At 43.8% G+C, this 237,948-nt stretch overlaps 1 protein-coding gene across 3 annotated transcripts; it reads right to left on the reverse strand.

Moving 5' to 3' along the window:
* Nucleotides 1-6,823: 6,823 nt before the first annotated feature.
* Nucleotides 6,824-235,307, reverse strand: GLB1L2 (galactosidase beta 1 like 2). 3 transcript variants are annotated; one of them, XM_033919318.1, is made up of 19 exons: nt 235,077-235,307; nt 194,057-194,254; nt 182,089-182,157; nt 168,985-169,080; nt 139,827-139,935; nt 119,233-119,325; nt 89,962-90,043; nt 83,605-83,669; nt 79,927-80,011; nt 77,327-77,464; nt 77,147-77,227; nt 76,712-76,818; nt 68,682-68,828; nt 68,156-68,227; nt 65,643-65,721; nt 44,940-45,027; nt 31,491-31,602; nt 31,166-31,282; nt 6,824-8,190 (listed from the first exon to the last, which is right to left on the reverse strand). In XM_033919318.1, the coding sequence occupies exons 1-19, from the start codon at nt 235,145-235,147 to the stop codon at nt 8,104-8,106; spliced, it is 1,896 nt and encodes a 631-aa protein (XP_033775209.1). In that variant the 5' UTR covers nt 235,148-235,307; the 3' UTR covers nt 6,824-8,103. The 3 variants fall into 3 exon arrangements, with proteins under 3 accessions (XP_033775209.1, XP_033775210.1, XP_033775211.1); XM_033919319.1 differs by lacking the exon at nt 235,077-235,307 and adding an exon at nt 212,591-212,714; XM_033919320.1 differs by lacking the exon at nt 31,166-31,282.
* Nucleotides 235,308-237,948: the final 2,641 nt, after the last annotated feature.

Raw genomic sequence — 237,948 nt, forward strand, 5'->3', positions numbered from 1 at the left:
AAGTCGCCCCCAGAGATAAAACACCAGGTTTCCTTAACAGAAATTCTTTTCTCCTTCTCTGTGTCTCCTTGGCCAAATCTGGGAACATCTGAATTTTACAACCTAAAAACTCTTTTTGCTTATTTTTAAAGAAAAGTCTCAGCAACCAGTTTTTATCTGGTGCGAGAGCTACTGTCAATAATAAGGTTGCAGGGGTCACTAATTCTCTATCAGACATTTCCAATATATTGGATATATTCATTAAATCAGGTCCCGACTTCTGTTGTAATTGCTGTTGTTGTTGGTCTTGAGGATCTCTGCTATTCTTTAACTTTATTTTGTTCCTCTGGAGGTGCAATTCTCCAGTTTATTTTTAAGTATATTTTAAATGTGATCAATCACCTAATCATAATTCAGGGCAATACACAATCCTAAAAATACTTTATAAACCATGCAGGGGAACAAAAATTCATATTCAGAACTAATTTGAAACAATGGGACAGAAATACAAAGGCAGGGATTTTTTTTTTTTCTTTCATGCACACCCAGAAAAACACCACAAGCATGCACAATCTCTAATTTTGTACTTTCATATAAAATTTTTTTTCTTATAAGCTTATAAGCGTGGTATCTTTTTTTTTTTTTTTGCTACCCTAGCCCTTTTTTAAAAAAAATTCTTTATTCATTCATTCATTAATCTTACAGCAAGTGTACAAATAATAAAACATTTGAAATTAAATACATCACTTGAATAGCCCTTTTAATCAGGTCACAATTCATATAAACATCCCTTCTTTAACACATCTGACAAACTTTCTCATGTTTTTTATTTCCAAACACTTACCTCTGCTCCTGCTTTCACATACTTTGTACCTTCTAAAAGCATGCTGTATAAACCAGCAGGCACTCTTTTACGACAGCCAGAACACATACTTTTCTCCTTCTGCACAATCACCAATTCAGTGTTAAACCATCTAACTGTTTAAACTTTTCCCTTTCATTCACTTGCAACAAAAAGATCCACCACACTTACTATCCAACTCTGGTGCCTTGCTCATTTGTCAAATTTAAACCACCTTATTTGTCTGAAATACTTCTTTCTCTCTAGACTCATTCTGTTACTTTCCTATAAAACTTTTACAAAACTCAACCAGATGTTTGCTGTCCCATCTTAAAACTTTTAAAAATAAAGGAACAAGAGAAATATATTCCCTGAAATCTGTACCCAGTTCTAATCAAATTTGTATTATACTATGCATAAACAATTTTCTAACTCCTATTTCTCTCCATGCTTATCAAGCTACGTAACTTTTTTCTAGGATACATCCAAACAAGCCCTTTGGAAACTAACAGCTTAATTTACCTCTATTGTTCTAAACACAGCATGGATGTCTTAGCTATGCAAACTGCTATCAAGTATATTTAATTATCAAACCTCAAACACCCAAGGTACTACTTTTGTACAAAAATCATCTCAGAGTTCGGATATTGGACAAAGCGATGCGGGGAGTGCTGCTGGGGACAAATGCTGGTAGGCAGAGAGGGGCAGAAGGCCGAGATGATTTTTTTTTTAATATGGTGGTGATGGAACAGAGGGGGTGGGGTGGGGATACTGGACATAGTGATTCTAGGAGTGCTGCTGGGGACAAATACTGGAAGGCAGAGAGGGGCAGAAGGCCAAGATGATTTTTTTTTTTTTGATATGGTGGTGGAGATGGAACAGAGGGGGTGGGTGTGGGGATATTGGACATAGTGATGCGGGGAGTGGTTGCTAGGGACAAATGCTGGAAGGCAGAGATTTTTTTTTTTTTAATATCTGCAGCACCATATGAAAAAAAAAAAATCATCTCGGCCTTCTGCCCCTCCTTGCTCAGCTTTCCAGCATTTGTCCCCGGCCTTACTTATTGTTTTAACTGCTGCTGCTCCTCTTTCAAGTGTTCCTTCTTCAATTGCTCCTCAGTACTCAGCACTGCAGCACTCCCCGCAATGGCCAATGGTAGGTTGGATGGCACAGATCGGCTCGGCACGACACGGCAGAAGACGACAAATCAGCTACCCTACACGTGGCTGACCTACAAGCCTCTCTCCGATGTGAACTCTTGACATCGGAGGGAAAGCTTCTGGGCCAGCCACTTACAAAAGAGAGTGCTGCTCCAAGGGGCGGGACGAGGCAGCACAACAAATCAGCAGTGCAGGATTAGGGCAGCAGGATCGTGATGGCAGCAGCTTAAAACAAACCGGGATGCGAATCGGTAGTGCAGGATCGCGATTGTGGCAGCGGCAGAAAACAGGACATTTTGGTGTCCCGAAGCAGTGGGTCTGGACAAGGGTACGGTCAGTCCAATAACGGGATGGTCCCATTGAAAACGGGACATATGGTCACCTTAGGTATACCAGTACCAGGATACACTAATATTCTATAAAGGACCCAATGTCTACATTCCAATATAGAATAGGCTTCTGCTGCATAACCTAAAAGATGCCTACTACAGAATTATCTCTTTAAGGTGTTGTGATTCAAAAAAGATTTTCATTTCTTTGGCTCTCCAACTGGCTACTTCAGAAAATTCAGAGGCATGTAGAGGGGAATTCAAATGTCCAATCAGGATATGTAGAATTTCTATACTGTTTTACAAGAGGCTCTCAAGCCCTTCTCTGTATATCGTCCCCAACATCACAGCCAAGTGTCCAACACCACAACCAGGCATGCCAAGCTTCCTGAAACCACAGCTAAGTCCCTACCCCCAAGGCCAACACATTTGGCATGAACCTGAAATATGGCAGCCTCCTCCAGACTCATCAACCAGGGCCCAAAGCTCTCAAAAATGGCCCTTGGACCAGAGGCCCCCCCCCCACATCCCCTGCCTTCCCAACCCAGTTCCATGGTTTATTGGGGAGGGTGGTCCTGTTGTCTAGTGGGGCTGAAGGGATGCCCACTTGCTCCTGCTTCATGGCCATGGGCACTGCCTAAAGATTTAAAGCAACAGTATACTTGGCAGTGTCCGTACTAGGTTCCATGGATGACATAGCCTACATGTGAGGATATTATGTTTGCTTGTCCTTGGAGAATACAATGTAAAAACATATAATTATGATCAGTTTCAGACAAAAACACAAAACAAAATTACATGCCGCAAGCTTGTAAGCAGTCCAAGTTTCTCACAATATGCTTATGCTGATTCCAGAAGAGATGGCCAACTTTGTGGCTGCCTAATTTGACATGGCATACAAAACCTTTGATTTTGCACTACATTTTCACTGGATCATAGCAAAATTTTCCTTATACTCCATTAGATAATAGCTGTGGCTAAGGAGCAGCACAATTAGACCCACGTTAATATGTTTTGTAATTTTAATTTTTTTAAAAATGTGATTTTTTCCCCCCCCCTCCCACTCTTATTACAGCCAGTGGCAGTTAGCTTAGATTCTAGAGGATGTTCGATATGAGGAAGTAAGATGTGCAGACCACCAGGTAGGTTCTGAAGGGAAGTATCAGAACCAGCAATACCCCATTTCTTTTACCTTTCTATTTCTCTGCAGAAGCTGCCTCTTTCCAAGCGATTCTGCGTTCATATTGCAGGCATCTCTTTATACCAAACACTCTACCAGGCCTGCTTCTAAGGACAAAGCTAGACCCCAAGGACATAGTGAATTCCTTGTGTACCTTGAGCACTCTAAAAAGCACACAAATTTGAGGCATGGCACCATCTTCTTTGCAGTACGAGCCATACAACATTCCTGGCTTGAAGGTGTGTGTGAATGGCATGCTTAGGTGGGGACCACCTTAGAACTGGAAGAAGATCTCTGCAAAGTCAGTGAAACCAGGCTGAGGATGCCAGTTTCTGACAGTACATTTCACTGGGAACCAGAACAAAGATGGTTTTCTAATTGATTTCCCATTTAACCTCTACCCTCATAAAACATGGCCCAAATATGATCTCATGCTTGAGCATCTATTCAGTAGTAGAGAAATGACTGCCTTCTGGGATGGCATCTTGCCCCGTAATTGGAGGACTTTTTAAATTTATATTTATTATGCTACACAACAGATAACTGCTGAAAACCTAGCAGAAGGGTTTGATTTTGTTCTCTTGGTGGGTCTTAAGCCAGCTATGTAAACAAAATAATGGAAGAAACTTAGGCTGTAAGTAGATTTCCTTGCCTGAGTTGATTTTTGTGTGATTAATGTTTACAGCTTGTATTATTGTGTTCAAACTTCTTTTTAATCTTACTGACAAATGCTTGGTCAGAGCTCTTGACCGGTGGATATGTAGGCATACCCAGGCCATGTTATTTTTGCTTGGGGAAAACCTATTACTTTCCATTTTGCATTTTTTAAATCCATCTAAGACTTCACATGTTCTCTTTTCCTTTTATGTTGTGTGTAGAGTGATTGATAGATGAGAGGACAGAGTGGCAGAATGTCAAGAAAGAAAAAAAAAAAATGCAAAGACAGGAGGTAACCTAATTTTACTTGTGGAAGAGGATGAACTGAGCCTTGCATAATTTCTTCCTCACCAGATTCTTTTTGCAGATTTCTTTCACCCACAGGCTCTTCTCATGTAATATCTTCTGGCGGGGTAAGAAAGAAAAAGCAGCTCCTCCATACTTAAAAGAGGAAAACACTACTGATAACATTGAAAGCTGCTATTTTAAAAAAAAACAAAAAAAAATTCTTAATGATTTTAATTCCTTTTGGGGGTTTTTTGCCACTTCAATTGTATAAATTTGAAGAGGCAGAAAAAGAAAAAAAAATGTGGTCATGTTATTAGCACTTTTGTCATTTTCAAAGGCATGTTTTTTTTCATATAAAACCCAAGTTTTCCTCGAATTGAATTCTAGGGTTTTGTATGCTTTCCTTCGTGCCCTGAACACTTAACCGAAAAGGTCACTGATGTTGCACTGGAGATAAATCACAAAGAATATGCTGAGAAGGTATTTTGTCAGATTCCATATACTGCATCTTTAAAATTTGATATCCTTAAAATGGTATCAACAGTTAGCCTGCTGATTTTACAGAAAATCCTCCAACTTACCTTAATTTTAAGCCTTGCAAGTTTGGTTTCCATCATATAAGCTACTTTTTAAATGAAGTCTTATAAAGTCTACAGCATGCAGGTATTTGGCTAGAAAGCTTTGGTAGCTGACAATATTGCACATGGAAAAGAAATATACAGGGAAACGTTCTTCAGTGGGTGAAGGATGAGCCTGGCCTAACCAGGAAAAAAGAAGCACAATTTGCTTTGCTAGTTGAAGAAAGACACTTTTGGTATAAAACACAACCTTATAAAATATAGATCTGTTATGATACTTGGTCCCAAGGACAAGCTGTGCCCTAATATATCTCACTGTACCTTAAGAATGAAATGGCAATACTCGAGAGGGTTCAGAAAAGAGTGACACAATTGATAAAAGATATGGAAAACCTTTCATATGCTGAAAGATTAGAGAAACTGGGGCTCTTTTCCCTTGAGAAGCGGAAACTTAGAGGGGACATGATAGAGACTTACAAGATCATGAAGGGCATGGAGAAAGTGGAGAGGGACAGATTCTTCAAACATTCGAAAACTACAAGAACGAGAGAGCATTCGGAAAAATTAAGAAGGGACAGATTTAGAACCAATGTTAGGAAATTCTTCTTCACCCAAAGGGTGGTGGACACCTGGAATGCGCTTCCAGAGGGTGTGATAGGACAGAGAACGGTTTTGAGGTTCAAGAAGGGTTTAGATAATTTCCTGAAGGAAAAGGGGATAGAAGGGTATAGATAGAGGATTACTATACAGGTCCTGGACCTGATGGGGTGCCGTGTGAGTGGACTGCTGGGCATGATGGACCTCTGGTCTGACCCAATAGAGGCACTGCTTCGGTGTGATTGGGGTGGGGGAAGAGTTTGAAATCTGCAAGAAGGAGAGAGAAGAAGCCCAGCATCTCTACCTCGACCAGCAGGGTGTAATGTATGGGAGAAGTGGTAGCCTTCATGGGAGAGGGCAGCAGCTGCAGTGGAATCCTTAGGGTAAATCCATGTCTTAGTCCAATCAGGTGGAGGGCATGAAAGATGAAGAGGTCGTGAATATAAGGTAGTTTGTTGGAGGCAGAATGAACATTCCATATGGTGCTTGAGAAAGGGAGAGAGGACAGTTACACATGTGGTAAAGCATATGGCGTGGAAGTCCAGGGTTGGGATTGACATCCCCTGAGGTGAGCAGAAGAAGAAGCAGGAGAGTGTGTTGAAGCAAAGGGGAATAGTGATGGCAATGATGAAGACGGGAGGTGCTCAAAGAGAAAGGAGATGGATGAGTAGAAGGGAGAGAATGTTTAAGTTTGAGAGCTGAGAATAAGGTAGATGACAAGGTGGTTGGTGAGGGGATAGGAAAAGAAGAAGGATAGTGAGGACTACTGGAGTGGAGTAGAAGGGGACAGGGAGTAAGATTGGGGGAAAAGGAGTATGAGAAGCAGAAAGCGAATTGGAGCCATAAGGAAACAGTAACATACAAAAAGTATGGTAGTGAGAAAAGGGGGGTGCCCTCAGGAAGCACACGAAGGAGCACAAAACTCCCATAAGGAGAGAAGCAGATTCCTCAGAAGGAGCAAAAAAAATGAAAAGAAAAAAATCATGGGCTGTAGCCTTGGAATTTCTAGTGTTAGAAACCAAAAACCGTTAATCTGGTGCTGCAAACACTCAAAATTCTATATTTATTCAAGCCATCATGCAAGGTAGCTGAAGAAAGTAAGATTTGGCAGCTTTAATAAAAATGTGTTGCCTCCAGTGAGAAAATCTTCCCATTAAAGGTGACACTTTAGTTATGTGAATGAAATAAAGACTTTCAGTTTTAGGTTTGGACTGCTACTTTTTATTTTTGCATTCACTGAAACCAAACTGCTCATTAAACTAGAACAGCAATATCCTTTTCTTTTTTTTTTTTTTGTAATTCAATTAAAACAAAATCATCCAACAATTTCATTCAAGTCTGTTTAAAACTATTGAAAGATCCTCATTCTCAGCCATTTCTGTCTTTACAGTAAACAGAGGCACTTTGTCATGTCCTTTCTTTATGGCTTACAACTGATACTGCTTTAGCAACTTCGGCTAGATTACTCTATAGAGAGATCTGGACTTTATCTCTAGGCTTTTTTCATCCTATTCGACCTATGGCATAAACAACTGAATGGCAGGTCCTATACACAGTTCTCAAGTGTTACAGTGATAGTAAACCTTGGACAGATATTAGGATAGAGCAAAGGCTTAAAATCTGTTACATTAAGACTGTTTGTCCTAGGATGGCCTATTGGAACATTAAACTGTCATCAAGAATCTTAACTGGATTTAACCACTTAAAAGTAGTGAGGTTTCAGGAGCATTTTTGAAGCATCCAGCTCTTTCTTCCCTTTTTTGTATTGGAAATGGTTTCTACAATTTTCTTCATCTCTCTTTGATACAGGGCTATTTTATTCAATGATTAATTGAAGAAATTCTCTTCATGTAAAAAAATAAAATAAAAACTAATTGCAGTAAAAGTGCAACAGGAAAATAGTGAAATTCAAGTAATTTGAAACTTTGCCTTGGAAGTATTAACGCATAGAAAAGGCATAATTATGCATTAGAACAAGCACTGACTGATAAACCGGAACATAAAATTGAATAACGATTTGAAAATCGGCATTTAAACAGAGGCAAAACAAGTTGTTTTGCCCAGTAGCTTAATAAAATGTTTCTGTTCTTATGAGAGGCATCATTCTTCCTACAAGAAAAATGAATTAATCCTTCTTATAAAAGTCTTAGGTTTCTGGAAGTATATCAAGACTTACCAGTCTGTCTAGCATTCCCTATTTCCCCCCTTCTCTTAGTAGGTCACACTGTCTCTTGATGAATGTGCCTTTCTTACATTTGCTTACACCTTCAGTCTCTGACCCATTTCCACCATAGCACCTTCCTGGCTAATACCAGGTGGTATGTTTTTCCTCTGTGCAGCAGAACTTAAAATTCTCTAGATGACCATTGTAAGAATTCAACAGAAATGCATGAAAACATCTCTAATGGAAACAGTATCTGCAAATCATTTTTCCTGTTTCAATGCAGGAAGTTCTGCTGCTCTTCAGCTCAGTTAGGGGGAAGTATTGGTCTTATTAATCCACATATAAAGTCTTCCCCAAGAGAGGTACATCCATTGACTGAAGGATACGGCCAGCTCTATGCTGCTCAAAAATTATGATCTGTTAAAACAGAAAAAAAAAGAAATGTTTACTGTCAGAAGAAGATCCTTTTAATTGTGAACAGAATGAAGGCTCCTCTTAGATGCTATAAAAGTAGCTATATTCATACAGTGTGAGAGAATTAGTTATATCACCCATTTTTGACAATGAAGGGAGGAGGATGGTCAAGGCCACACTTTCTAGAGCATAATTTCTAGAGAAATAGCCTGGAAGAGGAATTGACATTCATTCGTGCTTAAAAGGAAGACCTGCTTGGAGTGGGAGACAAAACAGAAATGCCACTCTGCTTCCTAAATTAGCCCCTTCCTTCTCATCATTCTCCCTTACCCTCTTGTCCTAGAGGGGAGGAGATGCTCCTGAAGAAAACACTACAAACATTAGACCATAACAAGTGTAAAAGCAAACAGAGAATGGCTCGTGTAATTCTTTCCAACCACATATGTATGTAGGTGAATGTATATCCTCATTGCCTATAGGCTGTTAGATATGGGGGTATGTATGTATATGTGCAAAAATGAGGGCAGTGTACAGGGTGATGGGGCAATTAGGTTTTGGGTGCAAGGGCTAGTTGCATGGGATTATATTTTTGGAATTGGAAGATTTGGTTCTTATCTCAATCATTATCTTTCTGTTAGATGTGTCTAGGGGTCCTGATGATAGGTAATATCCCCCTCTCACAAGTTGTGTTGCAGAAGGATGAAATTTACGTTCTTCAACTTCCAGTGGCTTTTGGGATGATGGGCTAGTTGCATGGGATTATATTTTTGGAATTAGAAAATTGGGTTCTTACCTCAATCATCATCTTTCTGTTAGATGTGTCTAGAAGTCCTGTTGATAGATAATATCCCCCTCTACCGAGTTGTGTTGCAGAAGGATGAAATTTACATTCTTCAACTTCCACTGGCTATAGTGCCCCCTTCATTTTGTACCAAAGCAATCGATTATCACTACAACAAAAGAAATAGGAAGGAGGGGTAAAGGGAGCATCTCTGATAATCCATTTCTGTTCTGCTTTGTAAGATAAAATTGAACTAGGTTAATCAACCTATAACGTAAACCCAGGTAGAACGAACAACCCACATGTCAAGGTGCAACCAGCACTGAAAGACTCACTATTTTTTTTTTTACGTTTGGTATTTTACTCTTCATATCACACTGGAAGGAGATAATCTCCAGCTGTAGACATACGCTCTGTCTGAGACAGTAAACTGGCAAATTCTGACAGGGCGGAGCGTCAGAACTCCTAGACACATCTACCAGAAAGAAGATTAAATAAGAACCTAACCTTCCATTCTGATGCAATATGTCTATTTAAGATGTTTTAAATATAGTATACGTAGAATGATTAAACAGTAAACTTGAACCTCATACATTATTTGCATCAATAAACATTAGAATTCATATGGCATCCTAGCCAAGCAGCTAGTATGTCAACTATAATCTGTATTTTAAAATCCATTACAGACCAAATCTGACATCAAACCTATCAAATACGGTGTTCCCCAAGGCCCCTCCTTTTTAACCTCTACATCAGACCTGTCCTAGATATAGCCCAGAAGTACATCTGCCTCTCTGACATGAAAACCTGGATGTCAAACAAAGTACAGCTGAACGCCTCCAAAACCGAACTCTTATGGATTAGGAAAAAAAGTACAGTGGTGCCTCGCATAACGGCCGCCTCGCACAGCGAACGTTGCGCACAACGAACTTCTTGTCTTGATCCGTACAACGGACTTCGTTTCACACAACGAAGTCGCCCGAGCTGCATCGCTTAACTGGCGCTACATATTTTAAACCTCCCCCCGCCGCCACCGCATATTTTTAAACCTCCCCCCGCCGCCACCGCATATGTTTAAACCTCCCCCCGCCGCCACCGCATATGTTTAAACCTCCCCCCGCCGCCACCGCATATTTTTAAACCTCCCCCCCCGCCGCCTGGGCCTGCGCTGATCTCTGAATGGCTGCAGTCAGCTCTCGCGGGACTCACAAGAACTAACTGCAGCCAGCTCTCGCGGGACTCACAAGAACTAACTGCAGCCATTCGGAGATCGGCATGGGCCCACACAGGCGTGCAGAGGAATTGCTCCTGATCTCTGCGCTTCTGGCCTGTACGCCACTGGCTGGGAAAGATGGGAGGAATTAAAAAAGGTACTGGGGAGTATGTGGGGGGTGATTATAATACACAGCAAGGATCAACAAAACCCCTGTCTCCCCTCCCCTTCACATATATCCCCTCTATATCATGCTAACAGCTCTAACAAGGTAAATTATCTTTTTTTATGTCATCTTAGCATATTTTATGCTACAGAACGAATTATTTTTTTTTACATGTATTGTTATGGGAAAATGCGTTTCACATAACGAACTTTTCGCATAACAAACTTGCTCCTGGAACGAATTAAGTTCGTTGTGTGAGGCACCACTGTACTAAATACACATGCCCAACTCTTTCATGGGACTCCACCTCACTAACAGCAGCAGATCAGGTACACAACCTAGGAGTAGCATTAGACGGCCACCTATCGCTATCCACCCACATATCTCAAATAGCCTTCACCTCCTTCTACTACCTCCGCCAACTGAGAAGAATCAAATCTTGCATCTTTAAACCTGACCTAGCCCCACTCCTCTACGTCTATGTTATCTCCAGGATGGATTACTGTAACTCCCTATTTAATGGAATGGCCAAAAAAGATCTCAAACACCTCCAGTGTGTACAAAATGCAGCAATCCGCCTCCTACACAACCTCAACTATCATGACCATATCTCCCCAGCCCTCCGAGCAGAGCACTGGCTCCCTATCAACCAACGATGTGCTTTCAAGGCTCTGGTGATAGCAAATAAAAGAATCTACGTCACCAACCCAGCATACATAGGATCCAAGCTAACCCTGTATACCCCCACCCGCCTCCTCCGCTCTGAAACAGAGAAACGCCTATGTATCCCCCCCAGGAATGTCTCTCCTGTCAAAAACCACCTGCAAACACTCCTACAGACACTTCATCCCCCATCTCAGGAACCAACTCCCCCCACAAATCAGACTACAGAGCTCTCTGATGACTTTCCGGAAAGCAGTAAAGACCCTCCTCTTCAACTGAAATTCTAACTGCAAACTACCCCTTGACCCCTTTATATTTCCCCTCTTTTCTGCAATCTCCTGTACTTAAGTTGCTGTATAGTCTTTGAACTGTCCAAAATGTACTTAAGTTGCTGTATAGTCTTGTACTGTCCAAAATGCTTTACGATCATTATCCCATTTGCCAACTCCATCTCGGAAACAATTCCAAAAGCATCAGAAGCCATAAACTTGATGGAGCATTGGATGACAGACTTCAAACTCAAGCTCAATACAGAGAAGACAAAATTCTTTGTCACTTCACCGCGCCCTCTTGACACCAAAACTCCACTAGACATCAACAAACATAACTACCGCATACAGCCCACCATTAAAATACTGGGTGTAACTCTGGACCAATGCCTCATCATGAAAGATCAGGTGGACTCCCTAATCAAAAAGTTTCACCCTCTGGAAACTTAAATCCATTAAAGCATACTTTGATAACTCTGCCTTCAGAATCCTGGTACAATCCCTTGTATTAAGTCAACTCGACTACTGTAACATCGCCTATTTAGCAATCCCCCAAAAGAATATGCAACACTTACAACCAGTGTTCCCGCTAAGCTGCGTTGGCCTGCGCTCGCGCACAAAATATTACATCGCAGCGCAAAGTTTCTCTTCACAGCCCACACACGCGTCGGTAAGGTAAGGGGACGCATTGGGGGGATTGCACTTCCCCACAATTGCCATGCTTCGGTTCCTCTTCTTCCTTCCTTCCTCCCCCCCCCCCCCCCCGCGGGACCCTGCGGCACCATCAACTCTTACTCCCTCTAATGTCGGCCCTGCAGCTCCAGACTTCCTCGCACCTTCTCCCCTCCCCCTTTGGATCGCTATTATTTTAAATGTTATAGCCGCGGAGCTGTATCCATCAGTGGAGATGTCTAACCTCGGCCTGCCCCGGAACTCTTACTGCAGCAGCCGCCCGTCTAGGCAGGAACAGGAAGTCACTGTTGCAGTAAGAGTTCCGGGGCAGGCCGAGGTTAGACATCTCCACTGATGGATACAGCTCCGCGGCTATAACATTTAAAATAATAGCGATCCAAAGGGGGAGGGGAGAAGGTGCGAGGAAGTCTGGAGCTGCAGGGCCGACATTAGAGGGAGTAAGAGTTGATGGTGCCGCAGGGTCCCGCGGGGGGGGGGGGGGAGGAAGGAAGGAAGAAGAGGAACCGAAGCATGGCAATTGTGGGGAAGTGCAGAGCTGCAGGGAAGAGTGTTGCGGTACCCAGCTGGAGGGAGAAGGAAGATGAGGGAGGGAATTAAAGGAGATGCCAGGGCTTGGAGCGTAGGAGGAAGGTATGCCAGTCTAAGGGAAAAGGAAGGGGGAGATGTGAGAGCATGGAGGGGGAGCGAAAGATGGAAGAAAAGGAAAGGAGAGAGATGCCAGAGAATCAGGGAAGGGGAGATACCAGACTATGAGGAGAGGTGTGGGAGAGGGAAGGCGAGGAGAGAGATGCCAGACCAATGGGGTGAAAGGAGAGATGGAAGGGGGAGGCATACAGTTTCTGGAAGGGGCATAGAAGGAGAGAAGATGCCATATAGGGGAAGAGAGACGGCAGACAGTGGATGGAAGGAAGAGAGTTACAAGAAGATGAGGAAAGGAGAAACCACAGAAGACAAAGGTAGAAAAAAATTTCTATTTATTTATTGCTTTAGGAGACATGTGTCACTGTTTCTGTGAAGCATTGTATGCAGAGTCCAGCTTCTTGCTGGTTCAATTTAACCTTTGTCTATGTATTTTTATTTTATCCCCCCTTTTACAAAACTGTGAAGCGTTTTTAGCACCAGCCTTGGTGGTAGCAGCTCTGATGCTCAGAATTTTATGAGCATCAGAGCTGTTACCTCCGTAGCTAAAATCCACACTACAGTTTTGTAAAAGAGGGAGGGGTTAGTTTGTGATTACATATTCCTTACTAGGCGAAGGTGTTTTCTGTGTTCTGTGTGTTCGAAAGACATGGTTTTCTGTTAGGATTGACGGTGTAGGATTGATCTGTGCTGGTCTGGCTTGTTTAGTTTTACAATGGGTGTATTGATGTACTGCTCACTGCAATATGTAAGATGCTGCCTTTTCCTAGGTACTCATGTGTGACGTGTGGTTTGTTACTAAAAATCATGTTTTTCTTACAGATGGGGGGGGGTGCCAAAAAATGATGGGCCCCGGATGTTACATATGCTAGGTACGCCACTGTATGTAAAGATACCAGAAAGCTGGCGTAGCAAAAACTTCTAAGTTTTGAGTATTTAACCCTCCCACAATCTCACGGGCACTCGTTTCAAGTTTATTGAGATTTTGATTTAAACGCAATATCAAATATTTTCAATGCGTATAACAAAAATAAATTTGGGGAAATAAATAAAACCATTTGAACCAGTGTTCCCGCTAAGCTGCGCTGGCGTGCGCTGGCGCACAAAATATTACATCGCAGCGCACACGTTTCTCGTCACAGCGCACGATCGGAAGAGGCGTACGGCAGATGGCAGGGCGGCGAGAGGAGAATCGGGCGAGTTGGCTCATAACTTGCTGGCGCCCGATATTTTTGGCTCACGGTGAAAAAAGTTTGCTCACAACACCCGCCCGCTTAGAGGGAACACTGCTTACAACTAATGCAAAACACTGCGGTCAGACTAATCTTCGGTCTAAAGAAGTTCGATCACGTGACGCCATACTTCAAACAGCTACACTGGCTGCCGATGGAAGCTCGTGTAAAGTTTAAGTTCGCCTGCCTCTGTTTTAAAGTTTTTTACGGTCTAACCTCTAAATACATCACTGACCTCTTCTCCTTCTCAGCCAACAAACACAAGAGAAGCTCCCACTTGCACTTCGTTTCTCCCCCGGTTAGAGATTGCAAACTAAAAAAACACCATGAGCATCTTCTCTCACATCAAGCAGCTCTATGGGGTAAAGACCTAGAACAACTCCTATTGCCCACCACTTATGAGGTATTCAGGAAACGCCTCAAAACTCACCTATTCCTAAAATACCTAGACAGCTGACCCACTTCTCTCTTTCCCCTCTCTAACGGTGTTCCTGCCCTTTCTCCCTATTGTTCCCACATCCCTTAAGTTAACTCAACTTGTACTTCACTAATCTTTTGTAAACCGCATAGAACTTAACGGTAATGCGGTATATAAACTGTTATTATTATTATTATTATTAAAATGCTTTCCATTGTGAATGTTGGCTTGTAACCCGTTCTGAGCTACTGGGAGGACGGGATAGAAATCGAAATAAATAAATAAAATATTCTTGAAAACCACTCTGAATTGACTCCCCAGTCATTAGTGTGGTATAGAATCTTCCAATAAAGATAAAGAATATGTCTAGGAGTTCTGACTGATAGGTGATGTAGCTAAGCAGACTCTTGAGTTTAGGGCAGAACTGATGAGCTGCCCTTAAAATTGAGGACCCAAATGCTGTATCCACTTGTACTGCCACATCCACTCTGTAAAACATTGTAAATGTATGGAAAGTGGACCACATAGCTGCCCAACAAATCTCCTTGGGAGGACTGCCTGAGACTCAACCCACAAAGAAGCAATACTTGAGTGTGTTCTCAAGGAAATCGGTGGCTGTTTCCTATAGCCAATGAATGCCAATAAGATTGCCTTATGAGTCCATCTGGAGTTGGTCGCCTTAGATAAGGGGTGTCAAATGTCAGTCCTTGAGGGCCGCAATCCAATTGGGTTTTCATGATTTCAACAATGAATATGCATGAGATCTATTAGTATACAATGAAAGCAGTGCAATCTTGAAAACCTGACTAGATTGCAGCCCTCAAGGACCGACATTTGACACCCCTGCCTAAGATGCTGGCTTATCCAGCCTAGTAGCATTGGTGAGGTCAAAAAGATGATCTGAGAGATGAAATTCATTTGTCATTTCGAGATAACAGAGAACTCTGCAAATCTAGCAATTTCAACACTTAGCCTTCCATATCAATCAGGAGGTCAGGTTACCTGCATTCCATTCTACGGATTCCAGAAAGAAAGGCAAACACCACATTTGACAAAAACAAAGGGACTGTGTGAATTCTGTAAGTATGAGGACCAACTCTCTGCATGATAGTGCCTGAATCTCTGAGACTTTTTTCTCACCAAGACAATGGCTACCAGGAACACAGTCTTCAATGTCAGATCCAGCAGTGACACTTCCTGCAAAGACTTGAATGGAACCTTACTGAGCTCCCTCAAAATGATGTTAAGATTCTATGATGGGAACAGCTGTCTTACAGGAGGCCTCAACCCAAGGGCTCCCTTCAAAAACCTGGCTATGTCAGGTTGCGAGGCCAAAGAGCCTTTTCCCATTCAGGCTCTGAAACATGAGAGACCCGCTACCTGCACTTTGAGGGATCCAACTGCCAGCCCTTTGTTCAGACTGGCCTGCAGAAATGCCAAAACCACTGACACCAGGGCTTTTAACAGCTCCATCTTGTTTTTTGCACACCAATGTTGAAATAACTTCTAGGTCTTTGCATAGCCCACAGTCTTTGTTGGCCTCTTGGCTCTAAGGAGGGTAGCTTTAACCACTTCTGAATAACCTGAGTGCTCAAGAGCCATGCCATAAGACCAAAGCATTCTGGACTCTCCATGGGAACTGGACCCTGCAACAGGAGATCCAAATGTACTGGCAATTTCAGACCTCTCTTCTTTCAAAGGAACACCAGGTCTGCATACCAAAAGAATATGCGACGCTTACAACTAATGCAAAACACTGCGGTCAGACTAATCTTCGGTCTAAAGAAGTTCGATCAGGTGGCCAATCTGGCGCCACAAGGATTACCAACCCCAGATGGTTTGCTATCCACTGTATGACCCAGCCTATCATAGGCCACGGGAGAAACATACAGCAGCTCTTGTTCTGGCTATGGTTGAACTAGGGCAGTGGTTCTTAAACCTGTCCTAGGATCCTCCAGCCAGTCAGGTTTTCAAGATATCCCTAATGAATATGCATGAGGCAGATGTGCATATAAGAGAGGTGACAAGCATGCAAATCTGCCTCATGCATATTCATTAGGGATATCTTGAAAACCTGAGTGGCTGGGGGATCCCAGGACAGGTTTAAGAACCACTAAACTAGGGCAGCGAAATTGGCGTTTCCCACCTTGAATCTGCAGCTGAAGAACCTATCCACTTTCTTGTTTTCTGCTGATGCCAAGAAGTCAAGCACCAGCCATCCCCATCGATGCACCATGCAATTGAATGCTTTGCGGGACAGACACCACTCTCCAGGGTCCAAGGTCTGTCGACTGAAATATTCACCTTGCATATTGTCCACTCCCACTACATGCACTGTTGAGAGCAACTGTAGTGGGATGCTGCCCAATGGAACAACAACTTGGCCTCCAAATGAAGCTCTGTACTTTTCTGGTAACTCCCTGTCAATTGACATAAGCTACCACTGTGGCACTGTCTGAAAAAACACTGACCATTTTGCCTTCCAGGGATTTTTCCAGCGTTTGTAGGGTAAGTTGAATGGCTTGCAGCTCCAGTCAGTTTATAGACCATTTCCTTTGCAATGGTGTCCATTGGCCCTAAACTTGATGACTGAGGCAATGCTCCCCCCCAGCTGTAGAGATTGGCATCTGTCATCAGAAACACCCAAGACACAATGTGCAGTGGTATGCTTTTCTCCATTGACTCCAACTGGAGCCACCAATGCAAGCTTCGCTGCACTTCCACCATCCAGGCTAGCGGCTTCAGGAACCAATCTGTCTGCAGGGTGAGCAGGGAACTTACCAATTACCTGCCCTTAATTGCCCGGGAATAATAACAATTGCACTAATATTTTCAAACCGATTAATTTTTTATTCGTTTTGACATAAACGACTTTCGTTAGGCATTCGTGCAATGGGGGATCCCTGTCAGGCTTGTAAATTGAACCTCTCCTGAAGCATACATGGCCCCCAAAAATCTATACTGCTGCGTTCCTTTAATACCTTCACACTGACCAGTATGACATCACACCTGTCAACCAATCAGCCAACAGAGGCTGTCCTTAGGTTTTTTTGAACAAAGAAAATTCCTTTTAACATAGAAAAAGGTTTTACCAAATCATATTTTTGTTTACATCAATTTCTGAATACGCATAAAACATTATAACATACCCAATGAACACTTTGTCATTCCCAAAAAGTTTAAATCAAACAGCCTTTCTGTGTTTGCAGAACCTATGTTTGGAAAATTAACAGCTTCAAGTTTCACTAACACACACGAACAGAAAAACCCCAGATCACCCCTTCCTATGCTGGAGGTCAACCTAGCTGACCTTTGCCGGGCCTCTGGAGGGTTTCCATGGTAACCATTCCTTCATTCTTGTCCTAACTCCAGATGTTGCTCTTAGGCTACCTTAAAGTTTCTTGAATCTTATATATATAAAACATTTGAAATTAAATACAAATCATTCTATCACACATTATTTTCACACATAGGGATCCCTTCACCCATACACAAGCAACACTCATATTTCATTCCTGATCAATACTGCATTCAAAACCTATTCAAGAAAGATTTTCTTCTATACCCAGCATTGGAATGTCAGGACCATCTGTTAATACTTAAGCCATGAGGATCAAGGCGGGAAACTGCACAAAGACGCAGAGAGAACAGAGAGAGACAGAAAGAGGCAGTTTAATACAAATTGGAGGCAGTTTAATACAAAATGTAGTTATTGATACTAGAAGTATGTTACGCATTACCTGATTTCCCTTATGGTCTTGCTTCACCTAGCAATTCACATAAATATAAAATTCCCATTTTCATACGCTACACATCGATTTCCTGGTCCTTTGTTAATTATCCTAACTTCTCAAAGCTTTAAATGTGTTTGCATGCATATAAGACCCTCTGATCAGGACTAGAAAGGCCTCTGACATGCTCTGCTAATGCTTCTGCGTAGTTTGCGCCAAACCAGGCCTATATCTTTTGGTATACAAGGGGCCATCAGGACAACAGAGCATCCTGGAGAGGACGCACATAAGCCTTTGACCAAGGGACTACTTCTATGGATGCTGTTATAGATTCTGGTACCTGGAGTTAGTGCCAAGCCATGGGAATTGGCATGTTCAGGAAATCTAAAATCTGCTTTGTAAGCTTCCGTTTGTGCGGCTTGGGAAAAAAGACAGAATTCTCTGCCATGTTGAAATGGATTTCCAAATACTCCAGGATCTGGGTTGGCTCCAGGTAACTCTTTTGGAAGTTGACAATCCAGCCCAGGGTCCTGCAACAGATGGTCCAACAAGGACATTGTTCTCTCTCATCTTGGACGAGGCTCTGATCAGCCAATCGTACAAGTTAGGATGCACCTGAATTCCCTCCCTTCTGAGGTTAGCCGCCACCTCTACCATCACCTTAGTGAAGGTGCACAGAGCCGTCGCCGGACCAAAGGGAAGTGCAGAGAACTGAAAATGTCTTCCTAGCATGAAATCTGAAAAACCTGTGCTCTGGAAATATGGGAATAGGCCTCCATCAAATCCAGGGAGGCCTGGAATTAACCCTAGTGCGACCACTGCAATGAACGAATGGTCTCCATGTGGAACCGCAGCACCCTTAATGCTGTACTGACTGATTTCAGGATCAGTCTCCAGTCGTCTGTGTCTTTCTTGGGCACTATGAAATATATTGAGTATCTGCCCAAGCCCGATTCTGTGAGAGGAAAGAGTTTTATGGCTCAAATGTCTGAGCCTTTGTACTGTTGCTGGGACTCTGACCGCCTTCTCCGGCCATCCACAAAGTAGTCCACTAGGAGGTAGATGAATTCATAAGAACATAAGAATAGCCTTACTGGGTCAGACCAATGGTCCATCGAGCCCAGTAGCCCATTCTCACGGTGGCCAATCCTGGCAAAAACCCAAAGAATAGAGACATTCCATGCTACCGATCCAGGGCAAGCAGTGTTTTCCCCATGTCTGTCTCAATAACAAACTATGGACTTTTTCTCCAGGAAATTGTCCAACCTTTCTTATAACCAGCTACGCTATCTATCCGCTCTTTCCACAACTTTTGGCAATGCATTCCAGAGCTTAACTATTCTCTGAGTGAAAAAATATTTCCTCCTATTGGTTTTAAAAGTATTTCTCTGTAACTTCATTGTTTGTCCCCTAGTCATTGTAATTTTTGACAGAGTGAAAAATCGCTCCACTTATACACGATCTACTCCACTCAGGATTTTGTAGACTTCAATCATATCTCCCCTTAATCATCTCTTTTCCAAGCTGAACAGCCTTAACCTTGGAAAAGAGTTTGTATTCGGCTTGTATTATTACCAGAACCCAGCAGTCCGAGCAGATCCACGCCCACACCTGCCAATAGGAAGTTAACCTCCCTCCTATCTGCAGAGGCACGGCTACTGACCTGACTTCGAGACTTCTTAGAGCCACAAGGGCATGTGGACCAGTATGTCTTGAGTTTCAGTACCTCTGCTAAGAACTTTATGTTCTCTGGGTACCCATTCCTCTGGAGTACTGGTGAAAGTGTCTTCAGCCATGAAAAGTACCTCATCTAAAACCTGTAGGGATGCAAGGTCTTCTGTCTGGAAGAATCTTAGGATGATGGTCTGCCACACTGGCCAAAAAGTCATCCAGTTCTTTACTGAAGAGCATCTGCTCCTTAAATGGAAGACTGCTTAGAGCAGCTTTCAAAGCTGAATCTCCTGCCCACTGCCTGATCCAAAGCATGTAGGCGGAGACAGAATAAGCAGATACCTTGCTCAAGAATCTGATATGTCATATAGGGCATCTGCTATATAATCAATCCCTGCCATTACCAGCTGGGAGTAGAGGTCATCATCCATGACTGGAATCTGACGGACTCTCGTCTGACAGGCATGTGCCACAAAAGGAGCTGCCAATGCTGCTTTAACTGCCAAGGCTAAAGCTTTGAATTGCTGCTTAAGTTTATTTTAAATTGTGAATGTTAAGTAAACTTCAATCATACTTGTCTAGACAGGATTTTAAACAAGTTGTTCAATCTATTGTTTTGGGGGGCTTGATTATCATAACATTATGCTATTGGGCATTCCATCATCGAGCATGTAAGCTCTGCAGGTAGCACAGAATTCTGTATTACATTTATTGTTAGGATTCATCTCCATGTATTGGTTGACTATGGAATTTCAGGTGAGGTATAAACTCTTATTGCTAGTATATTTGAGCTTGAATCGGTCATCACCCAAGTATCTACAAGACTGTGACACCATGTGTTCCATCTAGAGCACTGTGCTCAGCAGGCCATTCTCTCTCATAAAAATTTATATTTTGAAAGATTAAGAACGTGTGGAATAAGCTACCAGGATAGCTTCAACAGCATAAAGATGTGTGTGTCAGTTCAAGAAATTGTTGAAGCTCAGTTTTTTTGTCAGATAAAATACAGTATACCTCTAATATCTGAACTGAGTTTCTCAGGTTTTCTCTGACATGTTACAGTGATCTATTCTTGATGTTATATCTGGATGTAAATTTTTTTGTAATATTTATGTATTGGTGTTTTTCTCTTTGTATTGTCTGGATATTATGTATGTTGATGCTGTGATCCACCTTGGATAAAGGCAGACTATAAATAATAAACTATAACTAAAACTGAAAACAACATTCGGCCTGCAGTCCCGTAAATCCTTTCACATTACTCTCCCCTTTACAAAGAAGGGAAGTACGCCTGGTAATTTGTGCTACCAGCGAATCCACCTTTGGCTGGGCAAATAACTATGGAAAACCAGGAGCAATCAGGTAAAGATTAGTCATAGTCTTAGCACTCTTAGGGAGCCCTCTGTGATCTCCCAATGTTCCGTAATTAAAGTGAGATCTGCTTCATAATTATAGAAGTGAGATTAGGATACAAGGAAAAAAGATATCTGAATCTGGGAAGCACTCATAATACAGCACTGTATAGAAGACGCCTGCGGAAAATCCAGTTTTAATTCTCTTAGTATCACAGAAATAAGCTAGAACAAGGCTGTTGACTTGAACAGATGGCATACATTTAGATCCTCCCCCAGGTCCAGTACTACTACTGCCTCTAAACTCACGGTCTCTGCCTGGGTTTATGCATTTCCCACAATAGAAGACTCACTCTGGGACAGCAAAGGCATAGATTCAGATTCCCAGTCTCCCCAATCCTTATCTGACTGGGCTTCTGGACCCTGCCCAGTGACTTCTACTGGAGGGTGTGCATTTGCACTGGACAAACCCACTTGATCAGCCACCGACACTCCTTGTGCCAGAGCCTGGGAACCCCAACAATTTAAACAGGTTGCCCACATTAGACTTACTAGAGGGCCCCGAGGACCCTTTCAGGACATCCCACGGTCTCATTTTGAGTTCCATGGCAACCACGCACCTGCGTTTTGCCCAGTTGCTAACTAGGGGCTCTGGAGAAAATTTTTTTCCAATACAAAAGAGTCATCTGCGATTCCCCAGCCATGGAGGTACCAAGAGAGGCTAAGCCCAAGGCTCCTGCCCCTCCCTTGTATGCCCCACAGCACGTGGCACATGGACTCTCCTCAGCCGACCATCCAGCGCAAATCTGGCATGATTTAGGGATATCACAGCCTGATGGGTACATCCCAAGTGATTTCTTGCAAAACTGAAGAGTTTTGAGGCAGATGGAAGTTTTTAAACAAAAACTGGGAAATCCAAGATGGCTGCCATGGCAGCGTAGTTGCACCCCAAAAATGACCTGGGAAATAGTCAAAAATCGTGAATGGGTTTTTTGAGATGGGGGGACCCTATAATCTAGCCCCAGAAATGCTTCAAACATGAACTTTCAGACTATCCCCCTATTTTCCCATAGGCTGTAATAGCCTGTATTCACAGTCTGTCTGTGCTGGTGCTAGCCTACTTCTGCTCTCATAAAAGCTGAGATCTGGAGAAGACACTGCCTCAGTCAGCCATATCAAGTCACATGCTGCGATCTTCAGGCTGCCAGTCACAATAAAATCAGACTGAGACCTCAACCCCCATGGATCCACACAAGGCGACAAGAGGAGGAAAACACAGTTGGCACTCGCTAAAGGCCAACTGGACTACCATGGGGGACAAACAGCCTGCACTCAAGCACCTGATAAACCAGGTTGTGAGCTAGCTTCTAGGGGACCGGATCCTGAGCTCCACATATTTTAATGCAGGCCAGCCAGCCAGGTACCCCAAAGGTGCCCTATTAGTTGCATATATCTTTCACAGGATCTGCGTCCATTCCCAGGCAGAGCTTCCCTAGGTTAACTGGGAACATCTACAAACCAAAAGAGCCTCAAAATTGGACAACCCAAAAAGTAATAAAACATAGTCAGAGCACATCAGAAAAACACTTTCTCAACTCACTTGCAGAAGGGAAAACTGGGGCACTATAGCCACTGAAGAAGGAGACGGAGTTGAAGAATATAAATTTCATCCTTCCGCAACACAACTTGTGAGAAGAGGGATATTACCTATTTTCCTTGACACATTGCACCAGAAGGGGCATTTGGGGTGATAGATCAGTTGTGGGAGTAATTTTAGGGCAATTAAGTTCTGGGTGTGAAGGCAGTTTGTGGGGGTCATGGGGCAATTGCGGGGGGTATTTTTCAGAGACGGTAGCAGTATATGGATTGGTAGGGCAGTTGTGAGGGACAGTCTTTGGAGGTGGGACAGTTTGTGACTGGAGAAGTAGTTAGATTTTGGGTGTGTTGCAGGGGATAGTTTTGAGGTCAAGGCATATTTTGGGGTGCTGTAAAAGTTATAGGGATAATAGGGTAGGGTCAGTTTGGGGGATAGAAAAAGTTGAGAAAGGGAGAGGCAGTTTAAAAGGAGTCAGCTATTGAGACAGAAATGAGGGAAGCCACTGCTTGCCCTTGGATTAGTAACATGAAATGTTGCTACTATTTAAGTTTCTGCCAGGTACTTGTGACCTGGTTTGGCCACTGTGGAAACAGGATACTAGGTTAGATGAACCACTGTTCTTATGTTCTAATTATTTAAATGCTATGATTCGCTATATGTAAGTTTAAATGCTACAGCAGCTGGAATTGTTATTTGCCATAGAAAGCTCTGGGCCATTTTTGGAGGCTTATTTCTCTGGAACCCCTAGTCCAATATGGCCCATTTTGGAACTCAAATATTTGTTTTTACTGAGTTTTCCACATGCAAAGTTCCATCCCATTCTGTTAATTTTTCTATGCCTCAGAAGCTGCTCATATAGAAACACACTGGACTATTTTTTATGGGAGGGAGCCTTATTACTCTAGAACCTTTAGTCCAATTTTGCCTATTTTGAATTAAATATGTCTTTTTACTGTTTTTTTGTACCTCTTTCTCTTTAACATTTGGAGAGTTATTCTGATTCCAGCCAGACCAAGGGACATTCTTAATGTCTTTTGTTTAATTCTTTTAACTTTCATTGGGCTGGAAAGAATATAAAGCTGAAGTTTTGAGAAGTTCATAAGTTACAATACAAGCTTTAGTCAACTTTGAAATTTATGACCAATCCTCAAGCCTTCAGCTTGTGCTATTTTACCCCCCTCTTTGGTCTGTAATCTAGGGCTTAATTTATGGCAAAATCACTTTGCACAGCATTCTGCCACCTTTTTTTCAGCTTTTGAAGCAGAACTAGCAGTATACATCAGTTCCAGCTCTCACACTGAAATGCAGAAGGGCTAGCAGTGGAATATCCCTGAAGGAAGCAGAGCAGAACTGAAAATGTTGCAACCTCTTAAACTGAGCTGGGAGGATCAACATTGCCTTGATTTTTGCATGGTTCTCCAACACAACTGAGGAGGACATGAATGATAACAGCCAAGGTTGAAGAGAAATGGGGTAAATGTTTATCAGCACCATTACTTCTGCTTCTCAGCTTCCCACTTTCAGTTTCCCAGCCCGTCTGCTCCTTAGTATGCTGACTTCCTAACCCTACCACCTCTGCCATTGCTATCCCCCACATAGGTCTTAGATATAACTTGCCAGCTTTACAAAGTCTATGTCCAGTAATCCTCTGGGAGCTCCCAAGAGGCTCCTGAGGGGCACTTTTCTCAAGACACACACTACATGCTGTGACTTTCAAAGGGTGCCTGTAATGCTAGTGCATGTTAAGGGGTGGGATCTGTTACATAGTAACATAGTAAATGATAGCAGATAAAAATACCTGAAAAGCCCATTCAGTCTGTCCATTAGTTACACATATTATAAATTCATAATAAAATTAAGGAGAAATTAGGTTCTTACCTGCTAATTTACTTTCTTTTAGCTTCTCCAGACCAGTAGAGGTTAACTTTACGAATGGGTATATATCTAATCATGACCAGCAGGTGGAGACTGAAAACAAAACTTTGGGACAGTATATCCTAGCCCCTCCTCTCTATTTCCCTCAGTCTGCCGAATAGCCAAGCAGAACCAAGAACTGGAAAACAACAGAGAGAAAAAACAATACTCCGAAAGGAGTAACAAATAACATACCCAAAATGCTGTTGGAAAATGCAGAGGAGAAATTCCCGAAGGAAGAATGTCCCCACAGCTCGCCAGCTAAGCCAGCCGAGCCACAGCCGCTGTTCTTCACTTCTCCCCGGCCCTAGAAAAATACTGGAACCCGCAGCAAAAACCAAAAACTGCCCGCGCAACAGCCCCAACAACAACAACAACAGACAGGGTGGGGACCTCTACTGGTCTGGAGAAGCTAAAAGAAAGTAAATTAGCAGGTAAGAACCTAATTTCTCCTTCTTTAGCACTCTCCAGACCAGTAGAGGTTAACTTTACGAATGGGACGTACCAAAGCAGTCCCTCTCACGGGCGGGACCCCCGAAGGGCCGATACCAGTACACGCTCACCGAACACCGCGTCCCGACGCGCCTGCACATCAACCCGATAATGACGAACAAAGGAATGCAAGGAGGACCAAACCGCAGCCTTACAAATATCCACTGGAGGCACGAGCGACGACTCAGCCCAAGAAGCCGCCTGACCCCGAGTGGAATGAGCCTTGAGAAACTCCGGAACAGGCTGCTGTTTCAGAAGATAAGCGGAAGCAATCGTCTCCTTGATCCAGCGCGCAATAGTAGCCTTAGAAGCGCCAGCTCCCCGACGAAGACCCGCCAGGAGGACAAAGAGATGATCGGACTTCCGGAATTCCTGGGTCCGCTGCACATAAGAGCGAAGGACCCGACCGACATCCAACTTGCGCAGCTGCCGTTGCTCAGAAGAGCCCTCCCGACCACCCAAGACCGGGAGAACCACCGATTTATTGACATGAAAAGGAGAAACAACCTTCGGCAGAAAGGAAGGAACAGGCCGCAAGACGACCCGCTCCCTAGAAAACTCCAAGAAGGGAGCCCTACAAGAGAAAGCCTGCAGCTCAGAAACACGCCTAGCAGAAGTAATGGCCACCAAAAAGACCGCCTTCAAAGTAAGGTCCTTCAAAGAACAGTCGTCCAAGGGCTCGAAAGGCGGACGCACCAAAACAGAGAGAACCAGATTAAGATCCCAAGAGGGAACCGAGGGCCGTAGGGGAGGCCTAAGCAACTTGGCCGCCCGCAAAAACCGAATCACATCAGGAAGAGCCGATAAACGCTGACCTGACACCAACCCTCGAAAAGCCGACAGGGCCGCAAGATGAACCCGGAGAGAAGACCAAGCCAGGCCTCTATCCAGGCCATCCTGCAAGAACTCCAGAATGTTAGGCAGAGAAGCGCGAAAAGAGGTCACTCCCCGCGCCCGACACCATTCCTCAAAGAGACGCCAAACCCGCACATAAGCCCGAGAGGTAGAAAGCCTCCGGGACCCCAACAGTGTAGAGATCACCTTGTCTGAATATCCCTTCTTGCTAAGGCGACCCCTTTCAAGAGCCACGCCGTAAGACAGAAGGGAGACGGGTCGAACATGGGAATGGAACCCTGCATCAGAAGGTCGTCCGAGAGAGGCAGAGGAAGAGGATCCGCTACCAGGTGCCTCACCAGATCCGCATACCACGGACGGCGAGGCCAATCCGGCGCCACCAGCACCACCAAACCCGGATGGTGAACAATGCGAAGAAGCACCCTGCCCACCAGCGGCCAAGGAGGGAACACATACAACAGCCCCTCCATTGGCCACTGCTGGACCAGAGCATCCAGACCCTCGGCCAGACCGTCCCTGCGACGACTGAAGAAGCGGGGCACTTTGGCGTTGCCACCCGTGGCCATCAGGTCCATCAGGGGCTGCCCCCAAGCCTGCACTATCAACTGAAACGCCTCGGCGCCGAGACACCACTCTCCTGGATCTAGGAAGTGACGACTGAGGAAGTCTGCCTGAACATTTTCTACCCCGGCTATATGAGAGGCCGAGAGGTCCAGCAGATGGGATTCCGCCCAAACCATGAGCAGAGCCGCCTCCTGCGCCACCTGAGTGCTCTTGGTGCCCCCCTGACGATTGACATAAGCCACCGCCGTGGCATTGTCCGACAGCACTCTGACCGACTTGCCCAGCAACAGGGAGTGGAAAGCCAACAGCGCCAGACAGACCGCTCTGGTCTCCAACACGTTGATCGACCAGGCGGCCTCCTCCGCGGACCAGGTGCCCTGAGCTGAGTGACCCAAACACTGAGCCCCCCAACCCAGGAGACTCGCATCCGTCAGGAGCACCGTCCACTGCGGGAGATCCAGACCCACCCCCTGAACTAGGTGAGGGGTCTGGAGCCACCAACGCAGACTGCAACACGCCAAGCCTCGCAGGGGAACCGGAACATCCATCCCGTGCCTCTGGGGAGACCACCTCCGGAGCAGAGCATACTGGAGAGGACGCATGTGGGCCCGCGCCCACCTCACCACGTCCAGGGACGCCGCCATCGACCCCAAGACCTGGAGGAAATCTCGCGCCCGAGGACACCGGGACGCCAAAAGCAGGCGAATCTGAGATTGCAATTTGCTCACCCGGCCCTCTGGGAGGAAGACCCTCCCCAAGGAGGTGTCGAACAGCACCCCTAGGTACTCCAGACGCTGAGCCGGGACCAACCGACTCTTGGAAAGGTTGACCACCCAGCCCAGCGACCGGAGAAACTCCACCACCCGAGCAGTAACCCGGGAGCTTTCCTGCAACGACTTTGCCCGAATTAACCAGTCGTCCAGGTAGGGGTGTACCAGGATACCCTCCGACCGCAAGGCTGCCGCGACGACCACCATCACCTTGGTGAACGTCCGAGGAGCCGTGGCCAGCCCAAAGGGAAGCGCACAGAACTGAAAGTGCCGACCCAAGATCGCAAAGCGCAGGAAACGCTGATGAGAGGCCCGAATGGGAACATGCAAGTAGGCCTCCGTCAGATCGAGAGAAGTGAGAAACTCCCCCGGCTGAACCGCCAGAATGACCGACCGCAGAGTTTCCATACGGAAAGAGGGAATCTTGAGAGCCCTGTTGACCCCTTTTAAATCGAGGATGGGCCGAAAAGTCCCCTCCTTTTTGGGCACCACAAAGTAAATGGAGTACCTGCCCGTGCCCCACTCCGGAGGGGGCACCGGAACAACTGCCCTGAGATCTAGCAAGCGCTGAAGGGTCTGGCGAAAAGCCTGCGTCTTCCCCGGAGTCTGACACGGAGAAGCGAGGAAAAAATCCGGCAGAGAGCGGGCGAACTCCAGGGCATAACCGTCCCGCACCACCTCCAGGACCCACTGATCGGACGTGATCTCGGCCCATTTGGGGAAAAATTCGCGCAGCCGAGCCCCCACCGGAACCAAAGGGGGCGCCGGCAAGGCGTCATTGTGCAGGACGGGAAGCGGGGGAACCGGCGGAGGGATTCCCTGCCCCCCGACGGGCCCCCCGAAAGGGCTGCATGCGCTGGAAGAACCGACCCCGGGAAAATCCCGGAGACTGGAAAGAAGCAGCCCCACGCCCAGGGCGATACTTGCGAAAATCCCGCAAACGCCCCCGGGCCGCACCCCCCCGAGACGCCGGGCGGGCACGGTCCTCCGGCAGACGGGGAACTTTCGAGTCCGACAGAGTCTGAATCAACTTATCCAAGTCCTCTCCAAACAAAAACGACCCCCGAAAGGGAAATTTAGTAAGCTTAGCTTTGGACGCAGCATCCGCCGCCCAAGCGCGCAGCCACAACACACGCCTTGCGGCCACGCCAAAAGCCATAGACTTAGCCGATATCCGCACCAAGTCATATAGAGCATCTGAGAGGAATGAGGCCGCCATCTCAAGCTTCGCAACCTCCTGATCCACCAGAGACCAGTCGTCAGACTCTCGATCCAAGACCCGCTCCGCCCACCGAAACACGGCGCGAGCGACCAGTCCCCCACAAATAGCCGCCTGGACCCCAAAGGCAGAGACCTGAAAATTTTGCTTAAGGATGCTCTCCAATTTGCGCTCCTCAGGGTCCCGCAAGGCAGAACCGCCCTCAACAGGCACGGTATGCCGCTTGGAAATTGCCGAGACCACCGCATCCACGACTGGCGAAGCTAACGTAGCCCGATCCCCTTCAGGAATGGGATACAGGCGAGCCATGCTGCGCGCCAGCCGAAACGGCGCCTCCGGCGTTTTCCACTGCTCCAGAATAATATCCCGAATATCCTGATGCATAGGAAAAGAGCGGGAAACGGAACGGATCCCCCGTAACAGGGGGTCCCCCACACGCGGAGTCTCCGGCGGCGCGTCCTCAAAACGCAAAACCGTAGAAACCTGTTGAATAAGGTCAGGCAGCTCATCTTTCTGAAAAAAGGCGCACCACGGACGCCTCGTCACTGGAGAACGGGAAATCCGACAACCCGCCGCCAGCTTCCGTCCCCTCCAGAGAGTCCTGGAACTCCTCAGAAGGGTCCAGGTCCTCCTCCAGACCGACCCGTTCCTCCGACCACAAATTCTCGTCCCACGACACCCGCGGACGCTTGGACAAGGGAGGCGGCGGAGGGGACGTCACGCCCGACGAAAGAGGCAAAGCCGCAGGGAGCGCGGAGGAAAACCCACCCCCCGAAACCCCCTGGGCGCAACCGGGACCCCCAGCCGCCTGAAAATAGGCTCTGCATAAAGAAAAGAAAAATTCAGGAGAAAAACCCCCCGAGGGTCCCAAGGGACTCCCTGCCACAGCAGGGGACCCAGCAGAACCTTGCCCCTGCATAGTCAAAACAGGGGGAAGGTCACCTGAGGTGGAAGACAAAATGGAGGGGCCAGACAGAGAAGATGGCGGTTTTCCCGCCAAAAAAGCTCCCTCCATAGCCTGAAGCGGCTGAGAAACCTGAATAGTCTCAGCCGCTAAAGCAGGCAAGCCGGCATCAGCTGTCAAAAAATCAGCTGAGAGGGAATCCTTCGGGGAATCCCTCCGTGGGCGGTTGTGGAAGACCGGGCTTCCCCACTGCTCCAAGCCGACTCGCGAGGCACCATCGGCGGGGAGCTCTGGGCGCCTGCAGCCGCTGCCGACGGAGCTCCACCACCTCACCGACCCAAACCGCCGAGTTCAGGCCGGCCGCGAGTGCCTCGCGGCTGGACTAAAATTGTGGCCTACTCCCCCGGAGAAGGGCACAATTGCTCCATACGCGACCTAGCTATAAAAAAGTGCTGGTTACATGAAAAAATACAGTAAAATACAGTTTTCTTAAAGGGAAACAACCCTTCAGACCAGCACTACCTCAGGATTTTTTTTTTTTTTTTTTTTTTTACAGAACAGACTCCACAGGCTCTCGAAGCAATATGCCTTGCTTGATTTAGGGGGCAAGGGATACTGCTGAGGCTCCTCTAAAAAAATGTGGGGAGGTGGAGGAAGTGGGGGGAGGGACCCCGCTCGTGACCCGCCGGGTTTGACACCCCCGAGGTCGGACGAACCCCCAAACAGAGTCCGCCCAAGCTCCGTCCGGCTAAAAACAGGGACAATAAACCCCCTAAACAAATTCCAACAGCCCTACCAAGGGAGATGGGTACAGATCACTCAACACCTGCTGGAGACTGAAAGAAGACTGAGGGAAATAGAGAGGAGGGGCTAGGATATACTGTCCCAAAGTTTTGTTTTCAGTCTCCACCTGCTGGTCATGATTAGATATATACCCATTCGTAAAGTTAACCTCTACTGGTCTGGAGAGTGCTAAAGAAATTGTCTTTTTCTTTTTATTTCTGTGCTACAGATTGTAAAGTCCACACAAAACTGTTTTTAGGTTCCAACTACTGGAGTTGCTGTTGAAGCTCACTCCAGCCTATCCAACCATCTCGTTGTCTGCGGGATATATACTATAAAGTTTGCCTAGCAATGTTCTCATGTTCCAAGTTATTGGAGTTCCCATCAATGCCCTCCACAACCCATTATGACCCTTCTCTGCATACCTCTCAGCTATCAATGGGCTTGAAAATAACCTGAGTGTGTAGAGTTCCTTCAGTCTTTATGGCATGCTTTCCCCCCTCAGGCAGTTAATACTGCTCTCTCCTACTACCTAGGGTCTTAAGAATGGAGGTGCAAAAAAATGTGACTAAGAGCTAGATGCACTAAAGTCAACAATCGTCTGATGATCATTGCTAAACAAGTTTTGACTGACCCAATGCAGAAAGTGGCTCACCGCATGGCTTTCTGCACAATCGCTCATTCTCTAATCCAACCATGGATCAACATGGATTGAAACAGACTTAATGGTTTTCTATTTCCTCATTTGTTTTTGTTGAGTGGAGCAAGAACTAAATGATAGCTATTGCAGTAAAGACTGAGGAGGAAAAGCTAGGGTACCATATAGGAACATCTGAACATGCTTGGAAAATTTTCTAAATATCTCTGAATTTTGAAAGAGCAGGCTCGGTTTAATGTCATCTGATGACATCATCTTTGGTGTGGCTGAACAATTCTGTTTGTCCACTGAGAACATCTGTACAGTTTATCAACATGTTTACAATGATCTGTTATTTTTGCCTTCATAGGTCTTCAAATAAAGGAGAAGGAAAGGTACAAAGAAGCTGGTTTACTTCATTTTCGCCAGGATGAAGCCATGTTCCTGGGAGATATAGAGTACCCTGAGGACCAATGTTCCAGTATCGTCCAAGGTTTTTTCCATTAACAAATACAGCACCCTTCTCCCAGCCCTGGGAAGAGAATGAATATAAAGGCAGGTTATAAACAAACAGCAGAGGCTTTAATAAACAACAAAGATGGAGTGAAATTTGGACAGCAGTGCATGTTAGGAAAGAGATGAAAACTACTTAGTCAATCGACTTTTCCACAGCACAGCAACCAGAAGTAATACCAGTCTTGCACTCAGAGCTACCATAAACATGAAAATAGTGGTCTTACCTCTAGCTTCAAAAAAGTGTCCAGAGGTATGAAACCCACCCGCAAGGTCCCTCGAAAAAAGGCTGGTCCCATAGGTTCATCAGGGACATCATTCCATTGGGCTACCTGTAGACTTCAAAAGGAAAGGGAAATGTATACACAGCGGACATTGAGAAAACAATGTCTTACAGTTACATATTCAAGGAAAAGACAAGAGTTCTAACCATAGGTGTAGTTAGGGTAGACATTGTGGGCAGTGCACCCTTCAAATGTTGTGCGTATTAACGGTGAATTGCCTCCCCTCCTCCTAATACTAATATGATTTATTTACCCTTTTCCCTCCAAAGCAAGGTTAAAAACTACACCAGAATATGCTACCTGCTTGTTCAGTTTCAGTTTAATTGTACTAAATGCTGCAGGCTGAATGGAGAAATTAGGATCTTACCTGCTAATTTTCTTTCTTTTAGTCCCTCCAGACCAGTACAGAACAAATGGGTTTACGTTCCTCTGCAAGCAGATGGAGACTGAGAAACATTGACTTTTGGCATTAGTGGGCTGTGAAGTCCCATCTACAATCAGTCTGACGAATAGCCAAGCAGAACTAAGAACTGAGAACAAAAAACATACCAACTCCACTCTTACTTGGAGAAGCCAAATTAAATGTCCGGATCAGACAAGAAAACACTATTGGATACTGACTAGAAATGAACCTTCAAAACGTCCCCACAGTTCGCCAGCTAAAACAGCCAAACCAAATGCTGCTGCTCTTATTATACTCCCCACAACCAAGATCAAATGATACAGCAGAAAAAAACGTACTCTTCGCAAAAAACACCGAATAAAATGGCCAATCTGGAGGGACTAAAAGAAAGAAAATTAGCAGGTAAGAACCTAATTTATTCTTCTTTATTGTCCTTCCAGACCGGTACAGAACTGATGGGATGTACCAAAGCAGTAGCCAATATGGGTGGAACCCCCAAAGAGCCGACACAGGAACAAGAACTAGTTTCTCTCCTACCTTCTTATTCCTTGTACTTTTTATTATTCTTTTGTGAACCGCATCAAACTATTTGGTTATGCGGTCTAGAAATCGGTTTATTGTATTGTATTGTCTCGACATGCCTGAACAGCCACACGATAGTGACAAATAAAGGAATGGAGAGAAGACCAAACTACCGTTTAACAGATATCCACCAGAGAGCAAACTTTCAGACCAAGAGGTTGCCTGAATCCATGTGGAATGAGCTTTGAAAAAATCCGTAACAGGTTTCTTTTGAAGAAGGTATGCCGAAGCAATAGTCTCCTTGATCTAGCGCGCAATCATAGCCTTGGAAGCACCGCCCCCTTTACGAGGACCTACCAGGACAAAAAGACAATCCATCTGATGAAACTCCTGGGTCCGCTAAACATAAGAGTGAAAGACCCTGCAGACACCCAATTTGTGCAACTGTCTCTGCTCCAAAGAGGTCTCCCAACTACCTAATAATGGAAGGACAACGGACTGGTTGACATGAAAAGGCGAAATCACCTTTGGAAGAAAGGAGGGAACTGCCGCAGCATGACCTGCTCCCTGGAGAACTTCAAGAAGGGAGGCCTACACGAAAAGGCTTGCAGTTTAGAAACGCATCTTGTGGAAGTAATAGCCACCAGGAACACCACCTTAAGAGTAAGGTTCTTCAATCTGCAGGAGCCAAGAGGTCAAAATACCGACAATGCAACAGACCACATAAGGAAGACAAAGCCGCTATCTGTACCCTGAGAGAGGACCATGCAAGGTCCCGCTCTAAGCCATTCTGCAAAAACTCCAAGATGTGAGGCAAAGACAAACGAAGGGGAACCATATCACACGTGGAACACCACTCCTCAAAAATACAGCAAATGCGCACATTAGCTTGAGAGGTGGAAAGTCCTCCAATAACCCAAAAGGGCGGAGATCACCTTGTCTGAATATTCTTTCTTACTTAGGCGTTCCCTTTCAAGAGCCATAAGAACATAAGAAGTTGCCTCCACTGGGTCAGACCAGAGGTCCATCGCGCCCAGCAGTCCGCACCCGCGGTGGCCCATCAGGTCCATGACCTGTCAGGTTTTCTTGATTTAGCCCTATGTCCCCTTATTTTTCTATCTATATTCCTTCTATACACTATCTACCCTTATCTGTACCCCTCAATCCCCCTATCCTTCAGGAATCTATCCAATCCCTCTTTGAATCCCCGTGGTGTACTCTGCCCGATCACATCCTCTGGGAGAGTGTTCCATGTGTCCACAACCCGCTGAGTGAAGAAGAACCTCCTAGCATTAGTTCTAAACCTGTCCCCTTTCAGTTTCTCCGTGTGCCCCCTTGTACTTGTGGTTCCCCATAGTCTGAAGAATCTTTCCTTGTCTACCTTCTCTATGCCTTTCATGATCTTGAAAGTTTCTATCATGTCTCCTCTAAGTCTCCGCTTCTCCAGGGAGAAGAGCCCCAGCTTGTTCAGCCTGTCAGCATATGAACAGCCTTCCATACCGTTTATCATTTTCGTCGCTCTTCTCTGGACCAGTTCAAGTATCGCCATGTCCTTCTTCAGGTACAGTGACCAATACTGGACACAGTATTCCAGATGCGGGCGCACTATCGCTCGATACAGCGGCATGATGACTTCCTTCGTCCTGGTTGTGATACCCTTCTTAATGATGCCCAGAATTCTGTTTGCTTTCTTTGAGGCCGCTGCACATTGCGCCGATGATTTCATTGTTGTATCTACCAGTACACCCAAGTCTCTTTCAAGCTTACTCTCTCCCAGTAACGCTCCCCCCATTTTGTAGCTGAATATCGGGTTTCTTTTCCCTATATGCATGACCTTGCATTTCTCTATGTTAAAGCGCATTTGCCATTTATTTGCCCACTTTTCCAGTTTGCTTAGATCCCTTTGCAGATCTTCGCACTCCTCCGCGGTTCTAACCCTGCTGCAGAGTTTGGTGTCATCCGCAAATTTTATAACTTCACACTTTGTTCCCGTTTCCAGGTCGTTTATAAATATATTGAACAGCAGCGGTCCCAGGACCGACCCCTGCGGGACACCGCTCGTGACCCTCTGCCAGTCCGAGTATTGGCCCTTTACTCCAACCCTTTGTTTTCTGCCTGCCAACCAGTGTCTGATCCATCTGTGTATATCCCCTCCCACCCCTTCAAGGTACCCCATGAGAGGCATCTTAAGTAGCCTCTCATGGGGTATCTTGAAGGCTTTTTGGAAGTCGAGGTAAATGTTATCTATGGATTCCCCTTTGTCCATCTGGCTGTTTATCCCTTCAAAGAAGTGCAGTAAGTTTGTTTGGCACAATCTTCCCTTACAGAAGCCATGTTGGCTCGTTTTCAGTTGTCCATTTCTTTCTATGTGTTCGCAGATGCTGTCCTTTATCAGTGCTTCCATCATCTTACCCGGAACTGAAGTCAAGCTCACCGGTCTGTAGTTCCCCGGGTCACCCCTCGATCCCTTTTTGAAGATAGGCGTTTGTTTAATGTATATGCTCCAAATACGAATCAGAATGAATTTTTTTAAAGAGTTACAATAATTGATACTCCCACTGGCTGCTTCTAATGTAGCGGTGGCTGGAGATTTCAATGCTGTCATGGATTCATTAATGGATAAAAAACCAAGTAAAATAATGAAATCATTTCAATTAGATAATTTGGTGAAATCTTGTGATTTGAAAGATATATGGTGGATACTTCATTTTGATAATCGGGAATTCTCTTTTTGCTCACAAGTTCATAAATCTTTTTCAAGAATAGATTATATTTTTGTCTCAAATAAATTAGTACAACAAGTGACAAAAGCCTCCATAGATCCTATCATTTTATCTGATCATGGTGGTGTATGGATTGAAATTAAGTTAGATGAACAGGAACAGAGTAGATCTGTATGGAGGTTTGATAATACATTGATTGCGGATTCAAATTTTCTTGAAGAATTTAAATTAAAAATGATTGAATTTTTTCAGATTAACAGTTCAGATGAAATTACTATAGAAGCATTATGGGATGCATTTAAGGCTACCATGAGAGGAAATATTATTTCATATTCGGCATATATTAGAAAACAACTTAAAAAACAATTTTCTAATTTGGAAAAATAAATTAAATAATTGGAAGCTAATTTAATTGATAAATGGGAGCAGAGTACATTACAGGCTATTTTAAAAGCAAAGGGAAAATATAATGAGATATCTTCAAAATTGGTAAGGAAGAATTTGTTTTCCCATCAAACTCTGTATTATGGAAGCTCAAATAAGGCAGGAAGATTATTGGCAAATTATCTTAAAGCAAAAAAAAAGAACAAAAATTATTGCAATTAAAGTTGACAAAGGTGATATACATACTCAAATTGAAAGTATTTTAAGTCAATTTTTAAAGTTCTATAAAGACCGATATTCTTCTGAGCCTTATGAGGATAGAGAAAAAGATGGTTAAGTCGTAAGACAAAAGGGACCCGGAATGAACATGGGAACGGGACCCTTAATCAGAAGGTCAGGCGTGAGGGGCAGTGGAAGATGATCTGCCACGAGAAGCCAAACCAAATCTGCATACCACAGGCACCTGGGTCAGTCTGGAGCCATCAGGAACACACAGCCTGTGTGCAATGCAAAAAAGCACTCTTCCCACCAGAGGCCACGGAGGAAAAATATACAGCAAGCCAACCGTTGGCCAAATCTATACCAGAGCATCCTGCCTCTCGGCCTGGTAATCCCTGCGCCGACTGAAGAACCTCGGTGCTTTGGCATTGATACTTGTGGCCATGAGGTCCATGACTGGCCAGCCCCAGGACTGAACAATCAACTCGAAGGCCTCCAGCTCGAGATACCACTCGCCAAGATCTAGCACACGACAACTGAGGAAGTCCGCCTGGATGTTCTCCACTCCCGCTATGTGGGAGGCCGAGATGTCCAGAAGATGAGTCTCTACCAATTCCATGAGAAGAGTTGCCTCCTGCATTATCAGATGACTCTTGGCTCCCCCTTGATGATTGACATAAGCTACCGCTGTGGCATTGTCCAAGAGACAATGCCACAGACATTACTGAACTGACTTGCCCTCCAGCAATGGCTGGAAAGCCAGCAATGCCAACTGAATGGCTCTGGTCTCCAGAATACTGATCGACAGTATTGTCTCCACTAGTGACCAGCAGCCCTGAGCCGAGCAACCGAGACACTGAGCTTCCCAACCAAGGAGACTGGCGTCCATTAGAAGAACCGCTGCAAGTCGGAAGAGCGGAAGAGGAGCCACCGGCAGAGACCCAACCCCAACCAGCAGGCTTTTAAAAAGCACTGCATGTGCTGAAAGAAGCGACCTCTGGAAGGAAAAGGGGCTGATCCCTGGCCAGGGCGATGCCTATGAAATTCACATAAATCCCCACGAGGTGCTTGGTGAGATCAGTCCTCCAGAAGCTGAGGCACCTTAGAGTCACTCAAGGTCTGAACCAGCTTATCCAACTCCTCCCCAAAGAGGAAGGAACCTTGAAATGGTAATTTACTGAGCTTAGACTTAGAGGCCACATCCACGAACCAACCCCAAAGCCACAGGCGAGTCGCTACTCCAAGGGTCATGGACTTGGCTGATGCCCTCAACAGATCATACATAGTATCAGAAATATAAGAAGCGCTGAGCTCAATCTTAGCCACCTCCTGATCCATTAAAGACCAGTCAACCGACTTCCGGGCATCTAGACCACCACATATCGCTGCCTGGACATCCATGGCAACCACATCAAAATTCTGCTTACGGAGAGCCTCCGTCTTACGGTCCTGAGAGTCTCTCAGGGCCAAATTGTCCTCAACTATTACAGTGTGTCGATGTGCGATAGTCGAGACCACTGCATCAACCACAAGAGACTTAAAGGTATCCCTATCCCCATCAGGAATGGGAGACAGTTAAGCCATGGACCACGGCAAGTGACACAGTGTGTCCGGCGTCTTCCACTGTGCGTGCACCACATCACGAATATCCTGATGCATGTGAAAAGAACAAGATGCTGACCGGATCCCCTGAAGCAGATGGTCCAGCACTCGAGGAGGGTCCTTAGCTTCCTCCTCAAAGTGCAAAACTGAAGATCCCTGGAGAATAAGCTCCTGCAGCTCTTCCCGGTAAACATGTGCACAACCAACACATCCTCACCAACTGGCATCTCCAAAAGCCCGTCCACTTCATCTGACCCCACTAGAAAATCTTGGGGGTCCACCCCAAGATCCAAGTCCTCATCCGGCATAACCGGATCAGCCATAAAAAAGTCCTTGTCCCAAGACACACGCTGCCACTTGGACGATGGCTGGGGAGATTGGACAGAGGCAGATGCCACAGGAGACTGAACGGAGGCGGCTAAGGAAGGCAAAGACCCCCCCAGAAGACCCTGAGACCCCCAGAGAAGAAGCAGGACCCCCAGCTGCCTGTAAATAAGCTTTAAACATGGCTAAAACAAAATCAGGGCAGAAAACACCCGGCGGCATCACAGAACTCACTGCAGGTGCAGAAGAAACAGATAGGACCTATTCCTCTCTGTCTAAAACAGGAGAAAGGTTGCTTGAGATCACAGGCAAAATGGTGACACTTCCCACCAAAACTGAAGGAAGGCCCACCAAAAAAACTATCTCCCAAGCGCTGAAGCAGCAACGAGGCCTGACTAGACCCCGCCGTTAAATCAGAACTGCAAGCAACAGCCATTGTAGTGGAAAGGGAATCCCCAGCCCTCTCAGTAGTCAAAGCCTTATCTCCCTGACCATCAGCGGTTGAGGAAACCCCGGCATGGGCGGCAGGGAAACTTGGGCTTCTCCAACACTCCCTGCTGATGAGCAGTGCATATGCGATGGGAAACCCTGCATGCTGGCACCCAAAACCGATGCCAGTTTCCCCTCAAAGTGACCGGAACACTTCATGCACATGCCAGATGCATCAACCACTCAGTGCGTACATAAAACGTACTTCTTCTGCTTTTTAAAAGTGCCCATAACTTACATGTAGGAAAACCACACACAAAATCGCTGATTAAAAATGGCTGCCACATGCCCTTTTATTTTCTTTTTTCTGTTTTATTCTTTTTTTTCAATCTCACAGCCCACAGCTGCAAAGGCTAATAGAGCAGATCCCACAGGCTCTCTAAACTGTAGTCTGTGCCTGAAGGGTGGCCAGGTGTACAGCTGAGGCTCCTCTAAAGAAATGCACACCTCCTTGCACAACACATTGAGGGATACGGGAAAAGAAGGTCTTCATCAGGGAACACCTAGGTCTTAAACAGGGAACACCTGGATTGGGCCTCCGCGTGTGCGGGTCACCAGACTAGATGGACCAAAGGTCTGATTCGGTGAAGGCATTTCTTATGTTTTTATGTTCTAAATAAATTTTGGGGAGGTAGGGGATATGGTGGGAGGGACTTGACCCTTTCGAGTGTGGCACCCCCGAAGTCAGTAGGGCCTCCGAGACAGTCCCTCAAGCTCTGTCCAGACAGCAAAAAGGGACAAGAGAAAGATCACTAACCAGATCCAACAGGCCCTAACTAACCAGACTAAAAGAAAGACTGCACAGGCTTACCACCTCCACCTTCTGGAGACTGAGAACAGGCCGATTGTAAATGGGACTGCATAGCCGACTTGTACTAATTCCAAAAGTCAATGTGTCTCAGTTTCCACCTGATGGCAGAGGATCGTAAACCTATCCATTCTGTGTCGGTCTGGAGGGACAATAAAGAAATGGTAAAATTATGTTTACCTGATAATTTTCTTTTCTTTAGGCCCTCCAGACCGGTCTAGACATTAATGCTTGGGTTATGCTTGCCTACCAGCAGATGGAGACTAGAGAGCTGCACGGGAACAGGGATGACTGGAATCCCGCGGGTTCCCTCTTCAGAACACGGGGATCCTGTGGGGACGCCCCCTAGGGTCGCGGGGTTCCTGCGGGGTTGGATGCACTCGAGTCGAAGTCAGCGCTGACATTGGGAAGACTTTCGGTCAGCTATGTGCTGCGGCAGGGCAGCTAGGAAATATTCAAGGCAGTGGTGTACCAAGGGGGAGGCGGGAGGGGGCGATCTGATCCGGGGCAGCCTTAGGGGTGGGTGCAGAGCCGGCCAGATCCCCTTACCTTCATGGCACTTTCCCCCGACCGACCGACAACAGGCCCAGTCCGACAAACCTCCCTGCCCTGTAGCCGCGAATCTAAATTACCTTCTTACAGCAACTGGATTCAGGGCAGGGAGGTTTGTCGGACCAGGCCTGTTATGTTGTCGGTCTGGCGGGGAAGCGCCACGAAGGTAAGGGGCAGGGAGGGAGAAAGGGAGGAAAGGTGGAGTGGAGAGGAAAAGACGCTTAAGGGAAATGGGTAAAACTGAGGGGGGAGAAGGACGCTGAAAGCACATGGGGAAGACAGAGGGGGGGAGAAGGACGCTGAAAGGACATGGGAAGACAGAGGGGGAGAAGGACACTGAAATGACATGGGGAAGACAGAGGGGGGAGAAGGATACTGAAAGCACATGGGGAAGACAGAGGGAGGAAAAGGACGCTGACAGGACATGGGGAAGATGGGGGAGAAGGACGCTGAAAGGAAATGGGGAAGAGAGAGTGGGGAGAAGATGCTGAAGGGAAATGGGGAAGAGAGAGTGGGGAGAAGACGCTGAAGGGAAATGGGGAAGAGAAAGTGGGATGAAGACGCTGGCAGGGAAGAAGACAGAGATGCCAGACTATGGGGGGAGCGGAGGGAAGAAGATGGGTGCCAGACCAATTTGGAAGAGGGGAGAAAGGGAGAGGCACAGTAACAGAGCAAATGGAAGACGCAGAGAGAAGAGAGATAGTGGATGGAAGGAATTGAATGAGAACATGAGGAAAGCAGAAACCAGGCAACAAAGGTAGGAAAAAAATTCTATTTTTTTTTTTTTTTTTTTTGCTTCATGATATAGTATATTAGTTGTGTTGATAAAAATTTATAAACATTAGAGACTCTGGTAGAAACCCGTTTACAAAGTATGTATTCTTCCCAATTAATATTTCCAAATTAATAAAGTCTCTTTGCTTATTTGTAAATGGGCCAAATTAATAAAGTCTCTTTGCTTATTTGTAAATGGGTTTCTACCAGAGCCTTTAATTCAGTAGCATAATTAAATGAAATAATTATTTCTGAAGTTTATAGGGATGGGCGGGGACAGAGGGGATTCCTCGCGGGGACGGGTGGGGATGGAGGGATTCCTTACAGGGACGGGTGGGATTCCTCACGGGGACAGGTGGGGACGGGTGGGACTTTGACAGGGACGGGTAGGATTTCTGTCTCCGCGCAACTCTCTAAGAGACTGAGAACACTAAATTTTTGTGACCTACACATAACTACTGTGTCAATCCTCAGCCAGTCAGTATTTGTCTAACAAATAAGAAAACCTTGCAAAAGCACCATCCCCCATCAGTGGCATAGTAAAGGGGAGGCAGTCTGCCCTGGGTGCCATCTTGGTAGGGGTGCTAGCAGCTCTCCTCCTCTCCGCCCCCCTGCCACATGCGCACCTACCCTTGAACGTACCTATTTAGGGCCAGATACACAAAGCTCCAACACTAAGGTATAAATACTGTGATGGCAGCAATTTTTCTTTTACCGGCGATGCTCAGCACAATAGCATGCAAATTATATGCATGCTATTTGTGCGGAGAATTGCCAGTAAAAGAGGGCACTTGTTCAAAAGAGCAATCGCTAGCACAGCTCTTCCTCCTGCCTGCCCTGTTAAAAAAAGAAGTCCCTACTCTCCCTGCCTGCTGGTACAGCTGATCGGGCAGGGGAATACTCGATCATCTGAGCCAGCAAGACTCCCCAAAGCCACAGCGGCTTCGGGGAAGTCCTGACGGCTCTGCTGATTGGGGATTCCCCTGCCCCGATCATCTCAACCTGCAGGCAGGAGCTACTTTAAAAATTTTTTTAAAAAGGATGTTGCATGAGCTCAAAACCGGGACTCCCTGACCCCTCCAACTCCAAGCCCCCTGACACTCCTGACACCAAGCCCCCACTTCTGATCCCCCTACCTCTCCCACCATACCATAACAAAATCCTGTTGGTCTATTAGGCTGTGGGTCGAGTCAGACCTCCCTAGCTTAAGGACCCAACACCCTCAACACTGTTCCTCTATACCTTTTGTCAAAAATCAGGCACGATAGATGTCAACTTCCTCCTGCCTGAAGTACCGCCTCTTCAAAATGGCAGCCTTTCACCCTCCTGGTGCAACTTGGGATGCACTGGAAGGGGCCTTAGGCTCTGATTGGCTCAGGTGCCTAAGGTTCCTCCCCTGGTGCCTGAGTCAATCGGGGCCTTAGGCCCCTCACAGTGCATCACTGGCATGCACTGGGAAAGGCCTAAGGCTCTGAGTCCTTTAGAAAAAACAATCACTCTGAATACCACCTGAGCTGCCTGGCCTATAACACTGAGCATCCCAAAGCCTATTGCATCATGAAGACCCATGACCCATTCCTCTGGGTTTATCCTCTGGTGCAGATCCTTGGCTTTCCCTAATCCTTTAACTAGCTTATCCAACTCCTCACCAAACAGCATGGAGCCCCCAAAAGCAGCAGAGCTTAGACTTAGAAGTTACATCCGTTGCCCAACCACGAAGCCATAGAGCTCTCTGGGCAGTCACCACCAAAGCCATATTCTTAGCTGAGGTCCAAAGCAAATCATACAGAGTATCCACTAAGAAAGAATAGCCAAGAGTACCCACTAAGAAAGAATCTCCAGCTCAGTCAACTCCTGAGTCACCTACCATCTGTTGAGAGTGGGAACATACTGGGTGGCTGAGGGTTGGCCTAGTGCTTATGGGTAGGTCATACAAATTAAGTGTTCTCAATCTCCATAACCCAAGTGTCAGTGTCTGGACCAGTCTGCACTGCAGACAAGGAACAACCCATTAGCTTTTTTAAAATATGAATTTAACAGTCACATGTTTTATTTCTATAGTGATTCTTGTTATTTCTGCAGCTGGATCTTTCCTTTGGTGTGCAATTCTCACTGTATACCCTAGATATATGCCTCATCAATTGCTGCTACAAGCCCCCATACACCTAAAAAAGAGCAGAATAGGTCAATATTTAAAATGATTTATCCCAGTTAGAAGAGGCTCCTCCACAGTTAAATAGCACCGACCAGGTAATACACCCTAGCACTAATTAGATATTGCGGTGGTAGTCTCTCCTGATTTTCAGTAATATTATTCAGTTATGTGCTGCTCTTACATGAGATTTTGAAAATTGCTTGCACAAAATCCATAGCATGCAATTGCAAGGGGGTATGGACCTGGGAGGGCATGGGCATGCCTAGCACTTACAGGCATGGGTTATAGAATATAAGCATTGACCAGTCATTGAGCTGGCATTAGAGCTTGGGCATAAAATTTGGAGTACAACTGTGGACTTAAGTTAGTATTCTGTAATGGCATTTGCTAATGCCATTACAGAATACTAAAAGGCACCTAAATAAATATGCGCCTAAAGTTAGGCGCCTAACTTAATTAGTAAATTGGCATAAATTATGAGCTTTAATAAGCTCCTAAATGAAAAAAATAAAATTAGTTGAGTAATAGGTGACTATGTTCTTAGGTGTGATTCTACAAAAGAGAGGTGCTTAATAGTGCCTAACTCCAAAAAAAGCGTGTTTAGGGGCAGAAAAGGCCTTAGGCACCATTAGGCATTTTTTCTCTAAAGCACTGGTTCCCAACCCTGTCCTGGAGGACCATCAGGCCAATCAGGTTTTCAGGCTAGCCCTAATGAATATGCATGAGAGAGATTTGCATATAATGGAAGTGACAGGCACGCAAATCTGCTCCATGCATATTCATTAGGGCTATCCCGAAAACCCGATTGGCCTGGTGGTCCTCCAGGGGGAGGCATCCTGGGAGTGGGGTTTGTTCCTGGTGATATTCCAAATATTTCTATTTGGTTGAGTTGGTGGTCTCAAAAAAGCTCTTCCCTAGAACAAGGAGGTCAGAGCATAACTAGCTATAATTGGCAAATTGAGAAATAAACTCTTTATTTAAAAAGTTCTTTTCTTCTAAGCATGGAGCTATATTTAATATATACCGTATTTTTTGATCCATAAGACACACCTGACCATAAGACGCACCCTAGGTTTAGAGTAGGAAAACAAGAAATAAAACATTCTGAACCAAATTGTATACTTATACCAGGCTCTGCACCCAGCCCCCTTCCCTCCCTGCCCTATCAGGCTATATAGCCAGTCCCTCTCCCTGCCAGGCTCTGCACCCTGCCCTACCCTGTACCGCCTCTGGTGGTCTAGTGTTAGGCCAGGACAGGGTACAGGGCAGGTCTAAGTGGTAGGCAGTTCCCACTCCCACCCCGCGAATCCCACATTGGTTGCCACAACTTCAGTGATAAAGGAGGGAGCAAAAAAGAGCCAAGAGAAATGTTGACTGGGTTAAAAACTTGTCCTCATCCCAAAAGACCATCACCAGTGTCCCACTCTGAACATTAGTTTGACTCAATACCCTAGTTGACTCCCCGAGGTTGGGTATACTGACAGGCGACGCTAAACCAGCAGCCTCACACTCGCATCCTCTATTGGCTGAGCTGCGTGGGAGTTGCAACGTTCGTACGGGAGGGAGGCAGCTGAGAGAGCATGTATACTCGCCCATTGTAACTAGAAAGCAAGCGGTGGTGGCGTTGGCAGGTTTGGGTTATGCACGTATGTATGCTTGTGTCCGAAGTCACCACCTCCTTCCCCCATAGGCTGCGGGAACAGAAAGACAAACACTTCCTTCCTGCTTATTGGTGCTTAGGAATGTAGAGACAGAAACACCTTTGCTGCTTATCACTGGCGAGTGTGCGCATGAGCGCGCAGGGGCTGAAAAGTGTTTGGATGCGTCAGGAGGGGAAGGCAGTTTGAAAGCAACTCTTTATTCCAATCAAGCAGCTGTTGGGAGGAGAGTGTCAGGCTAGCACCCTCCTTTAAAGTGACCCTTGTCAGCCCCTAGGTTCTTCTCTAACTCTCCATCCCCTGATCGGCAGCTCTCGTGTACCTTCCAAGACGATTCTCCCACTCAAGAGCGCTGACAGCAGCAGCGTTTCACATTCAATGGCTTGTGTCAACCCCAAAACCTGCTAGTATAAAAGCTGAGGGGTGCGTGCTGACATTACTATCACAACAAAGCCCGAGAACAGCAAGTGCAAGATGCTGGGGGGAGGGGGAATATTCGCTTAATTCGATGCACCTTCATTTCCACCCACTTGCTTTGGGGAAAAAAGTGTGCCTTATGTACCAAAAAATATGGTACCTGGAAAACCAATTTAGCCTTGTCAGTGTGTGTTAGTTGCTTTAAAAAAATAAGATATAGACAAGTCAGACTTGAGCCAGTGTAACTACATGGCATTCTTATTTTTCATGTTAATAATGTCGTTTAATACTGTGGTTCATTCTACTGTTTTCAAGGACCATTCAATGGGATCTGGAGCTATTAGTCGCAGCATGACACTAACCTTTCAATAAAAGACTTTTTCATGTCAAGACTGTAAATCTTGAAGTTTCTCAAAGGACTATTTCTCAGGAGCACATCTCCAACTATTCCTTAAAAGAGGCAAATAACAGAAGATAAAACAAAGCTACCATCATAACTCATAGAAACTATATACTTTGTTAACAATTATAAACAAAATAGTTTGAAAACTTATTTTTTAAAAACCTCATTAAAAAGAAAGCAATGCCTTATTAAAAAACACCAACACACAGAATATTGGAGAAATTAGATCTTACCAACTAATTTTCTTTCCTTGATTCCTTCCAGACCACTCCAGAAATGGACTAGAGCCTCAATTTGGTTAAGCGGAATAAAAATGTTCATAGTATAATATCACCTCAATTAGGGGCTCATTTTCAAAAAAGAAAAATGTCCAAAAGACGTTATAAAGTGGCACTTGTACATTTGGATCACCAAAATGTCCAAATCACCATTTTCGAAACCTACTTTCTAGATGGTTATCTATGCCATTTTATAGCAGTGCATCTAAATTTCTTGGGGGCGTGTTAGAGGCATGTTTTGGGCGGGCTTAGGACTTGAACGTTTTGCAGCAATAAATGTTTTGCAAAATGTCCAAGGCACTATGGACGTTTGGAGCTAGACCTGTTTTAAAAATGAATAAGGGCCAAAAAGGTGCTCAATCTGACCAGATGACTACTGGAGGAATACAGGCATGGCCCTCCTCCACATTCCCCCAGTGGTCACAGACCCCCCCTCCCGCCCCCCAAAGATGTGAAAGAAATAGTACATATTGCTCTCTCTATGACAGATGCAGATATTATGGTCAGTCCCAGTAGAACAGCAAGCAGGTGGCTGGAGTAGCCTAGTGGTCAGTGCAGTGGGACCCAGAGAAGGGGACCCAGGCCCATATCCTATCCTAACTTGTATACTTGTGTGCCCACCAAAAACCTCCTGTACTGCCACTTGCAGGAATAAAGACTATTGGAGTGTTAAACAGTTGGGTCCAGTACATTTTGGAGGGCTCACCATACAATGCAAAGTGGTTAGGGTGAGATGTGTACCTGGGACCTTGTAACTTGTCACAAACACTCCTCAGAGCAGAGCTAAACCGTGACAAACCTTATGCTCTGGCGTGTCCCCTACGACCAGGGGTATCCTCAGGACTTTTGGTTGGCCCTAGGAAACTACCCTGGGAAAGAAAGGATAAGTACTGGCTTCAAATCACCAACACTCAGACAGAGTTCTTCAAAAATTAATAATAGTTTTATTCTGACCTCAGCGGTCTAAAAGATATAACATGTAGGCAAATATCTGCAGCATTTCACCAAAACAAATCCAGCTTCAAAAAAAAAATAAAGGTACAAAAGAAACCACATACAATTTGTCTTGCCTGAGTTCATTCATTCTGGCTCAGTCATGAAATTATATTGGTAGTCAAAACAAAAACCAAACTTCCTCTCAGCAGTAGTTGTTTCGGAGGCATGAAAGAGAGATTCCCAGCATTCATATAAAATCTAGATAACTCTTATAGCAGCAAAGGTTATATACTCTTTTAGGCAGCAAGCAACAGCACAGCTTTGCACAGGGCTGACTAACACTGTAGCTACCTCTTGGAAGGCAACACAGCTGAGGAAGATCCTGTACCAGCAAACGGCACACACACTAAGGTTTTAAACTAAGAACCATTCATAACGAGACTGGAAGACTGGGCAAAAAAGTGGCAAATGAGTTTTAACGTAGAGAAATGCAAGGTCATGCATGTAGGGAAAAAGAACCCGATGTTCAGCTACAAAATGGGGGGAACACTGCTAGGGGTGAGTACCCTTGAAAGGGACCTGGGGGTGATGGTCGACACATCACTGAAACCATCGGCACAATGTGCGACAGCCTCAAAGAAAGCAAACAGAATGCTGGGCATCATCAAAAAGGGTATCACAACCAGGACGAAGGAAGTCATCATGCCGCTGTATCGAGCAATGGTGCGCCCGCACCTGGAGTACTGTGTTCAATACTGGTCGCCGTACCTCAAGAAGGACATGGCGATACTCGAGGGAGTGCAGAGGAGGGCGACTAAACTGATAAAAGGTATGGAAAATTTTGCATACGCCGACAGGTTAAAAATGCTGGGGCTGTTCTCCCTAGAGAAGAGGAGACTTAGAGGGGACATGATAGAAACCTTCAAAATCCTTAAGGGCATAGAGAAAGTGAATAAGGATAGATTCTTCAAACTGTGGGGAGCCACAAGAACTAGGGGTCACTCGGAGAAATTGAAAGGGGACAGGTTTAGAACAAATGCTAGGAAGTTCTTTTTTACTCAGAGGGTGGTGGACACATGGAATGCGCTTCTGGAGGATGTGATAGGCCAGAACTCTGTACAGGGGTTCAAGGAGGGTTTAGATAGGTTCCTGGAGGATAGGGGGATTGAAGGGTACAGATATAACTTGAGGTAGGTTATAGAAGTGGACAGAAACCACTTCACAGGTCGCAGACCTGATGGGCCGCCGCGGGAGCGGACCGCTGGGCGAGATGGACCTCGGTCTGACCCAGTGGAGGCAACTTCTTATGTTCTTATGTTCTTACTGCTCCCAGGTTCTTTAGCCCAAACTTCACTTTAAGAAAGCAGGTTATCAACACTCAGGTAAGTAAACTTCTTTAACCAAAAATAATGGTTCGCTCAAAGGCAAGCAGCAAATACATAAAGCATTTTCTGGCTCAGAAAAAAACACCAGCTGCTTCGGCTACTCACCGTTTTCAGTTAATGTCCATAAGTTCTGTCTGGCTCTCTGGAACAGGGCCAGCTTCCTGAACTTCCATCCCTTCCACACATTCTGGAATCTGGAAGGCAGAAGTGGGGAGGCTTTCTTCTACCTCCTGCATCAGCCAATCAGGAACCTCTGTCTCTGCTTCCTTGTCCCACGGCTCCTGTTCTGCTCTGGGCTGCTGGAGTGACTCAGCCGTCTCTCTCCTTCCCCTGCTGTTTGCTTCAGCCTGCTTTTAATCATCCCACAGCCAATCCCCTTCAGCCTGTAGAGGGAGATGGGCTTTGGTTTCACTGCAGGCTTCCCTTGCCTGTTTTGCCTGGGTTTCCTAGGCTCAGCTAGTTTATCTTTGGCTGCCCTAGCTGACTTATGAACAGAATGCTGCTGTTGCCAGTCTGCCTGCCACTGATCCAGATCACCACTGCTCTGGTCGTATGGGCAAGGGAGGTCAGCCTCAAGAATTAATCTGGTCAGCTCTTCTGCACAGGATCCTGCTAGGTGCACAAATAGTGCAGGTGCTAGGTTTGTCACAATATGAAGTTTACTGCAGTGACCCCTAGGGTGCCCACTGCTCAGCTAGGACATCTGTGTGACCAGTCTACTAGCTGACCCCTTCTACCTCCCATTGGCTTATTCTGTGTGTTTTGAATTTGGATGTTTTATTTTTTGAAAATGGTCAAAAAAGATAGACGCACTAAAGGTAAACACGTCTAGAAATGGTTATTTTTATTATTTATTTATCAGTTTTCAACAAATTCACAAGCATCCACTTGTTTAGGAAATATAGAGAATAAAGTAAAAAGAATTCAAATTTTAACAAAAAGGAAATATTCTTAAAAGAAGGAAAACAATTATCTCTTCCTCAGACCACAAAATTATATCAGGAGGAAGCAAAGAAAGATAAGGAGATCATTAATAAGTATAGTTACAGGTAATATGCTTAACGGGTTATAACACCATCAAAAACCTTTTAAACTAGCTTTATACATTATGGACTAGCTTCTTGGTATTTAGCAAGTCTCTAAGCTGGTCGGGAATAAAAACAACATATTTTGTCCCAGCATACTTGACAAGACATTTACAGGGGTAACTTAACAAAAAAGTAGCCCCCAATGCTTTAACTTCTTGCCTCATACTCAGGAATACTTTTCTTCGTTCCTGAGTGGCTTTTATCACATCTGGGAAAACCTGGATTTTTTTGACCCAAAAATAGAGCTTGTGGAAGTCTAAAAAATGTACGCATCACTGCGTTAAGATCCTGTTCAAATACAAATGAGACAAGAAGAGTGGAAGAAGTTTCAATTTCTGTGGTAGATTTTTCCAAAAATTCAGACAGATTACTCAAATCAAAAGGTTGTAGCTTCCAGGCAAATCCTCTAAGAACATAAGAATTGCCGCTGTTGGGTCAGACCAGTGGTCCATCGTGCCCAGCAGTCCGCTCACGCGGCAGCACTTGGTCAAAGACCAGAGCCCTAACTGAGACTAGCCCTACCTGCGTATGTTCTGGTTCAGCAGGAACTTGTCTAACTTTGTCTTGAATCCCTGGAGGGTGTTTTCCCCCACGACAGACTCCGGAAGAGCGTTCCAGTTTTCTACCACTCTCTGAGTGAAGAAGAACTTCCTTACATTCATACGGAATCTATCCCCTTTCAATTTTAGAGTGCCTTCTCGTTCTCCCTACCTTGGAGAGGGTGAAGAACCTGTCCTTATCTACTAAGTCTTTTCCCTTCAGTACCTTGAATGTTTTGATCATGTTGTCCCCTCTCAGTCTCCTCTGTTCGAGGGAGAAAAGGCTTCTTTTTTTCAGGAAGATAGTAAATTTTGTTTATAGGAGGTATTGATTCTAGTGGAAATTTTAATACTTCCACCAGAAATTTTTAAACATATCAGATGGCAAAATACCAGTTGTTTTAGGAAAATTAAGTAGCCTGAGGTTTAATCTTCTATTAAAGTTTTCAATTTGTTCAATCTTCCTTTGAACAAAAATTTTATCTTTAATGAGATTCCCTGCGAGGTTTTGAAGAGAGGATATTTCTTTATCCATCTGTTCAAATGAAGAAGTTATCAATTTTACTTGTCACCACAGAAAATTCAGTAGTAAATTTAGTCACAGCGACTTCCAGCCTTTGAAGCATATCCCAGATGCCTTCCAGAGTCACCACCGTGGGGGAGCAAATTCCTTCTGCTCCCTCGCTGATCAAGCCTTCGGTGTCCTTTTCTCACGATGCTCCCCCTCGCTGTGGCTGCATTAACCCTTCTCGGGTAGTGGCCACAGCACTGTTGCGGAATACTGACGTCGGACACAGTGGGGGCATAGCAGAAGCAATTGCAGGTGGCCCCTCTCCAGCAACCGATGGTGAGCTGGCTAGAAAATGCTCCATCTTCAACTGCTTAGACGATGAGGGAGTCGGCCAGACAGAGCCTTTCCTTTTGGTAAGTGGCATTATTATCTGTAAAGCCCGCGGTTGAATCGACAACCACCGCAAAGGGGAGAATTAAGCAGGAAGGTTAGAGAGTGACCCCTAAACCCGCTGCCATCTTGCTTCCTAGAAATGGTTATTTTTTATTTTAAAAAGTTACACAAATTTGCAGTTTCGAAAATGGGCATTCCTCTACCCAATCTTTTGACTCACTGCCGAAAATGTACAAAGTTGAACTTAGAAGTCACATCAAAAATGCCCCTCATAGTGTACTATACAGTCCTCACAAGAGTAAGAGAATGAAAGAACAATTAACAACCAAGTCAGATTCTGGCTCATTAAATTATAACAAAGGCTACATTTCAATTAAAATTTAATCATAATTAATTGCAGTGTTCAGCTTGCCAGCATCTCACCCCTCCTTCCCCCCAACTGCATCCAGGTTACCAGCATCTTATGTCCAGCTTCTCAGTATTTTATTTCTGCCCTGTGTTCAGCTCTCCCTTCCCTCTGCCTCCCATTTTCCAGGTCCAAAATCGTTCCCTTTCTCTCCTCCTCTCCTCAGGTCTGACATCTATCCATGTCTCTTCCTTCCTTCCCTCCCCCCCCACTTCCAGGTTCAACATATATTCTTCTTTAGTCTCTCCTTTCAAGCCCCCTCAGGTCAAGCCTGCCAGCATCTTATTTTTGCCCTGTGTTCATCTCTCCCACCTTCCCCAGGTCCAACATTCTTCCTCTCTCTTACCCCACCCCTCCTAGATACATCTTTAATTCTCTCCTCATTCCTTTTGCCCCCTCTGTCTTGGCTCTCACCTGTCATCATCTTATTTCTGCCCTGTGTCCATCCCTCCCTTCCATCTGCCACCCCCAGAACAATATCTCTCCTTCTATCCTCTTAGATCTTCAAGGTCCAACATCATTCCTTCTCTCCTCTCTCCCTCCCTCCCTTCCACCCCCACCCTGTCACCAGTACAGTCAGCATCTCTCCCTGCACTTTCCCCTCTCACTTGCTCTCCTCTACCCTCTGACCCATCCTGCACCCCCTCCCCCAATACAATTCCCTATTTCCTCAGGGGTGGAACAGGTCAGAAACAGCATCTGGAACAGGCAGCAGGCAGCATATAGATATTGCTGTGCTGCTGCTGCTGTCTAAGCAACTTTGAAGATACAGGGGAGAAGTTGAGGGAGAAAAGTGCAGGGCTGAGATGCCGATTACATAGCTGACAGGAGTGGGAAGGAGAAATTAGGTTCTTACCTGCTAATTTACTTTCTTTTAGCTTCTCCAGACCAGTAGAGGTTAATCTTTACGAATGGGTATATATCCAATCATGACCAGCAGGTGGAGACTGAAAACAAAACTGTGGGACAGTATATACTATACTCCCTTCTCTATTTCCCTCAGTCTGCCGAATAGCCAAGCAGAACCAAGAACTGGAAAGACAGAAAGAAAACAACACTCCGAATAGGAGTAACAAGTAACATACCCAAATGCTGTTGGAAAATGCAAAGGAGAAATACCCGAAGGAAAATGTCCCCACAGCTCGCCAGCTAAGCCAGCCGAGCCACAGCCGCTGTTCTTTAATTCTCCCCGGCCCTAGAAAAATACTAGAACCCGCAGCAAAAAACAAAAACTGCCCGTGAAACAGCCCCAACAACAACAACAGACAGGGTGGGGACCTCTACTGGTCTGGAGAAGCTAAAAGAAAGTAAATTAGCAGGTAAGAACCTAATTTCTCCTTCTTTAGCACTCTCCAGACCAGTAGAGGTTAACCTTTACGAATGGGACGTACCAAAGCAGTCCCTCTCACGGGCGGGACCCCCAAAGGGCCGATACCAGAACACGCTCACCGAACACCGCGTCCCAACGCGCCTGAACATCTACCCGATAATGTCTAACAAATGAATGCAAGGAGGACCAAACCGCAGCCTTACAAATATCCACTGGAGGCACGAGCGACGACTCAGCCCAAGAAGCCGCCTGACCCCGAGTGGAATGAGCCTTGAGAAACTCTGGAACTGGCTTCTGTCTCAGAAGATAAGCGGAAACAATCGTCTCCTTGATCCAGCGCGCAATAGTAGCCTTAGAAGCGCCAGCCCCCCGACGAGGACCCGCCAGAAGGACAAAGAGATGATCGGATGTCCGAAATTCCCAGATCCGCTGCACATAAGAGCGAAGGACCCGACCGACATCCAACTTGCGCAGCTGCCGTTGCTCAGAAGAGCCCTCCCGACTACCCAAGACCGGGAGGACCACCGATTGATTGACATGAAAAGGAGAAACTACTTTCGGCAGAAAGGAAGGAACAGGCCGTAAGACAACCCGCTCCCTCGAAAATTCCAAGAAGGGCGCCCTACAAGAGAAAGCCTGTAGCTCAGAAATACGCCTAGCGGAAGTAATGGCCACCAAAAAGACCGCCTTCAGAGTAAGGTCCTTCAAAGAACAGCCATCCAACGGCTCGAAGGGCGGGCGCACCAAAACAGAGAGAACCAGATTGAGATCCCAAGAGGGAATCGAGGGCCGTAGGGGAGGCCTGAGCAACTTGGCCGCCCATAGAAAGCGAATGACATCAGGAATGGCCGACAAACGCTGACCTGTCACCAACCCTCGAAAAGCCGACAGGGCCGCAAGTTGAACCCGGAGAGAAGACCAAGCCAGGCCTCTATCCAGGCCATCCTGCAAGAACTCTAGAATGTTAGGCAGGGAAGCGCGAAAAGAGACCACTCCCCGCGCCCGGCACCATTCCTCAAAAAGACGCCAAACCCGCACATAAGCCCGAGAGGTAGAAAGCCTACGGGACCCCAAAAGTGTAGAGATCACCTTATCTGAATATCCCTTCTTACTAAGGCGACCCCTTTCAAGAGCCAAGCCGTAAGACAAAAGGGAGACGGGTCGAACATGGGAATGGGACCCTGCGTCAGAAGATCGCACACGAGAGGCAGAGGAAGAGGATCCGCCACCAGATGCCTCACCAGATCCGCATACCACGGACGACGAGGCCAATCCGGAGCCACCAGAACCACCAGCCCCGGATGGCGAACAATGCGAAGCAGTACTCTGCCCACTAATGGCCAAGGAGGGAACACATACAACAGCCCCTCCGTTGGCCACGGTTGGACCAGAGCATCCAGACCCTCGGCCAGACCGTCCCTGCGACGACTGAAGAAGCGGGGCACCTTGGCGTTGCCACTCGTGGCCATCAGGTCCATCAGGAGCTGCCCCCAAGCTTGCACTATCAACTGAAACGCCATGGTGCCGAGACACCACTCTCCTGGATCCAAGAAGTGACGACTGAGGAAGTCTGCCTGAACATTTTCTACCCCGGCTATGTGAGAGGCCGAGAGGTCCAGAAGATGGGACTCCGCCCAAACCATGAGCCGAGCCGCCTCCTGCGCCACCTGAGTGCTCTTGGTGCCCCCCTGACGATTGACATAAGCCACCGCCGTGGCATTGTCCGACAGGACTCTGACCAACTTGCCCAACAAAAGGGAGTGGAAAGCCAACAGCGCCAGCCGGACCGCTCTGGTCTCCAACACGTTGATCGACCAGGAGGCCTCCTCCGTGGACCAGGTACCCTGAGCTGAGTGACCCAGACACTGAGCCCCCCAACCGAGGAGACTCGCATCCGTAAGGAGCACCGTCCACTGCGGGAGATCCAGACCCACCCCCTGAACCAGGTGAGGGGTCCGGAGCCACCAGCACAGACTGCAGCGCGCCATGCCTCGCAGGGGAACAGGAACCTCCAAACCGTGCCTCTGGGGAGACCACCTCCGGAGCAGAGCATACTGAAGAGGACGCATGTGGGCCCGCACCCACCTCACCACGTCCAGGGACGCCGCCATTGACCCCAAGACTTGGAGGAAATCTCACGCCCGAGGACACCGGGACGCCAAAAGCAGGCGAATCTGAGATTGCAATTTGCTCACCCGGGCCTCTGGTAGGAAGACCTTCCCCAAGGAGGTGTCGAAGAGAACCCCAAGATACTCCAGACGCTGAGCCGGGACCAACCGACTCTTGGAAAGGTTGACCACCCAGCCCAGCGACCGGAGAAACTCCACCACCCGAGCCGTAACCCGGTAGCTCTCCTGCAACGACTTTGCCCGAATCAACCAGTCGTCCAGGTAGGGGTGCACCAGGATGCCCTCCGACCGCAAGGCTGCCACGACGACCACCATCACCTTGGTGAACGTCCGGGGAGCCGTGGCCAGCCCAAAGGGAAGCGCACAGAACTGATAGTGCCGACCCAAGATCGCGAAGCGAAGGAAGCGCTGATGAGAGGCCCGAATGGGAACGTGCAAGTAGGCCTCCGTCAGATCGAGAGAAGTGAGAAACTCCCCCGGCTGAACTGCCAGAATGACCGACCGCAGGGTTTCCATGCGGAAAGAAGGAATCTTGAGAGCCCTGTTGACCCCTTTCAAATCCAGGATGGGCCGAAAGGTCCCCTCTTTCTTGGGCACCACAAAGTAAATGGAGTACCTGCCCGTGCCCCACTCCGGCGGGGGCACTGGAACAACGGCCTTGAGATCTATCAAGCGCTGAAGGGTCTGTCGAAAAGCCTGCGTCTTCCCAGGAGTCTGACATGGAGAAGCGAGGAAAAAATCCGGCAGAGAGCGGGCGAACTCCAGGGCATAACCGACCCGCACCACCTCCAGGACCCACTGATCGGACGTGATCTCGGCCCATTTGGGGAAAAATTCGCGCAGCCGGGCCCCCACCGGAACCACCGGGGGCGCCGGCAAAAAGTCATTGTGCAGGACGGGAAGCGGGGGAACCGGCGGAGGGATTCCCTGCCCCCCGACGGGCCCCCCGAAAGGGCTGCATGCGCTGGAAGAACCAACCCCGGGAAAACCCTGGAGCCGGGAAAGAAGTAGCTCCACGCCCAGGGCGATACTTGCGAAACTCCCGCAACCGCCCCCGGGCAGTGCCACCCCGAGACGCAGGGCGGGCACGGTCCTCAGGCAGACGGGGCACCTTAGAGTCCGTCAGAGTCTGAATCAACTTATCCAATTCCTCCCCTAACAAAAAGGACCCCCGAAAGGGAAATTTAGTAAGCTTAGCTTTGGACGCAGCATCCGCCGCCCAAGCGCGCAGCCACAAAATACGTCGCGCGGCCACACCAAAGGCCATAGACTTAGCCGAAATCCGCACCAAGTCATATAGAGCATCTGAGAGGAACGAGGCAGCCATCTCAATCTTCGCCACCTCCTGATCCACCAGAGACCAGTCATCAGACTCCCGATCCAGGACACGCTCAGCCCACCGAAACACGGCGCGAGCGACCAGCCCCCCACAAATAGCCGCCTGGACCCCAAAGGCAGAGACCTGAAAATTTTGCTTAAGGATGTTCTCCAACTTGCGCTCCTCAGAGTCCCGCAAGGCAGAACCGCCCTCAACAGGCACGGTATGCCGCTTAGAAATCGCCGAGACCACCGCGTCTACGACTGGCGATGCTAAAGTAGCCCGATCCCCCTCTGGGATGGGATACAAGCGAGCCATGCTGCGCGCCAACCGAAACGGCGCCTCCGGCGTCTTCCACTGTTCCAGAATAATATCCCGAATATCCTGATGCATAGGAAAAGAGCGGGAAACGGAACGGATCCCCCGCAGCAGAGGATCCCCCACACGCGGAGTCTCCAGCGGCGCATCCTCAAAACGCAACACCGAAGAGACCTGTTGAATCAGGTCCGGCAGCTCATCTCGCTGAAAAAGGCGCACCACGGACGCCTCTTCGCCGGAGGACGGGAAACCCGACAACCCGCCACCAGCGGCCGTCCCCTCGAGAGGGTCCTGGAACTCCTCAGAAAGGTCCAGGTCCTCATCCAAACCGACACGCTCCTCCGACCATAAATCCTCATCCCAAGAGACCCGCGGACGCTTGGACAAGGGAGGAGGAGGAGGGGACGCCACAACAGCCGAGAGAGGCAAAGCCGCAGGGAGCGCGGAGGAAACCCCACTCCCCGAAACCCCCTGAACGCAACCGGGACCCCCTGCCGCCTGAAAATAGGCTCTGCACAAGGAAAAAAATAAATCAGGAGAAAAAACCCCCGAGGGTCCCAAGGGACTCCCTGCCACAGCAGGGGACCCAGCCGAAACCTGCCCCTGTTTTTCCAATACAGGGGGAAGGTCACCTGAGGTGGAAGACAAAATGGAGGGGCCAGACTGAGAAGATGGCGACTTTCCCGCCAAAAATGCTCCCTCCATAGCCTGTAGCGGCTGAGAAGCCTGAAAAGTCCCAGCCGCTAAAACAGGCAAGCCGGCATCAGCTGTCAAAAAATCAGCTGAGAGGGAATCCCCAACAACCCGACCATCGGCGGCTCGGGGAATCCCTCCGTGGGCGGTCGGAGAAGACCGGGCTTCCCCACTGCTCCCAGCCGACTCGCGAGGCAACATCGGCGGGGAGCTCTGGGCGCCTGCAGCCGCTGCCGACGGAGCTCCTCCACCGCACCGGCCTGAACACCGCTTGCACAGGCCGGCCGCGAGTGCCTCGCGCCTGGAGCACAATGAGCACTTTTTCCCTTTAGAAGTGCTCATTGCTCCATACGCGACCTAGCTATAAAAAAGTGCCGGTTAGATGAAAAAATACAGTAAAATACAGTTTTCTTAAAGGGAAACAACCCTCCAGACCAGCACTACCTCAGGATTTTTTTTTTTTTTTTTTACAGAACAGACTCCACAGGCTCTCGAAGCAATATGCCTTGCTTGATTTAGGGGGCAAGGCTTACTGCTGAGGCTCCTCTAGAAAAAAGTGGGGAGGTGGAGGAAGTGGGGGGAGGGACCCCGCTCGAGACCCGCCGGGTTTGACACCCCCGAGGTCGGACGAACCCCAAAACAGGGTCCGCCCAAGCTCCGTCCAGCCAAAAACAGGGACTATAAACCCCCTAAACAAATTCCAACAGCCCTACCAAGGGAGATGGGTACAGATCACATCAACACCTGCTGGAGACTGAAAGAAGACTGAGGGAAATAGAGAAGGGAGTATAGTATATACTGTCCCACAGTTTTGTTTTCAGTCTCCACCTGCTGGTCATGATTGGATATATACCCATTCGTAAAGATTAACCTCTACTGGTCTGGAGAGTGCTAAAGAACAATCTTTTTTATTATCTGCGATTATTGTGTTGCTCTAATAAGAACTACATTGAAATAGTAACACAACACCAGAGACTAGGGTTAAACTGCTATTTCTAGCTCTCAGAATTTCTCACAACCCCTCTATACAGTATACACAAACCAGAGCAGGTTCTGGATCACTCTGGAGGGACTCAAGGAAACAGAAATAGCAGGTAAGACCTCATTTTTCTTTCCTCTTCTTCTCTCCAGACCAGTCCAGATGCATAGGAAGTACCAAAGTAGTATCTAATTAGGGAGGGGGCCCTAGACAAGCCTGATTCCAACACACATGCCCCAAAGGCTATGTCCTGTAATGCTACATAAAGCAGCCAAGGAAGATCAAGTGACCGACCTAAAGATATCTTGCAGTAAAAGTAAGCTAAGATAAAACTCTGCTGAAGATCAAGCCTGGGCCCTAATTGAGTGAGTTCTCAGACCCAAGTTTTACTGCCTGTCCCCAAACTGAAGTAATAGTCTTCTTATACCAGCAAACCACCAATGGCTTCATTGCTGCCTCATTCTTTATGGGCCCACTTCTAAACAAGTCAAATAGATGAATGAACTTGCAAAAACATTTGGTCTTCTTCAAGTAACCCTGCAACTGGACGTCCAATTGATGCAGATTCCCTAATGTTCTGTGCCTTCCACCTCCTGAAATACCAGGAAGGAAATGTCTGATTTATATGAAATGCAGGCATGTCCTTGGCAAAAAGGAGGGAACCAGGTGAATTACCAAGAAGGTCTTCTGATATGAAAGAGCCTATACCTCTGAAATCATTTGTTCCAAACATGTTGCCACAAAGAACACACTTTTCAGTGTAACTTCCATCAGCAATGTCTCCCAAAGATGCTCAAAAGGCCATAAGGTTAAGATCCTAAGGAAGCACAATTGGAATGTGAGCTGTCAAAGAATGACCCTGCAATGACTTCCTATAACATGCAATGGCAACTGTCTGAATGTATAAGAAATGCAAGGCCAATCCTTCAAGACCATCCTGGAGAAAAGTCAAAATGTACAGTAAAGAAAAATAAGGGAGATCAACTCCAGGATCCTGGCACCAAGCCTAAAAGATCTTCCACATTTGAATATAAGCTAGATGCTGACTGCTTCCTGGACTGTAATAAGGTCAATTATCCCCTGACCAAAATATTCTTTTGTTCTAAACCTCACCTCGAAACAGCATCTGAAATGGCCCCTGAAACAGAAGCCTCTGCCCACTTTCAGCCTCATGAGATCCACATAAAATGGCCTCTGGGGCCACCAGCATCACCAAGCCCAGGTGGTTTTCCCTTCTCTGGATCACCCACCAGGGGACATGGAGGAAAATATAAAATAGCCCATTCTGAGGTCATGAGTGAACTAGGGTATCTAACTCCAGGTGACTAATTCTCTTTTCCCAGGAACCTTGGCATTTTTGTTAGATGCCAGTAAGTCCAGAATTGATTTTTCCTAATGAGAGATGATATGATCAAGGTTATGTCTACTAAAAACCATTCTCCTGGGTTTAGCAAGTTTCTGAAGATGAAGAGGACTGCCTGTCACCACTGTGGTCATGTTCTTTGTTGTCATATCGGAGACACCTATTGAAGAACTTGTCAGGGAATCTTCTGGTAACTGCTGAGTCCACTGTATAAATGCAGAATACAAGAATTTTTCAACCCTGAAGAGATTGTCATAACAATTTTCTAGTGTTTTTGAGTGTGGATGATGGCTTGCTCCAGACAAATTAAATTGGAGGCTTCGTTTGTGTCTGGTGAGAAGAAAGGAAAGTGATTAAAACTAGATTAAGTGAGTCCTTCAACGGTCTCTCTGCCTGAAGATTCTGCTGCTTTAGATATGCTGGAGGAATTAAGATCAATTAAAACCTTCATGAAAAGTAATTCTGAGCAGCTTGCTGTGCTGAGAGAAGAAGTCTCCAAAATATCTAAATAAATGGAAGTTGCAAATAATAGGATGGAGCATTTGGAGAATAGAGTGGGTAACCTGGAGGAAAAGCAGAAACAAGTGTGGGTCGGATCATAAACTGTTGTCAGAAATGGAGCGGAGACTGGAAGATTACGAGAACAGGTCTCATAAGAATAATTTAAGAATCCTTGGACTTCCAGAAAATGTTGAAGGGAGAGATCCAATTTCATTTATTCAGGAATTGATTCCTAAGCTGTTTCCATTGTCATCTAAGCATCCCTTTGAAGTGGAGAGAGCGCACAGATCTCCAGGTAAAAAACCGAATGGATATGTGGGCAATAGACCACTAATCTTTAGTGTGCTTAGATTTCAACATGCTATAGAAATACTCCAACTGGCTAAAGAAAAAGAGAGGTGAAGTACATGGAATCTAAAATATTAGTCGTGCCAGACTTTGCTAAGAAGACGGCTAAACTGAGGAAATAATTTTTACAATTAAGACCTAACCTGCTACGGATGGGGGCAAAATTTGGGCTTATGTACCCTGCTATTATGCAGGTTACATATAAAAATCGCTCCTATCAATTTGAAGATCCAGTAAAATTGAACGAATTCATCTTACAACAGGCAGAGCCTATGTCATAAAGATTGTTGGATGTGGGGGGGTGGAAATGAGAACTATGGTGGTTGGTCAGATGAATGTGAAGTGGTAAAAGAAATGTGGAAAAAGAACTGTGAGTTATAATATTGAAGCATAGATAACTGAAGAAACAATAGTTTAATAAGGCGAGTGACTACAGCTGACTGTCAGATTAAATTTGAAATTTGACGGTTGTACAGTATTGATGGAATGATTCTAAACTAAGATTGACAGCTTTGAAAAACCTATAAGAATATACCGGAAGACAAGAGGTGGGATCTTTTTCTAATGATTAGAAGCGGAAAGATTGGTTGCAGCATCGAGGAAGGTGAAAAGTTCCTGTGAAGATTCTCTTGGTGATGGAGTCATTTGCATCAAGAAGAAATGGAATTTTAATTGCTTTGATTGGTTTAATCAAAATACTGGATAGAAGGTAATCGCTTAGGGAGGGATTGGTGCTCAGGTTGAATTTGTCACTTCCGGTACTGGGAAAGATACTGTCCGAGATTTTGTCAATATGCGACAGCAGTAAAGAAGAAAATGGAAGTTGATTGAGCAGGAATAGTGCGGGGATGTGAATGGAGACTTATGCCAATTGGATTCATACTCTTAAACAATTTGAAAAAAAATAAATAAATTTTTGACTATAAGTATGGAAAACGATATGCATAGGTTAACGCTGTGTGTGTATTTAACTTGAAAATATAAAACATCATAATTTGGATAGCTTTGCTTGAATGAACGTGGTTGATTTTGTATTCTTTTACTAGATTAGTTATATATACATATGGGTGGGGTTATGTAGAAAGAAAAGGGATGTTTAATGGGGGAAGTAGTCATAGATTTAAAGGGAAATTTGGGTTTTAAAATATTCTGAATTTTAATTTATGTTTATTAATTTATTATTCACACTGTCGGTTATTATTTTTATTATGTTAAAACGTCAAAGATCTCTTCTCCTTATTCATTCAAGCTTTTAAATCAATTTATTAGCGAGTGTAATTGGTATCTTATGTGTCTTTAAATTTTTGAGTTACTTAAAGAATTTATTTCAATGACTGATTGAATGATAGGGTATGATTTATTATGTTTTAAAGTTTATTAATTGAAGAATGGATTAGAGTGTGGAACAATTGGGATAAGGGGTTAAGTTGGGGAATTTGATAGGGTAAATGCTATAGACTTTAATGTGGTGTTTTGGATGATAATATGTATGTATGAATTCTAATTTCATTTTTTAAAAGTAATTTACTAGCATTTTGTGATGAATTGAATACTGGGGATGTTAGAAATGGGGGAAAGTATTTATTGATATACTGAGTATTATTATATTACAACATAATCATTTTATTAGATGAGAACACATTTATGAATGTTATTAAGGTTTTTTTATTTTAATTTATTAGGTTACTTGCTTAATATACTTGATTGATTGATTGATTGATTGATTGCTATGGGATGAATTAGTAAATTTCATATAGTTTGTTAAAATTATTGTATAATTGGGATAATAGGTTGATGTGGGAAATTTTAAGGGATGCTTGGCTGGGACTTTAGGGGACTGATCTAAATGGGTGCTTTCAGGCAAATATATAATTTAAAGGGAGGGGGTGGGAGGGGGGATGGGGATTATTTGTGTGGGAAATAGGATTTGTATGGTTTAAAATATGTTTTTAGGGGCTAATTATTTTGTATTATTTGTTTGGGTTTCAATTGTGGGGAAGTGGAAATGAATTTAAAATTGTTTTCATTAAATGTTAATGGTCTCAATCATCCAGTTAAGAGGAAAAAAACTCTTACTTTCTTGAAACAACAAAATGCGGATATATATTATATTCAAGAGACACATTTAAATGCTTTAGAATCTAGTAAATTAAAATCTGGGTGGGTTAAACATTGTTTTTTTTTATCCTGTAGTAGGTAAAAAGGCAGGAGTGGTGATTTTAATTAATAAGAAGTGTATGGCTTCATTCAAATTGATTTCTGGGGATCCTTCAGGAAGATGGGTTCAAGTAAACATGAGTATGGGGAAACATACCCTGAGGCTTATAAATATATATGCCCCTAATTCAAATCAAATGGATTTTTTTTTAAGGCTCTGCAACAGTTGATTTTACCACTGGCTGCCTCTGATTTAGTGGTGGCGGGGGACTTTAATGCTGTAATGGATCCTATGTTGGATAAAAAACCTATTAGGATGTTAAAATCAGTATGATTAGATAATTTGGTTCAATCTTGTGGTTTAAAGGATATATGGAGAATTCTTCATTACAATGCTCGGGAGTTTTCCTTTCATTCCCACGTTCATAAATCATTTTCACATCTAGATTATATATTTATATCTGATACATTTGTACAACAAGTCAAAAAAGCCACTATTGATCCAATCTTTTTATCAGATCATGGTGGAGTTTGGATCAAATTTAAACTTGAAGAACAAGATTGTAATAGACCTGTTTGGAGGTTTAATAATACATTGCTAGCAGATGCAAAATTTATAGAGGAATTTCAAACAAAAATGAAGGAGTATTTTCAACTCAATACTTCAGAGGAAATCTCATTGGAAATACTATGGGATGCTTTTAAAGCTACCATGAGAGGGCAAATTATCTCGTATTTGGCTCATGTTAGAAGGAAACTCAAGATGGAATTTTCTAATTTGGAACAAGCTTGGAGACACAGTTGGCCTTGAAATGGGAACAAAATACTTTACAGGCCCTATTAAAAGCTAAATATAATTATAATGAGATTTCTTCTAAATTGGCTAGGAAAGAGTTTTTGTGCAGCAAGCTCTGTATTATAGAAACTTGAATAAAGCGGGAACAGTATTGGCTAATTATCTTAAAGCAAAAAAAAGTAAAAATTGTGGCTATCACAGATGAGAATGGGGTAACTCATTCTCAAATTGGAAATATCCTAAAACAATTTTTAACATATTACAAGGCTTTGTATTCTTCTGAGCTTTATTCAAATAAAGAACTTGATGGATTAAATTTTTTAAAATTAATTAAAGGGCCAAAAATTCCAGAGCATGTTAAAAGATCTCTTGATTCGCCTATATCAATGAAAGAACTACAAACAGCATTGGGGTCCCTTAGAGTTGGATCCACTCCAGGTGGTGATGAATTTACTTTAGAGTTCTATAAATCATTTCAAAGTTCCTTATTACCGCATTTATTAAATTTATATCAGGCTCAACTGACTAAAGGTTGCATTACAGGTATTATGGCAGAATCGTTAACCATTGTTTTACCAAAGTCAAATAAAGATCCTACTTTGGTTTCAAATTGCAGGCCTATTTCTTTGATTAATGTAGATGGAAAACGTCTGGCTAAGTCATTGGCTTTGCGCTTGGCTAAGGCTCTTCCTTATATCCTTGGTATGCATCAAACGGGGTTCGCTGCTCAGAGACATTCTTCTAATAATACCAATTTGGCTTTTCATATGTTAAATTTAACAAAAGCCATGGATGATCCGGTGTTCTCTGTATGCTTGGATGCAGAGAAGGCATTTGATCGGGTAGAATGGGCCTTCATGTATCAAGCAATGGATTGATTTGATATTGGATCTGGATTCATACAAATGATTCAGACCATGTACAGCTTCCCTTCTGCCAGACTAAATATTAATAATACTTTTTTCTGAACGTTTCTGTCTGAGGAGGGGAGTAAGACAAGGGTGTCCATTATCTCCTTTACTGTTTGATATTGTTTTGGAACCCTTGTTATTGGCTATCCAGCAGGCAAGGGAGATTCAGGGTATTCCTTATACAGGTCGGGAATAATATAAAGTCTCTGCATATGCAGATGATATTCTGCTTCAAATGAGGAATCCTGAGACAACCATTCCACATTTGATTGAAAGGTTTGGAAAGTTTTCAGGATATAAAATAAATTGGAGTAAATCAGAGATTCTTCCTCTCAATGTTCATTGTCAAAAGGGTTTATTTGATTTATTCCCCTTTCTTTGGAAGGAAGAGGGGATTAAATATTTAGGCATTTGGATTCATAATACGTTCGAAGAGACTATTAAAGTTAATGAAAGAACCTTATTGCTGAAGGTCACAGAAATGTGTGAGCAATGGAACCCCTTACATCTGTCTTGGTGGGGGAGAGTCCAAACTGTTAAGATGATGATCTTGCCTGTAGTGTGTTACCAAATGGGCATGTTGACAGTGTATTTTCAGGGGTCCTTTTATAAAAAGTTAAACAAAATTCTAACTAAATTTATTTGGCTGGGGAAAAATGCGAGAATTGCCTTAGTATCTTTACAAAAGCCAATTGTGGAGGGTGGTAAATTTTCCAAACTTTTATAGGTACCATCAAGCCTATATTATGCGTCAGGGTATGCATTGGATCCTCCCTAAGCTCATGCAAAACATTCCAGATTGGTTATGGTTGAAATGGCAGCTCCTGTCCCCACTGAGATTGTGTTACCTTTTGAGTATCAAGATGCCTAGGCTATATAGGGACAATATAATTTTAATGGACACTTGGAAGACATTAAAATTTATTACTAATTTAACAGATATTCCAATTCATAAATCCACTTGTCAGTCCCTTTGGTTGAACCCCAAGATTCAAATTAGAGGGTTTAAGGTCATCTGAAAGTACTGGATGAAGATGGGCATATGTACTTTAGACGATGTTGTATCAGACAGAAAGCTGCTTGAGTTTTCACGACTGCAACATAAATTTGGTATTGCTAAAACCCAAAGTTATAAGTGGTTGCAGTTGAAGCAGGCCTTTCGGAAGGGGTTCCCTGATTGGAAAAATCTTCAAAATCGGTATAGTTGCTATTCCTGTGCTTCCAGGCGGATTTTCTGCATCACCAGGCCGCTCAGTGGTATAAATTAATATCTGGATTTTTGAATAAGAAACCAAAAACTGGTCTTTGTGACATTTGGAGCATTGAGATAAAGCATCAGATTACTGAGTCTCAATGGCCACAAATTTGGACTTGGAGGATGAAATGTACAATGTCTGCATCTATGAAACAATCATAGTTTTTCTTATTACATAGAGCTTTTTGGACCCCAGTTTGTTTACATAAAGTAGATAGTTCCAAATCTAATAGATGCTGACACTGTCATCTCGAAGCTGGGACGTTGGATCATTTATTATACTATTGTCCCTTGATACTGAAATTTTGGAAATCTATTTGGGATCAAGTTAATAATCTATTAGAGAATCCAATGGCGGTATCGTATGATACAATTTTATTTGGTACATTTATGAGGACAAAGAATCAAATATCTATGAGAAATAATAAACTTCTTTTTATAATGACAGGGGTTGCCATACAGCTTATTTTAAGCAATTGGAAAAATTGGGATAGATTAAATTATTCATTCTGGTGGAAGTCCCTGTGTTATGTTTTTAAAATGGAAAGGTTTATGGCTATTTAGAAGGATAGTTATAAAAAATTCATGGATGTTTGGGAACCATTAACTAAGTACTGTAAAGACTGATCATTGTAGATAGGAAAACATACACATCCTGGGAGGGGATAGGGTTTTTGGAATTGTTTAGTGGATATGTTTAGGTTCTTTATAGATTTTTATTTATTGATTAACTGATGGAAGGGTGGGGGAAATAATTTTTTGTTAATAATCTTGGTAAGTTTATTGTGCTTCAATTTTAATATTCTATGTAAATGTATTAATTATTGTGCACAAATGTAGTTTTAAAAATGAATAAAGATTTACAAACAAAATTATGTATGAAAATTATGTAAACCGTTTAGTTTTAAACAGTATAAAAATTTTTTAAATAAATACATGCAATGCAAACAGTTTGCAATTTCCAGCATTTCAGGCTGAGGTAGATAAGCAAGCAAGAGCAAGCAAGTAGACCAAAGTAATGCACACACCTTTCCGCTGAGTGTTCTGTTTTGGCCCATAGTTGACGCGCCCACAGTTTTCAACTAGGATTCTCAGTTTCCTGTAACCCTGCAAACAGGGACAAATCCTTAATATTCACCCAGTAATAATAATAATAATAATAATTTATTTCTTATATACCGCTATACCGTGAAGCTCAAAGCGGTTTACAGTAAAGATACATTTTGACAGTACATGAGATACAAATGGTTAACGATAAAGATACATTTTGTCAGAACATGGGATACAAGTGGTTTACAATAAAGGTACATTTTGTCAGTAAGTGGGATACGAGTCATACAAGTGGTTTACAATAAAGATACATTTTGTCAGGACATGGGATACCAGGGAAGAGAGGGTAAGAGTTAGTCTCAAATCTAGAGTTGGGTTAGAGGCGAGGTAGAGAGGAGTGCAGTAGCGAGGAAGAGGTGGGTTGGGAGTTTAGAATTTGTTAAACAATCGAGTTTTCACGGATTTTCTAAAGTCTGCGTTTCTATGTAGTGGCCTCAAGTATGGGTTTTCCCAAGCCATGTGATCAGCCTGGCTGCCTGGAAAGATAACATTCTATCTAGAAACTTTTTGTATTGGTAAGATTTCAGGGAGGGGTAATTTAATAGGTTTGTTCTGCGAGTGCTATTGTTCGAACCGTTGAGAAAGAATTGGGAGATTAGGTAAGTTGGAAGCATCCCAATGACAGCATTGTATCAACATATCAAGTTTAGATAGGACAAATGATTCTAGTATTAAAATTGCCACAGGTCTTTGAAATTTGCCTGCTAATAAACTTGAAAGTCATATAATTCTTGTCATGCAGAAAAATAAGCTGCTTCCTCTTAAATCCACATATCTAAAAATGAGCAGAAGAAGCCTATAAAAAACTATCCAGCCAATATTTAAAGTGATGTAAGCAAGCAGGAGGCTCCAGCCCTCTTAAAATCGCCTCTGGCTGCCTAACCCCGATATTCAGCGACACTAAAGTGGGCAGTGCCGCTGAATATCACCTCTGACCACTGCAAAAAAGGGAATTGGTACAGGGGATGGTATAGGAAGGTGCCCAGATTATGTGGATACTGGCACTGAATATTGGCTGGCACCACATAATTTTCTTACCATTAAACCCCTTCCTCCTGGCCTCTGATAAAGCCCCCTCCTTCCCGCCCTTCTTAGGAAGAGGAGGAGATAGTGGATGATGTGAATGGGCAAACTGGATGGGCCATGTTTCATTGATCAAGGCACCCCCCTAAGAACAACCCCCACCCCCAACAACCTTCCTCCTGCCATCTAGGTAGGCCTTCCCCACAAATCTACCTAATCTCCCTGGTGATCAGTAGAGGTCACTGGGGGCAGGAGGGAAGGCCATTCGCTCCTGCCTCTTCCAGTTTCCCTGAAAAAATGGCTGCTACAACTTTATAAGGCACCTTGCATTACTGAGAGCTCATGGCAGCCATTTTTTCAGGAAAGCCACAAAGGATAGGAGTGAGTGGCCTTTGCTCCTGCCCCCAATGACCTCCACAAATGACTAGGGACATCAGGTAGGCCCTGGAGGACTACTGAGATACTTGGAAGGATTGAAGGCATTCCAGGGGGTGAGGAGGCCTTGATTATGGCAGCAGGCTTGGGGGGGGGGGAGGGAAGCTCTGTCAGGGGATGGGGAGGATGGAGGGGTTAATGGAAAAAGTTATTCATCTGGGATCTGCATTACTGTCTTAAGTGGGCCCCAACTGAATATCAGTCCCTACTCACATAAGCCCTGGCAGTCAGCTTCAGGAAAATAAGCCCCGGATATTTAGTGTCAGAGCCTACACACAGCCCAGCACTGAATATCTGGGGCTAATTTAGCCAGCGACAGTCAGCTGAATAGTGGCTGGTGCAATGCTCCTCCTAAGGATTGACTGAGTGCATGCACATTTCTTCTCATGTGAGCAACAAGTTCTAAAAAACCAACAATTTTCCAGATTTGCAAGTAGTTTTGTGAATGACCATGTAAAATATGTGAGTAACACTCCTAGAATGTATGAGCGCTTGCTCACGTGCTCAGCTTAGAGGTAACATAGCCAGTATGTTACCTGTGCATTCTTCAGCATTTTAATAGTAAATGTGACAGGACTCAACTTTGATTAATTTACTATAAATTATGGTTAAATTCTTGAAGTAGCTACCTGACAATTCCCCTTTGGGAACAGTTTTGGTAACAAAAGTTATAGTACTTCACAATCATAAGATAACAAATGATCCATATGGATAATGATGTTACAAATGTCATCAAACATCCTACATAAGTTTTTCAGATGCCAGCAATGGTAACATGGCTGCTCTTAGGAGACATCCTGAAGAGCAGTTTAAAGAGTTTCAAAAATAATGAATTGGCATGAACCATTTTAACTGACAGGATGAGTATTACTGCTAGCAGTGTGTGCTACTGAAGACCTGTTTTCTACTACTAGCAGCCTCTGAACATCTCTAAAATTCTACTGTCATTCGCAGCACAGGCCTATTTACTCACCGGCACCTCTGCAATGTTCAGTTCCAGGTTGTTGTAATCAATGGACCCAACCAACTGGTTGCTAACAAACACCTAATAATGGGGGGGAAAAAAAGCTTGAATTCTTCTTCTGAGGAGCAAACAACTAAATCCCCAAGACAGCATATGTGAGGAGCAGTGGGTTGCTCTATGAACTACTCAATCTGTAAGCTTTGTATAAAATAACAAACGATTACATTAAAAAAAAATACCCAGGGGAGGAAGAATGGATGGGTTTAAGAACCAGAATACCTTGTAAAAACCACACAGGCAGTTCCAGTTGATCACTCACCTACTCGTAACAAGTCAAGTACCCAACCAAATGATCAGCCATCCTATCAACTAGCCAACCAAAACATGGAACCTCATATCCAATGCCCATCAGAAATCAATCCTAATGATGGTATTTTCAGAGCCGTATTTTATGGATTCTATTACAAGAGGACAATTGAATTTTTATTTTTTTTTGGGGGGGGAGGGTTGCTTACTGTTTTCTCTTCATGTTTACCTGTGCTCTATCTTGAATGTGTCCCTGAGAATGGAATTGTCCTCCTCCGAAAATCACAGTTTCATATACTGTATACCCATAAGACTGGCCGTTACCATCATTCACTGGTAAGTTCTCCATGCTAACTGGCTCCACTGTTTTAAAAGGCTATAAGAGAAACATGTCAGGTGAAGCTATACCATTCATTAAACACTGAACTTTTCTTTGTTAGACAAACCTACCATTGAAGAACTGAACAGTGCCTTTGGCAAAGGAAGAATAGCCTTGTTCAGGAATGGGATGTAGATTCACTGGAATCTTCTATTTTGTAAAACAAAGGTGCTCCCTAGTATATTTTATAGAGTGGCATTAAAGGAACTGTAAATTATGCAAAAAGGACCCCCTGCCTTCCTAATACACACGGCTATCAGTATATGACACAATATAAAGTTGGAAAATATATCATAAACCCACATTCGATCCTAGTATTATATTTCATTTACCCCCCCCACCCCTTTTACAAAACTGCAGAAGAGTTTTTTAGCGCAGGCCAGTGCGCTGAATGCACTGCTCTCAACGCTCATAGGAACTTTATGAGTGTCAGGAGCAGTGCAGAGCATTCAGCACACTGGCCTGTGCTAAAAAAAACTTCTGTGGTTTTATAAAAAGGTGGGGGGGTTTAAATATATCTTCCTTATATTGCCATCTCAAGATCTAATATTCTTCTTATTTCCATTTATTCCTTTAGATTTATTAGAGGGAGGAAAAACCTCAGAAATTGGAGCAATATGTCTCATTCAGAGAAACACCTTTATACAGGTGAGAATAGTTCCAGCTCCAATCTTTGGCATAAAAACCTCCCCCTTTATTTTAAATAAATCTGCAAAAAATTAAAGATAAGTTTTTCACTTTGAGTGGTTGCCTGATTGTTTTTATGCTGGTGATATAGCACAGTTACTTACCGTAACAGGTGTTATCCAGGGACAGTAGGAAGATATTCTTGACTGATGGGTGACGGCACTGACGGAGCCCCGGTACGGACAATTTTAGAGTGATTGCACTCTAAGAACTTGAAAAGTTCTAGCAGGCCGCACCGCGCACGCGCGAGTGCCTTCCCGCCCGACGGAGGCGCACGGTCCCCAGTTAGGATAAGCCAGCTAAGAAGCCAACCCGGGGAGGTGGGTGGGACACAACAATATCTGCCTGCTATCCCTGGATAACACCTGTTACGGTAAGTAACTGTGCTTTATCTCAGGACAAGCAGGCAGCATATTCTTGACTGATGAGCAGTGCTCCCTCTAAGCGGGCGGGTGTTGTGAGCAAAATTTTTTTCGCTGTGCGCTACAAATATCGGGCGCCAGCGCCAACTCGCCCGATTCTCCTCTCGCCGCCCTGCCATCTCCGTACGCCGTGCGCTGTGACGTGAAACTTGTGCGCTGCGATGCAATATTTTGTGCGCCAGCGCACGCCAGCGCAGCTTAGAGGGAACACTGCTGATGAGTGACCTCCAAGCTAACAAAAAGAGGGATGGAGGGAAGGTTGGCCATTAGGAAAACAAATTTTGTAAAACAGATTAGCCGAAGTGTCCATCCCGTCTGGAGAAAGCATCCAGACAATAATGAGATGTAAAAGTATGAACTGAGGACCAAGTAGCAGCCTTGCAGATTTCGTCAATAGGAGTTGAACGGAGGAAAGCTACAGATGCTGCCATAGCTCGAACTCTATGGGCCGTGACAGAACCTTCCAGTGTCAGTCCGGACTGAGCATAACAGAATGAAATGCACGCTGCAAGCCAATTGGACAGCGTACGTTTAGAAACAGGACGTCCCAATTTATTCGGATCAAAGGACAGAAATAGTTGAGGAGATGATCTGTGGGGCTTAGTACGATCTAAATAGTAAGCTAAAGCCCGCTTACAGTCCAAAGTATGCAGAGCCTGTTCTCCAGAAGGAGAGTGAAGTTTCGGAAAGAAGACAGGCAGAACAATAGATTGGTTGAGATGAAATTCAGAGACAACCTTCGGGAGAAACTTTGGATGTGTACGCAGAACCACCTTGTCATGATGAAAGACTGTAAAAGGTGGATCAGCAACTAGTGCGTGCAGCTCACTGACCCTCCTGGCAGAGGTAAGAGCAATAAGGAAGAGCACTTTCCAAGTGAGAAACTTGAAAGGAGCTGTAGCCAAAGGTTCAAATGGAGGCTTCATTAAAGCAGAAAGAATCACATTGAGATCCCAGACCACAGGAGGGAGCTTAAGAGGTGGTTTCATATTGAAAAGACCCCGCATGAATCTGGAAACCAAAGGATGAGCTGAGAGAAGTTTCCCCTGAACTGGCTCATGAAAAGCAGAAATAGCACTGAGGTGGACTCTGATGGAAGTAGACTTGAAACCAGAGTCAGACAAAGAAAGAAGATAATCTAACAAGGTCTCCACTGCAAGGGAAGTGGGATCATGATGATGAAGAAGACACCAAGAAGAAAACCGTGTCCACTTCTGATGGTAACATTGCAGAGTGGCCGGTTTCCTGGAAGCATCCAGAATAGAACGAACGGGCTGAGACAGAAGAGGATCATGTGAGGTCAGCCCGAGAGATACCAAGCTGTCAGGTGCAGAGACTGGAGGTTGGGATGCAGAAGGGTCTCCTGATGTTGTGTAAGCAGAGAAGGAAACAATGGAAGAAGAATAGGCTCCCTGGAACTGAGTTGAAGTAGAAGGGAGAACCAATGTTGCCTGGGCCACCGTGGATCAATTAGAATCATGGTGGCTTGTTCCCTCTTGAGCTTGAACAAGGTTCGTAACATGAGAGGCAGAGGGGGGAAAGTATACAAGAACAGATTGGACCAATCCAGAAGAAACGCATCCGCTGCCAGACGGTGAGGAGAGTAGAGTCTGGAGCAGAAGTGGGGCAGCTGATGATTGTGAGGAGCTGCAAAGAGGTCTATCTGAGGAGTGCCCCATTGAGCGAAAATGGACTGGAGAGTCAAAGGATCGATAGTCCATTCGTGGGGTTGGAGAATTCTGCTGAGATTGTCCGCCAAGGAATTCTGCTCTCCCTGAATGTAAACAGCCTTCAGGAATAATTGGTGATCTGTCGCCCAAGCCCAAATCCTCTGGCCTTCCTGGCACAAGAGGCGAGAGCCTGTCCCACCCTGTTTGTTGATGTAATACATTGCAACTTGATTGTCTGTGCATAGTAATAGAACTTGAGGAAAGAAAAGATGTTGGAAGGCCTTGAGGGCATAAAACATCGCTCTGAGTTCCAGGAAATTGATGTGATGCTTCTTTTCCTGGGCTGTCCAAAGGCCTTGAGTTTGGAATTCGTTCAAATGAGCTCCCCATGCATAAGGGGAGGCGTCGGTGGTTATGACTAGTTGATGAGGAGGTAGATGGAATAGAAGACCTCTGGAGAGATTTGAGAAGAGCAACCACCATTGTAGAGACTGACGAAGAGATGATGTCACAAATACGTGTCATGAGCAAGGATCCGTCGCTTGGGACCACTGGGTAGCAAGGGTCCATTGAGGAGTGCGCAGGTGAAGACGTGCGAAGGGGGTGACATGAACTGTCGAGGCCATGTGACCCAAGAGTATCATCAGTTGCTTGGCAGAGATGGAACGTTGTGGAAGCACCTGCTGGCATAGAGATTGAAGAGTTTGAAGACGGTTGGAGGGCAGGAACGCTCTCATGAGGACCGTGTCCAGGATCGCTCCAATGAATTGAAGTCTCTGAGTGGGGATGAGATGGGATTTGGGTAGATTGATCTCGAACCCCAGGAGTTGTAGAAAAAGGATGGTCTGGTTGGTGGCCAGGAGCACTGTCTGAGATGAAGTGGCCTTGATTAACCAATCGTCCAGGTAAGGAAAAACCTGAAGGTGGTGAGAGCGTAGAAAAGCAGCCACCACAATCAGACATTTGGTGAACACTCTTGGAGAGGAGGCAAGACCGAAGGGTAGCACCTTGTATTGGTAATGACAGTGATTGATCATGAAGCGGAGGTACTGTCTGGAGGCTAGATTGACTGGAATATGGGTATATGCCTCTTTGAGATCGAGGGAGCATAGCCAGTCGCTGTGAGTGAGAAGAGGGTAAAGAGTGGCCAAAGAGAGCATTCTGAATTTTTCTTTGACCAAGCATTTGTTGAGATCGCGAAGATCTAGAATGGGTCTGAGATCTCCCGTTTTTTTGGGAACCAGAAAATAATGGGAGTAGAATCCCTGCCCCTTTTGATCTAGAGGAACTTCCTCTATGGCGTTCAGAAGGAGGAGGGATTGAACCTCCTGAAGAAGGAGGGAAGACTGAGGAGTGTTCAAAGCAGACTCTCTTGGCAGACTTTGGGTAGGAAGAGTCTGAAAGTTGAGAGAGTAGCTGTGGCGGATGATGTTGAGGACCCACTGATCCGAGGTGATGATTTCCCAACGGCTGATGTAGAAAGTAAGACGTCCTCCTATGGGTCGGGGAAGATGGGCAGATGGCGGAACACTGGCTATGCCCTGGAGAACCAAGTCAAAAGGGTTGGGTAGACTTCTGTGGTGGAGGAGGCTTCACCTGTTGCTGCTGTGCTGGCCTAGGAGGTTGCCATTGTTGTTGGTGCTGACGTCTAGGCTGTTGAGGAGCTGGTGGTAAAGGACGAGCCACATAGCGGCGTTGGTAAGCCGATTGTTGCCGGAAAGGCCGGGCAGGTGGAGTCTTCTTTTTGGTTTTCAGGAGAGTATCCCATCTAGTCTCATGGGCAGAGAGTTTTTGTGTAGTGGAGTCCATGGATTCTCCAAAGAGCTCATCGCCTAGGCATGGAGCATTAGCTAAGCGATCCTGATGGTTAACATCAAGTTCGGAGACTCTGAGCCATGCCAGACGACGCATGGCAAAAGACATGGCCGTGGCTCTAGAGGTCAATTCAAATGTATCGTAAATGGACCGGACCATGAACTTCCGAAGTTGGAGAAGAGAGGAAGAACAGTGGCGAAAGGCAGATCTCTTGCGGTCAGGGAGGTACTTTTCAAAAGCAGTCAGATCTTGAATTAGATGCTTTAAATAAAAGGAAAAATGAAAAGCATAATTCCCTGACCTGTTAGCCAACATCGCATTCTGGTATAATCTTTTGCCAAATTTATCCATGGCCTTTCCTTCTCTGCCAGGAGGGACTGAGGCATACACACTAGCCTCTTAAGGGTGGATTCCACTAAAAGAGACTTGTGGGGAAGTTGTGGCTTGTCAAAGCCAGGAATGGGAATGACTTTATACAAGGAGTCCAATTTACGAGGAGCTCCTGGGATAGTCAAAGGCGTCTCCAGATTCTTGTAGAAAGTCTCCCTCAAGATATCGTGGAGGGGCAATTTAAGAAATTCCCTTGGAGGCTGGTCAAAATCCAGAGCATCAAGAAACGCTTTGGATTTTTTGGACTCAGCCTCCAAGGAATAGAAAGAGATTCACACATCTCTTTCAAGAAAGAGGTGAAAGAGGTAGCATCCAGCTTAGAGGATGGATCTAGAACAGAAGGATCCTCTTCACCCGATGAACACTCCCCCTCAGAAAGAAGAGGCTCTTCGGAGTCACCCCACAGATCAGGATCTCTAATTTGGAAGCTGCGATCCCAGGACGCCGGTGTGGAGGGGTCCAGGTGTCGGGTTTTGCGTGCCGACTTACCCGACCTCAAAGAAGCGGTACCGGGAGATGTTAAGGGCTGTATCGGTGCCGAAGTTTGCACAGCCTGGTGTAGAGCTCTCGGTTCCGGAGACCGAGGAAGCAGAATGTACCGGTACCGACAAAGTGGATGCGGATAATAGAGGCTGCTCCACTGTCGGTACCGGTGGCTCAGACCGGACCGGGTCTGGAAGGTTCGGTGCCAATAGAGCAGGAAGGAGCTGTTGCAACTGCTCTTTAAGTTGCACCTGTAGGACGGCTGCAATGCGCTCGTCCAGGGAAGGCACCGGTACCACTTTTTTCTTCTGCGGTACCTGCGGTGCCACTCGACGCCCCGAGGATGAGGAGCCCGAGGTCGAGGGACTCACCTCAATAGGGGCGGAGCGCTTCTGCGGGCGCCTCGCGGTCGGCAGGACTGGGCTCGCTGCCACCGAGACCGGAGGACGCTCCAGCGGGGAAGGCTTCTTAGCCAGCTTACCTGAGTGTTGCGATGCCGGCGCGATGTCGAAGAGGTAGGTGCTGACTGAGTTGGGGCCGATGCCAGTGTCGATGTCGCAGGGTCAGACATATCGGCACCGAAAAGTAACCGTTGTTGAATTTGACGGTTTTTTAACGTTCGTTTTTTCAATGTGGCACAGCGGGTGCAGGTGGAAGCCTTATGCTCGGGATCCAGGCACTGTAAGCACCAGTTGTGCGGGTCTGTCAGAGAAATGGGCCATGCACACCGCTGGCACTTCTTAAACCCTGGCTGGGGGGGCATGAAAGTAAAAACGGCTTCTGCCAAATCGAAGGCCGAGGCCTCGATGGTGGCAACAGGCCCCGCCGGGGCGAAACCGAATAAAATAAAAGAAAAAGCTGTTTTGTTTGGTTTTTTTTTGAAAAACAATAAAATAATAAAAAAGAGAAAGGAAATACAATTTCCTCAGAGGTTTTCGCGAGCGGGAAGGCGTTCGGAAAAAAATCTTTTCAACAGCCGTTGAAAAGTGCGTCTTCTTAGCTCCGCGGAAACTAAGAAACTGGGACCGCGCGCCTCCGTCGGGCGGGAAGGCACTCGCGCGTGCGCGGTGCGGCCTGCTAGAACTTTTCAAGTTCTTAGAGTGCAATCACTCTAAAATTGTCCGTACCGGGGCTCCGTCGGTGCCGTCACCCATCAGTCAAGAATATGCTGCCTGCTTGTCCTGGGATAAATTTTGAACCTATCCCCCTCTTCTATGAAACTGAGTTAGCAGTTTCAAGCACAGGGAGCCGCGCTGAATAGCCTGCGCTGCTCCCGACGTTCACAGAGTTCCTATGAGTGTCGGGAGCAGTGGGGGCCATTCAGTGCAGCTCCCCACGCTAGAAACTGCTAGCGCAGTTTCATAGAAGAGGGGGTATGTGTTATGGATGAGTAGGACTACTATTTATTATAAACATCAACTCAATTTTGACCAGACATATTAACTTGTTTTTTGGAAGAAGATTATTTTGGATACAAGAATATTTTTTGTGAGAGCATTTATATGGGAAATAGAATATTTATTGAATGAAAGAAGATTCTCTATTCAAAAGATTCTGTAATATGAAGATTATCTAAAATATTTTGCAGATTTATTTAAAAAAATAATAGAGGGGGAGGTTTTTATGCCAAAGATTGGAGCTGGAACTATTCTCACCTGTATAAAATAAGGTGTTTCTCTGAATGAGACATATTGCTCCAATTTCTGAGGTTTTTCCTCCCTCTAATAAATATAAAGGAATAAATGGAAATAAGATCTATATTAGATCTTGAGCTGGCAATATAAGGAAGATATATTTAAATGAAATATCACACTAGGATTGAACGTGGGTTTATGATATATTTTCTGACATTTGTCTATTGACCACATTATATATGTATTTGACAATATAAAGTTGATCATAAGGCAGAATCTGTGGAAAGTTACTGCCAGATATTAAGGCTCGGCCCATTCTCCTTTCTCCTTCTATAGTCTGTGTCCTGCAAATGGCAAAAGACTGGAAGAAGATTCACCAAATTCAGCATAGTGGCCAATTCTGGACAGACTTCTATGGTCTGTGTCCCACAAATAGCAAAATGCAAGTGAAGTTTTGGCAACTCCAGTATTGTTGATCACTTTATTGTCACAAACTGCAAGTGAGGGTGCTTTGCAGCATAACGGAAAGGGGAAGCCATCTTGAATGGTAAGTTGAATACTGTCAGTAATATTTGGGGATGATATAGGGTTATAACCAAGGCTGCCTATAAGGTTGGCACGGTAGAAACTTGGCAACCAGTGTTTTAGCATGGGAGGCTGAGGCCCACATAGTGGTAGGCGCAGTCCTGGCCACCTTGTTGGACAGACTGGATAGACCATGCAGGTCTTTATCTGCCATCATGTACTGTGTAACTGTGCAGATACACAGAGGTACATACCTCTTCAATGTTCTGTATAATGTCCCACAGGGATACACACTGCTTAAATTCCACCATACCATATGAACCCTTCGTCATTGTACTAGGAGGAATGGGAAGCGGTTCCTCTGAAACAGCAAAGGGGAGAATCCTATAACTATATTATTATTGCAAATTCAGTAGAAACAAAACCATTGCACAAACTTAGCAAAGAGGCAGTCCTTATTGCTAATAGAGACAGAGGGAGTTGTGTATTACAGCAGCATAAAATGGTTTCAATCTGTGAAGACAGTTCACATTTTCTTTTGGAAAGGAGTCCTAGCTAGGATAGTTGGTAGCTTCTACTGTGGAATTAGATATGCTCTGTAAGAAAGGAATGCTGCAAAAACCAGCCTCTGCCCTGAAAAATAAGACACTGAACTACACCACCACGAGAGATTTAGAGCTTCTACATACCAATAAACTTGCTGAAAAGATCTCGAAGTTTGAAATACTTAGATGTGTAGTCACCAGCTTCAGTTAATGGTGCATCATAGTCTAAGCAAAACAAGAGAATGTCTTTATTTTTGTAACAATTAATCATTTCTTTCAATATGGAGCCATGTCTTCCAGCAGCTCAGACCGTAGCATACTTACCATAACTGGTGACATCCGCTTTGTATTCATTGAAATGCAAAGCTCCATTCATGAAGCCAAAGTTTGTACCTCCATGGAACATGTACAGATTGATGGATGCACCAGTCTTAAGAATATTCTGAATAGTCTTCACAACCACTACATGGAAGAGAGAGAAGAATGCCAAAGCTCAATATATTATAGAGCTAAAGAATACTGTATATCTATGACCTGAACATAAACAAATATAAATACTGATATCAAACCATGGAAAAAGCTATCACTATAATACATTCAGAGAAGAGGGTGACAATGGCATGTAGACTGATGCTGTAATCACATAATGGATCAAAATGTGCTAAAGGGTATTCTCCATTTTGGGAAAAATGCTTTTGGTCAATATTTAGCCAATGGTGGTCAGAAGTTTTTAAGCCACTGACAGCTGTGGACAGAATTAAGCTCAGATATTCAATGCCAGGCCATGTTCAAACATCGACATTGAATATCTGGATGTTATAAAGGTACTAGCTGATATACAGTGCCAGTACCTGCATAGCTATGCAGGGAGTCCTATCTGACCACCATCTGCCTCAATGACTGCTTTCCCTCCAGCCCTGCCCTAGCCCTGCTGGGGAAGTTGAGTTTCCACAGCAACTCTTTTTCAAAGCTTTCCTATCTGCTTGGTTGCTATTTCCACATTGGCAGCAGATTCATCCAGGGGAAAGCACAACTTACAGAACACAGGGAACATAGACGCCTCAGGAACAATCTTCACATCAATCTTTCAGAGCTCAGAGCTGTTTTCTATGCTCTCCATATGTTCAGACCTTATATATGGACCAAGAATGTGCCTTGCATGAATAATCAAGTGTTTCCACATCAACAAGCAAGGCGGCTTTTTCTGCTGTGGCTCTTTTGAATACTTCAAGAGGCCATGTCCATCTGGCACCTAGCCTCCACATAAATCACTCTCCAAGCAAAATATATTCTGGAACAATACAGCCAAATTGTGGACGCACTCAGTCACAAGCTCAACCTGCATGAGTAGATTCTTAACATCGCAGTAGTTGAAATACTCATCAGTTGGTAGAAACTCAAATTAGACCAGTTTGTAAACAAAGGAAATGTACCATATATTGTTTCATTCAACTAGACACCCATAGCATAGGTCACAGTGCTTTTGCCATCTCCTGGATAAGCAGCCTCCTCTATGCATTTCCTCTGCTTCATCAAATTTCCAGAATACTCCAGAAGATTTGGAGAGACAGGTCAACCTCATAGTGCCTTAACCCTCTGTTGTAGTTCCTTCCTATTTCTCCTGTAAACCGCGTCGAGCTCTACGAACGTGGAGATGATGCGGTATACAAACCTAAGGATTAGATTAGATTAGATTAACGGCCTTGACAAATTTGTTTCACTTGCCTGCTCTCCATGCAGGTTGAATGGCTGGACCTATTGGGGGAATCATCCATCAATGCTGATTCAGAAGAAAGGTCACCTGCTCCATACCAGTCTTTCAAGCCTTGCTCTGACAGCCTGGAGATTAAGTACAAACATAGACTGTTTCTCAGTCTCCCAGAAAGTGAAAGAGGTGCTCCTTGCAGCCTTGAGACTTTCTACTAGAAAGTGTTATCAGTTCAAATGGACAAATTTTTCTCATTGGGAAAGACTAAAAAACATAAACTTTTTATTCACCTATCTACTTCAGGTCTCAGAGTCAGGGCTCAAAATGACGTCCTTATGCCTCTGCTTTTTGATACCACAGACTACCATGAGAGAGTAAAAGGAAGGTAATTTTCCACTCTGTATCTTGTTTCAAGAGGGGCCACTCTAGAATTTGCTGCCAGCCAGTGACCTCAACATTGTGCTTGACCAACTCATGAAACTGCTATTCAGACCTCTGGGCCTAGCCACTCTAAAGCAACTAACTTGGAAGACAGTATTTCTGGTCACCATCATCTTGTTTAGAAGAGTCAGTGAGTTTAAGGCCATGGTCACTTATCCTCTGTATAACCAGTTCTTCCCCAACAAAGTGCTACTTTGCATCCATTTTAAATTCTTACTGAAGACTGTCTCGGAATTTTATCTCAACCAATCTATCGTGCTTCAGTCGTTCCTCCCAAGCTCTGCAAGCATCACTACACGTTGCACTAAAAACATGCCCTCCTCTACTATTTCCATAAGACAGAAACCCTAAGATCTACTCAGATTTTTGTCATTTTTAATCAAAATAACCCAAACCTACTACCCACTTCATAGCTGTCCATGTGGTCTGAGAGGGAGAATGATCCCAAAGACCTTTTGCCTGGAGAAGTGCTTGGTACTTTTGTCTTCCTCTGTTCCTTCACTGGTCTCTGACCCTCGGTTTTTGTTATTCTTTTTTTGTTGTTAAGATGATTTTGAACAGAGGACAGATGCAATTTTCCCGAAGCATGGAAAAAGACAGACTGAAGGAGGAGGAGCCAAATCTAGGCTTTTCTTGAGCTTGAGAAGAGATCTAGCACACAGGATCCATCGAAAGACATCACCATCCAGTGTGCCTGCAGCTCCCCTGCTTGTATATGGAGAAAATAATAATACATTTTAAAAGAAATCCATTAGATATGATGTTGAGAACTCACTATCTGCATCAAACACATGATGGTCACTTCCCCAATGATCAAACCAGCCTGTCCAATACTCCATTACCATCTTTGGCATTTTGCTCTATTGTGAAAGGAAAAGGAAAGGAAAATGCACATGAATGAAACTGTGATTCACTCCATAGCCAAAAATCTATCCAAACACCATTCTCAATATATACTTTAAAGTCCCTAAAATATATTAACTTACCACCCCCCCCCTTTTACTAAGCAACAGTAGAGGTTTCTACCATGGCCCAGAATGCTAAATGCACCAATGCTCATAGAATTCCATGAGCATCGGAGCATTTAGCGATCCAGGCTGCGGTAGAAACTAGTCAGGTTTTCAGGATATTAACAGCAAAATATATATGAGATATATTGGAATATTTGGGAAATATATTACATGATGAAATTTGGTCTTACTTGCTAATTTTCTTTCCTTCAATCCTGACAGACCAGTTCAGAATATTAGATGTACCCCCAATCAGCAGATGGAAGCAGAAAACAATGGTTTTCAGTGACGTTTTCACTGTGAAAGGATTGGTGCAGTTCTGGAACTTGCCAATAAACATTTGACAAAGCATGTTTGAACACAAACCCTGAAAACATAAACATTCCAAACAACTATGGGGAGGTGCTGAAAAGTTCTCAGCCCAACCAAGAAGAGAATGACGTGGATACAGTTCAATCAATGATCTGAAACAATGTCAAAACATAGAATTTTGATTCTGTAAATTGGCATTTAACAAAATAAGATAACACTCTTTTTAGCTATAGTGGCAAAATAACGCTCAGAATTTAGGAAGTTGGTTGGTTGGGCTGAGAACTTTTCAGTACCCCCCTCATAACTGTGCCCCCCAAAGCAAAAGACAAGTACTTACAATCAGCTTTGCCAGTAAACTAATGACCATCTAGCACTCCTGAACCCGTCAGCAGTGAGGGCCTAATATCTTCTCAGTGGGACCTCTGCAGAACTCATCCATCTCTGCAAAATTGGACATTATTGCAGATTGGCTTACAGTAAATAAGCTCAAGGTTAATTCTCAGAAAACTGCAGTGTTGCTCTTTTCCTCAAGAAATTCACCAGAACATACTTTAAATTTCACTATGAAAGGAGTTCCTTTAAAATTTTCATCAAAGACCAAAATCTTAGGCATTATAATAGACAATACCTTAAGCTTTCATTCACACATCTCTAAGATGGTATGCTCATCTTTCTATGCTCTCTGTCAAATTTGATACATTCGCTCATTTCTTCAACAAAGCTCACTCTGTATTCTTATACATTCCCTTGTCTTGTCCAAACTCGATTACTGCAATTCGATCCTTGTTGGTCTCTCAAAATATCAATTACATCAATTATAATTAGTTCAGTACACTACAGTTAGACTACTTCACCACTGTTCTAATTTGATCATGATACACCATTTCTAAAATCAGAACATATCCTTCCAGTGTCCTATTGCATTCCATTTAAATACAATATTCTTTCTCACCAACTACTATCAAGCGGTCTTCCCTCTTTTTTATTTAGTCTCCTTGTCCCATACTCGCGACAAAGAACCTTGCATTCTTCACAACAACAGTTATTAGTTGTCCATTCATTTTGACAATTTTTCCTTGATTTTCATAGGAACTCTTCATTCTCTGTCATGGCTCCCACTCTCTGGAACTCTTTGCCCCATTACCTCCGTTCTGAAAAATCATTTGTGACATTCAAGATGCAATTGAAGGCATACTATTTTTCCTTGGTCTTCTGCTCTTAATTTTTTATTTTACTGTAAAAGCTGCTGGCAACCTTTCCTTTTCTGGCTCTTCTACCTTCATCTCATCTTGTTTGGGCAGTAATAAAATATGATTTCCTTTCCCCTAACCATTTGCTTTTATAGTAACCTACCGTTTTCTTCCTCTCCTCATGTTTTCATAATTGTTTGACTGTTTTTTGGAACTCCGTGTTTTTGTCCAATTTCTGTTACCTACGCCCATTTTATTTTATTTTTGCTTTTATTTTTATCTTTATTTTCAAAATCTTGACGACATAATTGAGCTATAGTTGGATGCCGTAGTGCTGGCCTTGAAGCAGCGGACAAGAACAGAGTCCGCGAAACGCTGGCCGCGTCGGCACCTTTAGAGATAAGCACTGCTTGAGAGGCATATTTAGAGATAAATACTAATCAAGATAAATAGTTTGTCAATTTTTTCAATATACTGGATAAGTGCATATGACTAAATATACGAAGAAATAATGAGACCTGAAATTTGGAGACACTGGTGTAAATTTTAAGTGGAGACTTTATATATAAGAAGGTAGTAATTTATAAATTAATTTAGAAAAAGATAAAAGAAAAAAAAGGACAAAATTTTTTCAAAAAAATAAGGATAAAGTATATAACATGAAATTTAACACCAGGTCCTTTGGCCAATGATTGAAGCAAGGAGAAACAACACTATGCTGATTTCCTCAGTTTGTGATAATACAACTGTGCGTAGGCTCCAAATCTGAGGCCTTTGGAATTAGATGCACTTCTCTGGTTGAGTGGTGGGTTATATATTATATATTTTTGTTAACATAAGTGACTGTCATAGCATTCTCCAATATGACATACACCACCATTCTCACCACTACCAGGATAAAATTCTGCAGCACTAAACAAATCTCCATGACTTCCAGCCAGTTGATGGACCATGAAATTTCCATGAGTGACTTTTGACTCTATGATAGCTGTCCTTGACATCCCCCCACCCTTCCGCAACTAGATAACCTGGCATTGTGATGACTACCAACCAGTTGAGAAGCTTCAGGTCCATTCTGAAGGGGCTACATGTATGCTGTCACCCAAGGAACCGGCTCCAATGTCGCTGCCATGAAAACCAGGAGTTGCAGGTAATCACAACCTCTCAGCAATCCCTGGGTCACCTGTGATGATGTAACTGAATATTAATGTTCTCTGCCTCCATCTGCTGTTTGGAGGGCACAACATACTTGTCTGGACTGATCTAGCAGGAGGATAAAAAAGCAAAGTAATTTCATGTATATTCATTGTGGATACCCTAAAATCCCAACTAGCTTTGGGGTCCTCAAGACAGGGTTGGAAAGCCCTGGTTTAAGACTACTTTGGATTAGGCTGGTAACCCTCAAAGCCTGGTCTTAGAATACTCTAGTGGCTAGCTTTGGACAAAGCACCTATGGTCCCTGAAACAGAAAAATATTCCAACCCTTCTATAAGTAAAGACAGAAACAGAGGACATTTACAATCTATGTACATGGCACCATACAAAATGTATGACACATTTGGATGCAAAATTGTTAGGTGACACAGTAAAATTATACCATACACTTGTTAACTAATTCTCTGCACCTTCATTGCATAAATTGCTCTAAATTGTTCTCTGATATGCTGAACTGTTTTCTGACATGCTGTAACTTCGCTGTAAATGTATAGTCTCTTAACCTGTAAACCGCTCTGAACTGTTGTGTGGTATTGCGGTATACAAAAATAAAGTTATTATTATTATTATTATTAAACAGTGTGTAGTGAATATGGAAATTAAACCAGGATCTCTAGATTTACTTCATCCTCATTCCTTTACTGCCAACCCTCAGGTATCACCTCAGTGTTCTAGTCAGTAAACAGAAGCAAGGGTACTGTAGCATGCTGAAAGCTTCTTTCATACCTGGATTGTGTCAAGATATAAGAAGAGTACAGGTTCCAGCTTCTGGAAGTTAATAGTGGCCAGCACTGGTGAGGAAGAACAGAATACAATTAAATAATTTAGAAAAGTATATGTGACAATGATCAAAGACAGACAAGAAATAGGCAAATGAGAAATGCAATCCTCATTTGTTTTCTCATCTCTTCTATATACTCCAAAAATTAAAAGAAAAAAAAGTGTGTGGTTAAGTCACACTGAAAAACTCATTCTACCCAGAAATATCAGTGGTAAGGTAATTATTTTCATTGCATTTATAGGATTTGCAACAGCCCATCATCACAAGTCTGGTTAGTTTAGAGAAAAACGTTCATAACAAATTACATTAAAAAAGATATATTTACAGAAAATAAATATAACAGTATACTACTAAACAATCCAAATTAATCACATTAAATCACTTCAATAAAGGATGTTAAGTTGCAGAAATAAATAACAGGACAGGGCCTTTAGCTTTTTTTTTTTCAAATGCTGAAGCAGTGAATGTAATATTGCTTTCCAATTATTTTCATAACATTTTGCCCCTCTTCAAATCACTAAAACAACTGAACCATTCTTCTAATTAAACATCATCTTTTTCCGTTACACTACCTCCAGGAACTCAGAAAGTTCAATAAGATATGATTTCAAAAATCCAGAAGGTATACTTGCAGGATTTTAAATGAAGAGTTAGTGTCAGCTTCAGTAGGTACTCTTTAAACTGTGATAAATGAAAGTAATTCAGTAAGAAGAAAAACAAGCTGAAAGCTCAAGAATCTCTCCTATTCTTCATTATTTTATAATACCTCCTTCTTTGCCTCTGAAAGGCGTTTTCAAACAACAACAAAAAATTTGAAGGGAATTCATATCAGAGTAAAAGAAGTGTCTATTTGTTTTTGTATTTTTCATCACAATTTATAAGGAACAGAAACATTACTTTCCACATGTAAAAAACATCAACTTACATGATGCAATACTTTTCCTTTGCAAAAGTCAATAAGAACATACAGTAAGAATAATCATACTGGGTTAGATTGAAAGTCTATCTACCCAACAATCCAGATCACAAGTACGAGGGGCACTGAAAAGTTCTCAGCCCAGCCAACAAAGTTGGGGCAGTCTCCATCAAGGGCTATACACTCAGTCCAATGATTTTCCACGTTTTTTATTCCGTCGGAAAAATATGGAATGAAAAAAGTAGAAAATTGCTAGACATAGAGGGACATTTTCGATAGGACTTCTAAGTCCAACTTTGGATGTTTCCCACAAAATGCCCAAAACTGGACTTCCAGAAGGGTCCATTTTTTAAAATGCTGGATGCCAAATTTTTTTTTGTTGTTGTTCAAAAATTGTTTAGTTGGCATCTTAGCCACCATGACATCCAACTAGATGTCCAACCTCAGGACGTCTAATTTTATTCCCCATTTTTTACCACAATACCATCCAAGTTGAAAACAACCAAATGAAGGCCATTTGGACATGGGAAGGGCCAGCTTTCTAATGGACTGGCCACACAGACATGTCAACAGGCACATTAGAAGGCACTGCTGTGAACTTCACATAAACAGTGCCAGAAGTACATCTCACCATAACCCCCTTATGTATGGTGAGCCCTCCAAAACTCCCCCTAAACCTACTATACCCACTTGTCCACCACCCCAATAGCCTTTATGGCTGCAGATTTCACCTATACAGCAGTATAGTAGGGTTTTGGTGGATTTTGGTGGGCTCACACTTTCACCATAAATAGTGTCTAGAGTGGCTTATGGGCCTCGCTCCTAATCTCTATGGTTCACTAGCCCTGACTACTTAAGACACTTGTGTGATGTTCTACTAGGCTTTCCCATACCAAGTGCTAATGATCCAGAGCCAGGTATGTATTGTTTCATTCAAATTTTTTTGGGGGGAGGGAGCAGTGACTACTGGGGGAGTGTGTAATGCTCATCACTTAATCCCTCCAATGGTCACCTGGGCAGTTTGGTTACCTTCAGGCACTTAAGACGCTTCTCAAACAGGTCTAGTTGAAAACATCTAGGTTCCATCTAGGAATACACCCATTTCTACTCTGGACACACAGCAAGTAAGAAGTCCCATTAGACATCCAGAAAGTCAGTTTTGAAAATGCCCACTTGGACTTTTCGACTAGTATGACATCCAAGTGCTAGTTTGTATTGTCTTTTGGTATCTATCATTTTTGAAAATGAGCCCCTAAATGTATATCCCTCGATGGGGATTGCCCCAACTTTGTTGGTTGAGCTGAGAACGTTTCAGCGACCCCCTCGTAACTAACAGAACTCCAAATAGTAGCATGATTCTATGCCTCTCATCCCAGGAACAAGAAGTGTGGCTTGGTTCATAACTATCTTAATAGCAGATTTATCATTTTCTCTCTAGGAACTTGTCCAAAGCTTTTTTAACACCCAGATACACTACCAGCTGTTACTACATCTGCTGGCAACAAGTTCCAGAGCTTAAATATTCATTGGTTGAAAAAATATTTTCTCCTATTTGTTTTAAAAATACTACCATGTAACTTTATGGAGTGTCCCCTAGTCTTTGTACATTTTTTAAAACTTTATTTTCATTTATTTAACAATAATTACAAGTTACATCACTTGTTCAAGCAATAAAGTACCTGCCACCATTACAATTCTCTCAAGTAGGAATTTATTTAAAAAAGAACAAAACAATTGAAATATAGGCTTTTCCTCAGATCACTATAAGAAAAAAAAGCAGGGGGGGGGGAAGAAATAATTTAAAAAAACTAAGGGAGAGTATAATAAACAACATTTCAAGAAATTAGCTACCACAGATTAACCTCAGTCTAATCTATCTATTCTACTTCATATAGCACAAACAGTTAACTTCTTGAGATCTAAAAAGGACCTCAGATGGTCAGGCAGGAAAAACACATATCTCAAACCCAAGTATTTAATCACACATCTGCATGGATATTCGAGCAAAAAAGTTCCTTGGTTCCTCTCTCATAGCCAGAAATTCTCTCCGTCTCTCTTGAGCTGACCTAGTCACATCAGGGTATAACCAAATTCTCTGACCACAGAAAAGAACAGTATTATTTTAAAATTATATTCTCATGATAGAACTCAGGTCTTGTTCAAAGACAAAATTCAAAATAAGTGTAGCCCGATCTTTGACTTCAGAGAGACAATCCTCTAAAATTGCAGTGATATCCTGTAGATTTTTTTCAGGCTGCTTATTATCATTAGTTGCAACTTCATTTATTAATTGGTCTCCTGTTTCAATCCATTTATCTTTAGTAACAGGTAAATAGTAAGCTTTTGGGTTTTTTTTAATTTCTTTATTCATTTTTAAACCTACATCAAGTGTACAGTAAATGTCAACCAAATATAATACAACATCACTTGAAAAAATTTCAATATCATACACCAAGAAGATTTAACCCCCACCCCCTCCCAAATTCATATACAACTAATATATACCACATGAAAATAATATCTTACGACAATCATCTATATATTCTTAATGGAAAAAACAAGAACCCCCCCCCCCAAATCCACATGTGTATTAAGATTGGGAAAAGTGTAACTTTCCCAAGGAGGCTGTTGAACAAACTTGAAGGGCTGAAGTTTGGACCCAAAGTGGTGAACTGGGTCAGAAACTGGCTGTCGGACAGACGCCAGAAGGTGGTGGTTAATGGAAGTCACTCGAAGGAAGGAAAGGTGACTAGTGGAGTCCCTCAGGGTTCGGTGCTGGGGCCAATCCTGTTCAATATGTTTGTGAGTGACATTGCTGAAGGGTTAGAAGGAAAAGTGTGCCTTTTTGCAGATGATACCAAGATTTGTAACAGAGTAGACACCGAAGAGGGAGTGGAAAATATGAAAAAGGATCTGCAAAAGTTAGAGGAATGGTCTAATGCCTGGCAACTAAAATTCAATGCAAAGAAATGCAGAGTAATGCATTTGGGGATTAATAATAGGAAGGAACCGTATATGCTGGGAGGAGAGAAGCTGATATGCACGGACGGGGAGAGGGACCTTGGGGTTATAGTGTCCGAAGATCTAAAGGCGAAAAAACAGTGTGACAAGGCAGTAGCTGCTGCCAGAAGGATGCTGGGCTGTATAAAGAGAGGCGTAGTCAGAAGAAGGAAGAAGGTGTTGATGCCCCTGTACAGGTCATTGGTAAGGCCCCACTTGGAGTATTGTGTTCAGTTTTGGAGACCGTATCTGGCGAAAGACGTAAGAAGACTTGAGGCGGTCCAGAGGAGGGCGACGAAAAAGATAGGAGGCTTGCGCCAGAAGACGTATGAGGAGAGACTGGAAGCCATGAATATGTATACCCTAGAGGAAAGGAGAGACAGGGGAGATATGATTCAGACGTTCAAATACTTGAAGGGTATTAACGTAGAACAAAATCTTTTCCAGAGAAAGGAAAATGGTAAAACCAGAGGACATAATTTGAGGTTGAGGGGTGGTAGATTCAGGGGCAATGTTAGGAAATTCTATTTTACGGAGAGGGTAGTGGATGCCTGGAATGCGCTCCCGAGAGAGGTGGTGGAGAGTAAAACTGTGACTGAGTTCAAAGAAGCGTGGGATGAACACAGAAGATTTAGAATCAGAAAATAATATTAAATATTGAACTAGGCCAGTACTGGGCAGACTTGCACGGTCTGTGTCTGTGTATGGCCGTTTGGTGGAGGATGGGCTGGGGAGGGTTTCAATGGCTGGGAGGGTGTAGATGGGCTGGAGTAAGTCTTAACAGAGATTTCGGCAGTTGGAACCCAAGCACAGTACCGGGTAAAGCTTTGGATTCTTGCCCAGAAATAGCTAAGAAGAAAAAAAATTTTAAAAAAATTTAAATTGAATCAGGTTGGGCAGACTGGATGGACCATTCGGGTCTTTATCTGCCATCATCTACTATGTTACTATATAATTTAATAATGGTCCCCACACATCCTTAAATTTATTATAATAACCTTTTTGAACAGCCAGTACGTTAAGTATCACCGTGGATAGACAAAGATGTATCAAGCCCAGTATCCTGTTTTCAAGTCACAAGTATCTGGAAATATCCCAAAAGAGTAAAATAGATTTCATGCTGCTTATCCTAGGAATAAGCAGCGGGTTTGCCCAAGTTCGCCTTAATGATGATTTATGGATTTTTCTTTTAGGAACGTGTCCAAACCTTTTTTACACCCTGCTATGCTAACCGATTATATCACATTCTCTGGCAATTAAGTCTAGAGCTTAATTATATGTTGAGTGAATAACTATTATCTCTAATTTGTTTTAAATGTACTACTTAATTGCTTAATTCATGCCCTTTAGTCCGTGTAGTTTTGGAAAAAGTAAACAAGTGATTCACATCTACTCCACTTCACTCATGATTATAGACCCCTATTATATCTTCTCTCAGCCATTTTTTCTTCAAGCTGAAGAGCCCTAGCTTTGTAGCCTTTCCTCATAAGGAAATCATTTAATTCCCTTTATCATTTTGGTCACCCTTCTCTGACCTTTTCTAATTCTATCTTTTTTGAGATGCAGTGAACAGATTTGCACACATTGTTCGGGGTGTAATCACAGCATACAAGGGCATTATAATATTCTGAGTTGTTCTCCATTCCTTTCCTAATAATTTCTAACATTCTAATTGCTTTCTTAGCCACCACTGCAGAGGATTTCAACCTAGCACCAACAATGACACCTAGATCCTAATGTAGAACATTGCATCTTTAGCTATAGGACATTTAGAAAATTGTTAAAGACCTACCAATTCCAGAAGTTTGTAGTTTATGATGGCTGTTAACGAAGAGTAGATGTTATGGTATACATTGCAATTCTTAGGGTGATGTCCTGTTCTCTTGATATATGAGCCTCACTAAACTTTTGAGGCTAGCATGGGTTAGAAATAACCAATGTAATGTAATGTAATGCAGCCCTTTAAGCAAAAATCCTGTCTGGCAAGATCCACAAGAAGAAAGCAGAAACTGCTGTTGTGAAACTCTGACAGAAGAGCCCCTGAATCCAGAGGTCACTGCCCTGGTAGACTGAATCCAGATCCATCAGGGAGGACAGCCGAAGACTACGTCCCTGAAAACTCAAACAATGGTCTAGCTTGATGAAAGAGAAAAGACCAAAGACTGTGGTCATGGAAGCCCAACATGCATCCTGCTGCTCTAATTGAGTATGTCCACCATCTGTTGACGGGTGGAATAAACCCATGTGTCTAGGCGATACTAGTAGGATTAAAAGAAAGTCTGTATTTTGTTCAGGGTTTGAGATTATGATTTTCTGCCTCACTTCTTTATGTTATTTTTATCTTAGAAAAATACTCTACAAGACAAGCGCAAATAGAAAGACATACCTCCCTCCAGGCTTCCAGAGCTCAGGCCATCTTTGTTGTCGCTTGTCATTAGGAGTTCCACTATGCCTCTTTTTAGAAGTGCCTACTTAATAGAACAAAAATAATTATCTGAAGATATAGAGCAGAATCTGCTATGTGCAACTTCATTTAATATAGAATACCTAACAAACCCTGCACCATAACCAAGGAACTGCCCCTTCTACCCAAATGCTAAACCATCTATGCTCACGAGGACATTGCCGAAAATGTCAATCACAGCTTTTCTGCTCCTCCTCTTTCACCACGGTCTCTGCTGCCCCCTTCAGTACGTACCAAAGCCAACGACAGCCCTAAAGAAGAAGACAGGAGAAGAAGAGGTATGAGGAACTCCCCAAAACCAGGTGTCTGATCTGCTCAGATGAATTTAAAATAATCACTGAATGAACAGTAATGTAGTTAAAACATTAACAAGCCTCTGAGAGGAACAATGAATGTAATAGTCTGACTGACAGTAAAAGCTTAGTATGGAGCTGACCATTAAGTTTGAGTCAGAAAGCAGGAGCATCAGATAAATTGCTGGGTAGAGGGTTCAGCATATTATCCTTATCTACTGGAAAATATATTATCAAGGTAAGAAACTAATCTCTTTTTCCAGTTCAACAGGGACGGTAGGCTGAACCATAGGGTCATGCCTAAGCAGTCCCTAAACTCTAGGGTGGGAGAGATGAAACTTAGAAAAAAAAATCCAAGATGGCCACCATGGCAGCATTTTAGCACCAAAAATCAGCTTAAAAATACCTCAAGGATGACCAAAAACTTTAAAAAAAATAGATCTTAGAGGAGGGGGGCCAAGGACTTAACTGCAGAAACAGTCAAAACACAATTTTCAAGTCTCTCCCACTGTTTTTCTCCATAGTCTGTCACAGCCTGTACTCATAGATCATGTGCTGGAAAAATGGTGCTGCAATCTGCTTCAGCAACTTTAAAGTGTAGCTGGATCTGCAGAGGTTCTCTGCCTCAAGCCACCGGTCAGCCGCCACATTGAGATCATCAGGCTGCCAATTGGATCGTAGTTGGACTGATGCTCAAATACCCCCCCCAAGCCGTGACCAACACAGTAAAAAACAGAGAGAGGCAAAGCTGCAGATAGCAACGTAGGTGTTCCAAAGGATGTTATTGATGCCTAACAAATTGCACTCAAGCTCCTGCCAAGTCAAGGAAGCGAGCAAGTGCTGAGGGTCCGAAACCCTGAACTTTACAAATCTTCAGCAGGTTGGTTGTACATGTCCCGAAGAATACACCAGACTAAGGCCCGGATTCTAAAAACGGTGTCCTGATTGTAGGCAGCGGTAGGCATCCTACTGCTGTCTATCCAGCCATTCGGGACGCTTGTTTTTAGAAAAAAGGTTCCCGAGGTAGGTAGTCTACATTGGAGACGCCTCCGGGAACCTAGGGATGTGCGCAAGTCCACCTAAGGCTAGGCACAGGTATGGTTTGGCCCAGAAGTAGCCTTAGGTGGACCTAGACGGCCATACGTATCTCCCTAGGCCAGCAGGAGACGTGTACAACATTGTAAGTAGATGCGGCCACTGCGTTTATTATGGAAAGGGATTTCCCTGCTGCGATAAGTTTAGCAGCCGCTGCTGCGGCCGGCATTCCTCCCCCTCCCCGAACGAAAGCAGCAGGAGGGATGCCCAATCCCTCCTGCCCGGAACACCCCCGACTCCCCCAAATGAACACGGCAGGAGGGATGCCCAATCCCTCCTGCCCAGAGCACCCCCCCCCGAACAAAAGCAACAGGAGGTATGTCCAATCCCTCCTGCCTGGAAACCCACCCCACTCCCACCGAACGCAGCAGGAGAGATGCATAAATCCTTCCTGCCTGGAACCCCCTCAACGAAAGTGGCAGAAGGGATGCCCAATCCCACCTGCCGGAAACCCCTCCGCCCTGTAGATCGCTGAAAGGAGGGTGCCCAAACCCTCCTGCCAGAAACCCCCCACCTCCTGTAGATCGCCAGCAGAAGGGTGCCCAATCCCTCCTGCCAGAACCCTCCCACCCCCCCTGTAGATCGCCGGCAAGGGGGTGCCCAAGCCCTCCTGACGGAACCCCCCCCAATCCCCCGTAGATAGAATGGAACCCCCATCCCTAGAACCCCTCCTAATCTCCCCACCCTCCCCGGACCCCCTCTCTATCCTGTAAGGATGGCCGACCGGCCAGATCTTCTCTCCATCCGTCTGGCAGGCCTGCCTCCATTGGATTGAAGTGGGCCTGCCCCTTCCCGGTGCATTGTGAGATGCACTGGAAAGGGGCCTAAGGCCTGATTGACCCAAGTGCCTAAGACCCCTGCAATGGGCAGGGTCTTAGGCACCTGGGCCACTGGACTCTTAGGTTGGCTCATGCCTAAGACCAGTGTTCCCTCTAAGCTGCGCTGGCGTGCGCTGGCGCACAAAATATTGCATCGCAGCGCACAAGTTTACGTCACAGCGCACGGCGTACGGAGATGGCAGGGCGGCGAGAGGAGAATCGGGCGAGTTGGCGCTGGCGCCCGATATTTGTAGCGCAAAGCGAAAAAAATTTTGCCCACAACACCCGCCCGCTTAGAGGGAGCACTGCCTAAGACCCCTCCCATGGGTGAGGCTTTAGGCGCCAGGGCCAACCAGAATCTTAGGTAATTAGGAGAGGTTCTAATGGGGGTGGGAGTCCAGGTGGGGGGGCCACACTAACTACAGGGGAGGTGGGGGCCATGCTATGAGGTCTCCAGGGGGGTGGGGGTTTCCAGCAGGAGAGATTCTGGGGAGGGTGTTCTGGGCAGGAGGGATTGAGCATCCCTCCTGCTGCGTTCATACAGGGGGTGAGGGTGGGTTCCGGGCAGAAGGGACTGGGCATCCCTTCTGCCTCATTCATTTGGGGGGTGGGGAGACTGGCGGCTGCAGTTGCGGCCGTTAAATTTATCGCGGCAGGGAGATCCCTTGCTGCGATAAGCTTAGCGGCCGCATCTACAACAATCCAATTCTCTAACCGGCATATGTAACATGGACGTTGGCTATAGAATTAGGTTTACTTTAGGTGGCCTTAGGCCCAATTCTATATAGAACACCCGTCGGCTTCTGAGACCAGGTGTGCTAAACAGAATCCAGGCCTAAATGTCTGCTCCTTTCCATGCAGGCACAACAGTTCTTGAAGCTGTGTACGAACTACAAATAAGGCGTAAAACCAAAAAAAGAACTATAAATATTAAAGAAATAACTGGAGTAGATCAGAAAGACACCTTCATGCTCGCCTCCAGAAGGAAGAACTGAAGAGGGCAGCAGAGACCGTGGAGAAGGACCTGAAAAGCTGTGATTGACATCTGTTGCAGTATGCTCATGAGCACAGATGGACAACCCTACAGCACACTATCCCTATTGCACTAGAAAGGAGTATATTCCATGTGTAAAGCATGTTTACATGTGAAAATAAGCTTTTCTAAAACCTAAGGCCCAGATTCTCTAACCAGTGTCGATTGTTTAGGTGCCAGTAGGCACCCAAGCTCAGTAAAAAACACCATTCCAGCAATGTTTTTAAGTGAGCTTCATAGCGCCTACCAGCGCCTACAAAATCAGCACTGGAATCACACCTCAGTAGGTGCTTTAGGCCGCCTAATGACACTGTGGGCATGGCTAACGCTAGAAGTGGTGTTAGGTGGCCTAAAGCCCTTGCGATGGTGCAATTCACGACAAAGATAGGTGCTGGAAATGTAGGCCTGGTAAATCCTGGCCTACGTTTCTGGCACATATCTTTCCCGGAGACGCAATTCTCTATACAGCATCATCGCGTGATTGACAAGCAATTAACAGCCACTTTTTATGTGGCTGCTGATATTTTGATGACAGAGAGAATCCAGGCCTGAGTGGCCAAATATATGTGCCCCCAAGACTTAGAACAGATGAAATAACAAGATGGAGTCAAGGATAGAAAGCAGCATGGACCCAACACGGCTCATGTTTTGGCAAATACCTGCATCAGTGGTCAAAATGTCATTCCAGTACAGCAAAGCAAAGCTTCCTAATTTTAAATTCCCAATTGCAGTATTAGTGTGTCAGATATTCAGATTTCTATTATGAAACAAATGAAGCAGCAAACAGAAATGTTTCCTACTGCATTTGTTTGCACAAAAGGAAGTGGGAATCTGGGAGGTGTCTGCTAACGGTGTCTAACAGTGGGGAGATTTGCTTCTATTTGCTCATGTTTCTCCAGCAGTTTGCTTTGCTTTGCTGAATCTATCTGACGCAAGTAAGGATACCCGGTGACGTCATTGGGGTCCTGAACTTCTCTGTGAAATTGCCGACATGGCCAAAGGGGAACGCTAGGCTCCTTGGGAGCTCCTTGGAGTCATGAGGACCAATAAATATTATCTGGGTAAGTCATTTGAATTCTATTGAATATGGGCAAATGTAAAGTCAAGAATAAAGTTTCTACCCCAGTTCCATCAGGCCCGATAGACCGACATGTAACCACCTTGAGTTTATCTCCTTTACAATCTATTAGACTTGAATCTATCTCAGGAGCATCTCTTAGCTCCCCTGAACGTACTCTTCCACTTCCTCCAATTTTTTCTGGGGACTTGGGACCCAAAGTTGGTCCTGATTTTGCTTCTAAAAATATATTGGAAAAGCAGTCTATTGCAAAAATTTCATTTTTGAAAATGCATCAAATATTGCCGAGTTTAACAAATAAAACTTTGGATTCAATCTCATTAGAAACACCACTGGAAATTTCCTTAAGAGATTTGTGCCAACTTAATCAAAAAATGGAGAATTTGTTGAAATCAACAATAACTCAAAATCAAGCCCTTTCAAAGGAAGTTGTAGGTATTTTGGATATTAAAGCGTTGATCGATCAGCCCTCTTCTTTATGGAAATCTTTTGCTGAATTGCAAGCTTCATACCATCTAGCAGACTCAGAGTTTTTTTCGTTGGTTACAACTAAAGTCAGCAATATGCAAATGTGATATATCTATTGCAAAGCTTAAGTCAAAACCAGATTTAATTAAATATTGCTCTATGTTCAAATTGTTGGGACATACAGCCTCTCATTTTTATGGTATGTTGAGGGGTTTTCTCTCCCTAAACTTACATACGGTGTGGGAGGAGGACATGTGTCATACTTTTACTGAATCTGAATGGAATAGTTTCTGGCTTCAGTCAATTCATTCCACCAAATCATCGTCAGTAGTACAATCCATGTTCTTTCTTGCGCATCGTTCTCTGTGGACACCATTAAAATCTCATTATATAAATTCATCCTTCTCTAAAAATTGTTGGTCTTGTAATGAACAAATTGGGACTCTCAAACATATTTTATTTGAATGCAAATGTATTACTAATTTTTGGAATTATAGTCTATGGACGCATTAGTGTGCACTAAAACAGCTAGCGCATCTTAGTAAAAGGACCCCTTAGTGACTTGCCTAAATGAGAGTGATAAAATGTTGATAATGAAGTTGTATTTCAAAAATAAGAAGGCAGTTTTTTGTGGTGGTAATGTTTTGATTTTTCCAGATTTGGCCAAGACAACACAACTTAGACGTAATGCCTTTTTGGGCTTAAAACCTAGAGTTGTGGCCTTAGGTGCCACCTTTTATTTGAAGTTTCCATATAAATGTCTTCTCTACTTCCAAAGTAAGGATTTTGTTTTTTTGGGGACCCAATTCAATTGGAACAATTTCTTAAATTACATGAAGGGGTAAAATAGCTGATTTTCTAGAGGATTAACGGAAGTTTTTTTAACACCTTAAATTTGGATTTTGTATCCTAATTTTTCTAAATTGTTCATTTATGAATTTATACAGATTTCCTTTCTCTCATAATGGGCTAGATGGAAGTTTATGTATAAAATGGATTTTCTTCTTCTTTTTGTTAATTTTTTCTTGTGAATTTATATATCTTGTATCTTTTCAGAAATTTATTCAATAAAGAGATTTTTTAAAAAGGAAGCGGGAATCTGTATATCTGACACTCTTTTATATTGCTGAGATACAAAAGATAGAAGCCTTCTATACATCAGACCCATATCTAAATCTTTTATAGCAGAAAAATGGGGCACTAAGATGATCAAATATATCTTTTTGTGACAAGTTAACAAACTAATATTAATTGTCATCACAACTGTCAGACTATCACAATTTGTACTATATTTCATTTACATACTCCTATAAGTTTTAAATTTTAAAATCTATGGGGCTCATAATCGAAAGAGAAAAACGTCCAAATACTGTCCTAAGTCGGCACTTGGACGAACATTTCTCAAAAACATCCAAGTGCCGATACTAAAAACGGGTTTTGGACGTATTTCTAAATGACCTAGGCCTTCATAGTGCCGCTGAACAACCAAAGCTAAACGGGGCATTTCAGGAGGAGTGTTGAGGGCGGGGGTTGGGCGGGATGTGGTCCGGCTTAGACGTACAACATGTATAACCGAAAGTTATACAGATAAGCACTGTAAACACATAACACAGACCCCCACACACTACCCCAGTGATCACCGACCCCCCACCCCCCCAAAAAAATTAATCCTCCTTTAAAAAAATCCCCACCTTTAAAATTCAGCCTCCAGGCTATCATCACCTGGCCACCTGGCATAGGAAAGCCTACTCGTCTAGCACAGAGGCAGCTTAAGTTGTCTTGGGGGTGGATTAGGGACCCAGAGAGAGGAGGACCCATGCCCATAAGCCCCTGTAATCACTGCATTGATACTTAAACATGTACACTCCCCTATACACCCCCAAAACCCTTTTGTACTGGCATATAAGTGGCTCCTGCAGCCATAAGGGCTATTAGGGTGGTAGATAAGTAGGTCTAGGGGATTCTGGAGGTGGTTTGGAGAGCTCACCGTGACCTATAAGGGAGCTGTAGGGAGAAGACATGGCACCCTTTTTATGAAGTTCACAGCAGTGCCCTGTAAGGTACTCCACTATTTAGGTGGCATGTCTGGGTGTGCAGTCCATCATTTTGCAGACCCCTCCCACGTCCAACAAGGCTTGTTCTAGGCGTTTTGGACTTGGACGAAAAGTTGGATGGAAATGTGGTATAAAGATGGACGATCAGATTGGCAGGATGTATAATTAGACGATTTTCGAAACAAAAAAAAATTTTGGATGTATTTTTCGAAAATGTGTCTTAGGCTGTTTTTTACTTTGGACGACTTGTGAATTGGACGCAAACAGACTTAGATGTCCCTTTCGATTATGCCCCTCCACGTGTTTGCAAGATTCACTTTCAAAAAATGACTGTTACTTATTTGACACTTTAATAACTATAGGAGTTAGGGCTATCATGTTCTTGGAAAGAATTACATTTAAGGCTCCTTTTACTAAGCTGCAATAGCATTTTTAGTGTGCGCAAAATTGCCGCGTGCGCTAAACCCGTGCTATGCGGCTAGAATTAACGCCAGCTCAATGGTATCGCAGCTTAGTAAAAGGAGCCCTTAGTTAATTACTTAAAGTAGTGGAATATTTTATGCTCCATGTATAGATCAGAGTTGTTTTTAGCAAAGTATAAAGTTATCTTTACGGTATGTTGCAAAATGGTCTTCTCTTACAAAATATCTTCATATATGAAAATTTGAGTCACAACTTGTTTCAAAGGTTTTATTCTATCTGCTATGTGAGGGAAAAGGGGGAGGAGGGTGTGTTATTTTTTTATTTTCTTTCTTGTATGTATGTATATAAAATATTAATAAAATTTCCTTGACTTAAAAAAAGAAAAATTGGAAAATGTTGATTCAAATATGCAAATAATTAAATGTTTGCAGGTGGTAGAAATAAAGGCTTCTACTCTGCAAACACTCCCCACTTCTGCAGTTAAAGATTCATATAATGTGTATAAGAAACTTGAGATTGGAGGTTCTGGAATGTCAGTGCAATAAAATGGCTGGCTGATTGAAGAGCTCCTCATACTCAGCAGTTATTTTTGAATATTTTAATAATTTATTAAAAAAAAAAAATTAAAGAAAGTGCTGAAATGGCTTCATTAAAACAAACAAAACTAGAAAACTCCTTTTCTACCAGAGTTAAAGCAAAGAGATTGAAGCCTGAGTCGGTAATAGCTGCTCAAGTTCCTTTACCGAAAGAGAGTGCAGATCCTGTATCGGTGGATATTCTGGAGCAACTTCGGGTGATTAAATCAATGTTAAAAGATAACGCAGAAAATATGGCAGCTATGAGAGAGGAGATTTCTACTGTTACTAAGCAGCTGGAGAAATCTAATCGAAGGGTGGATCAGTTAGAGTCCCGCACCGAGAAAACGGAAGTGGACCAGAGGCAGTGCAAAAAAGATCACGCTGAGCTTAAGGACCTGCAAAAACGTATGGAAGCTTATGAGAATTACTCTCGTAGATGTAATATTAGGATCCTTGGGATGGCTGAAGGATCGGAAGGAAAAGACTGTGTCACCTTTTTAGAAAATTTGCTGCCAAATTTATTTTCAATTTCAACGAAGTTTTCGTTTGAAATAGAACGTGCACACAGAATTCCTGTGAGGCAGTTAAACAGGCAGCCTAGACCAAGACCTTAATATTAAAACTTCTCAGATTTCAGCATGCAATAGAAATTTTGTGGCTTGCCAAAGAAAAAAAGAAAATAGAATATAAAAATTCAGCTCTTATGTTTCTTCCTGATTTTGCCCCAAAAACAGCTGAAAAAAGAAAACAGTTTTTATTATTGAGACCGCAATTACAGCAATTAGGGGCAAGATATGGTCTCTTTTATCCTGCTTACATGAGGGTAACTCATGATAATCATACTATAAAATATGATGATCCTGTTAAACTTCAACAATATATTGAAGGCTGTGAAAATCGTATGGAATAGGATACTATCCAAGATTTAAACAAAAACTGCTATGATTTGTTTCTAACTTCCTCAATTTGTTTGAATCCAAACTAATTCAATCCAAACTAGTTTGTAGCAGAAATGTTTTAACTGCTATTACAACTTCAACATATAATACGAGACTTTTAACTTTCCTGAATTGCAATTTCATTGAAGCATTTTAACATTCAAAGGAAGAGTCCCGAAGAAAGACTTTTTACAAAGTTCTATTAATTTTTGAGCATTTTTTCTGTTGTCTTTCCTGTGGTTTTAACAAGACTGACTTTCCTGGGGATATAACAAGTCTTTGAGGTCGACTGGTTCTGTGGTTTTGCAACTTCTTATGAAACCTAATATTGATTTGACAAGCTTGTCCTGGAAATTTTGTTCTGGTCATCAATTTTTTGAAATCTAATTCTATTTTTTCTGATGTTATGGATTAACAGATGATAGATGTTTATTTGATCTATTAATTATAATTTATATATCTTTTTTAATATTATGGCAGATACTTCCATAATAACATAAATAGTATAGAGATATGAGTTTTATTTTTATTTTATTTTTTTTATCCTCTAGCTGTAACATTAGTGTTTAGTAAATATGATTTGAATCTTTTATAAGTTGAGAAATGGATTACTTTTATCTTTAGATATGATTTTCTTCTAGTGTGACAAGTATTTAGTTTTTATATATATTTATTCTTAAAGGTTGGGAATACTGATTTGAAATTTTTATTATTTTTAATGTTCATTTATTTTCTGGATATCTAGTAATAATCATTTTATTTAATCATTTGTCTTCATTTTTTTTTTTTGGGGGGGGACAGTATTTTGGTAATCTTTGGACTGGCCTTTATAAACTAGGCCAGTTACTGGGCAGACTTGCAAATCTGTGTCAGTGTATGGCCGTTTGGTGGAGGATGGGCAGGGGAGGGCTTCAATGGCTGGGAGGGTGTAGATGGGCTGGAGTAAGTCTTAACAGAGATTTTGGCAGTTGGAACCCAAGCACAGTACCGGGTAAAGCTTTGAATTCTTGCCCAGAAATAGCTAAGAAGAAAAAAAAAAAAAATTTAAATTGAATCAGGTTGGGCAGACTGGATGGACCATTCGGGTCTTTATCTGCCGTCATCTACTGTGTTACTAAGTTAGATGTGAAACAAGCACCATTTTAGACATTTCACAGGAATTAATTTATCCCCTTGTGTCTCTGGAGAAGTGATTAATGCACAGGTTCTATGATTTTTTTTTCTAAACAAAATCTAGATATTAACATGCAACAATTTCATTAAAAACCTCACAGTCCATTCATGGCTTCCTTACTGGGAATAAGTTCTGATGCAGAGTTTTCGGGAAACACATTGGAAAGCGTCACCGATTCGGATGACATTTTGTAGAGGTTCTGTTTGACTCGTGTCTTGTCCTAAACCTGGAGGAGTTTCTTCTGGCCACTGAGACTCCACTGCCTGAAACTATCATATTAAATCATAAGAATAGCAAATTTTGCAGTATGATACATGCTGAGTTTTTCTTGATAATGTTTGGTTTTATTTTGTAAACATTTCCAGCTAAGAAATAAGGCATAGTTTAGAGTTCAGAAAAGCAGCTGAGCTTATTTCTAAATAAAATACAATATTTCATATGGAAATATATAACATATTAAAGGATCTCTGTGTTAAGAAAACTTCATTCCCTATAAACCATTTTTGCTTTCCTTAGACTAGTCTGATCATAGAAAAGGTCTTCCAGAATTTTTACCCTTCCTTGTACTTGTGACACAAAAGTCTTGTTCCAGAATAAAAGACTCCTGCTCTGTGATGAATCATTAAGAAGTGCACATCGATATCTCCTGGCTACACAAAATAAGTTACACACAAACCCCCCAGTTTTTTATACGCTATAACACGCCTATTTGTTCCCTCTTCATTCACTATGAAAGGAGGAAAAAAGGCCTCAGAACCCATAGGTACTCATGTGATTAAAGACCAAACTCTACCGCCCCTGATCTTGCTATGCATTACCAGTGCAAAACCCACTGCTGATAAAGCAAAAAACAAAACAATAATGCAGTAAGAAAAAGCAAAAAAAATCTCTTACTAGAAATCCGTTCATAAAAACAGATCCAGTCAATGGACATGTTAAGTCATTTTTAATATTTATTAATTTTTCTAAATTTGTTACATGTTTTGGTTGAATAGGATGATAATTTTATATAATAATTTCTACTGTCTCTAATTTAAGATAATATAAATTATATAATTTAATATATTAATTTTAACATTTCATATTTGAATATTTATTATTTTAATATTTTATTGGGTATCTATTAATCATAAACATTAATTTATTTATTCATTTAGTTTTTTATATTTGGTATTTATTAATTTTTGTTATTTTTGTTTTGTTTGGATAAGTTGGAAATTTTATATAATAAGTTTTAATGTCTATAATGTAAAATGATATCAGTTATATAATGTAATTTATTATTTTCAAGATTTTATTTTATGGTAATTTTAAGTAATGATTTTAATTTAATTTATTATTTTAAGATTTTATTATAGTATGAATTGATAGTTTGCTGGTTGGGGATTTCTTTCGATTTCCTGGTCTTTATGTGTGCTGTCATTCACTTATATTTGTTATGGGGGATGGGTGTGGGAGGGTATATAGGGGTTTTAAGGGAGGGTAATTGGATGTGTAATTGGGATAATTTATATATAAGAATTAAAATCTTTTCAGGTCATTTTCTTTGGTTCCTAAAAATAAATATAAATATAAATGTATTTTAAAATGTATTCGTTAAATGTTAATGGACTCAATCACCCTATAAAGAAAAAGAAAGCCTTATCTTTTCTTAAAAGACAGGGGGCAGATATTTATTTCCTGCAAGAAACTCATTTATCTGCATTAGAATCAAGTAAGCTGGAAGGGGGTTGGGTTAAACAGTGTTTTTTTGCCCCTGCTGTAGGCAAAAAAGCTGGTGTGGCTATCCTGATACATAAAAAATGTATGGCTACTTTTACTATGTTATCTATGGATCCTTTCGGAAGATGGGTCCAAGTAAAAATGAGCTCAGGGAAAGATACCTTGATACTGTTCAATATCTATGCACCTAATTTGAATCAATCTGAGTTTTTTAAAAACCTTCAACAAATAATTTTACCATCATCTTCCTCCAATTTAATTTTGGCAGGGGACTTTAATGCAGTAATGGACCCTATTTTAGATAAAAAGCCTAGTAAAATTTTAAAATCTTTAGGATTAGATAATTTGATAAATTCTTGTGGTTTAAAAGATATTTGGAGGATTTTTCATTTCAATGATCAGGAATTTTCATTTTATTCCCATGTTCACAAATCATTTTCTAGAATTGATTATTTTTTCGTTTCAGATAATTTAGTACAGAAGGTTAAGAAGGCGAATATAGATTCAATTATACTTTCAGATCATGGGGGTATTTGGATTGATTTTGAGATAGATGAACAAGAAAATAATAGACCTGTTTGGAGGTTTAATAACACTAAAATCTCATGAAGAATACGCTATCACACAAATATATACACCCTCTCGTTGGTATTTTAGAGAGAAACAGGGGTCTCAAGTGCTCACAGCCAGAAGCTTGACATCTGTTACAAAGCTAATGGCTCATACAGTGAGCTATCATCGGTCCCGTTTATGTTCTCTATACCAGTGATTCCCAACCCTGTCCTGGAGGAACACCAGGCCAATTGGGTTTTCAGGCTAGCCCTAATGAATATGCATGAGAGAGATTTGCATATGATGGAAGTGATAGGCATGCAAATTTGCTTCATGCATATTCATTAGGGCTAGCCTGAAAACCCAATTGGCCTGGTGTTCCTCCAGGACAGGGTTGGGAACCACTGCTCTATACCAACGATTTGTGATTGTTTTTTTACTTTTACTATTTTGCTCTTTTATTCTTTTTATTCTTTCTTATTTTTGTATTAAAGATTACTTAACTTCCTTATTCTTTGGCATTCTTTTTTGTTATTTATGGTTTTCTCAAACTTTTCCACTTTCCTTCCGACGGAAGATCTCCGTTTCGCTCCTATAGATTAAACTGGAGCTTCGTCAGGAAAACACCAAAGATGACACTGCAAATTCAAGCAGAACATCTTGAATACCAATTTATATTCATTTAAAAAATCTAAAAGCAATGCTTATATTTTTTCGGTAACATTTATGACTACTTGTGTTAAACAAGGTTCCTGGGCCTCTTGGGAACTTTACCATAATCTAACAGCTTTTGTCCTTTATTTATGTTGTTATATAGTTTTTTACTTTATTTTTTACTTTAATTATTCTCTTCGTGTAGCCACCATATTTTAACTAATAACAGAGCTACAAGACACATGAACACAACAAGAACCCGACACGCAGGCAAGATTAAATAAAAAGATAAATTATCTCTACATACCTATCGGTCTTTCCAATGTTGTACAGCTATATAAGCTGTTATAGGTAATTCGGAAGTGGAGTCCACTTTATATCCAGACCCTCACCACTAGAAGAGTTGAGAATAAATTGCGTGCCCCGAAAACAGGGCTTTAAATTAGTGGAAGGCGTCTGACCTCACTTCCGGCAGTTTACCAGCCTGAATAGATCAAACCACCTCCTCATCTGTTCGTGACGTCGTTTACCACTACTTTGAACAGTACCTCACAAGAAAATCTGCCAGTTAATCGCCACATTTAATCCTTGGGGTTGTATACTACCCAAGCGGTCAATCCACCTCTGTTCCGTTTGTAGCAACTTTTTCCCTCTATCCCCTCCCCTTACAGACGCCTCGACTTTGTCAATAACCATGCATTTAAGTTGGTCAAAAGCATGTTTGTATTGCATACAGTGCGCTACTAGCGGAGCTTCTTTTCTACAATGGTTTAAACAGGATTTATGCTCTGCCATGCAGATGTTAAATTGTCTAATAGTTTTACCTACATACACTTTTTGACATGGACACTTGATGACGTATACAACGTTATCAGATCTACAAGTTGTAATATGACGTAAAATATACTGTCTATGATTTACAGGATTTTCAAAAACACTCCCCTGAATGGTTAGCGGGCAGATTTGGCATCTACCACATTTGGAGTGAAACCCCTGGTTATTTTTTGTTGCTAATTCAGGATCTGATTTTAACTTAAGATGTTCCCTAAGGTTACGTGCTCTTGAATAAGTCAACCGCAATTTGGAGTCTTCAAAACAAGGGCTTCGTTGAAATATTCTCCAATGGTTGTGTATAATATTGGCAATATGCTCAGACTCTGCATTGTGTCTGAGAATAAATGTTTGATATTCTTCATTAATATTGAGCTCCTTAGTAGTATCTAAACTTTGAGTATCACCAGAATTAGTACCAGTGGATGGCTGTAAAAGCCATTCAGGGTGATTGTATTTAGCTCTGCGATAGGACTTTTTTAACACTTTTTCCGGGTACCCTCTACGTCTTAAGTTCTTTGTTAGTTTATTGGCTGAAGATTTAAAATCGGCCATATGGGTACACACACGCCTAAAACGCAAAAATTGGGCTAGAGGTAAACTATTTTTGAGAGCAGTAGGATGACAATTATCATATTGCAACAAACTTGTAACGTCAGTAGGTTTTGTGTACAACTTAGTCTCAAGATGATTCCCTACAATACTATCCCAAGTGTCTAAGAAATTAATACCCACTGTAGATAAATTCAATGTGAATTGGATATTACTGTCCTTGCTATTAAGCCAATCAAAAAACTCTTGAAGATGGTACCTAGTACCCTGCCATATCATGAAGACATCATCAATGTATCTCTTCCAACCCACTATACATGGGTTCCATTGATGAGATGTTAAATACATTTCTTCATAATTTTTCATATAAAGGTTGGCTATCGAGGGGGCACATGTGGCCCCCATGGCAACCCCTTTAGTTTGTAAATATAATTTTTGACCGTCCGTGAAAAAATTTTTTGTTAAGGCCAATTCTAATAACTCCATGATGAAATTTGTTGGACTTTGGTGGGGACGGGCACGAGCATCTAACGCATCCCGTGCTACAGTTAAACATTTATCTTGGGGAAGTGACGTGTACAATGACACTATATCCAATGTGACTAGAATAGTAGGTTTATCTAGAAGCTTAATCGTCTGTAGCCACAGTAGAAATTGACTGGTATCCTTGATGTAGGAACTACATTGTGTCATTAAAGGTTTTAAAAAATAGTCTACATATTTAGAGAGGGGTTCAAGGATGGAATTAATTGATGATATAATGGGTCTACCCGGAGGTTTATTTAGGCTTTTGTGGATTTTGGGCACTAAGTAAATCCATGGTATAGTGCTAAATTCTTTATTCAAGAATTGAAACTCTCGCTTGGTGACATAGCCATCATCAAAACCTTCCTGGGTTAGGACCAAAATTTGTGCTTTTAACTGCATAGTGGGGTCCATATCCAATACTCTATAGGTGGCATTGTCCGACAGATGTTGAGAAAGTTCATTCTTGTAATCAATGGTGTTCCAAATAACTGTAGCGCCACCTTTATCTGCTCTACAGATGACAATCGACTGATCTTTTTGAAGATTACAAAGAGCCTTATGTTCCTCCTTAGTTAAATTATATCGTTCAGTTTTCTTGTATCGTAATGGTCCCACGTCTTGGAGTACTAGTTGTTTAAAAGTGTGAAGAAGAGGATCCAGAGGACCCGGAGGGGTCCAAGTAGATTTTTTTGTAACCACTGATCTATCAACGCTATCAAATTGGGCTTCTTTTTCCCCAAAATTTTTTTTCAAGGATAATGACCTCACAAACCTTTCCAAATCAATTTGAAATTGGAAGTAATCGAAAGGGGTTGTGGGGACAAATGAAAGCCCTTTAGACAGCACATTTTTTTCTTCTAAGGTCAAAGTTCGATTAGAGATGTTAACGATAGTTGAGGTGGAATGTTGATGTTGGGTTTGGACTAATACTGGTTGCGCATACTTCTGCGACCTCTGCTTCTGCCTCTGGTTCTTCCTCTTCTCCCTCCTCTTTGGAAGTTTTTTTGCTGTTGTTGTGGTTGTTCAGAGTAGTTACTATCAGATCCATCACTCCCAGAGGAGCTTGATCCCGTCGTTTCACTATGATCTGAAGATTTATCGTCGGTTTTCAGTTGAGGCGTGTACATCCATTTGTACACTTGGTTGTTGATATAATCATAAGCATCACGACTAGCTTTTTTCTGTTTTTGTTTCTTGATCGTGTCGCGGTATGAGTTGATGGTTTCATGTACATCTACCATCTTGGAATCAAATAGTGCTGGTGTCATGTTGTTGCGTTTACTTTGCAGCAATTCGTCTAAGAAACCTTTCTGTTGTTGAAGTTCCTTTTTGCTCCGTTCTATAATAAGGAGCATAAGGTCCAATGAACACTGGTTGAGAATTCTATTCCACGTGTCCACAAATGTTTCATCTGTTTTGAAAATTTGCGGAGCTGTCGTCATACGAAGTCCTCTAGGGATACGTTCGGATTTACAATATTCAATTAATGCGGATCCATTTAATTCTAATCTGGTGATGTACTTCAAGTTGGTCAAAATGGTTGAAAAATCATGTTGTGCATTTGCCCCAATTGTTGTGTCAGCAATCGAGTGTCCACCAAAAGCTGCTGTGTCTTCCAATAGTTGGTTGGTGGTTACTGAGGGAAAAAGTTGCTACAAACGGAACAGAGGTGGACTGACCGCTTGGGTAGTATACAACCCCAAGGATTAAATGTGGCGATTAACTGGCAGATTTTCTTGTGAGGTACTGTTCAAAGTAGTGGTAAACGACGTCACGAACAGATGAGGAGGTGGTTTGATCTATTCAGGCTGGTAAACTGCCGGTAGTGAGGTCAGACGCCTTCCACTAATTTAAAGCCCTGTTTTCGGGGCACACAATTTATTCTCAACTCTTCTAGTGGTGAGGGTCTGGATATAAAGTGGACTCCACTTCCGAATTACCTATAACAGCTTATATAGCTGTACAACATTGGAGAGACCGATAGGTATGTAGAGATAATTTATCTTTTTATTTAATCTTGCCCGCGTGTCGGGTTCTTGTTGTGTTCATGTGTCTTGTAGCTCTGTTATTAGTTAAAATGTGGTGGCTACACGAAGAGAATAATTAAAGTAAAAAATAAAGTAAAAAACTATATAAAAACATAAATAAAGGACAAAAGCTGTTAGATTATGGTAAAGTTCCCAAGAGGCACGCCCAGGAACCTTGTTTAACACAAGTAGTCATAAATGTTACCGAAAAAATATAAGCATTGCTTTTAGATTTTTTAAATGAATATAAATTGGTATTCAAGATGTTCTGCTTGAATTTGCAGTGTCATCTTTGGTGTTTTCCTGATGAAGCTCCAGTTTAATCTATAGGAGCGAAACGGAGATCTTCCGTCGGAAGGAAAGTGGAAAAGTTTGAGAAAACCGTAAATAACAAAAAAGAATGCCAAAGAATAAGGAAGTTAAGTAATCTTTAATACAAAAATAAGAAAGAATAAAAAGAATAAAAGAGCAAAATAGTAAAAGTAAAAAACAATCACAAATCGTTGGTATAGAGAACATAAACGGGACCGATGATAGCTCACTGTATGAGCCATTAGCTTTGTAACAGATGTCAAGCTTCTGGCTACTTGAGACCCCTGTTTCTCTCTAAAATACCAACGAGAGGGTGTATATATTTGTGTGATAGCATATTCTTCATGAGATTTTAGTGTGATTCACAATATTTATATAAATGGAGGTTTAATAATACATTGCTAGCAGATTCCAATTTTATAGAAAAATTTAAGTTAAAAATAAGTGAATTTTTTCAGTTTAATGAATCAGAAGAAATGTCTCAGGAAATTTTATGGGATGCCTTTAAAGCTACCTTGAGAGGACACATAATTTCGTACTCAGCATATGTTAGGAAACAACTAAATAAAGATTTTTTTAATTTTAGAACAAAATATTAGAGAATTGGAAATTAAATTAAAGGAAAAATGGGAACAAAGTATTTATCAGAATTTGCTAAAAGTAAAATTTAGATACAATGAGATATCTTCACAATTGGCTAGAAAGGAGTTTGTGTCCTATAAGGCATTGTATTATGGAACCTCAAATAAGGCGGGAAGATTACTAGCTAACTATTTAAAAGCAAAAAAAAAAAGGAAAGCTAATATAATGGCTATTTCAGATGATAATGGAATAATTCATTCTCAAATTAAAAATATTTTACAACAATTTTTGAAATTTTATGAAAGCTTGTATTCTTCTGAGCATTATTTTAATAAAGAGAAAGATGGTTTTGAATTTTTAAAGTTGATTAATGGGCCTAAAGTTCCTGATCATATGAAAGAAAATCTCGAAGCACCTATAACACAAAAAGAAATTCAGAAGGCTTTAAAGTCCCTTAGAGTTGGATCCGCTCCAGGTAGTGATGGATATACGGTAGAATTTTTTAACTCTTTTCAAACTATCTTGTTACCCCATCTTTTCAAATTATATCAGTTTCAACTAAATAAAGGTTGTATTTCAGGTACTATGGCAGAAGCTTTAACAATAGTTTTGCCTAAGCCAAACAGAGATCCCATGTTGGTTTCAAACTATAGGCCTATTTCTTTGATTAATGTTGATGGGAAATTGTTAGCTAAAATATTGGCTTTGCGTTTGAATAAGGCTCTCCCTTATATTATTGGTATGCATCAAACAGGATTTGTTGCTCAAAGACATTCTTCAAATAACACCAGATTAGCTTTTCATATTTTACATTTAACAAAGGATATGAAAGATCCGGCTTTCTCTGTCTCTTTAGATGCAGAGAAAGCATTTAATCGGGTAGAATGGACTTTTATGTATCAAGCAATGGATTGGTTTGGTATTGGTTCTCGATTTATACAAATGATTCAATCCCTGTATAGCTCCCCATCTGCTAGATTATATATAAATAATACTTTTTCAGAAAGGTTCTTTTTAGAAAGGGGAGTTAGACAGGGTTGTCCATTATCTCCTTTGTTATTTGATATTGTTTTGGAACCTTTACTTTTAGCTATTCAACAATCAAAGGAGATAGAAGGTATTCCTTATGCAGGTCGGGAATATAAAATCTCTGCTTATGCAGATGATATTTTGATTCATTTGAGAAATCCGGAGTTAACCATTCCACAATTATTGGATTTGATTGATAAATTTGGAAAATTCTCAGGTTATAAAATAAATTGGAATAAATCAGAAATTCTTCCACTAAATGTGGTTATTTGATTCGTTTCAGTTTAGTTGGAAGAAAGATGGAATAAAATATTTAGGAATTTGGATAAAAAGTACATTGGAAGAAACAATGAAGGTAAATGAAAAATCCTTATTACTAAAAGTTACAGAATTGTGTGAGCAATGGAATCCTTTGCATATTTCTTGGTGGGGGAGAGTGCAAACAGTAAAGATGATGATTTTGCCTATAGTTTGTTACCAAATGAGTATGTTACCAGTTTATTTTCAAGAGTCCTTTTACAAAAAATTCAATAATATTTTGACAAAATTTGTTTGGCTTGGGAAAAAACCAAGAATTGCTTTAGTATCGTTGCAAAAATCAATTGTGGAGGGTGGGGTAAATTTTCCAAACTTTTATAGGTACCATCAAGCCTATATATTGCGTCAAGGTATGTATTGGATCCTCCCTGAGCTTATTGATCATCAACCAGATTGGTTATATTTGGAACGGAATTTGGTATCCCCTATGAGACTTCCACATGTATTAAGTATCAGATTTCATAAATATGCTAAGGACAATATAATTTTATTGGATACTTGGAAAACTATTAAATTTATTGATAAATTAACAGAGGTACCAATAATGAAATCTACTTTACAGTCCTTATGGTTAAACTCCAAGATTCAAATAGGCGGTGCTGGAATCGCTTGGAAGAATTGGATGCAGGCAAATATTAGGACATTAGATGATCTTATTTCTAATGGTAATCTGCTTGAGTTTTCACAACTGCAGCATTCATTTGGTATTTCAAACACTCAACAATATAGGTGCTTGCAGTTGAAGCAGGCTATTCAGATGGGGTTCCCTGAATGGAAAAATTTGAAAACTTATTTTAGCTTGCAAATCCTTTGCTACCAAAAAGATTTAATAGGATATCAGGCTGCCCAGTGGTATAAATTGATTTCTGGATTTTTAAATAAAAAACCAAAAAATAGTCTTAGAGACATTTGGAGTATCGAGTTAAAACAGCATATTTCTGTTTCTCGTTGGCCACGAATCTGGACTTGGAGATTAAGATGTACAATGTCAGCATCTATGAGACAAACATGGTTGTTTTTATTACATAGAATTTTTTGGACTCCAGTTCGGTTGAATAAAGTAGATAGTTCTAAATCTAATAGATGTTGGCATTGTCATATTGATATTGGGACTTTGGATCATCTTTTATTTTTTTGTCCATTGATACTTGGCTTTTGGAAGTCGATTTGGGGGCAAATTAACAATATTCTTCAATCCTCTATTCCTTTGACATATGAAGCAATAATTTTTGGAACGATTCTGCATGATAAACCCACTTTGGATAGAAATAATAGTCGCCTTTTCATGATCTTATCAGGAATAAGGGTTCAAATGATCACATCTAATTGGAAAAATCATGATAGGATTACATTACATTACATTACATCAGGGATTTCTATTCCGCCATTACCTTGCGGTTCAAGGCGGATTACAAAAGGTTAATTTAAAAAAGACAGAATTACAATGATTAGCTAGAGAGGTAAGTTGTAGATCTTAAGAGCATTTAGAGGTCGTGTTGTTATTGCTGTTTCAGGAATTTCTTGAAAAGTGTGGTTTTTATTTCTTTTCTGAACGTCCTATAGTCTGGGGTGGTCATCAGAAGGTTGGAGATCTGGTTGTCCAGTCTTGCGGCTTGAGTGGCTAGGAGGCCGTCGTGTAGTTTTGTTCTTTTTACTTCTTTGATTGGGGGGGGTATGAATGGGGAGTGCGTTTTTCTGTGTCTGGTACTGGGTGCTTGGATGAGGCGATTGTTCAGGTATGATGGGCTGTCTCCGTGTAGGGTTTTAAATAATATGCAGTAGAATTTGAATTGGATTCTTTCTTGGATTGGGAGCCAGTGTGAGTTGATGAAGGCTTCAGTGATGTGGTCATGTTTTTTCAATGAGTAGATGAGTCTCAAAGCTGTATTTTGGATTGTTTGGAGTTGTCTTATCGTGGTTGCAGGACATGGAAGGAAGAGTATGTTACAGTAGTCCAATATACCTAGTATTAGGGATTGTACTATAAGTTGGAATTGTGTTCTTTCAAAGAATTTTCGGACTTGTCTCAGGTTTCTCATGATTGCGAATGATTTTTGAATTGTTTTATTTATTTGCGGTTGCATTGTGCAGCATCTGTCTATGGTCATGCCTAGTAGTTTTATGGTGGTTTGGCTGGGATATTTGGTTGTGTTTATGTCTAGGATGGTTGTGGTTTGGATCTTGTCATTTTCTAGGAGGATGAATTTGGTTTTGTCTTGGTTGAGTTTAAGTTTTTGATTTTCCATCCAGGTTGTGACTGCTTCAAGTGTTTGGTGAAGTTTGTCTGTCATGGTAGGTTTAGAATGATCGTATGGGACGAGGATGGTGATGTCATCCGCATAACTATAGGAGGTTATGCCTAGATTATCCAGATGCGTTCCTAGAGAAGCAGTGTAGAGATTGAAGAGGGTAGGGGATAGTGGAGATCCTTGTGGTACGCCGCAGGGGTTTGACCAGGATTCTGACTTTTCTTTGTTTGATTTTACACTGTAGGTTCTGAGTTTTAGGAATCCTTCAAACCAGGAGTATACTTTGTCTGAGATGCCTATTGCATCTAAGATCTGTAGAAGGATGTTGTGGTCTACTAGGTCGAATGCCGCCGATAGGTCCAGTTGTATGAGTAGCATTTTTTTCCCTGTACTAAGTTGTTGTCTGACGGTATCCATAAGGGAGCCTAGTAGTGTCTCTGTGCTGAAGTTTGTTCTGAAGCCTGATTGCATGGGGTGGAGTAGGTTATGGTCCTCTATGTAATTGGTGAGGAGTTTGGCTACTAGGCCTTCTATAATTTTGACATATAGCGGAATTGAGGCTATAGGTCTAAAGTTAGATGGGAGGTTTTGTGGTGCTTTTGGGTCTTTTTGGATTGGGGTGATGACAATTTCGCTGAGGTCAGCAGGGAATGTGCCTTCTGTGAGCGTGAATTGGATCCATTGTAGAGTTATGGTGCGGAATTTTACACTAGAGGTGGTAAGGAGATATGAGGGGCAATGGTTGAGGTCACAGGAGGCATGGCTGTATTTTTTGTAGAATTTGTTGAATTCTGACCATTGTATGTTAGGGAATTGAGTCCAAATTCTGTCTGCTGCGATTGCCTCTTTTCCTGTAGGGTGGATTGTGATTGGATTTTGATGGGATGGGTTAAGGATGAGTGTGGCTCTGGTGTTGGTGATTTTGTTCTTGAAGTGTTCTGCTAAGAGGGTGGGTGATGGTGGAGGTGTGTTCGTGGTGGTAGTGTATGGTTTGGTGTCTGTTAATTCTTTCAGGATTTGGAATATTTTTTTGGAATCTTGGGTTTCCGTGCCTATGAGATTAGTATAGTAGCTTTTCCTCTTATCTTTTAGTAGATTTTTGTATTGTTTGTTGATTTTTTTCCAGTCGGTTTTTGTTTGATCTTGGTTCTTTTTTCTCCATTTTCTTTCTAATCTTCTACACTGTCTTTTGAGTTGGAGTAATTCATTATCAAACCATTGGTCTGATTTCCTGCTGGTTCTGGTTTTGGTTTGTAGGGGTGCCAGATCATCCAGGATGTTGGTGGATACATTTTTCCAGTGGGAGATGAAGTTTTTTGGGTCGCAGTCTTGGATAGTTTCGTCTACATTTGACCAGAAAATGGTTGGGTCGATATGTTTGCGTGAGGTATATGTGGTTTTTTTTGATTGAGGTGTGTGTTTGGTTTTGGTCCAATTGATGTTGAAGTTATAAATGTAGTGGTCTGACCATAGGGATGGGGACCATGTTCCGTTAGGAGTTTGGATTGCTGGATTGGATGGTTGGTGAGACATGAAGGCAGCAATGTCCAGTTGATGACCTTTTTCATGAGTGGTTTGTGGGTTTAGGATCTGGAAGGATAAGGCATTGAGGAAGGATAGACAGTTATTTGCTGGTGTGGAGGTTGTGTCTTCTAGGTGTAGGTTTAGGTCTCCTAGGATGAGGTTATATTCAGCTGTTAGTGAGTTTAGGTAGATGAAGTTTTCAAATTCAGGTCTCACTGTGGTCCAGTTTCCTGGTGTTATGTAGCAGAGCAAGCAGTTTAGAGAGTTTTTTAGTGTTGGGTTTGTGAGTTGACACGCTAGGAAATCCATTTGTGGAGTGGATGTTTTCTCAAGAATGTTTAGAGTTAGGGAGTTCTTGAATATTATTGCTAGTCCTCCTCCTCTTTTTTTCTCTCTGCAGGTTACTGTTATTTTGTATCCTGGCGGGCATACTTCTTTTATTCTAGGGTCTGTGTCTGAGGTTAACCAGGTTTCAGTGAGGAATAGGCAGTCAAGTTTTTCTGTTTTTATCCAATTTTTTATGTTTTCTGTTTTGGGTCCTAGAGATCTGATGTTAACATAGGCACAAGTAAGGGAGGTCGTGTTGGTCTGGGGAATGTAAGTTGTTTCCGGGTATATGAGTGTTGTGGGAGTTGGATGAGATTTTGTTTTCGGAGGTGTTGATCTTCTTCTCCAGATTACATTGATGGGGTGTTGAGTGCTGGTGTGGTGGCTCGGGTTTCTTGATGTGAGTATTCTTCTGTTGGGAATTTGGAAGTTGGTTGTACTGGCGGTTGAGGTTGTGGTGGGTAAGTTGTTTGCTGTTGTTTTCCAGCTAGAGATGAGGAGGATTATCAGGAGGGTGGCTAGTTTGTGTGTATGCAGGGAGAGCTTCATGTTTGATGTCTGGTTCGGAGTGTTCGGAGTGTTAGGTAGAGTGAATGGTTCTCTCTTAGAGTCCTGGTTGGATGAGGGGGAGGAGCGGGGATCTTTCGCTCCTTACCTTATAATGGAAGTCGGCAGGAGGTCTGGTGGAGTGGTCTCTGGGGCTTTGGTGTTCCCGTTTCCAAGGTCCGCTGGTGCTCCTCTCAGGTGCTCCTCTCAGGTGCTCCTCTCAGGTGCTCCACGAAGGCGCTCACTAAGGCGCAGGCGCCTTTGTCGTGCGCCTTCGTCGGCACGCCGAACAGCGGCGCGCTGTTGGCGCTGTGTCTTTTTATGTAAGTTGTCCTCCTGCGGGATCGGGGGGGCGGAGCAGGGCTCCCACGCCGGCCCGGTCGTGCTGGAAAAAGGCGAGTGCTGGCGCTGTGTCTTTTTATGTAAGTTGTCCTCCTGCGGGATCGGGGGGGCGGAGCAGGGCTCTCACGCCGGCCCGGTCGTGCTGGAAAATGGCGAGTGCTGGTGCTGTGTCTTTTTATGTAAGTTGTCCTCCTGCGGGATCGGGGGGGCGGAGCAGGGCTCCCACGCCGGCCCGGTCGTGCTGGAATATGGCGAGTGCTGGCGCTGTGTCTTTTTATGTAAGTTGTCCTCCTGCGGGATCGGGGGGGCGGAGCAGGGCTCCCACGCCGGCCCGGTCGTGCTGGAAAATGGCGAGTGCTGGCGCTGTGTCTTTTTATGTAAGTTGTCCTCCTGCGGGATCGGGGGGGCGGAGCAGGGCTCCCACGCCGGCCCGGTCGTGCTGGAAAATGGCAGGGGCAGCCGGGTTGAGAATTGAGGAGCAGCACCCGAAGGCAGAGGGCTGCTCCCGAAGAAATCAGTTGAATTTGGCAGGGGCTTCGGGAGGCGGAGCTGGACTCCCACGCGGCCCGAAGTACCTTCCTGCGGCAGGAGAAGCAGTTTTTTCGTTGGGGCAGCTCCCGGTTTCAGTGGGGCTGCCCTGAAGAGAAAAGCTGTGTGTGCTGTTCTGCAGGGGGCTTCGGGAGGCGGAGCTGGACTCCCACGCGGCCCGAAGTACCTTCCTGCGGCAGGAGAAGCAGTTTTTTCGTTGGGGCAGCTCCCGGTTTCAGTGGGGCTGCCCTGAAGAGAAAAGCTGTGTGTGCTGTTCTGCAGGGGGCTTCGGGAGGCGGAGCTGGACTCCCACGCGGCCCGAAGTACCTTCCTAGTGGTTTAGCGGGTTTTCAGGCAGGGGCGATCTTCCCACGCTCCTGCCCCGTGCAGATTAATTTTAGTTTTTGGTGGGCAACTGTATGTGCAACATATAAATATGAAAAGATTATGGCAGAACATTTAGGGTTTGTTAAATCCTTTAAGGGGATTTGGGGTCCATTAACTAATTTTGTCACATTATAATTAAAGTGATTCCTTTTTCTTTATGTTAGATTCCTTTGCACATCCAGGGTGGGTGGGGGGGTGTATTATTTATTTAGAGGTATAAATTTCATAATATTCTATAATATTGATGAGTATAATATAATATCATTACTGTTATAGGTTAAGAAGGGATTTAAAATTTTTATTGTAATATTTCTGATGTTAATAGTGTATTTTCATATAGTTTTTTTTTGTTTTGTTTTTTCGATTTTTCAAATGTATACATTGTCAAGTTCAAAATATCAATAAAGAAATTAAAAAGAAAAGAAACTTGAGATGATGGAGAATGTGGCCAGAGTTAGAAATTTGAGATTTGTTAATTTTACTATTACTCATTTACCCCCTCTTTTACAAAAAAGAAGCATGGTTTTTAGCACTGGCTGTGGCGAAAACAGCTCCAAAGTTCATAGAATTCCTATGAGCGTCGGAGCTGTTACCATGGCAGCCGGCGCTAAAAATCACGCATTGGTTTTGTAAAAGGGGGTTAATGTCACCTAAGATTCTCGTAAGAAAGTACTTTAAAGAGATCATAGGTTTGCAGAATGCTCTAAGTCTAATAGATGCTGGCACTGTCATCTTGAGGTGGGGACAATAGATCATCTTTTATTTTATTGTCCATTCATATTATTATTTTGGAAATCAATTTGGCCTCAAATAAATAGGATGTTGGAGAATCCGGTAGCCTTGACATATGATATGATTTTATTTGGCACAGCAATGAGAGCACAAAGTCAAATTTCTTCAAATAATAACAAACTTTTATTTATATTAACTGGAGTAGCAGTTCAACAAATAACATACAATTGGAAAAATTATGACAGGTTAAATTATAACTTCTGTTGGAATTGAGTATGCCATATATATAAAATGGAGGAGCCTAAGGCTCCCGGGCCTATTCTAATTGGCCCAGGCGCCTTAGGCCCCACCAGTAGGCGGGGCTTTGGGACGGATGGGCCAATCCGGCCTCATTCTGTCATTGGCTGCCTGCCGGACAGGCGGGTTTGGCTCCCGTCTGTCCGGCCAACTAAACCAAAGGTACCGGGAAGGGGGGTGGGGGGGTCGTGGGGGTCGTCCAGGGGGGTCACGGGTCGGCTGGGGAGGTGGTCGGAGGTTCTTGGGGGGGGCGGTCGATGGGGGGAGGGGGGTTTGCGTCGAGGGTAGGAGGGCCTGGGATCCCTCCTGCCCGTAATGTAGTGCGGGGTAGGGGTAGGGGGTCGCCGTGGTCAGGAGGGTTTGGGCTCCCTCCTGGCCCGAACAACTAGCGGGTGGGAGGGGTCGCCAGGGCCAGGAGGGCTTGGGCTCCCTCCTGGCCCGATATTGTCGGGGAGTTGGGGAGTCGGCGGGGCAAGAGGGCTTGGGCTCCCTCTTGCCCCGATGTTGTCGGGAGGGGGGGGGTCACGGTTTGACATGGCAGGAGGGCTTGAGCACCCTCCTGCCTGGATCGTTGGGGGGGGATTCTGTAACCGGTGTTGTTTTTGACAGGCACCGGTTACAGAATCCAGCTTTTAGGCGAAGAACTGGCTCCTCCTTCGCCTAAAAGCCCTTCTGTTGGACGTTTGTGGCCTAGGCGTGTTTTTGTTTCATTATGGCTAAAAAGTGTAGACGTGCTGTGGGGGTACTTGTAGACGTAGTGGAGATTGGGCGTTTAGGCAGAGGAAGGCCATAATCAAAACATGGACGTTTGTTTTGGCTATGGACACTTTCCCTGCTTCTGGGTTGAACGTTTAGGGACTTAGGCCAAAAGGGGACTTAGACGCTTTTTTTGATTATGCCCCTCCACGCCTTTTTGGGCTTAAAACCTAGAGTTGTGGCCTTAGGTGCCACCTTTTATTTGAAGTTTCCATATAAATGTCTTCTCTATTTCCAAAGTAAGGATTTTGTTTTTTTGGGGACCCAATTCAATTGGAACAATTTCTTAAATTACATGAAGGGGTAAAATAGCTGATTTTCTAGAGGATTAACGGAAGTTTTTTTAACACCTTAAATTTGGATTTTGTATCCTAATTTTCTAAATTGTTCATTTATGAATTTATACAGATTTCCTTTCTCTCATAATGGGCTAGATGGAAGTTTATGTATAAAATGGATTTTCTTCTTCTTTTTGTTAATTTTTTCTTGTGAATTTATATATCTTGTATCTTTTCAGAAATTTATTCAATAAAGAGATTTTTAATAAAGGAAGCGGGATTCTGTATATCTGGCACTCTTTTATACTGCTGAGATATAAAAGATAGAAGCCTTCTATACATCAGACCCATATCTAAATCTTTTATAGCAGAAAAATGGGGCACTAAGATGATCAAATATATCTTTTTGTGACAAGTTAACAAACGAATATTAAATGTCATCACAACTGTCAGACTATTATAATTACTTCCTGACATTACTTTCTACTATTCATCTTTAACATACCTACTCACTTTCCCTCTGAGCAAACCGATGGTGGGCATATCATAACTATTCAGTCAGTCTTCAGTACCTCTTATGATTTATATATCATTTCAAGTCCCCATCTTGTATATCACATAGAAGTTAATGGTATTTGCGGTATATAAGTGCGTTTTATGTTATGTTATCTTTATAATAATTTATGCCCACCACCACCTACTATCCCTCATCTTATTTTTATTGATTAATAACCCAACTTTTTAATTTATAATACCCATATAATACCCTCATTAAAGACCCCCAAGATTCCTCACGCACAAATCTTTCTCCACGTTCCTCCAATACTCATATTTAGAACTCTTCAAGCTTCTAAATATGAGTATTGGATGAACGTAGAGAAAGATTTGTGCATGAGGAACCTTGAGGATCATTAATGACATAGCATTGAAACCGAGGGGAGTTTGCATGATTAAGTATAAGGGGAAAATGAGTCTCATGATCGGGAGCTGTGTGTTTGCAATGTTTAGGGGTTTAGATGAAGACATACCCTGAGATTTTTTAAGGGTTTTAAGGTTTAAATGGGACATTGTTCATAAATTTATGTACAAGAGTTAGTTTGAAGACGGATTAGTCAATGACAATGATGTTTTGGTTTTCAGAGAGGCAACACATTTTTAACATCCCACGAGGAAGACCCATTTTGGGTTGAAACGCTCACTCAAACAAAGGGCATTGGGAGTCTTTACTACATGTCAGAGTTGAGGGTGGCAGGATCCACTAAGATAAGTGTTGCCCAATATATAAAGTGAAATGTTTTTTCAGTCATAGATTTCATATGAATGTTTTTTTAGATATACTATTTATGGGTATTATATGGTTATTATAAATTAAAAAGTTGGGCTACTAATAAATAAAAATAAGATGAGCGATGGTAGGTGGTGGTGGGCATAAATGATTATAAAGATATACAAGAAGGGGACTTGAAATGATATATAAATCATAAGAGGTTCTGAAGACTGACGTCTGTATAGTTATGATATGCCCACAATCGGTTTGGTTACTCACAGGGAAAGTGAGTAGGTATGTTAAAGATGAATAGTAGAAATTAATGTCAGGAAGTAATTATGATAGTTTGACAGTTGCGATGACAATTAATATCTGTTTGTTAACTTGTCACAAAAAGATATATTTGATCAACTTAGTGACCCATTTTTCTGCTATAAAAACTCTTTTATACTGCAACAGGGTCTTGAAAATTAGGACACTTTGCTTTATTCTACTGAACTATATTTTGACCCCTGACACAGGCATTTGACAACACATAAGCCGTCTCAGGTCCAATAAAATCTGCTTCCTCCAATCCTTGACTCTGTCTCATTGTTTCACCTGTGGACAATTATACTGTTTTTGTTCTATGACTGGCTCTGTAGTCATTTCCCTCTGGTCTGCTTTGCCAACAAAACTTAGCCTATAAAACTGCTAGGATCAGAACTCAGGAATCTAAACCCTAATAACTAAAATCCTTTCCTCCCTAGGGAGAGATTAAAGAAATGACCTGTGATTAATCTCTGGAAAGGATAATGCTGTGACAGTCAGACTCTACCAGTCTGTCTCTATAAAGTCCAAATTTAGGAATGAGAAATTATGAAAGCCAAATATGAAATATTGTATAAAAGAATAATTTTACCGTCTTCACATATTCTAAGTAGTTAGGATCTTTGGCATAGGAACCATATTCATTCTCCACCTGCACAGCTATAATAGGCCCGCCCTTTTGATACTGCAAGGAAAAATCAGAGAACAGTAGTACCATGTGAACCATTTGTTGAACATATCTGAAAAAATAATTAATCTGGTAAAAGAAGATGAAAGCTCCTACCCAGATAAGTCCCACTGTCTTGGCCATTAAAATTTAATAACTGACAATTAATGAGAAACTCTATAGTAATTGAGTGATCCAATAAATAATTTATTAAAAATTCATCACTTCAAATCTTCAAAACTAAATTCTTTATTATGGCTTATACTTAAATTGTACAAAATATAAAAAATTGGTGAATGTGAAAAGCTCAGACTCAATACCCAAACTCTAGTGTAAAGACACGGAGCTGGTTGTTGAAGAACCATCACAGCTAATCACTGTCTCATGGAATGATCAGCTGTGATGGTCTCTTCAACAACCAGCTCCATGTCTTTACACTAGAGTTTGGGTGTAGGGTCTGAGCTTTTCACATTCACCAATTTTTTATATTTTATACAATTTAAGTATAAACCATGGTACAGCCAAATTTAAACCAGAAATTCATTGCTGGTCACCAGATACGGCACTGGCATTGAATTTCTAGGTTCGCCGCAGAAATGGTCTGAATATCGGGGGAAGGAGAGCAACTTCTGTCCAAAGTTTTAGATACACTACCTTGTGAAGCCTGAGAGGAAGACAGAATCGAGCCCTTAGAACTAAACATGGTATCCAAATAGTGGTCTTGCATGCTCAATTTTCCAAAACAGAGTACACCATCCAGAAGAGTAGCAAGGGAGCTTGGTGACTGTTCCCTACAAATAGTCTCTGCCTTCTGTGAGAGTTGTGATTTGTCAGTACCCCAATCTCTTGTAGAGGAAGAAGACTGAAGAAATAGATCCCTTAAAGGAAGTAGAGCTTGAAGACTCTGAAAGTTCAGTTTTGGCAAAGACACTAACATAAGTGTACTATTTGGCCTTTTTTTGCACCACCAAATTTCTGTCAACTGATACTAAGGGGCCCATTTTGAAAGCATTTATACACACAAAGTACCATAGAATCATATGGTACTTTGTGTGTATAAGTGCTTTAAAAATGAGCCCCTAGGTCTCCTTGGAAGAATAGCCTAAAGGTTAGAGCAATGGGCTGAGAACCTACAATGTGGATCCTTGTGATCCTGGGCAAGTTACTTAATCTTCCATTGCCTCAGATGCAAAAACTTTGATTGTGGGTCCACTATGGACAGAGAAAGTATATGCATATAATAAATGCAAACAGCTTTGATTGAACCACAGAAAGGTGGTATATCAAATCCATAACCCTTATTCTTTCAAGACCCAAAACTGTAAAAAACAATGGATCTTCTTGGAAGAGATCATCTTCCAAGCCCCTTCAAAAATTGGACCAGGGAATATCTAGGCTACTAGTAAGAAAATGTGCAGGAAACTAGATGTCAGTTCTGGTCCTACAAGGATATCCAGCCCCCTAGCTCCTGCTCTTTTTTCTATGGCTGAGTAATTTGCTTGTCTTGTAGTTTTGCCAATATAATATGAGACACCTGACTCCTAGTAAAGCCACAGTCATTTCTTCCAGTCCTCATACTTCAGAACCTAGTTGTGCGTTAAACAAAACATATTCAAATACCAATAAGAACTACACTAGGTTGGTTCATAAAATTCCTCTGCTGGGAACTATCATCTCCAGAATAGAAGAGCAAAACCCAGCTGGCTGTCAAAAGCCGAAAAACATGGTAAAAAAGAATCACAACTTCTGTAATGCAAGACTGCTAGCGCCATAAGAAGAACACACTAAATTAAGAGCCATTAGCTGAAAAAGCACAGTTACTTACCATAACAGGTTTTATCCTGGGACAGCAGGCAGATATTCTCACATGTGAGTGACGTCATCCACGGAGCCCAGTATGGACAGTGTTAAAAGTGAACTGTCACTTTAAGTTTTAAGAAACTCTGCAGCTGCCCGCACCGTGCATGCATGAGTGCCTTCCCACCAGACATCGGCTAGCGGTTTCTCGGTTCCATAAGCAAGCAAGAAGCCAACCAGGGAGGTGGGAGGGATGTGAGAATATCTGTTTGCTGTCCCCGAATAACACTTGTTACAATAAATAACTATGCTTTATCCTAGGACAGCGATGGCGAACCTATGGCACGTGTGCCAGCTGTGGCACGCGAAGGCCTTGCAGCTGGCACGCGGGAAGGTCCGCAATAGAGAGCTGCACTGGACGCCCCCTAGGGTCACGGGAATCCCATGGGGACGCCCCCTAGGGTCGCGGGGATCCCGTGGGGATGCCTCCGAGGGTCGCGGGGTTCCTGCGGGGCTGGATGTACTAAGTCGCGCAGCTTTTCTCCCTACCTGCTCTGCTTGCAGCACAGAGCCGAACGGAAGTCTTCCCGACGTCAGCCCTCCTTCCCTTCGACGTCAGCGCTGACGTCGGGAAGACTTCCGTTCGGCTCTGTACTGCAGGCAGGGTAGGTAAGGAGGAGTAGCCTCGTGGCTCGAGTGGCTACCAAGGGAGGGGGGCGGTCCGCCCCGCGTGCAGCACAGTCGGCCAGGTCCCCTTACTTTTGTGGCGCTAACCCGACCGACCGACAACAGCCCTGGTCCGACAAACCTCCCTGCCCTTAACCGCGAATCTAAATTACCTTCTTACAGCAGCTGTAAGAAGGAAATTTAGATTCGCGGTTAAGGGCAGGGAGGTTTGTCAGACCGGGGCTGTTGTTGGTCTGTCGGTCGGGTAAGCGCCACAAAAGTAAGGGGACCTGGCCGGCTGTGCTGCACCCGGGGCGGGAGAGAAGGAGGGAGGAGAAGGACGCTGAAAGCACTGGGGAAGACAAAGGGGTGGAGAAGGACGCTGAAAGGCCATGGGGAAGACGGGGTGGGAGGGAAGGACACTGAAAGCATTTGTGGAACAGAAGGGGGAGAAGGATGCTGATAGGACATGGGGAAGACGGGGGTGGAGAAGGACGCTGAAAGACCATGGGGAAGACAGAGGGGGGAGAAGGACGCTGACAGGACATGGGGAAGATGGGGGGGATGGAGAAGGACGCTGAAAGGCCATGGGGAAGACGGGGGTGGAGAAGGATGCTGAAAGACCATAGGGAAGACAGAGGGGGGAGAAAGACGCTGACAGGACATGGGGAAGATGGGGGGGGAGAAGGACGCTGAAAGGAAATGGGGAAGAGAGAGTGGGGAGAAGACGCTGGCAGGGAAGAAGACAGAGATGCCAGACTATGGGGGGAGCGGAGGGAAGAAGATGGGTGCCAGACCAATTTGGAAGGGGGAGAAAGGGAGAGGCACAGTAACAGAGCAAATGGAAGACGCAGAAGGAAGAGAGACAGTGGATGGAAGGAACTGAATGAGAACATGAGGAAAGCAGAAACCAGGCAACAAAGGTAGGAAAAGAATTCTATTTCTTTTTTTCTTGCTTCAGGATAAAGTAGTATATTAGTTGTGTTGATAAAAATTTATAAAAAAAAGAGGCTCTGGTAGAAACCCGTTTACAAAGTGTGTATTCTTCCCAATTAATATTTCCAAATTAATAAAGTCTTTTTGCTTATTTGTAAATGGGTTTCTACCAGAGCCTTTAATTCAGTAGCATAATTAAATGAAATAACTATTTCTGAAGTTTATAGGGACGGGCGGGGACGGAGGGGATTCCTCACGGGGACGGGCGGGGACAGAGGACATTCCTCGCGGGGACGGGTGGGGACGGAGGGATTCCTCACGGGGACGGGTGGGATTCCTCACGGGGACGGGTGGGGACGGGTGAGACTTTGGCGGGGACTGGTGGGGACGGGTGGGATTTCTGTCCCCGCGCAACTCTCTAGTCCGCAATTAAGATATGCGGCGTGGCGGGAGGCGAGTGTGCCGGTGTCTGCTTTGCAGCTCACCTGGCAACAGGGCCGGACTGGCCATTGGGAGGACCGGGCATTGTCCCGGTGGGCCGCGGCCCATCCTCCTGTGCTGGCTGCAGTCCTGTGAGCGGATGTTTAGCCTGCCTGTCTTCCCCTTAGTATCTTATGAGCCAGGCAGTGTGTGAGGGGGAAGTGGGGGGAGGAAGAGAAGCTTCACACTGAGTCTGTCACAGGAACTCAGTGAGGCTGTAGTGTGACTCCACATGTGACATCTGTAATCAGGAACAGTTCCTAGTGCTCCCATGCTAGAGAGGTGAGGATATGGGGGAATGTTAATGTGTCTAATAATGTGCTCCTCTGTAAAAACCTCTGTATCTTCCATGGGGGACATGCTAAATTCGAGGAAATAAAAAAGCTGCTTATGATGATTGCATAGAGAAGTTCAGTAAGCTGAGAGGAGGGCTGGGTTCTCTGTGAACAACCAACACACTAATCCTCTGCGCTGTACCTTATGGAAAACTCAATATAGCAAAAAACAGTAAAGTGTATATGTGGCCCTTCACAGTGCTTTTGTAAACATCATAATAAAATAACAAAGGCTCCAATAATGAAAAATAAAAGTCCTTTTCCCATACACTCAGGTTGCACAAGTCCGGTTTTCACCTGGACAGTATATTTTTTGACCAAAATGGATGTCTACAATTAGTAAAATTCCCCAATCACATATTTTTTTATGGGGACGGATTTGTATACAGCACTTCATTAGATTTTTTTTATTATACAAATTTTATCTTTTTGTAGACTTGAAGTCTTGAACAAAGAAAATGAGTACAGCAAAAAAAGCAAAAACAGATAGTGGAAGACCATTCCAAGAGGCCTGGACAGAGACATATGGAGTGATTGAACGCAGTGGGAAAGCATTGTGTATTATGTGTAATGAAAGTGTTGTGTCTCGCACATCAAGTGTCAAACGTCACTTTGAGACCAACCATAACAGTGTTGCTGAACTTGGTTTAGCTCAAAGAAAAGAGTTCCTTGTAGGAAAATTAAAGAAATATCACTCCCAGTCTCTTAGTTTTAGCAACTATCTTTCAAAAACTAATCATCTTACAGTTGCCAGCTTTCAAATTTCACTGTGCATGGCAAAACATGGTAAGCCCCTCTCTGATGGAGATTTTATCAAAAAGGCAATTTTGGCTGGGAGTAATTCACTCTTCCATGATTTCCAAAACAAGGATAAAATTGTGCAGCGCATCTCTGAGATGCCGCTAAGCAGAAATACTGCAAAAGATAGGGTTCTGCGAATGGCTGCTGATGTTAGTCAACAGCTTACTTGCGACTTACAAAAAGCACCCTTCTACTCCATGTGCTTGGATGAAAGTACAGATATTACTAACCATGCAAGACTAGCGCTCATTTTGCGTTATGCTATTGGTGACATCATGAGAGAAGAGCTGGTAAAACTGCTGTCTTTGCCTGGAAGAACACAAGGGATAGATATCCACAATGCTGTGATGGAGGCTTTTTCATCACTAGACATAAGTCCAGAAAAAGTGGTTTCAGTTACTAGCGATGGAGCACCTAGCATGGTGGGGACAACATCAGGATTCATTCATTTCTTTGCTAAGGAAGCAAAACATCCACTGATTCAATTTCACTGCATAATACATCAAGAGGCTCTCTGCGCCAAAGAAAGCAGCAAAAAACTTGACGATGTCCTCAAAGATGTAACAAAAATGGTGAACTTCATCATGGCGCGTGCTCTTAATTTTCGACAATTTCAAGCCCTTCTTGATGAGGTTCAGGCACAATATAACACTTTACTGATGTACAATAATGTCTGGTGGCTGAGCAGAGGACGAGTGTTAGAGAGATTTGTGGCCTGCTTGGAAGAAGTTAGGCTATTTATGAACGAAAAGGGGGAAGACTATCCTCAACTCACCAACATGGCCTGGCTTACCAACCTCATGTTCTTTACAGATTTTACTAACCACTTTAATGTACTAAACAAAAAATTACAAGGCATGGGAAAAACAGCAGAAAGCATGTTTAGTGACATCAAAGCTTTTGAGAGAAAATTGCATGTTTTTGAAAAAGACCTTGAGAGTAGACAGCTAAAATATTTTCCCAACCTAAAAATACATTTGGACAATTCTACAACATTTGTGGACAGTCATAAAAAACACCAGGAAATCCACAAACCATATTCCACCATTGTAGCCGAAGCAAAGGAGAATTTTAGTAAAAGATTTTCTCAGTTCCGTAAGATGGAGACAACCCTTTCATTTATAACTTCCCCAGAAAAGTCCACATTTGAAGATCTTGATCTTTCCTGCTTACAATGGTTGGATATTCAAAATTTGGAAATGGAGCTACTGGAATTTCAAGAAAGCTCTATCTGGAAAAGTAAATTCAATGACCTGCGTGCGGCTCTTGAACGTATTGAGTGTGAAAGGGTGACAAATGAAATCACTGCTAGCAGTTCTGAAAATGAAATCCTAAAAGCATGGAATTCTCTGCCAGACAATTTTAAGTCCATGAAAGCACTTGGGATTGCTCTTCTTACTTTGTTTGGGTCATCCTATGCTTGTGAGCAGCTGTTTTCGGCTTTGAATCATATAAAATCTGATGCTAGAAACAGATTAACGGATGACATGAGTGCTGCATGTGTTGCTCTGAAATTAATGCACTATGAGCCAAGGATTGACAAGTTATCAGCATGCATGCAACAACAAAAATCACATTAATTTTTTTCAGAGCATGCCCAATGCATATGTTTACATGAAGCAGTGTTTTCAGTTTGCAGTTAAGACACTTTCTAAGTTATTTAAATATTATTTAAAGATGTTATTTAAAAAAGGAACTTTACATGGCCCTGTTGTATTCCAATCTGGAATTTCCAATAAAAACGGTTGGTTTAATTGAAAGCTCTTTTGTTTTCTTTACATCATATTATTAGAAATGTAATGATTTAACTATTTTCTAATTTGATTGTAAATTTTACAAAAAAACATGTATAGACTCTTTGGGAATACACACTGAGTCTTGACACAGTTAACAGTTTTAAGAAGTTTATCTTTTTTTTTACTCAGGATACATTTGACATGTTATGTGAATAATACATTTAAAATATATTGTGTAACTGAATCAAATTCTTCCTAAATTCATTAAATTGAATGAAATCATTAAAACATTATAAATTGCCAATAAATTGAAATGAAAACCAAAGGATTGTGAATCAAATTGATTCTCTGACAATACAAAGATTCCAACCTTTAAAAATGATGTTACATAGTTCAGGCAACTTTATAAAGAGTTTTTAGATACTAAAATCTTGTTATTAAGGTTTAATTGACGTGCTGGCACTTTGAGGAAATTCTTTGGTTTTGTGCGGCAGTTTGGGCACTCGGGCTCAAAAAGGTTAGCCATCACTGTCCTAGGACAAGTAGGCAGCATATTCTCATATATGGGACTCCCTAGCTTACAGAAATGGGATGGAGGGGGAGTTGGCCATTAAGAAGAAAAAAAATTCTGTAATACTGCTTGGCTGAAACGTCCATCTCATCTTGAATAGGATTCTAGACAGTAATAAGATGTGAATGTGTGAACTAAGGACCAAGTAGCTGCTTTGCAAATTTCATCAATGGGAGTGGAACATAAAAAAACTACTGATGCTGCCATAGCTAGATCTTTGTGTGCTGTTACACAATCTTTGAGCTACAGTCTAGCCTAAGCATAGCAAAATGAAATACAGGCTGCTAGCCATGTGGAAATAGTTCTTTTGGTTACAGGCTTGACCAATCTGTTAGGATCAAAGGAGATGAACAGTTGAGGTGATATCCTGTGTGGCTTAGTTCATTGTATGTAGTAAGCCAAGGCACATTGACAGTACAACGTATGAAGAGCTGTTTCTCCAGGATGATCATGAGGCTTTGGGAAGAAAACTGGAAGCACAATGGATTGACTGAGATGAAATTCCATGACCACTTTTGGGAGGAATTTAGGATTGGTGCGGAGTACCACCTTATCATGATGGAATACTGTGAATGGTGGATCCAATACCAATGCTTGGAGCTCATTCATTCGACAGGCAAAAGTGAGAGAAATCAAGAAGACAACTTTCCAAGTGAGAAACTTGAGGTGAGTAGAAGCCATTGGTTCAAATGGTGGTTTCATCAAAGTGGCTAGGTCTACATTAAGATCCCAGACAACTGGAAGTGGCTTGAATGTAAGTTTGGAATTGAAAAGTCCCTTCATAAACCTGGAAACAAGAGGATGAGAGGCCAGAGATTTATTGTTGACAGGAACATGGAAAGCACTAATAGCACTGAGGTGAATGAACTCTAACCAAAGTGATTTTTAGTCCAGAATTGGAAAGATGGAGAAGATAATCCAATACTGAGGATAGAGAAGATGGAGTGTCTTGGTGGTGGAGAGTACAACACGTATTGAAACGTATCCACTTCTGTTGATAACATTGTTGAGTAGAAGGTTTTCTGGAAGCAGCAGATTGTGAGCCCACTGGGACAAACAGGGAAAAATGCTTGAGTAACTGAATAAATCCATGTAAACTGTTCTGAGCTCCCCTGGGAGAACGGTATAGAACATTTAATAAATAAATAAATCTGTCATCATGATTACCCAGGAGAGTATGCAGAGGAGCATGTCTCCTAATAGGGATACTGCCAAAGCCACCATCGTAGACTGCGATGCACTTCCACTGTCCAAGGTAGTGGCATCTGGAAAGAGTCCATCTGCAGGGACCACCAGGACAAGAGAAAGTCCTGTAGTGGGTGCAGATGGACTTTTGCTCACGGGACTGTAGGGCTATGCCTGCTACCATATTTGGTGCCATTTTTAGGCCTTGGGCCTAGTGAGGCTAAAAATCACTTTCACTTCTGCCAGCGTCCTGGAATTTCAAGCTGCTTGTCTGTTAGCCAAGGGGTGCTCACTGCCTGAGGAATTTGAGAGAAAAACGATCCAGCATGGACCAATGGTAGACAGAGCCTGGCAATCTTATTTCTAGGACAATTTATGATGACTTCGGACCTTGGACAGATAATGCAGGACACTTCAGAATGTGAGGATAAACTGCCTGGTAACAAGGACACTATTGGTCAAAGATATATTTTTGGTAGGGGAAGAGAACAAGAAGAACCAAGGATTTGTGCAGTCTCAGACAGTTGGTTGTGAGGTGTGGAAAAGGTAATTTCAAATGTGTGCAAGAGAGAAGATTGGCATCAGTGTGAAGAGACTAAGACAGCTGGCCTAAGAGTCTATGTAAGGCTCATGTGTATACCCGGGCTGTCCTGGATCAGGTTACTGGGATCAGTCTCCTTGTATCTCTCTACACTAAGAGAGACCCAATCTGAGATTGAACCCTGCCAGAGAGTGCCTGCACTTCTGGTCATCAAAGGACTGACAGCTGTATGTGATCTGACATGCATCCTGCCCAGGATTGATACCAGCCAAGGGTTATATTCAGTCTGACAATACACGATGGAGAAGGCCCTGGCTCCCTACAAATTGAGGGAAGCATCATGTGGTGAAAGCCTCCACTATGATGGTGAGCCGGTATTTCTTCCTATAGAGCTAGGGTTAGATAGACTTACAGCATTCTTTCTGGCCTTAGGTGTTCACATGACTTGGTGCTTAGTTCAGTGGTAAATTACTAGCTGTGTTCTTTGCTCTTAGTAACCTAGTTTCTTTGCACAATCTATATAACAGCATTATTTGTGTACATTTTTCAGTGTTATTGTGATCCTTTATGAATATTTACCCATGCATGCATGCATGCATCTAAGCTGTACATTTCCTATATATATGTGCAATTGCTTTCAGGAAAATGTGATCATTGCCTATAAGCAAATAGGAAACCGAAAAGTTGTTCTCTGGGATTTACTATTTGTTGCAGTGCACTCCTAGATACCCGAGTGTTTTATTGCAAATAATTATTATATAGCACTGGCAAATACTACTACAGGACAACTTCTATGGTGGCTACTATACCCAGATGTAGTATCATGCCATGGGAGCCGGCATCACCAAGAGCTCCACAATTTGCTGAGATAATTTCATTCTGCACATCTCGGGCAGAAAGACGTGACCCTCTGCTGTGATGAATCTCACACCCAAGTACTCCAAGGACATCCAAGGTTTCAGATGGCTTTTTCTGAAGTTGATGATCCAACCCAGCTCCTGCAGCAGCTGGACCACTTGGTCCGATGCTTTCTCACCCTCAGCCTCAGATGGGACTTTTATTACTTTGATTATCCAATTGTCCAAGTATGGATGAACTTGGATCCCTGCTTTGCACAGATGCGCTACCACACTACCATAATTTTGATGAAGGTGCATGGCACCGTCACCAGACGGAAGAGTAATGCTAAGAAATGGAAATGCCTCCCTAATACATGGAATCTCAAGTACTTCCTGTGATCCAGGAGAATGAGAATATGCAGATAAGTCTCTGTAAGATCCAAAGAGGCCAGAAATTCTCCCAGCACTACCAAGACAATGACTGATCACACAGTATCCATGCGGAATTGCAGCACTATGAGTGCCACATAGACTGACTTTAGATTCAAGATCAATATCCAGTCTTCTGAGTCTCTCTTGGGCAGGATGAAGTAGATAGAGCATCTGACTAAGCCCAATTCTGCTGCTGGGATGGGCTCTATGGCTCAGATTTCCATGAACTGCTTCACTGTTCTTGCACTTTGACCGCCTTTTCTGGCTGACTGGCTGGAGAACCCACAAACAAGTCTCACTGGGGATGAAAGAACTTGAGCTTGTAACCTCCTCGAATGATTTCCAAGACCCAATGGCCTAAGCAACTCCTTGCCCATGCTCCGCAGCACATGGAACAAGGACGCTCCTCAGGCTGCCATCCATTGAAAATCTGGCATGAATTCAAAGTATCAAGGCCTGAGGAGTCCATCTCTAGCAATTTTAAGTATATTCAAGGGGTACTGAGGCAGAAAGAGGCTTTTAATTCCAAATCAGGAAACACAAGATGGCCACTGCGACAGCGATTTTATGCTAAAAAGGCTCCAAAAAAGGACTTTGGAAGTAGGGGACCTGAATCTTGGCCTCAGAAATCCTCCCAAATGCCATCTTTAGACACTGCCCTCCTGATTTTCCTCATAGGTCTCTATATATACTCACTGTGCCTGCACTGGTGTTAAGCTGCTAAGCTTCAGGGAAAGCTGCAATCAGGAGAAGGCTCTGCCTCAAACAAGCACGTAGAAAGCTCAGATGCCTGTTTCTTCACACTGCCACTTGAACTCATCCTAGTAGGGGAAATAACTCCATGTTTGAGTCTGAGGTAAATATTTGCGACAAAGGCAATACTGAGGTAAGCATTTGCATCAAAGGCAATACTGAGGGGGGCAAACTAACTCGAACGGGAAAATCTCCATGCAAACCGGACAAACATAAAGATTGGACGGCCATGTATGTTAATGCACGTAGCTTGGGCAATAAAATTCTGAAACTGGAAACAGAAATAAGAAGTGCTGACCTAGATGTGGTGGCAATAATGGAAACCTGGTTCTCGGAGTCCCATGGATGGGATATGGGTATACCAGGATATAACTTACTCCGTTGAGACAGAGAAGGCAAAATAGGAGGAGTAGCACTATACATTAGAGAGGACATCAAAGTTACTAGGATCACAGATGTCAAGAATCCCTCTGGGTGAACTTTGCCAGGGGCAATAACAAATGCCTGTATCTTGGTGTTGTATACAGACCTCCAAGACAACAGGACAATATAGACAAAGGATTAATCGAAGACATCGAGACCATCACTCTGCGTGGAGACACAGTGCTGTTGGGGGACTTCAATATGCCTGAACATAAGAACATAAGAACATAAGAACATAAGAACTGCCTTCTCCGGATCAGACCTTCGGTCCATCAAGTCCGGCGATCCGCACACGCGGAGGCCCTGCCAGGTGTACACCTGGCGTAATTTATAGTCCATCAAATCCTTATATGCCTCTCTTAAGGAGATATGCATCTAGTTTGCTCTTGAAGCCTAGGATGGTCGATTCTGTCATAATCTCCTCTGGGAGAGCATTCCAGGTGTCAACCACTCTCTGAGTAAAGCAGAACTTCCTGACATTAGTCCTGAACCTGTCCCCCCTCAGCTTCATTACATGTCCTCTAGTCCGTGTCAAATTGGACAATGTAAATAATCTTCTCTGCTCTATTTTGTCGATTCCTTTCAGTATTTTGAAGGTCTCGATCATATCCCCACGCAGTCTCCTTTTCTCAAGGGAGAACAATCCTAGTGTTATAAGTCTGTCCTCGTATTCCAGTTTCTCCATACCCTTCACCAGTTTTGTTGCTCGTCTCTGCACCCTCTCCAGCAGCTTTATATCCTTCTTTAGGTAGGGGGACCAATGTTGGACACAGTATTCCAAGTGTGGTCTGACCATTGCCCTATAAAGCGGCATTATAACTTTCTCTGATCTACTCGAGATTCCTTTCTTTATCATGCCCAACATTCTATTTGCCTTCTTTGCCGCTGCCGCGCATTGTGCCGACGGCTTCAGGGTCCTATCTATCAGTACACCCAGGTCCTTTTCTTGTTCACTCTTCCCCAGAGTTGCACCTGACATTGTATACTCGTATTCCTTATTTTTATTGCCTAAATGCATTACCTTGCATTTCTCCACATTGAACTTCATCTGCCATTTCTCCGCCCATGTTTCTAACCGACACAAGTCGCTCTGGAGTTTCTCTCGATCCTCCTGCGATCTGATTGCCCGGCATAGTTTTGTATCGTCTGCAAACTTGATGATCTCACTGGATGTTCCTTCCTCCAGGTCATTGATATAAATATTAAAAAGGATCGGCCCAAGTACCGAGCCCTGGGGTACACCACTAGTCACTTTCTCCCAGTCGGAGAACTTCCCATTTATGCCCACTCTCTGCTTTCGGTTTTCCAGCCATTTGCCTATCCATCTTTGTATATCCCCCTCTATGCCATGACTTTGTAGTTTCCTGAGAAGTCTTTCGTGTGGAACTTTGTCGAACGCTTTCTGGAAGTCCAAGTATATTATGTCCACCGGCTTCCCACTATCAATTTGCTCGTTCACGGTCTCGAAAAATTGGAGTAAATTAGTCAAACATGATTTCCCTTTCCTGAATCCATGTTGACTGGGTTTCATCAAGTCGTATGCGTCCAAGTGCCGGACTATGCTATCCTTGATCAGTGCTTCAACCATCTTGCCAGGGACAGACGTAAGACTAACAGGTCTATAGTTGCCCGGTTCCCCTCTCGATCCTTTTTTGAAAATTGGGGTGACGTTCGCTATCCTCCAGTCGTCCGGTATCTGTCCAGTTCTGATTGTCAGGTTTGCAAGTTTTTGCAATAACTCTCCGATTTCAAACTTCAATTCCTTTAAGACTCTCGGATGAATCCCATCCGGTCCAGGGGATTTGTCACTTTTAAGTTTGTCGATCTGATAGTATATCTGGTCTAAGTCCACTTCAACTGTGGTGAGGCTGTCTTCTATTTCTCCTGCAAACACTTTCTCCGCTTCAGGTATTGTTGAGGTGTCCTCCTTCGTAAAGACGGACGCAAAGAAGGAATTTAGTTTGTCTGCGATTTGTTTATCTTCCTTGATGTACCCTTTTCTTCCCTGGTCGTCCAGGGGTCCCACTGCCTCTTTTGCAGGTTTTTTCCCTTTCACGTATCTAAAGAAGGGCTTGAAGTTTTTGGCCTCCTGGGCTATTTTTTCCTCATATTCCTGTTTTGCATCCCTCACCGCCTTGTGACATTTCTTCTGATCATCTTTATGTTTGTTCCAGGCTTCGGTTGTCTTTATGCATTTCCATTTTTTGAAAGAGTCCTTCTTTTCTTTTATGGCTTCCTTCACCTGTATGGTAAGCCATGCCGGTTCTCTTTTGCTCTTTGTTCTCCGATCTTTGGAAATCCTCGGAATGTAGAGATCTTGTGCTTCTGTGATAGTATTTTTCAGTAGGGTCCATGCCTGATCAACCGTTTCAAGTTTGTCCACCATCTTCTCGAGTCGTTTTTCTACCATGGCTCTCATGCTATCGTATTTACCCTTTTTAAAGTTCAAGGTGGTGGTTAAGGTTTTGGCATGTTTCCCTTTCCCGATGTCAAGTTTAAAGTTGATTACATTGTGATCACTCGTTCCCAGTGGAACTATGACTTCCACTTCTGTTATCGGTCCCGTGAGGCCATTTAGGACCAAGTCCAAGGTGGCGTTGCCTCTTGTCGGCTCTTTTACCATTTGTTCCAGGAAGCAATCCCCTAGCACCTCCAGGAACTTGGCTTCCTTGCCGCAGTTGGAGGTTGCTAGTTTCCAGTCTATCCCTGGGAAATTGAAGTCTCCCAATATAATTACATTGCCTGTCTTGCATTCTTGTTTGATTTCCTCCATCATTTCTGAGTCAGTTTCCTCCGCCTGTCCTGGTGGACGATAGTAAAGGCCAATTTTCGTATCTGCGCCATATTGACCAGGAATTTTGATCCAGAGTGATTCAAGCTTCTCTTTCATTTCTGTTGTAACCATTTCAACAGAATCTATTCCCTCCTTAACATATAGAGCAATACCTCCACCTTTCTGCCCTACTCGATCTCTTCTATACAGTTTGTATCCCTGTAGTACTGTGTCCCATTTGTTTTCTTCGTTCCACCATGTTTCTGTTATGCCAATGATATCCAATATGTCATGTCTTGCTATTGTCTCTAGTTCCCCCATTTTGTTACCCAGACTTCTAGCATTCGTATACATACATCTAAGTTCCCTTCGTGTTACCTTTTTGGACCTTCTACTCTTGGCCTTCCCTGTAGTTTCAATTACGGTATCCTTTACTGCTCCTGTGTTATCACCTTTGTTTGCTGTGTGGTCGTCCCCTCCTGTGTCTGAGTTGTCCCTTCCTGCTTTTTCTCCCTTATTGGCTGTGAGGTCGTCTTCTCTTGTGTAGGTGTAGTTGTCCTTGGCTTCTTCGTCGGGGCATCCTGCTATCCGTACCATCGACCGGTGGTCGACTGTCGGCTTTCCCCTGTCTTTCAGTTTAAAGCCTTCTCGATTGCCTTCTTCATGTTGCCTGCCAAAACTCTTGCTCCTTCCTTGTTGAGGTGTAGTCCGTCCCTTCTGTAGTACTTGCTTTTTCCCCAGAACGCCGTCCAGTTGCGCACGAAGTCGAAGCCTTCTTCTTCGCACCATCGTCTCATCCAGGCGTTGATTACTTGCAATTCCCCTTGTCTCTTTCCATCCGCTCTTGGTACTGGGAGGATCTCAGAGAAGGCCACCTTCACCTCCCTGATCTTCAGTTGTCTTCCGAGAGAGCGGAGCTGGCCCTTCAGCTCTTCCCTGTCATACTTCCGCCCGCTCACATCATTTGTTCCCACGTGGATAAGTACAGCGGTGTCCTCTCCCCCTGCTCCATCTATGATCCTGGAGATCCTGTTGGTCACATCCTTCACTCTTGCTCCAGGCAGACAGGTGACGACTCTGTCCTCTCTTCCTCCTGCGGTGTAGCTGTCCACATGTCGTATGATGGAGTCGCCTACGATGATCCCCATCTTCTTTATTCGGGAGTTCCTTGGGGGGCGTTGGTCCACGTCCTTGGAGTAGGGCCAGTCTTCTTCCTCCAATGATACTCTTGAAATTTTTTCCTGTTCTTTGGGTGGGGCGATGTCTTCCTGTGCTCTCACTATTCCTCCTGGTGTGCGGTTGTCTCCTACCTCGTCTTCGGTCTCTTCTGTGTTTGCATGGGTGTCTTCTCTCCTCACATCGGTTTCCTGAGTACAGTTTTCCAGCCCTGGGATCTCTACGTGGTGCTGATGAGCTTCCTCTATGAACATTTCTAGTTCCTTGACCTCGTCGTTTGGACTGTACTCCACTAGAATCTTCTCCTGTGCTCGGATTCTGTCTTCGAGTTCCATCACTGTTCCTTCCAGTAGTCTTACCTGATATTTCAAGCTATCCATCTCCATGCATCGATTGCAAATGTATGCCTGGGTCCCCGAAGGGAGGTAGTCATACATATTGCAGCCGATACAGAAGACCGGAAAGCTCACCTTCTGACTTCCTTGGGCTTCCATTTCTTGCTTCCCTTGTGTGTGCTTGTGTCCCTTGCCTGCTGCTTCCTTATGTTGCTTGCCTTGCTGTCTCTTTTGTGTGTGCTGTCTCCGCTCTACTTCACCTTGATTGTATGTGTGGATTTGTTCCTTTGGCGTCTGTCTCTTCCTTACCTTCTGTGTTTGTCGCTTCCTTACCGTTCAGTCCTCCTCGGTGTTCTTGATAGTAGATACTCGTCCCTTGCAAGGCCCTTCGCAAAGGCGCTCTCGCTAAGGCGAGCGCCTTTGCCGCTCGCCTTCGCCGCGCGCCGAACGGCCTCGCGCCGTTGACTCCTCCCCTTTTTAGGGGGAGTCTGTCCGATGACGCTGAGGGGGGGCGGAGCTACCTCTCGCCGCTACCCCTAGGCTTGCTGGTCTCCCGGCTGCTAGTCTCCCTTCCGCAGCCCTTCTCCTCCGCTTCCTGCCGGTGCTGGTGTCTCACTCTCCTCTCCTTCCTCTTCCACGAGGCACGCCTGGCTGGTGAGCGATCTCTTGCCTCGCGCCGTTGACTCCTCCCCTTTTAAGGGGGAGTCTGTCCGATGACGCTGAGGGGGGGCGGAGCTACCTCTCGCCGCTACCCCTAGGCTTGCTGGTCTCCCGGCTGCTAGTCTCCCTTCCGCAGCCCTTCTCCTCCGCTTCCTGCCGGTGCTGGTGTCTCCCTCTCCTCTCCTTCCTCTTCCACGAGGCACGCCTGGCTGGTGAGCGATCTCTTGCCTCGCGCCGTTGACTCCTCCCCTTTTAAGGGGGAGTCTGTCCGATGACGCTGAGGGGGGGCGGAGCTACCTCTCGCCGCTACCCCTAGGCTTGCTGGTCTCCCGGCTGCTAGTCTCCCTTCCGCAGCCCTTCTCCTCCGCTTCCTGCCGGTGCTGGTGTCTCACTCTCCTCTCCTTCCTCTTCCACGAGGCACGCCTGGCTGATGTAGACTGGAACAAACTTTCAGCTACGACCAGCGGCAGCAGGAAGCTACTAGCCTCAAATAGATGGTATTGGAACCCACCAGGGATCAGGCGATTCTGGACCTGTTACTCACCAATGGAGAGTGTCACAGAAGTTTCGGTAGGAGATGATTTGGCCTCCAGTGACCACAACATGGTGTGGTTTCACCTCAGGAAAGGAGTCACTAGGTCGAATACATCGACAAAGGTCCTTAATTTTAAGGGAGCTAACTTCCAGAGCATGGGAGATTTTGTCCATGAGGCACTGCAAAACCAGGGCACGATGGACAGTGTGGAGGTACTATGGTCGACTCTGAAATCTTCCCTGCAAGAAGCAACCAACCTCTACATAAAAACTGTGAGTAAACGACGGAGAAATAATAGACCCCAGTGGTTCTCCGCGGAGATCTCGGAACTAGTAAAGCAAAAGAAAAAAGTATTTGTATCCTACAAACAATCACAACGACAGGAAGCTAAAGAAACCTATCTGGTAAAATCTAGAACTGTTAAAAAAGCAGTCAGGGATGCCAAACTTTGGATGGAAGAAAATATAGCTAGGCAGGTTAAAAAAGGGGATAAATCCTTTTTCAAGTATGTTAGCGACAGAAGAAAGAACACAGACAGGATTGTGCGCCTAAGGAAACCCAACGGTAACTTTCTAGACTCGGACTCAGATAAAGCCAAACTGCTCAATAGCTATTTCTGATCAGTCTTTACCTGTGAGGTGCCGGGATCCGGACCACAGCTACAGACAAGGGGGTGCTCGGAGGATCCATTCCAGGATTTTGAATTTACTGCGAGCAATGTCTACCACGAGCTATCGAAGCTAAAAGTGAACAAAGCCATGGGACCGGATAATTTACACCCCAGAGTACTTCGGAAATTGAGAGATGTCCTGGAAGAGCCGTTAGCCGCGCTTTTCAATCTCTCCCTAAGCAAGAGAAAAGTCCCCTTGGACTGGAAAACAGCTAACGTCATTCCGCACCACCAAAAGGGATGCAGGTCAGAGGCTGAAAATTACAGACCGGTGAGTCTCACATCAATAGTGTGTAAACTTATGGAAACATTGATTAAAAACAGATTGGATATGATTCTGGATGACGAAAGACTGAGGGATCCCCATCAGCATGGATTTACAAAAGGAAGGTCTTGTCAATCCAATCTGATAGGCTTCTTTGACTGGGTAACGAAACAACTGGATAGAGGAGAGTTCCTGGATATCATGTATTTAGACTTCAGTAAGGCTTTTGATAGTGTTCCACACCGTAGGTTATTAAACAAGATGAATACGATGGGACTAGGAGAAACATTGACAGCATGGGTTAAAGAATGGCTTAGTGGTAGACTTCAAAGGGTGGTGGTAAATGGTACTCCCTCAGAAACATCGGAAGTGACCAGTGGAGTGCCGCAGGGCTCGGTCTTGGGTCCGATACTATTTAATATCTTTGTAAGGGATCTGCCTCAGGGACTTCATGGTAAAATTATATTATTTGCCGATGACGCTAAGCTATGCAACGTTGTGGGCAGTGCAACCAAGCCCAACAGCGCAACTGTGCCCGACACTATGAGGCAGGACTTACGTTTACTGGAACAATGGTCTAATACTTGGCAACTGAGTTTTAATGCCAAAAAGTGTAAGGCTATGCACCTTGGTACCGGTAACCCCTGCAGAACATACACCCTGAATAGTGTAAACTTAACAAGAACTGTCGCAGAATGGGACCTGGGTGTAATCATTAGTGAAGATATGAAAACTGCCAATCAGGTGGAGAAAGCTTCAGCCAAGGCCAGACAAATGCTGAGTTGCATCCGAAGAAGTTTTATTAGCTGAAAACCTGAAGTTATAATGCCATTGTACAGGTCAATGGCGAGACCTCATCTGGAGTACTGTGTTCAGTTTTGGAGGCCACGTTATCAAAAGGATATGAAGAGAATGGAGTCGGTTCAGCGAATGGCCACCAAGATGGTCTCAGGACTTAAGGATCTCCCATATGAAGAACGTCTAAGCATGCTGCAGTTATATTCTCTCGAAGAACGCAGAGAGAGGGGAGACATGATAGAGACATTCAAATATCTTATGGGCCGTATTGAGGCGGAGGAAGACATCTTTTTCCTTACGGGTTCCACGGCAACAAGAGGGCATCTGCTCAAACTCAAGGGTAAGAGACTTCATTGTGACATCAGAAAATACTTCTTCACCGAAAGGGTGATTGATCGATGGAATTGTCTTCCACGTCAGGTAGTTGAGGCCAGTAACAAGCTCGATTTCAAGGGACAATGGGATAAACATGTGGTTCACTATGGGGAAATGCTTAGAAGGGTTCTTGTTGAGGGAGGGATTTTTGAGTGGGCAGATTGGTTGGGCTGACGGCCCTTTTCTGCCATCATACTCTATGTTTCTATGTAACCTCTGACCCCCAACAGGATCCCTCTCAGTGATAGGGGGAGGGGAAATGCAGCCAGCCTCAACCAGAGCTGCAAGGGCTAATTTGGGCCACACAGCCTGCGCTCAAGCTCTGGATAAATCAGGAGCGAGCAGATCTTCCAAGGGAATTGTCCCTGAGCCTAAAATCCAAATAGTGTGGGCTGGCTAGGCAAACCTGTGCACTAAGAGTCTGTTTCTTCTTGCAGCCAGAGCTGTCCCAGGACTGCAAGGAACCTTTGCATCACCGAAAGCCTTGAAATCTGGATTTAAAAACCTGAAAATAAAAAAAAGATGATCTCAGAGCAGATCAGAAAGACACCTTCAGTCTTGCTTGCAGAAAGAAAGCACTGAGGAGTTGGGGCATAGCCCACTGAGGAAGGAAGTGGAGGCAGAGAAAAGAATGTGACTGATGCCTTCTACAGGGTCTTGTGACCAATGGAGGATAAAACCCACTGGTTCAAGACTCGTATGCCTTTTCTACTGGAAACTTCATTTCGAATCTCATTTCCCTACTAACAGTATAAGCTTGACCTATATTTGTGCTTGAAAACAAGAATTTCAGGATTCTTTCTCATACCATAAGATTGATTAAAAAGCTACACCTTAATCATACCCAACAGAAAAAAATCTAGATGCCATTGTAGACAATACACTGAAACCTTCTGCCCAATGTGTGGTAGCAGCCAAAAAGGCAAACAGTTTGCTAGGAATTATTAGGAAATTATTATGTATTATGCAAAGATTAAGGTATTTCATTTTCTATGTGTGGGCATGCTAACTCCATCCATACTCCATCAAGACTTTGACCTTGTGCATGCCCACAGGTAAAGCACATACTTTTATTCCAGTTGGTATTTTATGAGAGGTCATTAATGTGTGTATATGGCAACATTCATGAGGGAATGATTTTGTAAAACTACCTCAAATGAGGACAATGAACTCAACTCTGAACTATTTTCTCTGGCTCCATCTGCTAGCAGAGGGACATAACCACTCTTCTGGATTGGTCAGGCATAGATAGAGGTAAATTTTATTAAACTACAATCAGTACTTCCTATGATTCTAACTAAGTTTCACCCTGTTCAGTTTGATATCTCATAGTTCCAAGTGTTCTGAATGCATACATTCTCAGTCTCTAAAGGGTTCACAGCATATATTTTTTCCATCAACACACTCGCAACACCAGCCATCCCTAGTCTTTGTTACCTGATAATGGGCCAGCTTGGGAATTAGTTTATCAAAAAATCTATCAGTTGCTTCAGTGAAGCCTTTGTAGGTTGTCCTCAGTTGCATATTTTTATCTCGTAATAACCAACTAGGAAAAAAAAAGCAGATGATGTAACTTCTGAAATTATTTCAAAGGTTGGTGAGACAGGTACAAGAGAAGCAACAGAATGATAATTCAAAGGAATACAGGAATACAAATTGAAAATAGATTTTTAGCTGTTCATTTAACTATTGTTTATGGACTTAATTCCAGGAATTTGTCCAAATCTTTTTGAAACACAGCTATACTCACCGCTTTCACTACCATTACATCTCAAAAAAGATACAGTGGAAATAAAAAAGGAATGGAGAAGGGAAGGGAGATCAAAATGATTAAGAAGCATGAAAAATTCTCATAAGAGGAAAGGCTAAAGAAATCAGGGCTGTTCAGGCTGGAGAAGAGAAAGCTAAAGGGAGATATGATAAAGGTTCTCTAAAATTCAATGTACAGTGGTACCACAGAATACGAACGCCCCAGAACTCGAACAACTTGGAATCCAAACTTTTTTTAAATTAAATTTTGCCCCGGAATCCGAACGCTGCTTTGGAATTCGAACATATGGGAACTGCAAGCATTGCTCAGCCCAAAGCTTTCCCTCTGACACAACTTCCTGTTTCCGCCTATGAGGGAAGCTCTGGGCTGAGCAGAGCTTGCAGTTGCCGTTGTCGATTTTGCTGCCTATGCAGGAGGGGGCCCGATCTTGCTGTCTCTGCCGGTGGGGGCCCCGATCTTGCTGTGTCTGTCACGTGGGCCCGAACTTGCTGCCTCTGTTAAATTTATTGGAAAATCTGAGTTTATGGGACCAAGGAACGGATTAATCCAGTTCCTATTATTTTCAATGGGAAAAACTGTCTTGGAACTCGAACGTTTTGGAACTCAAACGGGGTTCTGGAATGGATTAAGTTTGGATTCCAAGGTACCACTGTATACTTAAACTGAGCTTTTCGTATTACTCCATCAGAAAAGCTGATATGCTTCTGATGGTGCTCCTGTCCCTCTATTGCTGCATTGCTATAGAGCATTTTGGATAAGTATCCTGGACTTGCAGGAGAGGGGAAGTCTAGGTTTGGGAAAAACATCCAAAAATCCAGTAGCGAAAATGACCATTTGTTAGATGTTTTTGAGCTTAGTGCACCTATCTCTTAAGACAATTTTCAAAAAATAAATATCCAAAAGAAAAATAAACACAAACAAGCCATTGGGATGGAGGAGGGGTCAGCATTCTTAATAGACTGGTCACATAGACATCCTGGCAGAGCAATGGAGCCAAACTATAAAAAATTGGTATTAATGGTGATGATCTGTCCTTAGATAACCCTGGAGGTGATAAGAAAAATGTGCTTCCCAAAATAAAAGGAATTAAAGAAAACAAGATGAATAAAAGGATCAATCAGTACGGGCCCAGTGCCCTCGTTACAACCGTTGGCCCTGGGCAGGTGTTTATGAAGTGACAAGCACTTAGAAATAAATCTAAATAAACCCTGCCCCGTACATCATATTATCCTTATATTGTATGTAATTTGTATACAAAAATATAAATATACATTACAAGATAATCGGGAGCACAATCATCCCCAGATTAAAGCAAAAGGAGAGAAAATCACCCCAAAGAAAATCTCCCTAGAACCTAATATATAAAAAAACACACAAAATGTGAAAATGAAAAAACCAAAATGCAAAAAGTGACAAAAATTGTCAAAAAACAAAAACAGATATAAGTATCAATATAATATCCTCAGTCTCATCCATCAAACCACAGCGCAGTGAGCCCTGTGCACCTGTCACAAATAGTTCGTGAAAATAATAAAAAATAGTGAAAAACTGTGAAAAGTACTTAGCTCAGTAAATCTAAAGCGGGACAAAGTTCAAAGTTCATCAATCATCGCTGTTCAATTCCACTCGTTTTGTTTTTTTTTTATATATATTAAGTTCTAGGGAGATTTTCTTTGGGGTGATTTTCTCTCCTTTTGCTTTAATCTGGGGATGATTGTGCTCCCGATTATCTTGTAACGTATATTTATATTTTTGTATACAAATTACATACAATATAAGGATAATATGATGTACGGGGCAGGGTTTATTTAGATTTATTTCTAAGTGCTTGTCACTTCATAAACACCTGCCCGGGGCCAACGGTTGTAACGAGGGCACTGGGCCCGTACTGATTGATCCTTTTATTCATCTTGTTTTCTTTAATTCCTTTTATTTTGGGAAGCACATTTTTCTTATCACCTCCAGGGTTATCTAAGGACAGATCATCACCATTAATACCAATTTTTTATAGTTTGGATTATCGTTGTTATTGGTATTCATATTTACATTTTAGTTTCTTTAGAGCAATGGAGCAACATAGGGAGCACTGCAGTGAACTTCACATAAAAGGTCCCAAGTATACATCTCACCATAACCCCTTTATATTGTATGGTGAGCCTTGCAAAACCCAACCAAAACTTACTGTACCCACCTGTGCATCACAACAATATCCATTATGCATGCAGGTATGCATTATGTAGGTATAGTAGATTTTGGATGCGTTTTAGAGAGCTCACATGTTTCACTAGAAGTGTACTAGATAGACTGGAATATGGACCTGTGTCTCCACCTCTACACCGACCACTACGCTACTTGCTGCATTAATAAGACTGGCAATAACATCTGAAACTGTCATATAGGCTGGTATGTACTGTTTATTTCATATCTTTGGGTGGTGGGAGAGGGTCGTGACCACTAGGAGGAGTCATGCCTTAATCCCTTCAGTGGTCATCTGGTCAATTTTGGCATCTTTTTGGCACTTAAAGTACCTGTAAATAGCTTAGATTTATAAGTAGTATACAAAATCACCTTCACCTTATTGATTAGTGAAACAGATCTAGCCTAAAACATCCAATTTTTGCCCTGGACATTTTCTACAGTGTTCTATTAATGCAGAAAAATTTTAAGCTCACCTTGGTCCCATCCAAACCACAGCCCCAAAACTCCCCCTTAAAATTTAGATGCACTGCAGACAAACTACATAGACAAGCATCTAAAATATAGGTTTTGAAAAATAGTGATTTGGATATTTTAGCAAGAAAAAACATCCAAATGCCACTTTATGCCATTTTTTTTGGATGCTTTTCTCTTTTGAAAATGAGCCACATTGTACTTGGCCCCTGATTCTAATTATGGAGCTCAAAACTGCATGTGCATATTTGGGAGTGCCCCCAATTTGTACATGCAATTTGAGTAACGAGCCAATTAGCACCAGTACCGTAATCAGGCACTAACAATCACTTATCACTGTTAATGGGAACCATTTGGATTTATGCACACATCTTGCTAAGTGCTATTCTATAAAAATGCACATATAAATCTTTTCATGTGGCCACGGAAGGAACATGGACATTCACTAAAGATGCGTGCAGTATTATAAAATTTGGGATATCTATGCCTTATTTATACGCAAGGATTTACACCAGGTTTCAGTTGGTATAAATTCTGGTGCCCAAAGTTGGGTGCAGATCCCAGCACTCTGTGTTATTCTATAAATGGTGTCTAACTCAGAGCTCTATTTTCAAAATCTCTCCTCAAGACTGTTAATTCTAAAAGGACTTAAATAAATCTATAGCATATTTTAACATTTGTAAGTGCTCAGTCACCAACCAGTATCATATAAAATGCCAGCTATGGTTGCATAGAGGGACCATCATTGCACTCTGAGAGTCCCTCTACCTGCCCTCCTAATCTCAAAACATGTAACAAACTTTTGCATTAATAAACACCATTACTGTTATAATTATTGTATTTCTTGAAAAATAATAAATAGACTTATCTGTTGTAAACGCTGTTTTCTTGTAAGGGCAGAAGCTTGGCAAAATTTTGTACTGGTGATTCAATCCAATTATTTTAAATTTGAAGAACAATTTTATTTTCAAACAAGGGGAGTAGCTATGGGAGCCACTGTAGCACCTTCCATTGCTTGTCTCTACATGACTCGATTCGAAGAAACTTTTGTTTACCAGTCCCAATATAAAAATAGGATATTGTTATAGAAAAGATTCATTGACGATGCCTTTTTCATTTGGAATGGACCTGAGGATGATTTAAACAGCTTTATGAATGATCTTAATCATTTTGACACCAATATTAAATTTACATTTAACATACAAAAAGAGAAGATTGCCTTTCTTTATATTCTAATTTTCAAACAATGCAATAAGCTACGAACTACTTTATATAACAAGCCTTCTGATTGTAATACACTGTTGGAATTTAGCAGCCATCATCCCAATGGGACAGTTTCTAAGAATCAGACGTTTGTGTTCAGACAATGAAAATTTTCATATTCAAGCTAACATTCTTTTTGAAAAATTTATAGAAAGGGGTTACCCCTCCAAGATTTTGAAAAGAGCATGGAAGAGAGCATTTTTCTGCCACCGTGATTGGCTTTTACAATCTACACAAAAAATCCTTTAGTTTATGTTCTTCCATTCTCTCCCCGTTGTTACCAAATTTGCCAGATTATATGTAAACACTGGTCGATCCTTAGGGTACATTCCCCTTTTCAACAATGCCCTAAATTCACTTTTAGGAGAGGCAGGAACATAGGTGAAATAATCAAGTACAACAATGTTCCCCGTGCTTTAGACCATTGTTATAACTCTCCCCATAAAGCCTGTGAGCACTGTATATATTGTCACTTCATTTGGCAAAATAATTTTGTTACAATCCCTCGAACGAAGAAAAAGTATTTCCTTAAATTTAACATAACTTGTGATTCAACAGGAGTTATATACTGTATCATCTGCCCTTGTAACAAACTATACATAGGTCACAGTAAACACAAAGTTAAAATTCGCATAGGAGAACATCTCTCTATTATTAGGAGGAAACAATTGCAAGCTCCTTTAGTGACCCATTGGGTTGATGTCAACCATCAGAACTCCAATTTTTGGTACACAGTGTTGAGGCAGATTTTTTCCCCTCGAGGTGGTGATATATCTCACAAGCTTTTGATGAACGAATTAAGGTTTATTTTTGAATGGCGGACTTTGAGTCCGGCTGGCCTCAACGAAGACATAGAATGGTTTAAATTGTAATTGGCCAGCTTTTTCAAGGGGGTGGGCGTTTGGGTTCCCTGCTGCTCACATTGGTTAGGGTCATCTATGCGTCATTTCATGACGTTATGCTCCCAGCGTTTATAAATTAGTTTAATTAATCACAGCGTCCTTTGCCCTTTCTGCTGTTCCCCTCGAAGTTTCAATGAACCTTACGGTCGCTGAAGTAAGTGAGTTTATATTATATTATCTATATATATAAAATCGGAGGTATGTATGTGTGTATGTATGTGTGTATGTGCCGCGATCACGCAAAAACGGCTTGACCGATTTGAACGAAACTTGGTATGCAGATCCCTCACTACCTGGGATGATATGTTCTGGGGGTCTCGCGGTCCACCTGCACACATGGGCGGAGCTACAAACATAAAATCAGATTTCACCCATTCATGTCAATGGAAAAAATGTAAAAAGCTGCCATTCTCACAGTAATTCAAAAACGGCTTGACCGATTTGAACGAAACTTGGTATGCAGATCCCTCACTACCTGGGGTGATATGTTCTGGGGGTCTCGCGGCCCACAACTCTATGTTGCTTGCTCAAGGGTGGGTTCACCCAAGAATTTATATGTTCTTGCTCCAGGAGGTGAAACTAAAAATGTTGTTTATAATCACGTTTTGCGTTAGTTGTATTGTATTCATTTTGTCAAATATTTCACATTATAATTTTAATATTGTACTTTTTATTAAGCTGTAAAAAAATAATTTCATTCACCACTATAAAGTATCTTTATTTGAATCCATTTACAGTATTATTGCTATAATTAAATACCCGTGCAACGCCGGGGCATCAGCTAGTATATTATATAGTTGTCTTTTGATACATCTATGATATAGGTAGTGTTCGTGTGGAACACTGTTTAGATTAGTTGCACTGAATAGGTCGTAGTTTGGGAATAATTATTTATTGTTTATGAGTTTATGTTTGGTTTTTGTGTATGGTTTTCAGTGCCCCCTTCCTGATGACGCCTTCGGCGAAACTCGAGTCGAAGGGAGGCCTTTAGTTTATTGAAGTCGGAGTTTTAAAGGTTTCTTTACAACACTGTAGCAGGATTGATTCATTTGATACACTACTTTTTGCCAAGCTTCTGCCCTTACAAGAAAACAGTGTTTACAACAGATAAGTCTATTTATTATTTTTCAAGAAGTATAACAATTATAACAGTAATGTTCTTTATTAATGCAAAAGTTTGTTACATGTTTTGAGATTAGGAGGGCAGGTAGAGGGACTCTCAGAGTGCAATGATGGTCCCTCTATGCAACCAGAGCTGGCATTTTATATGATACTGGTTGGTGACTGAGCACTTACAAATGTTAAAATATGCTATAGATTTATTTAAGTCCTTTTAGAATTAACAATCTTGTGGAGAGATTTTGAAAATATTGACATTTAACACAAGCAATTTATATATTAGCTCCTAATTTTGAGATTTAGTCTAACTCAGAGCACCATTTATATGAATACAGCTCAGCATTCTTTTTTTTTTTGGCGCCTAATCTTGTCCTTGCTGTATTAGAATTTTCTTTATTGTTCAATAACAATTAACATTAACATTAAACTCCTGAGTGTAATAGAAGAGATAAACAAAACAATGTTTACTCTTTCAAAAATACAAAGATATGAGAAAAGCAACTGCTTATTCCTGGGGGTAAATAGCATTGAATCTTGCTACATTTTAGTATTCTGCCAGGAACTTATGATTTGGATTTTCCACTGTTAGGAACAGGATACTAAGACAAATGAACCTTTGATCTGACCCAATATAGCAATTCTTATGTTCTTAGTTCCAGTAATGTGGAAAAACAGCACAGTTAGTGTACAGTATTCACAGGTGAGAGTTACCAAAATATATAAGCAAATGGTGGTTGATATTTCCATCCTCTGTAACAGCAACAGACAGCCCTCCTTTCAATCCCCCTGCTATCCCACTGTGGTAGCAAGAGACAGCTCCCTTTCAATCCCTTCTCTCCACTCCTTTGTGGCAGCAACAGACAACCCGCTTCGGATCACTCCCCTCCCCCACCTCTGTAACAGCAAAACACAACCCCAGTGTATTTCCTCCATCCCTGTAGCCCTAATTCTGGGCACTGTTTCCTCCAAGCTAAAGGATGGGAGTCCTCTACCAACAGTCCTACCAGTGTGGGGTGCAGTTTCACTATCACATTTTCAATAGTGAGGGACAGGCACATTCTGCAGGACTCCAAGAAACCTTGCCTATCCCTAGTGATTGAAAACACAATAGTGAAGCACAAACCCCATACTGGCAGCAGTGCAACTGGAGGACATCCACTCAGTTTAAAGCATGGGTGTCCAACCTTTTGGCTTCCCTGGGCCGCATTGGCCGAAAAAATTTTTTCTGGGGCCGCACAAAAACTAACACTAGCTGATTAGCAAAAAAAAGGTTGAGCAGGTCCCAAATTTGCAATCACTAATATAGAAGATGTATGTATCTAATAATAAACCTTCATTAAAGGGACACTGTGGAGAGGAACCCAAAAAAGCAGTAATACTTACCCTAACTGAGTGATCCTCCATGTACACTGCTGACAGTGGGAGCAGCCACAGGCTTCTGCATCCCCATTCTGATGAGCAGGAATGCGCGCTCCTGGTTCTCCCGTTCACTTCTATTAGCTACGGTGAGCCTCCTCAGAGCGGGGATACTGAATCAGCTGTCAGCAGCGCACGTGGAGGATCGTTTAATTAGGGTAAATATTACTGCTTTTATGGGCCTCCCACTTTGAGCTTAGGCTCCCTCAAAATGACTATCTCCCCTGCTGTAGCTAGTAGGGATCCTCAAACCTCACCAACTGACAGCAACCTCCTCCCCCTCCAACTTCCCAAGTTCTGCAGTTGGCAGCAATATTGCAGAGCTGCTGCCTTCCCTCCTTCCTGCCCCCCCTCCTTGGCTTTCATGCATGCATGAAAGCAGGGGCAGCTTGAGGATATTGTCATTGGCTGCAAAGCTTGGAGATTTTGAGTTGCCAGACTGGAGGAAGATGTCTTCAGTTGGCAGGGCTTGGGAATCCCCTAGCTCAAGTATTTATAAATTGCACTAAGGCAGGGAGAAACTTTGGTGCCCATCCACTAATTTTGGGCTCCAGTCCTTCCCTCAAATCAGCTATATATGACTACACCATTGAACACAAAAATAATTGTGATGCACATATCCCAAAGCTAACATATTCCAGTTAATAAATTCAAACTAAAACAATTTTTTCTACCTTGTTGTCTGGATGTTTTGTTTTTCCATCATCTTGGTCCCAGTTTCTCTTTCTGTTTTTTCTCTATCTTTAACTATTTATCTTTCCAGTGTCTGCTGTCCATTTTTTCCTCCTCTTCTCTCGTTCCATTTCCTTCTTATGCCTGTCTCGAATGTACTGATTTTTCTTTCAGCTTTCTTAACTTTTTCTTTTCTGCCTCTGTCCACTCAAATCTTGCCTTCTTTCTCACCCTTCTTACATTACATTACATTACATTAATGACTTCTATTCCGCCTGTACCTTGCAGTTCTAGGCAGATTACATCAAAAGATAACTGGACATTTCCAGGATGAGGGATACAATTAAAGACAATTGGCCTATTACATCAAGAAGATAGCTAGACGTTTCAGGAAGATGAATACAATTAAGAGCGTTAGGTCTGAAGCCATTTTGAAGGGAGGATAGTGAGAGGGGGAGAGAGGGGAAAAGAAAAAGGGGTTAGTAAATTTGGATGAATTTCTTAAATAGCAGGGTTTTGATTTCTTTTCGGAAAGCTTTGATGTCAGTTGATGCTGTCAGTAATTTGGTGATTGAGGGGTCCAATTTAGCTGCATGTGTTGCTAGTAAGTTATCGTACATCTTTTTGCGCTTGGTTCCTTTAAAAGGGGGGTGGGAGAAAGGGGATTGGGTTCTCCTCTGTCTGGATGAGAGGTTCCTGTTTAGGCAGTTGTTTAGGTAGGCGGGTGCCGTTCCGTTTAATGTTTTGAATAATATGCAGTAGAGTTTTAAATGTTCAGCTACCTCTCAATTCTCCATCTTCTCTCAATCCCTAGCTCTCCCATTTCCCATCTCACTCCTTTCCCAGCCTCCTATTCCCTTTTATCTACTCCCCATTACCACATTTTACCACTGTACTCACTGCTCTCTCACTCATCTTGTCATTTCCCTTTTGACCTCATCCACATGGCTCACCGATTTCAGAATTCCCCTCCCTCTCTCCACTGTTCAGGGTATAACTCCCTTTATTTCCATCCCCTAGCATCATCTTATCCCAGCTCTCTTCCCTCCTACCCTTCCATGATTCCATCTCTCCTCCTCTATTTCCATTGTCCAAAATTTTGCTCCCTCTCTTTTCTGTTTTTCTTCTTCCCTCCCCCCTTGATGCTGAACAAAGAAATGGGCCGCGGGTTGGACACCCCTGGTTTAGAGTGAGCAGTGCCCCTAGGCCTACCTTCTTGATCCCTAGAGGCTTAGTGGTAGACAGGGCAGAAGCAATACCCACTAATTCCTGCCCATCATGGCCTTCCCTTCAAAATGGCTGCATCTTCTATGTCTACTGCTAGACCACCAGTGATCAAGAAGACAGGCCAATGAGGAAGCCTACAAGGGTGGGTAGTGGGAATCCACAGGGGCTATCTGTTGCTGTCATGGTAGGAAGGAGGGGGATCAGAAGGGGGTTGTCTGTTGCTGTTACAGAAGGTAGGAGGGGGAATTAGAATGGTAAGGTGGAGAGTTGGGTGCAAGCCAATATTCAATTGAGACGTGCATAAATGTCTTATGCGGGTGCTGGGTAATATTAGCCAAGACCCGCATCAGCTTCAGTGGTCAGCACCTGCCAAATAAGCCCCAGATATTCAATGATGTTGTCCAGACATAGTCCAGTATTGATTACCTAGGGCTAATTCTGCCCACAGTGATCAGCGAGATGAGTATTGATCATATGGGTTTTCAAATGGATGTAAATAACATTGTTTTTATACTGCTGTATAAAGCAAATGGCCTTGTTTGAACCTGAAGGCCTTTGGACCCAAATGAAGAAAAATGCCAAAAGCTAGATAAAATTTCAAAAGTATGGAGCTTTCTATTTCTCAACAATTATATCCCTTGAATATGTCAAACATGTAGGGAAGAGAATGTGACTGGAGGAACATCCAGAGCACAAAAGTTTACAATCCTAAGTTTTTGTCTCTTTTACAGAGATTTGTATTCCACCTATACTTCCTAGTGTTTCTTTACAGTTCCCTGATTCAGCTGAAATTAGGTACACAGGCTCTCCTGTGGTCTTGCTATGGACAAATGACACTTTTGTATGATGTATTGTAAGAGGACAACACAGGGTAAAAAAATATGTGCACTGAAGGAAGATTATCTACTTACCTGTAAGAGTTGGGACTTTTTTATGCCTTTTAGAATAATTGATACCAGCTAATGCAACCCATCCTCTGATGACATATTCTATTATCAAATTAGTTATCATAGAACATCATCAGCTGTTATAAGGAAAGTAATTTTTTATGATATGCTCACAACAATCAAAACCTTCAGTCTCACTGAGCAGCATGACTTGCTCCAAGCATAAGAACAGAAGAACTGCCGCTGCTGGGTCAGACCACTGGTCCATCTTGCCCAGCAGTACGTTCACGCGGCGGCACTCACGTCAAAGACCAGCACCCTAACTGAGACCAGCCCTACCTGAGTACGTTCTGGTTCAGCAGGAACTTGTCTAACTTTGTTTTGAATCCCTGGAGGGTGTTTTCCCCTATGACAGACTCCGGAAGAGCGTTCCAGTTCTCTACCACTTTCTGGGTGAAGAAGAACTTCCTTACGTTTGTATGGAATCTATCACCTTTTAACTTTAGAGAGTGCCCTCTCGTTCTCCCTACCTTGGAGAGGGTGAATAACCTGTCCCTATTCACTAAGTCTATTCCCTTCAGTATCTTGAATGTTTTGATCATGTCCCCTCGCAATCTCCTCTGTTTGAGGGAGAAAAGGCCCAGTTTCTCTAATCTTTCACTATACGGCAACTCCTCCAGCCCCTTAACCATCTTAGATGTCCTTCTCTGGACCCTTTCAAGTACGGCGACCAGTGCTGGACGCAGTACTCCAGGTGAGGGCATGATAACCTTCTCCGATCTGTTAGTGATCCCCTTCTTAATCATTCCTTATATTCTGTTCGCCCTTTTCGCTGCCACCACACATTGCACGGATGGCTTCATCAACATGTCGATCAGAACTCCCAAGTCTCTTTCCTGGGAGGTCTCTCCAAGTACCTCCCCAGACATCCTGTATTAGTGCATGAGATTTTTGTTACCAACATGCATCACTTTACACTTATCCACGCTGAACCTCATCTACCATGTCGATGCCCATTCCTCAAGCCTGATTATGTCACGTTGCAGATCTTCGCAATCCCCCTAGCATAAGCTAGATGTAGTGCTATTGACATAATTTTGGCTGAGCTGACGTGGAGGCGTACTGTGCAGCTCTTGTTGTTTCTCTGTCTGCACTAGCTGTTTATTTGTCTGTGAATTTAATGATAACTAATATTTTGTATTTCCAAGATTCAATAATGTAAACCAGTCATCAGCTTTAGCAATCACTGCAGTTTGACTTGCTGTAAAAATAATCCCTCAGTTTTGCAGTTGGGGATTAATGCAAGTTCTTAATGTTAAATAAATCTCTCCCTCCCTCTAGATATGGAAAACGGATCCTTTCAACTGTTCTTTCTGAGAGATACAAATGAAGTTCTGTCATTGATACTTCAGGTGATGGCCTTTAGTTCCATATTATTTACTTATTGGGATTTATTAACTGCCTTTATGAAGAGATTCACCCAAGGCAGTATACACTGGTACAGTTTAATATAAAACTTAAACTTTTGTTAGCTTAACATAGTAAAATGACCAAATGTAAGCATAAATACAATAAATGAGATGGCAAGTTGAAACCCACAAATAATTAGGATTCAGTGACTTAGTAAGGGGGGGTGGGGGTGAACCGTCCCAGGTGCCATCTTCGCGGGGGCATCAGTGCCTTTCCTCCTTTCTATCCCCCGCACACCTCTTGAAATGTTTGCCAGCGCGGCAGCATCTTCCACCTGCTGCTTGCACTGGCCTCGGCTCCCTTCTGACATCACTTCCTGGTCACAGGACCAGACCGTGACATCAGAAGGGAACCGAGAATGGTGCGAGCAGCAGGTGGAAGATGCTGCTCACACTGGTGAGCATTTCAAGAGGTACGTGGGAGGAGCTCAAGGGGCATGGGTGCATAGCGCGGCAGGGAAGAGCAGGGGCGCATGGTGCAGTGATGCCGGGCGCCACTGCTCCAGGTGCCAACCTCCCTAGCTATATCACTGCTAGGATTAACTCAGGACAAACAAGATATAGTATCAGAAATATGCATATTTAAGAGCACTGTAGAATAATCATATAACAGAAATATGACAATGGCACAATAAAAATGATACCATAAATGACAGAACGGGACAGTCAGACTATAACACAAATAGGATAGGCAATTGGCAGAAAAGGTGTCAATATTAAGAACCTGTAAGCACTGTCAAGGAAAAAGTCCAGAAAGTACATTTGGGTACGTAATACTGGCACCAACAAACCATTTGCAGTCATGAATTCTGTACTCAAATACCTTACACCTCTGCTCTCTTCTCCCTATGCCCCATATTCTTTTTCACCTGACATCTTTCCTGTTCCCTCTCTTCCCCTTCCTTGCCTACTTCCATCACTCCTTCATCCATCCTTCTCAATATTCATCTCTCCTCTTTCCTCCTTCACCCTTCTCTCTCTCAATCTTTTTCTCTGTCCCTCCTCTCCCTATCTTGACCTACTGTCTCTTCTCTCTTCCCTCTTTTCTCCCCTATCGCCTGCTCACCTCAAACTCAGCTTTTTGCTTTCCCCTTCTTCCAAGTCTGACCTCACACTTATATCCAATCTGTGTCAAGAGGTAGCCAATCTGTCAAAAGACACATTTGCACACCCTGCTAATCTTTGCTGCTATGGGAGTCCTAGTCACCCATTCTCCAAGAGCAGGTCATCATAAGAACAGCTATACTGGGTCAGACCAATGGTCCACCTAGCCCAGTTTCCTGTTTCCACAGTGGCCAATCCAGGTAAAATCCAAGTAGTAGCATCAGAGTGCCTATGAATGCTTATGTCTGCATACACACTCCATCAACATTAAGGGCTCCTTTTACTAAGGTGTGCTTGCGCGCTAACCATGCGATAAATGAAAAATACTAACGCAAGCTCTATGGAGGCGTTAGCGTTTAGCGCGTGCGGTATTGTAGTGCACGCTAAAACTGCAAGCGCACCTTAGTAAAAGGAGCCCTAAGTGTAAATATATTATATATGCAGATGTAATACTAATGTTAAGTGCATTATACTGTATATAGAAGCTCTGAATGCTAATAAGATAGTTGTGATTCAATCACACTTAAGATTAAAAAACTTATCTGAAATCAGTCAGCTTTCAAAGACCCGAGGGCAAAAGAGACATCATTATCATCATCACCCAATTACCTCTATCTAAATTTAGACACAGAGATGAGTAAGAATTGACAGAATATAAATGCTAAATCATATTAAATTAAATTTTAAATTGCCCAAGATTATTTGGAAAGTAAAATCATAACTAAAATTCAAGAGCCATTAAACTTTCAGCCACGTTTACAACACCCTGATCCAGCTCTCCTCTTCCACATCACACTAATGTAGATAAGAAAGAAAAACAACTGGGACTGAAGATTAGTGGTTGCTGCCTTAGGGACCGAGTGACTATAAGAGACGCTCCTGAGTCAGCATAGTGACAGAGTTTCATTTCCTACAACATGAGCTTCAACATAAAGAAAAACAAAAGAGAGGAAAGGTAGGAGAAGGAGACAGAGGAGGAAGAGTATAGAATAATGTAAAATGAGGGAAGCAGTGACAAAAGGGTAGAAAGGTTCTAGAGATAAAGACATTACAGACATATAAGCTAGGATAGTTATATTAAGAAAAGGCATTGCTGTTGTGGAAGTGAACAAATTCCCCAATCTCTCTTTTCAAGGGAAAACAGTAATATCAATGATTTCACATCATCAAATTTGATAATTCTATCAATCAATAAACTGAAATACAAGCATATATCACCAGCCTGCCTTGTATCACTATAAAAATAAATCAATAAATGTTGAAGTACATGAGATATCAAAATCAAATGTTTCTACATCAGATGCATTTGATGAAAAATGCAAGGTGGTCTTGAAAACTCATGTACACCAGCATCTTTAGATTGTGATCCTTATATTAGACCTAGGAGTTGCCTGTCAGCCAGGTGAAGGAGTGTCCAGTCCCTGTGGCCCACCTGAGGAAGCAAATCGTGAAACCCGGGTTGGGGGGTTTAACAGCTTATGGCAGTTGCAATGTGCTAGTACTTTAAATATGTACCCGGAGCAGTGAAAGAGCTACAGCAGTGCCATCCTGCATTCAGATAAGTTATCTATCTTTTCCTTGTATGTTATTAGCAGGTGGCAGAGACAGTGAACTTGCTGTGATGGTCTCTATTATAACTGACTCCGTGACTTTTCACTAGAGTTTGGTTATGGGTCTGAGCGTTCACTTAGAAATCTAGAGTCACTGTGTGACTATGAAAGTATTTGGTTGTTTATTTATGTGGAAATAAGGTGATTATTTTTTTGAATCCTTATATTAGGCCAACATAATAATCTACAAACAAAAAAGCACATTTACCTACCTGGAACAGGAGTTATCTGAGGACAAGAAGCAGATATTCCTTTTTTTTTCCCAAATATTTAATTATACATAACAAAGTATGCAACATAGGAAAAGAAAACGTTTTACAAAGTACCACTGCCTAGAAATTACCACCTTATAGAGAGATTGTGAAGCACAAATCACTAGAAATCAAATATCAGAAATCAAGTTAGTAACTAACTACTAAAAAATAAGATCTATTTTAATCCTATCCAATACATTGGTCTTAATTATGCTTTTTTTCATATTCCAACAAAAATTTCTCCAGATGAGAATAATCAAAGAACATAAATTGTTTACCTCGATGATGAATAATCCAGCTACAGGGAAAAAGTTGATCCAATAGCTATTACTCTGTTTTTCAATCTCAGGAACTGTTTCCTAGGTTCTTGGGTAGCCAGTGTCACATCTAGAAAAACTTGAATTGGCTGCCCACAGAAAACATCTTTTTTATATTTAAAGTAATTCTTTAAAACAAGCAATTTATCATTCTCTGATACAAAGGTTACCAGCAATTTAGATTGAGAAGTAAATTGTATCTGGTGTGTCTTCCAGAAAAGCAGTGCGTTCCCCAACTGCTAGAGCAGAACCTAAATCAACTGTTCCCTTGGTTGACAAAGCTAGTGATAAAGCCAAGTACAAGATCTTTTGAAATATAATTGTTTCAGACACTTCAATTTTCAAAATTTCCTTTAAATATTTTTTCAGCAATATTTCTGCTGAAAGCAAAGGAGATTTAGGGAAATTAAAAAAACGTAGATTATTAACACGTAACCGGTTTTCCACTCGTTCTAATTTATGATGCATAATCAAGCTATCTTTCACAGCTGAGGTGTTGACATACCGAAGTGATTTCACTTGATTTTGCATCTCTTTGCTAGCACTTTACATCTTTGTAACATCCTCTTGAAACACAGAGATAGAAGAAACAACCTGATTAGAAAAATTATATAATTGTGCTATTTTCCCTTTAAACAAACTCAGTCTGAGTGATAACCCATCAATTGTCTTTTAAAGAAATATCCCCCTCAGAAACATCTTGAACAGAAATCATATCAACTGCCATCAAAACTGACCAGCTGCAATTTAACAGTGAAACCAGAACTTGGAGAGGCCAAAGCTGAAATCCGCACAGACTCAGGCATGTCCTGCAACCCTTTAGGTACGGATACCTCATGAGAATTAACTTCACAGGCAGAGGTGGAGAGGTTCTACTGTCAGGACTCAAAGTTAATCCATCCAAAGAAAGAGGAAAGGGAATATTTACAGTTTGAAAAGTCCCAGTCAAGTGTCTATCGGCCCTTTAACAACCTATGTAGAGGTAACCAATTTCTTCACATATCCGCTTCTTTTTCCTGTTATAAAAGCAATTTCCTTAAGCCTTCAAAATACTTCAAAGGGCTTCAAAGGGGCATGCCACAACAGCTGCATGCGAATGACTCTGCGCTTAAACACAGCTGGCAGATATACCGGGTGAGGGGACGGAGTCACAGGTCCCAACGGGCTGAGATGGAAGGTCCCTTCTCTTCAGTTCTCTAACACTTCTCTGATATCTCAAACGCTCACGCTCTCTCTCCTCACTCAAAGCACGGCTGGCAGATATAACGGGTGAGGGGGCGGAGTCACAGGTCATAACAGCTTGAGATGGAAGGCCCATTCTCCTCAGTTCTCCAATACTTCTCTGGGATCTCAAACAATCATGCCTTCTCAGAAGGCAGATATTCTCACATGTGGGTGACATGATTCATGTAGCCTGGTACTGTTACTTTAAAACTCTTCAGAGACTTCCTGTACCATGCATGCTCCAATGCCTTCCTGCCCGACAGCTCATGAGACCATCAGTTCAGTAGAAATGTTAAGAAGACAACTCGGGGTGGTGAGAGGGGTTGTGAGAATATTTGCCTGCTGTCCTCAGAAAACACCTGTTACAGGTAAGAAACTGTGCTTTATCCTAGAACAAGCAGGCAGCATATTCTCATGTGTGGGACTTGCTGCTTGGTTGTCCGTTCAATTGAGTACTACTTGATTGAGGTGATCCTGGAATGTGCATACAGCACTGCGAATTGCTCGAAGTTCCAGGAGATTGGAGAGATCTCTCGTGTGGACTCCAGCTGCCTTGAGTATGAAGACCGTCGAGGTGGGCTCCCCAATCTATCATAGAAGCATCTATTGTTAATATTTTTGATGTGGTGGAATGTAAATGAGAATGCCCTTGGACAGATTGACTGACAATAACCATCAGTGAAGGGATTGATGAAGTGATGAAGTCACTTGTATTTTCTGAAATAGCCTGTTGGTGGCTTGAGACCATTGGGTCAAAAGTGTCCACTGGGGTATCCTGAAATGTAGATGAACAAATGGAGCTATATAAACTGTAAATGCCATGTGACATAGAAAACACATCATTTGACGTGATGTGATGTGTCGAAGAAAGGAGACTTTCTAACAGATATGAATCAGTGCCTAGTCATTGTTGTGGCAAAAACATTCAAGCTTGGGTGATGTCCAGAAGTACTCCAATGAATAGGAGAGTTTGAGTGAGTTCTAGATGAAATTTGATAGCTGACTGCAAATCCAAGTAGCTCTAAGAGCTGAATAGCTGCATTCAAGGATTGAGGTGCCTGGCTCTTGATCAGCTCGGTAGGGGAATACTTGAAACCCATACAAGCAAAGGGTTGCAGGTACTACTACTAAGCATTTCAAGAATACTCTGGGTACTAAAGCTAGTCCAACAGTAACACTCTCTATTGGAAATGGCATGTTCACATTCAAAAGCAAAGATATTTCCTTTCGGCTGGAAGGATAGGAATATGGGTGTAAGCTTATTTGAGAGCAGAACCAGTTGTTCTTGTCCAAGAGAGGTAATAAGGATCCTAGAGAGACCATGCAAAATTTCACCTTTACATAGTATTTATTGAGAGCATGGAGGTCTAGAATTGGATAGAGTCCTCTGGTCTTTTTTGGTATGAGAAAATACTTGGAGTAGAACCCTCAGACCATCTCTCACAGAGGTACTTGTTCAATGGCAATGAACTGGAGAAGGGCTGAGAAGCATTGATAGCACTGAGATGAACTCTAATTGAAGTGGTTTTTAGACCAGAGTTGGATAAATGGAGACGATAATCCAATACTGAAGATATAGGGGAGGAAAAAGCTTCCTGATGATGAAGAGTACACCATGTTGAAAACTGTGTCCACTTCTGTTGGTAGCAATGCTGTGTAGAAGGTTTTCTGGATGCATCCAATATAAGGCAGACAGGATCAGATAGATCATTGTCAGCCGATATCATCCCGAGAGGTACCAAGTAGTCAGGTGCAAAGTCTAAAGACTAGGATATAAAAGCGATCCTTGATTCTGTGTGAGAAGAGATGGAAAGATCTGCAGGGGTATTGGCTCCTTGAGATTGAGCTAAAGTAAAAGGCCACTGAGGGGCTATGAGGATCATGGTGGCCGATTCTTGTTTGAGCTTGACAAGCGTCTTAAGAATGAGAGGAATTGCTGGAAAAGCATAAAGGAACTTGTGTGTCCAATCCAGGAGAAAAACATCTGCCTCTAGACGTTGCGGATAATTGTCTAGAGCAGAATTGAGGCAGCTTGGATTGTGAGGAGACGCAAACAGGTCTATCTGAGGAGTCCCTTAAAGAGAAAATCTGATGCAAGACTGTGGAGTTCATTACATTACATTAGTGATTTCTATTCCGCCAATACCTTGCGGTTCAAGGCGGATTACATAAGATTTATCAGGAGTTACAAGAATTGTAACTTTACATAAGAATTGTCATAGGAATTACAAAGGAGTTATATAAGAATTGTTGGGAACTTGAGGCGATACATGGGTAATTGGAAATATTTTAGATTTGAAAGGGGTAGTGGGTGTGATGGTGGAGATTAGGAAGGAACTGGTTGTGTTAGATAGGTTTTATGTATTTTTTGAAGAGTAGGGTTTTAGTTTCTTTTTTGAAAGTTTTGTAGTCTGTGGTCGAGGACAGCAGATTGGTGATTTGTCTGTCTAGTTTTGCTGCTTTGGAGGCCATTAGATTGTCATATAGTTTTCTTCGTTTGACATTTTTGGTTGGTGTGTGTGTGAATAGTGAGTGTGTTCTCCTGTGTCTGGCTGAGGTGGATTGAGTTAGTCGGTTGTTCCAGTAGGATGGGCTTTCTCCATTAATATCTTTGAAAAAAAAAAAAAGTATAAATAAAGAAATAATAACAATAACAATAAACCTTTGTAATGGCAGGTAGGACTAGAAGCAGCAAAACATCAATCAAAACAGGCAGTTCAGTCACCGAGAGCACCCAGGGGATGGCTATGGTCCGAGTACAGATGGAAGGGGAACCAGGACGGAGGGCAGAGGTCTCTGTACAGACCGAGGTCATCCCCTCAAAGATGTCTACAGTCTCTGTACAGACCGAGGCCATCCCCTCAAAGATGTCTACAGTCTCAACGCAGACAGAAGAATTGGATCAATCAGAGGAAAGCCTTTTGATGGAGCTGAAGAGCCTGAGAGAGGAGGTTCTGCGCTTAAGGAGCATCCGAGACGACGAGACCTTCATCGATGGAGTCATCCAGGAGCTGTCTCAGATCGCTGAACATAACATGACCATCCTGGGAACACCCAAAGCATCCAAAACGGCCACCTTGAGACAAATCGCCGGAATGCAGGAAGTGGTTGGAGACGCTGACTCCTGGCAGCTGGTGACTTCTACAAGAAAACGCAGAGGACCTAACTCTGTCTCTTTTTCTCTCATACAGGACAGCTCTACATCGACACCTCAAATCGCCCTGAGGAACAGATATCAGCTGCTACAGGAAGGTCCGGAGAAAGAGGTACAAGAAGTTGTTCAAAAGACGGTTCCAGCGCTGGAATCAACAGTACGGCCCACCCCCAAGAAGCGCAGAGTGGTGGTCATCGGAGATTCGCTGCTGAGGGGCACCGAGGGACCAATCTGCAGACCAGACCTACAATCAAGAGAGGTCTGCTGTTTGCCAGGGGCCAGGATCCAGGATGTCACTGCTTGCCTTGACAGACTCATCAAGCTCCGAGACCACTTCCCCATGATTCTAATCCACGTCGGAACCAACGACACCGCAAGGAGCAGCCCGGACAGCATACCTGAAGACTTCAGGGCCCTGGGGGAGAAGCTGAGGAGGATGGATGCGCAGGTAGTCTTCTCCTCGATTCTCCCAGTGAGGGGCAAGGGCAGAGCCAGAGAGGATCGAATACAGAGGGCGAACGACTGGCTGCGAGAATGGTGCAAGGAGATGAATTTTGGGTTTCTGCACCATGGAGAAGCATTGCAAGGGCTACAGGGACACGACGGGCTACACCTGACCAGAAGAGGGAAGAATGTCCTTGGACACCGTCTAGCCCGCCTCTACTCCACAGGGCTTTAAACTAGGTAAGTCGGGGGAGGGTACAGGCACAAACAACATACCTGGCAAACTAAACTGCCAATACTTTTTTGAGGCTGAGGTAAGTAGTCACCGAAATTCTGGGTCAGGGGAGAGTGCACACACTTTTGAGTCGGGAGTAGGGTCACATCATATTTATGGGTCACATTGCAATTCCGGGTCTAGAGGGAGTACACACTGTAATTCTGGATATATGGGGAGTAAACATTGTGGTTCTGGGTCTAAGGAAAGCACAAATAACGCAAATAATGCTAAAGGTGTTCAAGTAGCTCAAGCAGGAATATCCCCATTGAGACGTACAAAAATACAACATGGAGGGCTATGTACGTCAACGCACACAGTTTAGGAAACAAGATCCTGGAATTGGAAACAGAAATAAGGAATGCCGACCTAGATGTGGTGGCGATATCCGAGACCTGGCTCACAGACTCCCACGGGTGGGACATGGTCATACCGGGTTACAACTTGCTTCGCCGGGACAGGGAGGGCAGAATGGGAGGAGGTGTAGCATTATATACTAAAGATGACATTAAGGTTCACGAGAATCTCAGATGTCCAGGATACTGGGGAATCCCTTTGGGTTAATTTGGCCAGAGGAAAGGACAAATGCTTGTATCTTGGCGTAATTTACAGACCCCCAAGACAACAGGATGACCTGGTTATGGAAATAATCGGAGATATAGAAAATATCACCTTGCGTGGGGACACAGTATTGCTAGGTGACTTCAACATGCCTGATGTGGACTGGGTTACACTTACCTCTGCTTCCGGCAGCAGCAGGAGGCTATTAAACTCTATGAAGGGTGCAAGACTCAGGCAACTGGTGTTGGAACCAACAAGGGATCAGGCAATACTGGACCTGATACTTACCAATGGAGAAAGTGTCACAGAGGTCTCGGTGGGCGACACATTGGCCTCCAGTGACCACAACATGGTATGGTTCAATCTCAGGAAAGGTTTCACTAAATCTACCACACTGACCAAGGTCCTCAAATTCAAGGACACAAATTTCAAAGAAATGGGAGACTTCGTTCACCAGGCGCTACAAAGCCAAGCAGAAACCGATAACGTGGAAGAAATGTGGTCGACTTTGAAAGCAACCATACAAGAAGCAACAAACCGCTATGTTAAATCAGTAAGTAAACGGCGAAGGAACAATAAGCCACAGTGGTTTACTGCAGAGATCTCAGACCTCATCAAGGAGAAGAAAAAAGCATTCATCTATTACAAACAATCGGGGAAGCAGGACTCTAGAGCAGACTACCTGACCAAATCAAAAGCCGTCAAAACAGCAGTCAGGGAGGCTAAATTCCACATGGAGGAATCTCTGGCAAAGAACATCCAGAAGGGAGATAAATCCTTCTTCAGTGATAGAAGAAAAAACTCAGGCGGGATTGTACGTCTTAGGAAACCAGACGGAGACTATGTGGAAAAGGATTCGGAAAAAGCCCAACTATTAAATGAATACTTCTGCTCAGTCTTCACCCGAGAAGCGCCGGGGCTCGGCCCTCAGCTACAGACAAGGGTTGGCTCAGTTGACCTGTTTAGTAACTTTGAGTTTACGCCCAGCAGTGTCTACGGTGAGCTGTCAAAGCTCAAGGTTAACAAAGCAATGGGGCCGGACAACCTGCACCCCAGGGTGCTTAGGGAGCTGAGTGATGTCTTGGCGGAGCCACTGTCCGCGCTCTTCAACCTCTCCCTTAGTACAGGCAGCGTCCCGTTGGACTGGAGGACGGCTAACGTCATTCCACTCCACAAGAAAGGCTCAAAGATGGAGACAGCAAACTACAGTCCAGTGAGTCTAACATCGATAGTGAGCAAACTAATGGAAACTCTAATCAAACACCAATTAGATAAGATCCTGGATGAGGAGAATCTACGGGATCCCCGACAACATGGATTTACTAAGGGGAGATCCTGCCAATCCAACCTGATCAGCTTCTTTGACTGGGTGACAGGGAAGCTGGATATTGGGGAGTCCCTGGACATCGTGTACCTGGACTTTAGCAAAGCATTCGATAGCGTACCACACCGCAGATTGCTGAGCAAGATGAGTTCTATAGGATTAGGTGACACATTGACGCAATGGGTTGGGAACTGGCTTGAAGGTAGGCTTCAAAGGGTGGTGGTGAATGGCACCCCCTCCGAAATGACGGAGGTGATCAGTGGAGTGCCACAGGGCTCAGTCTTGGGCCCAATCCTATTCAACATCTTTATAAGGGACTTGGCAGAAGGGCTTTGAGGTAAAATAACATTATTCGCCGATGACGCCAAACTAAGTAATGTAGTGGGCAAATGCACAACAGACGAAGATTCAATGCCCGACAACATGATGCACGACCTACTCCTACTGGAGCAATGGTCTAGGACATGGCAACTCAACTTCAATGCCAAAAAAATGCAAAGTTATGCACCTGGGCAGCCAAAATCCATGCAAGTCTTATACCCTTAATGGCGAGATCCTAGCAATAACGGTAGCAGAACGAGACTTGGGGGTAATCGTCAGTGAGGACATGAAGTCTGCCAATCAAGTGGAGCAGGCTTCGTCCAAGGCAAGACAAATCATGGGCTGCATACGAAGGAGTTTCGTCAGTCGTAAGGCGGAAGTCATTATGCCATTGTATAGATCCATGGTGAGGCCCCACCTGGAATACTGTGTGCAATTCTGGAGGCCGCATTATCGCAAGGATGTGCTGAGACTGGAATCGGTGCAGAGAATGGCCACCCGGATGGTCTCGGGACTCAAGGATCTTCCATACGAAGAACGGCTTGACAAATTACAGCTATACTCGCTCGAGGAGCGCAGAGAGAGGGGAGACATGATCGAGACGTTCAAGTATCTTACGGGCCGCATCGAGCGGAGGAAGATATCTTCTTTTTCAGGGGTCCAACGACAACAAGAGGGCATCCGTGGAAAATCAGGGGCGGGAAACTACGAGGTGACACCAGGAAATTCTTTTTCATTGAAAGAGTGGTTGATCGCTGGAATAGTCTCCCACTACAGGTGATTGAGGCCAGCAGCGTGCCTGATTTTAAGGCCAAATGGGATCGGCACATGGGATCTATTCACAGGGCAAAGGTAGGGGAGGGACATTAAGGTGGGCAGACTAGATGGCCCGTGGCCCTTATCTGCCGTCTATTTCTATGTTTCTATGCTTTATCATGGTCGTTGGGCAAGGGAGGTATAGTATGTTGCAGTAGTCAATTAGTCCAAGGATGAGAGATTGTACCAAAAGTTGGAATTGTTTCTTGTCGAAGAATTTTCAGATTTGTCTTAAGTTTCGCAAATGATGCTTTGTTGATTTGAGGTTGCATGGTACAGCCTCTGTCAATCAGTACTCCAAGAAGTTTTAGTGTGGGTTGAATGGGGTATGAGATCAAGTTTATTGCTATGTTTGTTAAGGTTGGAGTTTTGCTGTTTTCTAGAAGGATGAAATTTGTTTTGTCAGGGTTGAGTTTTAGTTTGTGTTGCTACTGTTTCGAGTGTTTTGGGTATTGTGCCTGTTATGATGGGTTCTGGGTGGTTGAAGGGGAGGATAATGGTGATGTCATCTGCGTAGCTGTATGAGGTTATGCCATGTTTGTCTAGGCAGGAGCTGAGGGAGGCTATGTATAGGTTGAATAGTGTGGGAGATAGAGGTGATCCCTGGGGAACTCCGCAAGGGTTGGACCATGGTTCTGATTTTTCTTTAATTGTTTTAACCCTGTAGGTTCTGGATTGTAGGAAGCCTTTAAACCATGAGAGAACCTTGCCTGAGATTCCTATGGAGTCTAGCATTTGTAGGAGGATGTTATGGTCTACCAGATCAAAGGCTGCAGAGAGGTCTAGTTGTATGAGCATGATTTTCTTGCCTGTACTGAGATGTTGTCTAGCAGTGTCCATTAGTGTTCCTAGTATGGTCTCAGTGCTGTAGTTGGTTCTGAAGTTCAGCATTCACTCATGCGGTCAGAGAAATCTGCTGAGTTTGTTGGTGAGAGAATTCTTCTCTCTCTGAATATAGAGCGCTTTGAGAAATATGTTTTGATCCATTGCCCGTGGGTGACATGATTCATGTAGCAAAAGGGAATATGTTGAGGATGTAGAGCGCTTTGAGGAATATGATGTGAGCAATATCCCAGTACCAAGTTTTCTCAGCCTCCTGACAAAGGAGAGAACCTGTTCCTCCTTGCTTGTTTATGTAATACATTGCCACCTGATTGTTCATGTGAATTAGGAGGACTTGATTGGCTATCATATGCTGAAAAGTCTTGAGAGCATTGTAATTGGTCCTGAGTGCCAAGAGATTGACGTGGAATTGTTGCTCTTGGGCAGACCAGTGACCCTGTGTACGAAGACTGTCCAGATGAGATCCCTAAGCATACTTGGATGAGTCTGTGATCAGAACTTTCTGATGTGGAGGGATATGAAACAAAAACCCTCTGGAAAGATTTGAAGAGTTCATCCACCACTGCAGAGATTGATGAAGTGAAGATGTAACTGTAATCTCCTGTGAGAGTGGGTCGAGAGCTTGAAACCATTGAGATGCTAGAGACCATTGAGGTGTGCTGAGATGAAGTCTTGCAAAGGGGTTAACATGGACCGTGGACACCATGTGGCCCAGTAGTACCATCATCCGCCAGGCTGAGATGGAGGGAAAGTGATAAACCTGGTCGCAAAGCTGAATCAAATTGTCTTGTCTTTGCTGAGGGAGAAACACCCTGAGTTGAATGGTGTCGAGCAGGGCTCCTATGAATTGAAGAGTTTGAGAGGGTTGAAGTTGAGATTTTGGAAAGTTGACTTCGAATCTCAACTGCTGAAGCAAAAGGATTGTTGACTGTGTTGCTAAGAGCACCCCCTTGAGGAGTGGCATCTTTTATTAGCCAGTTGTCGAGATAAGGAAAAACCTGAAAACCTTGAGCCCTTAAAACTGCTGCTACTACAACCAGGCACTTGGTGAATACTCTAGGTGAGGATGCCAGGCCGAATGGCAGAAACTTGAACTTAAAGTGCTGAGCTACTTGAAATCTGAGGAATTTCCTGTGGGCAGGATGAACTCGAATGTGTGTATAAGCTTCTTTCAGATCAAGAGAGCATAGTCAATCATTCCAGTCTAAGAGGGGATATAAAGTTGCCACAGACAAAATGTGAAAATTTTCCTTTACTAAGAATTTGTTAAGGTCCCTGAAGTCTAAATTGGACGTAGACCCCTTGTCCTCTTCGGGATAAGAAAATACTGGGAGTAAAACCCCTGATTCTTTTGAGCAGGAGGTACTGTCTATGGCATTCAGAAGTAACGATTCTATCTCCCAAAGAAGAAGGGACGTCTGCTGAGGGTTTTAAAAAGACTCTCTTGGAGGATGATCTGGAGGTGTAGTGATGAAATGAAGAGAGTAACCCTCTTGAATGATTTTGAGAATTCAGAGGTCTGTTGTTATCAATGCCCAATGGGAATAGTATAATTGAAGCTGCCCTCCAATTGGCTGAGGGAGAGGCTGAGCTGGTGGAGGCTTAGACTTGGTTCTAACTAAAGCATTCCGATTCTTTTCATAGTCAGTTAACTTTTGTGTGGCCACCTCAATGGAATCATCAAAAAGCTTTTCTCCTAAACAGGGAATATTAACCAATCTATCTTGAAGATTAATGTCATATCCAAGGCCTTCAACCATGCCAGGCATCTCATCGCCACTGACATAGTGGAAGTTCTAGATGATAACTCAAAGGCATCATAAGCAGATCTCGCCAAATAATTTCTGGTTTGGGAAAGAGTGCGGATGATGTGGTGCAGGATTATATTTATCAAAGGAAGGTAGTTTCCGTACTAGATGTTTCATGTACTAGGATATGTAGAAATTGTAATTAAGGACCCTGTTCGCCAAAATGGAATTCTGATAAAGGCGATGTCCAAAGTTGTCCATAGTTTGGTCCTCATGCCCTGGTGGGCTTGAGGCATAGACTTTTGAAACAAAGGACTTTTTAAAAGTTGATTCCACAACTAATGATTGATGCTGGAGTTGTGGTTTGTCAAACCTGGAGAAAAAATTATTCTGTATATAGAAGCCAGCTCTCTGGAGTGTAATAGTCAAGGGCATTTCCCAATTTTTATGAAGAGTTTCTTTGAGAATACTATGCAATGGCAATTTGAGAAGCTCCTTGGGAAGCTCATCATAGTCCAAAGCCTCTAGATATTCAGCACTGAAGGCAGAGTCAAATTCCAGTTTAACAGGTAGGTCTTTACCCAACTGCCTAATAAATTTAGTGAAAGACAGTCTTTCAGTAGGAGATCGTGTCTTTGTCAGAGATTTGTGAGGAGAGGGTTCCAAAGAGGTGTCATAAGCCTCAGTTGCAGAGCCAGAGAGATCAGCATCTGTTTCAGTCTGTAAATCAGAGTCATAAACTTTGGTGACAGTGTATATCAAGTGGATCCACGCTTTCGACGGCTCCGATACTGATCCGAAGAAGAAGAGGAGGAGGTACGGCTTTCTTTTGTTTGGAAATACGTGATGGAGATCGTTGCTTCCTCGACTTCAAGCATCAAGTGGAAGAAGAACGTTGATGTCTTGATGTATCGATGGAGAATTTGACCGTCGATGCGATGATCGAAATCGTGGAGTAGAGCGTCGAGAGGATCAACAGTGACTGGATGAAGATCCATGGTGACGCTCTGCAAGAGAAGTGACTATGGTATCACAGGGCCTCGTGACAGTATGTTCAGGCCGAGCTAGTACTGACGGAGTCGATGCTGGTGCATGAAGTTTAAAAAGATCACCTAGCTCTCTTTAGAAAAACTCATCAAGTTTGTTCTGGAAAGAAAGCACCTGTACCTGTGGCTTAATTTTCAGACTTTCCCAAATTTTCCTTTTAAACAAAAAAAGCTTTTACTGATGGCTTGGTTATTAAAGAATGTTTGCAGGCTGCTGTACAAATGCTTTTACCTGATGGTTCAGAGAGAAAATACAATTCTACAGAAATAAAGAATGAATGCCATTGACCAAATTCAGTTGGCGCCTAACAAGACAAATTATGAACCATAATTTTCTGTTTTAGTGAACAATATGCAGACACAGGTATCTCATTAATCATCTCTCAGGAGTCACATTTATGGGTTTTACAACTGTTAATAAGCCAAAACAAAGTGAGTTTTAAAATATATATATATATATATCTCACTGTAGAATCTTTCTCAGATCCACTTTGTGGCCCTTTACATGAAAAAGGTTGAAGATCACTCCTGTACAGACATGAAATTCAATAATAATTTTAACAGTAGATTTTTAAGTTGATGTGGTGGACTGACTGTTCAAGGTGTGTGTGACGGTGTATATATTCTATCATGAGCACCTGAGCGCTGGGGAAGAGCAAACCCTGGACGGACACTGTATCAGAGGACAACTTGGGTTTAAGGATGGAAACCTAGGTTTCAACCAGATGAATTCCCCCATAATGAATGGGGAAAGAGCAGATAGAAACCACAGCAATTTGCATTGACTGAAGTAATTTGTATTGATTAAATTAATTTTTATTTATTTAATTGATTTTATATCCCATCCTCCCAGAAGAGCCCAGAATGGGTTACACATTTACATACATAGTACAGTTTAGAGTAGAGTGAGCACAGTACAAATTTATATACATAGTATAAATTAGAGTAATATGAGTATGGACTTCTTGCAGTAGTAGGACAATTTGCATATATTGAAGGATAATTTTGGCATGAGTGTCTGGATTATTTACAGTCGCACATCATTTTTAACTATTTTTTTCAAAATAACATAGGTGTTGGGCTTTTACAGTAATAGGACAGTTATGGCAATATTTCACGAATAATAGAAGATTGCTCGCGGGTTGGGATATACGGTGGGTCTGGTTTGACCTAGCTTGGGGAATGGAGCAGTCTTTGTGAACAGTACTAGATAAAAAGATGGGTTTTTATCACTTTCTTGAAGTTAAGTATTCCTGCTAGTGATCTGATGGTGTGCGGGTGGTATTCCATAATTTTGGTAAGAAGTGGGAGTAAACTCGTTTGTGGGCGTTTTCTAGCTGGAGGATTCTTGCTGGTGGAGTGGCAAGCCTTCTTTCGCCTTGTGATCTTAGAGGCCAGTTAGGGATATAGGTTAATAATTTTTCTAAGATGTAGGTTGGGACTATTATATTTTCAAAGAATTTGAAGGCTATGGCCAGGGCTTTGAAAATACAGCAGTTTCAAATAGGTAGCCAATGTGCAGCAACCAGCGCTCGAGTGATGGAGTCTTGCATGCTCAGGTTTCTGAGTATGCGAACTGCTGCATTTTGCACGTTGTAGTAGATTCTTTGAAGCCAGTCCTTTGAATGAGTTGTACTAGTTCATCCGGGATAGGACAAATGCGTAAAGGAGTTGTGTGAATTCTGCTTTAGAAAAGTATATTTGAATTTTTCGTAACTGGCATAGGTAGTAAAAGGATGTTTATTTGCATAAGAAGGGAATTATAACTGAACTGCAGTTTTGGAGGAGTGTTCTTATCCTACTGGGGAGGTTGGACTAATAAGTCAACAGACAGGGAGCCCATGGATTCATTGTTATTGATGAACGATTTCTCACTCTAGAGTATATGAAGAGGCAAGAAAGAGGACTTCTGGTTAGTGTTGATCTATGTTTGAAACAAGTCTCTGAGCTTTTTCTTAGAGATTCTGATCTTCTATAGGCGACCCTCATGGGGAGGAATGCTGGCCCTGGCCTAGTCCTCAGTAAGCCTGACTGGAGTGAACCAGAGTGGACTGCAGTGACCATAGTAGACCAGAGCGGACAGAGGTTTCATATTACAGTATGTCAGGTTGCTGATAGATAAAAGATAGCAAGAAATAAAAATCTAAACTTTTTCTTACCTGGGCAAACCTCCAAGATCCCACTCAGCACAGATATATGGTCCTGGGCGCATAATTACCCACAATCCAACATCTGCTGCAATCTTAAGAAATGCCCTACAGAGGAATATAAGGACAGTTACTCTTTTACTATAGTATCCTGTAAAGATAGAATGGGCTTATCCAACTGTTTTCTATTGGGGCCCACATTTTATATTTTGCAACATTTGGAAGGCCAAAACACATATTTTGTTGAATGTTTCATACAAACATAAGAATAGCCTAACTGAGTTAGACCAATGGACTTCAATCCCAGTAGCCCATTCTCACGGTGGCCAATCCAGGTCACTAATACCTGACCAAAACCCAAGGAGTAGCAATATTCCATGTTACCGATTCAGGGCAAGAAGTGGCTTCCCTCATGTCTTTCTCAATAACAGACTATGGACTTTTCCTCCAAGAATTTGTCCAAACCTTTCTTAAAACCAGTTACGCTATCTGCTCTTACTACAACCTCTGGCAACGCGTTCCAGAGCTTAACTATTCTCTGAGTGAAAAAAAATTTCCTCCTATTGGTTTTAAAAATATTTCCCTGTAACTTCATCAAGTGTCCCCTAGTCTTTGTAATTTTTGACAGAGTGAAAAATCGAACCACTTGTACCCGTTCTACTCCACTCAGGATTTTGTAGACTTCAATCATATCTTTCCTCAGTTGAAGTTGAAGAGCCCTAACCTTTTTAGTCTTTCCTCATACGAGAGGAGTTCCATCCCCTTTATCATCATGGTCGCTCTTCTTTGAACCTTTTCTAGTGCTACTATATCTTTCTTGAGATAGGGAGACCAGAATTGAACACAATACTCCAAATGAGGTTGCACCATGGAGCGATACAGGACCATTATAACATTCTTAGTCTTGTTAACCATCCCTTTTTAAATAATTCCTAGCATTCTGTTTGCTTTTTTGGCTGCTGCCACATATTGGGCAGAAGGTTTCAATGTATTGTTTACGATGATACCCAGATTATTTTCTTGGGCACTAAACTCCAAGGTGGACTCTAGCATCTGGTAACTGTGATTCAGGTTATTCTTCCTAATGTGCATCACTTTGCATTTGTCCACATTAAATTTCATCTGCCATTTGGACGCCCAATCTTCAATTTCCTAAGGTCTGCCTGCAATTTTTCACAATCCTCATGCGTTTTAACAACTTTCAATAGTTTAGTGTCATTTGAAAATTTAATCACCTCATTCGTCGTTCCAATTTCCAGATCATTTATAAATAAGTTAAATAGCACTGGTCCCAGTACAGGCACACCACTGTTTACTCTCCTCCATTGAGAAAAATGATCATTTAAACTTACCCTCTATTTTCTAAGAACATAAGCAATGCCTCCGCTGGGTCAGACCTGAGGTCCATCGTGCCCAGCAGTCCGCTCATGCGGCGGCCCAACAGGACCAGGACCTGTGCAGTAATCCTCTATCTATACCCCTCTATCCCCTTTTCCAGCAGGAAATTGTCCAATCCTTTCTTAAACCCCAGTACCGTACTCTGCCCTATTACGTCCTCTGGAAGCGCATTCCAGGTGTCCACCACACATTGGGTAAAGAAGAACTTCCTAGCATTCATTTTGAATCTGTCCCCTTTCAACTTTTCCAAGTGCCCTCTTGTTCTTTTATTTTGCGAAAGTTTGAAGAATCTGTCCCTCTCCACTCTCTCTATGGCCTTCATGATCTTGTAAGTCTCTATCATATCCCCTCTAAGTCTCCTCTTCTCCAGGGAAAAGAGTCCCAGTTTCTCCAATCTCTCAGCGTATGAAAGGTTTTCCATACCTTATATCAGACGTGTCGCTCTCCTCTGAACACTCTCAAGTAACGCCATATCCTTCTTAAGGTATTGCGACCAATATTGGACGCAGTACTCCAGATGCGGGCGCACCATCGCCTGATACAACGGCAGGATAACTTCCTTCGTTCTGATTGTAATACCCTTCTTGATTATACCTAGCATTCTATTCGCTTTCTTAGCGGCCGCTGCGCACTGTGCCATCGGCTTCATTGTCATGTCCACCATTACCCCAAGTCCCTTTCTTGGGTACTCTCGTTCAATAATATCCCTCCCATCGTATAGTTGTACCTCAAGTTTCTGATTCCCACATGTAATACTTTACATTTCTCAATGTTGAACTTCATCTGCCATCTCGTCGCCCATCCCCTTTGCAATTCTTCGCAGTCCTCTTTAGTCCGAGCTCCATTAAATAGTTTGGTGTCATCCGCAAATTTTATTATCTCACATTTCGTCCCTGTTTCTAGATCATTTATGAAGATATTAAATAGCAGCAGCCCCAGCTCCGAGCCCTGCGGGACACCACTCGTGACCCTCCTCCAGTCCGAGTAGTGGCCCTTCACTCCTACCCTCTGTTTCCTACCCTCCAACCAGTTTCTGATCCATCTATGAACGTCTCCTTCCACCCCATGGTTCTTCAGTTTCCGGAGTAGACATTCATGGGGCACCTTGTCAAAGGCTTTTTGGAAATCTAGATATATGATGTCTATGGAGTCTCCTTTGTCCATCCGTTTGTTAATCCCTTCGAAGAAGTGCAATAAGTTCATTAGGCACGATCTCCCCTTGCAGAAACCATGTTGGCTGGTTATCAGAAGTTTATTTATTTCAAAATGTTCATCGATGTTTTCTTTTATCAGTTCTTCCGCCATTTTCCCCGGAACCGAGGTCAGGCCTGTAGTTTCCCGGGTCACTTTAATTTTCTCAGGGGCCTCTAATGAGGAACTTTATCAAAAGCTTTCTGAAAAATTAGATACACTATATCAGGGGTGCCCACACTTTTTTGGCTTGCGAGCTACTTTTAAAATGACCAAGTCAAAATGATCTACTAACAATAAAATTTAAAAAAATACAAAGCACACTGTATGCAGAGAAAATATTAATTATCATTTATATTCGGGGGTTTTTTTTCAAAGAGGTCAAGGCAGATGACTTAAAAATTTTTTATTCAAATATGGAGAAAAATACCACCACAATTCACAGAACTTGTCAGCTTCAGAAGAAAAGTTCTGGCTCCTATTTTCAAAGTCTGCCTCCACCCATACCAGAGGTGTAAGAGACTTTAACGGACAAGCATCCAAGCCATCACCGGCGGGTTTCACCCTGACTGCTGATAGGCTTCTATTTTCCATCAGAAATTCTTTTCTGCACCAGACATGACCAGAAACCATAAATTACAACTACATTTACTTGAGACTTCCACCCATACCAGAGGTGTTGTAGGTTCTCCAAGGAGTTTAAGTGAGCCTTGCTGGCGGATTATGATCTGATCATTATCCAACTCCCACTGCAGTCAATTCAGCCTCTGAAACTGAAACAACTCAATTTTTATAAGAGGCCTATTATGTAGCAGGGGGCTTAGGGGTGCGCCTTTGGCAGTCGGGTCTGGGCTCCCTTCTGCCGGTATTAGAGTTTATCAAGGGAGGGTGGGGGTGGGCATCTCCTGCTGGTTTGCAGCAGTTCGGGAGAGGGGATCGCAATCGCAGCTGGAGAGATTAGGCATCTCTTCTGCTGCAATCGTTGCGGTGGGGGGGCAGTTACAGGATTCTGTAACCGGCGTTGTTTTTTGACAGACACCGGTTACAGAATCCTGCTTTTAGGCGAAGGACTGCCCCTCCTTCACCTAAAAGGTCTGGGTTTGGGACTTGGGCGATTTTTTAGTCAGGAATGTGGTGTAGGGACAGACGTAGTGGCAGTCTGGGTCATTCTCAAAAAAAAAAACCCTTCAATTTAGATGTTTTTTTGAGAATGAACATTTCTCTGCTGCCAACTTCAGCATCTACTGACTTAGGCCAAAAAGGGACTTAGACCTTTTTTGATTATGCCCCTCTTAGCCTCTTCAAACTCATCTGTGGGCTTACTGCAAATTGACCCAAGGACTACAAGGACCAGACGGACTCCACCTAACCAGAAGAGGTAGAAACGTATTTGGACATCAATTGGCCCGCCTACTCCATAGGACTTTAAACTAGGTAAGTTGGGGGAGGGTACATACTTATATCCCAGAGCAGTAAGAAACCACCCTGAGGAGGCAAGTCGCACTCACACTACCAAGTCTAAGGTAAGTACTAATGATATCCACAATAATTCAGGGAGAAATATCACTGATAATTTAGGAGCCACACTAGCTCGTAAAGGAATCTCTTCACAGATATGGAGGGCTATGTATGTTAATGCACACAGCTTGGGCAATAAAATTCTAGCATTAGAGACTGAGATAACAAACGCCGATCTTGACATGATAGCGATATCCGAAACCTGGTTCACGGAATCGCATGGGTGGGATATGGTTATACCAGGGTACAACCTACTTCGTTGCGACCGAGAGGGTAAATTGGGAGGAGGAGTAGCGCTATACACTAAGGAAAGCATCAAAACCACCAGAATCACAGATGTTAGATACACCGGGGAATCCCTCTGGGTGAACCTGGCCAGAGGGAATGAAAAAAGCCTAAACCTTGGGGTGATATATAGACCTCCCAGGCAACAGGAGGACAAAGACATGGAATTAATCGAGGACATAGAGAACATCACACTGCGCAGGGACACAGTAATGCTAGGAGACTTCAACATGCCAGATGCAGATTGGAACACACTCTCCGCGACTACAGGTAGCAGCAAAAGAATATTTACCTCCATAAAGGGTGCACGTCTCAAGCAATTGGTATTGGAGCCCACCAGGGACCAGGCGTTACTAGATCTAGTTCTCACCAACGGAGATAGCGTCACGGAAGTCTCAGTAGGAGACACACTGGCCTCCAGTGACCATAATATGGTATGGCTCAACCTCAAGAAAGGTTTCCCTAAGACAAACACAGCAACAAGGGTTCTCAACTTTAGAGGCACAGACTTCAACTGCATGGGAGATTTTGTCCATCGGGAGCTACATAAACAAGCAATATCTGACAATGTGGAGGATATGTGGTCGTCTCTGAAGTCCATCCTAAACGAAGCAACAGACCAATACATAAAGACAGTAAGTAAACGCAGGAGAAACAAAAGACCCCAATGGTTCAGTAAAGAAATTTCAGACCTAGTTAAACAGAAAAAAGACGCATTTATCACCTACAAACATTTAGGCAGAGAGGGGGCGAAAGAGGACTATCTAGACAGATCTAAAGCTGTCAAAACAGCAGTCAGAGAAGCCAAACTCCGAATGGAGGAAGAGCTAGCACGGAAAATTAAGAAAGGGGATAAATCTTTCTTCAGCTATATTAGTGACAGGAAAAGAAACAAAGATGGGATAGTACGCCTGAAGCAATCGGACGGTAACTTTGCGGAATCAGATTCTGAGAAGGCAGAACTACTAAACAAATGCTTCTGTTCAGTGTTCACCCGCGAAGCGCCGGGAGCTGGTCCACAGCTGCAGACGGGAGATAACCAGAAAGACACGTTTCAAGATTTCGAATTTAAGCCCAGTAGCGTCTATGACGAACTATCAAGACTCAAAGTAAACAAAGCCATGGGACCGGATAACCTACACCCCAGAATGCTCAGGGAGTTAAGGGAAGTCCTGGCAGAACCATTATCTATTCTTTTCAATCTTTCCCTAAGCACAGGAAGGGTCCCCTTGGACTGGAAAACCACCAACGTAATCCCACTCCACAAAAAGGGCTGCAGGACAGAGACAGCAAACTACAGACCAGTGAGTCTCACGTCTATAGTGTGTAAACTCATGGAAACACTGATCAAACAGAATCTTGACACAATCCTAGACGAAGAAAAACTGCGTGATCCACACCAACACGGGTTCACCCAGGGTAGATCCTGCCTATCTAATCTGATTAGTTTTTTTGACTGCACTGGGTTACTAGACAACTGGACGCCGGAGAGTCACTGGACGTGGTATATTTGGACTTCAGTAAAGCATTTGATAGCGTCCCTCATCGAAGATTACTGAACAAGCTGAAATCGATAGGATTAGGAGACACTCTAACTACATGGGTTGGGGATTGGCTGAGCGGTAAACTTCAGAAGGTGGTGGTGAACAGTACCCCATCCGAAGCATCGGACGTGATCAGCGGAGTGCCGCAGGGCTCGGTCCTGGGCCCGATTCTATTTAACTTATTCATAAGAGATATGACGCAAGGACTTAGAGGAAGGGTATCACTGTTCGCCGACGACGCCAAACTTTGCAACATAGTAGGCAAAAGCTTATTACCTGATAATATGACACACGACCTACTGTTGCTGGAACAATGGTCAACTACTTGGCAGCTAGGCTTCAATGCTAAAAAATGCAAGATAATGCACCTGGGTAAGAGAAACCCGCGTAGAACTTATGTACTAAATGGTGAGACCTTGGTTAGGACCACGGCGGAACGCGACCTAGGGGTGATCATTAGTGAGGACATGAAGGTTGCCAATCAAATGGAGAAGGCTTCCTCCAGGGCAAGACAAATGATGGGGTGTATCCGCAGAGGTTTCGTCAGCAGGAGACCTGAAGTTATGATGCCGTTGTACAGAGCCATGGTGAGGCCTCACTTGGAGTACTGTGTTCAGTTTTGGAGACCACACTACCGAAAGGACATGCTGAGGATCGAGTCGGTTCAGCGAACGGCCACCAGGATAGTCTTGGGGCTCAAGGATATCACGTATGAAGAAAGATTTAAAAAATTGTGGTTGTACTCACTTGAGGAAAGAAGAGAACGGGGAGATATGATTGAAACATATAAGTACATCACGGGACGCATCGAGTCAGAAGATGATATCTTCTGGCTCATGGGACCCTCGACCACCAGAGGGCATCCGCTGAAAATCAGGGGAGGGAAGTTTCATGGCGACTCCAGGAAGTACTTCTTCACCGAAAGAGTAGTGGATCATTGGAACAGACTCCCACTCCAGGTGATAAAGGCCAGCAGCGTGACGGATTTTAAGAGAAAATGGGATACTCACGTGGGATCTTTAAGGGAGTAAATTCAGGGGAGGGGATACTTGGAATGGGCAGACTTGGTGGGCTATAGCCCTTTTCTGCTGCTTTTTTCTATGTTTCTATTCGTACATCCAAACAACAACCTTCATCTTACTTACATTAAACTGCCTCCACCCATATCAGTGGTATTGAAGTTTCCAGGGAAATTCTATGACTAAAACTGGCGGGTTCTAACCCAACTGCACGTCAAATTCCCCAGGCGTCCAGACAGCCTCCTCATCTGAAGGACTGCTTTACAAAAAAACAAAAACAAAACAACCCCAACAAACAGTTTGTCTCCTTCCACCTTACCAGTGGTGTTATGCCTTTTCTGGGGTACCTATGTGAGCTTTTCCGACGGGTTATACCCAACCGATTGTCAGGCCACTAAATAAGATACCTCAAAACAGGGAACGCTCTGTCAAAATGTGGCCAACATTGCCTCCTTCGTCTTAACTCGAAAGGAGCTTTAAGTTTTAGTTGCAACTTAGTCAACAAACACTACAGTCTTCTCAAAATCTTCAGTACCGCTCGATGCTCACAATATGAGCCCTTTAGAGCATCATGTATAATCAGCCAATCGCAGCGGTTCTCCTCAAATGCCATTCGACATCGACACAAAGATGCTGCATATCAACACACTTCCAATACTGTTTCTAAGGTGTTTAAACTCGATTCTCTTTCACCATATTTCTGAGATACTTGATCACAAGGATTAGCAAACAGCAATTGAAAATCTTCATCAATATACAAAATTTCTCATTCGTTTTGTTTTCAAATTCACATATTACAGCAGCCTGAACACCTACAGTTCCTATTGCTGCTTGATGAATAGCCTAGCTCAAGGCTTCAGATATACCATAGATCATAAATGATTAAACTGGCAAAAGCTCCATATGTTAGCAATGAACTGTTAGGAAAAAAGGTAGAATTCCTCTTTTTCAAACTAAAAGATCATAGCACAATCACGTACCATTAATTTATTTTCAAATCGTTCCAAGGATCTATTTATATTATACACTACAAAAATATAATCGACCAAGATCTTCCTCTAACACCTCTTATTATCAGAGACATTCCTCTCACCAGTCCCCATGGCACCATCTAGGGGCAAATCAACCATTTAAACCAAATCTACCAGCTAAGCAACAACCTGCAACCTGTCTGTGTCGACAAAGCAGCCATTCTTGGCACAAATCCAGTATTTTCATTTCAATGCTCAATCATCAGCACTGATATATGGTGCTTTCAATTATACTCAACAGCTACAAACTTCGCCCTCAAAATTTTCCAAAGCTTCAATCACTCTGATTTCATCCTCTTCTTCAACAATTCCACTCTCTAAACTGCACTACCGACTAGTGCTGCCCGATTCAGGGAAAAATTTTTTCATTCGATTCAGCCTATTGAATCAATTTTTCGATTCGATTTTCCTGTATAATTGGGTGGGGGTTTTTTCCCCCCAAACATCCTAGTGGATTTATTTTATAGTCTCTTCACCCCGTTTCATAGCCTCTTCACCCCCTTTGCCCTCTCCTACCAACACTGTTCCTGTGGGTATATGATACCAAGATGATACCAAGATTTGTAACAGAGTAGACACCGAAGAGGGAGTGGAAAATATGAAAAAGGATCTGCAAAAGTTAGAGGAATGGTCTAATGCCTGGCAACTAAAATTCAATGCAAAGAAATGCAGAGTAATGCATTTGGGGATTAATAATAGGAAGGAACCGTATATGCTGGGAGGAGAGAAGCTGATATGCAAGGACGGGGAGAGGGACCTTGGGGTGATAGTGTCCGAAGATCTAAAGGCGAAAAAACAGTGTGACAAGGCAGTGGCTGCTGCCAGAAGGATTCTGGGCTGTATAAAGAGAGGCGTAGTCAGTAGAAGGAAGAAGGTGTTGATGCCCCTGTACAGGTCATTGGTGAGGCCCCACTTGGAGTATTGTGTTCAGTTTTGGAGACCGTATCTGGCGAAAGACGTAAGAAGACTTGAGGCGGTCCAGAGGAGGGCGACGAAAATGATAGGAGGCTTGCGCCAGAAGACGTATGAGGAGAGACTGGAAGCCCTGAATATGTATACCCTAGAGGAAAGGAGAGACAGGGGAGATATGATTCAGACGTTCAAATACTTAAAGGGTATTAACGTAGAACAAAATCTTTTCCAGAGAAAGGAAAATGGTAAAACCAGAGGACATAATTTGAGGTTGAGGGGTGGTAGATTCAGGGGCAATGTTAGGAAATTCTACTTTACGGAGAGGGTGGTGGATGCCTGGAATGCGCTCCCGAGAGAGGTGGTGGAGAGTAAAACTGTGACTGAGTTCAAAGAAGCGTGGGATGAACACAGAAGATTTAGAATCAGAAAATAATATTAAAGATTGAACTAGGCCAGTTACTGGGCAGACTTGTACAGTCTGCGTCTGTGTATGGCCGTTTGGAGGAGGATGGGCAGGGGAGGGCTTCAATGGCTGGGAGGGTGTAGATGGGCTGGAGTAAGTCTTAACAGTGATTTCGGCAGTTGGAACCCAAGCACAGTACCGGGTAAAGCTTTGGATTCTCACCCAGAAATAGCTAAGAAGAAAAAAAAAAAATAATAATTTTAAATTGAATCAGGTTGGGCAGACTGGATGGACCATTCGGGTCTTTATCTGCCGTCATCTACTATGTTACTATGTTACTATGTATAAACAAAATAAACAAACAAAAAATACTTGTCCTCTCTCTGTTAAATCCTAGCTCACGTTCGCGGCCTAACACCAGCTCTGGAAGGATACACATTTCAAATCTGACATTTTGTAATCACAAAACAGAAAATAAAATTATTTTTCCTACCTTTTGTTGTCTGGTCATTTTTCAAATAATGTTGGTCCCAGGCTCTGGTTGTCTTCTGATCCCAGGCTCTGGTTGCTCTCCTTCTTTCTTCTTTCTCTGTGCTAACCATCTAGCTTCAATCTCTGTCCTCCCCCTTCTGTTTCCCTTTCCTCCCCCGGAGGTCTGACATCTTTCCATCTCCATCTCCCCGAAGCTGCAGCGATGGATCCCACCATCCACAGATCCACCATCTCTCCTTTTCTCGACTACCCTTTCATCCAGCATCTCTCTTCTGTGTCCCTGTCCCTATTATCCTCTCCAGTAGTGTCCTCAGGTGTCCTTGTTCCTATGCTCCCTCCATGCCCAGCATCTTATCTCTGTTTCATGTCTCTCCTCATATCCAGCTTCTTCAACATATTCATAGGGGATCTGACTCAAGGGCTTCAAGGTAAAATAACAATATTCGCCGATGACGCCAAACTATGTAATATAGTAAGTGAATGCAGTTTACAGAATTATATTGCGCAGGACCTGCTTACATTGGAAAGTTGGTCCTCAACCTGGCAGCTAGACTTCAATGCTAAGAAATGTAAGGTCATGCATCGGAAATCCATGCAGGACGTACTTCTTGAACGGAGAAACTTTAACTAGGACTTCAGCAGAACGAGATTTAGGAGTAATCATCAGTGCAGACATGAAAACTGCCAATCAAGTGGAGAAGGCTTCATCTAAGGCAAGGCAGATATTGGGTTGTATCAATAGAAGTTTCGTCAGCCGAAAGCCTGAAGTCATAATGCCGTTATACAGGGCCATGGTGAGACCTCATCTGGAGTACTGTGTGCAATTCTGGAGGCCACATTACAGTAAAGATGTGTGCAGAATTGAATTGGTTCAGCGGACGGCCACCAGGATGATCTCGGAGCTCAAGGGTCTCTCGTATGAAGAGAGACTGAACAAATTGCAGCTCTACACTCTCGAGGAACGTAGGGAGAGGGGAGACATGATCGAAACATTTAAGTACCTCACGGGACGTGTCGAAGTGGAAGATGATATTTTCTTTCTCAAGGGACCCTCGGCCACAAGAGGGCACCCGCTCAAACTCAGGGGCGGAAAATTGCATGGCGACACCAGAAAGTATTTCTTCACAGAGAGAGTGGTTGATCATTGGAACAAGCTTCCAGTGCAGGTGATCGAGGCTGACAGCGTGCCAGACTTTAAGAATAAATGGGATACCCATGTGGGATCCCTAAGAGGGTCAAGATAAGAAAATTGGGTCATTAGGGCATAGACAGGGGGTGAGTAAGCAGAGTGGGCAGACTTGATGGGCTGTAGCCCTTTTCTGCCGTCATCTTCTATGTTTCTTTCTCTCTTCCTTACCTCCTGAATCCCCTTCCCCAGGTACAGGCTTTCTCCTACTATCTCTCCTGCCATCCTGCACCCTCCCCACCTAGTTTGGAGCAGTATCTATCCCTCTTGTACTCTTCCCCTTGTGATCTTGCATTTCTCTCTCTTTCTCCATTAGTTCAGCACCTCTCCTCTGCTTTCCTCCCCATCTTTTTGGTTTGGTCTCTCTCTTCCCTTCACTTCACCCCAAGTCTGGCATCTCCCCTCCCCTCTTACTCCTTCCTCCTCCTCCCTCTGCACAGGCCTGCCTCCCTGCCGCGAAGGCCTGCTCCCCTAGCTTCCCCACTTTTACCTTAAGCTAATACGGCAGACTGCAGGATTGCTGGTGTTTCAGCGATCCCTGCAGCTGCAGTCATCCTCAGCAGCATGTTTCCTCTGCCGCAATCCTGACCCTGACATCAGAGGAGGGGCGGGACCGTAGCAGAGAGAACGTGCTGCTGAGGACGACAGCAGCTGCAGGGATCGCTATAGCACCAGCTTAAGGTATTAGCTTAAGGTAAGAGTGGGGAAGCTGGGGGAACATGCAGGCCTTACTGACTGACCCTCCACCCTCAAGCAGGAGTGGCAGCGGACGGCCAGCAAATCTGGAGAGAGGGTGGATCTGATATTCCATACATTGGATGTTCACAGCATTTTGATGAAGTACCTGGCAGTGACTGAGTTTAGAAGACCAGATCATCTCTTTATTTTGTTTCATGAGCCACAAAAAGGAGAAGGGTCAACTACATGTTGGATCAAGGTTGCCATTAAGACCACCTAAATTTTGGTGAATAAGACTGTTCTGAGTGTCCTCAAGGCCCACTCTTCTAGGGCCCTGGCTAAAGCGCTTTATCAAGCGGTTATGTGGTCCTCCCTTAATTCTTTTCTAAGGCATTATAAGTTAATTTGTGGTTTAGAGGTGCCAACGCCTTTAGCAGGGTGGTTAAAAGAAAGCCTTGTCATCCTCTTGCCCAGATGTATGGGGTCTGGTATATTCCACTTATATGGACTGATCTAGCAGGACATGAGGAAGGTAAAATTTATTTTTATGGGTTAGTTTCCTCTTCTTGAATCCTGCTAGACCAGTCCACCATTCCATTCAGAAAACTGGGGCTTGGAATTACCTACTCCCTGCTTGGGGGCCTGATAGTCCCAATCCTTGTCTCTCAGAGCTCTATAGCTTCATTTTGTTTAATGTTATTTAATTCTGTTTTTGTTTTTTTTTTTTGGGGGGGGGCAGAGACTCCAAAGGAACCTACATGGTACTTTTATTTATAGGTTTTATTAAAGGTATACTGACTAGCTCAGGCTACACACCTACTGGTTATGTCACTGAGATTTGTTTGTCTTTTTTCTACTTCTATTTGCTGGTCAGGGAAATATAACTCACTGGTATGGTATAGCAGGACACAAGGAAATTAAATTATAAGGTAAGAATAAATATTATCATGTATTCCTTTTACAGTTTCACTTTTCTCAACACAGACTCATGCTGATTGATTATTTAAATCATGATTTAAGTGGATTTGATTTAAATGAAATGCACCCTGCTCCCTGACTAGTGATTTAAACTGTAACTTAAAACATGACGAAAACTGATTGAATTTTAATCAAATTCACCTTGTCACAGATCTTACTATATTGATGAAATACCTCATAATTATACAGACATTGTTCCTTTAGGAGCAATTCCAAACTGCAGCACATTTTATAAAGGGGAAGCAGTGAGGAGCTATCCAAAGCTAACCACTCTGAAGTTGTAGTGTCTGGTCTACAACTCACTACCCATTCCTTTGAAATAACAGTAAACCTCACAACCTGAGTCATATATTCAAAAACAACAGTAAAAAAATATTAATAATGATCTTTGCTGAGACTGCATATCCAAGTAATGATAAACTATAACCCCACCAAATCACTAGCACAGATAATCTAAAGCAAGCAAAACTTCATCACATACTCAATGTCCATGTTCCCACTGAAGTCAAACTTCCCTCTTGCTGGTTCATGAAGATTCCACGCTACATACCTGCAGAGGAGGGGAAAGTTAAAGATTCAATCTTATCATAGAAACAGTTTAAACTGATGAAATGCTGCACCCCATTCTTCATCATCCACTACCCCTACAGTAACTATCTCCCATTCTCCCCAATCACCTTTTCATTTCTCCATCTTCTTTCTAAAGATCACATATCCTACATTGCCCAGTTAAATACTGATAACAGTAACAGTGGTGGCTTTAGTTATAGCAATTAGAGAATGACACGGTGACAAAATTCATCACCGTTCCTGTCCCCGCAGATAACTGCGGGAAACCATCTTCATGTCATTCTTTAAGGAGAGAGGGAAGAATCTGAGTATGAATGGCCACAACCACTGACCCTCAAGCTTTGCGTTGAAGAATGCTGGGGTAGAAGGACTGAGGTTGAAATAGACACTACAAAATTACATAGGATTATTTCCCGCAGTTATCCACGGGGACGGGGACGGTGACGGTGATGAATTTTGTCACCGTGTCATTCTCTAATAGCAATAGTAGACCCTTTGCAGCACTTTGGGATTTCCCCTTCCTTGTCATACTACAAACATAAAAAATCATAAACTCTTTTCATGGATATTTGAGTGAAAATATTTGCACTAAGGGGGTCTTTTACTAAGGTGCGCTAGCCGATTTAGCACGCGATAAATGCTAATGCGTCCATAGAATATAATGGACGCATTAGCATTTAGAGTGCGCTAAATTGGCTAGCGCACCTTAGTATAAGACCCCCTAAGTATTTCACAGAATCTCAAAGCCCATTCAGCTTCCTCCACTTTCTCTCAAAACTCTGATCTATAGTCTAAGACTCTCAAATTGTGTGCCCCGAAGAGATTCCAGAATTGTACTTTATTTTTTTTAATTCCCTCCATAAGTATATACTAGAATAGATGACATGTACATCGAGTATGCAAGAGTCTGTCAATGTTATGAGTGTCTGTGCGAAAGGATGCAACTGCCCAGGCAAGCATCATTCTTTGATGTGATTGGTCCTTGAAAACTAATGGCAAGTAATTTTAATTTTAGTTTTTATAAAGTAGTTATCCGAACTTGAGCACCAAAGCAATCGAGGCTTTGTTACCATTTTAATCTTCTTTGCGAACTTGGATTTTCAGCTCTGACAGAAATTAAATTGAAAAAAAGAGAACGACTGTAGATGGTGGATGATGCAATGTGTGTTTGCTTGTCGACAATTGAGCTGTGTTTTGCATTAATTTGCACTCATAAACAAGCACATCCATTGCACTGATTAACAATTCTATTCTATCTACTTTACCCCTCCCCCTTTTTCACAAAACCGTGAAAGCGGTTTTTAGTGCCAACTGGCGGGCTGAATGCTCTGCGCTGCTCCCAACACTTATAAAGTTCCTATAAGCGTTGGGAGCAGCGCAGAGCATTCAGCGCACCAGCCTGTGCAAAAAAAGCACAGTTACTTACCGTAACAGGTGTTATCCAGGGACAGCAGGCAGATATTCTCACATGTGGGTGACGTCATCTACGGAGCCCCAGCGCGGACAGCTTTTCAAGCAAACTTGATTGAAGTTTCAAGTTTGCTACACTGCACCACGCATGTGCATGCCTTCTTGCCCACTAGAGGGCGCATCCCACCTCGTGGTCCTCAGTTCCATAACTAGCAAAGAAGCCATCCCCGGGGAGGCGGGCAGGTTGTGAGAATATCTGCCTGCTGTCCCTGGATAACACCTGTTACGGTAAGTAATTGTGCTTTATCCCAGGACAAGCAGGCAGCATATTCTCACATGTGGGTGACCTCCAAGCCAACCAAAAAAGGGCAGATGGGAGGATGGCAATTTAGGAAAACAGATTACGTAACACCGACTGGCCAAACCGGCCGTCGCTTCTGGACAAAGTGTCCAGACAGTAGTGGGAGGTGAACGTATGAACCGAAGACCAAGTGGCAGCTTTACATATGTCCTCCATAGGAGTGGATCGGAGGAAAGCAACCGAAGCTGCCATCGCCCGGACCTTATGCCCCGTGACTCGACCCGGGAGCGGGAGGCCAGCCTGAGCGTAGCAAAAAGAAATACAAGCAGCCAACCAGTTGGACAAGGTGTGCTTAGAAACCGGGTGTCCTAAACGATTAGGATCAAAGGACAAAAATAATTGAGGAACCTTCCGATGAGACCTGGTACGTTGGAGATAAAATGCCAACGCCCTCTTACAGTCAAGCGTGTGAAGCGCCGTCTCGCCAGGATGGGAGAGGGGCTTAGGAAAGAACACAGGAAGGACAATGGACTGATTGAAGTGGAAATCAGACACAACTTTAGGTAAAAATTTAGGATGGGTGCGGAGAACCACCTTATCATGATGGAACACAGTGAAAGGCGGATCCGCCACCAAAGCTTGCAACTCACTAATCCTTCGAGCAGATGTGAGAGCAATCAGAAATACCACCTTCCAAGTAAGGAATTTCAGGAGAGACTTGTCGATAGGCTCAAAGGGAGGTTTCATCAGTTGAGCTAAGACAACATTCAAATCCCAAACGACAGGAGGAGGCTTCAGAGGGGGACAAACATTGATTAGACCCTTCATGAAACGCGTCACCAGAGGATGAAGTGAAAGAGAACGTCCATCCAAGTGCCTATGGAAAGCCGAAATGGCACTGAGATGTACCCGGACAGATGTCGTCTTCAGGCCGGAATTAGATAAATGTAACAAATAGTCCAGTACCGAAGACACCGGGACCGAATCCGGATCCAGATGACGCGAGGAACACCAGGAGGAAAACCTGGTCCACTTCTGGGAATAACAAAGCCTGGTCGAGACCTTGCGCGAGGCTTCCAAAACTTCCCGCACCGACCGTGAAACCTGGACCGAAGTCAAGGGGAAAGGAACCAAGCGGTCAGGTGTAACGACTGAAGATTGGGATGTAACAGCGAACCCCGACTCTGAGATAGCAGAGAGGGAAACACAGGCAGAAGCAGAGGCTCCCTGACACTGAGTTGAAGAAGCAGGGAGAACCAGTGTTGACGAGGCCACCGAGGCGCAATGAGAATCATAGTGGCTCTGGACGATCTGAGACGAACCAACGTCCTCAAGATCAGGGGAAAAGGAGGAAACGCATAAAGGAACCTCCCTCCCCAGTCGAGAAGGAAGGCGTCCGCTTCCAGACGGTCCGGGGAGTACATCCGAGAACAATACAGAGGTAGTTTGCGAGTCTCCGGGGAGGCAAACAGGTCCACTTGCGGAGTCCCCCAGCGGTCGAAGACCTCGCGCAGGACTCTGGAGTTGAGTGACCACTCGTGCGGCTAGAGAAGCCGACTGAGTTTGTCTGCCAAGCAGTTCTGTTCCCCCTGGATATAGACCGCCTGTAGGAAGATGTTCTGGGAGATCGCCCATTCCCAAAGGCGCAGAGCTTCCCGGCAAAGGGGCCAAGAGCCTGTCCCACCCTGCTTGTTCACATAGTACATGGCCACCTGGTTGTCCGTTCGCACGAGGACTACCTGGTCGCGGAGCAGGTGGCAGAAAGCACGAGCCGCCAGAAAGATGGCGCGAAGCTCCAACACATTGATGTGACAGCGTCGGTCCTCCACCGACCACAGGCCTTGGGTCCGCAGCCCATCGAGATGGGCCCCCCCACGCGTACTCCGAGGAGTCCGTGGTCAGGACCTTGCGAGGCGGAGGGACGAGAAAGAGCAAACCCCCGGAAAGATTCGAAGAATCGGTCCACCAACGGAGCGAGCGTCTCAAAGAAGGAGTCACCGTTATGCGAGAAGAAACCGGATCGCACTCCTGGCGCCACTGAGAGGCCAGAGTCCACTGAGGAATTCTCATGTGCAGCCTGGCGAACGGCGTGACGTGGACCGTCGAAGCCATGTGGCCCAGAAGCATCATCATGCGCTGGGCCGACACCATTGGCAACTGAAGGATCAGCCGACCCAACCGAACCAAAGCTTCCAACCGCGGAGGGGGAAGGAAGGAACGGAGGCGAACAGTGTCCAGCACTGCGCCTATAAACTGAAGAGATTGGGCCGGGCATAATTGGGACTTGGGAAAGTTCACCTCGAACCCCAGTCGTTGAAGGAAGGCGATAGACTGTAGGGTCGCTGAGATAACCCCTTCCCTGGTCGGGGCCTTGATCAGCCAATCGTCCAGGTAAGGGAAAACCTGAAACCCCCCGAGACCTTAGTGCTGCAGCAACTACCACCATAAACTTCGTGAAGACTCGAGGGGACGAGACCAGGCCGAAGGGGAGGACTCTGTACTGCAGGTGCAGCTCGCCCACCTGGAACCGTAAGAATTTGCGGAAAGCGGGATGCACCGGAACATGGGTGTATGCTTCCTTCAGGTCCAGGGAGCACATCCAGTCCCCATCCTCCAAGAGAGGATATAAAACCGGAAGTGACAACATCCGGAACTTCTCCCGGACCAGGAACTTGTTGAGCTTCCTGAGGTCTAGAATGGGGCGTAAGTCCCCGGTCTTCTTTGGGACCAAAAAGTAACGGGAGTAAAACCCCCACCCCCGCTGGTCGGAGGGTACCGGTTCCACCGCCCGAAGCCTCAACAAGGCCCTGGCCTCGGCCATGAGGACGGGGAGCTGGGTCCGGTTGTATGGGTAAGCCCCCGGTGAATGTTCCGGCGGCACAGCACAAAAGTTGAGAGAGTAGCCCTCTGAGACGGTCCGGAGCACCCAAGCGTCGGATGTTATCTCGGTCCAGGCCTTGTAAAAGGACCGGAGTCGACCCCCAATGGGAAGGGGGTCCGGCGCAATGGCGGAGGGGAGCCAGCCCCATCCGCCCATCCCGTCAAAAGGACGGCGCGGGCTTGGCAGGACCCTGCGCTGGAGATTTGGTTTGTCCCCCTCTGCCCTGTCGAGGGGGGTGTCGAGATGGTGGCCTTGAAAAGGCCGGGGTCGACTTTTGAGGATACCTCCTGGGGGGAGGCCGGAAAGGTTTCTGCGGCGTGGCTCGAGGTTTTGGACGGACCAAGGAGGCTAACGAGCGCTCCTGTTCCGAGAGCCGTTTGGTCGCCGCCTCCAGGGATTCATCGAATAATTCGGACCCCACGCAAGGCAAGTCCGCAAGGCGTTCCTGCAGGTTTGGGTCCATATCGAGGGTGCGTAGCCACGCCAACCGGCGCATAGCCACCGCAAAGGCCGACACCCTCGATACCAGCTCAAACGTATCGTACACAGCATGGAAAAGGTACAACCGCAATTGAGACAGGTTGGACACAAACCTGTCGAACCCTTCCTTGCGGGAGTCCGGCAAGGCCTCACGAAATTGGGGCAAATCCTTTACCATACCACGTAGATAGGAGGAAAAAGTAAAGGCATAATTTAACGACCTGGTTGCCATGAAGGAGTTGGCATAGAGGCGACGACCAAACTTGTCCAGGGTCCTACCCTCCCTGCCGGGCGGAACCGCCGCAGAAACCCGGGAGGGTTGCGTCTTTTTGAGCGCAGACTCGACCAGTAGAGACTGGTGGGAGAGTTGAGCCTTCTCAAACCCCTTGGGTGGTATCGTCCTGTACTTGGACTCCATCTTAGACGGCACCGCTGCGACTGTAAGAGGTGAAGTCAGGTTTCTAAGCAAGGTCTGATGAAGGACCTTGTTCAGGGGTAGTCGAGGGGATTCCCTAGGAGGGGCAGGAAGGTCCTGCTCCTCGAGGAACTCCTTAGTGTATTGCGACCCAGCCATGAGGTCCAGGCCCAAGGCACGCGCCATGTCCTGCACAAAGCTAGAGAAGGAGGACTGCCTGGCCGGCGGGGAGGGAGTTCTCGACCTCTCCGCCGAACAAAAGGGGGAGGGCTCGTGAGAATGACGGGGCTCCCTACCGGACCCCGAGCCCCATGAGGCCAGATCTAGCGGTCTCGAGGTGGTCGGGGAACGTCTCCGCCTCGAAGAACCCCTGGGAGACGTCCCAGGCGTCCGAGGAACCGAGGTACGCCCCCTTTTCCTCGGCGAGGAGTCACGAGAACCCCCTCTCGCAGGGGAATGGAGAAGCCTCAGGTTATCGAGACGAAGCTCCGAAACCCGCAAGGCCTCGCCCCCGAGCGGCGAGGAGCGACCACGTCGCCGAGGAGAGCCTCGCGAACGCTTCGGCTTCCTCGGGCGGCGCCTCGCCCGAGGCCGGCCCGAGGGCGAGGAACCCCGGGAGGACCTCGAGGAGGAGGAGGAGGAAATCCGTCTCACACGGCGCACCTTGTCCCGGGGCCGAACGCTGCTCTCAGGCGGGGCCCCCGAGGTCGAGGTCGAGGGCAAGGTCGAGGCCGAGGTCGGTGGTGCCCCGGCCGCCGAGACCGAGGGCGTCGAGACCGAGGTCGCCGAGGTCGGAGCCCCCGAGGCCAAAGCAGTCGAGGTCGCAGCCCGCTGCAGTTGTTCGAGGGCGCCAGACAGCTCCGAGGAAATCAAGGCTCGGAGTAGGTCCTGGAAAGCCGGGATCCCAACCATGGTAGGCAGGTCCGAGGCCGGGGGATGCTCCCTGGAGGGCGACCTCGGTCTCGAGTATTCCCTCGGGGCATTAGTGGCCGGAGTCCTGGGCGGGGCCGAGGACGACCCACCCGCCGCAGAGGAACTCGAGGATGGCTTCTTCGATGACCCTGGAGTCGGGGATGGAAAAGAGGACTTACCCTAGGCAGGTTTGGTCGGGGCCCTCGGCTTCAAAGTCGAGGTCGAGGCACGCGGCGACGCCGAAGGCGCCGAGGCCGAGGTCAAGGCCGGGGCCGAAGCCGAGGCCGACGTCGAGGCCTTTCCGGGCGCGGAGTCAACTTGAAAAAGCTCCGCCATCCTGGCGCGGCGTCGACGAAGCGCTCTAGCCTGAAGAGTGGCACACCGATCGCAGGAACTTGTCGGGTGCTCGGGTCCAAGGCAGAGCAAGCACCACCGGTGGGGGTCAGTGATGGATAGTAACCGCTCACACCGGGTGCATTTTTTAAAGCCCGTCGAGGGATGGGACATGAAAAGAAAGTGGCCGGGAATGAACGAAGTCCCGCGGCCGCGGCTCCCGGGAGCCCCCGGAGCCGAACGGAGGAAGATTTTTTTTTTTTTTTGACGAAAACGACGAACTAATTCGAAAAAAACAATAAACAAAGCACAGCGACCGAGCTAAACAACCCAGACGCGGTGTCAGAAGGCTGAAAAACAAGAGCACAATTTCCACAGGGCTTCTGGCTACGCGGAAAAAACTGAACTGAGGATCACGAGGTGGGATGCGCCCTCTAGTGGGCAAGAAGGCATGCACATGCGTGGTGCAGTGTAGCAAACTTGAAACTTCAATCAAGTTTGTTTGAAAAGCTGTCCGCGCTGGGGCTCCGTAGATGACGTCACCCACATGTGAGAATATGCTGCCTGCTTGTCCTGGGATAACACTATATATTTCAATCACACTTAGAAACACCGGATATCATTTGCACATTTTCACTTCACTTTATTTCTCTTTAATATGTTTTTGTATGACACTATCACCTTTGTCATATCACCATTTGTTTGCTTCACCTTTTTATGTTTACACATTATCTTAAGTATTTATGCTTAAATTCATTATGACCCCTGAGGAAGGCGTGTTATCTGAAACACGGACCGTGTCGGGTCCCTTGGTTGGCTATAAGGTTGTATATGTTACTGCATTTATTAATAAACAACGCCTGCATCTTGTACATTATCTGCAGTCTGTTCGTTGTTTTTTAATTACCTGCTACATGCATAATTTTACCTGGTTGCTAGATTTGTAGCTCACATGTTTTCTTTAAAATAAATACAGAAAATTTATTCAGATAAATTTAGGCTTCCTATTTGTACAACTGGAGCTGTGCAGTTAAATTTAGCAAGGAGTGTGTGGTGCAATGGTTGGAGCTACAGCCTCAACACCCTGGGGTTGTGGGTTCAAACCCTGCCCTGCTCCTTGTGACCATGGGCAAGTCACTCAATCCTCCATAGCCCAGGTACATTAGATAGATTGTAAGCCCTCCGGGACAGATAGGGAAAATGCTTGAGTACTTGATTGTAAAACCGCTTAGATCAGTGGTTCCCAACCCTGTCCTGGAGGACCACCAGGCCAATCGGGTTTTCAGGCTAGCCCTAATGAATATGCATGGAGCAGATTGCATGCTGTCATTTCCATTATATGCAAATCTCTCTCTGCATATTCATTAGGGCTAGCCTGAAAACCCGATTGGCCTGGTAGTCCTCCAGGACAGGTTTGGGAACCACTGGCTTAGATAACCTTGATAGGTGGTATATAAAAACCTAATAAACTTGATAATCTTCTTTATAGTAGAAAGGAATATGAGTATTGAACCAGTGGGTTATTCTCCTTTAATCAAGAGTTGTGTAGAAGGCATCATCTGCATTTTGGGGCTCTGACTTCTGCATCCCTGGGCTGTGCTATAGCTCCTCAGTTTGTACCAAAGCAGTGAAAACCACTATAAGTGGAGTAAGAAAAACAGGAAGGGTAAGGGGACTTTTTTTCTTTTCCCCTCCCTCTTATTTCTTCCAGTTTCTTTAAAATTATTGTAACTTTATCCCCACCTCCCTTTGCTTCTGTTAATGTGTGTAATATATTTTATCTATTTGAGGGGGTTCATGGATTATGTATACATCTATGTCTATTTTAACCCGTTTTTAGTTAACTGTACACCGCCTTGAGCTGTGCCTAGGCGGTATATCAAATTTTTAATAAACTTGAACCTTGTAGCCTATTCAACGTGGCCTTGGAAGCAGAATCTCCTGCCCATAGCCTGATCCAAAGCATTCTACAGGCAGAAATTGAATAAACAGATACCTTGCTCATGACCCTGAATATGTCATATTTATTTATTTATTTTAAAATTTATATACCATCTACAACTAGGTAGTTTACAAAAATACAAGCATAAAAACTAGGAAATATACATCACAAAGTGAATCTTAAGATATATGCTTTTAAAATGTACCCACTGTACCACTGAACAACCAGATGTCTCACAAAAATGCTGCAACAAACAGCTGTGTTTTAAATATTTTTTTTATTTTAACTGATTAGCTATCCTACCAGTGAATTTCACCAGCAATACAAAAAGCAGTCACTCTGGTATCAGCATATATCACCCACATTATCGGATCTAATAACTTTTGATTTTCTGATCTCAAGGCTCTATTTGGCTAGTAAAGTATCACAACTCTATTAAAATACCATGGTGTTTGAAACTATATAATCCATTCCCGAAATTAGCAACTCCACTGATAAAGCTCAATACAAAATGTTATGGTAGGCACAAGCAACGAATGAAGCTGAAGCCACCAGTTTCAGATCCAAAGCCAAGGCCTCAAACTGTCTCTTGAGGACTAAACGCACTATGCAGTCTTGCATATCCTTTAAAATTATTCCACCTTCACTAGACAGAGAAGTATGCTTGATAACTTGTGGCACCAACAAATCCAGCTTAGGTGTGACAAACAGCAGCTGAAAATCAGGCGCCATCGGGTACAATCTTGTTGTTGTCCTAGCCACCTGCTAAGGGCCCTCCAGAGACTCCTAATGCTCTGTTAGCATTACTGTAATGTCCAGATGTGAAGGAAAAAAATGTCATCTGAACCTTAAGAGCTGCTCATGACATAAAGCTGAGTAGCAAAGGTCTGAAGGGGGTTCAAGCTTTAATTCCCTCAAGGATTCAGTTAAGTTTCTGGTTTAAAAAGCCAGCACACCATCGGGTCCTCTCCCTGGTCCAGGGCTGCCAGGTAGGTCCAGGGTCTCAGCTGGGCTCACCTGACTGCTGGCCCCTGGCTGAGACCCTGAATCTTCCAAAACAGAAGACTCACTGTGAAGGAGTAAAGGCATTGACTTTGACTCCCAGTCCTCCCAGTCATTTTCTGACTGGATCTCTGGCTCCTGCGGAAGTACTTTCATTGGAAAAACCTCACCCTGTGATGGTAAACCCCTATTAGGCACCAATATGTCACCAGACAGTGCAGGTTGACCCCAATAAGCAAGAGAGGCATCAAACATTGGACTCACAAAAGCAGGGGTATTTATTTATTTAATTCGATTTCTATCCCATCTTCCCAGTAGCTCAGAACGGGTTACAAGCCAACATTCACAGTGGAATATATTTGGACAGTACAATGACTATACAGCAACTTAAGTACAAGTTAAGAAAAATGGAGAAGAGAGTGCAGAAAGAAAGGGGGAATTTAAGGGGGGGGAAGGGGGTTGATTGCAGCTGGATTTTTAATTGAAGAGGAGGGTCTTCACCGCTTTCCGGAAGGTCATCAATGAGTTCTGTAATCTGATTTGCAGGGGAAGTTGGTTCCAGAGTTGGGGGATGCGTGGAGGGCTGGGGAGATGGGGGGGTCAAGATAGTTGAGGTTGGTAGGAGGCAGATAGAGGCTTTTAAAATCAAATCAGGAAATCTAAGATGGCCGCAGTGGCAGCGATTTGGAACCAAAAAATGGCCCAGGAGAGCTGAATAAAAGTTCAAAGAATTTGGGGAAGGGGTTTTTTGAGGTAGAGGACTCTAAACCTAGCCCCAGAAACCCCCAAAACTGAAAGTAGAGACGCCCTCCAATGTTTGCCATAAACAACAAAAGACTGTACTCACAGTTGTGCTGGTACAGTGCCTGCTTCATCTGAATCAGCAGCTGCTCAGACAAGCATGTAAAAATAATAAAGATGCTTGCTACTTCAGGTTGCCAGTCAAACCCTGAGAACCACAAGCCCCTACAGTTCCTCATGAGACTTGGGGGGGGGGGAGGGTGCACAGCTGGCACCTGATAAATTCCTCAGGACAAACACAGGACCACACAGCCTATGCTCAAATCTCTGGGAGTACCAAGAGCAAGCCTTGCTACCAGAGGAATGGACCCCAAGCCACCAAAACAAGTGTTAATGCAGGTAGGCAAGGCATGTGCAAAACTCGTGATTAAAGGAGAATAACCCGCTGGTTCAGGACTCATGCTTTTTGCACTAGAAATGAGCACTCAAAACCACGCTGTCTGGATAAATCAAAAACATACCTACAAAGCTTCCCCTTTTCTTTTTATTATTTGTTGTAACAGTTGCCCACTTGCTACTTCCAGCTCAATTAGAACCAAGGCTGGGATCTAATATAATAAGCATTCATTCATAAGTACCCAAAGATTTTCCTGCTATGTTATTTGCTTAAATCCACCCCCCCCCCCCTGCCACCTCCCTGGACACACCTGATCTAACCACTGCTTAAATCCACCCCCCCCCCCACCCCCTGCCACCTCCCTGGACACACCTGATCTAACCACTGCTGTGGTAGATTTTGGCAAACAGTTATACACAAAAGCTCTTTCTGGACCTCTGATCTGGCCACTAGGTGTCCCCTTAAGAGACTACCATGGTTGTGAATGCTGCCTCCAAAGCATCCCCTGTCCCAATCAATCTGGAGAGTGTTAAGGCCCAGTGAGAGGTCAAACTGGGAACCTTCCACATGGCAGTGCACAATAAGTACCCCTGAGCCTGTAACCCCTTTTCTAAGCAGCTACATTCGTGCACCTTAAGCAGACAAATTTAGCTTTCAAGAGTTAAGGGAGGAATGTCTAACCAATTAAGAGTTATCCAATTAGCTTACAAATAGAGAATGACACGGTGAGAAAATTCATCACCGTTCCCGTCCCCTTATCCACGGGGAACCATCTCCATGTCATTCTTTAAGGAGAGAGGGAAGAATCAGAGTATGAATGGGCCCAGCCACTGGCCCTCAAGCCTTGCATTGAAGAACGCTGGTGTAGAAGGACTGAGTTTGAGATGGATACTAAAGAACAGCACGGAATGCTTTCCCACGGTTATCCGTGGGGACGGGAACGGTGATGAATTTCTCACCGTGTCATTCTCTACTTACAAAGTTAGCTAGATAAATTTTTTTTGCAAATCCATTCCTGTATTTTATGCAGGTTTCAGTTAGTGGAAAGAGCAACATAATACCCACGTGGTAAGTGTGTTCAAACCACACGCTTTCATCTTCAACATACGGTCTCTCCAATAATCCCGTGGCACTCTGAAATAATGCATGGAGCCTCCAATGATCCGGAATGGCTTCTCCTCCAGCTTGAACATAGACTCTACTGCCTGCAGCCCTACGCCTCGGCTCCACATTTTGAAAGGGAAGAATTCACTCAAGTTAAACCTGAAACCAAAGGGCACATACTATAATCTCTCTACAGAGCTATTGAAAGCAGCTACTTTTACAACTGTTATGTCTGGATACCTTATGACACTGATAATCATAAGGGTTCATAGTGTTTGTTTTGAAAGTGAATTCATGTTATTTCTTTATTTACAAATTTTATTATCTCCACAGTCTCACAATTCTTGGCAGAAAACAGAAGGAACATGTATAATTATAACACAAACTACGATATTACTATCAATATACTTTAAGCATATTGGGCCCGATTCTATAAACAGTGCCTAAGTTAGGTGCTGCTAGGCACACTTATCACGGATGCTTAGCAACACCTAACTAAAATTCAAGTGCAATTTTTTTTTTATTGGTTTAACTGGTATAATAATTGACCATGTCATCAAAAACCAATTCAAAAATGAGTTAATTAGTGTTGCGCACAGAATACCACACAGCGCCTAATGATGCCTAAGTAGAGGCGCCTGAAAAGTAGGCATGGTTAGGAACAGAGAATAGACGTGGTTGACTTAGGTGTCACTAGGCATCTGTGCTAGGCACTGATAAATTAGGCCAAGAGAACCCTGACCTAATATACCAGTGCCTACCACAACGATGCCTAGTGACTCCTAAGCATGCTTAGGTGTCGCTAAGTGAGATCTTATAATCAACCTAAAGGTTGATTGACAACTGCATCTACAAGTTAAGTATGGTTAGAATAGGGGCCATTGTTAATATCTTGATCCAACCAAACTGAGAGATATGCAGTTCCAGTATAATGTTCAAAACTCCAGATTCTTAGTGCCCTTCATAACCCAGATGAAACAAATATTTTAAGTTTGGGTTTTTTGTTTTTATAGAATAAAGTAATTTCTGAAATCATTCTTATATCAGATGACAACTGGTTCAACAATTTAGGCCCGAAAAAGAAGAAAATGGAGGATTGCTATTCTTCAAGCATAATCAGTTGACAATTTGGTACATCCAGTAAATTTTTCTCTGCAAATCTTAAAGCTCTGGGAGGCTGATGCAAATGTAAATTGTCCAAAATTACTATGATGACAAATTATTTAACACCTTAAAACTAATAATAAAATTTTAAAATTAATCTGGTATTCTACCAGAAGCCAATGCAAATTTTCAGTACAGGAGTAATATAATCAAAATGTCTCATACCCAATATCACTCTCAAAGTGGCATTTTGAGCCACCTTTAATGCTCTTAGGGATGATTTACAGATCCCTGAGAGCAACCCATTATAACAGTCATAACAGGGGCATACTGTACATGGCATAATAGTCTTGAAATTGGTCTCTTTAAGTCTTCTCAATGTTCATAATTTAAAGATTTGCTTGATGATTTTCATGATCTGTGGTTTCATTGTAAGAGTGGAGTGATATAACCCCTAAGTTCCTTAAACTGTGAACTGTCAGAATGTTCATATCATTTTACAGTACATTAAAATGAGGGGCACATCATTATTCTCTAATCCAAATTAAAAAAAAAATATTTTAGCTATATATAACTATATATAACTACACTAAGGATATTCTTTCTCACTTTAACCAACTAGATCTATCTCCTCTAATATCATCACCAACACATACAGCAGGACATACAATAGATATGATCCTTTCTTCTACATCTAAACTAAATAACCTTTATGTCCATCCATCCCAACCTGTCCCTTGGTCAGACCATTTCTTAATCACAATATCACACACATCTGCACTACCCATACTCAATAAATCTCTACACATTAGGAAGTTTAAAGATTTTACCAAATTATCTTTAGATTTGATAACATCAAATTTTGATCTTGACTTGGTAAATTCGGAAACAACTAGTTTAGATGACTTATTAACAAAATGGATATACACTACACAGTCACTAATCGATAAATTATTTCCTACTCAAATAAAACATATTTCATCACGCAAATACAATAATCCGTGGTTCAATCCTGAACTCAAATTGATTAAAAAACAACTCCGTTCCTTAGAACGAATTTGGAGGAAAGACAAAAGTCCTTCAAATTCAATAAAATATATAGAATATGCAACATTATATAAAAAAAAAATAATTCAAGCTAAAACAACACATTATTCCAGACAAATTATGCAAGCGAAAAATACATCCATGCTGTATAATATTCTAAAATCAATCACTAACAAGTCAAAAAATCAACTCCAAGATATTAAAACATTACCAACGGCACAGGAACTAACAGACTGTTTCATAGATAAAATTGATAACATCAGGAAAAATTTTTCATTACAATCACAAACTAGTCTGATCTCGGAAGAAGCTGATAATTCTTTGTTTTCCTCAAAATGTTCCAATTTTAATCTCCCCAGTCTTAATGATCTGGAACTTATAATTAAAACTGTTAATCCTAAGGGATCCTTTACAGAATCCATCCCTCCATTTATCCTAAAGAAATATTTCTCAACATTTGGCCCACACATACTAGCCTTAATTCACATGAGTCTAAAACAGGGAGTTATGCCTTTAGCCTGGAAAAAATCCACGATTCGACCTGTCTTAAAAGATCAAAAGATAGGCCCTGAGGAAAAAACTAATTATAGACCAATCGCCAACATTCCTTTTTTAGCAAAAGTTACCGAAAAAATTGTCTTTAATCAAATATCAGAATACATTGATAAAACCAATATTTTACATCCAAATCAGACAGGATTTAGGCTCAATCACTCTACAGAACATTCTCTAATCGGAATGACTTCATCCATTCTGTATCATTTAGATCATCATACCTCTGTATTGTTAATCTCACTCGACCTATCATCAGCATTTGACACAATTGACCATACTCTTTTAATAAACAGGTTACAATCTATAGGCATAACTGACCAAGTATTGCTATGGTTTAAGTCTTATTTTGAAAACCGTTCATCAAATGTTTTTTTCAATAATTCATCTTCAGATTATGTTTCACTTCCCTACGGCATACCTCAAGGATCAATACTTTCACCTTTACTATTTAACATTTTTCTTGCTCCACTTATGACCCTATGTCAATCTATTGGATTTTCTATATTTGCATATGCAGATGACATTCAGTTAATACATCCAATTGATCCTAACAACCTACAAGAAATAACAGCAATTAATGGAAAACTTGATCTAATTCATCATTGGTTAGATTCCAACAGACTAGCCCTGAATATTAATAAAACGAATACTATGCTTTTTCCCTGGAAGGATTGCCCTAGACTACTTTCTCCCATCTCCATCAAGGGCATCCCTTTGCACATGGCTCACAATATTAGGATTCACGGTGTGATATTTGATAATAAATTAACGTATCATGATCACATAAGTCATGTGGTCAAATCTACTTTCTATCGACTCCGTCAAATTCGTTCAGTGGCAAAATTTTTATGTGCTAAATCTCTGAATATTTTAATTCATTCATTAGTAATTTCCAAAATTGATTATTGTAATGCTTTATTTAAAGGTATATCGCAGAAAGAAATCAGACGTCTACAAATTATTCAGAACGCCTCTGTTAAAATAATTTACAAAGCCAAAAAATTCGATCATGTCTCTCCACTCCTCAAAAAAGCACATTGGCTCCCAGTTACACACCGAATTTTATTTAAAATATGTCTGCTTACATTTAAATCACTATTATTTAAAACCCCCGCTTTTATTTTTAGGGTTTTAATTCCTTATCATACTTCGAGACAGTTAAGATCACAGGATCAACACCTATTGGCAATACCCTCACTGAAAGTTATCAATACTAGGCGCAACACCATGTTCTCAATAACAGCTCCTCAATCTTGGAATGATCTCCCACTTTTTCTTCGAGAGGAAAGGAACCTAGATAAATTTAAATCTAAACTTAAGAGCTTCCTTTTTAATGATGCTTTTAATGTATAAATTTTATATCCTAAAACTTTTTTACTTTTTATTCTATATATTTACTTTTTATTCTATATATTAGATATAAATTTTATTTGTTACCCCTCCTATCGTTTTTTCCTTAAATGTAATTAAATTAAATTAATAATGATTGTAACCCTTTAATAAACCTTCCTTTGCTTTGAAATGATATGTAGAAATCATGTATAGTAATGTCTGTAATTATATTGTTTGTTATATTTGTCACCCTAACTGATTTTTTATGAGATTGTACATCGCCTAGGAAATGTGATAGGCGATTAATCAAATTTTTCTAATAAACTTGGAAACTTGGATAACTTCAATTGATTACTTCCCATCCATTGACTGATGGTATGCAAATATAATAGAACTGCAACAAGGGCAATGAATCATTTAAAGACTGATCAATTTGAAATAAAAATTGAATGTCATCTGCATATATTTTGAATCGCAGACCCAAGCAACGCAGTAACTTACACAATGGTAATAAAAAATTATTAAATAAAATCACAAGTACTGCAGACCAACTCAGTCAATTTATCTATCCCTTGTACCACAGAGAATCATCTATCTTCCAAAAATGAATTATGAGGGACTGTTTCATCCAGACCAATTGCACAAAGATGATTTAATAAGATCTTGTGATTGACTATGTCAAATACTGCCAAGATATCCAGAGTAATCAACAAATATTGTTTCCCTTCGTCAAAACCCTATCAAGCATGTATCATAAAAATAATCTTAAAAGAAAACATTTACATAGAGAAATCACATATACAGTACTGTGTATGCAAATGGAAATTTCAGAAAGATGTTATTTACAGATTCATATCATGCAGAGATTTCAAGGAGACCTAGGCACTAACTTCACCTTTTTTTTGAATGAAGAATACTATCATAAATCAGTCCGTTCCTGCAAGACGTTACCTCACAAATTTGCCCAACTTCATTCAATAACTGTTAATTTTTATGGGTCCTCAGAGGGCCACCACGCACTCAATACATCTCATAGTGCGGGGCTTTATGCACCCTTTCGTCACTGGACCTAAGTTTTGTGTTATGTTTACCATAAATATTATTTTAGTGATTTAAGTTTTAAGTATAAATATGCTAAAAGTACTTAGCTTTTGTATGACGCTAGTCGGGAGGGTAGAAACATCAGTTATCCAACATGTTTCGCCCATGTACCTCACAGGGCTTTATCAAGGCTCCCTCTCCCTAAAACAAATAAAAATATATATATTTTTCTAAATGCCTAGCCTTTTACCATATTACACATATTAAGTGTTACCATATAAGCTTATAGTTATTAACCTCTTACCGTTCATAACCAGTGTTCCCTCTAAGCGGGCGGGTGTTGTGAGCAAACTTTTTTCACTGTGAGCTAAAAATATCGGGCGCCAGCAAGTTATGAGCCAAATAAATATGTTGCTTTCTATCACAGAACTTCCTTACGTTTGTATGGAATCTATCCCCTTTCAACTTTAGAGAGTGCCCTCTCGTTCTCCCTGCCTTAGCTACTAAGTCTATTCCCTTCAGTACCTTGAATGTTTCTATCATGTCCCCTCTCAATCTCCTCTGCTCAAGGGAGAAGAGGCCCAGTTTCTCTAATCTTTCGCTGTACGGCAACTCCTCCAGCCCCTTAACCATTTTAGTTGCTCTTCTCTGGATCCTTTCGAGTAGTACCGTGTCCTTCTTAAAGTACCAGTGCTGGACGCAGTACTCCAGGTGAGGGCGTACCATGGCCCGGTACAGCAGCATGATAACCTTCTCTGTCTCTTCAGTCCAGCATCTGCCCCTTCCATTCACTGTCTGTCTTTCCCTGCCATCTCTCCTCCTGCCCCCCCCCACCCCCCAATTTGGTCTAGCATCCATCATCTTCCTTCTGTTCCCCTCATGGTCTGGCATCTCTATCCTTCCCTCCCCCCTGTGGTTTTTAGCATATCTCTCTTCTCATTTCCTCCACTCAGATCTGATCATTCTCTGCTCTCTCTTCCCTTTTCTTCTCTGGTCTTCCTTCTCTATTTTCTGCCTCCATCTAAATTAAATTCTTTCTTACTATTTAGTCCCGTTTCCCTCTTTTCACTGTGTCTACACACAGCTTGTCACCCCTTTCCCTCACCCCTCCATTATCTTACTATTTTCTTCCCCCTTTATTTATCTCCTCCTTCCATCCAGTATGTGTTCTTTCCCCACTTCCATTCAGCATCTGCTCTCCCTTCTCAACTGACATCCATCTGCCTTCTGCTCTCTCTCCCTTCTTCTCACTTCCATCATCTGTCCCCTTCTCTCTCTCTCTCATCTCCTCCATTCCATCATCTGCCCCTTCTCTCTCTCTCTCTCTCTCCCCCCCCCCCCCAACTTCCATCATCTGCCCCCCTTCCCCTCACCTTTGTGGGTCACTTTCTTTCCCCTGAGGGTGGCTCATGTCACAGGGGAAGCTTTGGCCGAGCAGAACCGCTTGATTGACAGTGGAACTTACTTGATTGATGTCGATGCTGGGGCCCGTTGCCGTTTGAAGGAAAAAAAAAAAGGTGGAAAAAAGGAACCTGTAAAGGCGAGAGGAAGGGAAACCTCCAGGACAGCTGCTTTTTGCCCTCCTTCAGCGGCCCAAGAGTTCAGACCAGCAGCGGCAGCTCTGTATGCTTTTAACTTCGGCACAGAGCTGCCCCTAATCAATAGTTTAGCGCGGTTTCATGAGGCAGCCTCGGGGCCTTTGATAGCCGGCCCGCTTCGATGATGCGATGTGGGCCGGCCTAGCAAAGGCCCCGAGGCTGCCTTATGAAACCGCGCTAAACTATTGATTAGGGGCAGCTCTGTGCCGAAGTTAAAAGCATACACAGCTGCCGCTGCTGGTCTGGAGGTGCGGAGACAAGGCAGGAGGCAAACGCGGTGGAAGGCAGGAGTCCCGGCGAAGGCAGGAGTCCCGGCACAGCGACTGCAACAGGAAGTTGCAAGTCAGCTGACGCCGGCCTTTCGTTGCGGCGGGGACCGAATCCTTCGCGGACCGGCAAGATTTTGTTTGCGGACCGGCGGTTGAAGAACTGTGCTCTACACTGTGTGCGCTGTGACGAGAAACTTGTGCGCTGCGAGGTAATATTTTGTGCGCCAGAGCACCCCAGCGCAGCTTAGCGGGAACACTGAGTCATAACCACAATCTCCCACCAATGCGTCAAGAACGAAATGGCGGTCACGATCTTGATCAGCTGATTTATACGCACCCACGACAACCACGTCCCACACTGTCAGGGACTTCATTGTCTGACCCACAATCAGGATACACGGTAAAGGCCAGGGCAAATACGACCTGTAAAACTACTAGGGTGGTATATATCATAGTCTGCCCTTGTGATCTGGTGTATGTGGGCCGAACTAAGCGAGCTATCAATGTACGCCTGAACGAACATAAATCCCGTATTAACACTGGGACGCTGCAAGCCCCTATAGTCCAGCATTGGCTTGATAAGGGCCATGGCATCCAACATTTAAAATGGAGAGTGATAGAGTATATGAATGGAAAAGAACTGGAAGGGGATTGGGAAGGGAGGTTAAATCTATCTGAACAGCGATGGATCTACCGCCTGAATACGGTAGCTCCTAAGGGATTGAATAACGAGCTGGAATGGGCTTCACTAATATGATCTAGTCTCCGGGGGGGGTGACTGTTGATATTGTCCTGTCAAATACACTATATAAATATGAACAAAACAAAGGGGAGGAGTAAGGTTTAGAAAAATCTACGTCAGACAATGACGTCCCTGACAGTGTGGGACGTGGTTGTCGTGGGTGCGTATAAATCAGCTGATCAAGAGCGTGACCGCCATTTCGTTCTTGACGCATTGGTGGGAGATTGTGGTTATGAATGGTAAGAGGTTAATAACTATAAGCTTATATGGTAACACTTAATATGTGTAATATGGTAAAAGGCTAGGCATTTAGAAAAATATATATATTTTTATTTGTTTTAGGGAGAGGGAGCCTTGATAAAGCCCTGTGAGGTACATAGGCGAAACATGTTGGATAACTAATGTTTCTACCCTCCCGACTAGCGTCATACAAAAGCTAAGTACTTTTAGCATATTTATACTTAAAACTTAAATCACTAAAATAATATTTATGATAAACATAACACAAAACTTAGGTCCAGTGATGAAAGGGTGCATAAAGCCCCGCACTATGAGATGTATTGAGTGCTTGGTGGCCCTCTGAGGACCCATAAACATTAACAGTTATTGAATGAAGTTGGGCAAACTTGTGAGGAGATTTCAAGGAGGGCATAGCTTGGGTCATCCAAAAATCTACCCACATATTCCTTATTCTCCATCTTATAGAGATAATGCATATCTAAGGTTTTTGGTTTTTTTTTTTTTATTCCCTATTAGGTTTTGCACCAGCTCAGAGTACTTATTTTGACCAGGACTTGACACAAAGGGAGTGGAGTATGGCCTAGTGGTTAGAGCTGCTGCCTCAGTTGCAAGCTCAATCCCAGCTTGCTCCTGTGATTCTGGGCAAGTCACCTAACTCACCATTACCCCAGGTACTTCAATTAGATTGTGAACCTGTCAGTACAGATAGGGAAAATACCTGATTACTATTCAGTGTATTGTATACTGCTTTGGGTGAATCTCTTCATGAAAAAGGTGGTAAACAAATCCCAATAAATAAATAAACAAAGAATTAAGTAAGCAATCCCATTTTTATTCCACCAACAAAAACAAAAATATAGCCTTATTACTCAATTTGGGGCCCTTATATTTTTGGTTTGCAAAATGGGCTGCCTACATATACAATTGCAATGACCTGCTCTTGGATGTTAATACATGGCTACTTCCAGGTGCAACTGTAAGTATTGATATGTTACTTCTGGTGAAATTCTGTACAAAATAATTCAAAATTCTGCGTACAACCCCTCCCTTTTGCAATTTTTAGTGCCAGGCTCGGTGGTAACAGTTCCGACACTCATAGAATTCCTATGAGTGTCAGAACTGGGACCGCCGCAGCCGGAGCTAAAAATCACGCTATGGTTTTGTAAAACAGGGGGGGGGGAGGGGGATTAGCAAATTCTGCAAGTTTATTTGTCAAAATTTAAACAATATTTTTCCTAATTATTATCCTTATTCTATTTAAAACACTTAAAATAAAATGGGGGTTTTTTACCTTTGTTGTCTGGATGTTTTATTTTTCCATCATGTTTGTTCCAGTTTCGTTTTTCTGCTTTCCTGTCATCTGCTAATTCTCCTTCAAGTGGCTGCTATCAATTTGTCTTTTCTACTTTCTCTTGTCTATTCCCTCACTACACCTACCTCAGACATATTGATCGTTCCTTTTTAGCTCTTTTCTGTCTCTTTCTTACCCTTTTCCTCTTTTTTACTTTTCAGCTACCTATCAAATTTCCATCTTTCCCATTCCCCATCTCAATCGTTCCTCAGCCCTCCATTCCCATCATCTTCAATCTACCTCCGTTACCATATTTCTGCCCTCTAAGTCTATCTATTCTCTCATCCATTTCCTTGCCACCTTCTCCTCCTTCTCAAGATTCTACCATTCTCAACATCTTCCTTTCTTCACTCTTATAGCCCAGCATCTGCTCTTTCTTCCTTCCCTCCCAACCCATCCTCATAGCCCGACATCTCCCTATCTCTTCCGTACTGCACTCTTACCCATGGGCCAGCATTTCTCCCATTCTCTTCAATCACTCCCATTTCCAGGCATCTCTCCATCTCATCTACCCACATATTCAACACCTCTCTTTCTCCCTTCCTTGTGCTTTGTCAAATCTCTCTCTATCCCCCTCCACGCACCATCTCTCCCTTCCTTCCCTCCATTATGTGCAATTTCATCCTCCCCCTCACCATGCATGTCTCCTTCTCCTCCCCCTATGCCTTCCTCTCACCCCTCCCCCTGTGCCAGCAACTTTCTTTCCTCTCACCCTTTTCCTTTCCCTGTGCCACCAATTTTCCTTCCTCTCACCCCTCCCCCTTTGCCAACAACTTTCCTTCCTCTCCTCCCCTGTACTCTAAGGCTTGCTTCTTCAAGTTGCAGTATCGGCAGCGATTCTCACATGCTGCCTGCCGCCTCCCCTTTGCCACATAGAGACTTCTGGGTTAGTGGCAGGCAGTGTGTGGGAATTGCTGTGGATACCGTGACCCGAAGATGCTAACATGGTCGAGATTCTGCGTAGCTGTGCAATTCTGCAGAAATTCTGCATCGCGCAGTTGTGCAGAATTCCACCAGGAGTAACATGTGTAGCCAACCCATTTTACAAACCCGTACATAGGCTGCTTTGAAGCTACTATTTTTTCTAGAAGTGTAAATTTGTACTGCAGGTGCTCCCACTGTTAATGCCAGAAAATAGAAGTGTACTACTTCACTTCCTTGTACATATTTTTCAAGGTCTGTGTTCAGCAAAGCCTTTTGTAAAATACAGGTAGGATTGATCACTTTCTGACCTGTTCCTCCTAGTTATGATCCCTACAACCTATATAAAATAAGTCACACAGGCAACTCAGTACTGCCTGTGTCTAAAGCATTCAGGCGTTATGTTATGCCATCAGCAGTTGTATTGATTGTCCCTGCTGGTTGACATTTCAACCAGATATTCAAGAAACAATTCTGACTCTGGGTATTTGATTTTACCATCTGTTCTAATTACTCATTTATCTAAGCTCATGTGGAGAAGAATTTTCAAAGCTTTTTACATGCTTCAAATCAACTGCCTGAAAACGGCTCACCCTTATGTGACTCACGTCTGCAGATTGTTCTACAGTGTGTAGATTTTTTTTAGTTACACTAAGAGGTGGGCAGGAGAAACGTTTAAGCTAGGAGAGAAAAGGGATGCATATTTTCAAGATTTCACTTTAAAAAAAAAAAATTTACCTGCAGACCCTGAGACTGAGATTCTGTGTGTTATGCAGCAGCAATCCTAAAGAGCTGAAACAAGTAAAATTGTGCTGAGTTTTAGCATACTTGTTTGAGAGTGCGAACCTATAATTAGAGAATAATGTGGGGAAAAGAATTGTTCCTCTCCCATCCCTGCAAGCTCTGTCCCCAAACCCACAAGCTCTATCCCTGTCCCTGCCTCGTCCCTGCGAGCTCTGTCCCCATCCCTATGAACTCTGTCACACCAATTTCAACCATTCAATCCCTCCTCTAACCCAACCCTGGACCAACTGTTGCTGTTCTTTCCTCAATCACTCTCTCATTCTCCCTCAGACCTCCTGCTCAGTGTTCTTCTGTACCTTTTTTTTTTTTTAGGGGAAAGGGAATGGGATTTGTATTTTTTATGGCTACACATTCAAAGAGCCTTATTCATATACAGGTACAGTGGTACCTCGGTTTATGAGTGCACCAGTTTGCGAGTGTTTTGCAAGACGAGCAAAACATTCGCAAACTTGGTGCCTTGTAAACCGAGCTTGCCTCGCAGTACGAGTGCCCCCCCCCCGGCGACCCGGCATCCCCCCCAGCGAACCGGCATCCCCCCCGCTTGCGTTGCCCCCCTCCACCGCGATCCTACTTCCCCCCCCCCCGAGCAAGCAGTCAATGACACCCTTTACCCGACTTGGCACCAGTGCCGGTGCCCAAAGATCCTCCCTCTTCTGGCGCGGCCTGGGCTGGGCGGTGCGTCAGAGATCCTCCTTATTCTGGGCTGGGCTGGGCTGGACTGGCTTTGAGCATTTGCGCATGCATAAAGCCTTCTGGTCTCGCTCTCAATCTCGGAGAGAGCGAGACCAGAAGGCTTTGAGCATGCGCAAATGCTCAAAGTCAGTCCAGCCCAGCACAGACGAAGGAGGATCTCCGACGCACCACCCAGCCGCGCCAGAAGAGGGAGGATTTTTGGGCACCGGCACTGGTGCCATGTCGGGTAAAGGGTGTCATTGACTGCTCGGGAGGGGGGAAAGTATGATCGCGGTGGAGGGGGGGGGCAACGTGGGCGGGGGGGATGCCGGTTCGCAGGGGGGGAAGCTGGATCGCGGGGAGGGGTTTGAAACAGCGTCGGATTCCTCAAGGGGGGGGAGAATGGAGCAGCGCTGGTAGACTCGTGGAGGGGAGGAGGTGGAACCAATCAAAGCAGTTTCCCTTACTTCCTATGGGGAAACTTGCTTTGATATACGAGCAATTTGGTTTACGAGCATGCTTCTGGAACGAATTATACTCGTAAACCAAGGTTCCACTGTACTTATTTTGTACTTGGGGAAATGGAGGATCAAGTGACTTTCTCAGGATCACAAGGAGCAGCACTGGGATTCCCTGGGTAGGGTTACCAGGGAAACCCGAACATATCCTCTTTTTAGAGGACTGTCTGGGTTCCCAGAGGGATTTCCAAAACCTGGCATGCGTGTGATATCATTGTGTCGACGTCTGCCCATGCGCAGAGGACATCAAGACATAGCCTCAAGTTCGGGGAAGGAGACACTCCGTTCATGTGGGGGCAGAGCAGGATGGAATGGTGTGGGTCCAGGTGTCATCTTTTTTTAAAGAGGAAATCTGGTAACCCTACCTCTCAGTGCAGAGGCAGCAGCTCTACTAGTAGGCCACTCCTCCTACCTTCATCCCCACCAACCCCGCCTCCAGAAACAACCAAGGCAGCTGCACTGATTTAAAAAAAGGCCTCCTTTAATTCCCCCTCCCCCCAGCCAACTGCTTCTGTTCTTTCTTCAATTACTCCTTCTTTCCCTTCCAAACCCTCCATTTTTTCCGTAAATGCTCCCTCTTTATGGAATAGTATCCCGGCTTATTTACGGGATGAATCTATCCTTCATCAATTTAAGACAAAGCTTAAGACTTTTCTATGTCTTGACGCTTTTGAGACCTAGCTGCCCTTGTAAGGGTGACCTAGAACAATTATACCCTCAGTATTTCCCCTATTGTTTTTCCCCTAAATGTTATCTTTTACTTTGAACATTGTAGTTCTTGCCTTTTTACCTTCTGTTCCCGTTTGTCATGGTTTAAGTGTTTCTGGATGTTGTCATCATCCTTAGAGATGTTTTGTCATTTTAAACCTGCATTTTAGCCAATGTATGTTTTTATTATTTTGTGCACCGCCTAGAAGTCTGATTAGGTAGTATAAGAAATATTAAATAAACTTGAAACTTAGCTGTTCTTCTCTATCTTTTTTTTTTTTTTTTTATTGCCGCTGCTGGTCCATCGTGCCCAGCAGTCCGCTCACACAGCGGCCCTTAGGTCAAAAACCAGTGCTCTAAATGAGTCCAGCCTCACCTGCGTACGTTCCAGTTTAGCAGGAACTTGTCCAACTTTGTCTTGAATCTTGGAGGGTGTTTTCCCCTATAATAGAAGAACTTCCTTACATTTGTACGGAATCTATTCCCTTTTACCTATGGAGAGTGCCCTCTCATTCTACTTTGGAGAGGGTGAACAACCTGTCTTTATCTACTAAGTCTATTCCTTTCAGTATCGTGAATTTTTCGATCATGTCCCCTCTCAGTCTCCTCTTTTCAAGGGAGAAGAGGCCCAGTTTTTCTAATCTCTCGCTGTTCAGCAACTCCTCCAGCTCCTTAACCATTTTAGTCGCTCTTCTCTGGACCCTTTTGAGTAGTACCGTGTCCTTCTTCATGTACGGCGACCAGTGCTGGACGCAGTACTCCAGGTGAGGGTGCACCATGGCCCGGTACAGCGGCATGATAACCTTCTCCGATCTGTTCGTCATCCCCTTCATCATTCCTAGCATTCTGTTCGCCCTTTTTGCCACCGCCACGCATTGCGTGGATGGCTTCATCGACTTGTCGATCAGAACTCCCAAGTCTCTTTCCTGGGAGGTCTCTCCAAGTACCACCCCGGACATCCTGTATTTGTGCAGGAGATTTTTGTTACTGACATGCATCACTTTACACTTATCCATATTGAACCTCATTTGCCATGTTGATGCCCATTTCTTGAGCTTGATTATGTCACGTTACAGATCTTCGCAATCCCCCTGTGTCTTCACTACTCTGAATAACTTCGTATCGTCCACAAATTTAATCACCTCACTCGTCGTACCCATCCCCCTCCAGATACAACCAAGGCAGCTGTACTGATAAAACAGGCCTTCTTTAATTTAAAAAAAAACCCTAGCTTCACTTTCTCTTCTTCTGCTTCCTTGATTCTTCCCTCCTCCCACCCAATATGGCTGCTTCCCCCTCCCCCCCCCACCAGAGTCATGGACTAGAGATGCCAGCTGGCTGAGGGTAACGAAGGACACATTGAGTTAGGGGGAAGGAAGAAGCAGGCAAATAGAAGAGAAATTGGACCCTAGATTTTTTGTTTTTTTAAATTAAAAAAGAGGTATTTTTAAATTAAAGAACAAGCGACTTACAATGTAGAAGGAGAACTGCAATCTTCTCACAGTGGCTCCCACTCTCCACTGGGCTCCTACTGCATTGTTCAGAACACAGCAGTTAGATTGATTTTTAACTTGAAAAAATAAACATGTGAGTGACCCCATTTTATCGAAAACTGCATTGGCTCCCAATGGAAGGCAGAGTTCTATTTAGGCTTGGTTGTTTCTTTTATAAAGCTTTGCACGGTTTGATGCACTGTAGCTGCTCTTCTCACCCGTGGCGTTTTTTCACATTTAAGGAGATTTGTATTTTTAATGTTACTGGTGTATACATCGCACTGACTATACATTACATGTGAGCTATATCTTGGACCCTTGGGGAAGGTTCATTTGAACCAAAACAAGGACTGTGTCGGGTCCCGTTACCAACAACTGGGTTATTTTGCTTTCCAGTGGATGTAATTACCTGAAATTTGAACTCGATCAACGACATCTCAAGAACAATATTTTCCCACAGTCTCTTTGGTTTTTTGGTTCTCAAATATTTGGTTGACTATTTTCTATTTACTTCCCGAAGTCATCCTATGTGTAATTTGTCATTTTTTTATTTTTCTTTCTGTTAAAGGTTGTACGCAAACACAATTTATAAGTTGGCAACTATCTTATCAAGCTGCACAATGGGACTTTGAATTTGAATCAATGGTTAGAATGTCTGCTACTTATATGCATTTTAGGAAATTACTGAAAACTTATTTATTTCTAAATATTTGTAATGAACTAAACAAAATGTATTTGATGCATTTTACTAATAATGTTCAGTTTTTACTTTATGTACACTGCATTGAACCACAAGATAATTGCGGTATAGAAATAAATTTTTATGTTTGATATGTCTGCTCCTCCTGCTCGCAGCAGCTGCTGCTGCTCACAATTCCATCTAGCTCCTGGCTGCTCCTCATTGTTGCTGTCTTCCTGCTAGCTGCCGCTCACAACAGCTCCCGTTCCTCATTGCCACCGCCGCCTCTGACTCCAACAATGACTTCTGCTCTCAGTTCAGCTCCTGCTTAGTCCGGGTCCTCCTCCACGTCGTCACTGCCTCTGGTTCCTACAACAGCTCCTGCTGCTCCTTGCTGTCACTAGCTCCATCCTCCTGATTCATCTGCCTGCTGCTGCTCATCACTGCCACCACAAACCACACAAAAAGGCTTACTGCTCTGGGCCCAGGGTTTTTGTTAATTTGTATGGTGGCGGCAATTGGATCCGAGGAAAGGAGAAGGTGGAGGGAGGAGTCAAGAACAAGCCAATTGGGCCCTCTCTTACTAGAGGACCAATTGAATCCTCTCATACTGGAGGAGTCGAGGAGAGGAGGAAGTGGAGGGAGGACAAGGCCAGCTCAGCTTAGGTTTTACAATGGAGGAGATTAAGAGGCCTCGCCGAGGAGTCGCAATAAACCAAGGGTTTTATTTTAACTGTGGGCCTTTAGTTACCTGCACAACCAAAGAATCTATCTTGGGCTGACCCAATAGCTGCTGACATTTCTGTGCCAGAGGATATAAGCTTGATATGGCTCTGGCAATCTTAAGAGCACCTTCCAGAGAGTCATATTGGTCCAAGATCAGAACGCTCATGTCAGGGTGGCAGGAAAAGGTAGCAGACTGCGAGCACACACCACAAAGTCAGAAGGAAGAAGTGGATGGAGCCAGCTGAGTGACTAAATTCAACTCTTGCAAAGCTTTTTACTGATCCCATAGTCAGAAAAAGGTTTTGCCCCTGCATCTGCGGTGAGCTGCCTGAAAATTCCCATTCCCATGTCATTCTGTACCTACAGTGAATTAGACCCCTGATACAGCCCTAATTTGGGCAAAACGTGGCCCACATCAGGTATTTTTAAAGGAACATTTACTATAGCTTCTAATTTTGACAACATCCGAGATCTGCTTTTTGTCTCTACATCTGCACTGTTGTGGATTTTTCATACTAGCCTTGGACTTTTAAAAATGTTTTCTTGCAGAAAGAGTATCCAAAAATATGTAATATTCCCCAGGTAGCTGTGAATGAGGCTTTTGGTGGCACAGACCAGTAAATGCTAGTTCTAATTGAGCTACAAAAACTGTCGGGACAAAAATACAAAAACAAGGCCTGCAGTGTTTGTATAGAAACAGAGAAGATGACAGCAGATAAAGACCCTACAGCCTATCCAATCTGCCCATTAACACAATCTGCTCATATCTACAATTCGTTTCTCTCCTTCAAAGATCTTCTATGCTTTCTTCATTTCAGATACTATCCTCATCTTCATGACTCCCACATAAATAATTCTACCCTCCTTCTCCTCTCCAGTCCTGCTTTCCTGAGTGAATGACAAGGCAAAAAAAAATTTAACATGTAACCCTCGGAGGACCAAGGAAGACGCTGGGTCCTCCGAGGTCCCGGCTTTATAAGATCTGCCTGACCATTACCCCGCGCTTCTCCTATCAGGAGGCCGCCCAGCAGTGGGAAAACCTGCACACCGCTAAGCTGCTTCCTCTACCCCCTATGCCCGCCCCCCACCCCACTCAGCGCGCTCATCCCCATGAGAGGCGACATGGGCCCTCCATCCCCGTGTTACTGCCGCCCATCAAGACGAGGGCTCTCGGGCTCTTCTAAACAGGCCAACTCAGAATCATAAATTCAAAAGCTAGGCACTTAAACCCTTTGAAAAATGTACATATTTGACAATTCAATGTTAAATGCATTGTTCATTTCCCTGATCTAAATGCCCCTATAAATGATTTCTTTAAATGTTGTTGTTCTGTGTGATGTATTTTTTTAGGCTGATGGAACTAGATCAGCTAATTCCCTAGTTAGATTGCTAGGTCTTTTTGAAAACTGTCCTTGTAATGTAATGAAACTATAGCAGACTCCAACAGAAAAAAAGCTCTCTCTCTATATATATATCCTATATAATAAAACCCTAGCCGCGCATGCACACTCTTATCTGCGTGCTTCCATGATCGGTAGGTCTGTGGTCGCTTGGGAGGAAAAACGGCACCACTGAAGTTTCCCTTCCATAGCTCCCTCCTGGAAACGCACGAAAGAATCTCTTACCGGAGTCCCAGAGCAGAATAAGCGGCAGCGGGACCCTATAAAGCACCTGTCTAAAGGGACAAATGCCCTCACCGCCGCCATGTCTAACGTGTAGTGGTTATTTCCTGGTCGCCACACACAAATGTCCGTCGTAAACTGGTACGTCCGAAAGAAGTTCTGTCGGGATGGAGGTTGCAGCTTGGCCAAACAATCGCAAATGCGGCAAAGATTGAAGAACAAATTTCCTGCCAAATAGTTTTTCCTCACGCCAGCAAAAAAAAAAAAAAAATAAACTTTATGTCGGAAGAGGCGGCGGAAGATGAAAAAGAAACGTAAAGGGGGTCCCGGGTCGGGGTCCTCAGAGCTATTAAGCAGGCATAGATATGCAGAACATGAGGGGGAGCACAAATTGAGAGCGGCTTCATGCGAGTTCGGGGCATTAGCGAGCAGGGTGAAACCCAGCCGGCAGAAAAGAAATGATGCAGGTGAAAGTCAGTGAAAGGGGAGCAGGATCGACATGCACAGCCACTTGCAGCAGGGGCTTAGAGGGCAAGAGAACTGCAGTTGTAAAGACAGAGGAAGGGAATGTTCAGAGAAATAATAACTGAGACTGAGGAAGGAATACAAAAAAAAAGGAACAGACAACTACAGGGAAACACAGGATCAGGAGCATACAGAGAAAACAGGAGAGTATAGAGGTTTGCACTAATCAGAAACATATAGAGAAAGGAGAGCAGAGACCCCTGTAAGAACAGAAAAAGAGCAAAGAGACTGGGGATGAGAAAGAGAGCAGAGATGCTTGCAGGGAGAAAAAGCGAGGCAGTAATGTTACAGCTGGAGAGGGCAGAGTAAGGAAGAAAGCAGAGACAGCACTGCACAGGGAAATGGAGGGGGACAGAGACAGACATATATTCTAGCACCCGTTAATGTAACGGTCTCAACGACTAGTATATATATATATATAAAATCATTGCTATGACCACAGTTCCATCTTGTTTTTCTCTTTTTATCTTCACACACTGAATTCTCCCGCTGCTGTTCTTGCTGCACCCCCCTAATTTTGTACTCAGTACCACAAAATAATTACCTACCTTTGAGGACACTGAAGAGAGTGGAGGACAAAAGAATATAAAATAAGAAAGACTTTTCTTTCCATTTGGCACCAAACCTTTGTTTGCTGGAACTAAAGTACAGTATTCTTGTCTTCCTTTTCCTGTCTACAACTAGAAAACAAAACCGTATTCACTATGTCATTTTTTTTTCTCCTCCCCCCCCTTGTACAGGCCAGCAAGGAAAATCCACACATGCCAAAATCAACATTTGTTTTTGCAATGCAACACATTTCATTTGCACCAGGAACTCTCTCAGCAAGTTTTATACTTGTCTAAATCTATGCAACATGATAAAAATATGCCATTTGAAAAGGTAAATAAAGACTCCTACTATTTCTACAGCTCTGTTAAATATATGCAGTGCTTGTACTGTACATAAACATGTAAAAGACAGTCCTTACTAGACATTGCTTTCAATCTATTCAAGTTAGACAAGACAAATAAGGGATTACATTTTCTATTCAATACAATGCTATTCATTGGGGCTAGGTTCCTAGAAAACCCTATAAATATCAAAAACACAAATACGGAAGCATTAATCCTATAGGTAAAAGAGAGTAAAGTTCCTTTGTGACTATGCTTACTGTTGCTTCCTAACACCATAAACTCATTTTGTGTACCCTTCTTGTAAAGCAGTGTTCTTCAACCTTTTTACATCTAATGGACCAGCGGAAATGGAAAAATTATGTTCTTACCTGTTAATTTTCTTTCCTCTAGATGCAGCAGATGAATGCAGAGAATAGTGGGATAGCACACATCGACCAGCAGGTGGTGATAGAGAACTGATTAACAGGTGGACCTATTGGTTGGTACTCTCCCTGTAACCTCAGTATAGCTCCTTGCCCAAGCAGACAAAACCAGAAATAAGGTCAACAGGTAAAAAACTCCTTTCTCAGAATAACTTGCAAAAGGTAACCCTAGAACAAACAACCACCAACCATAACAAAACCAGAGAACACAGAAAACCAAAACCGAGATCCAAGAGCCAGAAAGGATGGGGCTCTGGATTCATCTGCTGCGTCTAGAGGAAAGAAAATTAACAAGTAAGAACATAATTTTTCCTTCCTCAGCAACAACAGCAGATGAATCCAGAGACTAGTGGGATGTAGCAAAGCAATCCTCAATCAGGGTGGGAAGCAAACGCCGCCTCAGCAATAACCGACGCACCAAAGGCAGTTTCCGCACACTCTGTCACATCCAACCTGTAATGCCAAGAAAAAGTATTCTTAGAAGACCAAGTTGCCGCCCAACAAATCTCCTCCAAAGAAAAACCTCGGGACTCAGCCCAAGAAGTAGCCATCGTCCTAGTGGAATGAGCATGCAGCTTGTCAGGTAACCGCCTACCTGAAGTCAAGTAAGCAGAAGCGATGGTTTCCTTGACCCATCGAGCAATGGAAGCCTTAGATGCAGCTTGTTGCGGCCCGCAAATAACACAAAGAGGTGATCTGAATGGCGAAAGTCGTTAGTAAGTCCAAGATAATGGATAAGTATCCTATGCACATCCAGCAACCGCAACAAAGAGAACTTCTCCCCCCAATCCTCCTTCCGGAAGGCTGGAAGGAAGAGAGACTGGTTAACATGAAAGGCTGATACCATCTTAGGAAGAAACGATGGTACCGTCCTCACTGAAACCCCTGAATCCGAAATATGCAAAAAAGGATCTCTACAAGACAACGCCTGCAACTCAGACACCCGCCTGGCCGAAGCCAGCACGACAAGAAAGACCGCCTTCAACGTCACATCCTTCAGAGTTGCGGACAAAGGCTCAAATGGAGGCTTTTGCAACCTCCCAAGGACAATTTTAAGACTCCACTCCGGACATATCTTCTTAATAGGAGGGCGAATATGTTGCACCCCTTTGATAAATCTAACCACATCAGGTTGCGACGCAAGGGAAGAATGATCCACGCGACCTCTAACAAGCTATAGCGGCCACTTGAACCTTAAGAGAATTATAGGCCAACCCCTTGGCAACCCCCTCTTGAAGAAAGGAAAGGATGGAAGAGAGAGAAGCTCGGAAGGGCGACAGACCCTGAGCCGAACACCATCAAAAACCCTCCAGACTCTAGCATAATAGGCAAAAGTAGACCTCTTCTTGGCATGAAGAAGAGTGGAAATAACCGGCTCCGAAAATCCCTTACGCCTCAGCCGTGATCTTTCAAGAGCCAGGCCGTAAGACCAAAGTGAGACGGATTTTCCATGCATATCGGGCCCTGAGTGAGCAAGTCCGGAGTCACAGGGAGCACCAACCAATCACCTTTCGACAGACGCATCAGGTCCGCATACCAAGGTCGACGCGGCCAATCCGGAGCCACCAGAATCACCGAGCCCGGAAAGCGAGTTATGCGATGTAACACCCGACCTATCATCGGCCAAGGAGGGAACATATAAAGGAGACAACCCTGAGGCCACCCCCTCGGACGCTAACTCCCTGTGTCTGCTGAAGAACCGAGGCAGTTTTGCATTTTGAGAGGAAGCTATGAGATCCACCACCGGAAGACCCCACCTCTGTACAAGCAGATCGAACGCCTGAGCGGAGAGTTCCCATTTCCCGGGATCCAGAAGATTCCGACTGAGAAAGTCCGCCTGAACATTTGCCTGCCCCGCAATGTGTACCGCCGAGAGAATAGGAAGATGAATCTTCACCCACTGAAGCAGCACCATAGCTTCGCCGGCCAATTGAGGACTCCGGGTACCTCCCTACTGGTTGACATAAGCTACCACCGTTACATTGTCCGAAAAGACCCTCGTTGGACATGGACTGAAACGCGAGAAGCGCTAGCCTGATCGCTCTCAACTCCAGCATATTGATTAACCACTGCATCTCCTCCTGAGACTAGATCCCCTGCGCTGACGATTGAAGGCACTGAGCTCCCCATCCCAGCAGACTGGCGTCCGTTGTAACTATGATCCAGTCTGATGTCGCAAGTGGCATTCCTTTGAACAGATTGATCTCATTGAGCCACCAATGCATGCTGAGCTCCGCCGGAGACGTCCACTGAAGACGACGAGTGTAGTCCTGAGACACTGGGGACCACCGAGAGAGAAGAGACTGCTGCAATGGTCTCATGTGGAAGCGAGCCAAGGGAACCACCTCCAGAGCCGCCACCATCGACCCCAGTACCTGCACATAATCCCAAACCCTCGGTCTGGGCGACTGAAGAAGCAGGCGACCCTGAGACTGTAACTTTACTCCCCGTTCCATGGGCAGAAACACCTTCCCCACATCGGTGTTGAAATGCACCCCCAGATGCTTCAACGACTGAGACGGGGTAAGGGAGCTCTTTGGAAAATTGATGACCCACCCCAAATATTGGAGAAGAGAGATCACCCTCTGGGTCACCGTCACACTCTCCTGCCTGGAAAACGCCCGGATCAACCAGTCGTCCAAGTAAGGATGCACCCGAATCCCTTCCTTGCGAAGGAAAGCGGCCACCACCACCATGACCTTCAAGAACGTATGAGGAACCATGGCCAGCCCAAACGGCATGGCCCGAAACTGATAGTGCTGGCCAAGGATCGCGAAGTGCAGATACCTTTGATGCGGGGGCCAAGTAGGAATGTGCAGATAAGCTTCCATGAGGTCGAGAGCCGTAAGGAATTCCCCCGGCTGAACAGCCGCAATGACCGACCAAACCGTTTCCATCCGGAAATGCCTGACCCTTAGAAAGCGATTGACCTTCTTGAGATCCAAGACAGGCCTGACCGAACCCCCCCTTTTTGGGCACTATGAAATAAATTGAATATCTTCCCTGACCCCTTTCCTCTGGAAGAACGGGAATGACGGCCCCAATGTCCAAAAGAACTTGAAGGGTGGCTCGCACCAATTCTCGTTTGGCCGCCCCTGTACAAGGGGAGACCAAGAAAGAATCTGCGACGGGAGAGGAAAATTCTAATTTGTACCCTTCTCGAATAATGTCCAAGACCCACTGATCGGACGTAATCTTGGCCCACTCTGCCAGAAAGGAAGACAGCTGACCCCCGATTGGCACGACGGAGGGAGCCGACGTCCCGTCATTGGGAATTACGTAAGGCCGGGGTACGGGGAGGCTGAGGCTGTTGGGGTTTTGTAGGACGAAAGGAAGTCTTTTGCGAAAACCTAGGTCTAGAGTTATAGGAAGAACCAGAAGAAGTCGGATAGGCTGGCTTGTCAGGACGATATCTCTTAACATCCTGGAAACAGTTTCTGGCAGCTGACACCCGCAAAAGCGCTTTAGGTTTATCTTCCGGCAACCGCTGTGTTTTGGTATCCCCAAAATCCTTTACGAGTTTGTCCAAATCCTCCCCGAATAATAAACAACAATTAAAGGGTAGTTGCACGAATCTAAGATTAGAAGCCGCATCCGCCGCCCAGTGACGGAACCACAAGGAACGTCGAGAAACAACAGACAGAGCCATTTGTTTCGCCGAAGCCCTAATAATATCATAAAGGGCGTCCGCCAGATATGCTAGACCCGTTTCCATATCCAGAAAGTGAGACGGCACAGTCATCCCGGTCTCCATCATTTTATCCGCCATATCTTGAGCCCATTGAAGGCAAGCCCGTGCTGCATAGGAACTGCACACCGCCGCCTGCAAGGTAACCGCCGCCACATCAAAGGACAGCTTGAGAGAAGATTCAATCTTCCTATCCTGAATGTCTTTGAGGGCTATACCTCCCTCAACCGGCAAGGTAGTCTTCTTAGTAACCGCAGCCACCAAAGCATCCACCCTGGGGTTCTTAAACTTGTCACCCTCGTTCTGAGAGATGGGATACAACTGGTGCATAGCCTTCGTCACCCGAAGACCAGCCTCCGGTGTGTCCCACTGTGCAGATATAAGCTCCAGCATCGCTTCATGCACCAGGAATGCTTTCGCAGGTTTTTTTGTGTCCGCCATATGATCCAGAAGCCGAGCTCGACGCGAGAGAATCTTGCTGAGCAATATTAAGGCCCTGCAGCGCCCGGGTAATAAAGGACAGTAATTCTTCCCTATGAAAAAGACGAAGCGCGGTAGGATCATCCACCTCCCGAACCAGTGCATCTTCCAGCTCTAAATCCGTGACCTCCCCGTCTTCCAGGGAGTCCGGCCGCGACAAAGACAAGGAAAAGTCTGCAGGAGGGTCATCACCATCCATAGGGGCCACCCTGCGCCTCTTATGGCCTGAGACTCCAGAGGAGGTCCACCGGCCTGAAAGACCGACCCCAGATCCAAAGGACAGTCTGGACGCTGAGCAGGCTGAGAACCCTGCATTAAAAAGGCCTTGTGCATCAGCATAACAAATTCCTGGGAAAACGCCACCGGACTTGAAGAAGCCTGCCGAGCAAAAGAGTTCTCCTGCCCAGAAATCTGCCCCGCCAAGGAAGGAGACGAAGCAGAACAGGTGCCTGCCGGCGCAGCTGCCGACGTGCACCGAAGTGGAACGGCCGCAGCCACGCGTGCGGGAGAAGCAGGCCCGACTTCGATCGCGCAGGAAACCAAGATCGCATCAGACGCGACCTGCACATCCTCTCCCCCAGCGTCCGCGCAACCTGCGGAACAGAGGCCCGAAGGTGTTCGCCGCTTCCCACAGCGGGAACACCTCTTAACCGCCTCTGCTGCCATCACACTGCAAATCAGGCCACAGCTGAAACAACCCCCGTGGCACCCAATCCCACCGAGCAAACGGCTGAAAACACCCAAGCAAAGACAAAAAAAAGGTAACTATTACCAAGTGCACCGTTTGATAAGGCTGGTAGCTGAATGCTGGGACTCAGAGCAAAGCACCATCCCGCAGCAGCACAATGGTCTTCCTCCTTTTTTTTTTTTTTTTTTTACAAGTCTTGCCTCAGGGAAAGAAGAAAAACACCAAAGACCAGGAAAGAACCTCAATCCACTGGAGAGGCGGGTGGAACAGGGACCTGGGGGGGCCCAGGTGTGACTCCCAAAGCTGGCACCGCTCAGCCAAGTACCCCAGTAGAGGAATAAAAAAACAGCTAGAATCCAGGAGCTCGTGGAACAGCATCCAACCCCTGCTGGGAGATAGAGAATACTGAGTTCTCTATCTCCACCTGCTGGTCGATGTGTGCTATCCCACTAGTCTCTGGATTCAACTGCTGCTATTGCTGAGGAAAAAAGAATTATTTTGTGGACCAGCAAACTACTAAGACTGAAATAACAAAAAACCTGTTTCTGCCCCGTCTCCATGAGCTCGGTCCTCGCAAACAATCTGATCCCATCCGCACAAGCCTCAGTTATGATTTTATATTGAACGTATTTTATTAAAGTATAAAAAGAAACAATATTCTGTATAACTGTCATTTTATAAATACAAATAATATAGAGCAAGGATCAACAAAACCCCTGTCTCCCCTTCCCTTCACATATATCCTCTACTATCAAGAAAACTGAATAAGCCAAATTATTACAGAATACTACACAGAAATATCATGCTAACAGAATACCACAGTCAACACATGACAGGAATAGTGTTAGGGGAGTGCAACTAGGGCAACTGCCCCCTGGTCAGAGAGAGCCCTAAGCCAGCTGGAAGCTAAAGAAGCACTACCTGGGCTTTCAGTCCTCAGTTATGTCTAACACCAGCTCTAGCAGGATATATATTTCAAATCTGATATATTCTAATCGCAAAATAGAAATAAAATTATTTTTTTCTACCTTTTGTTGTCTCTGGTTTCTGCTTTCATCTTCTTTTCACACTCTTCCTTCCAGCATCTGCCCTCTCTGTCTCTTCAATCCAGCATCTGCCCCTTCCATCCACTGTCTGCCCTCTCCCCCTTCCATATGGTATCTGCCTTTTTTCTATGCCTCTCTCCCCTTTCCATCCAACCTGCGCCCCCTCTCTTCTTTTTACATGATTCATTCCAGCTTCACTGCTCTCTTCATTTTTCTCTCCTACACCAGACCTAGCATCTTTGTCCCTCTCTCCTTATTTCTCTGCTGACCCCCTTCCCAGCATCAATCTCTCTCTACTTTCTCATTCCTGTCTCTCCCCTTTTCCTCATCTGATCTCTCCATTCCACCCTGACCCCTTCTCCTACTCTAATCACCCTGCCAGCTGTTTCATTTCTTTTTTCTTTTTCCCTTCCCTCCTCCCCCTATCCAACAGTAACTCTCTTCTTTTCCCTTTCCCTCCTCCCCTCCCACCAGCATCTCTCCTTCTCCCTCCCTCCCTCCAGGTCCAGTAGCAGCTCTCCCTTCATCCAGCAGCTTCTCAGCCTCCAACAGTGGCTTCCTCCCCTTCTCTCTGCTCCCCTCAACTGCTCCCTTCAGTACTTGCCTGCAGCAACGATTAACTTTAGCAGCCTTGGGTCCTTTGATGGGCAGCGCCTCCTCTAAGGAAAGAGGAAGTTGCATCATCAGAAGCGGGCCACGAATCAGCAAAAGCCCAAAGGCTGCCTAAGTGAATTGCTGCTGCAGGCAAGTATTGATAGCTGCTGGGAGGGGAGCAGAGGGGAGGAAGCTACTGTGGGAGGCTGTCGCTGGCCCTGCACACACCAGCAGGAATTTTATGCACCGATCTCGCCGACCCTGCGCGGACCAGCAGGAATTTTCTACAGACCGGCACTGATCTGCAGACCGGCGGTTGAACAACACTAATTTAGTCAAGAGGGCCCGAAGCAGGAACCTGAGAGCTGGCTTCCTGCTTCAAACATTTTAAAAAGGTATGGGAGAGGTTTGGGGGATGTTCGGGAGGGGCAGTGGGAGGAGGGAGTGGGCAGCCCTCCTGCCATTTTTATTGGGTTTGGGGGTGGGGGAGCGTCCAGTGGCAGGAAGGAGTGAGCATCCCTCCTGTCATTTTTTTGGGTTCTGGGGGGAGGGCAGTGGCTCCGGAGTGCCTGGTGCAGAGCGGGGCTATGGCATGGGGGTGTTCTGCATGGCAGGAGGGAGTGGCATTTGTTTTGGGTTTGGGAGGGACAGTGGCTCAGAGGTGCCTGGCTCAGGCAGGGCCACGTATGTCGGGGGTCGTTGGGGAGGACCGACATCAGCGGTGGGGGACCTTTTTTCTTTTTTTTATGGGATAGATATTTTGCGTGTGTAACACACATATGCCATTGAAAAAAACTGGGAAAAAACCAGGCAGACCTGTCAGTAACACAGTTACCGACAGGTCTACAAGTCAGTTTTTACGATCGCTAAAACACCATTTATTTTATTTTTTGAAAAGCCAAACAATATTAGTGCTTGGCTATTTTGCATGAGGTTTTAGCTAATTTGTTTGGCTAGATTGGAAAATGGGCGATCGAGGGGAAAACCACGCGGTGGGCCGTTTTGTGCATCGGGTTGATAACAGCAATCGTCACTAAAGCTGAGGCTTGTGCAGATGAGATCAGATTGTTTGCAGGGACCAAGCTCACGGAGAAGGGGCGGAAATGTTTTTTTTAATTTCAGTTTTAGTAGTTTGCTGGTCTACAAAATAATTCTTTTATTTCCGCCGGTCCATAGGTGTAAAAAGGTTGAAGAATACTGATCTATAACACTGAAACCTGCTCAATGATCGAACAGGAAGATTATAGCCTACTAACACTTCCAAAGTGCCACAAAATCTAAGTAAGGCAATCAAGGGGGATTTCAGCAGGAAACCTGACAAAAAGAAAAAACATATTGTGGACACTATGGGGCAGTAGAAGACAAGAAAGTACTTTCTGGGGGGTTAGAGCAAAGATAGCAGCTGTACTATAGCATTGAGTTCTGCAAGAGAAGAGCAACAACAATGGTTAAAAGACTGGAGGAATTGCCGTACAATGAGAGGCCAGATAAACTGGGCCTCTTCTCCCTTGAAAAGAGGAGACTGAGAGGGGACATGATCGAAACGTTCAAGATAATGAAGGGAATAGACTTAGTAGATAAAGACAGGTTGTTCACTCTCTCCAAGGTGGAGAGAATGAGAGGACACTCTCTAAAGTTAAAAAGGGATAGATTCCGAATAAACGTAAGGAAGTTTTTCTTCACCCAGAGAGTGGTAGAAATGTAGAACGCTCTTCCGGAGGCTGTTATAGGGGAAAGCACCCTCCAGGGATTCAAGAAAAGGTTAGATAAGTTCCTGCTGAACCAGAACGTACGCAGGTAAGGCTAGACTCAAATAGGGAATTGCTATTTGACCTAAGGGCCGCCGCGTAAGCGGACTGCTGGGCATGATGGACCCATCTGGTCTGACCCAGCAGCGGCAATTCTTATATTCTTAAGTGTTGCCTTACCTTCTTATGGGGATGAGGAAGGGGAGGACAAGCACCTCTGCCATAGTCAGGCCTCATGGATGAATTTGCTCACTGAGGTTCTGATGAAGCCCATGTTCCCTGTCAGATTGCTGTTAGAAGGACTGCCAAAAAAAGGAGATTCAGCATCTCCCTTGGTAGGGTTGGCATCTTTGAGCCCAGAGGAGTGTAGGAAACCCTGACACCACAGCCTCAGAGAAGTCATTAGAACAGAATCTTTTGCTGCCAGAAGGCAAATCTGGTTCCCAGGTTCTTGGTGAAGATGCTGTGGTTATGGTTATAGCTACAGCCATAAAGTTAACATCTCCCGAGCCTTCCTTGGAGCCTTTGAATATGCAACAGGAAGTTGGTATGTTGGATTTACAACTGTTATAGACAATTTGGGGAAGACCCTTTTTGATTAATTTCAAGGTTTTGATTCTCAACTATCTATTAACTGAAATAACCAGAGCACACGAAGGTGATTGCACAACTGGGCAGAAACTTGAAAAATTTTGGATCTTAGGATTGTAAAACTGGAAGCTTCTGAAACTGCCTTGATTAAGGATAATATTTTAATACTGTATATAGAAAAATGGAAGGCACTAAAGAATTTTGTTAAGAGTAAAAATCTTTGCTTTATAAACATTCCAGGGTTGTCTCTTGTGCAACCAAAGGATATGTTTGAGATATGTTTGATAGACATTTTGGATTTTCCAAAATATAATCTTCCTTCAGTGACCCAAGTGTTCTATTATACATAAGGTGACCATACGTCCCGTTTTGAACAGGACTGTCTTTTTTTCTGATCCCCCATCCCGTTGTCCCCACACACAGCTTTGGGACGCTGAAATGTCCCGTTTTCAATTACAGCGTCCCGAAGCTGTGTGTGGGGACAACGGGACAGGCGATCGCGGGAGAATGGGCTCTTACCTGCCCTTGCTGCAACAAACACTGGAAAGGCATGTCCTGGCGCCCTCCCAGAAGCCTTCTCCCCCACGTCAATTCTGACGTCAGAGAGCAAGTTCCGGGCCAGCCAATCAGTGCCTGGCTGGCCCGGAACTTCTTCTCCGACGCCAGAATTAATGTCGGGGAGAAGGCTTCTGGGCTGGCGCCGGGACATGCCTTTCCTGCGGTTGTTGCGGCAAGTGCAGGAAGTAGCAGCGTGCGGTAGTGGTGGACTGGGAGGAGGGGGGAGAAGAAGAATCAGGTAGACTTTGGAGGGAGGGAGGCAGGCAGACAGACAGGCAGTAGTCCTACCTGCACTTCAGCTTTCTCATATTCGGTGCAGCAGATGGGGAGGGAGGCTGGCTGGCTTCGGGGGAGGGAGTGGAATAAAGGCTGGAAGGCAGTAAGGGGGAGGCAGGCAGTCAGGCTGGCTTTGGCAAGGGTGGGGCACTAAGGACTTAGGAAGGGGCACTAAGGACATAGGAAGGAGACACTGGGGGCACTAAAGACATGAGAATGGGGGCACTAAGTACACAGGAAGGAGCACTGGGGGCATTAAGGATACAGAAAGAGGCACTAAGGACATAGGAAGGAAGAGGGAGGGAATAGAAAGGGACAATTGTTGGGCCTGAGTGCAGAAAGAAATAAATGAAAGAAAGGATACACAGTCAGAAGGAAACGCAACCAAAGACTCATGAAATCACCAGACAGCAAAGGTAGGAAAAATGATTTTATTTTCAATTTAGTGATCAAAATGTGTCAATTTTGAGAATTTATATCTGCTGTCTATATTTTGCACTATATTTGTCTATTTTTCTATAATTACTAAGGTGACATTGCATATTTTAAAGTCATCTGCCTTGACATCTTTGAAAACCCCCTAAATATAAATGATAATTAACATTTTCTCTGCTTATAGTGTGCTTTGTGTTTTTTTATTTTATTTTATGGTTACCATTATGAATTAATAAGATTATGTGTACACTAAAAATGAATGGAATAAATTGGGGGCGGGGCTAAGGCAGGATTGGGGTGGGGCTAGGATGGGATTGGGGGCGGGACTGACAATTAATAGATGTCCTGTTTTGATGAAAAAAATAAATGGTCATGTTAATTATACACTACTCTTTTGTTAGAGTGGTAGGTGAAGAACAGATTCAGGAACCAATGTCATTTGACAGAAAGTTTGAATATTTCTGGTGGTTCCGAAGTTTTTGTTGGGAAGACTCAATTGGCTACCGTGATTGTGACTTTTCTGCTGCAATTAGATTGTGATCTGGTTTTGATGAAATTTTAGAAACATCAAGTTAGGTTATTCTATGATGTAAAGTTGTGGATGTTTTCTGATATGGTTCGGGTCACATGGGCTCAATAGATTGGGGCTCATTTTCTTTATAAATTTCTATGTAAATGTGAACTATCACAATCATCATCCCCTTCTCTACACTATAGACTGAAACCAGACACTTCATTTCATCTGTCATTGATCACGTAGAACAATAGACAAAAAACTTCAAACTAAAACTTAACCCCCCCAAAAAACAAAATATTCATGGCCACCCCAATGAACAAATACAAAGTACCATCAATCAACTTTAAGGGAAAAACTTTCCTATTAACCCCACCATAAAAATCCTAGGAGTGACCAACAACTGACATTCGACGCTCACACCGACATCTTAGTAAAAAAAATGCATCTACCTTTTATGGAAACTACATGCAATAAAGCAATGTTACTTACCATAACAGTTGTTATCCAGGGACAGCAGGCAGCTATTCTCACTAGTGGGTGATGTCATCCGACAGAGCCCCGATACGGACGTCTCACAAGCATGTCTTGCTTGAAGAAACTCAGAAGTTTCGAGATGCCCGCACCACGCATGCGCCAGTGCCTTCCCGCCCGATGGTCCGGGCGTGTCTCCTCAGTTCAGGTAGCTAGCAGAGAAGCCAACCCAGGGGAGGTGGGTGGGACGTGAGAATAGCTGCCTGCTGTCCCTGGATAACAACTGTACGGTAAGTAACATTGCTTTATCCCAGGACAAGCAGGCAGGTATTCTCACTAGTGGGTGACCTCCAAGCTAACCTCAATGGGATGGTGGGAGAGTTGGCAACTTAGGAGAATAAATTTTGTAACACTGTTTGGCCAAACTGTCCATCCCGTCTGGAGAAAGTATCCAGACAATAATGAGAGGTGAATGGATGAACCGAGGACCAAGTGGCAGCCTTACAAATCTCCTCAATCGGTGTCGATCTGAGGAAGGCTACCGAGGCTGCCATTGCTATGACCTTATGGGCTGTGACCTTACAGGGAAAGGGCAATCCAGCCTGGGCATAGCAGAAAGAGATACAAGCCGCCATCCAGGTTGAGATGGTGCGCTTCGATACAGGTCGTCCCAACTTGTTTGGATCAAAGGAGATGAAAAGTTGAAGAGCAGTTCTGTGTGGCTTGGTGCGATCCAAGTAGAAAGCCAAAGCACGCTTACAGTCCAGAGCATGAAGAGCTGATTCTCCAGGATGAGAATGAGGCTTTGGAAAAAACTCTGGAAGTACAATGGATTGGTTGAGATGAAATTCAGAGACCACCTTAGGCAGGAATTTAGGACCACCTTGTTATGATGGAATACTGTGAAAGGTGGATCCGCCACTAAGGCCTGAAGCTCACTGACCCTGCGAGCAGACGTGAGGGCTACTAGAAAAACCACTTTCCAAGTGAGAAACTTTAGCGGAGCCTTGCTGAGAGGCTCGAAAGGAGGTTTCATAAGCTGAGAAAGGACAACATTGAGATCCCAAACCACTGGAGGAGGTTTGAGAGGGGGATTGACATGAAAAAGTCCTTTCATAAATCTGGAAACCACAGGATTAGCAGAGAGAGGTTTCCCTTGTAGAGGCTGATGGAAAGCCGCAATAGCACTCAGGTGGCCACGTATAGATGTAGACTTGAGACCAGACTGAGACAGGTGTAGAAGATAGTCCAATACAGAGGATAGGGAGGCTCGCTGAGGCTCCTTAGAATTGGAAACACACCATGAAGAAAATCTAGTCCATTTTTGGGAGTAGCATTGACGAGTAGCAGGCTTCCTGGAAGCCTCCAAGACATCCCTCACCGCCTGGGAAAACTGGTGAGGAGTTACGTTGAGAGGAACCAAGCTGTCAGGTGGAGAGACTGCAGGTTGGGGTGAAGTAGAGATCCCTGATGCTGAGTAAGCAGTGAAGGAAACACTGGAAGAAGGAATGGCTCCCTGCTGCTGAGATGAAGTAGAAGGGAGAACCAAGGTTGTCTGGGCCACCGAGGAGCTATCAGAATCATGGTGGCATGGTCGGACTTCAGCTTGACCAGAGTCTTTTGAATGAGAGGAAAGGGAGGAAACGCATACAGAAAGCGATTCCCCCAATCCAGTAGAAAGGTATCTGCCTCGAGACGATGAGGAGTGTAGATCCTGGAGCAGAATTGAGGCAGCTTGAAGTTGTGGGGAGACGCAAAGAGGTCGATCTGAGGCGTCCCCCAATGTGCAAATATCTGATGAAGGGGCTTGGAATGGAGTGTCCATTCGTGAGGTTGGAGAAGACGACTTAGGTTGTCTGCCAAGATATTGTCCTTCCCCTGAATGTAGACAGCTTTGAGGAAGGCATTGTGGCGGACCGCCCAATCCCAGACTCTGAGAGCTTCCTGGCAGAGGGAGGCCGAGCCCATGCCCCCCTGCTTGTTGACATAATACATGGCGACCTGATTGTCTGTGCGAATGAGGACCACCATGTCGTGAAGCAGATGTTGAAAAGCTTGAAGAGCATTGAAGATGGCTCTGAGCTCCAGAAGATTGATTTGATGGAGTTGGTCCGCACTGGTCCAGAATCCCTGAGTGCGAAGACCATCCAGATGAGCTCCCCAGGCATAGGTCGATGAATCGGTTGTGAGAACCTTCTGGTGGGGAGGAGTGTGAAACAGCAAACCTCTGGATAGATTCGAAGAGGTCATCCACCAAAGTAGAGACTGCCGAAGAGCAGGAGTGACTACGATGTGCCGAGTCAACAGATCTGACACCTGAGTCCATTGAGAAGCCAGGGTCCACTGAGGAATTCTGAGATGGAGTCTGGCAAAAGGCGTCACATGAACTGTAGAGGCCATGTGGCCCAGGAGAACCATCATGTGTCTCGCTGAGATGGACTGACGAGAAGACACAGACTGGCAGAGATGAAGAAGAGCATCCATGCGTTGAGGAGGAAGGAATGCCCTGAGTCGAATGGTGTCCAGGACCGCCCCGATGAAAGGGAGAGACTGGGTAGGCTGTAGATGAGATTTGGGGAAGTTGATCTCAAAGCCCAAACTCTGCAGGAAGTAAATAGTGGCCAGGGTCGCCGAGATGACCTCGGGAGCCGAGGGGGCCTTGATGAGCCAGTCGTCGAGGTAGGGAAATACCTGAAGACCCCTGGTCTAGAGTGCAGCGGTCACCATCACCAGACACTTCGTGAAGACTCTGGGAGACGAGGACAGGCCGAACGGCAGCACTCGGTACTGCAGATGTAGATGTCCCACCCGAAATCTGAGGAACTTGCGAGAGGCCGGATGAATAAGAATGTGAGTGTAGGCCTCCTTGAGATCTAGAGAGCATAACCAGTCGTTCTGCTCGAGGAGGGGATAGAGAGAAGCTAGGGTCAACATGCGAAATCTCTCTTTGACCAAGAACTTGTTGAGGACCCTGAGGTCCAGAATGGGTCACAGGTCGTCCGTCTTCTTCGGAACAAGGAAGTACCGGGAGTAAAACCCCCGGTTGTGCTGGTCCACAGGGACCGGCTCGACGGCATGAAGCCGGAGCAAAGCTTGAGCTTCCTGAAGAAGAAGGGCGGTCTGAGTCAAGTTGGAAGGATACTCTCTGGGAGGGTGGTCCGGAGTTACCGATGGAATTGAAGAGAGTACCCCTCCCTGATGATAGTAAGGACCCAGAGGTCGGTGGTGACAGCCTCCCATCAATGATAAAATTGATGGAGGTGCCCCCTGATGGGAAAAACAGGAGGAGGCAGAACAAGGTTGGTTATGCCCTCTAAGAGACAGTCAAAAAGGCTGAGGAGCCTTGGGGACAGCAGACGGCTGAGGCTTTTGCTGAGCTTTCGGAGGAGGCTGCCGCTTCGCTGGTTGCCTCGCAGGTGGAGCTTGCCTCGGTTGATAACGCCGTTGATAAATCAAGGGCGGTCGAGAGGGTCGAGACTGCTGAGGCTTAGGCTTCGGCCGAAGAATGGACTGAAAGGACTTTTCATGATCAGACAATTTCTTCGTGACTGTCTCGATAGATTCGTCAAAAAGATCCGCCCCAGCACACGGAACGTTTGCCAGTCGGTCCTGAAGATTCGGGTCCATGTCAATGGTACGCAGCCAGGCCAAACGGCGCATCGCCACAGAGCAGGCAGCAGCCCGGGCCGAGAGCTCGAAGGCATCATAGGAAGATTGCATCAACTGAAGACGAAGCTGGGACAGCGAAGCAACTACCTCCTCGAACTCAAAACGAGCCTGGGACTCGATGTAGGGCGTAAACTTCTGAAGCACAGAAAGAAAAAATTCCAAATGTGGCAAAGTGGAAATTATAATTCAGAACTCGGGACGCCATTATAGAATTCTGATAGATGCGTCGTCCAAACTTATCCATGGTTCTGCCCTTGCGGCCCGGAGGCACCGAAGCATACACCTGGGCTGGATGAGACCGCTTGAGAGAGGATTCGACCAGAAGGGACTGGTGCGAAAGTTGAGGACCCTCGAAGCCCTTATGATGCACCGTGCGATACCGAGCATCCAATTTTCCAGGGACCGCAGGGATAGAGTAAGGAGACTCAAAACATCTCATGATGGTCTGGTCGAGGAGCTTATGCAGAGGCAGGCGCACGGACTCGGCTGGGGGATGAGGCAAGTGCATGGTATCGAGGTACTCCTTGGAGTATCGAGAACCAGAATCGAGGGTAATGTCCAGGTCATCCGCCATTTGTCTTAGAAACGAGGAAAAAGACAGTTGGTCCGCCAGCGCCGGTCGTCGAGAAGGACTGGAAGAAGACGAGGCCTCGGGTTCTACAGAGGCCTGCGAACAACAGGGTGAGTGAAAAACATCGGGGTCTTCGAACTCCGGACCCGGAGGAGGAGACACAGCCGAAGCAGAGTACCCCATACGAGGCAATTTCTTTTGAGGAGAGACGGTCGAGTGCCAAGAGGAATGCCTCGAAGAGTGCCTGGATCAATGCCCCTCTCGATGCCTGGAGGGGGATCGAGACCGCCGGTGAGAATACTGATCCCCAGAAGCCTCCAAAGAGCAGATAGGACTCGAGGCCGTAGATCAGAGAGGCGGAAGATTCGACACCTCCCGAGACGCCGCCCAGGCTTGATAGGGGGTTCGGAAGAACTCGTCCTGTTTCTTGCTATGCCCAGGACTGGGAGGCCCCGAGGGTGGATGCCACACTGTGTCATGGGGAGGGGTAATAGGCTCCAAGGGAGGCAAGTCACTAAGGGAGGCCTTCCTCGAGGGAATCGGCTCCAAGGGAGGCATGTCACTAAATGAGGCCTTCCTCGAGGGACCGGTCACCGACCGCCGCTCCTCCTCGCCGAGCAACGAGGTCGTGCGTCGCGGAGGAGGAGGAGGGGGCGGCCCGCCCCTCGGAATCGGAACTGGGAAGTCACCCTTGATCGTGGCAATCAGCCGAGGTCCCATGGTGGTCATGAGTTCCACAAACTGAGCCTCCAAAATGGACCGCAACGAAGCCGATATGGAGGGATCCGCACCAAAAGGGGGCCCTTCCGCACAGTCTCCGCGCTCTTTCGGTTCCGAGTGCTTTTGCTTGCCAGCCTTCGGCACTTTGAGCACCACCGGTGGAACTGTAGGGGTCGGTACCTGTTCCGAGGAGACGGAGGAAGGCACCGGCGCCGAGGTCGAGGCCGAAACCGGTGTAAACGATGCCGGTTTCAGAAGGCCCGAAGCAGCAGGGGAGGCAGAGGGCTTCGCAGACGGAGTCGAAGCACCAGTCGATGTCGAAGCCGAAGGATCCAACACAGCTTCCATCTTGAACATCGACTCCCACAAAAAACAGCGGCGTTTAAACGCTCGCGCTGTGAGAGTGGAGCAAGGCCGGCACGATTTCGGAAAGTGGTCCGGACCCAGACACTGCAGGCAGCATCGATGCGGGTCCGTGAGCGAAATCGCGCGCTGGCACTTGCTACACTTTTTAAAACCGGTGATCGGCCGGGACATAGGCCGGAAAAGCTCCGCCGCAAGGTCGAAGGCGCGGGGCCCAAGCCACGCGGCCAACCCGGTGTCGGAAGAAAAATTTTTTTTTTTTTTTAAAGAAATCAAAGAAAGAAACAAATGCACGGCAAGAGCAAAAGAACTCAAACCGCGGCGATGCAGAAGGCGAAAAAACGGGTACAATTGGCGCAGAATTGAAGTAAACTTCTCAGCTCCACGGAAGAAAAAGAACTGAGGAGACATGCCCGGACCATCGGGCGGGAAGGCACTGGCGCATGCGCGGTGCGGGCATCTCGAAACTTCTGAGTTTCTTCAAGCAAGACATGCTTGTGAGACGTCCGTATCGGGGCTCTGTCGGATGACATCACCCACTAGTGAGAATACCTGCTTGCTTGTCCTGGGATAAAACCATATTTCAATTTTGCATCATTCAGACTGTTAGTGCAATCACTAATCCTAAACTCACTGGACTACTGCAACATCATTTACCTAGGATCCCACAAAAAAAACTACCAAAAGATTGAGAACAATCCAAAACACAGCCATACAACTGATTTTTGACCTGAAAAAATCCGATTACATCACTCCATATTTCAAAAAAACTGCACTGGCTACCAGTAGATGCCAGAATAATTTTCAAATTTGGTTGTCTATGCTTCAAAACAGTATTCGGTACTGCACCCACCTACCTTCTGAAACACTTTGGGGTCCTTTTACAAAGCCATGCTAGCAGTTTTATCGCACGCACCGGATTAGCGTGCGCTAGCCGGAAATCTACTGCCTGCTCAAAAGGAGGCGGTAGCGGCTAACGCGTGCGGCAATCTAGCCCGCGCTATTCCATGCATTAAGGCCGTAGTGTGGCTTTGTAAAAGGAGCCCTTTGTTCTCCAAAACAAACTCCACCTCTCACACAGAACACTATTATTTGTCTTTCCAAAATCCAAAGGATTCCTCGACAAGACACTTTCCTTCCAAGCAGGAAGGTGGAACAATACTCTAAGTGACTTATTCCTTAACTCACCGTCATACCAATCATTCAGAAGATCACTGAAATCCCATTTATTTGATAAATTTGTTTAAACTTCATCAAATGATTTCTTCTATGTCTACTTGCATGCTCCTGCTTTCTGATATATATAATTATGTTACATGCCTATTTGTTTATTCCTAATTCATGATCTTGATGTAAATTCACTGCATTCCTGCAGCCTCTCTTGTTGTAAACCGTCTTGAACTGAAAGGTATGACGGGATAACTGCATGGGTCAATGATTGGCTAAGTGGAAGACTTCAAAGGGTGGTGGTTAACGGTACCCTCTCTAAAACATCGGAGGTGACCAGTGGAGTACTGCAGGGCTCAGTCCTGGGTCCACTCCTTTTCAACATATTCATAGGGGATCTGACTCAGGGGCTTCAGGGTTAAATAACATTATTCGCCGATGACGCCAAACTATGTAATATAGTAAGTGAATGCAATTTGCAGGATGGTATGGCACAGCACCTGTTTACATTGGAAAGATGTTCCTCGACCTGGCAGCTGGGCTTCAACACTAAGAAATGTAAGATTATGCACCTTGGTAGCGGTAATCCATGCAGAACTTACACCTTGAATGGAGAAACTTTAACTAGGACTTCAGCAGAACGAGATTTAGGAGTAATCATTAGTGCAGACATGAAAACTGCCAATCAAGTAGAGAAGGCTTCATCTAAGGCAAGGAAGAAAATGGGATGTATCAATAGAAGTTTTGTCAGCTGGAAGCCTGAAGTCATAATGTCATTGTACAGAACCATGGTGAGACCTCATCTGGAATACTGTGTACAGTTCTGTAGGCCACATTACCGTAAAGATGTGCTCAGAGTCGAAACGGTTCAGAGGATGGCCACCAGGATGATCTCGGGGCTCAAGGGTCTCTCGTACGAAGAGAGACTAAACAAATTGCAGCTCTACACTCTAGAGGAACATAGGGAGAGGGGAGACATGATTGAGACATTTAAATACATCACAGGACGTATCGAGGTGGAAGATGATATCTTCTTTCTCAAAGAACCCTCTGCCACAAGAGGGCATTCGCTCAAACTCAGGGGCGGGAAATTTCATGGCGACATCAGGAAGTATTTCTTCACAGAAAGAGTGGTTGACTGTTGGAATAAGCTTCCAGTGCAGGTGATCGATGCCTATGTGGGATCCCTACGAGAGTCGAACTGAAGAATTGGTCACTAGGTATAGACTTAAGAGGATGGGTCAGTAGAGTGGGCAGACTTGATGGGCTATAGCCCTTTTCTGCCATCAGCTTTCTATGTTTCTATGATATAAATAAAGCAATTATTACTATTATTATTAAACGTAAACATCTCTGAGATTAAAGTACCAGATCCAAAATGCTGAGAATGGGTAATTTTCATGTTTCACAGTCTGAAAAAGTTACCTGTTTCAACTATAATTATTTTATTTTTGTACATAATAGGATGGAGTCTGGACTTCAGTATTACAAATTGTTTAACAGAATTCATTCAAATATAATTTTTTGTTTCTGGAGGCTATAGTCATTTTTTCCCCAGAGATGTTCATGAACATACAGATGTGAAGTATGGTTTTTTTTCTTTAGTCTTCTTGATTATTTTTCTTTTTGACTAATAAGAGCCTTTGGTCTTATTCAAGTATGGGAACTTAACTCTGCGACAGTAAGCTGTTCTCTATCTGGGTGTCTACAATACTAGATGGCTTGATCATACTTCAGTATAGTTCAGTTGTCCTTAATATACATTTTTCCCCTAAATTTCTCCTATGATTTCTCTCCAACCCCCCACCCCTCCCCGGACTGTAAGGACCCAATTCTATTTAATAGCAATTTTCAGTTAAAGGCACTAATTAAGCCTAACTGAATAATTAAGTTAGGTGTCCAGATTGGCTACGTGCACCCATCTAGACACCTAACTTTAGATGTCTTTTATAGCATCAGGGCTTAAGTGCCATGAATATTTTATTAATAATTTCTTCAGTTCTTTTCCTGTATTATTAATAATTTTTCTCTCATCCTGGTAATAGCCTATCAAGTGTATACTCGTGTAATAGTTTAAAAATTTGCATAAATAAAAAAAAAAGAAGGAGGAGAAAAAAAGAATGATTGCTTTGTTCAATAGAACTGAACTGACTGAGCTCGGTGCCACTGCACAGGGCAGGAAAAGGTTTTTGCCTTTTCCAAAAATATCTGGAAGAATTTGTCTGCTTGGTGTTTGGTATGGTCATATGACCCATGTATGCTTCAGTGAATTGCTCATAATCTGAGAATATAAAGGAAGAATGGAAGGAAAATCCATTTATTACAGAGCCAGTAACTAGGAATGCTAAAGAACAGCTTTGCTCATTCAATCTTCCACAAGGGCAAAACATATAGAGATGGGTTGTAGGCAGTTGATATGCTTCCACATCCTGGAGTTGGTTGCTTATGTGAGGAGATATGAAAGAAACAACAGTAAAAGGGAAAAGTTTCCAGCACTATGATAGCCAATGAGTAAATGAAGAGTTGAAAAGAAGGATGGGATGTATGAGGAAGACTTGTGTAGCTAGCTGAAGCAGGAGAGATGTGACATTTATAGTGTAAAGAAGCTAGCTGTTTTGTGAAGAATTGGAAGAACTGAGCCTGTATGGGATTGGGAGATCAAACGAAAAAGGTTGGGGCAGACAGATGGGAAAAACTGAGCCTAAGCGGGAAGAGAGAATGATGGGGTGGTCAAGCCTGGGAAGCATGCCAAGCTAGGAGTTGTGATAGGAATCCTGCACAAAAAGTTTTGGGTTTCTTTTAATTCTGCATCTGAGTAAAAACATTTTTGTATTGCATCTTTGCTACTTAAATACACTAATTATATTGTGATATGTGAATAAAGTAAGCAAATTTTAAAAGTATTGCACACAGAATTTATCATTTTTCATGCAGATTCCCCCAGGAATAGATGTAGCAATGAATAGATATGGTGTTGGGAAATGTTAGACCAAGAGTTCTTGATTAGTTAATATATAAGCAGTGGGCTGAATAATTACAGTAATTGTTGTATTTAGTTGTGGAAGCAAGTACTGTCAATACAGTAACTGACCTGAGTATGGAAGATATTACAGAAAAAAGGGGGAGTGGTGAAGGATGAATACAGTGATTGCTAGATTGAGTAGGTGCTGAAGTGAATAAAACATATGTTAAATGATCAAATAGTTTCTGGGATGAGTGTAGCAGATGTTAAAAGGGTGATGGGATGAGTATGATATTTGTCTGCACAATTAAGTCCTGAAGAGGATAATTAAGTAACTAAGTAGGCATAACTAGGTATAGTAGAATAACTGACTCGATCTGAGATGGGTATGACAGATGTCTGAATGACTGAATAGGTGTTGAGTTAAGTTGTGAGGCTGGGATGAAAGGCGGTGTGAGCTAAGGTACTATGCGTGATAGGGTGAGCATCTATGTGTTAGATGGCATGGGAGGAACTAAGGTGGAAGAAAGTGAATATTAAGAAGCATGGGGTATTGTGGTGGAAGTATCTGCTGAGGTGTGATGACACTAAGAAGAGTGGTTAGTTAGTGGTTTGGGGAGGTTAGCTTGTAATTAGAGAAGGATGTTTGAGGGCCTGGTTAGCTCTTTTGTGGAGACATGGCATGTGATGAGAATAAGGATGTTTGGGGAGCACAGTGATGTTCAGAGTAGTGTGGGATATTGTTGGGAGGCATTTTGGGGAGATGAGTGCATGTGTAAGAGGAAATAGGCAAATAGACAAGCAAGGAAATATTGGGGCTGCACTGAGGAGGTGTCAGCTTTTAGATTGTGGACAGGTGTGACCTAGAGGTGAGCTGCACAGTAGATATTTGTGTAGTAAATAGGTGATTATGAGTAAGATGCATGTATGCAGAATCAGGAAAACTGAGGTTAAGAAGTGGATACCTGTATACTGTAAGGGGAATCAAGAGGTGTGCCAGGTAAAGCTGGAGGGTGAGAGCAGCTGTATAAGTGTTAGTGGGGCAGAATAGTAGATCATGGTAGAAAGAAGCGAATATATGAAGAAAGCGACAGGGATAGGGGGTGGGGTATAAATTGAAGGAAAGGGGAAGTCCAGCTTAGGAGCTGGGCTTAGAGGGAATGGGTTTTTACCTGCGAACAAAGAACACCCCCAACAGCAGAAGCATGAAGGCTCCGAGTCTCCGGCGCTGCTCTCGCCTCATCCTCAGCCCCCTGACCCTATCGGGTACCGACTGGGATGAAAAGGCGGCGGAGGAGTAGGCGCGGCAGCTGCACGTGCTGCGCAGTCAGAGGGGAACGAACGCGTTCCGAATCTGGACCATTAGTGTCAAGCGCCCCCGCGCGTCTCGTACCAAGCACCGAGACAGAACCTTGCCCCAACCTCCTACTGCTTCCTGGTTGCCAAGGCGACGCCAAGCCGCCGATCTTCCCGCCTTTCTGTGTCCGCTGTCCTCTGATTGGTTGGAAGGTTTTGTTTTGAGGTATAAGAGTGGGGGAAACTACCAAGTTAGAGATGCAGCGCGGCCAAAACAGGGAAAAGCCGGACCAAGTTGGACTCCTTCATTTACTGTACCCTACAGCGTGGGGGGGGGGGGGGGGACACTAGCCTAAAACCTTTCAAGCATGTGCATAGGCTGGAAGGGGTAGTGCTACCCTAAGTGTTGCGTGGTCCTCCTCTGAGGTTGCCAGATTTTTGGCAGGCAACTCTAGAACGCTTGTTATATCAAAACCCGCAGGGGAGGGAAAGCCCGAGAGGTCCCGTTCCACCACTAAGGATTGGGACAGGGAGATGACGAAATATTCTCCTCTCCCGTCCATACAGCTCATGACACTCCCAAGCTGACAGAAATTTAGATAGAAACATTCTGCAGGTCACACTGTAATCACGGTCTAAGGCAAACACTGCACTCCATTTGAATGGCTGAAAGAAAGGTACATGAAGAACACCATAGAAAAATTCCTTCTACTACCAAGCATTGTGAAACATAACATTTGCAAATAAATAAATAACCAAACAAACCCACGCACTGGGTGTACCTACAGCAAAGCTGCCTTCTCAAACCACTACCACTCATTTAGAATTCAAACAGCAACATCACTCCATCCCTACATACGAAAAGCAGTGTAGCAGTACACTAAGACCCACTAAGACAGATTGCTAAAGATCTCTACCATAATTCCTTATCACAGGCAGAAACATAAACAGATCCTCAACCAATACAGAAAATTGGACCACACCTATGAAATGCACAAATAAAAACAAATGGGATCTTCCAAAGCTAGATTTTGCATGCAATGCAAAACTGGATAAACACAAACAAGAAATACATTTTCTCCTGCCCAACAAGCTAGCCAGAGTAGAATGTTTTACCTTTCTCAAAGATACATTATTATTCTAATTACAGCAAAACCTTGGTTTGTGAGCATAATTTGTTCCAAAAACATGCTTGTAATCCAAAACACTCATATATCAAAGCAAATTTCCCCATAAGAAATAATGGAAATTCAGACAATTCGTTCCATAACCCCAAACCTTTAACACAAAATACTGTACGTACTCGTATTGCAAGACCTTGCTCATTTAGAAGTCACTACACTCCTGCAACGTCAAAGAGAGAAGAACCATCGGTTCAGTTGTGACTGTGTGATCCATATATACTGTATGTACTCATATTGCAAGACCTTGCTTGTTTATCAAGTTAAAATTTAATAAAATGTTTTGCTTGTCTTGCAAAACATTTGCATACCAAGTTACTTGCAATCCATGGTTTTACTGTACTTTGTTCCTGGTCTTTTTTTTATTATTATTTGTCTTAAAAGTCTTTTTCCAGTGTCTACTGATCACTTTGTTTTTATTGCTCTCCTCTTCCATACATCTGACTTCAGTGTTTCACTTTCAACTCATTTTGCTCCATTTGTCTACTTCTACCCTACCTTTTTATCTATTCTTAGTCTCTGTCAGGCACAGGTAGGCCAACGCAGAAAGCCTAACTGCGTGGTTTCTAGAGGTTTCTAATGGCCAAGAACCGAGCATGGATGTTAACTTGCACAGACATGGCCACACATTGCATTAAAATGGATAATGAGACATAGAAGTAATCACATTTTTCACTAGGTCTGGGGAAGCATTAAAAAGTTAGTGGAGAAGATTTTAACTTGTCAGTTTTGTGTAGGGGGAGGGGGATTGGCAACCAGAAGCACCTGCAAGTTTCAAAGACTGACATGAGGTAATAGAGCTTGTGCTCATGTTGGAACAAAATTAAAGTGTCAGCAGATATCAGTGCCTATTATTCTGGACATAAATATCAACCCTGCAACAATTTTACATAATTTTTTGATATTTATGCACAGAAGAATGGGCACTAATATATTTTAACAGTTTTGTTTTTGTTCCAACATGTGTACAAGAAGCTGCACTTATCGCAAAACTTTTGTGTGCATTCATCATCTGGCAGACTCCCCCTGATTTGCACACCAAGTTCTGCACTCATAAAATTTGCATATACCATGTTTCCCCGAAAATAAGCCCTAGCATCATTTTCAGGGTAGGTCTTAATATAAGTCCTACCCCATAAATCAAGTTTCAAGTTTATTAAAAGTTTGTTGCATAAGCAATATCAAATACTTCAATGCATATGACAATTTAAAATTAGGAGACAAAAATAAAACAATTTGTACACATAAACATACAATGTATGTACACAAGTAATTAGCGATACAAAAGGGAAGAGGGGTGAACTACAATCTTTGAGGAACATACAATGTATGTACACAAGTAATTAGCGATACAAAAGGGAAGAGGGGTGAACTACAATCTTTGAGGAAAGTAAAAGTACATTTAAGGAAAAAACAACATCAGGAGGGTGATGAAGAATATTTTATAAATATGGCTAAGCCTATAAAGAGGATAAGGGAGGTTGTGACCTATACATAAGGTCTGGTTAAAATTAGGTATTTGAGCCTGGGATTAATGATAGATGAATTATCCTTTCTATGACTCAAA

The sequence above is a fragment of the Geotrypetes seraphini genome, chromosome 13, assembly GCF_902459505.1.
Source record: "Geotrypetes seraphini chromosome 13, aGeoSer1.1, whole genome shotgun sequence".
Taxonomy (NCBI): domain Eukaryota; kingdom Metazoa; phylum Chordata; class Amphibia; order Gymnophiona; family Dermophiidae; genus Geotrypetes; species Geotrypetes seraphini.

Excerpts from the sequence above, each read along its gene's own strand:
- GLB1L2 (XM_033919318.1), bottom strand. The coding sequence starts at position 235,147 with ATGAGGCGAGAGCAGCGCCGGAGACTCGGAGCCTTCATGCTTCTGCTG. Across the intron at positions 182,158-194,056 it reads GGTTTGAACACACTTACCAC|GTATGTAGCGTGGAATCTTC; the intron begins GTGGGTATTATG and ends CCTCCTCTGCAG. Across the intron at positions 65,722-68,155 it reads TGAACATTGCAGAGGTGCCG|GGTTACAGGAAACTGAGAAT; the intron begins GTGAGTAAATAG and ends CCCTGTTTGCAG.